The sequence below is a fragment of the Capricornis sumatraensis genome, chromosome 21 (genome assembly GCF_032405125.1).
Source record: "Capricornis sumatraensis isolate serow.1 chromosome 21, serow.2, whole genome shotgun sequence".
NCBI lineage: Eukaryota > Metazoa > Chordata > Mammalia > Artiodactyla > Bovidae > Capricornis > Capricornis sumatraensis.
Window position 1 is genome coordinate 60466538 of NC_091089.1, and position 284884 is coordinate 60751421.

General features: G+C 48.9%; 3 protein-coding genes across 6 annotated transcripts; all 3 read left to right on the forward strand.

Moving 5' to 3' along the window:
- The first annotated feature begins 29419 nt into the window (after positions 1-29419).
- ZNF532 (zinc finger protein 532) lies at positions 29420-139462 on the forward strand. The gene is made up of 11 exons (XM_068993732.1): positions 29420-29519; positions 29841-29922; positions 30007-30116; positions 78752-81114; positions 92281-92462; positions 96526-96702; positions 102809-102971; positions 106279-106560; positions 134167-134279; positions 136749-136896; positions 138795-139462. Exons 4-11 carry the CDS (start codon positions 78769-78771, stop codon positions 139287-139289), a joined length of 3906 nt encoding a protein of 1301 aa, XP_068849833.1. The 5' UTR covers positions 29420-29519; positions 29841-29922; positions 30007-30116; positions 78752-78768; the 3' UTR covers positions 139290-139462.
- A 9869-nt stretch (positions 139463-149331) lies between these two features.
- LOC138097495 (O-acyltransferase like protein-like) lies at positions 149332-213715 on the forward strand. The gene is made up of 18 exons (XM_068993673.1): positions 149332-149485; positions 166697-166832; positions 168067-168149; positions 176653-176794; positions 178054-178140; positions 178246-178283; positions 181686-181754; positions 182392-182412; positions 183903-184082; positions 184836-184938; positions 191003-191104; positions 196284-196449; positions 198440-198519; positions 203140-203253; positions 204923-205055; positions 208464-208650; positions 213108-213250; positions 213560-213715. Exons 1-18 carry the CDS (start codon positions 149332-149334, stop codon positions 213713-213715), a joined length of 2094 nt encoding a protein of 697 aa, XP_068849774.1.
- A 33796-nt stretch (positions 213716-247511) lies between these two features.
- On the forward strand, positions 247512-259742 carry SEC11C (SEC11 homolog C, signal peptidase complex subunit). 4 transcript variants are annotated; one of them, XM_068993752.1, is made up of 6 exons: positions 247512-247682; positions 250665-250774; positions 254300-254449; positions 256370-256489; positions 258640-258697; positions 259317-259704. In XM_068993752.1, exons 1-6 carry the CDS (start codon positions 247596-247598, stop codon positions 259368-259370), a joined length of 579 nt encoding a protein of 192 aa, XP_068849853.1. In that variant the 5' UTR covers positions 247512-247595; the 3' UTR covers positions 259371-259704. The 4 variants fall into 4 exon arrangements, with proteins under 4 accessions (XP_068849853.1, XP_068849857.1, XP_068849855.1 ...); XM_068993756.1 differs by lacking the exon at positions 254300-254449 and having other exon boundaries at positions 259317-259742; XM_068993754.1 differs by lacking the exon at positions 256370-256489 and having other exon boundaries at positions 259317-259738.
- Positions 259743-284884: the final 25142 nt, after the last annotated feature.

Sequence of the window (284884 nt, forward strand, 5' to 3'; positions counted from 1 at the left end):
GGGTCGCAAAGAGTCGGGCACAACTGAGCACAGCTGTGTTTCAGGATGTCCATGTCATTATCCAAGCATGTAGGCTACACACAGCCACAAGACCTCTGCAGGGCACCCTGTGAGTGATGGCGCCTGGGAATTCCCTGGTGGTCCAGTGGCTCGGACTCAGTGCCTCTACTGCCATGGGCCCAGGTTCAGTCCCTGGTCGGGGAACTAAGATCCTGCAAGCCGTGCGGTGCCGCCACAACCAAAGAGAGAGAGAGACGCCATCTCAGGGGGTCCAGGCCCTGCTGATCCGACAGCTGAGGCAGGGAGCCAGGCACAACCAGCTGGACTCCCCAGGTGACCCTCAGACTCAGAAGATGCAAAAAATTGCTATTTAAAGCCACGGAATTTGGGGGTTGTTTCACAGCAGAGGTAACTGATATAAAATGTCTCTTTTAAAAATTTATCTAGATCACACTCATCTGTGAGCTGAACCCATAGAAACAGAGTGGGTTGTGGTTATGGGGGCGGGATGAGGGCAGCCTGTGGGAGAGGCTGGTCCAAAGGGACCAAACTCCAACGATCAGATGGCGAGTTCTGAAGACCTAAGTACAGCTCGGTGACTACAGCTAACAGTGCTGTGCCATATACTTGAAAGTGGCTCGGAAAGTGAATCTTAAATCTCACCACCACCAGCACAGCAAAATGGTAACTACACAAGGTGATGGAAGTGTTAACTAACCATTTTGTGGTAATCACTGCAAAATATACATGTATCATATCATCACATTGTGCAGCCTTAAGCCTACACAATAGCATATATTAATTATGGGGCTTCCCCGGTGGCGCTAGGTAAAGAATTCACATGCAATGCAGGATCTGCAGGAAACGTGGGTTCAATCCCTGCACTGGGAAGATCCCCTGAAGGAGGGCATGGCAACCCACTCCAGTTATTCTTGTCTGGAAAATCCCATGGACAGAGGAGCCTGGTGGGCTACAGCCCATGGGGTCGCAAAGAGTCGGACACGACTGAGCAACTAAGCACAGCACACACGTGCACACGTATGTTAATTATATTCCAAAAGAGAGGGAGAAAAACTCATTCTGCTCTTTTTTGAGACTGTGTTTATAAACATGCAAATTCCAAATTGGGATACATAAATTCCAGAAATACTTTTGATTTGGAATAAGGCTGAACCAGATATGGTATGTAAATAATCTCCAAATTCCAGCTTCTGGAACAGCGTTTTTCACATGGTATTGTTACTTCTTGTTTTTCTTTAAAATTTGTTTTAATTATGGAAAATATACAACACGTACCAAACTACAAAGGTTATTATATTGAACCCTATGTAGCCATCATCAGTCTCAAAAATTAACTCACAGCAGTTGTTTTCACTATACCTTCCACCAACATCCCCCTTCTGCAGGATTACTTTAGAGCAAAGCCCAGATGTCACATCATTCCATCTGCAAATATTTGAGCATGTAGCTCTTAAAGATAAGGATAATTTTTATAACCACCCGGTTACATCTCTCTGACCCCCACAGCTTATGAGCTTTATGAAAGCCAGAATTTACCCTCTTCCTTGTTGTCTGCCCAGAGCCCCAGCTCCGCGAGTGTGTGACCTGTTCAGTTAACTGCTGGGGTCCCAGCTCTCAGAGGGTCCCATGCTTGGTTTAAGGCTCTGCAGTTGCCCTCTTGACATTCTTAATCCCCTTTGAACAAGGCTCTGCATTTTCATCTTGCTCTGGGCCCCTCAGATTACATAGCCGGTCCTGGCTATTACCTTAACCAAGCAGTAAACATTCAGTGATGGAAGAAGGGCCAGTGTTGGGTTCTGCAAGCCCTATAGCACGTTCACAGTCTTTACCCCGGGCGGAAACTTCTTCAGCATTCCCCGCTCAGTGGATGGCACACTGTCCCTCCAACCTGCAAATCTAAAACTTAGAGATCATCTTTGCCTCCTCTTCCTCCCCCAATTTCCCATCTTTTCACTGTTCAAGCTTTCGCCAGATCTTAACATTGGCAACTTGAGGAATTCTGTGTAGAATGAGAAGGAAAGGGAAAGCTAGTTTTGAGTTTTCTTTGCATGGGAAGCATTAAAGGAGTTCAGTTCAGTTCAGTCGCTCAGTCGTGTCTGACTCTTTGCGACCCCATGAATCGCAGCATGCCAGGCCTCCCTGTCCATCACCAACTCCCGGAGTTCACTCAGACTCACGTCCATCGAGTCCATGATGCCACCCAGCCATCTCATCCTCTGTCGTTCCCTTCTCCTCCTGCCCCCAATCCCTCCTAGCATCAGAGTCTTTTCCAATGAGTCAACTCTTCGCATGAGGTGGCCAAAGTACTGGAGTTTCAGCTTTAGCATCGTTCCTTCCAAAGAAATCCCAGGGTTGATCTCCTTCAGAATGGACTGGTTGGATCTCCTCGCAGTCCAAGGGACTCTCAAGAGTCTTCTCCAACACCACAGTTCAAAAGCATCAATTCTTGGGCGCTCAGCCTTCTTCACAGTCCAACTCTCACATCCATACATAACCACAAGAAAAACCATAGCCTTGACTAGACGGACCTTAGTCGGCAAAATAATGTCTCTGCTTTTGAATATGCTATCTAGGTTGGTCATAACTTTTCTTCCAAGGAGTAAGCGTCTTTTAATTTCATGGCTGCAGTCACCATCTGCAGTGATTTTAGAGCCCCCAAAATAAAGTCTGACACTGTTTCTACTGTTTCCCCATCTATTTGCCATGAAGTGATGGGACCGGATGCCATGATCTTTGTTTTCTGAAATTTGAGCTTTAAGGCAACTTTTTCACTCTCCTCTTTCACTTTCATCAAGAGGCTTTTTAGTTCCTCTTCACTTTCTGCCATAAGGGTGGTATAATCTGCATATCTGAGGTTATTGATATTTCTCCAGGTTCATATTTATTTGGGTGTCTTACAGGGACCAAACAGGGTTTGGCCCTGATCTACCCTCCAGCTTTATCAAGCACAAGGAAAACGCCTTCCAATGCTCAGCTGTGTTGCTTTCTGTTCTTTTAATATGCTGTGTTTCTTCCTGCCACAGTGCCTTTGCACAAACTCTTCCCTCTTCTGGAAAGCTTTTCCTAAACCCCCAGCTTTCTCACCTATTGAACTCACAGAATGTCTCAGCTTAGTACTAATTTGTCAGAGAAGTTTTCCCTCAACACCGATGTTTCGAAATCCTTTGTCTTGTTGAAAACTTCTGGGACGTTCCAAGAGTCCATTTCCTTTCATTAAAAAGCAAATTGGCAGTAAGTTTTCCAAATTGTATTCATTCTCAAAGTAAGCACAGTCTTTGGCTCAAATACCCTACATTTAGAAGAGGCAAGAATGACACAATGAACCTGCTTCGGGTTATAAAATCTTCTAATGAAAAGTGAAACGAAAGTCAAAGTCACTCAGTCACGACTCTTTGTGACTTCATGAACTATAGCCTGCCAGGTTCCCCTGTCCATGGAATTCTCCAGACCAGAATACTACAGTGGGTAGCCGTTCCCTCCTCCAGGGGATCTTCCCAACTCAAGGATCTAACCCAGGTCTCCCGCACTGCAGGCAGCTTCTTTACTGTCTGAGCCAACAGGGAAGCCCAAGAACACTGGAGTGGGCAGCCTATCCCTTCTCCAGTGGATCTTTCTGACCCAGGAATCGAGCTGGGGTCTCCTGCATTGCAGGCAGATTCTTTACCAGCTGAGCTGCCAGGGAAGCCCAGAATATTCTAATAGACTGAGTTAAAGCATTACTTTTCTGAATCCCAGTCATAGTGCTAGATTCAATATCATTTAATTCATGTTTATTGAAAGTCAAAGTACCTATTACTTTATAATGCACATGGGAGATCAGCACAGTAGCACTGGAGTTAAACCAACACAGTGTGAATTTACCGTATGACCCCTGTAAATTTATACTTCTTTACCTTCAAAATAGGAATAGCATCTCATAGAATTATTTTGAGTAATATATATATTTGTACAATAGGGAAATGCAAATCCAAACCACAATGAGATACCACTTCACAGCTAATACAATGACTATTATTAAAAAAAAAAACAGAAAATAACAATGTTGATATGGACGTGGAGAAGCGGCATCCTTGTCCACTGCTGGTGGAAACAGATAAAGGAAACTGGAAGACAGTATGGCATTTCCTCAAAGAGTTAAACATACAACTGCCTTGTGACCCAGTAACCCCACAGTTAGGTACATACCCAAAGAAATTGAAATCAGGAGCTCAAACTGATACTGTATAGCCATATTCATAACACCGTTATTTATGGTAGCCAAAAGGTGGCTGAAACAACTCATCTGTCCATCAGCAGATGAACGGATGAATAAAATGTGATACATACAGACATATCATTCTGCCTTTAGGAGAAATGACACTCAGGGACTTCCCCGGCTATCCAGTGGTTAAGACTCCAAGCTTCCAGTGCAAGGGGTATGGGGTCTGATCCCTGGTACAGAAGTGAAGATCCCACATGCTGTGCCGTGTCGCCAAAAAAGAAAATAAAATAAATGACATTCTGGTCAAAGCTGCAACATGGAGGAACCTAGAAAACATTATGCTAAGTGAGATTGTCACCGAGTCCAAGCTCGCTCTGCTCACTGCATCACAGACCAATGAATCCCAGGGACGAGCTGCTGAGGCAAGGAAGGGACTTGAGTCAGGGGGCCAGCAGACCAAGACGACGGCAGGCTGCGCCTCGAAGGAACGTCTTACTGGGGGCTGGACGCCAGGCTCTGTTATAGATCGGAGAGATAGGAGCAACGAGGAACTAACGTCAAAAGGGAAGAGAGAGGGAGGGGCAGCGGGGCAGTCAAGCGCAAGCGTCTCCAGTCTGGTGAGACGTCTCCGAGGGGAGGGCCAGCCTTCAGAAGAGGGGTGTCCATCTCTTCCGTTCACAGGTGGGCAGGGACAAGCTACCTCTCCTCGAGCTGAACAAAGGCACTTTAGTTTACAGTCAAACAGAGGGGCCGGGTCCTCCAGGCAAGCCATTGGGTATGATTATAAGAATAAAAGCCAGTCAAAGAAACAGTTTCCAACATGGAGGCAGAATTGGTTTCCTCCCTCCAACAAAACAAGCCACAAACCAGAGGACAATACAATGGATATCGTAAGATTCCATGTATATCAGGTGCCTCGAACAGGCAAATTCATAGAGACAGAAAATAGAAGCTACCAGGGGCTGGGGGTGGGGGCGTTGGGGATGGGCAGTTATGACATGACGGGTACAGATTTGTCTGGGTTGGTGACTGACCGCCCATTTCTAGAGCGAAAATAACTCATCTGTGAGCATGCTTTTCCAGTAGAACCAACCATCCCAGAGCCTATACCCCAGCTACCTCTTTGCTTGGGTTCTCTGGCTCTGGTCCACTGTGGACTTGCCCTAACCAGCTCAGGGCAGGTACCAGGTCCCAGACAAGCAAGGACACCGCCAATACTCCTGAACCTGTTGACTTATTCCACCCAGCCAGTCTCACGCCTGTTGACCCTGCCTTGCTTATTCTTTCCCAGAGAAACCACTGTGACGGCTCCAGCTCACACTCTCCGCCCCTGCCTTCTGACCCATCTTCCCTGCCTGTGCACACAACCTTGGTGTGGCGTTCCCCCAGCTCTTGGGTAAACTGTAAAAACAACATCTTTTCAAAGACAGTTGTTTCCTGATCTATTGGCCTTTACTAATATGAATGCTTATTAATGCTATATTTTATTTTTTCACTACTATGATTTTATTTCATTTTTAATATGAAATTGACCATTTTTAAGTGCACGGTTCAGTAACGTGAGATATAATCACATTGCAGAACAACAAATCTCCAGAAATTTTTCAACTTGCAGGACTGAAACTCTACACAGTAAACAACAAATCCCCATTTCCTAACTCTCCTTTAACAGACTTTCAGATCTCTAATATTTCCTTCCAACCATTTTTTTAAATGACGTCTCCCACCAGTACACCACTCTGGCCTTGTACTACAGATAGCTTATTAATGCTATATTTTAAAACAATGGAAACACTGATTAAAAAAAAAAGATTTAAATGGCAAGAACAATGATGTCTGTTATAACCTCTATGAGTCAGGACTAACCATGCTGCTCTCTTCACTGGCTTTTTACTTTCATCCTACGTGAGTGTCGGGCTTCTGCAGTGACTCACTGGTGAAGAATCCACCTACAATACAGGAGACTCAGTGCAGGAGACTTGAGTTCGATCCCTGGATCGGAATGATCCCCTGGAGAAGGAAATGGCAATCCAAGAGTACTACTCTTTCCTGGAGAATTCCATGGACAGAGGAGCCTGGCGGGCTACAGTCCATGGGGTCACAGAGAGTCAGACACGTCGGAGTACACTGACTAGGATAGGAATGTCATTGGTTTCTTTCTTCCCAATAAGGAACCTGAGGTCCAGAGAAGTCAGCTGCCCAAAGTCACCAGTAAGTGGCTTATCATGGAGAGTGAATTTGAGGTTTTAACTCGGAGAAGGTAAGATTAGGGGAACAGGAGAAATCGAAGCTCCTACAACAGAGAAGACTGGGACTCTGTGACGTCACAGAGGCTGAGAAGAGAGATTCAGTGATATCAATAATCAGTTAGTCTCAATAATCTTCCTTGCTTAGGACGTAAAGAACAAGTTTTTGTTAGTGCCTACTGGTGATGGTTAAAAATTGAATAACAATCTTTGTTTTGCTATTAGCATTAGGTATGTGTTTTACTTGGGGTCTGAAAATAGAAGGATTTTGTCCAGTCACAAATCAGCCTTGCTGGAGGAGAAGGGTTGAGCTTCACAGTGGGTACGACCCCAAGTTAATAAAACACCTGCTAGTGCTGAGTTAACAGACCTGTAGGTAGCTGTGGTATCTCTCCACCAAGGTCATTCCCATCAGTTTGTAGCAGGTGACACACACACTGAGTGTACCTTTGAAGTTTTCAGACCAATTGTTGACAAAGGCGACAATGCATACTTTGATCTGATTGTTAATGGGGCTTCCTAAAGGTCAGCTCAAAATAGGAGAAACCCAAGGCATTTCGTTTCTGGGCTATTACCGAATTCCTTGACTGATTAAGTTCTGCTCTCAGCAATGTGACTCACGATACCACGAGGATCTTCAAGCACACTGGGTGGCACAGCTGCGTCAGGTCTTCAAGCCGTGCACTTTGGGGATCGCGCGTTTCGGGGTGTCTTTTTACCGACCAGCTAATACTGAAGTTCAGAGGAAGCAACTAGCGTGAGAGTCACACAAATGGACATGTACCTGACGATGCTAGCAGCACCTGACACCAGGTAACGCAGCCAGTGATCCGTGTGACACACACCCTTAATGGACCTCTCAGTATCCAACCTCCCCTCTTTGCTAACAAGCTAAGTGATGGGCAGAGGAAGCCTGACAGTGTACCCACGTAATTAATCACTTTCCCAACTCTTTCGTAGGTACGGTTGGACTTGTTAACGCAGTTCAGGGCAGTGACCGGTAAGACGAAACCTGCTGGAAGGCTCCTGGGAAAACCTTTCCTTTCCTGACGAAAGAGAGGCAGCACCAGAGCCTCTCCCTGTGATGGTGACCCGATATCTATTCTCTTGGGGATACACATTTGTGCTGTGTCTAGGTTTTGACTGTTAATAAACAAAGCTGTTATGAACATTACTGGGAAAATCTTTGCAGACAGATGTTTTGCTTTCTTTCCCTTGGGGAGATAATTAGGAGCAGAATTGCTGGGTCACAGATTAGGTGTATGATTCATTTCCTCCATCATGTATGAGCATTCCAGTTGCTCCAGATCCTCACCGGTATTTAAGGTTGTAAGGCTTTTAAGAGTTAGCCATCTGGAGGGCAATGGCGTCTTATTGTGATTTCAAATTGCATTTCCCTGATGATTCATGGTGGTGAGCCCTTTTTCATGAGTTTCTCGGCCATTTGGTATCTTTTTTGTTGTTGTTGTGAAGATGGCAAAAACCACAAGATGGGGACAGCCAGAATTCTGTCGTCAGTGCTTAGAGAACCATCTGACCAGCACAGGCTGCAATGAGAGTGAGAAATAGATTTCAGTTTTGCTAGTCTACTGCAATTCTGTTCCACATGTTTTGAGAGTTGAATTGTATATTAACACAAATTATACCTCAATAAACCTAATCAAAAAAATAAAAAATAAAAAGAATGGTGGGGGAGAGGTGGATCCCGAGAAGACAGGGATCCAAGGGGTTGTTCAGCTGACCTGAAACTCCAAGCATGGCTCCCACGTGCACAGGGCCTCTGGGTCTTGACCTGTGGGGATTTACTCCTACGCCCCACATTTATTAACTAAATGGTGATTCTTGCTAGAATAGCTCCACGTGCTAGAATGAATTCAGGTTTGCGAGGAGAAACTGAACGAGAGAAATGCAGATGGGCAGGGATGACCTAACACTGTCAAAACCCCCAGCTCTCCTCTGTTAAACCAGGAGACCTGGTCTCAGACCTCAGAGCCCCGCAGGGCACATTGCCCAGGAGTGCTGATTCTGGATCTGACCTGGCTGCGAGCAGAATTCAGTTGAGATCTTCGGGAAGTGGGCTAGGCAGAAGTATCTCAGCCGTTCTGAACTGTCCTCAGCTGAACTTTGCTCCACTCCCCAAGGTCTGCTAAGCTCTATTTGAAGAGCTTGCAGTTTAAAGAAGTGAAGAGTCTGGGAAGGGTAAGTTAGGAGTGTGGGATGAACAAATATACACTAAACAGATATACACAAAATTATCAATGACGACTTACTGTATAGCACAGGGAAGTATATTCAATATCCTTTAATAACCTGTAATGGAAAAGAATGAAAAAAGAGAAAAAAATGTATGCATGGAACCGAATCACTCTGCTGTGCACCTGAAACTAACACAACATCATAAATCAACTATAATCCAATAAAAAAATTGCTTACAGACGTGGAGAAGCAGCGCACACAAGCAGCTGAAAGTGAAAACCATTTTCTCCAGGGTTAAGCCAAGTCCTGGGGTTAGAACTTGTTAGTGGAGCCCACCTGCTATCCTTTTAAATAGATAAAAGACTTTTCAGTCTGCCACCATGACAAACTACTCCATTCCCCTCCACCATTCTCCCTCACCCTGCTCCCCCCTCGCCCCCAAAACCCTATCATTAAATAGGCCCTTTTCAGAGGGGAATACAATTCAGGCACAGTCATTAGGAAAACCCTGCCCTGTTTCTGTGGTTACTGACAACTCCCTTTGTGTAAATCTCATTAAATCAAACCGGGGACTCCCAGTTTTTTTATGGCAAATCCTAGGAAGAGAAAACGATGTTGATTTTAGAAATAATGTTGCAAATCTCAGGTATGAGACCTCTTCGGATTGGAAAGTAATATTATTTATCTCCCTGAAACCAATAAATAAATCAACCATGAAAAATTGATAATGGTTTTTGTCACCAAGCGTCCTTTTTCTACTGCGGTAGAGTTCTTTGTTTCTTTTTTCCGGAACAGAAGGCTTTCTTTGACAAGCTATCTTATTTTCACGTCTTTATGAAGACAAATGAAATTACTGAAAGTATTGAAGACTATTTTCAATTCATTTTCATCCCGTACATTTTTGGTACTTAGGAGCAATTTGCTTCTCATTTCAAAAGAAAAATGTTTCTTATTCAAAGCATAAGCAACAGTGGGTGTTCCTTATACTCTAAAAGGCTTGAAATGTAAAATGGTTCTCATAAAACTGGAGACAACAGAGAGACTGCCCTATGACAGAGCTGTATGCAATATAGAATAGTTACACGTTTAACAACTTCTGGGCCAAGAGGTTGTGTTACCTATTATTTCCCCCCCTCCTTTAATTTTGTTATTTCTATTTTAGAATTTCCAAAGTCCTTAACTATAAAAACAGTCCTCTTCTCTGGTGTCTTTTGCTGCCAAAAGATATATATAGCTTAGACATTTCCTTACCAGCAAATGCACAAATAGTCCATACTGGGCCCTATCCTGGGTACTACCCCGAGAATGCTGTCATGAGACCCACACTGTGGGCTTTTGTATGGATCTGCCTTCCTTTGAATGGAGGCTCTTCCCTGCCACTGTGCCAAGTCCTAGTGACAAGCTCCTTGGGGGCTTCATTGAAAGGATTAACTCCCACCCACTCCTCAGTCTTAAAGACATCTTTCTCATGCTCCCCTTGCTTGAATTCAGGGCAGATGTCTAGACTTTGACCTTGGTTGCTGCAATCAATGACAGATGGTCAAGATAGGAAAGATAACCAGGATGAGGATGAAAGTTCATGAGGAGCACTCTCCAGGTACAGAGCTGGGACACAGGCTCTGAAGGCCACACTCTGCCCTGAGCTGCCTCCTTTCATCTCCAGGCACCCTGGGTGCTGGCTGCCCACCCCCCACCCCAAGGTGGTGGGAGTTTTCCCCTTGCACTTCTGTGCGCCTATTTCATCCAGCCTGTTACTATATGGCGTTGTTGTCTTTGTCTTTATCCTGCACCCAACTGTAGATCTTCTTTTTCTTAGTGGTCCTCCAGCCCCGGCCCACCGCTCTGCCCAGGATGCGCTTTCATAAATGTGACCAGAATCTCTTCTTATCCATCACAGGGAGTATCAACGGAACATCCATGCCTGAGAACTAGAGCCGTTGGGACTCAAGTCAGACATCCTCTATAGCAAGAGGATAACCTGGTAGAATAATCTTCCAGACAGAGATAAATAAAGAGAGCTCTAAATCAGAACTAGAAATATCTTTACCTTGAAGGAGAGAGTGGAGACCTAGGAAGGCCTTCTGGGGCTTAAGAGTGGAGAAAAGAATGTTAGACAAAAGGAGGGGGAGGGGAGGGCAGAGGGAAGAGGATTAGGGAGGCACACCCTCTGGTAAGATTACACCATGATTAGCACTGCCAGATGAATATTTATGAGGGCGGCGCTGATTGTATTAGGAGGGGATCATTTGAATAATCATGAATATGTTTCCATGCATTTGGACCTAATGGGACGGTTTTCAGTCTTTAATGAGGCATTGGCGCGTGTTTGCAGAGGGGGCGGGGGTGGGGAGGGGAGGGGGGCCGGAGAGAGGGGGATGAACGACACAGGTCACAAGGCTTCGGCACGTGTATTTTTTTCACTGTCCTGCTCTCTTCTCCCTGCAGTCGTGTCCATATAGGGGGGGAAACGTTTAAAATCTGCAGCGGGTGCCTGTCGGAGCAGAGGTTAAAATGGTTTGCTGTTTTTTTTTTTTTTCTGAACCTACTTTGAGCCTGAACCGGGCGGAGTGGAGGGGAGGAGCGTAGCTGTATCTCACGCAGATTTGTGGAACTGAGTTTGTGGACGGTTGAGTGACTTTTCCAAGGCCACAAAGGTAGAGAAGGGCTGAGCCAAGACTTCTGATCACCTCCTGGGTCACTCCCAAGTGCATGTGAGGGTGACTCTGCCGCCCCTTCGCTGGGTAGGTGCTGGGCGTTTATTGGGATTGTCCTGCCATAATGGTTAACAGATTGGCTCTTTTCATAAGCAAAACATAACCGTTGGAATGTTAAACGGTTTGTTTTGTTAACTGGGTTGAGGAAAGCACCCATTTCTTTTACCTTTCCGACCCCAGCAGGATGCCCATAAATGACAGCGATTCTTTGGAAAGAAGAGCTCGCAGGAGGGCAGATGGCAGGAAAGGCTTAGCGGGATGGATGCGTGCGTTTGTTCCTGAGTTGTCGGATGGGCAGGGAGGAGCTGGGGGCGAGGAGGAGGGCTGCGACCACGTGGAGAAGGTTCCACCCAACCGAGATGGGCTCGTCTCTCGGAAAGACACATGGAACCGGCCCCGTATAAAGCAGGGGCATCAACCAGAATGCCAACTCGGTTATTTTCTACCGAGAGAAACCGAGCCCTCCCTCGGCCGGGCGTGCTCCTGCGGGCGGTAAGTGCGAGCGAGACGCAAGGGTTCTGGAGCTGAGCCCTGAGCTGAGCGAGCCTGCGTCCAAATCTCAGCTTTTGCTTCGGCATGGTTGCATTCTGACCCGGGGCAGGCCCCCCGGCTCGGCTTTCTCCGCTGGAAGGCAGGCTCTGTGCGAGGCCCGAACGCGATGCAGACCCACACTTGGGAGCTATTATTAGCCTCTCCCTGCAGGCGGAAGCAGAACTGCACGCGGAGAGCGGGCTCGGCGGGAACCAAGGCGGGGGAGGTAAGCGCGTGGTTCAGGGGTGCAGCCTCGCCTCCCGGGGGCCACCCCTGCCGCCTCCGCTGGCCCCTCCCGCCCGGGGAGGCTCTGGGCTGCGCGCAGTCAAAGCAGCCTTCCGACCCGGGCTGAGCACTCCCGGATTCTGAGCGAACCACCCCTCCGATGATGGACACATTCTTTCTTTAGATATGCTAATAGCTAGCTAGTCTGGCCTGGGTCAGCTTTGCCTCTTAAGGGGACTTCGTCTATCTCAGGTCTTTTGTATTAGACCGTTTAACTCGTTCATCTCAGAGGAGTAGTTTAAACTTTATTTCCGAGTTTTTTCAGGGGTACCCCGGTCTGGTGACCTCCAAACCTGATCTGACCCCATTCATCCCAATACCTACTGGCACCTTGGGATTTTTTTTTCTTTTTTTTTAAACAGTAGAAAATACATCTCACTTTACTAATCTATAAAGTGGGTTTGAGTTATTGAGAAGAATAAGTGAAGTTATTCTTGAAGAAGGATTAAATGAGAAAATCCTGAACACCATAGCCTGCGGTATATGGTGGTGCTGTGCTAAGTCACTCAGTCGTGTCTGACTCTTTGCCACCCTATGGACTGTAGCCTGCCAGGCTTCTCTGTCCATGGGATTCTCCAGGCAGGAATCCTGGAGTGGGTTGCCATGCCCTTCTCCAGAATATCTTCCCAACCCAGGGATCGAACCCAGCCCATGGTGGATAGTAGGCACTCAATAAATGTGTTGAATGAGTCAATGGATAACTATTACCTTTGATTATTGGGACCTCCCTAGTGGAGAAGGAAATGGCAATCCACTCCAGTACTATTGCCTGGAAAATCCCAAGGACAGAGGAGCCTGATAGGCTACAGTCCATGGGGTCACAAAGAGTTGGACATGACTGAGAGACTTCACTTAACTTAACTTTAACTTAACTAGTGGTTCAAATGGTAAAAAGTCTTCCTGCAATGCAAGAGACCAGGCTTTGATCCCTGGGTGGGGAAGATTCCCCTGGAGAAGAAAATGGCAACCCACTCCAGTATTCTTGCCTGGAGAATCCCATGGGCAGAGGAGCCTGGAGGGCTACAGTCCACGGGGTCACAGAGTCAGACATGACTAAGCACAGCACAGTAGACCATGTAAGGGAGTTGGATGTTATCATAGGTGCCATGACTGTTTAGGAGACGCAGGTTAACAATCTTGATAAAGGTTACTCAGTGTTTTCAAGCTTGGGCTCCTTGAGGAGTAGTGGTCAGTATGAGACAGGAAGGAAAAGGGCAGGGGAAAACCCTTAAGGAAAGATACAGCCCCTGAGAAAAAACTGATTAGAGCTGATTAGGCCCAAGATGGCAGAAAATTTGACTTCCAGTAGATGTTGTTCCGGAGAAGGCAATGGCACCCCACTCCAGTACTCTTGCCTGGAAAATCCCATGGACGGAGGAGCCTGGTGGGCTGCAGTCCATGGGGTCGCTAAGAGTTGGACACGACTGAGCGACTTCGCTTTCACTTTTCACTTTCCTGCATTGGAGAAGGAAATGGCAACCCATTCCAGTGTTGTTGCCTGGAGAATCACAGGGACGGCAGAGCCTGGTGGGCTGCCGTCTATGAGGTCGCACAGAGTTGGACACGACTGAAGCGACTTAGCAGCAGCAGATGTTGTTCATTCAATGTCATGTTCGATTCTTTGCAACCCCATGCACTGCAGCACACCAGGCTTTCCTGTCCTTCACTATCTCCTGGAGTTTGCTCAGATTCATGTCCGTTGAGTTGGTGATGCCATGCAACCATCTCATCCTCTGTCACCCACATCTCCTTTTGTCTTCAATTTTCCTAGCATCAGGGTCTTTTCCAGTGAGCCTGCTCACCTCATCAAGTGGCCAAAGTATTGGAGCTTCAGCACCAGTCCTTCCAAAGAATGTTCAGGGTTGATTTCCTCGAGGATTGACTGGTTTGATCTCCTTAAATACATTAGTATATGCTAAATGACACGCTCACAGGTGCCATGATGGTTCTGAGGCTGACCATGGAAGGCCAGGAACTAGGAAATCCCCACCTCTTCCTCCATAAATAGTTGGAATCATCCTCCCACTCTGTAGGCTATGAAATTACCCAGTCTGTAAACACTGACGACTCCCTATTTCAGGCTGAGCTCGCCTTTTGAGACAGGCTACATTTTGTGGTGTTGGAGAAGACTCTTGAGAGTCCCTTGGACTGCAAGGAGATCCAACGAGTCCATCCTAAAGGAGATCAGTCCTGAATATTCATTGGAAGGACTGATGCTGAAGCTGAAACTCCAGTACTTTGACCACCATTTGCGAGCTGGTGATGGACAGGGAAGACTGGGGTGCTGCAGTCCGTGGGGTCGCAAAGAGTCAGACAGGACTGAGCTGAACCTGACCTGAACATTCTATCTGGTCTATCTCTCTCAATAAACCTGCTTTCCCTTTGCCACGCTCGATCTTGAGTTCTTTCCTGTGCAAAGCCAAGGACCCTCACTTGGTGGCCCATCCCAGGGACTCACCAAGACCAAGTGGTCTTCGTGCCCTCCTGACTTTTCCTTTGATGATTAAAAATTAACTCATAGTTCTCCGGGAAGAACCCTTTTGCCTGCTGGCCTGTATTGTTCATAAGGGTCTTATATTAATAAATTTGCTTCTTACCTATCACTTTGCTTCTTGCTGACTTCCTTCTGTGCCAGGACATAAAGATGGACTTCCTGGTTGGTTCAGTGGTAAAGCTTGTGCCTGCCCATGCAGGAGACGTGGGTTCAATCCCTGGGTCAGGAAGATCCCCTGGGGGAGAAAATGGCAACCCACTCCAGTCTTCTTGCCTGGGAGATCCCATGGACAGAGGAGCCTGGCGGGCTACAGTCCATGCCGTCTTAAGGAGTCAGACACGACTGAGTGCGCCGGCACCAGCGGTAAAGTATGAGTTTCATTAAGCTGTGAAGTGAGTTGTGCGGTTTTGCTTGAAAGATTACTTCAGCGTTCCATCTGAGGTGTGACTGAGTTCGAGTCCCTTCTGAGGTGTGGTTTCAAATAGAACATGGCGCCTGACTAGCTGGGATTGAACGCTGACTGCATCACCCCAGGCTGGAGAAAGTTCCCCAGCCTTATGTGTGAACTGAGATAACCACAGGGCTCCACTCTGAGGTGTGTGTGAGAATGTGGGTTAAATGAGATAATACCGCAGGCAGCAATGCCTGGCCTGGAGCCAAGGCTGGGTAAGTGTTGGCTATTATCCTGACTCACACACCCCGAAGCTGCGGGTCTGAGGAATGTAGGGGGAGGGGGAGCGTTACAAACCGCCTGATGATGAAAACTCCAGGAGCTTGGAGCTCCTCCTCTCTGTTTAGTCACGGTTCTTACAGACTTGGTTACTTGGTTTCAGTAGCTGATTAGAAACGGAGGAGATGCCGGATCGGAAGTGGTTCCCTAGGAAAGGCAGAAGTGACTCCTGGAGGCTCAAGGAAAATCGAAGTACCGGGAGACCAGGTGCAAGAATCACAAGAATTATAGCCGACTGGCGAACTGTGATCCTTGAGGGTAGAGGGTAAAAAAGTCCTCTACAACCAAAGCGCACAAAAATCTCCTCTGTATTCCAGTACAATTATCGACAACATAAAGACTGTGTTCAAAGTATGGCTTGCCCATGAAGGTGGGAGTACGTTTTATGAACTTTAGAGGTAACTTTAGGTTGGAGAGAACACAGTTGTTTCCCAAGAGATCCAGGGCTAAACAGCTCAGTGTGCAGCGTCTCTTTCTATAAAGCTGAGCTCCAAGCTGCCTGGCCGTTTAGGTCTTGCCCCTGTTTCGACTTTTTCTTTAATGGGGTTGTTTCTTGGATCTTTGAAATTCTCCTGGTGGGCTTCCAGTAGCAATTTGTCCCAGTTAACCTCACTTTCTTCATGAATGGTACCACTGTATTGATGATATTTGATCATTTACTTCAAGACATCCTGAGATATACATGACTCATAATTACACTCTAGGATGAAGATACAGTAAGGCTTAAAGGAACTAACAAGAAAAAAAAATACATGGCAATTTATTTGTATAAAGGCAGATGTTCTCGTTTTTTTTTTCTTTCCTCCTTATGGTTGGGATGTGGGACAGGCATAAGCAAAGGAAAACTTGGTTTCCTTTTGAGTGAAAACTCTTAAAATTCAAAACCATGGAAAGAAAACCGTTTTCTTCTGCTGGGTGGAAAAGGTGTGCTTTCTGAGTTTCTACCACCCTTTCTGGCTTTCTGCCTCTGGAAAAGACCCATAAGTGGAATGCCGCGGGTCACAAGAGTTACTTAGTTAAGTAAATACACATGAGTGATTGGGGGAGAATTACAAAGTCTTCCCTAAGTAACCGAGTCAAAACTAACAATACTCAGTTGTCAGAACATCAAATGAAGCTGCCCAAGCTATCACCCTAGACACGGCCAAGCATTTTAAAGACTCGCTGTTGAGGACAACATTTGATGGATGTAGTTTTGTTTTCTAGCTTATGGGAACAGGAGGGCCATGGGGGAGTGCCAGAGCGAACGCAGCTGGGGAAGGAAATCCGGTGATTGTAGAAGGGGAATACTTGGCAAGACAAGGAATGGACTGGGGTTTCAGTTTTGTTTTGTGTTTGAAAGGATTTTGTTTTTACTGCCAACTTTATGGCTCAATTCTGAGTCGTATCAGTAGGATTTGTAAGCTGTCCTTTGACTGGGGTCTGGCAGTTTGGTATGTACTGGTGGTCTTAATTCAGTGTCTGGACTGGAAAGCAAACATTTTCATCTTGGGAATCCCCGTTACAATCGGACATTTTCCAAGGAGACGGTGGAAGCCAGATGGGAATGCGGCACGCACTGCCCTGTTAGCTCTGAGTCTCCCCTGATGCCGTGTTGCTTTGTGCTTCCTTCTTTCATTCTGAACATATATGAGCACCTACTGTGTGCCCTGCCTGATGAGACTCCAGAGCACTAGATACTGGGGATTTAGAGCCGGGATTCCAACAAGCCACATCTTTGCTTCATGGAGTTCGCATTCAAATGGGAGGGAAAGGAATGAAAGATGTAATATAATTACGGCTGCCAAATTTAGCAAATAAAAATAAAGACACCCAGTTAACCTTGAGTTTCAGGTAAACAATGAATTTTCAAGTATAAGTAGGTTCCATAGATGGCCTGTATTTTGTCTGGCAACCTTCCGTAGGATGCCGGGGAAGAGAGAAGTGCTATGGGACAAATAATTAGGAGAGTATAGGGCTATCTAGAGATGGAGGGGACACATTTAGTTAGGGTGGGAAGGGAGGTTCCCTCTGACAAGGTGACATGGAGCAGAGAGACAAGGATGAAGTGAGGGAGGGGCCCAGGCTGGTAAACCATCTGTGGAAAGCTATCCAAGAGAGAGTACACAGCACCGTAGAGACCCTGAGGTTCAATACTAGGATCGCCACACACAGCCCTGCCTCAGTAAGCACTTAATAACTGAAGTTAGCTGACTCTGGGTCAGTCCACGGTTCTATTAGCCACTCATGTTGTTCTCTAGTTGCTAAGTTGTGTCCAGCTCTTTTGCGACCCCATGGACTAGAGCCCTCCAGGCTTCTCTGTCCATGGGATTCTCCAGGAAGAAGACTGGAGCGGGTTGCCATTTCCTCCTCCAGGGGATCTTCTCAACCCAGGGATCAAACCCAAGTCTCCTGCATTGGCAGGTGGGTTCCTTACCACTGAGCCTCCGGGGGAGACCTCATATCACACCCTAGTTCTACAGTACGCGTCTTACTAAAGTCTAAGGTGTTGGGGGAGGGGGGAGGAGGGAGGAAAAGGACAAAGAACATGTTCTAGGTGCCTGTTCATATCCTGGGGCTTCCCCAGTGGTGCCAGTGGTAAAGAACCCATCTGCCACTGCGGGAGACACAAGAGACTTGGGTTCGCTCCCTGAGTGGGGACGATCCCCTGGAGGAGGAAATGGCAACCCACTCCGGTGCGCTTGCCTGGAGAATCCCATGGACTGACGAGCCTGGAGGGTTACAGTCCGTGGGGTCGCAGAGAGTTATCACTACTGAAGCGGCTTAGCACGCACACACTCGTCTCTTAGCTGGGACAGTAATCACGAAGGGTCGTTGTTTCTTCTGTGACAAGCTTCCTAGCAGAAACAATATACATATTTCAACACAAAATAAATAGGTTGAGAGAAGGAAAAGGGAAACACAGATCTTTTCTCAGATCTGCCCGTGTCCTGTGTGCCCACCTGATCAGGGAGGAGTCCTCGATGGTCCTGATTTGACAGATGGCAACGGTTTCCCTTCCTTTTGTCAAGTTTCTTTGGATTTTGTGACCGTATGGACTATAGCCCACCAGGCTTCTCTGTCTATGGGATTCTCCAGGCAAGAACACTGGAGTGGGTTGCCATGCCCTTTCTCCAGGGGATCTTCCTGACCCAGGGATTGAACCCAGGTCTCCTGCATTGCAGGCAAATTACTATCTGTCTGAGCCATCAGGGAAGCTCAAGGATAAAGGGATCAGACTTTATTAGTATTTTTTTTTTAATGGAGATTGTTCTTATTTACTGAAACACTTTATTGTTTGGTAGGTTCCAGAGAGGACGTTTCGGTCATACTTCCGTGTCTGTTACTCACTTTCCTCTCCTGGTACTCCAGTCTCAGACAGCAGGGCTGAGATGGAAGATGAGGCTGGATTAGGGAAACCCTGGAGGGGCGAAATCAGGGAGAACCAGAACTGGCTGCCGCCCACCCCAGCCTGGACTTTGAGAACCTGCTCTGCACCTTAGCGTCTACGGTCACGTGGCTTTGCTGTTCTGTCGTGTTAACTAGCACTTTATTCCTCCAGAGCTCTTCTGCCCCAGAAAACGGCTTGGTTGTTTCTTTAGAGGAGCTTCTCTAAAGGCCCACCAACTCTGTTTTTTTGGCTGCACTGAGTCTTGGTGGCTGGGCAAGGGCTGTTCTCTAGCTGCAGCAGGTGGGGGCTGCTCCTCGTTGTGGTTTGTGGGCTGCTTGTTGCCGTGGCTCCTTGTGTCGTGGACCACAGTGGACGTCAGTGGTTGTGGCGCACGGGCCCAGCTGCTTCCTGGCATGGGGGAGTCTTCTGGTACCAGGGATGGAACTGGTCTCCCCTGCATTGAGAGGCAGATTCGAAACTCCTGGACCACCAGGGAAGCCCAGTTTTTTCTGTTTAACAGTTTAGAAAATCTGCTTTATGATATAAATTAGATATCCGATAGCTGTTAAAGGTAATACTCATACAGAATTTTTAGCACCAAATCACAAGTGATTGCCAAACATCTGTTTCTAAAATGCTCTCTCCATACGTATCAAGAGATTCTAAAAGCAGTCACTTCTTCTTGGTTAAAATATTATCCAATGTTTTCCTGTCATTAGTATTTTCATTTAAAGTGCAGCAAATGTATTTTCTTTTTTAAATTAATAATTGTTATTGGAATATAGTTAATCTACAATGTTGTGTTAGTTTCAGGTGTACAGCAAAATGAATCTGTTTTATGTATATACACTCTTTTTTAGCCTCTGTTCCCATACAGGTCATTACAGAGTACTGAGCAGAGTTCTCTGTGCTATACATTATATGTCAATCACAATCTCCCAATTTCTCTCTCTCACTCCTGGTTAATAGTGTCTTTAAAGGACTAGATTAAGCTTTTTTTAAAATTCCAGCTGAGTCATGTAACTTGTGGGATCTTAGTTCCCTGACCAGGGATTGAACCCAAGCTCTGGCAGTGAAAGTGCTGAGTCCTCACTACCGGACCACCAGGGAATTTCCATGCGTTTATTTTTATTCTGTCTGCCAGACAGTGTGTTATGGACAGCATTTAATCACAAAAAACACAGTAGATTTAAAACTCTTTTAAAGAGGACAATGAATAACCTATCTGTATAAAATTCTTTGCTGTAAAATAGCCAGCGAAACACTGAGTGGTAAAGATTTCAGTAGTCACGCCTCATCTTTCAAAGCCTAGTATTGCGTCCCTCTTGCAGGAAACTCCTTATGCAACCCCCAGCCTTTAAAAATAAAATTAACCTCATGGTGATATCCTGTAACAATCTCTGAACTTTTGGCTTCAGTTTCTTGGCTGCAGTTGCTTATCTGTGAGTGATTCAGTGATGAATTTTGTGTGAAGGAATTTTTGTAATTTAATCCTAGAATTAAACATCCCTGGAGAGTTAGCTGCTTCTTTAGTTGTTATTAATAGTTGGTGTTTTTTTTTTTAATCATATACGGGGACTTCTCTGATGATCCAGCTGTTAAGACTCCATGCTTCCAGGGCAGGGAGCATGGCTTTGATCCCTGCTGCCTCAGATAGTAAAGAATCTGCCTGCAATGTGGGAGACCCAGGTTCGATCCCTGGGTTGGGAAGATCCCCTGGAGCAGGAAATGGCAACCCACTGCAATATTCTTGCCTGGAGAATCCCACAGACAGAGGAGCCTGGTGGGCTACAAGGCATGGGGTCCCAGAAACTTGGACACGACTGAGTGTACACACACAGGGAACTAAGATTCCTTGCATGCCACACGGTAGGCACCACCCCCCCCCACAAAAAAAAAATCATAGTGTTTCAATTAAAGAACTCATTTATTATTGAGACTATATCTTCTCCCCTAAACTTCTTATTTAGTGGTTCATGAAAAAAAAAATCAGTTTTTATAGGTATGAAATCACTGGAACAGGATCAGGCATATAACCTCAGCTGTGGCATGTTAGAAATAGCTGCTCTTCTCTTTCAATGGTAGAGCAATCTTCCCACACCATGTAATTTATTCTAACACGTGTTCGCTGACATCTACAGCAATATTTTCTTAAGCATTTTCCAACTGTTTGCTGACAAATGAATGTATTTTATCTTGCAGTTATATTTTCTAGTTATTACTTTCCTATTTTAACATTTGTTGGTTTATATTTGTATTTTCTACCTTTCTCAGTTCAGTTCAGTTCAGTCGCTCAGTCGTGTTCGACTCTTTGCGACCCCGTGAATCGCAGCACGCCAGGCCTCCCTGTCCATCCACCAACTCCCAGAGCTCACTCAAACTCATGTCCATCGAGTTGGTGATGCCATCCAGCCATCTCATCCTCGGTTGTCCCCTTCTCCTCCTGCCCCCAATCCCTCCCAGCATCAGAGTCTTTTCCAATGAGTCAACTCTTCGCATGAGGTGGCCAAAGTACTGGAGTTTCAGCTTTAGCATCATTCCTTCCAAAGAACACCCAGGACTGATCTCCTTTAGAATGGACTGGTTGGATCTCCTTGCAGTCCAAGGGACTCTCAAGAGTCTTCTCCAATACCACAGTTCAAAAGCATCAATTCTTCGGCGCTCAGCTTTCTTCACAGTCTAGAAATAACCAATGTTTCCCCAGTGATGTGTGGCTTTGGGTCTTTTAACGTTAAATATACTTATCATCAAGTTTTAGAAAAATGGTAAAGTATTTGATCGTTTCTTCTCTCTAAAAGTCATTGAGAAAGAAAAGCCCTACAGGTGTTTAATCAATCTGGATGTTCTAAACACCTAATTTTTCAATGTCTTTCTGTATGTGATGTTGGCCCTGGGGAGACCTCAGTGAGCCAAAGTATCATTGTCCCTGACCTCACAGCTTTCTTGTCTCCTGGAGTGAGAGCCAGAAACTCCAGTGTCAGGAATTCCCTGGTGGTCCAGTGGTTAAGACTTGGCACTTTCCCTGCCAGGGCCTAGGTTCAGTCCCTGGTTGGGGAACCGAGATCTCACAAGCCACGTGGTGTGGCCAAAAAGAAAACAAAATAAAGGAGCTCGAGCGTTGTGTGAAAAGGATAACTTAGCGACCTGCCGGGGCCACCCATGCTCGGTGTGTACGTGTCGAGAGAGGTCGAGGAAGGCTTCTCCAGGTGAGTGACATAAATTTAGATCTAAAGATGCTTGGGAGCGAGTTCACAAAGGGGACTGGGAGTGGTGGTGAGTGGTGGGCCTCAGCCTTTGTTGGCGCCAAGGACGGGTTCCGTGGAAGAGGATGTTTCCATGGACCGGGCTGGCAGGGATGGTTTGGGGATGATCCAGGCGCATGGCATCTGTTGTGCCCTTTAATCTTATGCTGCTGCTGATCTGACAGGAGGTACTGGTCTGCGGCTGGGAGGTTAGGGACCCTTCATGGAGACAGTCTTCCAGAAAGAGGGAACAACATGTGAAGGGCTGACAGTGAGAGCCATCAGGTTTCATTTAGAGAACAGAAAGTTCTGCCAGACTGGATCCTAGAGTGTAAGGAGGGAGGGGCAAGGGATGTGGGCCGGCACGTGGGTTCAATCAGGGAGACCTTGAGTCTGGATCTTATTCTAAGGACGATGGAGAGATGCGGAAATGTTTGAGTAGATGGGTGACAACATGGCATCGTTAGATACGTTCCTGGAGTTCTCAGTGTGGAGACTATTGAAAGCTGGCTGGGTTGGAGGCAAGAGGGTCAGTCAGGGAGCAGTTCTGAACTGAAGGGAGGGGCGGGAGGGTGAGTCCAGGAGAACGGATGTGGATAGAAGGGACCGGAATCAACAGACCCGCTCAGGTGGAACACTCAGCACCTAGGGATGGAGTGGGTGAGGGAGTGAGTGCCATTAGAGGACGGGCTCAAGGGGAAATGGGTCTGTTTTGGTTGGTGTCTGGGGCTGAGTTTCTTAGAAACAGACTCTGGATAATCTCTGGAGATCCACTTGTGAGGGAGTGAGGAAGGCTGGATTAGGCAGAAGGAGTTATCCATAGAGCTATGGACACTGAGGCCTGAGCCATTTTACAGGGCATTCTGGAGCTAGGATGGCCCTTTAGAAATGGCCCAAATTGAGGCAAGCCTTTGTTATCACTACATCAGCCAGACACTGGCTGCTCCCGGGGGAGGAGTGTACTCTTGGGTGAGACAGTTCACAGGACCTGGCTCAAGACGGTAGCCACGGCCTGGGACTCTGTTGGGAGTGGTCAGATGTCAATGGTCTGAGCAGCTAGGGGAGGGGGGTTCATACTCTGAATAGAGTTTTAGACACAGCACTGCAGTACCCACTACAGTGGCAAAAGATCTTCGGTTTAGCTTGGGACACGCTTATTTCTCGGTGAAAAGTGAAGTTGCTCAGTCGTGTCCGACTCTTTGCGACCCCATGGACTGTAGCCTACCAGGCTCCTCAGTCCATGGAATTTTCCAGGCAAGAGTAATGGAGTGGGTTGCCATTTCCTTCTCCAGGGGACCTTCCCAACCCAGGGATCGAACCCAGGTCTCCCGCACTGAGGGCAGACGCTTTACCATCTGAGCTGCCAGGGAAGCCCAAGTACTATTTCTAGGTACTTGTGGGTTTATTATCCATCCTTAGTTCACAAGTAACTAGTTAATTTCAAGTATGGGATGTACAAGGCATTGGACTAACTGGTGGGGGTGTTGGAAGATGCAAAGATGAGGATTTGCATAGGGACCAATGAGATCCCTTCTCGGGTGGAAATGACCCACACTTTAGCTTCTTCTCCCAAAAGGATTAAGTCTGATTGCTTTTCCTTGGCTCAGATACCTTTCCAGTTCTCCTCTTTCTCCCCCTCTCCTCTTGGACTTAGTAGAAAACAAGCCCAAACACCAATTCCTTTCAAAGAAGCCCAGACTTAATGTAAAAGTTGCAAAGGATTAGGAGACCTTATGGGGTTCTCAACAGATCCTGTCCATTGGCCCATAGTTTCTGAAGATGACTCTTGGCTGGTACCCCAAACCCCAAATTTCTTGCTCTTTTTTGATTGTCTAGAGTTCACACAACAACCCTTTCCTCGAACTTATCCCTCTCTTTCCTTGGGCAAGGCTGGTTTCTTAGGCCTAAAGAGACAGCAGGAGATGAAGATTAGTGAATCCATCTAGGGGCCAGGAATTATGAGGTCATGGGGCACCCCACTCCAGTACTCTTGCCTGGAAAATCCCATGGACAGAGGAGCCTGGTAGGCTGTGGTCCATGGGGTCGAGAAGAGTCGGACATGACTGAGCGACTTCCCTTTCACTTTTCACTTTCTTACATTGGAGAAGGAAATGGCAACCTACTCCAGTGTTCTTGCCTGGAGAATCCCAGGGACGGGGGAGCCTGGTGGGCTGCCGTCTATGGGGTCACACAGAGTCGGACACGACTGAAGTGACAGCAGTAGCAGGGCCTCTAAAATAACGCCCAACTTTGCATCATGAAATTCATTTAGTGATGAGTCCATTAAACTGAGGTGGCGCCAATACCCTGGCCACTTATGTAAATAAATCAAAATCTAAGCCCCAAAATACTTCAAGGTTAGGAAATAAAAACCGATGAGGATGACCAATCACAAACAGCCAACTACATGTTAAGCCGGAGCCAATCAAGTAATTTCCTCCCTGCGCATCCTCACCTCCTCTCTACCTCTCCCTAGTTCTGTGGGTGGAGCCCCGACACTTCCTGTTTGGCACTGCCCTCTTGGAATAGATTTTTGCTCAAATCAACTTAAATCAAATTAAAAAATTTTTAATGCATCTCAGCTTATCTTTTAATAGGACACAGCCCCACCCCTTCAGGCTTTACAGGTATTTCCAAAGGAGGTTCGGGAAAGGGGACCTGTTTATGGAATCACTAACAAATACGAAGAGGCATTCTCTCTTAGGTCTCCACTCAGTCTTTTCCTGGCAGGTTGCTAATAATTTAAATCTGGTTATGATTTCTTTCAAGGGTATGTTTTTGAAAACTTGAAAAAAAAAATTCTGGTTCTATCAATATTTTGCTCAGCCCTTGAGATGGATCAGCTACAGATCTTAGAATTATAATCCTACTGTCAAATAGTGTAATAATTCCTTTGAAAACAAGCCAACAGATTTAGCATACGGAACTCTATAAACACCTAGGCCTAGCTTAGTTTTGAGCTAAAAAAATGTGTCAGCTCAAGTCAGGGGACTGTCAGTTTAAGGTGTGGTTTGTCAGGCCTTTTGATGGTGAGATAAAGAAAAGGCTTTTCTTTTTGTTTTCCTTCTTCTCTTCCACAAGGAGCACACCTTTTGTGTACTCTGCCCAACAAAGGAATTTCCCAATTTCATAGAATTCAGAGGGAAAGTATGATATATGTAGATTGACTATCTGTATGTGCCTGCAATGCCTCTTCAAACCACAAAAGGCTTTAAAAAAAGAAAAAGCTGGGATTTTGCAATTCACTGATTGGAGGAAAAACGAAGACATTAAGAGTTAGCAGTAAAAACAGCACCAACAAAATCCCAAAGGATTTGGAATTCCTTTAGTTTCTATTTGGCAGAATAGTATGATTTCTTTGTTTTGCCCTTTCTTATCTACAGCAGTCAAATAATAGATTATTTCATTCTTTACTACTATTGTTGCTCAAAGCAGAGTGGTGTCCAAAATAGCACAATAATAGAATGAACCTTTGTATGGGTTTTTTGGAAGAGGGGTAGTGTTTTTATTTTTAAAAACTTATTCTAAAATTTGTTTTTTCTGTTGTGAAATTCAGTGATTTCATAGAATTAAGATGAATGGGTACTTTGCTTTTCACTAATGGTCTACCTGGAGAAGAGATTTCTCTGAAGTCCTCTTTGTAAAAATAGAACAAAGATAATTTGCAAGAAGTTATCTTTTACTTTTGGTTGGTTTAGGGTTTTTTTAAAAGCAGAGGCAATGTTAACTGTTGCCGCTTGTGCAAATGATGAATTGTGCTTTCAAACAAATTTCCTCCAGCCGAGGCTTGACCAAAATGCCGGGCTTTGTAATTAAGCTCTGTTCAAAAAGTATTTGACATTATGAAGCCATGTGAGGCAGTTCTACAAACGAAGGCTCTTTACCATAAGCAATCCAGATTTGAGTTTGGGGAGTACAGTTCTTGAAACCATTCAAACACTCTATGCTGTGCTTTCAACTCTTGGAAGAAGGGAATTGGGGGAGGGGCAAGAAAGTATTTTAAGTACACAAAGATTCTAAATTTAAGAAAGCTAGGATTTACCACAGCAGGTAGGGACGTTATGAAATTCCATACATTGTAATTTGTGTAGTGTATCAAGATTTCGTAAGCAAGGCCTTGTATTTACTTCAATGCACGTCATGTTTTCACATGCATATTAATAAAGGCCCACCTTTGAGAGAAGAAAAAAAGGCCTCCTTTCAAATGAAATCAAGCCCAAGTAAAGTTGAAACTCAACCCACAGGGTACTGGCGCTGTTTTCAGGCTAAAAGAAGATGAGTTTCAATTTCATTGTCTTGTAGCATTGATAAATGTGGTCGAGTGGTTTGCAGAACTTGCAGATTACACAGGTCTTTCTAAAGACGTGTAAATATGTATCTCAATCTATGTGCAACTCCAAACAAGGTGCAGTTGGCAGTTAAAGACCAACAACTCTTCTGTGAGACAATCATTTGGTTCATTTACATGAAAAGTCTTAAATAGCAAAAATGCTCCTTCCAATTTACATCAGACAATGACTCCATAACAGAGAACAATGGCTTCCTCGATGGAAGTTAATGCAGAGAAGAGACACACTGAGGTTTAGAAAACAAAGAAAACTTTTCAGCACATTTTGCAAATATTAGCCAATATTTAAAATAAAGCACAGAAAAGCTTCCTGTGCTGTGAGTCTGCACGGCTCTTGGAGAACTACTAGTATCTTCAGAATGAGATTAAACAGGAGTGAGCCTTTTTAAGAGGTTATGGTGGCAGTTTTCGGATCCTTCCATTTTGTCCTATTTTCCGGGTAAGCACAGTGCACTTGATTTGGGGCTTTCTCACGTTAAAAAAAAACCCCAAAAACAAAAAACTTTTCGACCCAGTGCATGTCTGTGAACCGTGTAGGAACCAGGACCCAGGGCTGGATAAACTGCATACCTGATCTGTGGTAATATGTTGTCTCCATCTGGGCGTGTTAAGGATTATACACGTCTGTGATCTTTACATGGGGTTTATGTATGTATCTTTTTGCGTTCTGGAGGCCGTGACCACCTGCTGTAGGTACACTATGTGCTTGTTACATCTGTACACATCTCCCTTCTTGAATTTAAAGACCCAGCTATTACATCTTGTTTACTCAATATTATTCCCCCATTTAAAAAAAAAGGACTACATGAACCGAACATGCCATGTTTCAATCTGGCCCCAGTGGCTTTTTCTCTGAAAAGGAAAACGTGTGTCTTTTACACCAGGGCTTTCTCCCCACCCCAGGGGGTGTCTTCCATCCTTTTGTGGCTCAGTTTAAGGCGAAAAGGGCTCCAAACCACTAACCACCTAGGAGAGAGCCCCCTTCTTCCACCTCCAGGGAGAATTTCAGATGTAATGCATCTGAAGATAGCGTGCTCTCTTCTGACTTCTTTGCCACCATTGCGAGGATCACAAAACACCAGCGCCTTGGCTTCAAGATCTTTTTGCAACCATCTTTGGCGAGGCCTTGCTTCCTTCCACTCGAGTAAGTTGCGGCTTGGGGCCGTGGAGAGGACCGGGCGAGAGGCTGCGATGTCGTTGGAGGCAGCCGCGGCCCTGCCCGCAGCCCCGCGCCTCCAGCACCACGACCACCACGGCCACCGGCCCTGCCCTCGGTCCCGGGCGAAGGAGCGGCGGCCGCAGACGGGCGGGTCGGCGGGGCTCGGCTGCCCTGCGCCGAGCCGGCACCGGCCGGGCGCCCGCGGGCTGCGGGGCTTCGCGTGTCGCCTCCTTCTCCCCGAGCCTCCCTGCCCCCCCCACCGGCCGCCCCCTCCCCCTCGCCCGCGCTCCCTTTTGTTCGCTCTCGGCTCGGGCCGAGCCTCCGCCGCCGCCCCGCCGCCCGGGGCCCGCACCCCCGTCGTAGGCCCCGGCGTGGCCGCCCCGCCGCCGCCGCCGCCGCCGCCGCCGCGCGGCCTAGAGCGCGGCGCCCGGGGAGGCGCGCGGGGCCCGGGCCGGGCGCACGGCGAGGCCGCGGCGGCGGCGGCGGCGGCGGCGGCGGGGCGGCGGCACCGGCAGCATCGGCGGCGGCACCGGCGGGCGAGGCCGCCCCGCCGCTCACGCACAGCCCGGCCGCGGCGGCGGGGATGCGACGACACGCCCGTGGCATGGAAGCAGCAGCAGCAGCAGCAGCCGCCGGCGGCGCCGCGCGGAACAAAGGTCATCCGAGCTGCGGCCCAGACGCCCGGGCTTGACCGCTGCGAGGGCCGACCCCGGGCCGGGGGTGGGTGTGCGCCGCGGGGCGCGCAGGGCTGCGGAGGAAGCGGGGCGCGCGCGGGCGGGCGGGCGCTCCCCCCGGGGGGCGAGGCTGGGGCGCCGGCCCCTCGTGCCCGGGGCCTTGGCGATCGCCGGCCGGCGCGTGTGGCTCTGGTCCCTGGGCCTGATCGCCGCGGCCTGTCCCACGGCCGGCCTTGGGCACCGCCGGCCTTCGCGCCCCGCCGGCCTCCTTGTGTGGGGGGGTAGGGGGCACCCGAGGCCCCGCCGGTTTGGCTAGGCCCCGCCGGTTCCGAGAGGGGGGCCACGTGAGCGCCGCCTCCTCCCCGCTCCAGCGCCGGCGGTGCGCAGCGCATTTTTTAAAAGGCCTCTGTGCCCCCTCGGTCCCCGGGTCTGCCCCCCGCAGCCCCCCACCCAGACATCCCTAGGCTTTTTGTTGTTGGTTTTTTTTTTGGCCCGAGGTGAAGGGATTTGGGCTCCCCCCCACCCCCAGGTGGTTGAAAGGAGAGAAGGTCGGAGGAGGAGGAGACTGGGGGGGCCCCGCTGGTGGTGCTGGTGCTGGTGGTGACAGGGAGGGCGAGGAGAGGGCCGGGAGGAGGGGGCTGGGGGGGACAGGCGGAGAGGAGCCTGGTCAACAAGCCAGCACCACCCTGCCAGGGGGCCCAGGCCGGCTCCCGCCGCCAGCGCGGGCAGGGGGAGCAGACACACACGTAGATGGCTCTTTCTTGGGGGGCTCGTGGTCAGCCACCAAGCCAGAGCGCACACGCTTGACACCACACGTACACAAAGATGTGAGCCAGGTTGTGGGAGGTAAGTGCGGGGAGGAGCAAGGCGCGGGCCGCAGGGCTCCGCGGTGGGCTCGGGCGAGGGGTGGTTCCGAGGGGCTCTGGGGTGCTAGAGAGGTGAGCCTCTCCAAGGCTGTGCGCTCGCGCGGGGTGATGGGGACGGCGGGGGGACACTCGAGGACCCTCCCCTCCTCCCCAGGACCCGAAGAGGGGCAGCCAGCCCCAGCGAGATGCCCCCCTCTGCTGCTGATTTTCAGGGACTTGTTGGCAACTCAGCGAGGGTTGCCATAGCTTTTTTATGTAGGGTGACCAGAACCGGCTGAAACTGGTTTGAGGCAGATCAGCTCCTGAACACAATGCAGTCCCTGAGCTACTACAGTGGGATAGCAGCTTCCTCCCTTCATGGCAGCCAAAAGCCGAGGCGCTTGCAGGAAGGGACCGTCCCAACACACTATGTGAACGCACACTTAGACAGCACACAGCACGGGTACGTGACTAACGGAGCCCTAGAAGATTCTGTGTAGAGAAGATGGGGGAAAATGTGCAGGTTTGCAAGCTTGAGATGACTTGGGCTTTTCCTGCCTGTTTCTTTTGCTTAAGGGATGGACAAGGAGCTGAGATTTATGGCCCTTCCTAAAGACAAAAAATGTGCCTTGGTAGGGTGGGGACACTGGGTTTCTGCAGTTCTCTTCTCTCTCTCTTGCTCTGCATTTTTAACAAAACCAAACCCAAATGAACTGATGGATTTGTAATGGTAGTCTGTTTGTTGCTGGAGAATGCTACTTTGCATGCTTTTCTTCTCTTGCAGGGTATGTTCCGTTTTGTGCTTTTTGTTTTAGAAGCTCCTAAAGGGTGTTGGGGATACGTCTGGCTGATATGAAGGCCAAAAGGTAACACCATTGTTCTAGGAAATGAGCATAAATGCATTCCAGTGATGCTGCAAGGCATACATGCTGTCTTTTTTTTCCTTGTAGGCCTGTTGACTGGGGCTGCCTTTAACCCTTTCATATTTGCAGAGAATGCAACCGTGTGACAGTAACTGAACACTGGTCCAAAGTCTTTCCAAAAGGTCAAGGTTCACAAGGTGAGAAACGATATTCTGAGCATGAATTTAAGTATTTATTTGAAGCTCCGTTCAGATACAGACTGACAGTGGCTTGGGACCCTGGAGATAATACTGGGTGGAGAGTGGAGAGGAAATACTCATAACGTTAGCCAAGTTTAATGGGATTAGAGGGACTTTTATGAGGGTGTTGCTATCAGGGTGAAATCAGAATGACTTCATTAAATCGCATGTGGCTGGTCATTTAGAAGAGGCAGGCCTGAAAAGAAGCAAGTTGGAGAGAATGGTAGGCGTCAGGGCCTTGTGGAGAACGCGCTGTTTTACATAATACTGAAGCAGTACACGAGTAGCTTTTTCTCCCCAAAGATTACAGAAAAAGGGAAGGACTTTGCCAAAAATCCAGGCGTCCTGGCCACCTTTTAGGGATTTGAGGAGTCTGAAGGTAGATTTGCCTTTTGTTCATTCATCACCTTTCTCTTTACCTCGCTCTGTGTGTTAACCTGAAAGGCTTTTCACTCCGAGTCGAGCGGTGGAATGGCTTTTATTGATCTGGGGGGCTGTGAATGGTGAGTTTGCCAGTGGATTATTTGTGGCATACATTTTAATGTGGAATACTTAACGTGGTACCAGGAGGAGGCTGGGTAGTATGGCTTCCTCTGTGCAAAGATGCTTGTTAACTCAAAGCTTTACAGCAGTGGATGGCAGACAATGTCCAATGCCTTACAAGATGACAGTTTGATTTCAGCTGGTATTTTTATGCATCCTCCAAGAGGTTTTTGAGGAGGAGAGAGAAGCAGGCAGTAATGAGTGGTGGCAAAGTAAGGAACAAAGGCAGTGAGAGCTTACAGGAGAACATGAAGCATTTCACTTTGGGGTTCCTTGTGAAAAGGACTGCAGCTTCCCTAGACAGGAAGCCAGCAGCACCAGAATCCAACCCAAGATGATCTCAGCTACGGATAGCAGAGTTCTGGCTTCTGGTTCGGTCAAAGTACAGTCAAAGGGAGCCCATAGAAGGCACAATGGAAAACAACCTGTCTCCCCTACTTTGTAGAGGGTATTTTGTTCCTTTTCGCATTCGGCAGAGTCGTCTTTTCAGAAATGCAGAGGGTCTTAGGAGAGGTTGTGTGCTGGCGGTTGGTGGGCAGAGTTTCTGCAGTGAAGGGTGTCAAGTATGCGAGGGTTTTATTGTTAAATTTTTTTCTCATGATTTCAGAGCATCCAGCGTGTGATGAAACTGAGAAACAACAGCACATGGTTAGCTCAGAGTGCTTGCTGTGGTATTTAATAGAGATAAATGTAATCTCGGGCTGATAGACCAGTAAATAGCTTATGCGATGGAACAGAATTCTTTACAAATCGCTGTGTGAAAATTGGTTTTCAGTTCTACATTTTTGCCTGCCAGAGGTTCTGTGTCTGAATGTGGCCGAAATCTGCTTGCAAAGCAGATCCCAGTCCACGTTGCATGATACGCTGTTCCTGCTTTTAGGGTGCCAGCTAAAACTCAGATGGGTAATATGATAGCCCTTAATTAGCTTAATACAATAAGCTGTTTTTTAAATAATTGAGTCCTTCACTCCTGTCTTTAGAAAGTCAGTGATTTTTATTTAACTCTTGACAACTGACCCCCTGCTGCGACAGATCCTTGAAAAGGATGTTTTAAAAAGCCCTTTTCCTAAGGCGTGGCGTGTCCCAGAATGTTCTGGTTTACTCTCTGTGGTTTTTAGCTTTGTTACTCTCCACCCCTCCCCCCCCGACCCCGGCTCCTGCAAAGGCTCCTGGAAAATAGCATGTGTTTTGTACGAAGGCCTGTCTTTCCAGCTGCAGAGGGCCGTTGCAGGTCGGAGAGCTGGTTCTCCAGGGTTGCAATCAGGACCTCATCTCGGCCTGAGGTTTGTCTCAGGTGGCGATATTGGGCCGGGCTCTGAGCCTGTCACAGACCTGGGACTCCTGGGAGGGGAACCAGAGTTTCCTGGGCTCAGGAATGTGAGCGTGGAGAAGCCGGAGCGTCCCCTTTCCCAGAAGGAGCCAGGCCGGGAGCAGAGAGGCACCCAGGCGGGGCCAGCCCTCGCCCCGCTGTCCCCGTCACCATGCAGGCCGCACACCTGGGCCCCCGGCTCACTCAGCGGGGTTGCCTGAGGGAGTCTCCCAGGGTCCTGGGCCGGCCGTCCCTCCGGGGAGGAATGTGTGCCTCTGGCTGGGTGGGGTGGGTCCACTGGAAAGAAAGTGTCACTAGGTGGTGAACCTTGGCTTGTTCTTGTTGTTGGCCTCTTGGAGTCACTTTTTCTACCTTGAAGAATATGGGGTCAGGGGTTTCTAGAACTCTCAGTCTCCTGCTTTCGGAGAACTCATGTTCTCTGTGTTTTTGCTGTCTCTTCTCGCAAGGAGATTCCCCTGCGCCCTCCCGCCTTGACTCCTTTTTAAAGGAAGGAGGAAAGCTGAGGCTGACATGTGGATGGAATTTTCTGCGGATACCTTCCAGGGGATGAGTTAAAACTGGGGGATTTGTTCGGGGAGACCCCCAGCCTTCCGCCTTGTTTCTCCCCTTGAATGCGTTCCTGGGCTCCGCTGGGGGGCGCCGTCGGTCTCCCGTTGGCTTTGAGTGATCTTTCCTGTATTCTTGGTGGGGCTCCATTTAGCTGTTCGCAGCTGGAGCCGAGGTTGCCAGCGCGGGGGCTGCAGGGAAGATCTGGGGGACGATTTGGGGTTGGCCCCGCCCCCCGCCCCCCGCGTTCCCTTAACATCTCTTCCTCATCAGTGCCCTACAGTAGCAACACAATAATACTAACAAACACACCTGGTAAAAGGGAAGGAAATCTGCGGCCCCACGGCCTCTCCCGGGCCAGAGTACTGGAGTCGGCTGCCATTATCTTTCTCTGGAATCTTCCTGACCCAGGGATAGAACCCGCGTCTCCTGCACTGGCAGGCAAGTGCTTTACCGCTCAGCCACCAGGGGAGCCCCAAGGAAATCCGTACCTTTGTGTTAATTACACAGGCATTACCCCAAGGGGTATCGTGGGTATGGGTTCCAGACCACCGCAGTGGGTTCCAGACCGTGGCAATGGAACAAGTCCCTGGAATTTTTTTGGTTTCTTGGTATATATGAAAGTTATGTTTACATTGTAGCCTATTAAGTGTGCAATGGCCTAATGTCTTTGGAGAAGGAAATGGCAGCCCACTCCAGTGTTCTTGCCTGGAGAACCCCTAGGGATGGGGGAGCCTGGTGGGCTGCCGTCTATGGGGTTGCACAGAGTCGGACACGACTGAAGTGACTTAGCAGCAGCAGCAGCAGCATTATGTCTAGAAACAGTATATCAGAAATACTTTATTGCTGCAGAAAATGTTAGCTGTCATCTGATGAGGCACAGTTACCACAAAGCTTCAATATTTTTAAAAACCTGGTATCTGTGAAGGGCAGTGAAGCCAAGTGCAGTCAGAGGAGGTGTTCCTGTGTTTGGTGTATAATCTCTAAGTGTGTCGTGGTTAAGCGATTAACCATTTCTTTACGTACAATAAAACTTACTCCACGGTGTGCAGTCTTCAGGGTTTTGACAAGTATGTAGCGCCGTGTCTGCCCCACCGTTACCTACAGGGACTTGTTCAATCTCCTGAAACCTTCCCACCTGCTGTCCGTTTGTGGTCAGACGCTCCTCTGCATTCCCATCCCCCTGGCAGCCACCAATTTGTTCTGACCTTATATTGGTCTTTTCCAGAATGCCATGCAAATAGCTTCCTTCAGTTACAGAGTGTATCTGAAGGGCAGTCCATCCACATTGTTTTGTGTATCCATACTTGCTGCTTCTTTGATTGCCGAGTCGTGTAGACCTCTCTATGGATGTGCCGTGGTTTGTTTCTCTGTTCTTCCGTTGAAAGACACGAGGGTTGTTTCTAGTTTTTTTTTTTATTTGTAATCCTGTTCCCAGAATAAAGTGGCTATAAAAATTTGCATAGGGGTCTTTGTCTGAACGTGAGTTTTTATGTCTGTTTGGTACAGACGACTGAGGGGTGGGATGGCTGGGTCATGGTGAGTAGGTAAGAACTCAAAGTTAGGATGAAAGTAAATTCAGCTGGTTGTAGCTCCCGAAAAGATGTAGCATTGTCAGCTGCAGTTAAGACTTCCCAAGTACCTTTTTCGTAGCAAATGCTATCTGAGGACACATGAGAGATGTTCATGATAATAGACCACTCACTAACGGGATGACAGGCTTTATAACCCAGAACGAATCGGAATTAGCCAAAAGTGGAAACAAGAACCTGCAAGTGGTGAAATCGCCTTTATCTCCCTCAGCAGTTATTCCTGATCCCTTCAGAACCGTTTGGCAGTTTAATTTTTGCATTTGTCTTCAGGTTCCGTAAAACACCAGCCAGTGCCAGAATCGAAATTTTGGAATGGAATCTTAGCTGCATCAAGAACTTATGTTAATTATAACTTGATTTCTTGAGTTTCAAAATATTGGCGTTATTTTAATATTTGAAGTTATTTTTCAGCTTTTATGTCTTTTAAAGAGGTGAAAATGTGTCAGTAGTCTCAAAGCCATGAAGTAGGGAGATTTTGGAAGCAGATTTTTTTTTTTTGTGGATAAAATAGCGTTTGAGATCAGGAAGAACAAGTGGACTGAGGTCCTAGTGATGAAAAACGAGGGATGGGAGCCTGAGACGCGGGGATCAGCATCAATTTGGGGGTTCTTTCATCCATGGAGCAGCTGCGGCGTGTTTCCTAAGCCCAGACGTTGTGCTAGGCACTGCGAGGACTGAGGGCAAAGGCATCCAGAGAGGAAAGGCTAGTGGGAAGTAGTGCACGGATGCTATGATAGGAATGTGAATGGGCCACCTAGTGCCAAGTTCAGAGGGAGGAGCCCTGGACGAGGTGGCTTCTGAGCCGAAAAAGCCAGTAAAAATACGCCAGGGAGGCAGCGACCTATAGGGCGAGCAGAGCCCGAGGGACTGTGTGTGGACAGGCCCTGGGGGAGCGGGCGGGCGGGCGGGCAGAGGGCAAGAAGCGGGCAGTGGCTGGGCTTCCGAAGGCCGTCCTGCACCGTCCACTCCAGGGTGCGCTTCCCTGTGGAGGCAGAGGGGCAGAGAGAGACTGTTTATGACAGAGGACCCAGGGCAGCCCCGTGAGCCTGGAATGGAGGCTCTTCAGCATCCAGTGGGGGCCCCACAGCAGCCATCCAGGAGAGGGGAGGAGGGCTCCATCCAAGGCATTGCCATGGCGATGGAGTGGTAGGTGGTGACCGCGTCAGGGGGCCTGTGCGTGTGTGCGTGCGTGCGTGCGTGCGTGTGTGTGTGTGTGTGTGTGTGTGTGTGTGTACGCGCATACGCTGGTCTCCAGTTAGATATGAGGCCTGATAGAGGGGGAGGATGCCTCTGTGTGTGTGTGTGTGTGTGTGTGTGTGTGAGAGGAGGGTGGCGAGGAGGCTGCTCTCTGAAGTTAACTTGTCAGAGGTTACTTCTGGCTCTGAGATTCTGAATTCAGGAGGCAGGAAAAGACTGCGGAGGTGCAGCTGCTGGTAGAATGAGTTCAGGTTTGGGTTGTGTTGCCCATGGGGTGTCCTTTGCCTTCCAGATCGTGTGAGGTGGGGGTCTAGATTGGGAGCAGTTAGTGCAGAACAGAGCTGATAGAGGAAAGATATGAGAAGGTGTCAGTTTGGGTGGCCAGAAGATAATGGTTTGTACAGTAAAAAGTAAATTGCGTCAGTGAAGGGGAGGCAGGAAAGACGTGTGCTTCTGAAAGCTGGAGGGCAGACTGTGATGTCAGCAGCCTGACACCTGCAGGCAGCACCCTCTGTCGTGGTAGCCTTTCCGAAGGTTTAAGACCAAGATGTTGAGGCGAGCTGAACGCTGTTGCCCCCCACCGCCCCCCTGTAGTGCAGGTCAGGAGACTCAGGCAAAGATCCTGGCCAAGGTCTGCCCGCTCAGAAATGGGGTGCAGGCGGAACTGGAAGCCTGCTCCTCGTCCCTGGGCTCTTCTGCCTTGTTGAGGGAGGAGCAGGATCAGGGAACCAGGGGAAGTCATGGAAGGTGCTCGGGGCTGGGAGGGCCTGCTGGGGACAGGGAAGGGGAGCAGGTGTCGTGGAGAAGTCGGAGGCACAGTTCAGGGCCTTTGTCATTAGCCAGGTTTTCCTGACTTCGGTCGTCACGATGAGAGAGAAGAGTCTGTGACTACACCAGAGACGCACGGTGCTAGAATAGCACGCCAGGAAGACCTAAGCGTCTCCTTTACTGGGCACTGGGGTGAGGGACAGGTTGGGAGAAGAAACGAGGAGGTGTTTTTGCTTTATTTATTCTTCGAAAAGGATAAGAAAATCAGTGTCAATTGAAAGTGGTGTTGGGAAAAATCTTTTGTTCTCGCAAATAAACATGATTTAAGGAATTCTTTGAACGCTCCTCCACAGACAGGAAGTTCTCAGTTTGGCCTGTTTGAGATTGAGGGGAAGAGTAAATTCTCCTTAATGTAAATCTGGAAGCTGAAATAAGGAGTGTTTTTAGACGAAGTCAGCGTGGCCTTCTTCGCCGTCCCGAGTATTCCCCGCCAGGCGTCCTCTAGTCGACGGTCATGAGGGCCCCCGAATGCAGGTTTGTTCTTTTGTTCTCAGTCAGGTATTACTCCATCTGTGCATAATTAGAGATTCTGAGCGTCCGGAAAGATTCATAGAGACCCAAAGGTGAAGTCAAGGTGGTGTAGTTCTTGAGTGTCTTCTCAAGGCAGCCTTGCCTTTCGGGGAACCAAATTCCTGCTGGCTCATGCGGTCTAGTGATGGGTGGTGATTTTGGTTATTTTCTTCTGTGAGGAACAGATTCTTTCTGGGTATCTGAACAGTAAGAGTTTTTCAAAAACTTGCAGGTTAGAGAAGTCACAGTTCTGTGTTTAAAAATAAACAACTACATAGCTGGAAATGCAGTAAGCATTTATAGTTATCTCTTCATTTTCCGCAGTGAGCCCAAACTGGGGTGGAGGTGGGGTTCAGCAGGTAGTTAACAGCACATCTGAAACCAGAACCCACTGCCCCACAGACTTCCAGCCCAAGGCTGTTGCCGTCAGTATTTCTTTCTGCAATCCAAAATTGTCTGGGTTTTGATGGTATAGAAGCCAGCTTTTATTTATAGAAGCCATCTTTTATTTATAGTCCTTATATCGTGTGAACCTTAAAGTCTGATTTAGTGAAATGAAGCCCTCACACAGGTACCCATCAATAAGCTGGTCCTTCACGGTTTTGCTGATACGTCAAGAGTTGGGAGGTCGTTTGAGGTCTCTCGCTTGAGACTTGATTATGCCTGTGTGTCTGCTAAATCATTTCAGTCGTGTCCAGCTCTTTGCGACTGCACGGACTGTGGCCCACCAGGCTCGTCTGTCTGCGGGATTCTCCAGGCAAGAATGCTGGAGTGAGTTGCCACGCCCTCCCCTAGGGGATCTTCCCGACCCAGGGATCGAACCCCTGTCGCTTAACATCTCCTGCGCTGGCAGGCGGGTTTGTTACCACTAGTGCCGCCTGGGAAAGCCCCCTCAGCGAGTTAACTTAAAATTCGAAACCGTTCTTTTCTTGACTGTTGTTTAGAAGATTAAGTGCACAGGAAGTGCCTAGCAGAGTGCCTGGTGCTCCCGAGTCCTCCCTAAAATCTTAGCTGTCCCATATTCCCGAGCTTCCTGTTTCAGGAGAGGAGCTCGTCCCTGGCATCTCTTTGCTGTCTTGGTGGCGTTTCTCCCATCCAGTCTTCTAGCGCCTTTATCGGGAGGGATTTGTGTTTTGGGGTGTGGGGCATGAAGGCGTATATAGTGTTTCCTGCCTGGTCTGTAGGTTTTGAGTTGCAGCTGCCCTTTATCTGATGAAAAGCGAGGGACATCTCGGCAAGAGTCCTTGTTCTTACTTGGCCACGCTTAACATTTATAGCTGGAAAATCTTGAATGAATTTTGGAGTTAAAGTCTTAACACTTCAACTGTCTTTGTTCCCAAGTAAATTTAGCCCAGTCAGGGAGGGCCTAGCATCTAGGTTGTCTGTCTGTTGGTATACTTTTTGTCAACCAGAGTTTCAGAACAAACAAAAGTTGATCGTGACGCTGTGGCCAGATAGCTCAGGCCTCTGTTCCGTCTGTCTCCCCAGCCCTTTGCTGCCCATGTTTGCTTGGCAGTGACCAGATAGTCATGTCTTACACACTGGACCTTGGAGGGGATGGATGGAAGATGGAGGGGAGCAGGGGTCCTGGGACCTTGCTGTCTAGAACGGCCCTGTCCCGTGGGCCGGCCCCCGCCACGTAACAGCTTCTGAGCGCTTGCTGTGTGGCCAGTCCTTTTTTGGGGACTTCCCTGGTGGCTAAGTTGGTAAAGAATCTGCCCACCATGGAGGAGGCCGGGCCTCAATCCCTGGGTCGGGAAGATCCCCTTGAGAAGGAAATGGCAACCCACTCCAGTATTCTTGCCTGGAAAATCCCATGGACAGCGGAGCCTGGCGGGCTACAGTCCATGGGGTCATAAGAGTCGGACACGACTTAGGGACTAAACCACCACCAGTCCTAATTGAGATGGGCTGTAAGCATAAAATATACACGGGGTTTTGAAGACTTAGATAGCAAAGAGGAATGTAAAATGTCTCACTAATAGCTTTTTAATATAGACTTTATGTTGAAAGAATACTTTGGTTGAATAAAACTTATTACTAAAACTTATTTCACCCTATCCCCGCCGCCCCCCACCCCCGCGCCACCAGCCCTTTTCTTTTAAAGACAGAGGGACTTCCCTGGCAGGCCAGTGGTTTTAGACTAGGAGTTTCCACTGCGGGGGGTGTGGGCATGATCCCTCATGGGGGAGCTAGGATCCCACATGCCGAGTGGCAAGTAAATAAAAAAAGTGCAAAAAAACCCCCCCAAAACTTGCAACTATACATGTGGTTTTCATTCTGTTTCTGTCTGATAGTGCTGGTCCGGATTGTTGGATGGGCGACTAAGGTTAACAGTGAAAGTTCCCTGGTGCCCCGCAGTGTTCTCGTTCACTGATGTTGAGGCCTTCTTCCGGTTAAGAAGCTAGGGTGAGAGCTACGACAGGGCCTCCTTGTTAGAGAAACCCATTCTTCCCTGGTTTGGGCTCCCTTTCTCTCCCAGATACCCTAATCCATCTCCAGGTTGCGGGATTTAGACAACCACGCCACGCTGGTGTCTGATGGCGAACGGAAAGAAGTTTACCGCATGCTGGAGGCTTTATGCTGACTGTCCCCCGAAAGGTGTAATTAACACCCCCGGTGAGCCTTATAGACGCTAAGAGACTGACCGAGGAGGGCAGCGCTGAGTGAGAGACGGACCCGGACTTGGAGCAGGGTCCGGGTCGCTCTGCGTCTCTTCCCTGCCTTTCCCCACCCGCTGCTGCGGTCCTGTGCTCCTGCCGACCCCAGGCCCCTCCTGGGTGCCCTTATCGTCCAGGTAGGACCAGTGGCATACAGATCACCCCGGGGATCTTGTTAAAATGCCCGTAATGATTCACTAGGGCTGGTATGGGCCCGGGATCCTGCATTTCTGACCAGCTCCCAGGTGATGGTCCGTGGACCGCATGGAATAGCAGGGGTCTGTGGCGTGCCCTTGGTTTCAGATCCTTTGTCTCTGCTTCCGAGTCGTCTGATGCTCCAAGCCTGGCCCGACTGCGGGAACTCACCGTCGCTTTGCATGTGATGCCAGTGAGGGCATTTGGGGTCAGCCCTCATTGTTGGGTCATGGATACCCAGCCTGGCATGAGCGCTGGTTTCTGGGTATGCAGGATCTGCCTAGATACTCAGTGTATTCTTGTACCCACATAACCTGCGTTACTGAAGCTTTATTACCTTGGCCCCTTGACTGGTGAGACAGAGAGAGCTTTACTGTCAGGATGAGGTCTGGGAGATCCATAGCAGGGGTACCTGTTTGGAGTCACTGTGATGAACAGTATCAGCAAGTCAACATGTAAGAGTAACCGCAGGGCTTCCCTGGGGGCTCAGTGCTAAAGAAGCCTCCTGCCAGTGCAGGTTCCAGCCCTGGGTCTGGAAGATCTCCTGGAGCAGGAAGTGGCAACCCACTGCAGCATTCCTGCCTGGGAAATCCCACGGACGGAGGAGCCTGGTGGGCTACAGTCCATGGGGTCGCGAAGAGTTGGACATGACTTAGGGACTAAGCGGCAGCCGCAGACAGGAATAACCGCCACGCGTGGTTCAGAGACTTGGGATCCGATGGACGGGGAGGACTCGGAGCGGTCAGTGGCCGCTGTCTCTGCCTCCAGGCCTGACAGGGAGCGGGTGGCTTGTGGCTTTCCCTTGGACTGGGAGCCCTGATGAGCCTCCTCACAGGGTGGTGATGGAGAATGGCTAATCGACACCACCTGCTGGTCTAGAGCACACGAAGGCACACACTCTGGAGGCCTTGGACCCAGATGTCTTGGGGAAGCTCAGTCCCAGGCCTGAGCCAAGGGAGAAATTGAGTTCCAGCAAGGAATTTGGTCGGAGAAGGCAATGGCACCCCACTCCAGTACTCTTGCTGGAGAATCCCATGGACGGAGGAGCCTGGTGGGCTGCCATCTATGGGGTCGCACAGAGTCGGACACGATTGACGTGACATAGCAGCAGCAGAAGCAGCAGCGAGGAATTTGGTGAATTACGTGTTCGAACTGTGAGAGACCACAGAACTGTAGTTGGCGTGTTTTAAAATTTGGAAATGGATTAAATTAGTTGTAAGGATAAAATGGTGTCCGTTACATGAGATTCCTGGGCATCCCTGATGGCTCAGTTGGTAAAGAAACCGCCTGCAATGTGGGAGACCTGGGTTTGATCCCTGGGTTGGGAAGATTCCCTGGAGAAGGGAAAGGTTACCCACTCCAGTATTCTGGCCTGGAGAATTCCATGGACTCTACAGTCGATGGGGTCGCAAAGAGTCAGGCAGGACTGAGTGACTTTCGCTTTTACTGCCACATGAGATACCAAGAAAGCCTCCCACTGCACAGAAACCCTGGTTGAGTTTTAGATCTTACTGGGCGTTTGGAGTCTGAGAGCGCTGCGACGCGTGAATGCAGCACGTTGCATCCGGCTCATTACTTGTTGGTTAAATCCGTCAGGTCACGGTTTTGTGCTGAATCCCTGTCGGGGTGGGGAGAGTGTGTGTCCTGGTGCATCAGCTGTGGCCTCACATTGTTGTGAGGGGAGCAGGGACGAGACTGGGCATTCAGGGCGGGCGTGGCTGTGGGGGCCCGTGCTGGAGAAAAGGGTTGGAACCACGGGTGTTAATCTGAGCTGGGGATGAGTTCAGGGTATGTAGTGGGGTGGTAAGTCACAGGTCGTCCTGGAGCCTGCCAAGAGTCAGGGTCAAAGACTAGCTGGGCAGATGTGCAGAGAACATCAGACGGCAAAGCACAGATGACCGGTCCCCCGTCTAGTGAGTCTGGCCAGAACCAGCAGAGTGTGGCACACAGACCGATGGGTGTGTGGGAACCCATGAGGGACTTCCCGGGGGGTGCAGTGGCTAAGAACCCACTTTCCAATGCACGGGGTGCGGGTCCGATCCCTGGTCAGGGAAGAACTAGAGTCCCACATACCTCTAGGTGCGGCCAGGTATTTTTTTCAGAAAGTAGAAAAGTACAGGGCTGCAGGACCTGGGAGATGTGCAGGCTCTCTGTGCTTGTAGGAGAGCCGTTTGGGTGAGCTTTGCTGTGATTCATTATCGTCAGAAAATAGCTTACCTGTAAGTGGACTGAGTTTGTGTCCTAAGGGCTTCGACACTATTATTTTCTGATACACTCACTTGGCTTCTGAAGGTAGAGACAGGAGGAAACACGCAATCAAAGAAACGTTGTGAGGAAGTCGAGGTTCCAGCAGAGATAAACTTCAGGTGAAATTTTGAAAAAAATAGAGGGATGAACTTTTACAGAAAGGGAGAGAAGGTCCAGGGTAGGAGATGATGAGAAAGCGTAGGGCTTGGCTGGGGAAGGAAGTCCATGCCGAGGACACGGGGAAGCGTCTTCAGGCGGGGACGGGAGTTTGAGGCAGGAAGTGACTCAACCCGAGTTGGGAGGAAGACAGCTGAAGGGTGAGTCGGTCACTTTGGGAGAGGGTGTCTCTGTGGAGCCACTTTGGATTTCCGAGTGGTTCGGACTCGCAGCAGCGCTGACAAGCCGGTGCCTCGCCCGCCAGGCCCGGGGCGCCCTCGCCGCGCGAGGGATCGGGCGTCGGGGCCGGCGCTCACGCCCGGGTCTTCTGGACCTGACGGCTGTGGCCTCGCGCTGCAGTTTAGCAGCCAAGGTGTAGGAGCTCCTGAGTGTGGATATGCAGTCTGTATTTTCTGTTTATCAAAAATCACGAAAACAGTATGTTTCGGTATCAGTGCTCCATAATCGCGCAGCGCCTGGTGTGAGAAGACTGGCCGGAGGGCTGGAGGAGTTGGCCAGCCTAGTGTCAGGGGCTCTCCTGGGTGTGTCGCTGCGTGTCTGAGGGTGCTCGTGGGTAGGGGTGTGTGTGTGAGAGAGAGAGGTGAGGTGTGTGTGTATGTGAGGTGAGTGTGTGTGTGTGAGGTGAGTGTGTGTGTGAGGTGTGTGTGTTTGAGGTGAGTGTGTGTGAGATGAGTGTGTGAGGAGTGTGTGTGTGTGTGAGGTGAGTGTGTGAGGTGAGTGTGTGTGTGTGAGGTGTGCATGGTGTTTGTGTGTGTCTGAGGGTACTTCACAGGTAGAGGTGTGTGTGTGAGGTGAGAGGTGTGTGTGTGAGGTGAGTGTGTGTGTCTGAGGGTGCTCCTAGGTAGGAATGTGTGTATGAGAGAGAGTGTGTGTGTGAGGTGAGTGTGTGTGTCTGAGGGTGCTCACAGGTAGGGGTGTCTACATGTGAGAGAGGTGTGTGTGTGTGTGTGAGGTGACTGTGTGTGTATGAGGTGAGAGAGGTGTGTGTGTGTGTGTGAGATGAGTGTGTGTGTGTCTGAGGGTGCTCATAGGTGGGGGGTGTGTGTGTGTGAGAGAGGGGGAGGTGTGTATGTGGGGGGTGTGTGAGGTGAGAGCTGTGTGTGTGTATGTGTGTGAGATGGGGGTGTGTGTGTGTGAGAGGTGTGTGTGAGGTGAGTGTGTGTGTGTGAGAGAGAGGTGTGTGTGTGTGGTGTGTGTGAGATGTGTGTGTGTGAGGTGAGTGTGTGTGTGTGAGGTGAGTGTGCGTGGTTTGTGTGTGTCTGAGGGTACTTCATGGGTAGGGGTGTGTGTGTGAGAGAGAGGTGAGGTGTGTGTGTGTGAGGTGTGTGTTTGCGGTGAGTGTGTGTGAGGTGAGTGTGTGTGTGAGGTGAGTGTGTGTGTGAGGTGAGTGTGTGTGTGTGAGGTGAGTGTGCGTGGTGTGTGTGTGTGTCTGAGGGTACTTCATGGGTAGAGGTGTGTGTGTGAGGTGAGAGAGAGGTGTGTGTGTGAGGTGAGAGAGAGGTGTGTATGTGTGAGCTGAGTGTGTGTGTCTGAGGGTGCTCCTAGGTAGGAATGTGTGTGTGAGGTGGGTGAGTGTGTGTGTCTGAGGGTGCTCACAGGTAGGGGTGTGTATATGAGAGAGAGGTGTGTGTGTGTGTGAGGTGCCTGTGTGTGTGTGAGGTGAGAGAGGTGTGTGTATGTGTGTGAGATGAGTGTGTGTGTGTGTGTGTCTGAGGGTGCTCGTAGGTGGGGGGTGTGTGTGTGTGAGAGGGGGAGGTGTGTATGTGAGAGGGGTGTGTGTGAGAGGTGTGTGTGTGTATGTGTGTGAGATGGGTGTGTGTGTGTGAGAGGTATGTGTGAGGTGTGTGTGTGAGAGAGAGGTGTGTGTGTGGTATGTGTGTGTGAGAGATGTGTGTTTGTGTGGTGAGTGTGTGTGTGTGTGTGAGAGAGAGGTGTGTGTGTATGTCTGAGGGTGCTCTTAGGTGCAGGTGTGTGTGTGTGTGTGTGTGTCTGTGTGAGGTGAGTGTGTGAACGTTTCAGGTCCCTCATGCATGTCTGTCCATTTGGCAAAATGCAAGTCTGGCTTGGCTGTCTAGCATTAATTTGGGGAAAGTTGAAACACATAGTTTAGCACTTGAGTAGTAATACTGATTAGGCTTGGCTGGTTTTGATTTAGATGACTCATAGCTTTTTTTAAAAAAATTCTTTTCCTGCTAATCTTGGGCAGTAGGTTCCGTTGCCCTCTGTTGGTGTTTCAGATTTAGCTGTCCCTTCTTTGGTGACACTCTGCCTTGGTTTCGGGTCGTTGAGGATGGGAAATTTCTGTTCTGCCTCGAAGACCTTGCTGGGCTGCTTTTTCTGCAGGAGGGCAGTTAAGTGAAGGATGCTCATTATTAAATCATGTGTGTGCGTGCCAAGTCAGTCAGTCATGTCTAACTCTGTGTAAGGTTTGCTGTGCATGGGATTCTCCAGGCAAGAATACTGCAGTCGGTTGCCGTGCCCTCCTCCAGGGGGTCATGCCAATCCAGGGATCGAACCTATCGTTTGATCCACCAGGAAAGCCCCAGAAGTGTAACTGACCTCTTGCAACTGTGAGATTTGATTAAACTTTGTTTTAAATAAGCCCCAGAGATGTCTCACTCTGAAAGCGTCTAGTATCCAATAAGCTTGGGCAATGCTTCCAGCTTGGACATTGGATCCCCATGATGAAGTTTCATGCTAGAAATTCACATCAGCACTTAAAAGTGTAGAGAAGCCTTGGGAGAAGAAAGATGTGTATGTATGTGTTTAATCCAGCACTTCCCAAAATCCCTACACTGTAGAATCCCTGCTTTCCCCTATTTGGTGGAAAATTGTGTAACAAGAGCATTCCTGCGTGACCATTATTCCAAGCTCTCGATGGTCTGGTGAAATTAGTGCAAATGCAGGAGGACCTCGTGAGCAACACCGAGAGCTTCCCTCTCCTCTTACTATGACCGAGCGTCGGACAACGTGATGCCCTTCATTCTCCTTGTGTGTGTTCTCTGTTTTCTCTGCTCCAGGAAGAGAACTTTTAAGTGAGTTTACTTTGAAAAGTCAGTAGACATGTTGTGAACGGTCACCCTGGGGGATGCTCTTAGTCATGTCTTATAGATGAAAGCCCTACATTTCAGAAATCTCAAACTGCCTCAGGTGAGTTTGGTGTCCAGCGAGACAAGGCAGTGGCCTCATTTTGGAATTCCGGACCAGCTGGGATCAGCCCGTGGGCAGCCCTTGGTCTGCAGGCTTCCTCAGGTGGTGAGGGAGGAAGGGGCAGGGCGCTGGAGGGAGCTGGCCCCCTCCCCAGGCTGGGGGGACGCCCAAGGGGAGCAGGTTTATGGGTTTGTCTTTTTACGTTGTGTGTGTTTGGCTCTGCCAGATCCTAGTGTCGGCACACAGGGTCTTCAGTCTTCACTGCAGCATGTGGGAGCTGGTTCCCCAACCCAGGCTCCCTGCACTGTGAGCACAGAGCGTCAGCTACCGGACCACCCGGGGATCCCCAGCTGGTTTATTGTGATCTTAGGAGGGTTAGGTCCTGGTGGGAGAACAGGTGACAAGGGGAAGGTCCGTTCCGGAGAGCAGGGCTTTTCAGCCTCAGCACTAGCGAGCTTGAGGGCCGGGCCATTCTTTGTTGGGGGCTGTCCCTTGCAGCATAGGATGCTTAGCGTCTCTGGCCACTTACTCCCTACCCCGCTGAATGCCAGGAGCACCCCTCACCGTACTTGAGGTTGTGCCAGCCAGAAATGTCTCTGGACATTGCTAAATTTCTGTAGCCATGGAGGGAGGAGCAAAATCACTCCCGTTGAGAACCACCGACTCAGAACCTTGTTGCGAGGACAGGGCTTTGAAACTTGGGTGGTAAAGATTCCGAAAGAAGGATTTCCAGCACATGTGGCTGGACTGTAACTTCTCGGAAAAGAGCGAGGTTCTGTCAGCTCCCAGCACTCCCTTTCATGTTTTCTGAGGCTGTGATTCTCAAAAATGTTTGCCTACAGTTTTAAGTTTAGTATTTGAAAAAGTTTCTGGTTAAAATGAACACGAAACAGCAAAAAGCAAAGCGGCTGGTTTGATGGGAGTATTTCAGGGGCAAACTTCTGTAGTGGATGTAGGATTTCTGTACAGAAATCTAGAAGGCTTATTCAGGTGACAAAGGAAAAGCGCTTTGAGGTTCTCCTGTCAGTGGTCAAAATACCACTTCTGATGTAGAAAATCAATACTTTGCTTCAAGGTGGAATTATATTACTGAAAAGTGTGGCATTTATAAAATGCCAAATGAATGCTTCCAAAGCATTTGTGAGTTTTTCTCTTAAATGGGGATCCTTTGTTTTTAGACATGGGTATGTACGTGATTTCTTAGTTTTGAAATACTGAAATCCACCAAACTTGAATATGTTATATCCAACTAATAGCAAAGAAATTTAGGCTTTTTCTCCCCTTGCTTTCTCATCATTGAAACTCTGAATAACTCACTCCGAGCAGAGGTGGTAATGAGTTTTCCTGAAGTTTATTAAGGGTGACAGATTTAGCCCAGACCCTGTCAGTATTTTTATAAACTCACAGGCATATTAGTGAACCGCTGGCACAGGGGCCTTTTAGTTAAAAGAACGTGGTGCATCCAGTGGGAACCAGAGCTCTTGCAAAAGGACCTTTGACAGAATTGCCAAGATTGGTGATGCTGACTGCCCTTGAGTTCACAGGAAATTTAACCTTTCATCTACTTCCCCGTAGATAGGTGATCTTGAAAGTGCTTAGGTGTTGAAAGTGCTTAGGTGGATGAACTTTGAAAAACATTGTGTCCCTCCCTTCTATCCCCTGCCCTTCCTGGATTCAAGTGTCAAGATGTTTAGTGTGAATCCTAAGCCTTTCTGTGAATTTTCCGTGTCTATAAATTTTACATATTTATGTATAAATGTATAAAATGTGGTATGCTTGTTTTACACACCATGTAAAATGCAATATGCTTATTTTTTCCTTTTTTAGTTTTAATGTAGTTTATATATTGTTTTAGGACCCGATTTCCCCCTCCATTAAAAAGAGCGTGCAGTCAACAATGTGAATATACTTCACACTATTTTTAAGAAAGTTTGGTTTATTTATGACTGCGCTGGGTCTTTATTCCTGCGCGTGGTCTTTATTCCTGCGCGTGGTCTTTCTCTGGTTGCGGAGAGTGCACTTCTGGTTTCGCTGGCTTTTGTTGCGGAGTCCGGGCTCTGCGGTGAGTGAAGGGCTTAGTGACTGTGGCTCGCAGACTTAGTTGCCCTGTGACATTTGGGATCTTCCTAGACCAGGTATTGAACCAGTGTCTCCTGCATTGCAAGACGGATTCTTAACCACTGGACCCCCCAGAGAAGCCCTACTTAACACTGTTCAGCTGTACATTTCAAAATGTCTAAGATGGTAGCCTTCACATCATGTGTGCTGCTACTGCTTCAGTCACTTCAGTGACTTGCTGCTTAAGTCACTTCAGTCACGTCCGACTCTATGTGACCCCATAGACGGCACCCCACCAGGCTCCTCTGTCCCTGGGATTCTCCAGGCAAGAACACTGGAGTGGGTTGCCATTTCCTTCTCCAATGCATAAAAGTGAAAAGTGAAAGTGAAGTTGCTCACTCGTCTCCGACTGTTTGTGACCCCGTGGACTGCAGCCTACCAGGCTCCTCCGCCCATGGGATTTTCCAGGCAAGAGTACTGGAGTGGGGTGCCATTGCCTTCTCCAATGCATGAAAGTGAAAAGTGAAAGTGAAGTCTCTCAGTCATGTCCAACTCTTAGCGATTCCATGGACTGCAGCCCACCAGGCTCCTACGTCCGTGGGATTTTTGCACTGCAATTAAAAAAAAAAGAGGTACCACAAGTGATATGATCATTTTCTTGCTGATGAACATTTCCATGTTTTCCAGTGTTTTGCTATATTTACAAATAACTGCCCCAGACATTTTCATGCACATGCCCCTCACTTGGGAAGATTTATTCCTTTGGTTTAAAACCTTGTGTCTGTGCCTTGAAATCAGTGACTTGTCTTCCAGGTATAGCAACTAGGATTCCTGCCCGTTTTTTCCCTGGGAGTATCTAATGAAAGAGCAGGATTTTCCTCTAGACTTTAAAAAATTTCTTGGTTTGTGAGAGTGCTGTGGAGAGAATCTCATGGTGTGTAATCTTCTTAGCAGAAGGTTTTCTTCCATTCAGTTTTGGGGGTGTCCAGGCAAGCACTTGCCCCGAGTGCCTGTTTACTTTGCACCAGATAGCTGCAGAGATGGTCAGCCTGGGAGATGACCTGGTGCCCAGAGGCATTCCTGGAGGAGAAATGAAGGCCAGGCCTCAGAAAGACCAGATGACCGACTTCTGATAAGCAGGTTTGGTCAGCCGGAAGGCGGCCCGCTCCTGCACACCGTGGTCTGGGCAGACCTGAGCTGGCCTTTCTGAACCAGCTTTTGGTATCTGGTCAGCCCTGACTTCTGCCTTCAGGTTTTTCCCAGGAGAGCCATCATTTTGAAATGCTAACCCGAAGCAGCCCTACCCTTTAAATCTGCATTCTGCTTTCTAAAGAAAAACACGGGGGCAGGTATTTTTGGAAGCTTTGTATATTCAGTAAGTAGATATTCCCACCCTTCGAGAACCTTATTAGCACTCACGGCAAGTCAGCACAGTTCTATTTTTGACTCTCAAGCAAGGGAAAGAAAACATCGGTCATGTGGATTGATGGGAGTTGCTTAATTTGGGTACAGTCTGCGGCAGGTTCAGTCACGGGGAGACCCAGCAGCCTCGCTGACACAAAGTCTCCCTCGCTGTGTGTCCAGGAGGTGAGCTGGTGCCAAAGAGGGATGTGTACCGGTCCCCCCTGTTCCCTCCCCCCAGGCGCTCAGCTAAGCCCATGAGGCTCTCTGCAGGGCCCCAGGCCCGAGCACGCAGCAGCCTCGGCCCCCGGGACGTGCCGGTCGTGGGGAAACTGTCCATTCCCAGATCCCAGGACCACATGGAGCCGGGGTGAGCGGTGGTTCTTCCCATTTCCTGAGGAAGTGACCGAGGGCCCTGGTGAAGGCTGCTTTCTCCAGGAGTCCCCCCCCCCCGCAGAGAAGGGACAGGGTATGCAAATTGACTGTCCTCTGAGGGAGCAGGGGCTTTGAAAGGAAAGGAGCCCTCTGTGGTCGACCTTTTTGTCCATTTCCTTTGATCTTCTCACGCTTCGCTTTCAGAAATTATTTCCTAACTGCTCTGCCCTTCTGGGTTGCCTTTCTGTGGATGTCCTGTCCCTGGCTAAACAGAACACGGAGAGAGGTGGACCCTGACTTCCACAGAGGGTTTTCAGGGCTGAGGCTCTGAGTGATGAGAACGCAGATGCATTTTAAAGGAATATAGTCGCTTGAATAATAAAAACACTGTCTTCATAGGCTATTTAATTTTCTGCAGGCAGACCCAGGATGAAATTCTTGGGGACTCATTAATAAAGGAAGATGTGGAAAATGGGGGCCTTTAGGACCATTTTAGCAAACTGCAAATGAAGTCAGATACTAAATCAGTTGGCTCCTTGTGAAAGGGAGGAACCACTTGTAATGCATCCTGCCATGGCTTAATATCACTTACTTTCTGATTTTGTGTCTATGAAGTAGGATATCTTCACCTTGAGTCTTTTTTCCCTTTTTGATGGTTATCTGATTCAGACTTTTCCCTTCTGTCTTCGTCTTTAGCCTGTTGTGAGCTGTATTTGCTTTCCTTGGTGTTTGGTTCCTTCTTCCCAAGCACTTAGACAACACTTAGAGCTGAAAGCTGTGAACGGAGGTGGAGGTGAATCAACTCCTGGGGTCCCTGTGTCTAGGCAGGTGTCTTGTAGGAAGAAGGGTGCCTGTCAGGGTGGACCTTCCATCCAGCGAGCTGTTGCTTTTATTTTCATACCTATTTTTTTAAATTTTTTCTATAAAATGCAGTGACTGAGAGCAACGTCTCACGAACTTGCACGTTTAACCTGAAAGGGCCTTTCCGCAGACTGGCGCGGGCGCTGCAGGGGATCCACTCCAGGGGAAACGAAGCGCCCTCCGTGGTGCTGCGCGGTTGTCGGCAGAGCTCGTCCGGACGGTCCTGTGCCTCGGGCTTCCACATTCTTCCCTGCGATTTTTCACCACAAGAGTGGTTATTACTTCTTCTTAATGACTTCTAGTTATTTATTTATTTTTTGACCTTTAACCGTACCTGGTAATCTGCTTGCTAAAATCTCCAGGACTCTGAATTAGCATAAAGGAATTTCTTCTCTCCCTCTCCGTGTCTTTTTCGAGAACTTTCACTTGTCCTCTGTACTTTAAAGTGTGATATTCCTCCAGCCCCCGTCCTGACTCTGCTCGTGCACACGTCCTGTTCCCTCGCTCAGCGTGTTTCTCGGTTCAGCCCTTCATTTCTCCTCCTCCTCCTTCCTCCTTTTTCCTGGGACCTCTCCCTCCTCATAGGTAAACAGCTCCTCCTTTCCTTTTTAGAGGGACCTGGGGCCTGTGTACTGAACGGATATTTTAAAAATTACCAGATAAAATGGGATTATGCTTTATACGTGGGGGTTTTAAAGTTCTCTTACAATTTGATTTTGGTCTATGTTTTGCATACGTCTTTAAGATTTTTTACTTAAAATATGTTTGTCTATACCAACTTTGACTAAAGGTACCTTAGGAAGTTGACCAGCTGCCTCGTTCTGTCTTTGTGAGCAGCCCTTTTTATTGTTCACCATATCATCTTCTGTCTCATGCCGCATGATAGGATTTTAAGCGCCAGCCTGTACCAGCTTGCCCTCTCTCCTGAGGCTCGGTGAACTCCTCGGTCCCTACTTTCCTGGTCTTGGGAAAAGGAGTTGACTGCTCGGAGATTTCCTTCAGGCTAAGATCCTTTGGGAAAGTGAAAGTAAAAGGCTACTAAAGTTTCAGGCACATGCCTAAATATGGGTGCTCATCCCTGGGTTGGGAAGACCCCCTGGAGGAGGGCATGGCAGCCCACTCCAGTATTCTTGCCTGGAGAATCCCAGGGACAGAGGAGCCTGGCAGGCTACAGTCCACGGGGTCGCAAAGAGTCGGACACGACTGAGCTTAATATTAGACTAAACGAAACTATCCGTAGGCAAGCCTAGGCCACCATGAAGTCAGGGGCAGCCTCCTGAGGGATGGAGTGGCAGGAGTGTTCTCTGAGACATGGCGAGCGGAAGGATTATGGTTTGAGAGCACGAGTCGGTCAGCTCAGTGTCTCCGTCTCCCTTATCTTCCACTTTCTCACATAAGTTAAAAATATTATCTTTAGAATTTTAAAGCAAATGGGTGAAACTCAGCACTGTATATCTTAAAGGTTATTTTTTGAAGTGTTCTTATTTTGGCAAGAATTCTTGAAGAAAGGTTTCTTTTGCAGTTCCTTGCTTTGGCAAAATCTTTTTGGAATAGATCAAAGTCTATATTTAACAGGATACCCCTAAACAGATGTATGCATAGAATTAGCATGGACGTATGTCTGTGACATGATGGAAACATGTATAGACACGGGAAGATGTCTGATACATTGGCGAATGTAAAAAAAAAAAAAGCCTATTTTGTTAAAATTATATATGTGTGCTTATATATTTATGGTGATGTATGCATTTAGAAGTCTGAATCTCAAATGTTATTAGTGATCCATTGAGTCTTATGAAGACTTTTACTTTCACTTGCTTATACTTTTTTTTTTTTAAATGAGTATTAGCAGATACTACTCTGATAAGAAAAATGTTTTAAAACCCCAGGAAAGAAAGAGAGGCATTTTAAGTAAATGGCGGTCTGTCGGATGAATAAAGCTCTTTCAAAGATGCTTCCTGAGCATTCGAGTTGAGAGCGATTCTGACGAAGCCGTAGTGTTGCTCACATAGAGACTGTGGACCTAAGAGGTTGTGTTGGCTGGAGGGTCTCTGAGTTGGGGGTCAAGAGACAGGCAGCAGGACGCTGTTTGTGTGTGTGTCCGTCTGTCAGTCGTGTCTGACTCTCTGTGACCCCGTGGGCTGTAGCCCGCCAGGCTCCTCTGTCCACGGGATCCTCTAGGCAAGAATACTGGAGTGGGTTGCCACGCCCTCCTCCCGGGGATCTTCCTGACCCAGGGGTTGAACCCAGGTCTCCTGCATTGCAGGCGGATTCTTTACTGTCTGAACCCCCAGGGAAGCCCTCAGATGCTGTTACTGCAGCAGAAATCACGCAGAGGGGCTCAAGGCTCTGCTGCTGCTGGATGAAATGATGGGGTTCTTGCCATATCATTTCTGTAGTGTTCATTGCATAGAAAATCTTAAGGAATGCTTGTCAGTAAACTGAGAGCAAATGGGTTATTCCCGGCTATTGAATCAGCAATTTCTAATTCTGTACTTCAAAGGAAAAAAAAAGAAGAAGAATTAGAAATTTCTCATTACTCGTAGAGATCAGTGCTTCTTTTCCCACTGTGGAGTAAGCTAACAGCTTTCAGAAACCAAGTAATTAGGAAGCTGTATACATTTTTACACGTTTACACATACATACATTTTTACATATGTATACACGTATACGTTGTATACATGGACCGAAGCACGTATGATTTCATGTATTAGAACTGCTTGCAGACCTAGCTGACCTGTGAAGTGGTTGGCGTCAGTCTTTTGTTTATGTTGAGAGGGCTTGGCCTGTGCGTCTCCTGCATGGAGGGAAGGCAGAGAGGGCAGTGATTGTGTGGGGGCAGAATGGTGACACTGTCTCAGCCCGGCCGTGGGTCAGCTGCGAAAGACTGCGGGCTGCGGAACGCCCTCATCCTTCGGGAAAGCCATCAGAACGCTGATGGGATTTGTTGCGGCTCGGTCCTTGTTCTGTGTTTATGGGCTGCAGTGGTACGATCGGAGATCCATTTCCTCTGGCTCCAGATTCAGGCCGCTTGGAGGAGGAGGAGGTGGTCAGGGCCCTCCGCTGCCTTGCCTGTACCTTGTAATGGGTCCCTGTCCTCTTCTTGCTCTCTCTCCAGCATTTGTCTTCTCTCTGTCAGCGCTTCTTGCAAAGAAGCATAAATATGTGATCTTTTTCATCGTGGAAAGCCTTCTGTTTAGGAAGTGCTTAAACAATAAGATAAATGAAAATAATATTCTCATTAATCAAATCCGATAAACCATGGCTCGTGCTGGGAATTAATTTGTGAGGCTTTGAGACTGTTGGCCTCCTTACTCTTCCCAAAGGAGTTAATTACTCGTTTTCCTTTCCTGCAGTTTGGATCCACCCTTGACTCACTGCGTTGTCAGGCACTTCTTGACACGTCATGATCAGAACTAGCCTATCAATATTTTTCTAGATATTTTGGCAGTTTTATATAGGTTAATGTTGTGCCCCACCTGGAATATTTTAGACGTTAACGTACATTAAAGTTTGGGTGGGGGAAGTTTTGGAATCAGAAGAGGTGCGTTGTGGGATTTGGAGAAGACAGTGTCCCACGAGAAAGGCCAGGAGAAATGGTACCCGGACTTTCTCCTTCTTGTCTAACATCCCTGTGGCTCGAGACCCAGTGAGCAGAGGCTCCAACTGGGCTCTTCTGCGTGAATTGTCATGAGAGTTTGACCCGGTTGGCTTGTCACTCTTGGATTGTCAGACAGGGTGTGCCAGCCATCACTGGCATAGAGTCTACACAGAGTAGGTGTCTTCTGGATGCCTGGCCGTCTCTGCTTTGTGTGTGTGTGTGTGTGGGGGGGGAGGGGGTCTGCTTGTTGCCTGCAAGCGAATACTCATTTCTCTAACCTGGTATTTCCCAGAAGGCGGGGCTTCCCTGGTGGCTCAGATGGTCAAGAATCCGCCTGCAGTGCTGGATTCCTGGGTTGCATCCCTGGATGGTGAAGGTCGCTTGGAGAAGGGAATGACAACCCTCTCCAGTATGCTTGCCTGGAGAGTTCCATGAGCAGAGGGACTGGCGGGCTGCAGCCCACGGAGCTGCAAAGCGTCAGACACAACTGAACGACTTTAATTTCGTCCCAGAAGGCAAGGAGCACCACCAAGATGTTCTTCAGGGAGAAAAGGGTCGGGAGGTCAGGTGGGTCAGGTAAACATGTCACACACCAACCCTTCTTGGTGATTGAGAATGCACGTCACGCTGTTAAAAGATCTCGAAGGAGGTGGAAATGAAGATTCAGGGATGTTTTGTGGTAAAGAAACCACTTTAAGCTTCATTTAACCACTGGACTCTAGACTCTTCCTTCACTCCTAGTATCTGTAAGGAGAACACATTTTGGGCATCAGTGATGTTGGGGCTGCCACTGACCGGCTCAACAGCTGGTCGGGGGCACCTCTTCTCAACACCCTCCCCTTACCCCCCGCCAGTGACGTCATGTCAGTACCTGGAAGTGTACCATGGTGGGAGCGTTTATATTTACAGAAACGGATAAATGCTAAAAATCAGGACTCGGCACGTCTCAGACTGCTTGTTGTGAGAGGTTACAAGGGCTCTGCTGATACCAGACAGTTTCCCCAAAGATGCTGCAAAAGAGAAACAGACATTAGAATATTTATTGTAACTTGTCCTCCCTGGTCAGGGCAGCAGGGTGTTGGTTTTTTTTTTTTTTTTGTGGTGAAATATACATAACATGAAAAGAAGTGAAAGTGTAAGTCGCTCTGTTGTGTCTAACCCTTTGTGACCCAATGGACTGTAGCCCGCCAGGCTCCTCTGTTGAGTTCCCCAGACAAGAGTACTGGAGTGGGTTGCCATTCCCTTCTCCAGGGGATCTTCCTGACCCAGAGATCGAACCTGGGTCTCTCACATTGCAGGCAGACGCTTTACCGTCTGAACCACGCGGCAAGCCCTTATATAACACGAGAGCGCATCACCCCCACAAAAACTCTGAATCAACTAAACAGTAACCCTCCTTTCCCTCTTTCTCCAGCCTGGGGCAACCTCTGTTCTCTCTTCTGTCTCTGACTCTACCTATTCTAGGCCCCTTAGATCGGTGGAAAGAAAGGATAGCGTTTTTTTTTCCTGGCATGTCTGCGGCGACCCGGTGGAGCCACTCCTGGCGTCTGGGTGGGATGCAGAGTTGTGGCTCATGCCTGGGACGTCCTGGGTCATACGCATCTTGATGTTCCTCCCCACTGCACAGTTGTTGGTCTTGTATATGAATCTCTTGCTCTAAACCACCTTAAATCTGTTTTTTGTTTTTTTTTTTTTTGGTCGTTGTTGTTCCGTTGCTAAGTCTGTGTCCAACTCTTTGTGACCCCGTGGGCTGCAGCTCGCCAAGCTTCCCTGTCCTTCACCATCTCCCGGAGCTTGCTCAAGCTCATGTTTGAACAGTTGAGTTGGTGATGCCATCCAACCGTCTCAAGTAAAACAGCAATGGTGTGCATAAATGTTGAAGAGACCGATAAACTCGACAGATGGGAGTAGGCTGGGATCAGTCAGTCAGAGGTGTCTTCAGGAGGCTTTGAACAGGAAGAAACTAGAGTCGGCTGAGGAATAGAGCGTAAGAAGGTGAACCAGCGAAAGAACAAGCTGGGAGGCAAGGTCTCAGCCCTGTGTGACCTTCCACTTTAAAACAGGCAGCCTGATTAGCTGGAGACATAAAAGGCTACACAGACCACATTCTTCAAAGGGCCATGGTTTTGCTCCCGGGTCAAGTCTTAGGTTGTAAGCCTTTTTCTTTTTTTTCTTTTTTTTTTTAGCCTTTTTCTTTTCTCTGTCATCTCTCCCCCACCCCCACCCCGGGACTTGGACGGAAACACAAAAAATTCTCTGGGTTGGAATCTCTCTTTGATACCTGGTTCTGGTCTAAGGGGGAATCGTTACTCACATTTCAGTGTGTGTGCTCCTAGACTGGTAAGTTTGATGGAACGCTTCAGCCATTTCTGAATTAAGCAATTTTGTGAATAGGTATTTTTTTCAGCATATAGATCATCTATAAGTAGTTGAATGCTGAAAGCGTTTCTTCTCTCCCCTTTTTTTCCCTTCCCTTTATTTTCAGCTCTCACTGAGTAAGGGCCCTCTAAGTTGAGGTTGGGAGAGAAAAATACATTAAAAATTCTTTCTGAATATTCACGGCACCTAATTTTGCAATCAGAAATGACTCTTGGGGACTTCCCCGTCAGTCCAGTGGTTAAGACTCCGTGCTTTCAGTGCAGGGCGCAAGTTTGGTCCCTGGTCAGGGAACTAAGATCTCGCATGCCGAGTGGTATGACCAGAAATGACAGAGAGACAGGAGACGACTATTTTGGGGTTTTCAGCTACGTGACGTTTTGGAACAAATAATAGGATTTGCTGTATTTCACTGTAAACAGTTTTGAGGCCACACTGAGTGTGGTAACACCCTAAGGGTTACAGTCAATGAACTATTTTCGTATTGTGACAGATGGGCCTTCCCGTTCAGGCAAAACCTGGAGCGCGTGTGAGCGTGTTTGGAGGAATGAGCCTTGGGGGGCAGAGTGATTTTTGAGTTGTTTACATTGAGGAAGGAGATGTGAAATTAAGATGGTTAACGATTCTTAACAACTTGAATATTTTGTCGAAGTAATACACGTACACACAGGTTAAAAAAAGAAACAGTATTTTTCAGTCCTTATCCCTGTAGGAAGTTAATTTCAACTCTTTGGTGTGTTCTTCTGTTGTTAACTGTCTTATCGCCGAATAATACACTTATGCTGCTGAATTTGGAGTTCTTCATTTTAGAAATTACCTTCTGGCTGTCTGTTCTGGTAGGGATTGTGAGCCTGGGCTGTGGAGGCAGAAGGTCGGGGTTGTCGTCCGCCCTCGACCCTTCTTTTGGCGTCTTGTCCTTGAGCAGCGTACTTAAGCTTTCTCTGTCCCATACATGAAACAGGAATAGTAATAATAATAACAGTACTAATACTAATACCCCGCAGGCCTGCCCTTAATGTTGCAGGGCCTGAGGCAGAGACCGCAAATGGAGCCCAGACAGCTAAATATTTAAAAGACATAATGAAATATTCAGGAGAGAGATTTAAATATTTAAAAGGTATATACCATATGCCTAAATATTTAAAAGGCTTTAAGTCAGGCCGCAGCTCAGGCCTGGCCCCTCTTTCACCCAGGGCCTGGAAGCCCGTTCCTCCGGTCTGCTCCTCAAGACGGGGGTCTGGAGACATCCTCACCCTTGGACCGGCCCCTTGAGCCGAGTGCTGGCAGGAGGGAGAGGGCCGCCCACCTAGACGCTGGTCCCGGGCCGCTCGCCAGCTGTGGCGGGGCCTCCTCCCGGGGCCCAGCCGGCCTGTGGGTGGGCACCCCTAACGGGGTCATTGTTGGGGCTTTATTGTTGTACTTAAACCTTTCCAGGCAGTTGGAAGCTCCACACCTGCACCCTCTGTGCTGGGGCGGGGGGCGTGGGGGGGGGAGTGTGGGGGTGACAGGGACGGGCTCACCCGCCCCACACCCGCCCCATCTGTCCCCCCACCGTAATTCCTGCTCCTTTCAGCCAGTTTGCAGTTAAAAAAAAAACAAGCATAACACCACCACAGAAACAAAACTTTCCTATGAGACTGAAAGGGAAAAAAGAAAAGCAGCTCCCTGCGTTCAGATACACGCGTTGTGTAAGGCGCGGGGTCCCGGGCAGTGCCTGCCTCCTCTGGTCTGGAGGCGGGGTGCCCGGCGCCCCACTGGCGGGGGTGGGGATCCAGGGGCCAAAGTGCCCACTGCCGCCTGGGGCCCAGGGACTCCCACGCTGTGGCTGATCTTAAATTTGGAGCATTCTGTCAGTTGGCTGGGGTGCGGGCGCTTTATTTTTCCCGTGGAGGTGCTGTCAGTGTAGAGGCTTGCCTGATTTAGCAAAAAAAAAAAAAAAAAAGCCCCAATAAACAATGGAACACACTTCTAGGAGAAGAGCAGTCGTCATTTATTTGAAATTGCGGTTTATCTGGCAGCTCTGCAAGGACCCTTTCAGTCTAGAGTTGGCTCCTTCAGTCTTGGGGCTATTCCTAAATTTTTTCTTCGATAGTAGCGTCTCTGTGCTTTCTCTTTCTGAAACACTCTTATGAGATGTTGGGCCAAGTGAATTGGCCTTCGGATTTTAGTGCCTTTTCCCTCCCGTGGTCCAGATCTCTTTTCTAGTTCTGCTTTCTGATTTCTCAGACCTTTTTTTTTTTTAAACCTGTTTTATCTTTTATTTCCTTTACGATATTTTTTCTGTCAAGCATTTCTTCCTGTCCTTGGGGTTACGTCTCCGTGACTTCCGGTTTTTCTCTGCAGGGATGGCGTCTGTGTCCATAGGTGTGTTCTTCCAGCCTCTGGGGCCTTTCTGTCCTCATCGTGCTTGTCCGTTTGTTTACCGGGGTCTTTCTTGGGTGGGCGGCTCTTCCCCAGGTCTGCTGATGGTTAAGGACGAGGCGTGTGGCCAGCTGACTGGAGGCTGTGCCCACACAGACCTGTCCTCATCCTCGGCTTCTCTGTGGTCAGTTCTGGAGCTGGACTCCACGGACAGGTCTCACAAATTGTATCCAACTCTTTGGGAGCCCATGGACTGTAGCCCACCAGGCTCCCCTGTCCATGGGATTCTCCAGGCAAGCAGACTGGAGAGGGTTGTCATGCCCTCCTCCAGGGGAATCTTCCCAACCCAGGGATGGAACCGAGGGCTCCTGCATTGCAGGCGGATTCTTTACCATCCAAACCACCAGGAAGCCCTCACCATGGTGGGGATGCTGAATCTTGAGCCCCCGTGGCTCTGGTTGACCAGGAGAGTGCTCCTCCTGTCCTTCTCAGCTGCCCCAGCTGGCAGAGCGTCAGGGCTTCCGCAAGCGCACTGCGTGTGGCCCTCAGCCCCTGGTTTCCTTCCAGGGCTGGTGTCTCCTCCTCTGGTTCCAGGCCTGGGCTTTGACGTTCCCTGGGGCTGACTGGCCGCCTTCTCGACGGCCCCATCCTGCAAGGCCTTGGCGTGTAGCTGCCTGGCCACTGCCCTCTCCCTTCTCTCAGACCGTGCTGTGTCGCACGCTGGCCTCTGCTCCATTCTCATACCCTGTCCTCTGATGTCTAATAGGTCTGTGGCAACAGCTTGACTGAGACACAGCTCACACGCTGCACAGTTCACCTACTAGCAGCATACAGTTCAGGGGTTTTTGGTCTTTTCACAAGAGCTGTGTAACCATCTCCACAGTCAGTTGTGGGACCTTTCCATCACCTGAAAAAGAAGCCCTGTCTGTTGGTGGGAATGTAAATTGGTGCAGCTGCTGTGGAAGACAGCATGGTGGTTCCTTAAAAAACTAAAGATGGGCTTACCACGTCCCCAACAGTCCCACTCCTGGGCATGTATCTGCAGAAAACTAATTCAAAAACGTACCCAGCCCAGTGTTCCTGACGGCGTCATTTATAATAGTGAGGGCATGGAAGCAATCCAAATGCCCACTGACAGATGAACAGATGACTCTTCAGGGCAGTCGCTCAGTCGTGTCCGACTCTGCAAACCCATGAACCGCAGCACGCCAGGCCTCCCTGTCCATCACCAACTCCCAGAGTTCACCCAAACCCATGTCCATCAAGTCGGTGATGCCATCCAACCATCTCATACTCTGCCGTCCCCTTCTCCTCCTGCCCCCAATCCCTCCCAGCATCAGGGTCTTTTCAAATGAGTCAGCTCTTCGCATCAGGTGGCCAAAAAACTGGAGTTTCAGCTTCAACATCAGTCCTTCCAATGAATATTCAGGACTGATCTCCTTTCGGATGGACTGGTTGGGTTTCCTTGCAGTCCAAGGGACTCTCAAGAGTCTTCTCCAGCACCACAGTTCAGAAGCATATTACTCATCCATGAAAAATGAAATAATGCCATTTACAGCAACATGGCTGGACCTAGAGATTATCACACTAAGTGAAGCAGGTCAGACAGAGAAAGACAAATGCCCTGTGATACCCCATTACATGTAGAATCTAAAGTACGATACAGGTGAACTTTTTTACAGAACTGAAACAGACTCACAGACGTAGAAAACAAGCTTGTGGTTATCAAAAGCGAAGGCAAGGGGAAGGAAGAAATTAAGTGTCTGGGATTAGCAGATGCAAACTGCTGTATAAGAAGAAAGGAACAGCAAGGTCCTACTGTATAGCACAGAGAACTATATGCAGTATCTTATAATAGCCTGTAATGAAAAAGAATAGACATGCATGTGTAGACTGGATCACTTTGCTGGACAGCAGGAAGTCACAACATTGTAAATGAAGGAACAACTATTTTACACTATTAACTAACACAACTATTGCTGTACCAGTAACAGAACTGTTGGAGCTGTTAACTAGCACAACATTGTAAATTAACTGGCAAAATAAAATGGAGTAGGGAAAAAAGCGCCTTTTATCTGTCACTCCCTAGTTCTCGGAATTCCCCAGCCCTAAGCCACCAGAAATCTACTTTTTGTCTTCATACATTTGCTATTTTTATCTTTTTAAAATACTTTTAATGTCATCTTTGTAGGATTTCAGGAGGCAAAGGGAAAGAAACCCATGAATTCAGTCAACATTCTTCCTCGGGAAGTTCTTGCCGTGTATAAAACATTAAAATATAAAAAGATGCTGCTGTTTCTCTACTCCTGCGTTCCGAGGATTGAAGTACCCCTTGACAGACGTGGGAATTTCCTGCATATTTTCTGTCTTTTCCCCCGCCTTTTTTTTTTTTAATCCCCTCTCTTGACCCAAACCTTGGGTCTCTTGGAAGGCTCAGTTGCCGAGCCCAGATGAGCAGCCTCCGTGTTCTCTTGACTTCGGGAGCCCTCCTGTGCCTGCAGAGCAGATGTGTGGGGTCGTTGACGTGGAGCTGGAAGGGCGCCCTCCGGGCCCAGGGGCCCGGTGCCAGGAGAGGCGCTGAGCTTGTGGAAATGGGTGTCCCTGTCGGTCCCCGAGCAGCACTCACTGTGCTGCGTTCACTGGCCAGGCCAGCTTGCTCTTGGGAGGTGTGGAAGGTGGGCTTGTGGGCTCTGAGCCACTGGGGTGGAGGCCGGCCCACCAACCTCTGTAAATGGTCACGGGCGTGTGCCTTCAGGGTTGACAGCGGAGCTGCTGCTGGGAGCCCGTCCCCCTTTCTCCTGGACTCCTAAGATGCTTTCCGAAGGCTCTGTGCCTCCCTCCATCTTTGCTCGAAGAAAGGGGACTCCGCTCTGCAGAGCACGAGGTGCCTACGAGGTGGCTGCCTGCTGCCTGGGGGACACGCAGCTCACTCTTGCTTTGGCCTTTCTCCAACCCCGGTCTCTCTCCCTGCTTCTCCCTAGCTTCTGTCAGGGTCCTGACTGGTGGGTGTGGGTTTAACTCGGACCCTCCTCAAGGACGGGGGCTCCCAGTGTGGGGGATGGTGCCGGCCTCCCCACGTGACTCTCATCCGCCCGGGTCTGTCCTCAGCCCTCTGGGGGCCTGCTAAGCCGGGGCCCTGTGAACTGTCAGTGGGAGTGTGAACGCGCTCCAGAGCTGTTGCTGGGCCCGGGTCAGGCCGGGAGGGGTGAGGTTGCAGCTTGTCGTTCAGTCACGCAGCCGCGTCCGACTCTCTGTGAACCCACGGACTGAAGCCCGCCAGGCTCCTCTGTCCATGGGATTCTCCAGGCAAGAATTCTGGAGTGGGTTGCCTTTCCCTTCTCCAGGGGATCTTCCTGACCCAGGGATCGAACCCTGGTCTCTTGCATTGCAAGTGAATTCCTTGCTGCTGAGCCCCTGGAGATCGCAGGTAGTCCGTGGTTATCCTTGACTGGGAGGCCAGAGCGTCAGAATTAAGAGGAGTCCTAGGACAGTCAGAGATATACTGAGGTATTTTACTTTGTGACCTGAAGTTTGCTGCCCTTTAAGAGGAAACTGGATTCCTTGCAGTGTATGAACTCCAGGTGACCCACCAATGGCTGATCCCTAGAGCAGGGCTTGAAGGCACATGTATTCCAGGAAAGGGGCCAGCATTTTGAAATGAAATGAGATACAGTAAGGAGCCAGGGCCTTCGCTCTGAACGGTACCCAGGAATGTCCTTCTTCCTCCTTTTTCTCCAAACCATCATCACCTCAAAACTACTTCACTTCCTTCTCTCAGGAACATTTCTACATTTTTCCTTTTTTGCCTCCTTACTTTGTTTTCTTATTCTAACAAATAGACAAAGAGAAAAAGAAAATAATGCCTGTGTGTTTGGTATTTTTTCATACATGTTGTTTACTACAGTAGTCTTACGATTTGGCAATTATTATTAGTTCTCGTTTTAAAGATGAAATTGAGGCTCTTCTTTGAGAAGAACCTGAGAAAAAGGTTCTTCGTCTTTGGCTAATGAGGGTGTGTGTGTGTGTGAGAGAGATTCTGGGTTAAGGAATAGCATGGCCCTAGGAGGAAAGCTCTGTGTGTGTCCCCAATCCTTACAGACCTGCAGGAGGAGAGTGGCTGGGCTTTGACTGGCTGAGCTCTTTGGTGTCAGACCGAGGAATTTGGACTTCATGTGGAAGGTGACGTGAGGATTTTTAATAGAGGGAAGCAATGCATATGGTTCTGCGGGAGACTCGGGGGTTTGATCCCCGGGTCAGGAAGGGATCACCTGCATTGCAGGCAGATTCTTTACCACCTGAGCCACCAGCGAATGTCGTTTTAGAAAGATTAATCCGGCAGTTCTGAACCAGAGCTTGGAGAGCTGCATGTTGTGTTTTTCTGGGTGTAAGATGGGGTGGCCCAGAGAGAGGAGTGACAGAGATCATGACGGGTGTAACGTTGCCGAGGGGAGAGTACAGGGCTTGGTGAGAGGGAAGGATCTTGTGTAAAGATGAAGCACGTATGTTTGAGATGTAAATTTTATGATAAGTGTGTTTTATCAGAATAAAAAAAAAAAAAGAAATGTGTACCTTGTTTTGTTTTCCTGGCTGTGGCTTGTTAATTACACTGGCTTGGTGATATGTATGGACGTTAGTATTTGGTTAGGAAATTATACAGCATATAACATTTAAAGGGAAACAGTAGTTCCCATTCTAGCTGTTAACTTTTGGAATGGCAAAACCCAGTTACATTGTTTTTGCAGAAAAAAGGAAAGGCCAGCCTTATTAGAAGATACCTGAAGGATGGCGAAATGGGTAAACAATTCATTTCTTTCCATGTGACTCTGTACAACCAATTCACTAGGAGGAACTTAGTTCTATAGATTTTTTTTATTTTTTTGGCTGTACCACAGGACACGTGGGATCTTAGTTCCCTGACCAGGGATCCAACCCATACCCCCTACAGTGGAAACGCAGAGTCTTGACCACTGGATTGCGAGGGAATTCCCCATATAGACTGCTGTTTAATACGGTAACCTTTCAGTAGCTCCGACGCGCACCTTGGGCATAAAGAGAAACCAGGTAAATCGCTGATTATCTCTGGCCGCAGCCTGGTGCTGTCTGTGGTAGCAAATGATCATCTCCTTGGTTTTGTGTGCAAGGAAAGCATGGAGAATGCAAACTTGTGGAAAGTCTGTTTCTAATAAACTTAGGTTTAAAAGTCACTAAGCCGTCTTGATTACTCAGTGGCCGACCTTGAGGCAGCTTATCGGTAAGAGGATAAAATGGAAAACTAATCTCCGCATATGCAGAGCTGTTATCTAAACACTTTAGGAATGATTTCTTGTTTGTAATGCCATTTGCTGGCGTTCTTCTGGAAAGTAAGAGGGTAGAAGTACCATCTTCTCAGCGCAGTTCCCCTCCCTGCATTTTAATACTCCCCACTCTTGCCACTATCTATTCATTATCTCTGTCTTTTAAAAAAAACAACAAGCCCAGAAAACTCAAGTCCATGCTGTATTTAGAGTTCCTCAGTTTTTACCCAGTGTCTTTTTCTTCTGTCCCAGGAACCCTTCCCGGGGATCACATTGCGTTTAGTCATCCTGTGTCCTTAGACGCCTCTTGCTGTGACTTCCCTTGTGTTTTATGACCTTGACAGTTTGGAGCGGAGCTGCCTAGGTATTTTCTAGAAGGTCCCTCAGATGGGATTTGTCGGATGCGTTTCCTGTAGTTAGGCTGGGGTCACGTGTTTCTGGGATAACCTAGGGTTCTATCACATCAAGGGAACTTTTCTTTTTTTAGGAAAGCTTTTTATTTTGTATTGGGGTATAGCTGGTAAAGAATCTGCCTGCAGTGCAGGAGACTTGGGTTCAATCCCTGGGTTGGGAAGATCCCCTGGAGAAGGGAAAGGCTACCCACTCCAGTATTCTGCCCTGGAGAATTCCAGGGACTGTATAGTCCATGGGATCGCAAAGAGTTGGACACGACTGAACGGCTTTCCTTCACTCATTCATCGCCAGTTAACAAGCAGTGTTGCAATAGTTTCAGGTGAACAAGGAGCTCAGCCATACATACACGTGTATCTGTTCTCCCCCAAACCCCGCTCCCATCCAGGCTGCAAGGGAATACGCTTTCCGTATGACTTATCACTGTTGATACTGACCTCGGTCACCCGGCCCAGAGTGTTTGTAAGGCTTTTGCACTGAGGAGTTCCTCTTTTTTCTCCTCTTTGCGTACTGTCCTTTTTGGAGGAGCATTGTCGAATGACTGGGATATTACTCACCTCCGTCAGGGGAGGGCATCTACGTAAATTAATTGCATTTCTTCTGCACAGGAGGTCTGTCTGCTTTTCTCCATTTTTCAATTATTCACGTCACTTGTGCCACTGATGAGTTTGTTTTGTATTTCAGGTTATAATCCGGGATCGCTTCATTTGATGCTCACATTGTACCAGCTTGGGCCACTGGGGATGCTTTTGGTTCACCTCTGTTTCCCTTTAACATAACCCTCTCGGTGCAGCTTTTCTGTCTGTCTCATTTGGGAGCACTTCCTCATTTCTGGCCCTGCAGAATGCTCCAGGCTCATCGCGCGTGTTTCCTGCCCAGCGCTGGGATCGGCCTTTCTCCCAGGAGTGCTGGTCCCTTCCAGTGGAGCCCAGCGTCAGGAACCCTGGTCCTGGGGCCGCCCGCCCTCACTCATCCTGGTCTTGGGGCCGCCCGCCCTCACTTTGGTCTCCCCCAGGCGTCTGCCCCAGGGCTGGGTTCACTTCACAGGCCACATGTCTTCTTTTTCATCAAACCTTTCATACCCTTGCCCAGACCCGGTTTTTATAGCTGTCAGATTTTAGACTGTATCAGGAGGAGATTGCTCCTTGGATGAGCAGTCAAGCTGCTCTTATATATTTATTTTTTCAGTGTGTTTTATTTTCTAGTATCAACACTGCATAGGAATCTGGCTACAAATTTAGACTGAATTTGGTTGGTGATACAGTTGGTCTGTGATTTGTGTCTTTTATTACAGTGTTTAAAAGGATTTTACAGATTCATGAACCTTAGGGAGATAGTTAAAAACCTATTAAAATTAAAATTTGAGCATTTGGTTTTATCAAGGCAAAATAAGCAGATGAAATAAAATGGACCCAGGAGCTTGAGGTTTGCATTTATCATTCCCAATTTAAGGTGCAGCTTAGACGGTAGAGAATGCCAGGGGTCGCAGATCCTTAGTGAAAGAGAGTAATTAAGCTGTAGACAAATGGAACGATATAAAATTTGTATCTTCTGGATGTGATCTTCTCCATATTTGTCCTTCGTGGGAAACCCTGTCGGAGAACCTGTCTGAGCCCACGTCTTTCTTTGAAGCGTGCAGGGACCGTAACCTGAGACGAAGACTCCTCTTCACTCCTGTCTCAAAACAGGTGGAGACAGACATTGTTTTCTGTTCCCTGCGTCGCATTAATTGTTAGTCACTATTGTATTTTGCTGTGCTGACTTGAGACTCAAAACGTAGCTTGATAAAATCCTTGGGTCTCCCGTGGGTGGCTCCCTTTCAGGGGTCCTGAGGGTCTGGAGAAGGCAGATGTCACCCCATCCCACGCCCGCCTTCTGCAGGGCACAGAGGCACAGGTCCTTTCGGGTGTGACTGCCAGGCTTGCTGCTGCTCGGGGAGAACTTCCCCCCCGGGGAGCGCCCGTCCAGAGTGTGGCTGAGGTTCGGGGGGAGCTTCGGCCCTGGTGAGCGCCAGTCCAGAGTGTGGCTGAGGTTCAGGGGGAGCTTCGCCCCTGGGGAGTGCCAGTCCAGAGTGTGGCTGAGGTTCGGGGCTGTAAGACTTGGGCAGGCTCGGGAGGGCAGCGCCTGCCTGCTGCTCTGGGCATCTCTTTGCCCCCCCTCCCTGGCTCTGAGCAGCTAGGTCATTAGTGCCTCGGCCTCATAATTCCAAACCCAGCTGCGGCTCACACCTCGGCCCGTGGGTTTGTGCTGAACGCAGCAAGCCCTCATTTCTGACCGCGAACCCCGCGGTACCAGTCCCCCAGCTGAGACGGCTGCCCACTTCGCCCCCTTCCTCTCCTGGGTGCTCTGTGACAAGTAACCCTCAGCCGCACAGGTCTTCTGACTGTGCCTGCAGGTCTCTGGGCCAGTCGTGGGATGAAAAGAGGAGGGACGTTTGTTGCAAGTCTCTGAGCCTGTCCCCCGTGTTCGAATGGTACACTTTTTGTCCGGTGTAAGATTGAAGGCGGGAGGAGAAGGGGCAACAGAGGATGAGATGGTCGGATGGCATCACTGACTCAGTGGGCATGCGTTTGAGAAAACTCCAGGAGATGGTGAAGGACAGAGAAGCCTGCTGTATGCAATCCATGGGGTCGCAAAGAGTCGGACATGACCAAGCGACACGGTAACAGCAACCATGTATGGTCATGACGAGGTTCCCTCTAGACGCCCAAATAGCAGTCAGCCCTCCCCGCAGCCCTGGGCCCGGGGCATGCTGTCGTCTCCACTGCTAGGTGGAAAACCCAACCCAAAGACGCCAGAGAGCACAGGGAATGTCGGTGCGGAGACATTCCAGCTCATTCTCTTCACGAGGGTTTCCATCCCCAGAAACTGATTTGTTTTAGGGAACAGTGTGGATGAGTTTTGTACGCTCTTGCTTCTTAGTGACATGACAAGCATGTGGGTCAGTAAGTAGATCTCCTGGAGCTGCAGAGAGAAGTAAAGAGGAAATTCGTCATCCCGCTCCGGTGCCTGCATTCGTCACTCACAGAACAGATGCTTCTTTCACAGCCAGTAAGCAAGCCGTATGAGGAAAAGAACTTCCTCATAACGTAGACGTTGTATTAGAGGTCGTCTTTTTTGTCGCCTAGACATTAGCTCGTAAACATTTGTGAAGCTGGGAGGGCGGAGGGCTCAGCGTGACGCGGACGCGTGGTGGCAGCCGCAGAACTCGTGGAGACAGTTGGGAATCATCCAGGAGCTCGTGTTCGCGGATCGGAAAAAGTGACCTGTGGTTAGGTCAGAATTTGGGGGCTGCAGCATCCCTCTTTTTGGAGAGTTGCAGCATTTACTAGCAGAACAGAAGCTGCCCTGTAGAAAGAAATCCGTTCATCGTAGAAAAATCCAGCTCTTTTTAAAACCGTTTTTCTTGGAGGATAGTTGTGTCACGGTGTTGTGTTAGGGAGGATAGTTGTGTCACGGTGCTGTGTTAGGGAGGATAGTTGTGTCACGGTGTTGTGTTAGGGAGGATAGTTGTGTCACGGTGTTGTGTTAGGGAGGATAGTTGTGTCACGGTGCTGTGTTAGGGAGGATAGTTGTGTCACGGTGCTGTGTTAGGGAGGATAGTTGTGTCACGGTGCTGTGTTAGGGAGGATAGTTGTGTCACGGTGCTGTGTTAGGGAGGATAGTTGTGTCACGGTGCTGTGTTAGGGAGGATAGTTGTGTCACGGTGTTGTGTTAGGGAGGATAGTTGTGTCACAGTGTTGTGTTTTTTGCTCTACAGCAAAGTGAGTCATACATGTATCAGAGTTAGTGTATTTCAGTGTTGTGTGTGTGTGAAAAGCCTAACAAGGTCCCTCAGAGCTGGTGTCTGTGCTCCACAGCATATGAAGTGCAGCCCATGAACCACCTGTAACATGGTTAGTTCTGTGTTACACTTGGTCTCTATATTTTGGGCCTCTCCTCATTCCTGGTACCTTTGATTTTTATTTACACATGGTAAAATTCTCTGGATTTGACAAAGGTGTAGACGCGTGTGTCCACCCCCACAGTTGAGATACAGAGCTGTTCCGTCACCTCTTGGGTCTCCTTACAGCCCGGATTTTTAACAGTGGTTTCAGGCGAGTGGAAAGGGTTGGGGAAGGAGCTGGGTGGAACTCGACCTTCCCAACAATGGAGAGCTTGGCTGTGAAGGCAGCGTGCCCATGGACAGGGCATGAAGGTTGGGTTGCCAGATCAAGCTTGGGGGACGTTTATTCAGCTGGTGGTGTGTTAGTCACTCAGTCATGTCCGACTCTTTGCAACCCCTTGGACTGTCGCCACCAGGCTCCTCCGTCCACGGGATTCTGCAGGCAGGAATACTGGAGAAGGTCACCCTTCCCTTCTCCAGGGAATCTGCCCACACCGGGGATGGAACCTGGGTCTCCTGCATTGCAGGCTGATTCTTTACCATCTGAGCCACCAGCTGGTAGGTAGAAGTATTAGAGGGTTTCCCTGGTCTCTCAGTGGTAAAGAATCCGCCTGCCAATGAAGGAGACATGGGTTCCACCCTTGGCCTGGGAAGATCCCTAGGAGAAGGAAATGGCAACCCACTCCAGTATTCAACAGCAGCAGTAACAACAGCGGGGGTAACAGAAGTGGCCAGAAGTCCTGAAGCTGGGCAGCAAGCTGGTGGTGGGGACCGGCTTGGAAAGGCCAGCAGTGCAGGAGTGGGGAGAACCGGAAGGCAGGCGGCCCTGGGGCGGGGTCCTGCCTGTTGTCTGTGAAGCTGACCGGGGAGGAAAGAAGGAGGCGTGGAGTAGGCCGCCGGGGAAGGTTACAAGCGGCCTGTGTCCCCTGGCTGGGTGGGAGTTAACGATGAGGGAGAGAGAGAGGGCTGTGGAGTGACACCGAGGAGCGCTCTGCGGGGAGAGGAGCAGGGGTCTGCGACAGTCCTCCCCGGAGCAAGCATAGTCCTCCCTGAGTGAGCGCGATCTTCCCGGAGCGAGCGCGGTCCTCCCCCGGGCGAGCGCGGTCCTCCCCCGGGCGAGCGCGGTCCTCTCGGGAGCAGCTGTAGTCTTCCCGGGAGCGGGCGCGGTCCTCCAAGGAGTGGATTCGGTCCTCGCCCGGGCTGGGCTTACTCTTGTCTTTCCCAGAGTCGTGGCACAATCAAGTGCCTCTGTTCGTGTTTCCAGAAGCAGTCTGAACTTTCACATTGGCTGTTTTTCAAATTAGGAATATTAGGTACAGTGTTAAGTGAAGAAGAAAAAGCTGCCTTGGCCAGAGTATCCATATGTCAGCATTGATACAGTTTGGGCTTCCCATGTGGCCCAGCGGTAAAGAAGTCGCCTGCCGATGCAGGAGAGGCAGGTTCCATCCCTGGGTTGGGAAGATCCCCTGGGGAAGGAAATAGCTTTGCAGGCCAGTATTCTTGCCTGGGACATCCTGTGGACAGAGGCGGCTGGCAGCCTGCAGTCCATGGGGTCTCCGAAGCGTCGGACACGACTTAGAGACAAACAGCAGCATTGATAGCATCAGGGTTCAGTGAAACGAGGAGATGCCTCTTCTGGATAACTGCAGCTCTTTAAGTAGTTTCCTGTTAGCTCATACAGAATTAAAACGTATATCCTGTTCTTTTCACCTTGTGTGTGAACTTTTGACACATGGGGAGCTGCCCTGGTGGAGGCCGTTTAGAAAGTGAAGTTCTCCTGGTCTCACTGGTGGCGTGCTGGGCTGAGGGTGGACCTCCCCCACTGGAAGGTGAGGGGCTGGGTGCTGCGTGGTCTGGGGTCGCACTTCCTCCCAGTGGCTGGAGAGAAGCCTTAGAGCTGACTAACTGTTCAGACCCACCCAGGGCCTGGCGGGGGTGGAGTGATGGAGATAAAGGGCGCTCTTCTCTGGGACATTCTGGTACTTGGGGGGGCCTCCATATGGCATGCACTTAAAAGATTCAGTAACTCCATTTGTTGCTGCTAATTCCCCCTCTAAACTATGCACATGTAGCCATTAGTGTGTGTGTGTGTGTGTGTGTGTGTCTTTAAGTCACTTCAGTCGTGTCCAACTCTTCGTGACCCCATGGACTGTAGCCCACCAGACTCTTCTGTCCATGGGATTCTCCAGCCAAGAATTCTAGAGTGGGTTGCCATGCCCTCCTCCAGGGGATCTTCCTGCCCAAGGATCCAGCCTGCATCTGTTGTCTCCTGCATTCGCAGGCAGGTGCTTTACCACGAGTGCCACCTGGGGTGTGTGTGTGTGTGTGTGTGTGTGTGTGCACATGCATGCGTATCACCTGGGAAGCTGCTGTGTGTGTGTGTGTGTATGAAGCCCGTGTGCATACGCGTGCGTGTGTGTGTGTGTGCGCACGCACGAAGCCTGTGTGTGTGTGTGAAGCCCATGTGTCTGTGTGTGTGTGTGAAGCCTGTGCATGTCCGTGTGTGTGTGTGAAGCCCGTGTGTGTGTATGAAGCCCATGTGCATACGCATGCACGCGTGTGTCCAAAGCCCATGTGTGTGTGTGTGTGTGTGTGCGCGCGCGAAGCCTGTGTGTGTGCGTGAAGCCTGTGTGCATGTCCGTGTGTGTGTGTGTGTGTGTGTGTGTGAAGCCCGTGTGTGTGTGTGAGAGAGAGAGGAGTGTCTGCCGGGTTTTGGGGTCCAGTCTCCCTGTCTGCCCCGCATCCTCTCCTCGAGAGAAGCCCTGAGGCGGGGATGGAGCCGATTGGGTGTTTTTTTGTTGTTGTTTATATTAAACTCCACAAACTGGCGTCTGTTTCTAGCTGGTTTAGGGAAAGCGAGTGAAAAAACACGAGGCAGATTTGTGTAACTGAACCTGCTTAATGTTTGGGGTGGAGTTGCAATGAGAAAATACTTTTCCCCTGATAAGCAGTTCAGATTGAAGTGAGATACAAGGAAAATGGTCACTTGGGGGACAAGAAATGTGATTTTTTTTTTTTCCTCATTTGTGGTTGAAGAGTTATCATTGATAACTTTGGCCTTGAAAATGCCAAAGATGGAAAAGGGCTAGGGATGGAGGAGGAGCCCAGGGTGAGTCCTTGTGTGAGGGGGAAGGCAGGGAGGGGTTGGGAGGCAGAAGGTCAGGAGAAACCAATCCCTGCTTGTTTCTTTGAAAACACGGGAAACCTGCCTAGATCATGTTCCACAAAGAACAAATTAGATGTCACGCATTGTATAATGTGCATTATAAGAACTTCGTATATTTGAAGGAAAGATTAGAAGGTTAGAAATGAGAGTCAGATCCATTAATCTGTTGAATTATTTCTTTGAAAAGCACTTCGATGGCCAGAGAAATGCCAGGAAATAGTGACAAGCAGAGTTCCCCAAAAGGATAGCAGTCTTCTTTGAAAAGTTTGTGGAATATGGTCGAGGCGGTCTGCAGACTTTGGTTTTCTTTAGGATTATTATGACTTAGCATTTTATTGATTTTCATGAAAGAAGCTTAGTTTCTGCATTTACATGGGGAAGCCCACCTACTGTCCCCCAGATTGACTTTGCATATTGATTTTGCAGGTGTATCTGTCTGGGGATTGTTTGAAGTTGGGTTCAGTGGTTACATGACACCTGAGCCTTCTAAGCCATCACCCTCTAGTTGGAAACTGGCAAATGACTCCATGCATTTTTTTATTGCAAAGCATAAGAGGTATGAGTAAGGGGTGAACAGGTTTTCCTTTAAGTTTTTCTTTTGATTTGATAAACTTTTGACTTTTCGCCAACAAAAATAAAATAGCTTACTACAATTTTCAGCGACTTTGGTAGGAAAAGAAGTGTGTTGTCTGTGTCGTAGGAGGAAATAAAGTGAGCATATGACAGACTTGAGCTCTTTCATTTTCCTTTTTTAGAAACAGGCCCAGCATCTTTCCACCAGACATTTTCAAGGTGAAAGGACATTCTCCATTAAGCACAAATGCAGTTAGTGAATTCTATGTTATTTATGTGGGTTTTAGTTCTAAATTAAAAGACAGTTAGTGCCTTTGAAGGGAGCTGTATTTCACAGGGTATAAATGAAATGAAAGACTTTTGTTGCGATAACTGAACCTAATTCTGTTTGAAAGTCAAGCTGTTGAGGGATTGGGAAGAGCAAATGAGATCTTTTTATCTTTGAACAAAGGTGACTGAGATTAATTTTTGCAAATGTTTTTTAAGCAAAAGAATCTATTTTTAAAACAGTACTTAGGAATTGCAGGAAGGAAACTTTCAAACATAAACATGTCTCTTTGTACTTCTTAGAACTGAGAAATGAGACAGGAGTTAAAGCCTCCTTTGCCCCTCCCCCCGCCCATGGAAAATTGGCTCTTGCCTTCCAGAATGTGGGATGGGCGAGGGTAAGAGGACAGTGTGACTGTGGGCATGAAAAACATTTCTGTGAACCAGAAGGGACGTGTGACGTTACAGAGAGCGGCGTTCGTGACACTGATGGTACAACCCGGGAGAGCTGAGCACCCCGCCGCCAGCAGTGCAGGTTTCAGGCGGATCGATGCACTTCCAGCGTCCGCCCTGCATTGTCACCTGACAGCCTGGATTCTTTCCGGGGACCCAGGAGAGCTGACTCCTGTGGTTTAAAGCCGCTGCTAATTCACGCTTGCCTCTCCAGTGTCCCAGCACTTCATCCCCAAAGAGTTCCATCCCCAGAGGTCCATCCCCTTCCCTAGAATGTACGTGCACCTGAGGTGTTCAGAAGAGTGGGGAGGAGGGCAGGTGTGGCTCGATGGCCATGGAGAAAGTTGGCTGCTCCTGCTTTGGAAGTGTCTCCTGGACCCCTTGGGGCATTTGCAGACATGAAGGTTCCTTTCTGGGGTTTTCCAGGTCTTCACTCTTTTCAGTCAGTTCAAGTCAGTCGCTCAGTTGTGCCGACTCCCCGAGACCCCATGAACTGCAGCTCGCCAGGCCTCCCTGTCCATCACCAACTCCCAGAGTTTACTCAAACTCATGTCCGTCGAGTCGGTGATGCCATCCAACCATCTCATCCTCTTTCACCCCCTTCTCCTCCTGCCTTCAGTCTTTCCCAGCATCAGGGTCTTTCCAGATGAGTCAGTTCTTCACATCAGGTGGCCAGAGTATTGGAGTTTCAGCTTCAACATTAGTCCTTCCAATGAATATTTGATCTCCTTTAAGATGGACTGGTTCGGAGAAGGCAATGGCACCCCACTCCAGTATTCTTGCCTGGCAAATCCCATGGATGGAGGAGCCTGGTGGGCTGCAGTCCATGGGGTCGCTAGGAGTCAGACATGACTGATCGACTTCACTTTCACTTTTCACTTTCATGCATTGGAGAAGGAAATGGCAACCCACTCCAGTGTTCTTGCCTGGAGAATCCCAGGGACGGGGGAGCCTGGTGGCCTGCCATCTATGGGGTCGCACAGAGTCAGGCACAACTGAAGTGACTTAGCAGCAACAGCAGCAGGATGAACTGGTTGGATCTCCTTGCAGTCCAAGGGACTCTCAAGAGTTCTCCAACACCACAGTTCAAAATCATCAGTTCTTTGGTGCTCAGGTTTCTTCACAGTCCAACTCTCACATCCATACATGACCACTGGAAAAACCATAGCCTTGACTAGACAAGCCTCTGTTGGCAAAGTAATGTCTCTGTTCTTGTAATGTCTTACTCCGTTAGTGGCGCAGATAGGAAAGGTAGCCGGCTGTGTGGTGGGTGACATCCTGTCTGATGGCGAGGCTTGCTGCTGGTGTGGCTGGTGTATGTGGCCTCCGTGTGTCCGTGCACCGGGGGCGCCCACCGCGTGTGAACAGGAGGGGCCGGTGGAGGCGTGTGTTGCTCTTCCAGGTGCCCGCTGCCTGCCTGCGAGCCGCGCTGCCCACGTGACCTGCCGGCCACCTGGCATGTTTTGTTTCACGTAGTGACCTTTTTTTTATTTCCTGTAGTTGTGTGTTCTGGGTCACCCACCCACTGAGTAGTTGTTCTTTTCTTTTTTTCCTGAACTGACTGCCCTCTGGGGTGAGCAGTGTGAAACCTGATGACGTCTTTTACTCACCAAAACCAGAAAGAGAAGAAGGCAAATGACATGGATCCCATGTAAAGGAAGGTTGGAGGGCCTTGGTGGAGCCGAGCCACCACCAGGGCCTTCCAGAGCCTGGGTCCCAGCCCTGGATAAACGGTGGCACAGGAAAGCCACCTTTTAGCCCCATTCAGCTCCAGTCGGGACTTGGGGGTGGTTCATGAGTCTGTGTCTTGAATTCTCTCGAAACCGATGTACAAACGTGGATTGTCATGGCTGGTGAAGACAGACCACAGGGATGCTTCGCTAACGGTAGTCTCATTGTGACTGTTACATTTATAAAGGCAAAATAATGCTTAAAAATACAAGTGGTGACATTGAGGGATTATTCCTAAGTGGGCGGACTCTTAAGTGGATTTATTGTCTGACAGATGGGTTTTTCACTCCCCATATTTTACAGTTCAAGTTCATTTGAAAAAGAAAATCATAATATCAGACGTCCTCGTTAGAGCTGGCTTCTTGTAGATATTTTCGCGTCATCATCTGCCTGGAAGTGTTACACTCTGATCGGTGGCGGGGGGCGGCGCGGGCGGTTCATTGTTCCCTGTCTGGGTCTGCAGGCGCCCATCTGTCCATCTCTGAGAGAAGAGGCTCAGAGTGTTCTCTCTGGGCTGAGCAAGACCATCTAGAGAAAAGTATGTGCGGCTTCTGAGACATAAGTTAGCGGAAAGAGATTTATTCTTCAGCTCCTATTGAACCCTAAGTGTTTATTTCAACTTCAGCAGTAGTTTTTCCCAGCGAAATTCTTTCTGAAGTGTTTGGATGGGTCCCAGAGTGAGTGAATATTGCTGAGGGTGTCTTAGCACCTGATGATGGATTTATGGTTAATGTGAATTTTTGCGGGTATGTGTATTGTTGCCTGAGTAGAGATTCTGCTGTGATCCTGGTATAGTTATTTTTTATTAGGAATGCATGATTTTTTTTTTTTTTTACAGATTATACAAGAAAAAAATCATTAAATACTTCAGTAAAAAATGTAAGACAGGGTCTCACTGATAGAAAGCAAATATAAAACAGGAACGACGTAATAAATATTGACAGGGAAGTAGCCATTCTTTTTCTTTTTCTTTTCTTTAAGATCTTTCATCTGTTCTCATTCATGGGCTCCTCTCTCTGTGTTTTGCTGTGTTAAGTTGCTTGAGTCGTGTCTGACTCTTTGCGACCCTATGGATGGTAGCCCACCAGGCTCCTCTGCTCATGGGATTCTCCAGGCATGAACACTGGAGTGCTTTGCCATGCCCTCCTCCAGGGGATTTTCCTGATCCCAGAGATTGAGCCTGTGTCTCTTGCATTGGCAGGTGGATTCTTTACCACCAGCTCCACCTAGGAAGCCCCAGGAGAGTCTGCTGCTGCTGCTAAGTCACTTCAGTCATATCCGACTCTGTGCGACCCCAAAGACGGCAGCCCAGCAGGCTCCCCCATCCCTGGGATTCTCTGGGCAAGAACACTGGAGTGGGGTGCCTTTTCCTTCTCCACCAGGAGAGTCTCAGTTCAGTTCAGTTCACTTCAGTCGCTCAGTCGTGTCCGACTCTTTGCGACCCCATGAATCGCAGCACACCAGGCCTCCCTGTCTATCACCAACTCCCAGAGTTCACTCAGACTCACGTCCATCGAGTCGGTGATGCCATCCAGCCATCTCATCCTGGGTCGTCCCCTTCTCCTCCTGTCCCCAATCCCTCCCAGCATCAGAGTCTTTTCCAATGAGTCAACTCTTCTCATGAGGTGGCCAGAGTACTGGAGTTTCAGCTTTAGCATCATTCCCTCCAAAGAAATCCCAGGGCTGATCTCCTTCAGAATGGACTGGTTGGATCTCCTTGCAGTCCAAGGGACTCTCAAGAGTCTTCTCCAACACCACAGTTCAAAAGCATCAATTCTTGGGCGCTCAGCCTTCTTCACAGTCCAACTCTCACATCCATACATGACCACTGGAAAAACCATAGCCCTGACTAGACGGACCTTAGTTGGCAAAGTAATGTCTCTGCTTTTGAATATACTGTCTAGATTGGTCGTAACTTTTCTTCCAAGGAGTAAGCGTCTTTTAATTTCATGGCTGCAGTCACCATCTGCAGTGATTTTGGAGCCCAAAAAAAGAAAGTCTGACAGTTTCCACTGTTTCCCCATCTATTTGCCATGAACTGATGGGACCGGATGCCATGATCTTCGTTTTCTGAATGTTGAGCTTTAAACCAACCTTTTCACTCTCCTCTTTCACTTCCATCAAGAGGCTTTTTAGCTCCTCTTCACTTTCTGCCATAAGGGTGGTGTCATCTGCATATCTGAGGTTATTGATATTTCTCCCGGCAATCTTGATTCCAGCTTGTGTTTCTTCCAGTTCAGCGTTTCTCATGATGTATTCTGCATATAAGTTAAATAAGCAGGGTGACAATATACAGCCTTGACGTGCTCCTTTTCCTATTTGGAACCAGTCTGTAGTTCCATGTCCAGTTCTAACTGTTGCTTCCTGACCTGCATACAGATTTCTCAAGAGGCAGGTCAGGTGGTCTGGTATTCCCATCTCTTTCAGAATTTTCCACAGTTTATTGTGATCCACACAGTCAAAGGCTTTGGCATAGTCAATAAAGCAGAAGTAGATGTTTTTCTGGAACTCTCTTGCTTTTTCCATGATCCAGCGGATGTTGGCAATTTGATCTCTGGTTCCTCTGCCTTTTCTAAAACCAGCTTGAACATCAGGGAGTTCACAGTTCATGTATTACTGAAGCCTGGCTTGGAGAATTTTGAGCATGACTTTACTAGCATGTGAGATGAGTGCAATTGTGCGGTAGTTGAGCATTCTTTGGCATTGCCTTTCTTTGGGCTGGAATGTAAAAGTAGGATGTCAAGAAACACCTGGAGTAACAGGCAGATTTGGCCTTGGAATGCGGAATGAAGCAGGGCAAAGACTAATAGAGTTTTGCCAAGAAAATGCACTGGTCATAGCATCAGAGTCTAGGTGTCTACAGATGGCTGAGGCTGATTCTATGTTGAAAGTTGCCTGAAGGTCTTCTCTGGTGTCCAGTGGTTAAGTCTTAGCCTTCCAGTGCAGAGGATACAGGTTCGATCCCTGGTCGAGGTGCTAAGATCCCACATGCCTCCTGGCCAAAAAGTAAAACAGAGACAATATTGTAATGAAGTTAGAAAAACCTTAAAAAATGGTCCACATCAGAAGAATCGTAAAACAGTTGCCTGGAGCCAGCCCTGGGCCTCGCCGCCTCTGACGCTGGTTGCTGCTTGAGCCCGCTTTCTCCTCTTCCTCTTTCTTGCCCGTTTCTTTCTCCCTCTGCGCCTTCTCTTAGGTTTCTTGTTCTCCGCCCTGCTTCCCGCCTTGCCTCGCCTTCCTGGTGGCTGACCTCCGCCCCGTTGCACCGAGGAGCCGCCCCAGGGAGATGCCCTCTCGCCCGCGGGCCGCAGTGCTGGGGTCGAGGCCTGCTCCTGTCGTACATCCTGTGCTCTGAGCTGCGTGTCCGCTTGGTTATGTGGCGTTTATGGTGCAAAGGCGAGTGAGACGTTGCCCATCTCGAGGCAGCTGGTAGGCCAGTAGGTAGGAAGAGACCAGTACCTACACAGTGCAGTCCGTACAGAAAATAGGTGGGGTTCTCCGGGGGTTCAGGGAGGAGGAAGAACCCCCCCACCCCAATAGTATAAGGGCTCCTTGTGAAGACCCCAGGCAGTTTGTGTATTTAAATATCCTTCTCTAGTCAGGGGCTTCCCAGGTGGTGCTAGTGGTAAAGAACCCGCCTGCTAACACACGAGATATAAGAGATTTGGGTTCGATCCCTGGGTCTGGACGATCCCCCTGGAGGAGGGCATGGCAACCCACCCCAGTATTCTTGCCTGGGAAGTCCCATGGACAGAGGAGCCTGGTGGGCCCCAGTGCACGGGGCTGTAGAGAGTTGGACATGACTGAGAACACACGCGCCTCTTTAGTTGCGGCTGTGACTGCTCACGTCCCTGAAACCCTGCACCTTCCCTGAAGCCGCATCGTCCAGGGCTCTGAGGGATTAATGGAAGCACTTCTTTACAGCCTGTTGTCCACCCTGACCTAGCCCGGTTGCCGAAGAGAGGGCTCCCTCTCCTGGGCTCTGTCCCGCCCTTGGGTCCGTGTTGCCACATGCTGGGAATTGGTTCCGTGGAGGACCTTTCTCAGCTGCCACAGCCACTTGTATGGCTGTGTTGACTGAGTGGTGATTAGGAGACAGATGTGTGTTCCCTTAACCAGCAAAACCACCAGACTAGGGAGTAAGGCGGAAGAGACGCTATACTTTTCCGGTGGGAGAGTATTCTTTTCCCCGTACCATCATGGGGAGAATTCGGATTAAGTAAAAATAGATAGAATGAGCTCCTTGGGGATTTTTAAAAATCTCAGATGGAACTTAACAGTAGAAGGCCTATGCTGGCTTGGGATGCTCACTTCTGTGGATGAATTGAAATCTGTAATTGGTTTTTTTGGCCTGTATTTCTTTTAATGTGATACCCCAGATCTGACAGTGACTATATTAGGGATAATTTTGCCTGTAGAATGAAATGCTGTCAAGGTCAAAATACATTTGAAAGTAGCTTTTTGTGAAGACAAGGAGACGAATCCAACGATGAACAGTATTTTCTGGTTGTTAGCCCAGAACCTGTTCTTTGTGGTTTAATAGCTTTGATCTGCTTGTTAGAGAGGCTCCACACTGGCTGTGCTGCACAGCGTTTTGGAGGAACTGCTTCAGAGTTGTAATGATCAGTTTATATCTGTTCTTGGGCTGTTCTTCCACTTTGGCTCAGTGTCCCGACTTTATAATAAGGGCACGTGGCGACTTGCCGTTTCACTGGTGGTCATCCCTGCGTGCGTGTGAATCCCACAGGGACGTTTGTCTGAGCGGGGTGTTGCTGACGGAATTGTTTTTCTGTTCGTTTCACAGAACATCTGATCCGATTCATGACCATGGGGGATATGAAGACCCCCGACTTTGACGACCTGCTCGCAGCGTTCGACATCCCCGACATGGTCGACCCCAAAGCAGCCATCGAGTCTGCGCACGACGACCAGGAGAGCCACATCAAGCAGGGCGCCCAGGCGGACGACGACTCGCACGCGCCATCCTCCTCGGACGTGGGCGTCAGTGTCATCGTGAAGAACGTCCGCAGCATCGACTCCTCGGACGGCACCGAGAAGGACGGCCACAACCCCCCCGGCAACGGCCTGCACAACGGCTTCCTGACGGCCTCCTCTCTCGACACGTATGGCAAGGAAGGGTCGAAGGCCCTGAAGGGAGACGTGCCTACCTCAGAGGCGACCTTAAAGGACTCGGCCTTCAGCCAGTTCAGCCCCATCTCCAGCGCGGAGGAGTTCGACGACGACGAGAAGATAGAGGTGGACGACCCCCCGGACAAGGAGGACCCGCGCGCGGGCTTCAGAGCAAACGTGCTGGCGGGCTCGGGCCCCCAGCAGGACTACGACAAGCTGAAGGCGCTTGGGGGAGACGGCGTGAGCAAGGCTGGCGTCCCGGTGCCCGGCGGCCTGGAGAAAAGCAAAGTCGTCAAGAGGGAGACGGAGACAAATTCTCTAAACCTGGGCGTTTACGAACCTTTTAAAGTCAGAAAGATGGAGGACAAGCTGAAGGAGAGCTCTGAAAAGGTGCTGGAGAACAGGGTCCACGAGGGGAAGCTGGGCTCCGAGAAGAACGACGCTGGCCTCGGTGGCCCAGCGCCGTCGCGGACCAAGCCGTCCTCCAAGCTCTCGTCCTGCATTGCCGCGATCGCGGCGCTCAGTGCGAAAAAGGCCGCCTCCGACTCCTCTAAAGAGCTGGCGACCAACTCCCGGGAGTCCTCTCCGTTACCAAAGGACGTCAACGACAGCCCTCGAGCCACCGAGAAGTCTCCCGAACCTCAGAGCCTCATCGACGGAACGAAGAAAGCGTCCCTTAAGCAGCCGGACAGTCCCCGGAGCGTTTCCAGTGAAAACAGTAGCAAGGGGTCGCCAGCCTCCCCTGCAGGGTCGACACCAGCAATCCCCAAAGTCCGCATCAAGACCATCAAGACGTCTTCTGGGGAGATCAAGAGGACTGTGACGCGCGTGCTGCCCGAGGTAGACCTCGAGGCGGGCAGGAAGCCCTCGGAGCAGGCGGGGCCCGTGGTGGCCTCAGTGACCTCGCTCCTGTCGTCCCCCGCCCCGGCCGCTGTGCTTGCCTCCCCGCCCCGGGCGCCCCTGCAGTCTGCAGTGGTCGCCAACGCCGTGGCGCCTGCCGAGCTGACCCCCAAGCAGGTCACCATCAAGCCCGTGGCGACCGCCTTCCTCCCAGTGTCGGCTGTGAAGACGGCCGGCTCGCAAGTCATCAACCTGAAGCTGGCCAATAACACGACGGTCAAGGCCACGGTCATCTCCGCCGCCTCCGTGCAGAGCGCCAGCAGCGCCATCATCAAAGCCGCCAGCGCCATCCAGCAGCAGACCGTGGTGGTGCCGGCCTCCAGCCTGGCCAGCGCCAAGCTCGTGCCAAAGACCGTGCACCTCGCCAACCTTAACCTCCTGCCTCAGGGCGCCCAGGCCGCCTCCGAGCTCCGCCACGTGCTCACCAAGCCTCAGCAGCAGATCAAACAGGCAATAATCAGTGCCGCGGCCTCGCAGCCGCCCAAGAAGGTGTCACGGGTGCAGGTGGTGTCCTCCCTGCAGAGCTCTGTGGTGGAGGCTTTCAACAAGGTGCTGAGCAGCGTCAACCCCGTCCCAGTTTATGTGCCCAACCTCAGCCCGCCTGCCAGCGCGGGCATCACCTTACCCACCCGCGGCTACAAGTGCTTGGAGTGCGGGGACTCCTTTGCGCTGGAGAAGAGCCTGAGCCAGCACTACGACAGGCGCAGCGTGCGCATCGAAGTGACCTGCAACCACTGCGCCAAGAACCTGGTGTTCTACAACAAGTGCAGCCTGCTGTCGCACGCCCGCGGGCACAAGGAGAAGGGCGTGGTGATGCAGTGCTCGCACTTGATCTTGAAGCCAGTGCCGGCGGATCAGATGATCGTTTCCCCGTCAAGCAATACGCCCCCCTCGTCGTCCAGCCTCCCGAGCTCCGCGGGCACCGGTGCGCACACAGTCACCAAAATCCAGCCTGGCATCACCGGGACGGTCATATCGGCCCCTTCCAGCACGCCCATCACCCCCGCCATGCCCCTGGATGAAGACCCCTCCAAGCTCTGCAGGCACAGCCTCAAGTGTCTGGAGTGTAACGAAGTCTTCCAGGACGAGACGTCGCTGGCCACCCATTTCCAGCAGGCTGCAGATACGAGCGGACAAGTAGAGTATCATTTACCTTTCGGTGTTTCGGTGATGAATCTGTAGTAGCCTTGAGCTCTCTATCCGATGCCGCTCATTTCAGGGGTGGAAGCTCAGCTAGATGGGGGGCTGGCTGTGAGTGTACGTGTATACATGTACACACGCACGTGAGAGAGAGGATTGTTTTCATGGAGCAATGTTCAAATGTAAATCTTACGTACAAGTCAGTTTTTGGGGAAAAGGATTCTTTTAGACAGATAGGAACTCTGTGTACTCGTTGCGCTATGGCATCTTAGATTTAGGGCAGGTAGAGGCGGTCCTGATTGTTGGGTCACTGGCATTTACGTCGGAAGTCTGAGCTCTGACAAGTGATGGTGTCATGACGTATCAAGTGTCGAAGTCAGGCTGATCCCCACTGACTCCTTTATTAGCGACCATCTGGGGATTTAAAAAATTCCTGTCGTCGTTTATAATTACTGTCTTCTGTAGTTAAACACACCCGGTCGGTACCCACTTTTAAGGCATTTCTGCTTAATGTTGGGCTAGTGTGTTCAGTAATGTTCTCCAGTGCAGCGAATTTAAGCTACAAATGGAAAGCGCATCTGTTTAAACAGAATACCTCTGCGTTTGTTTGTGGCATTTCTGCTTTGTGTTTCTGTGGTGACGTGTAGGTTGGTGTTGGTGAGATGCGTTTCACAGTGGACGTCGGCTAGCGATTCTGCCTCTGTCATTTTGCTTCTGTCCACGGGGCAGCTTCTGGGCAGTCGTTAAATGTGTTTCGCTATAAATGTCTGATAGCTGTCATCTGGAAGTCACCGGGCCTGTTGTATGAAACTCACTCAAGCTAGAGTGAGAGAGCAAGGGATTCATTGTCCAAACCGGAAACTTGTACATTTGGGAGGAGCCCCAGTTTGAGCTGATAGAGTCTTGTTTTTGAAGCCACGGTGCAAAGCTGACCTTTTCCTCTATTTGTCTCCACTATCTCATTGACGAGGTTCATGCTGTGGTTCAGACTTTTGGTTCTGTCAAGCATGATCCGTTCTCTGAGGTCAACGACTGTGCTAAGTTCTTTGTATTAATAGGATTTGAGTTTGGGGAACAAAAGATGAAGCACGCCTCAGTGATTTTTTTTTTCCTCTGGACATTTAGTTGAGTGGAAGTGGAGATGATAAAGAGTTTCGAGAACATTCTCGCAGCGAGGACGCTGGACGTTGTGTGTTTGGTTGTGTCTGACAGTGATGCACTTCCTCAGAGTGACGCTGGTTCAGGAAGGTGTGATGGGGGCAGGACCCCCAGCGCGTCCTGGAGAGAGGGCCTAGGTCCCATCTGGGTCCCTCTTCTCTTGTTACCATTTCATCAAAGAGGCAGTCTTCTCTCTGCATCTTAAGAGAATGCAGTTTAAAAAGAGTGGTTCCCTCAGTTCCGCGTGTTGTGGATGGTGGAGTACGTCCTGGCTCCCGCGCGGGGTACTGTCGCCTGGAGGGGCTGACGCAGGGCGGTCCACTCCCTTCCAAGGCGGGAGGAGGCTGCCAGCAGAAGGTCGGGATTCTCTTTCCCTGTTTTCCCCCCATTTTTGGTCTCTGTGTAACCATGTAGGCTCAGGAGCCAGCCTGGGGTCAGGGGAAGCCGACCCTCAGGGAGGGGGCGGGCGGAGCCCCTCTGCCACGGCCCGGGGTCTGCACACCCAGGGGCAGCCTGGTCTCTTAAGTAGCCTCGTTAGCCTGGGGGAGCTGCTCCCCTTTGTGAGTTCCATCAGTGCCCCCCACCCCCCTGAGTCCCCCCGAAGCCCGAGGCAGCCCCACGGCTCCTGCTAAACCAGCCTTAGCGTGGCGGGAGCTCCAGCGGTCCCCGCCCACGCCCGGGCGGTGGCAGGCAGGGCTGAAGACAGCAAGGACAAGGGAGGAAGGAGAAAAGTTCCGTTTCATCTTCTCCAGTTTGCTATTCCCACGACCACTGGCCGCGGCTTACAGCTGGTAAAGTTAAATTTGAGTGAGGCCAGAAGCCCACCTGGATGAACTGTTGGCCCCCCGGGAGAAGGGCACTCACAACACTCGGCTCAACTCCTGAATTTTGCAAGAAGATCCAAAGGCGGAGCTCAAGTCCAGTCTTTCCGAGCGCCTCTGTCCATGCTCCCTCCTGTCTCTCCATTGGCCTCCCTGTTTCTCGGTAACTCATGGGTGAACGGAGCCAGAGGAGGCCGCGTCCCTCCCTGAGGGCTAGACCGGTGCAGGGTGGTGCCCAGGCCGCCTCCCTGGGCTGCACAGCAGCCGCAGAGATTGACGTGTGTCCCAGGGCTCCCCAGCCTCTGGGCTCCAATGCCTGATAGTCTGGGGTGGGGCTGACGTAAGAACAATATGAAGAAACGGCACAGTAAACATGATAAACTCGAGTCATCCTGAAACCATCCCCACCCCCGACCCCGGCCGGTGAAACACTTGTCTCCACGAAACTGGTCCCTTGTGCCAAAAAGATCGGGGACCGCTGAGTCAGACGAGAGACTTCCTCTGAGTCATACAAGAGACTCCTACACTGACCCTGGTTCGCCTGGATTCAGGAGGTTAAAGGGCGTGGCCTCAGGGCCGTAGCTCTCTCCTTGCTTTCAGCACACCTGGAGAGAGGGGTGCTGGGTCCCTGACGGCGGGAGTATTCCTTTCCTGCCTGCCTCCTGTTCTTGCTTTCTCCTGCCCACCTCTTGCCGCGGTACTTAAACAGCTTGGTTGAAACTGCTGAACGTGCTCTGTGCTCGTGGCTTGAGTCTTCTCCAGTCATTTCATTTTTAAATTAAGCTTTTCGTTTTGAGAAAATTGTGGATTCAGGTAAGAAGCAGTAGAGAGGGCCCCTGTGTGCCCTTCACCCAGTTCTCCCCAGTGGCAGCGTCGTGCAGAGCAGCTGTCCAGCAGTGTCCTGTCCAGGCTGCTGTCAACACGTAGAACCTTGCCGTGGCCGTGAGGATCGTTCCTGCTGCCTTTGATTTATCGTGATTCCTGGTGTTTTTGTTTGGCCACGCTGGGTGTTGGTGGGAGCGCGGGGTCCTCTTGTTGCGGAGCGCGGGCTCTAGAGTGCTTGGGCTCAGTAGCCTGGCACCTGGCTTTCGTTGCCCTGTGGCCTTTGGGATCTTAGTTCCTTGCCCAGAGATCGAACCCCTGGACTGCCAGCGAAGTCTCCATACTGGCTTTTTAGAGCCACAGCCACCTTCCTCCCTTGCCTACCTTGTTCTTAACCCTTAGGAACCACTGATTTCTTCTCCATTTCTATAATTTTGTCGTTTTGGGAATGTCATAAAAATGGAGCCCTACCATACGTAGCCTTTGAGATTAGCTTTTTTCACTCAGCATAATTCCCTGGAGATTCATCCAAGTGGCTGGATATATCACTTCTCATTGCTGGGTGTTATTCTATCGTATGCTCCTGCCCCGAGGTGCTTACCCGATCCAGTCACTGAGGCCGTCTGCATTGTTCCAGGTTTGGGGCTGTTGTGAATAAAGCTGCCGCAAACATTTGTCTGCGGGCTTTTGTCTGAACATAAGTTCTCACCTCTCAGGGATGAAACTGCTTTGTGTGCTGTGCGGTGTGGTAGTTGCATATTTATGTTCTTAAGAAATTCTTTTCCACGGTGGCTGTACCATTTTAAATCTCAAGAGCAGTGTATGAATGACCTCTTTTCTCTACCCCCTCACCAGCATTTGGTGGCGGCATCATTCTTATTTTCACCATCCCGACAGGTGTGTAGTGATGTCTTGTGGTTTTAATTTGGGCTTTCTCCATAGCGAATAATGTTGAGCATCTTTTTACATTTATTTGCCATCTGCATATCTTTTTTGGTGAAATGTCTGTTCCTGTCTTTTGTCCGTTTTCCAATTAGTTTTTTTGTTTGTGTTTACTGTTGCGCGTGAAGAGTCCTTGATATATTTTAGACACTGGTCCTTTGTTGGTATGTGGTTGCCTGTCTTTACCCCGAGTCTGTGACTTGACTCTTCATCTTGCTAGATCTTTGACAGAGTAAATGTGTTTAACTCTGACGAAGTCCCGTCTATCAGCTTTTTCTTTTATGGCATGTGCTTTTGGCGTCACGTCTAAGAACTCTCTGCTCTAGATCCTGAAAACCTTCTCTTATGTTTTTTTTCTAAAGATGTTTTTATGATTTACGTTTAAGTCTGTGATCCATTTTGGGTTACTTTTTGCATAATTTGTGAGACTTAGGTTGGGGTTTCTTTCCCCCGTGCATGTCCTTTTTCTCCAGTGCGGTGATGCTAGTAATAAAGAACCCGCCTGCCGATGCAGGAGGCGGAAGAGGTGGGCTCCATCCCCAGGTCGGGAAGGTCCCCTGGAGGAGGGCGTGGCGGCCCACTCCAGTATTCCTGCCTGGAGAATCCCACGGACACAGGTTAGTCACTAAGTTGTGTCTGACTCTGCGACCCTGTGGACTGTATGTAGCCCGTCTGGCTCCCCTGTCCATGGGATTCTCCAGGCAAAATACTGGAGCTGGGTGCCTGGTGGGCTGCATTCGTACGGTCTCACAGGGGAGACCCAACCAGTCCACCCGAAAGGAGATCAGTGCTGGGTGTTCATTGGAAGGACTGATGTTGAAGCTGAAACTCCAGTATTTTGGCCACCTAATGCGAAGAGCTGACTCATTTGAAAAGACCCTGATGCTGGGAAAGATTGAAGGCAGGAGGAGAAGGGGACAACAGAGGATGAAATGGTTCAATGGACATGAGTCTGAGTGAACTCCGGGAGTTGGTGATGGACAGGGAGGCCTGACGTGCTGCGGTTCATGGGGTTGCAAAGAGTCGGACACGACTGAGCGACTGAGCTGAACTGAACTGAAGTGACTTAGCACACATTTGTCCAAAAGGCTGCCTCTCCTCCACTGAGTTGCCTTTTTTGTGCTTTGTCAGATGCCATTTGGGCATGTGTGTGGATGCTTGTTGGAACCCAGTCAAGGATCTCTCTCTCTGTTGACATGGAGCGCATTCCACGCTCCGGCTCTGGTGGCTTGGCCCGTGTCGTGGGGTGAAGGAAGGCTTGCTGGCGTTCGCGGAGCCTGCCTTGACAGTCGCTCCTCCTCTTGCGCATGCTGTGTGGATGGCATCTTCGTGGCAGTGGCGGCCCTGAGCGCTGCTTTGCCGCTGACCCGCCCTGTGCTCCACGAAGCCCCGGCAGGCTCTGCCGAGAGCTGGGTGGGCATCCGTGGCTTAGCTCCAGGCCCTCTTCACCCTGTGTCCCGCTGCCCCCAGTCTGGATCCCAGCCATGACCCCAGGGTACGTCAGGCCCTGCCTGCATAGGTTGGTCCTTCTGAGGAGGGCAAGCCCCCAGGCCGGGGTGTGAGATGGAGAGCCTGGGTGGACCATCCCCTTCCCAGTCACCCTGAACCATGTGGTGCAACAGGAAGAGGGCACCGGGCACTTTTAACGCTGGTGAATCTGCCCCAGCTGTGTGCCTGCTCGCTCCGTTGTGTCCAACTGTGCGACCCCATGGACTGTAGCCCACCAGGCTCCTCTGTCCATGGAATTCTCCAGGCAAGAGCACTGGAGTGGGTTGCCATTTCCTGCTCAGGGCTTCTTCCCGACCCAGGGATGGAACCTGCCTCAGGGCAGCAAGAGGAAAGGAGTGAGAGAGGGGCTGGAGAAGCTTCCCTCTGCTCCGTGAGGTAGTTAAGAGGCCACAACTGTAGTTTCAGTCGTTGAAAATTAAGTGTCCTAAAATGTCATTGCTTCTCCTCTTGGTAAAAACCACAATTAAATTTAGGCCAGTACGGATCGGAAGTACATATTATGGCCTGTGAATTGGTGAGATTGGTTTTCTTCCTGCAGACTCTACATCGGCCGCAGAGTCAGAGGTGCTGTGTCCTTTCCCTTTTGTTTTTCAGTTGAGGAAACGTATGCCCAGTTAGTGGCCAGCTCAGGACTCAAGGCAGGATTTCTTTATTGCTAGCTGCTCCTTCTAGTTTGTCATGCTGACACAGAAGCACAGAAGTTTACAGTCGCAGGCACCGTAGGAGTCTTACGAGGAAAAACTCTGGGGTTTATATCCACCCTGAGGGCCCCCCCGGTGGCTCAGTGGTAAAGAATCTGCAGTGCAGGAGACCCTGGTTCAGTCCCTGGGTCGGGAAGATCCCCTGGAGAAGGGAATGGCAACCCACTCCAGTCCTCTTGCCTGGAGAATCCCATGGACAGAGGAGCCTGGCGAGCTACAGTCCACGGCATCTCAGAGAGTTGGATGCGACTGAGCGACTAACACTTTCATATCCACACTGGGGCTTCCCAAGTGGCTCAGTAGTAAAAAGTATCTGCCTGCCAGTGCAGGAGCCGCAGGAGCTGATGGTTCAACGCCTGGGTCGGGAAGATCCCCTGGAGGAAGAAATGGCAACCCACTCCAGTACTCCTGCCTGGGAAATCCCATGGACGGAGGAGACTGGTGGGCTATGGTCCATGGGGTTGCAAAGAGTTAGACTCGACTGGACACAGGCAAAATTAGATGTTACCTGCCACGTATCCATGGTAGCTTCAAGGATGCAGATTAAGGTGACTTACCTGCAGTGGTCCTCATTTTTCGGGCTTGCTGATTCAGTTTAGGTTCAGGGAGGTTATGGGCGTCGTGAGCACAATGTACCAGGTGTGTTAAATGATCTCCAGCAGCCCTGACCAGTTCATTTGGAGCCATATCTGCTCAAGCGGCTTCTTCAGGAAACCATGGAGCCCACCTCAGTCCCCTCACCCATCCAGAGTATCATTATTAGCTTCGTTTTGGGTCTTGCTCTCCTAAGTGTTTAGTTTTAATTTTGGTCAGGCTAGTCCTGACCCAGTTTATATTTTAAGGTCATCAACTGTTAATTTATCTATCTTCTTGAGTGATTGTCATCCGAGTAGATTGTATAAGTTGACCACACTGCTCTCTGAAAATTGGCTCATTTCACTGTCAGCTCTTATTAGGCCTTTTTAATGCAGAATGATTTGAGGACAAAAGCACCCCCGGCAGCTAGCGTTGTGCACAATGGCGTATGCCGTTGTTTCTACTGTGATGCTCCGTGCTCCTTCCATCTCAGTGGGGTCGGAAATGAAATGCTTTGTCTGTTCTCCCATCGTGAGATTGGGTGAGAGGGAGAGCCGGAAAACAGACTGGTGTTACTTATTATCATTATTGTTTGGTAATTATATTGTAGATGGAAGACTGCGAAACTGCTCTTAATGAGGCAGAAGCCGTGTACTCAGCGTCTGGACTGTTAAGGTGACACTGTTTTGACCTGGGTCTCACGCTGTCTCAAGGTTTTTGTTTCTTTGACGTGGACGCATAAGTAGCTACTATGTTTACTCACGTTTCCTTAGCCTTCCTCATCTTCCCCGTGTACGTTTCCCAGGCTACCTTTTTCCCCCTAAAATATGAATCGAAACGCAGAGAATGATTTTCCTCAAATAGTTTTGCTGGCTTTGTGCTCAGTATACTTTTACTCACAGATTTTACTTTAAATGTTTTTAATAATCTGCTCAAATAATTCCTCATGATGCAAAGAGGATGCCAAGCCCTAAGGCTGTCTGCATCCTCACCAGGGCCCCTGTGTGTCCCCCCACCCACCCACCAGCCATTGATTTCTGTGCCAGGATTGGGCACAGAGGGTGCAATGTGGGTAGTCGTCACATATGATTGCGATTACCTTTCAGCTTTTAATTTCCGCTTTCTCCTGTTACCTGACTACTGAAAAGTAGCATTTCACTTTCTAAGGGTAGCAGTTCTTTGAGCAAACGAATCTGCCCCAGACTGAAAATTAGTCGCCTATTACCTGAGTATCGCAAATATTTTCCATGTTTCAGATGACATCAGTAAAACTGTCAGAAGACACCTGAAACTGTGTAAGTGCATTTTTTTAGCTGTTTTCTGTTCCAGAGGCCAACATTGTCACATTAACCTGCTTTATCCCCTAGGAAGTGTTCTCAGCTTGTACAGAAGAAAGAGTTTTGAGAGACGCTTTTGTTTTCTTTGGTTTAAAACAACAAAACAAGGACAGTCAGATCGTCAGAGACCACAAAGAGATCCTGGCCTGGCCCGATGCCCGCACGCATCGCCCAGTCCAGAGAGAGTGGCAATGCCAAGAGTCTCCAGCAGCCCAGAGAAGCAAGTGGCGTTGGCTCCTCTTCCTCTGCGCTGTGAGATCCAGCACCACCGTTTCAGGAGGCAGAGGGGACCTGTTATCTAAAACAGGGCGGTGGATGAAATTGGAGGAAGGAGCTTCCCTGGCAACTCAGTGGGCAAGAATCCACCCGCCAGTGCAGGAGACAGGGGTTTGATGCCCGATCTGGGAGGTTCCCACCTGCCACGGAGCAGCTGCGCCAGTGCGCTGCGTCGATTGAGGCTGAGCTTGGAGCTCGGGAGCAGCAACAAGAGGGGCCACCGCAGGGAGATGCCCACACCCTGCAGCGAGAGCAATGCCCACACAGCAAGCAGCAAAGACCCAGCATAGCCAAACCTAAATAAATAAATAAATAAATTTTTTAAAAATCTGAGGGGAACGGTTGGGCAGACGCTGTCATGTGAGTTGAAAACTGTGGCTCTCACCCACGTGTCCAGGAGAGGTCTGCAGCCCAGACGGCTGGTTGGTTCTGCACACGGAGTGGGTGGAGTGGGAGCCGGTAAGCAGAGAAGTGTGGGAGTTCGCTCGGAGCGTGTGTGGCTGCGTGCACTCTCTGGACGAGGGCTCCCCGGCAGCTGGATTCCTCCACTGCGGTGATCGCAGAATGGGGAAGCGTCATGATGCGGGCGTGCGGTCCACCGCTCCCGGTCTTGCTTATCTGCCTGGAGTTGGCGAAGAGCCTCAGTCAGTGGAAAGGGCCGAGGGCAGGTTCCTGTGGCTGATCAGTGGTTGGCAGGGGCAGAGACCACCACCTGCTCTCATGGAGCCCCCGGGGCCACCACAGTGCAGTGTGAAGGGAACACTTCCTCCCAGGGACTGACGTGTGAGACAGGTCGCTATCGAAATGTGGCTGTGTAGGTGACCTCGCCACTCTAAAACATTTTCCCTGGTTTCTGCAGTCAGAGATTTCTGTCATAAAGAGCACTTTAATTCGTAAAGCCTCTTCTTGAATAATGTTGATACTTATTTTAGTTCGCCTTACTAGTACAAAAGCCCTTTCATCCACCAATGCGTCCATAACTAACACATATTATGACAGCATACAGGCATCTGATAGGGAAGCATGTTTAAGTAACTCGTTGTGAATTTTATGTGTACCATGAAGGGTATCTGGTGACATTTTGATGGGAGATACGTTAAAATTTGTTCGGCTTTAAGGGAACACAGCTCTCTCTCCTTTTTAGGTTTTCTCTTATTTTTGTTGCTGTCTTTCCCTATAATAAAACTGCGTCACCATGGATGGAAGACACGCCGTGGAGTGGGCTGGGGGTGTTGCCTGTAATCGTAACCACAGCTGTCCCCCTGCCCCGCTGTCAGCCTTGGAATGGGTCAGAGCGCGATTCAAATCCTGGTTCCTCCTCCTGAGAGCTGTGGGCCCCTGGCAAGTTTCTTAACTCCGCCACACCTCCTTTCCTCACCTGTAAAGTGGAGATCGTGCCATCGACTTCATAGATTTTTATGAGAATCAAATGAGATGATGTATCTAAGTCCATCTGTTTAAAGGATCCAGTTCACCACTTGGCTCACAGTGGAATGGGCTCAATGCATAGGGCAAAAATAAAACGCTTTGGCTTGAGTGTAGAAAGCACTGGTTTTATTCCGAGTAAGTGCAAGACATTCTGAGATGCCTGTCAAAATGCAGACGTTACAGTTCACTGCCTGGGATGAATAACCGTGTGGTAAAGTGAACAGAATCCTTTAGTTCAAAGAAACAGTTGATTACCTGTGATAAAGTAGAGGTCACCAGGATTTGATACTTAATGCATCTGTGGATTGGTTTTCATTGGCTGTGGCTTGTTTTAATCTTTGGAATATGTATTATTAGAAAAGGAATGCTATTTTAAAGTGATGCTTAACCTCATCAAAGCTGCCTGTAATGTTCTTATTTTGTGACTGCAATAAACATTTTATGGGATCAAATTTGTACTTTAGTCCTTTCAGGAGAGAACCAAGAAAGAATTTTCAAGTGAGTTTCTGATTTTCCTTAGAAGCTGAAACCTTAATTTGCTTGATTCAGAAGCTAAAAGAATAAAAAGTCTGTTTTGAAAATGTCTAAATTCTGTTGTCAGTATAAAAGATTGGTTCACTTTTAACTACAGTATATTTTGAGGCTTTTCTTTAACTGACTTTAATAAAAATTATACATTTTAGAAGATAGTAGATACTTGTTGCATGAATGTCCAAATAGTATGGAAACACCTTTTAACTTTGGAATGATGTCAAGTCCCCCATTTATATTTACTGTAAGTTTTTTTGTGTTTTAAAACCCTGCCATGTGTAGCACTTACACCTAAAGGGATGAAAAACATGGGACGTGTTTCCGTTTTTCCGTGTTAGTTAATGGTGTAGAGGCCTTCCCAAAGAGGATTTCGGTCTCCGCTTTAGTTTATATGTGATTAGATTTTAAGCTCTGGAAGTTTCGACTTAATATCTGAATTTATGTATCCGAACGTAATTTGTTGGTTTTAATCGTAAATCGTATAATGGTCAGTTCATCCATTTAAGGCCAGATCATGTGCAAAAAAGAAGAACCGATTGCTGCGGCCATTCTTTTGTATTCCTGTATTTGACATCTCAAATACTGATAACTGAAGTGGCCGAAAAAGAAAACCGAGTTAGCCACCAATTAGTTTTCATTATTTTGAAGAAAGTCACTGAGTTCTGGGAACTCTGACTACTGTCAAGATAGATGTCCGTAAACTTGTACTTTAATTACTCATTAGATTTGCTAACTTACTTTATAAGAATGCCTCTTCTACGCACTAAAAAAAAAGGGGTAAAAGTAACAAAATTGGAACTCTACCGGAAGCTGACCTTCTCTTTACATCACACTTTGGGGATGAGCCTGACTTTATGAACATACTGTTTGTGTTTTGCGGGGTCAGGTATTTTATCTTGACCTTTTAAGTTTTTTAAGTTTGCCTTTTCTTTGGGCTTATAAGTAATTATTGCAGTGTTTGCCATGACTGATGTATACTGACTTTGAGGTCTAACCAAGCTTCTCTGCGTATTAGAAAGTGCTTCGCAGGACCAATCGTGTCTCCCCCTCTGGTTTGTTTAGAAGACTTGCACTGTCTGCCAGATGCTGCTCCCCAACCAGTGCAGTTACGCCTCCCACCAGCGGATCCATCAGCACAAATCTCCCTACACCTGCCCCGAGTGCGGCGCCATCTGCCGGTCCGTGCACTTCCAGACCCACGTCACCAAGAACTGCCTGCACTACACGCGGAGAGTGGGTTTCCGGTCAGTACGGCCTTCATTTCCGGGCGCGTGGAGCTTGTGCAGGGTTCTGAGGGGTCCGTGCTCAGCATTTTCATTTTCCTACAAGTGAAACCTTGATCGACAGATCCTCTGGGAACCTCGCTCATTCGTAGGGGGGTGTCTGGGGTTGACGCTGGTCCACGCCAGGCCCAGGGTAAAAGGGGCCCCTCCTGCCAGGCAGAAGCGGGCATGTGGCAAAGCTTGGCTTTGATCGAGTGTTAGGAGCCTTTGTACTTTCTGCCCCCTTTCTAGTAGACTGTCCTTGTCATGCTGCCTACATTTTAACCCCTGTAAGAATACAGTGCATTTCTGCTCCGCTGAGTACTTCTCTCATCAAAACAAAAGGGTGAGAAGGTCCCTCACTCTTCTCTTGTGTTGAAGGCTGGGTCGTATCAACACGTCCTTTCCTACCGTCGCTCACTATGGAGGAGCCCTCCACCCAGATCAGCTTCCTTTATTCCCCCTCCTCTGTTCCTGGGGCCCGGGCTTCTCCCGCGTCTCTGCTCATCTTCACTGTGATCCTCTCACTGCCCCCCAAAATTTTCAGATGTCTTTTACAACATCCGACAAATCCAAACGTTAGCCTAATAATGTGTGATGATGAGTTTGAACTTGACCCTCTGCTTTGTGACCTTCTAAAATATATTCCTGTACCTTCTATATTTTGATTAAATGGAGGTCCACCAAGAAAACATGTCATTGCTACACAGGGTCTTTGTTAATAGAGGTGTTACTGTATTATGGGCTTATTTTGAGACTGGTTACTGGGTATTGTTAATGTTAGACTGTCAATTCAATTCTGATGTTTCATCAAAACGAAGGCCAGTTGGTATTGACTTAGCAGTTTTATTTCAGTTTAGCTTATGGTGTCGCTAGTTTCTTGGTGGTTCTGTCCATTTCTCTAATAATGAGACTGATTTCTCATTTTTATCTCATGTCTCCAAACCTGTGATGCGCAGGTGTTCCGTGCACTGAGAACCACCTGATAGAGCGCCTTTGGTTTGGAAAGTTAAAAACCAGAGCTTTTTTGTGCCCGTTCTGCTGCTCATTGTGTGGTAATGCGCGTGTTCTCTGCGCCTCGGTGCCCTGTCCAAATTGACGTGATGTTTACTTACCTTGTCTCCAGGGGTATGTTCCAGAGTAGGAGAGGGGGGTCCAGAAGCATGCTCAGTGCCTAAGAGGGACGCTCCACATTGATACCACAGAATTCACACACAGTGACGCTTTGGTTCTCATCCCGTATTTGGAAACTCTTATTACTGGATTCTTTGTTTAATATAGAAGGCAGTTCCGCGCTCTGTACGAGTGCAGTTCCTGCAATGGATGCCAATTTCCTCAGACATTTAGAGTTGATTTTTCCAATATAATGAAAGTAAACTTAAATTGGAATGAATAAAAGACTCCTATAATTCTAGCTATTCCTGGTGTCTTTCCTAAATTAAAACAAAGCTCTGCTGGCAGGCTCACAGTAATTAACACAGTTGGAAAAGCCCAGCCCTTACTTTTCTTTTCTTCCCGCCTCGTTCATTGCGTTGCCTAAATTTGGCACTTTGAATTTTTACTACAATTTCTGTTTAGTATGTTTTTTGTTTTTTCCTTGCACTTGAGGGGTTACGGAGCTATAAAAACCCTATGTGTGCGTGCTCTGAAATTTCGTTCCTGTTTACACCTCTTTAGGTAAAAGAACACAATCTGACCTTAGTTGTTTTCCTGTTGTTTCAAGTAACAGCTCCATCTGCTATTTGGCCGGGATTTAGCAGCCCCTTGACCTTGTATGGTTTCTTCTTCTCCTTTTTGGCTTTTTAGTTTCCCCATTTTTTTTTTTTTTTTAAATTATTTTTAGCCAGAGGAAAGTCTCCAGCGCAGCTCCCAGCCTGAGTCTGTGTCTTCCGAGTGCTCTCCTCCTGATTGTACTGCCATCTCCCAGATGTTACAGGGGTCACCTCTAGCTTCTGGTCGATTTGATAAAAGTCAAGTGTAGTATTTCTCTGAATTTTCCCTCTTCTCGATCCACTGAACCTGCATCTGGAAGAGGGGATTACAGGATTGTATCCTAAAAGCATTTTATTATGTTTTTAATTTAAAAAATGAAGAGAAACTTAATTGGTATCCAGAAGACGAAGGGCTTCAGCTATGTTAAATATTTATTAGTAGGCTAGATTTTTAGTAGCATTAGAATGCTGTAGGAACCCTTCCAATTCTCCTTCTATTTTTTAACCTTATTTACATTCCTCATTGGTCCCTGTTGCCTATGAATCTTTTTTTCCACTTGCAGGCAGAAATTTTACAACTGTCTCCTAAGTTCTTAAGTTTTTTTTACTTTCTCCTCATATTAAGGCAGGCTTTCCCTTGCTTCCATGAAGCTGTTTGGACCAAGCCTTAGCCACTTCCTTAGTCAGCTGTCGATTCTCTAACCTCTTGTTGATTTTCTTGGGGGTTAAATCTTCCTCTCGCTCCAGGAGACTTCAGACAATTATCCCTTCCTAGGTGTTTTCCCCTTCACCTATCACCTTTGTACTCTTGCCGGGAAAAATATTTTGTTTATGATTCATGATGTACCGTGTGCTTCTCTTTAATAGCAACTATTTTTGTTTCGGATGATCTTTTTTGATAGGAGTTACCAGCTTCTAGGGTCAGGAAGGACTAACTTGAGTCCAGCTCTTCTCATTTAACAAGTGAGAGACTGACCCAGAGGGGATCGCAACCTGTTCCAGGCGACCCAAGTTCATATTAACTCAAGATCGTTTCAGGGTGGTTGGGGGGCTTTTTGCCTGGAAAAGTAGTTCAGGTGGATCAGACAGAGGAGGTTTCTTTATTCTCCTATAGTTATTTACTGTATTATATATATATATATATAATATATATTATATACATATTTATTTATTATATATATTGCTGAACAGGATGCCTTCAGTCACTTGAAATGCTAAGGCATTAATTACCATTTTTATAAAATGCTCACAAAGCTTACTTAACACAGCCCACTTGATAGAACACGCGTAATTCAGAGTCTGCTGCTCGGTGTAACTTTGGCTCCCTGAATTGGGAGGGAGCTTCTAAGAGAAGCACCTTAGGTTCAGCCCCGTCTGCAGCCCCCCTCCAGGTCAGCCTCTCGCGTTCACGCCCAGGACACGGCTGCCAGGTGTTCAAAGGTCTGTCCTTGTGGGTCAACAGAGAGACCACCCTCGAATAATCTTCAGGGGTGAGCCGACAAGGACGCCTAAGCGATAAATGGGTGAACTCTCAGTGGTACTGGGAGTCCCTCCACGAGAAAGATGAGGCTGGGGGAAGTGTCTCCATACTTCTTGTGAAGTTTGTTTCTGTAGGACTAGATTTGAGTGAGGAGTGGGCTAACCATCAAATTATTATTAATTCAAGAAGAGGTGAGCTAGAGAGGCCACTTATCGGGGGAGGCTTGTCCTTTAGCAGTTTATCATTCATGTCATTTCTTAAACAGATGTCTTGTGCTTAAGTGGAATTTCCAGGAGACCGAAGCACTAGCTGCTTGGCCTTCTCTGCAGTAGCCCCGGGTACGTTCGCCACCTTGGGCTGGACAGGACGCTGCCGGCGGCTGTGAGCTGGCACTCATCTGTCCCTCTGGGTCCCTCTGTCGCTGGCATGTAGTATCAGGTAGCAAAGAATTCTTCCAGCGGGCTTTGGGGATGGGTGAGACCCTCAGGATCTAGCCCATGGTCATCTTCTCAAAGCTGGAAGCCGTAGGGTCTTGCCATGCTCCTGGCCTTGACATGGCCTCTCGCTCCATCGGTCCCACCGCCGTCTGGAGTCTGGGTGTTCGTGCCTAGACATTTTATAAAAGATGCTCAAAAAAATAGTCCCTTGGAGTTTTGTTTTTCTTTTGCCTAATCTTCCTTCTCAACTATCTGAAGATAAATTGATCTGTTCTAAATGGAAGAAACCCCACATATTAAAAAAAAAAAACCTAGAAGGGCTGTTTTCAAGATGTTCACGTGAGCCAGTTTTGCACAGTTAAGTGACACAGGTCTGGCGGCCTCGTGCTAACGCCCGTGTGTTTGTTTTCTAACAGATGTGTGCATTGCAATGTTGTGTACTCGGATGTGGCCGCGCTGAAGTCTCACATCCAAGGTTCTCACTGTGAAGTCTTCTACAAGTGTCCTATCTGTCCAATGGCGTTTAAGTCTGCCCCAAGTACACACTCTCATGCCTACACGCAGCATCCTGGCATCAAGATAGGAGAACCGAAGTAAGTCACGCTGCCTTTCAGCTTTTCTCCACTCCTTCCTCAGGAGTTTAGAGGAGGTGGTAGTTCGGTGGGGTAAAATTTCAAGACAAGAAGGATTTCGCCGCTGTGAAACTGTGACACGCGTGAAGGACAGCTTATAACTTCCTAAAGCTTTCAGTACTGTCCAGGGTGAGGTCTTTGTCCAGAAATGTCACTGACTGTTTATGCTCTTGCCATCAGTTTTTGCTAAACGTGTGAACATTGACTGATTTTGTTCTTTTAAGATGATTTTTCCTAGGTTCTCAGAAGACTGAAAAAAAAGCTGTCACCTTTTCAATTTGCATAGTTTCTTTTTTCATCTGATAACACTTTTCACAGTACCATTTAGAAGATGAAGTCAACTGAAGACCCTGGTTCCTGAACTTAACTTCATAGCCAGTATAAGTCTTGGATTAGTAAAAGTAAATTTCATTTTTTGCCTTAATTTCCATCTTCTGTCAGGGTTTTCCTCATGGAGTCTTAAATCCTGTAGTGGATTAGTTATAGCTGGTGGCCTGCCGTGGCGGCAGCCTGGCAGAGAGGAGAGAGTGGGGCCCCTGGGGTCAGAATCCTGCCGCCACCCACCAGTGGCCTTGGCCCCACCCCGACCCTGGCAAAGTGAGGGTCACACGCCCGTCCCAGGTTTTGCTGGAGGTGAAGCAGAGTGACGCGTTTAGAATGCCCGCACGGGGCCCCTCTGCTTGGCGCGTGGGGGGCCCACAGCCTCCGCTTCCTTGCTCACTTGCTCACCCGGCCCCGGGTCTGATGGCCAGGATGACGGCAGTGCCTTCCTGTGTGGCTCGTGGCCGTGCATAATTCAGTAATTATGTGTGGCATCAGCTGCTGCCTTAGACCTATTGCTGTGTTTTTTTCTGAACCTGTAGTCAGGAAGTATCGGGGGAGATATGCGTATGTGCCATACTGTGTATGGTTGGTTTTTCACGTAGCGTTTAGTTTGGGGGGAGTGTGGTAGAAATGACACTGTTAGCTAAAAAGCTGTGAGAAATGGAGTTTTATTCTAGTGGGACCTTCAGCTGTGACCTTTGTAGGGCTTCACAATGAAGCACATTAGAAATTAGGGGATCCACATATAGCTTGAGGCCGTGGCTGTGAAGACAGACACCAGTGATTTTTGGTTAAACAGCCTTCAGTGGGTCATGAGGCCGCGGTCGTGGCTTTTGGTCTCTAGCATATTCTCCCTCCACCCCCACTCCATAAATTCAGTCTTTGACAGGGAAAAAGTTATTCCAGTATTTTCTTAGGAAAAAGGCTTTTCCCCACTACTATAGCCTTTAACAAGTACATGCCCAAATATAGGCACTAACAACTGGGTTTTAAACTATAGAACAAATTTACAAGTGAAAAAACGGCCAAACTCGCAGACCAGTGGGCTCAGTTTGCCGCAGTGACTCGGGCGGTGAGTCAGGCCCGCACCCCGGCAGCCCTGCGGCTCCTGGGGCCTGTGGTCCGTCGCCCGCCCTCCAGGGCCGAGGGCACCCCTTTCCCTACGCAGACTCCCGTCAAGCCTGCCTCCCTGTGCCGTGCCGGAAGCTGGTTCGCCCACGTTTGACCAGGAAGCTTTCTTTCAACATTAGATCCCTATTCTGTTCAGTTTGTCATTGTTTAGTCACGAAGTCGTGTCCGACTCTGTGTGACCCCATGGACTGTAGCCCGCCAGCCTCCTCTGTCCATGGGATTCTCCAGGCAAGAATACTGGAACGGGTTGCCATTTCCTCCTCAAGGGGATCTTCCCAACCCAGGGATCGAACCCAGATCTCCTGCCTTGGCAGGTGGGTCCTTTACCGCTGAGCCACTGTGAAGTTAGCCCCACGTTGAGTAGAACCTCACATGTGAGACCTCACAGTGGTATTTGGTTAACAGGTGGTTTTATGCGGATGATCCAACATTATGCAAATAGCTTATGTTAATTTTTAAAGATCAGTATAAAAATCCCCACCCCTCGTTTTCTTTAGAGAATATATGCAAGTCTGAGAAGGAACCCGTGAAGACCTGCACCTCAGCTTGAAAGGCGTGACATAGGATTTTTATTTCAAACATTTATGCAGTGCCCATTATGTGCAGGAACCATCCCAGGGCTTTGTTTCTTGTTTTCCTGTGTGTGGTCAGGCACTTTTCTCTGCCTTGTCAAAGGGTACTTTGAACACCCTTTCATCTTTCCTGGGTAATCTTGAGATCATTGTGAATGTCCGCTGCTAGAATTTTACGGTGATACATTCAGTGACTTTTTTTAAATACCTTCCTCGACGGCTGAATAACCAGAAGTTTTTTGGGCCTCACTGTCCTTCTCTTTGCTGCTTCTAACTGCATGCAAGTCAAGAAACGAGGACTTCAGAGTGAAGAACTGGGCAAGAGACAGAGCTTGGAAACAGGTTGCCAGGACCTAAAGCCACGCACACTGTCATCACGGCATGGTGGAGGGCTTTGATTCAGACGAAGACAAATTTGAAGAGCTGGTCTGGGATTTCCGAGGCAGCACGCAGACCATCCGGTCTCTGAGCCACCTGTGAGGGGGCCGTGGTGTAGACCTCCCAGGACAGGCGTGGGCACGTGTTGTGCTTTGCGCCCTAGTGGCCGCGGTTGTGAGCTTAGAGTCCTTTATCATTCACGCGCTTTTTTACATTCAGGCGTTGCGCTCTGCCCTGACCTGAGGGTGGGTGTTTAGACTTACCCTTTCTTTCCCGCCTGCTACTTTTCTCTCCGCTGCCCTGCAGTTCCTTTTCAGCCCCTGGCCCCCCTGCGCTGTTTAGCCCAGTTCTGCCGCTGTCCACTCAGGTTCACGTTTGGGGTCACGTCACACTTGCCGGTTCAGCTTTCAGAGCCCCTTCCCTGCCAGTTGCGTGCCCCGGGGCCGTGCCCGTGGAGACGCTGCCTCTGTGCGGACTGGTCACCCGTCTTGAGTGCCCTTGCTGCTCCCCGCCTGCAGGTTTCCCCGGGGCGCCTGCCTGCATTGTCCTTGACCGGTCCTCTGTGTCCACGGTCCAGCTCTGTGTCTGTGGGGGTTGTGGCACCCTAATTTGGGCTTTTCTGATATTAGCACCTGTTTTTTTAATTTTGTGATCATCTCCAACAGAAAACTTGGAAGAGCGCTATGGGGAACTTGTGTGTCCCCTTCACCCACGTCCCCCAGCCGTTAGCATTCCCAACACCTGGTTCATCCTTTCATCTTTTCTCTCTGTATCTCTCTCTCTCTTCCTCCCACTTAGGAATAATGGGGCCTCAGGGCGGAAATGTTTGGGTGTGTTCTGCCTCTCCTCCCAAGAAGGACACTCATGTGCATTATTACCACCATCTAATCTCCCAGCACGAAGGCAGTGGCACCCCACTCCAGTGATCTTGCCTGGAAACTCCCAGGGACAGAGGAGCCTGGTGGGCTGCAGTCCATGGGGTCGAGAAGAGTCAGACATGACTGAGCGACTTCACTTTCACTTTTCACTTTCATGCATTGGAGAAGGAATGGCAACCCACTCCAGTGTTCTTGCCTGGAGAATCCCGGGGACGGGGGAGCCTGGTGGGCTGCCATCTGTGGGGTCGCACAGAGTCGGACATGACTGAAGCGACTTAGCAGCAGCAGCGGTCTCCCAGCATGGGTTTACATTTCACCATCCAGTTGATAGATCCCTTGAAAACTTCTCCAGCTGTGAGGTGTTAAGTTTTGTTCCCCTTCCTCTCTTCCTGGCGCCGAGTCCCGTCTGGGAGCGCTCTGTGCATCCAGTCGTCCTGTGCGCTTCCGTCTGGAGCAGTGCTGTCTTCCTGCTCACATCCTGCAGGGGATTTAAGCCTCGTGTTCTTTTTTTTCTTACTTTTTGGCCACGCAGTGTGGCTTGTGGAGTCTTAGTTCCCCTACCAGGGACTGAACCCGAGCCCCCTGCATTGGAAGCATGGAGTCTGAACCCCTGGACAGCCAGGGAAGGCCCCAGCCTGTGTCCTGAAGATGGCCCTTCTTCCCGCGCTCTCACAGCTGGATTCAGGGTGTGTCCTCTGGCAGGAATCTTCTCACTCCTTCCAGTTTGCTCCCTGCACGCCTGTCCCTCTGGGGATGCTCGCCTCTATCCTCTGGTCCGCTTGGTGGCACCCAGATGCCTGCACTGTGAGGCCACTGTTTCCCCTGGATATTTGTTAGTGGTTTGTGAGGCACATTCCAGCAACCTGTTCCTCAGAAGAATAGATTATGTCCGAGTGAATAGATTATGTCCTGTTTTCTACTTTCTTTGCAGTTCAGTAGAAGGCAACACAGCAAGACAGAACTGGGAAGGGCTGTAGCACAAATGAAAACAAGCCATGCTGGTTCTCATGAAGCAGTTATTTCTGAACCTGTAGGAAGAGTCCTGAGAAAATTTTTTAACCTAGCTAGTAAATCTTAGTTCTTTTCTAAGAATGCAATCCTAGTTCTTTTCTTGAGACTATTCTTTTTTTTTTTTCTTATTGCCAGGTGCTAATTTAAGAAAGCTCAGGAAGTATAAGCAGGCAAAACAGTTACAGGAATAGGTTAAGTAAGTAAATAAATAGGGGTTTTGGTGACAGTTACATGCTGTTTCTTTTGTGCGCTTCTTTTTCAAAATGTGAGCCTGTCCTCCATCCTGTCTTCTTCCCTGTTTTCTTTAAAATTTGCATGAAGATCATTCCATGTCATTGGTATATATCTGCATCACAGTTTTTGAAAATTCATACCTTATTGCTTGTTTATCTACTTACACTGGATGTTCGGGTTCTTTCCAGCTGTCAGCTATTTCAGACAGTGGGGAAGTGTGCGTCTCCGGTAGATGTTAATGTACCACCTTTGAGCCGAACAATAAAGTCCTGTAAACCACGTCTGATAATAAAAAAAATACCCCCTTCTCCCAGGCAGGGGTGCTTGTGTTCTATGCCAGGGTAGCTGACATGTCAGGATCTTCTAAAATCATATGCTGCTCATGCCTGTTACGTTTATAAAACTCATATGGAAAAAGAGGGAAACGTCTGTAGTTTTGGGCAGAGAGATAGAAAGTGTGGTCCAAAGGTCCGTGAGAAGCGCTCTCTCTCAGAAGGCCCTGTGAGGACAGAGAGGTGGTTCCCAGGGAGGGCGCCCCTCCTTTCCGCTTTCCTGCAGAAATGGTGAGCAGGCCTCAGGTGTTCTTCGGTCTCACTCCCGACTCGGGCCAGGCGCGCTCTGCCGTCCGCCTCGCTGCTCTTTGGAGTTCTCTGTGTAGGTGCTTCTGGCTCTTCAGAGGAGACACCGGCGTCCCCAGGCCCTCCTCTCAGGGCCAGGACGGCTGTGTTGGAAAATGGGGACTCCCTGAGTGTCCCAGTGAACCCCAGAGGTGAAGGCTGGGAGTGAGGAGTCTGGGTCCTTGCATTCTCCCAGACAACCCCGCACCCCACCCCGCGCCCCGCTCAGGAAAGTGTCGATGGGTGAAGGGACTGTCCAGAAGGTTCAGAGCCGCTGAATTCACATAAGGAGGCTGCTTAGCAGTCACATACTAGGTAGGGAAATGGTTTGTAGTGGACAGTGATGACTTTAAACCATGTAGAAACAGTAGGTATTCAAGTATTGAAGCAACGCGTGATTTGTGGATTTTCTTTTATGGGTCTGTATTTTCATGTATGATTGTTTCCTAGTGCAGGGCTTTCAGTGTTAAGGAAAGGCAAAGGAATAGTGAGATTCAAATGTAAAATTGCTATTAACTATGAAGAAAACCCACAACGGGTAACAGCGTGTTCAGGCATCCCGAGACGCTGGGCCTGCTCAGTTCATCAGCCAGTTCCCCTTTCAGGGTAGGGCACCACCATCTCCTCGTCTGATCTTCAAAACTGTTTCAAAAAAAAAGCAAAAGGACGCTCTTGCTCTTGTTAAAGTAGCTCACAGGTGAAGATGTGCCGGAGTGTCTCTGTACCTGAGATGTTAAGGTGGAGCCGCGCTGGGCGATGCCAGTTGCTCTGGAAGATTTGTCTCAAAGCTAACCTGCTTTGCTCTCTTCACCGTGTCGGCGTGCATTCGCCTCCTGAATTCTTGGATGTGAAGTGGCAGTGCCCTTGGCCTGAGAGATGAGGGCTGACTGGCATCTCCCTGCACCTCTTTCTTCTGTTTCAGAATAATCTATAAGTGCTCCATGTGTGACACCGTATTCACCCTGCAGACCCTGCTGTATCGCCACTTTGACCAGCACATCGAAAACCAGAAGGTGTCTGTCTTCAAGTGTCCAGACTGTTCCCTTTTATATGCACAGAAGCAGCTCATGATGGACCACATCAAGGTGCGGGCCTCTCCTCTGTCCTTTGAGGGAGCTGTAGATGCAGACGTCGGCCGTAAGTCAGGGCTGAGCCGTAGGCTACGGGGAAGCGCGAGCGGTGCTGTTGAGGGAAGGGATGGACGCTGCTCGTTGCTAGGGAGCAGTTCCCAGTGGGATGGACACTGCTCGTTGCTAGGGAGCAGTCTACAGCATGCTGCCATCGAGGGCTCTTGACTGAGAGATGCTTTTTATTCCCGAGTCCTGGCCTGCACATCACAGAAAATCAAAGCCAAGTAACAAATGCATGCCCTGACCGTACAAGAATAATACAGTTTTAGGCTTTTTTGTTTTCCCTCTTCTATGAAGATGATGGCTGTGAAGTTTACTTTTTTGAGAACTTGGTGTTAGGTAGGATTTAGAAATAGACAGGGACTCTGATGAGCTATGTTAATTCATATAAATATTGATGTGTTAAGCAGTTCTGTTCACATGATAGTTAACGCCCCTGAATCGCATGGTCTTTTTTTTTTTTAATCAAGTTTCCGTGTGAACTGACAGTGTCCAGGATACGGCGCAGTATTTGGCGCCTGACGGGTGCTCAGTGGGTGAAGTGAATAAGTGTCCGGTTTGGATGGCCCACTCTCTCCCCAAAGGGGCACCTGAATCTCTCTATAGGCTTTTAAGCTCACTAAGGACAGAGCTTAGTGCCAGCCTCTTAGCTGTCCACTGGGAGAAGGTTAAGCAATTTTATTCCTGTGTCATTAGGAGATAATATCCATCAGCTCTCAGAGATTAAAGTGACGTCCTTTTTAAAAAGAGAAACAACAGACGCAGTATTACCATGAACCCAGCCTCTTAGTTTTTCTCTTAAATGTATTACACAGAAAAGGTCAGTTGAAAGAGCAGATCAAATCTCTAAATTATTCTGACCTCAGGTTAGTTAAATGAAGGTACTGTTAATCCTTGAAAGTTCCTGTGTTGAATGTATATGAGCTCATGGAGCGTAACTGCCTATTAAAATGGACTCAAAGCCTCCGAGAGGCCACTCGCCAGAAGCCAGGCCCAGGCAGTGATGGCGTGGTGTTACTAGGGAGGATAAAAATGCGTGGGAGAAGGGTTTTGTCATTGTCACTTTAAGTACAGTAAAATCCTCTTAAGAGGTTTTAAAGGTTTTTCCTAAAATTACGAAATCACCTTGGCAATAAATATTTAACGAATGATCAGAAGAAACTACAGGCTGCTTAAATAAAAATATAGGGACTTGGGAATTAGACTCAAATATTTTAAATGTTCGATAGGAGGGGAGGGTGGGGTGCAAAGAAGAGAAAGAAAAGGTGCTTCTTAAGAGGCTTTTATGTGCCTTCTGGAACTCATCGCTACGTCTGCAAGTGGCATGGTTAGGGTCTTCCTGTGTTAATAGAGAACCTGGAGGAATACAGGGCTCCGTAAAATAAAAGACTGAAGAAGCGGGATTAAACCTGGGCCCACCAGGAGGAAAGAATGGTTTTCAGTCGTTTCAACCTTTACGAGACTCCATGGCACAGAAGCGGTGGGATGCTCACTCACGCTCTTTTCAAGTATGTTCTGTGCATTCTAAAGCTCTGTCCCGCCTCTGTGTGTTCAGGGATGGGTCAGAACAAAGTTTTAGGGGCGCCCTGTTTTTACATTTGTGTATCTAAGCTTGTGAATTTATTTACATTGTCTGGTGTCTGTGCTGGTCAGGTTTTCATGTGGAAGGAATTAAGAGAAAGGAGACCAGAAACAGTGTTTTTCTACAGACATAGTTATTTAGAGGTAGATTTCCATTGGCCCCGTTTAATCCAATTTGTATCATTTCTTTGTTCTGCCACAATGGATTTATTTACTCTGTGGGACCCCTGTGCTCCATGCCAGCGTCTGCCTTTAAAGTTACAGTCATTCAGGTTGTTTATTGGTACAGGAGCTAAGGAATCATCATTTCCAGGAGAATTACGTTGTATTTCCTTTATTTAAAAAAGGACATTCGTCTTTAATAAATAATCTTATTTTTTACTTAAAACGTAAAAGCGAGCAAGTCAGAAATTCTCATTGTTGCACATGTTCCACTGCTGTGTGGTCACAGCAGAACTCTTTGCCACGTTTTTGGTGTTTCTATGAGCGAAATAAAGCTCCTTTAGAATACTTTGTCACTTTACTCTCACTTCAGCTTTTTAGTTAGTGGAAATGTATTTGCCTAGAAAGTTATTTCATAAGTTTTATCAGAAGATTCGGGGGTGGTTTTCTTTGGGTTTTAAATGGTTAAAAATATGAAAACTTGGCTTCTGTTTTGCAAAGGGCTATTTAAACACAGGGGCCTCTGCTGACGCCAAGGACTGGGGCGCTGAGGTCTGTGGGGGCGCGAGTCTCTGGGACCCAGGGCACTAGGCGGGCTTGTCCTCCTGAAGATTCGAGAGCTCAGGGGCTACTGATGAGAAGAGAAGCCCCATCCAAAGATAAACTGTACACTGAGGCACAGACTTGTTTGCTGCCTTTATTTTTGTGGACTCTGGGCTTCTAGAACTCAAAAGCCTAAGTGAGCTGGGCTTTAGGATCACATCGCGCTAGTCTTACCTCAGAGGAGTCTGAAATCCTGGGCGTTTACGTCGAGGCCCCTGTGTTAATAATCTTAAATGGGCAGTGTGCACAGGCTCTTTGAGCAGCTGCTATGGATCGGTCACAAGTCTGGGTGCTGCATAGTGTTGGTAAAAAGGGATGGATTGGGATGGGAGCGCGATTAAAATTACCAAAACTCTCCCCAGCAGAAACCCACACTGTTGAGAAGTGTTTCAAGAATGTGAAAGGCGTTCGGGGTGGGGACGCTTTGCTGTTAACACACCGGCCTCAGGTGTTTGTTCTGGTTGGCCAGCGAAGGGGCTTGAGCTCCTGCCAGTATAGCCGCCTGCTTAAACGTTTCCGGGTAGGCTTGGAAGGAAAATGCTCTGCCTCGAAGTGGCCTCGGGTAGAGAGGACTCACTCTGGCACGCTGGGGGACGACGCTGCGCTAGGAACGATTCGGCCTTAGTACCAAAGTCTTTCTTTTCGAATTTTAAATGGCACAAGGAAACGAGCCTTTAATAATTGTTTGAAACTAGAAACACATTAATTAGTTAACAGCAGCTGTAAAAGGTAAGTGCTCCTTCATTTTTCACCAAGTGTGTATTTTGCTTTGGTTTTCTTCTTGCTGTATTAAGAACTATCTCTGAGTGAATATGAAATCGTATTGAAATGTCTGTAATGTAGTAAGATGGTCTGTGTGTGCTCTCTTTTAGTGGTGTGGCTTGTGAAATATCTTTCTTCTCTTTTTATAACCTAGTCTATGCATGGAACGTTGAAAAGTATCGAAGGGCCTCCCAACTTGGGTATAAACTTGCCTTTGAGCATTAAGCCTACAACCCCAAATTCCGCAAACCAAAACAAAGAGGACACCCGATCCCTGAACGGGAAAGAGAAGTTGGAAAAGAAATCCCCATCACCCGTGAAAAAGTCACTGGAACCCAAGAAAGTGGCTAGTCCCGGGTGGACGTGTTGGGAGTGTGGCCGGTTGTTCACGCAGAGAGACGTTTACATTTCCCACGTGAGGAAGGAGCACGGGAAGGTAAGTGGTCCCTGAAAGCCTCCCTGTCGCTGGAAGGAAGACGTTCCAAGCCGCGGGTGCTTGCTTGGTTCTGCTGGGAATTAGGGGAGTAACCTCGAAAATGACTCAATGGTCTCTGAGCCTCAGTTTCTTAGTCTATAAAATGGGCTTTCCAAGTCCTTCCAATCTCCTGTGATTTTTGCTGATGGCCCCAAGGCCAGCGGGGAGTTATCTGCCGCACTTGTGTTTGCAGCCGTGGAAACAGAACCATGATGAACCAAACTGACAGACGCGTTTGAATTTCCTGGTGAGCTCTGCAGCAGAGAAAGGAAAAAGGAGGAGAGAAAGAACTTGGGTGTTTTGAAAATGATCAGTAACATTTGTATGATTTTTGTGATTCTCTCCTGAATATGGTGGTAGAAGAAAGACCTCATCTTTAAACCGTCTAGGAGAAGCTCCTATAACTCAAAATCTCCAAAAAATCTCAGTGTGTGTATTTTTTTCTTTTTAAAATAGTTAAGTTCGCATCTCTAAACTGATAAGGATTTTTTTTAATGCCCATTACTAGACTTCATAAAAGCAACCAAGGTTATTCTTGTCTGGTTGTCTCAAAGTTGGTTTGTTCCAGTTCAGATCTAGAGCGTGTGCTTGGCATTTGGTTGCTGTGTTACTTAAATCTCTGTTAATCTCTATCAGTCTTTCTTCTGTTGGATTTTAGTGTTTAGTGTTGACTTGTTGGAAAAATTGGGTTATGCCTCTTGTAAATTGTACCCCCGCATTTCTGGATTCAGGTAGTTGCTTCCTTTTGACATTGTTTAATTTCTTTCTTTTTATCCTGTAGTTCCTAGGAGTTGGATTAGATTCAGGGTGAAGTTTTTAGATGGGAATACATCATAGGTGCTGTATTTTTGTTTAACATCCTGAGGCACCTAATGCCGGCTCGTCCCACTTTGAGTTCACATACGCTGTACTTTTCAAGCAGCCATCTTTTGCTTTAATTTAAGCCAATAAAGCCATGGTTATATTAAAAAGAAACACATAGTTATTGTTGGGGAACCTGTGTAAAAAGTGCATAAGGATTGTAATTAGTATATACCAGATCCTTGAAAAGTTCGTTTGTATAGCATTTACAAGTTAGTTAAAAGCATTACCTTGTAATCTCACTTATGCTGTTTGAGGTGCTCATGAAGCTGTCGCGTTTGACCTTCTTGCCATTCACATGTGAGCCTGAATTCATGTTCACATAAACGTGCCCTTGAGCATTGATCACAGCGATCACAAATGGCAGAAAGATGGGTGCTGTTTTATTTGGTTTGACTACACTTGATTCAGTATCTTCTCATATAAAAACTGGTTACTTACAAAAGATAAATGGCTTTAGTATCACATGGCTTATTTGTCTCAACCTTAGATGCTCCTAATGGGCCATAGCGTCTTAGAATATTCCTGGTAAATACTGGGTAGTTCTTATGGAGCAGTACTTGATAAAGCAATTATATAAATGCATGAACGGTAGCTCTTTCAGAGCCCGATGTGGTGATTCTACAAAAAGTCTTCTTGGCACCCGAGCTGGGTGTAATGAACGTTAAGAGAAGAGCAGACTGTAACAGTTACCTGGTAGTCCAAAGCCTTCATTGCTTACACGTTGGAGATTCCTGTAAACAATGTGGTACATTGCAGAATTTTTTTTTTCTAAACTATCCTGCACATGTGACAGTTACTGTGTCTAGAATGTAAGATGAAGAGAAGGCTCGGAGGAGGCTGATGGGATGGAGAAGGTAACCTGGGAACCTTTGCTGTGGGACCACTGCCCCTCGCGGAGGGGATGTTTGGCTTCGTAGGGTTTCAGGGTTCGCTTTGAAGATGCGGGGACTCCACCTTTTGTCCACACTCCACCTGCAGGCGTCCTTGCGAATGTTCCCAGTCTTTCCTCCCCCCACCCCCCACCCCCCAGCTTCAAGTCTCCCGCAACCCCCGTCTCCCTCCTGCCTTCAGAGAGCCCTGCACGTGCCCGCCCCCTCCACACGCCCCTGCTCTCAGCTAGGCCCCCCAGACCCGCCTCACCGGGGCTTCTGCTCGAGCAGGTGGTCACCCTTCCACGTTCACCTCCCTTAGCCATGCCGGTATCTCTCCAGATCGGCGGTTCTTCCTGGAAAGTACTATCTACCCTAAGCGTGCAATGATACGCTCGCCTTGGTGTTCTGACAAGCAGAAAACATTTCTCTCCTGGATTTCTGTCCTGGAAACATTTAACTCTCTCTCTGGGAAGTTTCAGTTACCCACACAGCTTCACTTCTCGTGTGTGTGTGTGTGTATATATATATATATGTATGTGTGTTTGTGTGTGTGTGTGTGTGTGTGTAACTTCCAAATTTCTGTCTACAGCTGTGGTTTCTTCCCTGCATTCCAGTCCCCCCGAAATCCAGCCGCTTGTCAAGTGTTTCGCCTTCTTGTATAACTTACAGGAGCTTGAAGCCTGATCAACAAGGAGCTTAAACTGTTCTCACATAAAAAAGATCAGAAAGATGAGCTTGTTGTCAGTATTATTCATCCAGCAGTCGCATTCAAGGGGTGAGCTTTTCCCAGAGAAATGTACAAATATGCAGTTTTGTGTACAGTTTTGGGGCTCATGTACCACCGGACATTCTTTCTTGTTTGCTCTAGGAGTGTCCTGGGGACCTCAAATTAGTATCCCCTCAGTGAGATAGTATCTGAGGTCATTCTTACAGATCTCATAAATCTAGAATTTCAGGAACCTGACGGTAAATGAAAAAGTAAAGTTGTCTGTACTTGTTCAGATCTGAGAATTGCTCAGTGATCTGTGATCATTGTAGCCATTTTCCCATTTGCTGCCGGGTGCCCCAGCCCATCGAGGGATCATTGCTGAGCTTTCACTTAGATCCTGAGGCAGAGTTGCAGTCACTGACCTGTGGAACTTGGATGCCATCACAGTGGACCTTGTGAGACTTCCTGGGGTTCTCTGGGGGTGTAGATGGTCCAGTTCTGTGTCTAGAAATTAGGGGGAGCCTGGGGTTTTGGGGGCTGGCACACTTGAGTGTGACTCCTTTCTCTGGCCTTTCTGAGCCTGACCATTTCAGAGCACGTTGTTGAATAGCTTGGTTCTGAGCGCCAGGAATGAGAACATGGTGACTCCTAACAGTAGGTGGCCCTAGGTAAATCTTCATTTTCTTTTGCTCACAGGGTACTCGGTGGTAGGTGGCTAGGTAAGAGCACAGATGGAGACTCTCTGCCTCCATCCCAGGACTGTTCCATGTAGGATCGCGCAGAAGGGTCGAGATGGGACGCTGAATTTATAGCTGACTCAGGATTTCATTTCTCTCTGGAGAGACAGCTGCCATTTCAGATCAGATTTTACCTAGCGTTTCTACCAGTGACTTTTGACTGTAGGGAAAGAAGCTGGGAGGGAGTTTACAAGATAAAGCTGAATGAGTAAACACAGACGTTTCCTCTAGGTTTTAAAAAAATCAAGCACATGGATGTGATGTGGGGCAGATAGGTTTCAGTTATCTTACATGAAAAACATTCCAGCTTTGCCTGGCTGTCTTAAGCCCACTGTGGCTGCAGAGACAACGTTAAATGCCCTTTGATGTGGCATTGTAATCTAGCTACTGGTTCTCAAAACTTGATTGTGCCTCTGAATCCCCCTGGGAGAGGGGGATTTTAATAAGCACTCAGTTCTGGGCCCCAAGACCCGCACAGCTTCTGATGCAGTCGGTCTCGGACGGAGTCTGGTAAACTTCGCATTTCTCCTAAGTCTACACTGTGAGGACCAGTGGTGTACCCTAGGGAGCAGGAAAAGTCCCTGGAACCCATTGATTTATACAAAAGTAAAGGTTTATTTCTTGCCTGTGCAGTTGTTACCAGTGGGAACAGTTTTCCGGGGCATCTGTCCTTCGGTGACTCAGTGATCAAGACAGTTTCTTTCATCCCCGTCATCTCAGCAGTAGGGGATGGGGAGAACCCTGGAGAATCACATGCCCTTATATTCTGGATGTGATGCGCAGCACATGCCGCTGGCCAGAACAGGTCACGTGGCCAGACGCACGGGCAGCGTGGTTGTCACTGTGCCCGCGTGGGGAGAGGGGGACAGGCTCTCTTAACCACGCGGTGCCGTCTCTGTGGCATCAGAAGTGGTGCCACCCGGGTTCTCGCGGCCCTGACTGGAGGCGGGGAGTGATGCACCGTCACTCAGGAAGGCAACCAGAAGGGGGAGGGTCTGGAAACAGTCTCAGGAGGCAAAGAGAAGTTGGAGTCCCAGGGAGATTTAATAGCTGTTTTTTGATACCTGTATCCTCCATAAGCGAACGATTAAGCAAGGAGGCTGGGGCCCTGCAGGTGAAATACGTACCTACTTGTCACGGGCAGGCAGATTCAGGCAGACGCCAGGTGACCACCCGCAAGGGGACGGGAAGGATGCCCTTTGGACTCAGTCCGGGACCAAGTGAAAGCACCCGTAGTGGTCTGCAGCAGTCCCGTAGCTCCCACGAGGCAGGCGGGCATATGCGATCAGGTCTAAAACTCACTTCTCACACCAGCCGTCCACCAGCAAAAAGCATCTCTTCCATCGATCCAGTTTGTAGATGGAAACAGAACTTGCAGAGTCCTTGTGACCGCCAGTGGCGCCTAGTCTCTGGCAGACTGGCCGCACGTTGGAATCACCTGGAGAGCGAAAATCAGCACACACGTGTCCCCAGGCCAGCTTTCCTGGCCGCGACCCTGGGGGCGGACCCTGCCCACAGAGGCTCCAGGAGCTGTGGCGCCCGGGCTTGGCTGCTCTGCAGCACGCGGACCCTTGCCAGACCAGGGATCGAGGCCGTGTCCCCTTCATTGGCAGGCTGGTTCCTGCCCACTGCGCCGCCGGGGAGGCCCCAGGATGTCTTACTGTCCTTGTTTCCAGCGAGTGGGTCAGTCCGTTAGGAAAAGCCTCCCAGATCTTAGCGCCTCCTTTTTTGGCCTCAGTGGCGGGTTCCCTGGAATACTTGGTAGCATCTTGTCTTTCCTGGTGTGAAATACGGTTTTGGCGTACTCTAAGACATAGGTGGAGAGAAAGTGGCGGGAAAGAAAGGGGCACGTGGAAGCATGGGGTGTCTGGAAGCTGAGTGGGGCTCTTGACAAGAGCGTGTGGTCATGTGCCTTTTTAAATCATGGTGCGTTTCCAGTGTGTTTGTGTGTATGTGTTTTTTTAAAAGCACCCATCCAACCTGGATCCTAGTTATGCTTCTAAAATATGTGTTAGGGCACAGTTTTTTCCCTTAATCTTTCTGAAACATTTTTAGGATTATGAAATGTTACCTCAGCTTTTTGTTTGTCTTCCTATTTTATTGTGGCATTTTTTGACTACTGCTAAGTCGCTTCAGTCGTGTCCGACTCTGTTCGACCCCATAGATGGCAGCCCACCAGGCTCCCCCATCCCTGGGATTCTCCAGGCAAGAACACTGGAGTGGGTTGCCATTTCCTTCTCCAATGCATGAAAGTGAAAAGTGAAAGTGAAGTCGCTCAGTCGTGCCTGACTCTTAGTGACCCCATGGACTGCAGCCTACCAGGCTCCTTCGTCCATGGGATTTTCCAGGCAAGAGTACTGGAGTGGGTTGCCATTGCCTTCTCCGTTAGTGACGACTAGTTAAGAATATGAAAAGACTGTTTGCAGTTAACTTTTGGAGTTGTCATACAGTTTCACTTTCATTCTTTTAGCCTTACTTAGAGGTATTCCTGTTGCCATTAGGCTCACGTTACTTAGGGATATGAAAAGGCCTTTTATTTAATTAATCTGACTGTAAGAAGAGGAATAGATTTTTATCCTGAAACTCATCTTTGAGCTATGGTGACGTTAACTCTCTGCCAAAACTATACTATCCTAACAAGAGGCGAAAAAAATCAGTTTCTCCTGTTCTTTGTCCTAGAACTTATTTGTGGTTGCTCAGGGTCTCAGGAGAAATGTATTTAAGTAAGTTGTATATTCTGTGACCAGGAGCACTTAATTGTGAACTAGAAGTTGAAGGTCACATAAGTTAGAGTTTGCGTATTAATGCTTTGTGTAAGAAACATGCAGCATTGCTGGCTTTAGGAGACTTATCTCTAATTTTGGGCTTCCCTGATGGCTCAGCGGTCAAGAATCTGCCTGCAGTGCAGAGATGCAGGTCAGTCCTTGGGTCAGGAAGGTCCCCTGGAGAAGGGAATGGCACCCCACCCCAGTACTCTTGCCTGGAGAATCCCATGGACAGAGGAGCCTGGTTTGCCAAAGTCCATTGGGTCACAAAGAGTCGGACCCAACTCAACACACACATGTACACATCTGTAATTTTGGCCACTGAAGTTTGATATTTTTATTAATATATTTAGTCTTATAATTTTAATATGTTTAAAATTTTAGAATGTATTTTAGTGTTTGCATATTTTATTTATAATTGAAATTATATATTTATTATAATTTTACTATATTTTATGTTTCATTAGTTTATTATTATAGTTTACTATATATGGTCGTATAAAAGTCTTCTTCGTGATTCAGTGAAAAACTTTTTAAAAGTGTCAAACGTTTTGGTTCATAGCATATTAAACTACACGTTGTTGATGATGGTGTTGGTGACTTGTGCTGAGTTGGAAGGTGGGCTGATGAGATGACGGGCGAGGGCTCGCTACCCACATGTTTTAATAAACAGGGCACTTTTCCTCAAATCAGGCCCGAGAAGGACGTTGTTACTAATGCTGTTTTACGAGGAAAGGAACCGTAGGGAAGGCTGATTTATTACCCCAGGCTCTACAGCTTGTAAGTGGCAGAGGTAGGATTCCAGTCTGGCCTCCTCAATACAGTGCTAATAAGCAGCCCTTCTTTGCAGAGCAGAGAAGCTTGATATTTCAGAAAGTGCTCAATTTTCATCTCATTGGCTCTTTCAGTGTTCATATGGAACAGCTAGCAAATATGTGACTTTCCTCCACTGTCAGTTTAATTTAGGCGCTTGGCCTTGGCTAAAGTTGGTTATGCCATCATTAAACGAGCATGTGTCTGTGATTTGGGGAGACCGCTGAGTGTAACAGTCTCAGATTCCTTAGCCGGGACTCAGGACTTTGCTGGAATGACTGCCATGGTGGGGGCAGGGCTGACTCACTGGAAAAAGACCCTGATGTGGGAAAAGATTGAGGGTGGGAGGAGAAGGGGACAGCAGAGGATGAGATGATTGGGTGGCATCATGGGCTTAATGGGCATGAGTTTGAGCAAGCTCGGGGAGTTGGGGATGGACAGGGAAGCTTGGCATGCTGCAGTTCATGGGGTTGCAGAGTCAGACACGACTGAGCAACTGAATTGACTGACTGACTCCTTTTAAAGAAGATAAAAGGACAAGTTGGGTGACCAGTTTCCACTTCTGAAATTTACTGTTTCATGAGCGACGGGAAATGAAAAATAGAACCTTCAAGAAAGAATAATAAGTTCTTTTGAAAATGTGACTTAAATAAGATCGTAAAATATCATTCCCAATTTTGTTTATAGCCGGAAGGGATTTTTTTTTTTTTTCAGATGCTTCAGAAAATTTGTTCTTAGATGTAAAATATTTATGTCGGCTCAGATGTCCATTGCAGCTATTTTAGGAGACATTTTTCTGGAAACTCACCAGAGGCTTTGGCAAACAAAGTTGAAGGGCTTTAAGTTTATTTTTATACATGCCTAGTTACATGGTGTAAAGGGAAAGACGTGGCCGCTATGAAATCACTGAAATCAGACAAGGCATACAGTGTACATTCCGTTGACTATTAAGTATAAAATCCTCAAATTTAGGGATGCGCGTTTGTGTGTGCTAAGTCGCTTCAGTCGTGTCCAACTCTGTGTGACACCATGGACTGCAGCCCGCCAGGCTCCTCCGTACATGGGATTCTCCAGGCAAGAATACTGGAGTGGGTTGCTGTGCCCTCCTCCAGGAGATTTTCCTGACCCAGGGATCGAACCTGGATCTCCTGCATTGCGGGCAGATTCTTTACTGTCTGAGCCACTAGGGAAGCCCAATTTTAAGGACGTACAATAGTCTCATAACACAAAGTAGTAAGCAGATGTGTTCAGTCCCAGTTATCAGGTCAGCAGACGTGTCTGTGAAAGTCTTGTAGGATTTTAGGGGCTGGTGGAGCCAGAGCGCGGGCGGCCAGTGATCCCAGTAGGGGGTCTGCGATAGAACCAGTCGACCTCCGATCAGAACTCAGATCAGACCCAGCGGTTAGGTGATAGGTGTGTGGTAGGTCTCCACAAAACTGCCAGAGCATCTGTTGGGACTGTTGTCCCGAGTGGACCAGCCCTCATGGGTGTGTTTGTGGTGGGGTCCTGAGCCCTTGGCCATCTCACCCTGTCCTTCCCACACCTGCCCCACCAGGCCCTTTCCTGTGGTTCCAGCAAAAAACTCCAGCTGCTTCCGGCCCTTCCCGCACACCACACCTCTTCCTTGTCTTTGCCGCTTGCAGTTCCCTTTGCCTGGAAATCCCTGTGCTCGGCTCATACCTGGGTTCGCTCCCTGGTGAATTCAGCTAGTCCTGGCCAGCAGCCGTCCCCACGGGGCCCCTCTGTGTTCATCTGCACGCCCGTGACTGCCTCGATTGTGACAGGGCGTCCTCTCTTTATTCTCTGTCTTCGTCAGCAGCCGGGCGATGCTGGTGGGTGGAAGCAGGGCCCTGGTTGCTCCGAGGAGCGGGTCAGGGCCCCAGGGAGCCAGGCTGCCCGGCCTGCGCTGTGGCCAGGCCCGGCCTGCGGTGGGTTCCTCTGGCTGCTCTGGTAAATATGATGGCACCTGTCGTACCTTTCCACCTGGCAGGTGCAAACCGTCCGGCCAGAAGCGGGTGGCTCACCGTGGGCTCACTGAACGGCTGTTAGAAGGTCGCTTAAAGTGCCGGTCAGCGCCGAGAATCCTTGCACTTGGAGCATAGCTGGGTGGTCCTCTGCCCCAGGGTGTGTGGCAGCCCCCCAACCCTGCAGGGACCCAGCAGGGCGCTGTGATCTTGGAGACCAGGGACGATGCTTCTTCCCCAGGCGCCTCCTGTTTATCACTCGGGGTTCAGGGGCTGTGGAGGCTCCCTGGATGCTAGGCTGGTCCTGCAACCAGGCGGGAGAAATACATTTGTTTCCGTCTGTTCTGGATGAAGGTCCTGGGGCTTGCTGGCTTCAGAACGTTTCTTACTTACCACCACCGCAGCCAGGGCCTGCCTTCCCTCGCTGTCACCCGTGAGCGGTTCTCCTCCTCTCTCGGCCTCCGCTGCCCGGGACCAACCAGTGTCCCCTGCCCCCGCCCCACCCCCAACCCTGTGTTTTCTCAGACCTCAGCCCCTTCCTGTGCCCCTGGGCTGCCTCCCTGCCCCTGGCGCCCCCGCAGGCAGTTGGAAGTGTCGGCCCAATGGGCCGTGGACTGGGGCTAGACAGTAGTTGCTTTCATGACCTAAAATGTCCACATTTGCTCCAGGAGTTTCGTTTGTTTTTGTTTGTGTCCAGCTCCTTGCGACCCCTTGCAGCACACCAGGCTTTCTCTTCCCTTACTATCTCCTGGAGATTGCTCAAACCCATGTCCATGGGGTCGTTCATGCCATCCAACCATCTCATCCTCTGTCGTCCCCTTCTCCTCCGACCTTCAGTCTTTCCCAGCATCAGGGTCTTTTCCAATGAGTCAGCTCTTCGCATCAGGTGGCCAAAGTATTGGAGCTTCAGCTTCAACATCAGTCCTTCCAGTGAATACTCAGGGTTGATTTCCTTTAGGGTTGACTGGTTTGATCTCCTTGCAGCCCAAGGGGCTCTCAAGAGTCTTCTCCAACACCACAGTTCAAAAGCATCAATTCTTCAGCGCTCAGGCTTCTTTACAGTCCAGCTCTCACATCTGTACGTGATCACTGGAAAAACCATAGCGTTGACTAGACGGATCTCGGTCAGCAAAGAGACACGGCTGTGGAATTAGTTTTCTTCATTGAACCAGAGCGGAAAGTGGCGGTGAGGCTTCAGAATGTTGCTTCAGTGTTGCCGTACGATGTGAGAAGGCTTATGTGTGCTTCTCCAGGAATGCAACATCCATTTGTTAACCTCCTTAGGAAAATGTGTTTCTAAGTCCAGCTGGCAGACCAGATTTTTAAGTTTTGAGAATTTGGCACCCTCTTCTGTAAGCTGATACTATATCGAAGCCCAAAACAACCAGAAAATAATTTTACATCCCAAAGTGGGGGCGTCAAATAAAAAGGCCATCCTGGCTTCGGTTGTCTTGGCAAGGATCAAAAACAGATGGCTCTGGAATGTGGCTCAGAGGTCACAGATTCCCAGGGGGTTTAGTTTATAGCTGGGAAGACTTCAGACACACAAGGCTGCCTAAGGACCCGGGAGTCCTTTCCTCCACCTCAAGGTCGGAGGTGGCTTTGAAGCAGTCCCCCATGTTGTGAGAACACACTCCCGTTGTGGGGCAGGAGGTGAGCTGGAGCCCTGGGGCAGAGCTGGAGGGGAGGGAGGTCCTGGACCACATCCGTGTCCACCCGGGGCTCCCCACACTCGGTGGAGTTGGAAGGGTTTGTCGGCGGAAGAAGGTGGGACTCCGTGAAGTCACTTCTTCATGTCCACACACCAGAGTCACCACAAACCTGGGACCACCGCCACCCAGCCGCACCCAGGACGGCCCGCAGCAGCTGAGGGTTTGTTCCCACCCCACGCGGGGCATGCCGCGGCTCACGTGTCCTCTCGTACCTTCCGGTTTGGGAGTTGAGAACACCTGCCCGGTTGCCTCTTTAATGTGGTTCATTAAGAGGGCTGCAGAAATTAATACAGGACGTAGGACTGGGATTAAGGAGAAAGCCACCATCATCGGCTTTCATGTCCATGGTTTTGATATCTGGGCTTGTTTACTTCCTGAAATTACTTTCAAAGTTCTGACAGATCATCTGATGAAAACAGTGATCATCTTTAAAAGGAATAGCTAGTTTCTTTTCTCTTTTGATTTGTGGAGATAAATATTTATTTATTTAGAAAGATTGTACTTAAGCCTTCAGGGGGTATGTTTTAGTTATTTTAATTTTTATTTTATAGTGGTATTTGTTTCTTTCATAAAACAGTGATTGGCGGAGGGGGAGAAAACTTCACAATGACCTCTTTTCTCTTTAGATTGCTTTTGAATTTAAAAGGGCAGAAAGGCTGTTTTAAAAATTACATTCGGGACTTTCCTGGTGGTACAGTGGATAAGAACCTGCCTCCCAGGGGCAGGGACACGGGTTTGATCCCTGGCCCAGGAAGATTCCCACCTGCCGTGGAGCGGCTGAGTCCACGCACCACAAATACTGAGGCCCTGCTCAAGAGCCCGGGAAACGCAACCCCAGCGCCCTCTCGCTGCAGCTGCTGAAGCCCGAGCGCGCGGGGCCCATGCTCTGCAGCGAGAGAAATGGCCGCAGTGAGAAGCTCACACACCGCAGGGAGTAGCCCCCGCTCACCACTGCTAGAGAAAGCCGGGCACCAGGTCAAAGACGCAGCGGCCAGAAACACGTTTCAAAAGGGAAACACTCTGTGTGCTTCCTTCCCCATGGTCCCCTCCTTAAAGACTGGATTCTCTGAGAGCCAAAGCAATAGAGGAATAATTGTGTCCCCCATCTGGGGGCATACATTTCAGTAGTCAGGGAGGCTCAGAAGACAGAGGACAAACCCTTAAAAATAGAAGGATGGGCGGGAAACCGAACCAGACCTGGAAGAAATGGGCAGCGCAGAATTTTTCTGCTCTGCTGTGATCTTTGATCCCTGAATGTCTTAGCAAAATACAGCAGCACCCAGCCCATGGCACCTGTCAGTTCTGGTTTTCTCTTTGTGAAAACGTGATGGATCAGGAGTTAAGGGGCAGGGCCTTTGGTGGAGTTGACGCACGATGGTGGAAGCCCGGGCCATGTCAGGGTCTGTAACCCCCGCAGCCCTGTGCCGTCACCGCTGGTCAGTGGACTGGACACAGACGCCCCAGGAAGGCTGTGCACAGGAACAGCGCCCGGCGCCCCGGCAGGCGTCTCTGAGTGTGTGCACAGGGCCGGCGCTTGGTGCCCGGGCAGGCGTCTCTGAGTGTGTGCACAGGGCCGGCACTTGGTGCCCGGGCAGGCGTCTCTGAGTGTGTGCACAGGGCTGGCGCCTGGTGCCCGGGCAGGCATCTCTGAGTGTGTGCACAGGGCTGGCACCTGGCGCCTGGGCAGGCATCTCTGAGTGTGTGCACAGGGCTGGCGCCCGGCGCCCCGGCAGGCGTCTCTGAGTGTGTGCACAGGGCTGGCGCCCGGCGCCCGGGCAGGCATCTCTGAGTGTGTGCACAGGGCCAGCGCCCGGCGCCCCGGCAGGCATCTCTGAGTGTGTGCACAGGGCTGGTGCCTGGTGCCCCGGCAGGCATCTCTGAGTGTGTGCACAGGGCCGGCGCTTGGTGCCCGGGCAGGCATCTCTGAGTGTGTGCACAGGGCTGGCGCCTGGTGCCCGGGCAGGCATCTCTGAGTGTGTGCACAGGGCTGGCGCCTGGCGCCCGGGCAGGCGTCTCTGAGTGTGTGCACAGGGCCGGCGCTTGGTGCCTGGGCAGGCGTCTCTGAGTGTGTGCACAGGGCTGGCGCCTGGCGCTCTGGCAGGCATCTCTGCATGTGTGCACAGGGCTGGCGCCTGGTGCCCGGGCAGGCATCTCTGAGTGTGTGCACAGGGCTGGCGCCTGGTGTCCGGGCAGGCGTCTCTGAGTGTGTGCACAGGGCCGGCGCTTGGTGCCTGGGCAGGCGTCTCTGAGTGTGTACACAGGGCCGGTGCCTGGCACCCGGGCAGGCATCTCTGAGCGCGTGCACAGGGCCGGCGCCCCGGCAGGCATCTCCAAGTGTGTGCACAGGGCTGGCGCCTGGTGCCCGGGCAGGCATCTCTGAGTGTGTGCACAGGGCTGGCGCCTGGTGTCCGGGCAGGCGTCTCTGAGTGTGTGCACAGGGCTGGCGCCTGGTGCTCCGGCAGGCATCTCTGAGTGTGTGCACAGGGCCGGTGCCTGGCACCCGGGCAGGCGTCTCTGAGCGCGTGCACAGGGCCGGCGCCCCGGCAGGCATCTCCAAGTGTGTGCACAGGGCTGGCGCCTGGTGCCCGGGCAGGCGTCTCTGAGTGTGTGCACAGGGCCGGCGCTTGGTGCCTGGGCAGGCGTCTCTGAGTGTGTGCACAGGGCTGGCGCCTGGCGCTCCGGCAGGCATCTCTGCGTGTGTGCACAGGGCTGGCGCCTGGTGCCCGGGCAGGCATCTCCGAGTGTGTGCACAGGGCTGGCGCTTGGTGCCCGGGCAGGCGTCTCTGAGTGTGTGCACAGGGCTGGCGCCTGGTGCTCCGGCAGGCATCTCTGAGCGTGTGCACAGGGCCGGTGCCTGGCACCCGGGCAGGCATCTCTGAGCGCCGTGCACAGGGCCGGCGCCCCGGCAGGCATCTCCAAGTGTGTGCACAGGGCTGGCGCCTGGTGCCCGGGCAGGCGTCTCTGAGTGTGTGCACAGGGCTGGCGCCTGGTGCTCCGGCAAGCATCTCCAAGTGTGTGCACAGGGCTGGCGCCTGGCGCCCGGGCAGGCGTCTCTGAGCGCGTGCACAGGGCCGGCGCCCCGGCAGTCATCTCCAAGTGTGTGCACAGGGCTGGCGCTTGGTGCCCGGGCAGGCATCTCTGAGCGCGTGCACAGGGCCGGCGCCTGGTGCTCCGGCAGGCATCTCTGAGTGTGTGCACAGGGCCGGTGCCTGGCACCCGGGCAGGCGTCTCTGAGCGCGTGCACAGGGCCGGCGCCCCGGCAGGCATCTCCAAGTGTGTGCACAGGGCCGGCGCCTGGTGCCCGGGCAGGCGTCTCTGAGTGTGTGCACAGGGCTGGCGCTTGGCGCTCCGGCAGGCATCTCTGAGTGTGTGCATAGGGCCGGTGCCTGGCGCCCGGGCAGGCATCTCTAAGCGCGTGCACAGGGCCAGCGCCCAGCGCCTGGTGCCCGGGCAGGTGTCTCCGAGTGTGTGCACAGGGCCGGCGCCCGGCGCCCCGGCAGGCATCTCTTGAGTTTCATCGCCGTGGTTCTCGCTGCTCTGTTAGGACGGCAGTTGTTCCCTCAGCACTTCCGTTTTTCCAGACGGATGCCCGCGTATCTGCTGTGATTCTGAGCACAGGCGCGGTGCCGGGACACGTGTTTCCATCCGCGCTGCCTTTGGCCTGCCATTGTTCTGTGTTTATTACAGCTCCCTGTCTTACTTTTAATTGTACCATGTCATCAGCAAACTGGCTTGCCTTACAGCCGGATAGGAGACTTAGTTTGTGTGTTGTTTTAAACAGGCGTAGCAGCAAGCGGAAGCGCCTGCCTGTAAACTCGCTTCATCCCAGAGCTGTTGCTTCAGTGATCTCAATCCCGGTGGCCCGCAGGACGTGTTCTGAGCACTGTGAACAGAACCCGTTCTCCTCACTTTATAGTCTTGACTTTCTTTTTTAAACCCGGATTGATTACTTGCCTCTCTTAAATAGGTCTGGTTCTGAATGATTGAGACTTGCTCTGTTTTCTGTAGAACACAAGACAGAGGTCTGAATCCGGCTGATTTCACAGGCCAGCCAGCTGTTTTTATGAATAATTTATTGAAACAGCCACGCCCATTCGTGTGTCACTGTCTGTGGCTGCCTTTCAACCACGAGGCAGAGTTGAGTGGCAACAGACCTTATGGTCTGCAAAACCTAAAATATTTATAATCTGGCCGTTTACGGAAAAGGTTTGCAAGCCTCTGGCCTAAATTTATACTCTGTGTATATTTCTGCCAAACCACTCAATTGGAATTTGTAGAAATTTGGATGGTTTAGTACTGAAGAAATTATTTTTCTTACTGCTTTCACATGTATGAAATTTGAGTTTCCTATGCTGTGTTCATCTAAGTACCTATTTACAACCCATAGTATTCCACATTACAGAGGTAGGCTACTTGTGTGCGTACAAGGCTGTTTTCTAAAAGAGCATGCGTGGTGTGGGTAAGCAGGTGTACTTCTTTAGGTTTTATCTACTCATAGATCAGTGAATTAAAAAAGCGTTAATTTTTATTTATCCTGGTGAAAAGTTTCAAGAACCTTACAATGCAAATCATGCCTTTTATTTAATAATGTGCTAGTGATATGACACAGTGCTTTAGGGAATTTCTTTTTTAATCAACTTCAGTTCAATTCAGTTCAGTCACTCAGTCGTGTCTGACTCTTTGCGACCCCATGAATCGCAGCACGTCAGGCCTCCCTGTCCATCACCAGCTCCCGGAGTTCACTCAGACCCACGTCCATCGAGTCAGCGATGCCATCCAGCCATCTCATCCTGGGTTGTCCCCTTCTCCTCCTGCCCCCAGTCCCTCCCAGCATCAGAGTCTTTTCCAATGAGTCAACTCTTCGCATGAGGTGGCCAAAGTACTGGAGCTTCAGCTTTAGCATCATTCCTTCCAAAGAAATCCCAGGGTTGATTGCCTTCAGAATGGACTGGTTGGATCTTCTTGCAGTCCAAGGGACTCTCAAGAGTCTTCTCCAACACCACAGTTCAAACGCATCAATTCTTCAGCGCTCAGCCTTCTTCACAGTCCATCTCTCACATCCATACATGACCACAGGCAAAACCATAGCCTAGACTAGACGGACCTTAGTCGGCAAAGTAATGTCTCTGCTTTTGAATATACTATCTAGGTTGGACAACTTACTGAGTTAAAATTTATATGGAGTGTGTGTGTGTGTGTGTTTGTACACATGCATGCACGCACATACTTGGTTGCTCAGTCGTGTCCGACTCTGTGACCCCAAGCACTGTAGCCCACCAGGCTCCTCTGTCCATGGAATTTTCCAGGCAAGAAATATTGGAGCGGATTGCCATTTCCTTCTCCAGGGGAATCTTCCCAACCCAGGGACTGAATCGAACCCTTGCCTCCTGCATCTCCTGCACTGTCAGGCAGCTTCTTTACCACTAGCACCACCTGGGAAGCCCATGTGTAGCCTTAGGACATTTTAATCCTGTAGCAGAGCTAATTTATTTTATAAAAGAGGCATATTAGACTGTAGATTTTCAGCCTGTTCAGGTTATCAGTCTATACTATTTCTTTTTTAAAAGTCTTTGGTTTCTCTCCATACTTGCATATTACTGGAATTATATGCAATTCTGAAACTATTTAGAAGAGGCCATTCATTCATTCCTAGTTTGGGAATGTTTAGCTTTATGCTGTGTCTGTTCTTCCGTCCGTATCTTTTATTCTATAAATATTTATTGAATTGCATAGCATTTGCTATGAGGGAGCACAGACACAGTGTGAAACATGAGTCTTGCCCAGCAGATGCTTACAGTTGGGTAGAAAAAGAAAGGATAAATATTTCTGAAGCTAAAACTAATTTGACTTGGGTGTGAAACAAGTCTTTGGAGCATCACAAGGTGGTAGGTATATAATTAAATGCTAAAGGGAAAGATGTTTTCTGTTCAGGCTTCCACTCAGTACCTGTTGAGGCTCTGATTAAAGTGAGCAGTAAAATGCAGTCCAGCCTTACAAGAAGTCAGAGGAGGGTAGAGTGAAATTAAAAGTTAAAATTGGGTGCGATACGTGGAAGAGAGAATTAGACTTAAATCTAAGGTACAAGGAAGCAGGTTTGAGCATCACTGTTTGGTAGGGTATCAGCAGGAGTTGGGAGATGGCCAGGGAAGGCTGAAGATAAGAAATCCTATCTCAGCTATCCAGAGGGGTATTTCTCTCAGCTATCCAAAGAGGTGTTTGGAGCATTTGGAGCCCGAGGAATTTGCCCTGTGTACAGAGGAACAGGCTGAGAACGGATGTGGTACAAAGCGGCTGGCACAGCTAAGGGGCAGCCAGAAAGTAGTTCTGGACATGACATCCTGGGAAGGGAGTGGCGGGAGGCTGGGATGGGGTCGGGGGTGGGCAGGTGGGCTGGCTTCATCCCAGAAGCTACAGGAAATGCCAGGTGGGCATGGGAAGAGAGGGGGCACGTTGAGATGTGCGTTTCCGGCGGCTCACTTGCAGCTGGGGGCCATGGGCGAGAGGAGAGGCAGCTGGCTGGAGAGATGGGGAGGCCCTCTGGGGAGTTGAGAGCTGGGCCGGCCGTCTGGGGAGTTGAGAGCTGGTCTGGCCGGAGGAGGCGGGTGCCCAGGGGCAGGGCGGAAGGGGTCCTGGTCTGGAAGGCGTGGGTTTGAGAGGCTCTGAACAGAAGGTTGATGAAGTCCCAGGAGATGTAGTCAGAATGACAGATTGAGGGTTAGATCGTGGAGTGTCTCAAAAGCCCAGAAGCTGGGGTTTTACCTTACAGTAAGGAGGTGGTGTGGTGAAAAGGCCCTGTTGAACCTGATGTGGGGTACCCTGCCATCTCCCATCACAAAGGGTGACCCTGTGGGTCCCCAGCCCCTGTAAGGACAGCCTGTCTGAGTGCTCCATCCAGACTCACCGCTTGAGGGGTGACTGGTCGCACTTGTCCATTTTCGCCTGCATTTTTCTCAGCATCGTAAAGCCTGCCCTGGTACCCTTATCCTAACAAAGCAGCTGTCTTCACTACCTACCGCTGCCCCGCCCCGCCCCGCCCCTTTCATTTCCGTACTCTCTGCCTTCTTTTGCAATAAATCTGCCTGGAATCATTTCATATCTTTCTGTCTGGTTCCTTCGCCCATATAGACTTTAAACCCACCGCTCTGCCAGAGCCACTCTTTTTTTTTTTTGGATGCACCAGGCAGCCTGTGAGATCTTAGTTCCCTGGCCAGGGGTTGAACCTGCGCCCCTGCACTGGCAGCCGGACCCTCAGCCGCTAGATTCGCTGGGGAGCGCCCCACCAGCAGAGCCACCCCTGCCACGCTCTCCAGCACTGCTGCGTCGCCGAGCCCAAGGGCCCGGCCTGGCCTTCCCGGCCGGCGTCCTCGCTGACCTGGCGGAGCTCTCCTCCACGTGGTCCCGGTTAGAGCGCTTGCTCCGCCAGGCCCTGGGAGAGCCGCCCTCTCTCGGTTCGCATTAGCCCCATCCGCCGGTCTCCCTCGTCTCGTGAACGGGCTGGATCCTTTGACTCAGATGGTTCTCATCCAGGCCCAAGACTTCAGGCGACGTCTGTGTCCTCCTGACTCACAGGTCCATTTAAACCTCTGGCCCGACCCCGTCCCTGCTTTCCATGCGTGCCTCTAACCGCCTCCTGAGCCTCTCCGCTTGGATGTCCGGCGGGCTTCTCACACTTAATGTACCCGGAGTATGACTGAACCGTTTTGCTTCCTCTCCTTCCCTGAGCCCGTGCCTCCCGGTTTTCCCCCGCGGGGAGCTGGTAGCTCTGCCCCAACCAGGTGCCCAGGCCACAGAGCTCGGGGTGATGCTCGATCCCTCTCTTTCTCTCCTCCGTCTCCTGCATTCCGCCCGTCCTCAGATCTGCCCTGGAGGGGTACCTGCCGAATCCAGCCACTCGGCATCCCCCGTCTTTCCAAACCCAGGGCACGTCATCTCTTCCCCGAAGCCTCTGCATGGCTTGCTGCCTCCACACCCGACCCATCTGAACTCTGCCGGTCGTATTGGTCCCCCGCTCACACCCATCGGTGCCCCTCCGTTACACCCGTGGCCGGCCCAGAGCCCACGGCATGGTCCCTGAGACCCTGGAGTCTGTGCCTGCGTGCCCCGCCGCCCCCAACTCTGTAGAAACGAGGAAAGGAGGTGATGGGGCAGCTCCCCAGGGAAGCAGGGAGGCTCAGGAGTGTGTGCCTAGGTACCCAGCCTCAGTGGGCTCTTAGGAGAAGCAAAAATGCTGTCTCATGTTTGCCCACTGCCTCGGGGGAGTTGACGCACGTGTCCTGACGTTGAGCTCTCCTGATGAAGGGACAGCAATGCAGATTGGTGGTGTCCTTTCTGAGGATAGTCAGGCCAGAAGGGTCAAAGAGCTGAAACGTTTTTACAGCTTCTAAACTAGACAGTCTTGTCTTTTTTCTGAACTCTATCCAAAGGAGTAATTGGTTGACGGCAGAAAATTGTATCTGTAAAAGCTGAAAAGTGGAAACAAGCTAAATCGTTAACAGAGGATAGTTCAGTGAATTATGGCCCACACATACAGTAGGATACTGTGGAATCAGCAGAGTATGTGTAGCTGCGTTTGCCTTACAGTTGAGAAGATCAAGTCACAAGTCAATATGTATGACATAGACTCGTTCTTATAGATACACATGAATACATGTATCCAGAGAAGACATGGGCAGGATATCCAGCTAGAGATTGATGATGGTTACTTCAGTTGCTGCGGCTTCCCGGGTGGCTCAGTGGGTAAAGAACCTGCCTGCCAGTGCAGGAGACATAAGAGATGTGGGTTCGATCCCTGGGTGGGGAAGATCCCCTGGAAGAGGGCATGGCAACCCACTCCAGCATCCTTGCCTGGAGAACCCCATGGACAGAGGAGCCTGGTGGGCAGCAGTCCAGGGAGTCACAAAGAGTCAGACGTGACTGACCACACACACACACACACACACACACGAACAACACACCTCAACTGGTGAGGTTAGAAGCAATCTCACACTCTTATTTTGCAGGTCTTTGGTGTTTTGTAGGCTGTGACAATAAGGGAGAGAAGGTGAAGGCTGTGGCATCTGGAGGCGCTGCGTTTACTGTGACGTGGCAGCTTCCCGTCCCCTCCTCACCCCCGCCCCTGCTGTGCCCACGGCACACCTGTTTAGCACCTGATTCCAGCAGGCGCCCCATCTGCAGGCTCCTCCTTCCCTGTGAGCCCCTCCCCGCCTCCCCGCCTCCGTCCCCGTGTCTTTCCGAGGCTCTTACCAAGATTCAGACATGCCCGTGTCTCACCCATCTTCTGGAAACAACCAGTGCTTGCTCTCTGTCCAGGGTTTTATCCTGCATTTGTTATTCTGTGATCGCTTTGTAGAACATGCTCATATTTTTCCAGTAGAAAATTGTGTATGCAGTTTTTTTTTTTTTAATTCATTTACACAGTGAATATTTGCCGAGTGTTTTCATAAGCTGAATGCCAGGGATATAAAGATGAATGACCCACAGCTTCTGTTTTCAAGGAGCTTACAGGATAGTATGATTCCTACTGAAATAAAAATTAAAAAACCAAAAAAAAAATTTTTTTTTGAGACAAAGGCACACCATATAAAAAGGTGTTTTAATCTTTTAACTGAAAATTTTTTACCTTAGTACCATTCGTCATTAGAGGAATGCAAATTAAACGACGATGAAATGCCACTAGCCGCCCTTTGTAATGGCTGTAGTAAAGTAAAACGGCGATCTCAAATGCTGGGAGGGCTGCTGAGCCATTAGAGCTCATCCATTGCTGGGAAAAACAAAGAGTGCAGCCATCTGGAAAACACTGTGATGGTTTCTTATGTAATTTACCATATGACCCAGTAATCCCACTCCTCGGGATTTACCCAAGAGAAATCAGATCATATTTCCTGTCCATGACTGTTTATAGTTTTAAGTATTTATACTGTATACTTTAGTAATTTCCCCAAACTGGAAACAACCGAGGAATCCTCCGCCTGATAAATGGATAAACAAACAGAGGTCTGTCCGTGCAGTGGAGTATTCCTCCACAGCGAGAAGCCCAGAATACACTCAGGTGATAAGCACGTGTGATGCCGGGTGAGAGGCACACACGTTTTACTGCATGGTCCGTTTACACGACAAACGGAGAAAGTAAAACCGTCGGATGGAAGACATAGCAGTGATTTTCAAGAGCTGGGTGTGGGAATGAGGGGTTGATTCTAAAGGGACATGTGGGAATTTTGGGGGTGATGGAAATGTTCTTTCTCTGTGTGTGTGTGTGTGTGTGTGTGTGTATGCATATATATTTATTTTATTTTATTTTATTTTTTTTTGCTGCTGCTGCACTGCACACCATGTGAGATCTTGGTTTCCTGACCAGGAATCGAACCTGTGCCCGCTGCGTTGGAAGGGCAGAGTCTTAACCACTGTCCCTCCAGAGAAGCCCCTAAAACTGTTCTGTCTCTTGTTTATAGTATCAGTCACTCAACTGTATCCATTTCTCAAAACTCATTGAAAAGGGAGTTTTACATTTTGTAAATTAATACCTCAGTGAATATGATGTAAAATTTTGAGGCAACAGACAAATAAATTTTTCTAAGAGTTATATTCACATGGTTCAAAAATCCAAATGATACAAAGGAGCACAGTTAAAATCCTCTTTCCTCCCCTTGCCAGCCCTTGATGTTTCTCTGCGCCTGTGTCAGCCTCTGTGCATCTGTGTTCTCCTTGTTACCTCTTTCTAGAACACAGCTTTCTTTCCCAGAACACAGCTTATTAATATGATTTTGTGTCCTGGTTCTGTCTGTTTATGTTACAGTTCTTTTCATATCAGCGCTTTGAGATCTTCCCTTCTTTCTACAGCTTTATGACGAGTATCATTAAGTGCATATCATTTATTTAACCAGTCCTCCTTGGATGGACCCAGATTTTTTTTTTCCCACCTTTTCGCATTAGACTCAGTGCTGCAGTGAATACTCTTTGCGTGTACAAATCCTTTCTGCTATTGAATATGAGGTCTGTGTTGAAAACACAAATTTGTTCCAGGGCAGTTGGTAACACATCAGGGAACAATTGAAGCATGACGCGAATCGTTAGTTTGCTTGTGTGTGATTCCATTCCTGAGAAACACTAGTTCCAGAAAACCGTGAAATGGAGTCGTGCAGGAATACACGCGACACACTTGTGCACACACCTCCAAGCCCCTCCAGCGCCCTCGTTTCCCAATGAGGGGGTCACACAGGTCCACAGGAAGGGGTCACAGCTGCCCTCCGTTTTCAGATAAGCCCCCTGGCACTCACTTCCACCAGCAAAGCGCAGGCCTTTTTCAAGGTGAGGTGCCATACTTTCTGCAGCACCTATGCGTTTCTTAACCATGTGTTAAGAAGTGTTTCTTAACGGGTGTCGATGCACGCTACTCTCTTTATTGAGCGAGTCGCTGGCAGTTTTTGAGTGTCAGCCTCCTGATTCGCTGTGGCTGGAGCCCCGTGGGCGTCTGCCTGATTCTGCCGAGCTCCATGATCTAGAATCTGTGTCCCGTGTATGTTATCTCACAGCAGCACCGACTACTGTGTGCAGAATCGATTCCCAAGTGAAAGGGTTCAGAGTTCTAGGAGTTAAATTCTGAGAAACTGCTGTTGTGATAGGCTGAAAATTATATAAGCGGTTTGGCTTTTCCGTTTTCATAAAAAGTGCTGTGATCGAGGTGGAGAGTGAGTGTCAGTGTGATTTGGGAATGAGTCCAGTCCCCCCCATCTCGGATCCCTGTCTGGATGTGTGACAGTCGTCAGGGGGCTCTTTGCATGAGGCTGTGAGTCCGAAGCCTCAGGGAGGAAGGGCGCTCGGAAGAGCTGAGAGAAGGGAGCTCGGGCCGGGTGGGCGTGTGGGGCTGTGCCTTCCCTCCAGCTTCTCCACAGTCCCCCGAACCCGAAAGAGGCCTGCAAGCCAAGTCACGGGAAGGGACCGGTTATCAGAATGTCCACCAAGTGCCATCCGGAAAGAAGGGCTTTCAGAGGCATTTTAAATCCCAGAGCTCAGACCTGAGCCCGAGGCCAGGGCATTCAGGGGAATTAGTGATGACGCTTTCTTTCCTACAGGACTTGAAGATAAGAGTCAGCAGTTGGAGATGAGGGAGAAAATCTAGCAAGTGCACCCAAGTGGTGGTTTGATTTTCTAAAGTCTTATCAAAATTTCTAAACGCTGCCACCTGTTTCTTTCAACAGTTCTATTTAAAGACAAAATAATTTACAATTCACAATTTGTTTTCTGATTTCAGTTAAGTGTACAGTTTCCACTTAAGGCCCTGGTTCTGTTAATATCAGCTTTATGCTGCCATAGCAGCCGGAAGGAGTAAAGGACCTTAAAAGTCTTGAAAATAGAATGATGATAGACATGTATACTTTTCTTAATGCTATTTTCCCCCACTTTTGTTTGATCAAAAATTGCTTTTGGTGTCATAAAGTAACAGTAGAAACTATTAGAATATTGAAGATACAAATTATGAAAATAAATTAGGCAAAGCACTTTCAAACAAGTTAGTATTTAAAATTTAACAAAGAAGAAAGTCATTTGTTTTGTTAGGTAATCTGAACCTGGCAGGTTTGATCTGGAAACTGGGGTTTAAACTTGTAATTTTCTTGTCACCAGGCCTTTAGGAAACCTTGCCCCATTGTTTCTGGATTGTACAGTTCATTTCTGTGGTTCCCCCCCCCCCCCCCCCCCCCCCCCCCGCCCCATGAAGATGTTGAAAAAGAATACCTCATACATTGTCAACTCTTTTTTTGGAAAATAGTAATTATTGATTCAGCTGAGCTGCTCTTCATTTATCATCTACTGAGGCTTTCTTTACTGATATTTCTCTATTACAATTTCAATTTTATGTTAATATAAATATGCCATAACAAGAAGTAGCATTTAAAATCACCATAATAGAGATCCAGTCTGCATGTGTCTGAGGCCTCCGCCCTGTTGTATGCCTGGAAGGAATCACTTCAGTTGTCTCCCTTCTTTATGATTATCTGCTGTGACTGTCTGGCTTTTACTTTTTCGTTCATTTTTGGTTGTGCTGGGCTCTTGGCCCTCTGTGAGGGCCTTTCTCTGGTTGCGGGGAGCGGGGCTCCCCTTCACCGTGGCGCTCAGGCTTCTCCCTGCAGTGGCCTCTTGTTGCAGAGCCGGCTCCAGGGCTCAGTGGTGGCTGCAGCAGACTCAGTCCGTGTGGCTCCTGCCTCTGGAGCGCAGGCTCAGTCCGTGCAGCTCCCGGGCTCTCGAGCACGGGCTCAATCCTTTTTTCGCATAGGCTCAGTCTGTGCGGCTCCCGCCTCTGGAGCCCAGGCTCAGTCCTTGTGCTGCAGGGGCTTGGCTGCTCTGCGGCGTGTGGGATCTTTCCAGACGGGGGCCAAACCTGTGTCTCCTGCATTGGTAGGATGATTCTTTACTACTGAGCCACCAGGAAAGCCCCTGTCTTGCTTTTGGAAAGATGTCTTGTGTTTTGAGTCTCCCAGGTGATCTTAACATTGTCTATCTTCAGTTCAGTTCAGTTCAGTCACTCAGTCATGTCTGACTCCTTGCAACCCCATGAATCGCAGCACGCCAGGCCTCCCTGTCCATCACCAACTCCCGGAGTTCACTCAAACTCACGTCCGTCGTGTCGGTGATGCCATCCAGCCATCTCATCCTGGGTCGTCCCCTTCTCCTCCTGCCCCCAATCCCTCCCAGCATCAGAGTCTTTTCCAATGAGTCAACTCTTCTCATGAGGTGGCCAAAGTACTGGAGTTTCAGCTTTAGCATCATTCCTTCCAAAGAAATCCTAGGGTTGATCTTCAGAATGGACTGGTTGGATCTCCTTGCAGTCCAAGGGACTCTCAGGAGTCTTCTCCAACACCACACTTCAAAAGCATCAATTCTTCGGCGCTTGGCCTTCTTCACAGTCCAACTCTCACATCCATACATGACCACTGGAAAATCCATAGCCTTGACTAGACGGACCTTAGTCGGCAAAGTAACGTCTCTGCTTTTGAATATACTATCTAGGTTGGTCATAACTTTTCTTCCAAGGAGTAAGCATCTTTTAATTTCATGGCTGCAGTCACCATCTGTAGTGATTTTGGAGCCCAAAAAAAGAAAGTCTGACACTGTTTGCACTGTTTACCCATCTATTTCCCATGAAATGATGGGACCGGATGCCATGATCTTCGTTTTCTGAATGTTGAGCTTTAAGCCAAATTTTTCACTCTCCTCTTTCACTTTCATCAAGAGGCTTTTTAGCTCCTCTTCACTTTCTGCCATAAGGGTGGTGTCATCTGCATATCTGAGGTGATTGATATTTCTCCCAGCAATCTTGATTCCAGCTTGTGTTTCTTCCAGTCCGGCGTTTCTCATGATGGACTCTGCAGAGAAGTTAAATAAGCAGGGTGACAATATACAGCCTTGACGTACTCCTTTTCCTATTTGGAACCAGTCTGTTGTTCCATGTCCAGTTCTAACTGTTGCTTGCTGACCTGCATACAGATTTCTCAAGAGGCAGGTTAGGTGGTCTGGTATTCCCATTCCATCTTACATGTACAAAAATTTAACAGAAATTAGATTTTTTAAAAAACCTTTTTGAAACATAGAATTATTCATAACCGACTGTTCCTGGTTTTATTCTAAAGGGAGCTTCTTCTTCCTTCTCTGGGTCCATGTGCTAGTTCAAGAGACTGCTGCTGCTGCTGCTGCTAAGTCGCTTCAGTCGTGTCCAACTCTGTGCGACCCCATAGACTGCAGCCCACCAGGCTCCCCCATCCCTGGGATTCTCCAGGCAAGAACACTGGAGTGGGTTGCCATTTCCTCCTCCAATGCATGAAAGTGAAAAGTGAAAGTGAAGTCACTCAATCATGTCTGACTCTTCTCGACCCCATGGACTGTAGGCTCCTCCACCCATGGGATTTTCCAGGCAAGAGTACTGGAGTGGGCTGCCATTGCCTTCTCCCCAAGAGACTGGAGATGGTCTATTTAATGTGAGCAACATTTGTATGGAGTTGAAGGGGCAGGGTGTCTCAGGTGCTCGCTGGTTCCTTGCTTTGTTCCCTCGTCTCTCTCTTTCCCCCCAGAGATCGCTCTTGCATTCTGGGAGGTATGATACATATGCATGTAACCCTGGGATGTGCTTAGGAAAACAATACGAAGTATGTAAGTGGGTGTGCTCAGTCGTGTCCGACTCTTTGAGGCTCTGTGGACTGTAGCCTGCCAGGCTCCTCCATCCATGGTATTTTCCAGGCCTTGAATACCGGAGCAGGGTGCCATTTCCTTCTCCAGAGGATCTTCCCAACCCAGGGCCCGAGCCCACACCTCTTTCATCTCCTGCCCTGGCAGGAAGGTTCTTTACCACTAGGCTCCCCGGGACACCATGGTACCACTTTCATCTTTAACTTGGAGAAGGAACTTGCGCCTTGGCCTTTGTCTGGGCCGTGTCCATCATGTCCATCACAGTGCTTTGCTGTTTCTTTGGCTCTGCCTCGAGTCTTGACGGATGTTATTTCCGCAACCAGGTATTGAACACTCAGGCCCTCAGCAGTCAAAGTGTGGAGTCCTAAGCACTGCTACCACCAGGGAATTTGCTTTTAAATAATAAAAGGCGCTTTTTAACAAATGAAGCTTGGATGTGTAGCTTTCCTGCTGTTAATAAAACAGCGCGTGTTGAGGCTTTCTCTGGTCCCAGGCACTGTGCTAGCCCTTCAGCGCGCCGCCCCCTCCAGCGCCCTCTCGGAGGGCATCACCGCTGTGACCCCCCCAACCGCTCAGAGGGTGGGTGTTCATGAGGTCGGGAAATGCCCCATCACATGGTTCACGAGAGGTGGGCAAAGGTGCTGGCCCACCTGGGCCTCCAGAGCCAGACTCTCAGCTGCCTTGAATTCATTTCCTCGCCAGCTAGAGTGAGGATGTGTTTGCCAGGTGATTAACGTAAAAATATTTTTTAAAAAGACGGATAATTTCTTTATCAAATAGGTCGCAACTGCTTGCTTATCTCTTCTGACGGCCAAAGAGTAACAGAGTTTCTTGGGAGAACTTAATCCCTACTCCATCCTTAGTTTTAAGGAGGCTGAGCCAAATTCTGTTGCGTTCTTTCTTAATTTCATTTCCTTGGGATGTGATGTTAATTCCAGACTGCAGTGCATACATGCCTAAAGAATTTGGTTTTAAAGATAAGTCACTGATTTTGCTTCAAAGGTTGCACATGGGAATCTGTTGAGTTAACATAATGATGTCTTAGCTGAGGTGGGAAACTTTTCACTTTGATGTTGAGATATCTCTTAATAGCTCTCTCTCGGTCGTTCAGTGTGCCCCCAGCCCCCAGGACACAAATGCACGCTTGTACACCAACTCACTCCACATACACCCTCAGGCACGCTCCCCAGAGTGGTCTCACACTTGTGTTCTTGAGACAATCAAATGGTATCATTTAAAAATTTTTCTTGGAAAAATTTTCTCTTTCCTTATGTACAGAATAATGAGTTATTAGGGGGGAAAGCTAAAAGTGCTTAAAATTAGCCAGAGATTTTAAATGGCATATTGGAGAAGGAAACAGATTCTTTCTGGATATAGTAAATGAAATAATGGCTTTATTTGGTATCTACTAAAGAATTGTGTTTTTCTAGGTTATCTGCCTTCTAAAAATAACATCTTTTATGCAAAGAAAATCAACGTCATGTTTTCATTTCAGCTGTCTGGGTGTTTGTGTTGAATCAGAATCATGTTTTTTTCTTTTTTCCCATCATAAGTGTTTTTGAGAAAAAAAAAATAGCCTTATGATAGTGTGTTCTGTTCTCTAGAAATGAGAGATTTAATGTAGATTGGGTATTTATTTTCTGAGTTTGGCTAGAGTATTACTTAGCTTATATTTCTAAATGGCTATAACCGAGTTTCCCCATGATAACCCCAGCCCTGGCGGCCCCTTCTGTTGCGTGTTTAAGAGTCGTACAGCTGACTCACTTTGCCGTTCAGCAGAACCTAACACAACATTGTAAAGCAACTATACTTCGATAAAAAAAATTGAAAAAAAATCTCTTAGTCTTGTTAATGTATGGCTAACCGGTAGTGATACCCAGCCGGTTACAGTCTTTAGCTCGTCAGGCGTTTCCGTTTTGTTCTCTCCGGTGACTGTCCCTCTTCTCTCCTGATAAAGCAAATGAAGAAACACCCGTGCCGCCAGTGCGACAAGTCCTTCAGCTCGTCCCACAGTCTCTGCCGTCACAACCGGATCAAGCACAAAGGCATCAGGAAAGTTTACACCTGCTCGTAAGTCCCGGCTCCTAACGGGTCGGCGCCGCGGGCGGGCGGGAGTGCCCGAAGGCGCTTCCCATTTCCCCAGCCTCCGCGCCCCGCGTGTGGGTGTCCTTTCTTTAATCATGTTTTCTTCTGGCAGGCCGTTCTTGCTTGGTTTGTAGCACTTTGACAAGATGAAAATTTAAAGGAGCGGTGCCTTGCCCAGGCTTTGCTTGTTCTTACCTGTGCCTTTTTTTTTTTTTTTTTTTGCCGAGCAGCTTGTGGCCAGGGTCTTAGTTCCCTGAGCAGGGATTGAACCTGGGCTCCGTCAGTGAGAGCACAGAGCCCTAAGCCCTGGGCTGCCAGGGAAGTCCCACCTGTGCTCTCTGTTAAGCAGAGATTTGTGGTTTCATTACTGAGACTTTGGCACAGTGACTTGCAGGCAGGTAGGGACTCAGCTGAAGGAAATGCTCTTTGGTTCCCTACACACAGTTGAGTTGCCGGCAGTTGAGTCAGGCCGGCTGGGCTGGTCATTGTACTCGGGCTCAGACCGGGGCTGGTCGTGGGGTCAGTCCTGGGCTGGACATTTGTCCCTTGGGTTCAGCACGTCCTTCGTGTCCACTAATGTTGTTGGAGAAAGGCCAGAGGAACCGAGCGGGCCAGCCCACCGAGGGGACCATCCAGGGGGCTACCTCTGGGTATATAAAGGCAGAAGTTGTTACATTGTTCTTAGCGAGAAAGCTTTTTCACCCACTCAGTCAGAGCACCCTGAAGGGAGGTGGTATGACAGGGTTACTGACTCTAAGGCGCTTTTCATAAAGAAGCATGAAGCGGCACCAAAGCCGTGTAGCCAGGATGTGGCCGTGATGGACGCAGGTCCATGTCCCGTGTGGCTCGGGGGACTCAGGGAGGTCAGCTGCCAGGTTGCTGGGCTTTGCGGTATTTTGGTGAGTCAGGAAGAGTCTCTGGGGTAGGAAGACAGGGCCCCTCCTTCCGCGGACCTGAAGCTGGCAGTGCTTTTGGAGCGATGAGAACATTCTCTAAGTACAGTCTGTGCCGAGACTGTGGTGATGGAGCCAGTGATTCTAGGAGGGGTGTGGACGGCAGAGTCCTTCTGCCCAAAGGCTGGCTCCTGTCCCCATGGAGTCCCTGGAAGGCGGTAAAATGCCCGGGTCGCCCAGCTTGTTTCCTTTGTTCTCTGGTATGGGTGCTGGCTCCCGGTGCTGTCCTGTAGGGGGTCTCTAATGTGAAATCATCAGAGCTGGAGCCACTCTTTCTTGTAGGAGTTTCAGAAGCTTTTCTGAGGACAGCGAACTTGGTTCTGCATAAGCCGTGAGGATCTTTCCATCTCCCTTCCCTGCAGTGGTTATGCGTATGTCTGGCTGGAGAGAGACCATAATTGCAATTGCCATGGTCGTGAATTTCTGCTTACCGGTTTCGGCCTGTTTAAGAAAATGATAGATTCATATCTTCCCAAAGGAAAGCTGTCATCGTAACTTATAGGGGGGAAATGCACAAGCTGAAATGAAAACTGAAATCATTGACCTATTTTGGATATTTGTTCAGTTTTCTGCCTTTTAATCGACCGACTGAAGAAATGTATTTGCGCGCTGTGGTCCTAACCAGGCATATTATTGCATTTGTGCTTTGATGAGAAGTTGACGGGAGACAAGTCTGTCTTGTCTGTGTCACACAGAGTGAGCGGAAATCTTGGTAGCACCGGCGTGAAGAAGTCAGGCAGGGACTTGCTTCCTGTTAAAGCGTCTCGTGACGTAAATTCTGAGGGAACACTCTGAGTCACTGGAAAGAAAACTTTTGAGATTTAGTGTTCTCCATGTTAAAATCACAGCCATCTAGAATTACAAAGTCATACTTTAACCAAACTCAGAAAATAAATGCCCTGTCTGAACCAAATTGGGCTGGTGCTATAAGAACACAAAAACTGGTAGAAAAAAAACCCTTTTCCTTTTTTTTTTTTTTAAAACACCAAAACCAATTTGCATTTGGGTATAACCAAATTATAGTGGTTAAGAGTTAAGAGTATAGCTTAAGAGTGTGACGGCAGTTTCCAGTGAGCAGCAAAGGGACTCAGGACTCCACTCTCCCCCAGACTCCCCTCCCGTCCAGGCTGCCATCCAGCGCTGTGCAGAGTTCCCTGTGCTCTACAGGTCATGCTTGTGGGTTATCCGCTTTAAACAGAGCCGTGTGTTCATGACCTTCCCCAGGCCCCTAACTGTCCCTTTCCACTCGCCCCTTCCCCACAACCATGAGTTCATTTATGATAGAAAATTTTTAACAAAAGCTGCCGCACTTTATAATTTTTTTTTTTTAATTCACACTGGAAATGATGATTCATAGCAACACTGCTCTTGCACTTTGGACCATTGGTATCTGCAGGACCACCCTGGCCTCTCTGGGCCGACTGAGGGCTTCGGTAGTGAGCACGTTCCTCACTGAGCCTTTCCATAGCAAGTAGGTTATTTCCTTGTCTTTCCCCCACAGGCACTGTCCAGACTCCAGGCGCACCTTCACGAAACGGTTGATGCTGGAGAAACATATACAGCTCATGCACGGCATTAAGGATCCCGACTTGAAGGAAATGACGGAGGCCACCAATGAGGAGGAGACGGAGACGAAAGAAGACGCCAAGGTCAGAGTTGCAGGCGCTCTTGCTCCAGTGATGTTGCTGACTTGCTTTCTCCTTCTTTTTGCACTAAAATTTCTCTACGGTTATACGATTTAAAAAATTCAGCCAGTGCACAAAGCTGTCAAGTAGTGGGAACACACTCTCTGCACTCAGCCAGCCTCAGTTTTCATCTTGCTCTTAAAGGTAACTTTTTTTTTTTTGGTGAGGTAACTTGATGGTGCTAGTGGTAAAGAACCCGCCTGCCAGTGCAGGAGACCCAGGAGATGCGGGTTCGATCCCTTGGTCGGGAAGATCCCCTGGAGGAGGGCGTGGCAACCCACTCCAGCATTCTTGCCTGGAGAATCCTGTGGACTGAGGAGCCTGGCGGGCTACTGTCCATGGGGTCACAAAAAGTCAGACACGACTGAAGTGACTTCACACACAACCTTTATTAAATTTCTTCTGTATCCTTCCAGATACAGCTTTAGGGATCAATCTGAAAGTGAAAGTGAAAATCACTCAGTTGTGTCTGACTCTTTGTGACCCCATGGACGATACAGTTCATGGCATTCTCCAGGCCAGAATACTGGAGTGGGTAGCCTTTCCCTTCTCCAGGGGATCTTCCCAACCCAGGAACTAAACCCAGGTCTCCCGCATTGCAGGCGGATTCTTTACCAGCTGAGCCACCAGGGAAGCCCAAGAATACTGGAGTGGGTAGCCTTTCCCTTCTCCAGCAGATTTTCCCGACCCAGGAATCGAACCAGGGTCTCCTGCATTACAGGTTACCAGCTGAGCAACCAGGGAAGTTAGGGATCAGTCTACTTACGTATAAAAATTAAAGTTTTACGTTGACCCATGGAAGTTGTCTTAGCCCGGAAATTATTTTCATCTAGATTCCTTTGCATTGCTGACGTGTTGGTTGTGAGAGGTACCTAATCAAAATTGATTCCGTTTAGCTTCTGTTTGTAATGATGAAAGGTTAAGGTCAAGAATTCGTGCTCTTGTCAGTGGATAGTGAACTTGGAGCAGGCAACAGCATGGCTGTTGGCCTGCGTATAAAGCGCGCATGTGCCAAGTGCTGTTGGAGTGCGGCAGTGGTTCAGCAGACATTTGAGAGACCCGTCCTGTCTTTGGCACCGTGCTGCATCTGGAATGTTCCTGGGGAAAAGCCCGTGTGTGCTTTCAAGGAGTTAGTCATTGAAATCAAAATACAAGTCAGACTAGTGTTGCATTAAATTGTAATCCTTCCCCTCAAGTGATGGGGTCGGGGGTGGAATTAAAGACTGTACATGCAGGGGGCAGCTTTAGGTCAAGGTGGAAAAGCCAGATGGCCGTGGAGAAGGTGTCCATTGGCTTGGGATTTTAGAGAGCTGGAGGGGAGGGATTTGAGGGGCCAGAGGAGGAGTCTGAGGAGGCTGAGTGGGCAGGAAAGGGCCCTCACTGACTCCAGTGAGGCGCAGGTGGCCCAGCATCTGACCCTCAGGAAGGGAGCAGGTCTGGACACTCTGCCACGAGATGCTCAGCCCGCTGCCCCGCCTCTCCCTGGCCGCATCCCCGCTCTCCCCTGTCCCCAGCTGCCGCCGCACTGCCTGCCTCCGGTCCCCCAGCTGCCCTGGCCAGCTCCCAGCGGGACCCCTTTCCTGGTGTGACCTCCCAGCTCAGGCTGTCCCTGTGACGCTCGGCTGGCTTGCTCATCGCTGTTTCTTGCTGCATCCCTCGAGAGCGGGGCCCTGTTTGTTCGGCTGAGCCCCTCCCTGCAGGACGTCGGGTCAGCCTAGTGCTGAGCTCGCCTTGGCGGGGCAGAGGGAAAGGGTGACCCTTGAGCGGGGCGGGGGCCACACAGCCGCAAGGAGCCCACACCCCAGCTCCCAGAGCCCACGAGCGGTTGTCCGTGCCTCACCGGTTCTGTCTTCCTCTCCCAGGCTCCCAGTCCAAAGCGGAAGCTGGAGGAGCCCGTGCTAGAGTTCCGCCCTCCCCGAGGGGCCATCACGCAGCCCCTGAAGAAGCTGAAGATCAACGTGTTCAAGGTGCACAAGTGCGCCGTGTGCGGCTTCACCACGGAGAACCTGCTGCAGTTCCACGAGCACATCCCGCAGCACAAGTCGGACGGCTCCTCCCACCAGTGCCGCGAGTGCGGCCTGTGCTACACGTCGCACGTGTCGCTGTCGCGGCACCTCTTCATCGTCCACAAACTGAAGGAGCCGCAGCCGGCGGCCAAGCAGAACGGGGCGGGCGAGGAGAACCAGCCGGAGAACCAGCCGGGGCCCGAGGACGCGCCGGCCGACGGCCCCGTGTCGGACCGAACGTGCAAAGTGTGCGCAAAGACGTTCGAGACGGAAGCTGCCTTAAACGCTCACATGCGGACCCATGGCATGGCCTTCATCAAATCCAAAAGAGTGAGCTCGGCGGAGAAATAGCCACCCCACCCTCCGCGCCCCCGCGAGCAGCGAAGCGCCCCCCACCCCGCACACCGGTCCACATTGGAAGCAGAGAGACGTTTTTGTTACGCAACGTTGGCGGTATCACAGAGTTAACAGTTCTGTCCAGGCTGTTGCAATATATCTCCCTCCTCCCCTTCTCTGCCTCCTCCTGTCTGCCCTCCTCCCCTTCCTCCATAAGTATTAAAAACAGTATTTGAGTTGAAAAGAGTTTGTATATATTTAAACGAATAACTTTTTATACTTTGTTACATGTTTGTATCAGTATTTAGTGGACAACGTTTTGAAGATTTTTGTTTGTTTTGTTCTTGGGTTGTCTTTTTTTTTTATATATATATATTTTTTTGTTTTTGTTTTGGGTTAGAGTTTTTCTTGTTTGTACGGTTTCTTTAAAAACAGAGTTCTTAGCAACAGGGGCAGTTCCTGAATTCCAATAAACCATTTTGTACGTCACGATTTTGAATGGGTTAACTAATTACAGGCTCCGACAGGGCCTTTTTTAGTGTTTTTAATTTTTAGAATTCACTACATAAATCGTAGGTGACTGTAGGTCTCAAAAACACTAGGGACTTTTAAGTGTCTTAGCACTCTATCCTCAACGTGCCTGCTCCGCTAGGGCCGCCACCCGGTGCGTGGCCTCTCCTCCCGGCCCGGTGTGTCGGAAGCCGCCTTGCAGGGCGCTTCCCTCCCAGCAAGGGGGTGGTAGCAGGAGCCAAACATCCAGGAAGGAAAGACATGGATGGATTCCATCTCAGAGTGGGGAAGCAAGCTCCCTCTCCTAAAGGGGAAAAGCAAGCAGGTAGTTTCCTGGGCCGATTTGCAAGGCTGGCTTCTAAAAGAACACAAGGAGCTAAAGCGAAGAAAGGGCTGGACTACTGTAAAAGTTACAAACACATCGTTAGACCAGTAGATTTATATAGTCAACGTTTTTGTCATGTAATTTATTAACTATTAACGACAACACAACTAAAAATATCAAGTATTTCTCTGGCTCTTGACAGGAAAAGGAAAAAAAAAAAATCACAGTTGACTTAACCCTTTGCTGTCTAAAGAGTTGGCGTTTCCTGTTCTGGGTGCTACTGCCAAAGGTCCCGGTACTTAGACTTGGGATGCACAATTTCCACCTTCCCGCTGCAGCAGCCGGCGTGTGGCCATCGGCCATTCCCTTCAGCACTGAGCCACATGGGTTGAGTTCAGCCATTTCAATAAGTACCTTTACTATTGGGTAGTTCAGCCTTCTTAATGCAGCCGAGGTACTCCTCTGTCCCTTCCAAATGTTTATAGTTCTCTGGGAGAGTTATATTTTTTTGGTTTTGTGTTTTCGTGTTTTCTTTTGCATTTTATATCTTGTATTTATCCCTAAACATGTTTTGTACTTTTTTTTTTAAAAAAAGGAAAGTTATTTTGTGTATATATAGATATACTTGCATGATATACTGTAGTCGATGTCCGGTCCCTCGAGAGGTCTTGCTGCTGTCAGGCGTCAGGCACTAACCGCACCTACCCTAACTGTATTAATCACGTTTCACGTATGTAAATAAACCTGGGACGTTTGGCCCTCGTGCTTTCGTGAGAGCGTTCTTGATGGTGGGTCTCTGACATCTTCGTGGAGTTCAGGGAGTGATTCACAGCAGGGATGGGCTGTGGGCTATTGCAGCATTCTTGCCGTAAATAAGGGCAGCGTGTTCGTCTCATTGGCAATCAGCTATTTGTGTCCCTTTTGTAGCGACTCCCATCAGTACGTGGGTATACCCGAGGGTGTGGTTCAGTACTCCTCAACTTGAAATTCATTGCTGTTACTTGTTATATTTATACTTGCATTGCTCTTAAGTTGTATTCATAGCACTTTTCATTTGGTCCTGCATTTGAACCTTGCAATAAACCTGTGTGGTGGGCTGCACGGGTCCTAATAGCCTAGTTTTACAGTCGAGGAAGCTGAGCTCAGGTTTACGTTCTTGGCCTGAGCCCTCGTAGCTGGTAAGCGGCTTTGCGTATTAGATCCCAGATATTCTTGGTCTAAATCTAGTGCTCGCTCTCTGTGTTTATGGACATATCGACAGATACTCCTTTATTCAACAAATAAAAAGTATTTGCAAAACACGATACTAGAATTTTTGTCTGTGGCGCTATGGCTTTTCTAAGGTAACCTGGGAGTCTTATCTACTCAAATACCCAAGCATGCTTGGTGATACGAAATTGGCATCTACAGAATGCCTAGTTGAGCAATGAAGAAAGGTTTTTAAATGTTCAGAGGTCGCACAATGAAGAAGCTGAAATCCAGAGTAGGAAAGCAGTACCCAGGGTCTTCCCTGGCGGCTCCGTGGTAAAGAATACCTGCCAACGTAGGAGACACAGGTTTGACCCCTGGTCTGGGAAGATCCCATGTGCTGCAGAGCAGCCAAGCCCGTGCGGCGCATCTGCTGAGCCTCTGCTCTGGAGCCCATGAGCCAACTCCCGGGCCTTTGTGCCATGACCGCTGAAGCCTGGGTGCCCTCGGGCCCGTGCTCTGCACCAAGAGGAGCCCACACGCTGCAACCAGAGAAAAGCCCGTGCCGCCACGAGGACGGCCAAGGGTAAATCATTATAGAAACAACCAGTACCCAGGCTGTAGCCTGGATGGCTCGACTGAGAGGGAATTGATGAGCTGGAAGATGGATTGTGAAGAAACCCCCTAGGACGCAGCACAGAGATAAGGAGATGAAATACATGAAGGAGGCTAGGAGTCTGGAAAGATAACAGAAGCAGGTTTGATGGGCTTCCCTGGTGGCTCAGCAGTGAAGAGTCTCCCTGCCGGTGCAGGAGACATGGGTTCCATCCCTGGGTTGAGAAGATCTCCTGGCAGAAGGAAATGGCAACTTAGTCCAGTATTCTTGCCTGGGAAATCCCATGGACAGAGGAGCCTGGTGGGCTACAGTCGATGGGGTCACAGATAGTTGGAGATGACATGGTCGACTACAATGAGTTTAATAGTTCCAGAAAGGGGGAGTAGAATTGGGGAGAGCCAGTACAGAGAATTGTTGTTTACTTGCTAAGTTGTTCCCAACTCTTTTGACCCCAAGGACTGTAGCCTGCCAGGCTCCTCTGCCCACAGAATTGTCCAGGCAAGAATACTGGAGTGGGTTGCCATTTCCGTATCCAGTGGAAATTTTATAGCTATCGGTGAAAGACATGAAAGTATGGATTAACATGGTGGATGCTGAGCAAAAAATCCGCATTGGGGCTTATGAGTTTTGCCCATTTTATGCTAGTTGTAACTGGGGCACATTCCATGAATTTTTAGGAATCCCACTTCCTCTGTTGGTGAGGAAGGGGTGGGGCTGGCAAGAGTAGGCTGGGTCCAAGCTGTAAAAAAACTTTGAATGACAATCCAGGGGGTTGTACTCTGATCAAGATGAAGTATTTGGACAGGGGAGTGATACCAGATGAACTGGTAGCAGTGCTTAGGAAGGATTGTGGGAGAATGTATCGAGCAGTATTAAGTTAGGCTGTGCTGTGGTTATAACCTTTCATCTTAATGACTTACAGCGAGACATTTCTTGCCCAGATGTTTCTCCAAGGCTCCACTTTGAACGAAAGCTGCCGGGTGTTGTGGCAGAAGGCAAGTGCGGTTGGATGCTCGGGCCCAGAAGGGACAAATGCCCGTCTCACTGCCGAAGCCAGTCACACAGTCCCGGCTCACGACAAGGAGGCAGAGAAGTGCGGTCCCACCTCGTGCCCAGAAGGCAGAAGACTGGAAATGCTGGCACAGCCTAAATGGCCATCCCGGGAAGAGTTTAAATCGGTGTAGCTACACAGTGGGCCACGTGGCCTTGAGGACTCCGCTCAGGGTGGAGGCAGGAGGCTTAGAAAGAGGCTGCAGTCGTAGGGAGCGCTTCAGGAGGAGGATGGACATGAATTCCACGCCGCAGGATACAGAGAAGAGACTGTGGAAGTTCTAACCTAAGCGATTTTTTAATGAACAGAAAAGAGATTTATTTCAAGGTGTGGACTACTTACATAGAAATATAGAAGCAAAGATGAAGAGCTGTTTATAGGGAAGGTGAGCTTGAACATTAGATATCCATTCAAGGTTAGTTTTTGTTTGAATGAATGTGTGTGATTGAGTGATTTTTATCAATAATTGAGTAGCAGTAATACATAAAGAGGAGAAAGCAGTGGCACCCCGCTCCAGCACTCTTGCCTGGAAAATCCCATCGATGGAGGAGCCTGGTGGGCTACAGTCCATGGGGTCGCTAAGAGTCGGACATGACTGAGCGATTTCACTCTCACTTTTCACTTTCATGCATTGGAGGAGGAAATGGCAACCCACTCCAGTGTTCTTGCCTGGAGAATCCCAGGGACGGTGGAGCCTGGTGGGCTGCTGTCTATGGGGTTGCACAGAGTCGGACACGACTGAAGCGCCTTAGCAATACATAAAGAAGAATGCCAGCAAGGTGGTAAAACATAAAATGAAGCAAAGGATGACGTAGGCTTAGCATCCATGGCATAGACAACTGCTTCCCGCCACATTTTCTTCAAATTCCTGAGTCCTGCTGCAGTACAGATTCCAAAGAACAACTGGTCTACCCCAAAGCACTGATGGGCACCTCTCTTCAGGGTCAGTAAGCTAGTGAGTTCCATCCCAGGATCCATCCCAGCATCTTTGACCAATGGAAATTTCCTATTGAAAAGTTTGGCTGAAAAAGTTTATATATTTCATAACCATCATGCCATGAGTACTTTTTTTTTTTTAATGCCTTCTTGGAAGGTGAAAGTTGTGTTTAAAGAACTTTATAAAATAAAATATGCCTTAAAGAAACCATTTATCCCAAAGAATGGGTCTGAAAATAAAGAGGGGTGTATCAAATGTGGGTGTTCTTTATGCCATTTAGTTACACACACACACACACACACACACACACACACACACACACACAGCCAATGAGATGCTATAAGATACCAGACTGTGGCCCTTCCTTTTAAGTGTACATCTTCTGAATAAGGAACCTGTAGTTAGCTTAAAAACTTGACTTCTCCTCCTGCACAGTTCAGTCTTTGCTTAAATGGTTTGTTTTTTTTTTTTAAAGACTCGTTATAGAGTTACTTTCTTTTTTAAAATTTACTTATTTTTTGGTTGCAGTGCATGGACTTATCGTGGGAGGTTCTCTTGTGGCGGAGCCCAGGCTCTAGGCGTGTGGGCTTCGGTAGTTGCAGCTGCACTCGGCACCTGCCCTAGGTCATTTTGGCTCGGGGCTCGAGAGCGAGGACTCGGCAGCTCGCGAGTGAGGACTTACTAGCTCGAGAGCGAGGACTCACTAGCTCGAGAGCGAGGACTCACTAGCTCGAGAGCGAGGACTCACTAGCTCGAGAGCGAGGACTCAGTAGCTGTGGCACATGGGCTTTGCTCGGCGGCATGCAGAATCTTCCTGGACCAGGGATAAAACCCATGTCCCCCGCATTGGCAGGTGGATTCTTATCCACTAAACCACCAAGGAAGTCCTTAAATGGATTCTTGAAACTTTCTTGTTTGAGTTTCTTTTTGCAGTGAGGAACCTCACATTCCTACAGAGTTAATCTTAAACCTTTGGGATATGAAACGTGAGCTTATTTCTCTGCAAAGAGCCTCTCTTCCTGGTGCTAGAAGCTTCTGGACTAGCTGGTGTGAATTCTGTAGTCAGCATGACTCCCAAAGCACTGATTCTGAACAGCCTGGCCTCGATCCACATGGTCTGTGTGTAAGGTCAAATTTGAGACTTGGCTACTGTCAGTCTTTGCGGTAACAGAGAGCATTCTCTTTTGACATCCGTTTCCCCTCCCTACAGTCCCTGTAGCTTTGGGTGAACATTTTAGTAAAGACTCAACACACTGGATGATGAACGTTTCATCACCTTGGCCTGTGTTTTGCTGGAAGTCTGTTCATTTATGTCTGCTGCCTTTGTTAGAAAGGGAGACCTGGGGGTGTCCAGCATCCGGGTCCTGTGTGAACTAGGGTCCTAGCAGAACGCAAATGCCACACTAGAAAAGCTTTACTTTTATCGTAATTAAGGAAGGGACTGTATACTAGGTTGGAACAAAGGATGTCGAGGGTCACAGAGAACGAGAGCCATAGTCACAGCCAAGTAAGAGTGGTGGGAAAGAAATTACGGAGAAGCTTCCGCTTCACGCTCAACAGTTTCCAGCCTGCTCCTGCCACTGGTGAAAACAGAATAAAAGCCAGAAAACAAGGAGACACAGTCATATTCTGCAATGTCAGTGTGCTGGGCACAGGGTGGGACACAAGGACGCTTGGCGGATGGGCGCTGGGGTGGGAGACAAGATTAGGATCACAGATCAGGAGGGCGTGCTCTGCACCACGCACGTTTCACCCCCTATAGGGAAGCTGGCAGCTGGAACCAGGACTGTGGATTACATATCTACCTTTTGTACCAATTTCCTCTCCAGGTTTGCCCTGGAATTATGCCCTGGCCCTACTGGTTATTTTTACTTAAGGAAACAGAAGAGCTTTTCCCAGAAAACATGTTTCCAAATTAAACTTATGGGGTTAGTTTTGACTCCTAAAGCAACGCTATTTATGTTTCACGGTATTTAAAGGAACTGATTATTTAATGTGCTTTTCTATTTGATTGTAAGCTGCTATCCTTGGGCTTTCCTTAGTTATAATTGTAAATTTCACTACCATGGCAAGTTTGTTTCTAAACACAGTTCTTTGCAAGATGATATTTTTACCTAGGGGAACTCTAAAATTAGAGTCCACCCTATCACACTTCCAACTAGGTTCCAGAAAGGGAGGATTTAGCACAACAGCAATTGTCTGATCTTCAAGTCAGGTTTAATTGGATTGGTTATTTCTGGAGAAGAAACATCTTTTTTTTTGGAAAAGAAAAAAAAAAAAAATGAACAAGGAAGGCATAGAGCCCCCGATTGGAGAGGATGGTGTGAAGTTGATGTGAGTCAGGAGAAAGAGTTGCCTGTGTCGGAGGAAACGACCCCGTCTGGAAAGCGTACAAGACAGATCTCTAAGCAGGGGTAATGGACATTTGTCTTGATTGCATCAGTTCAGCATCTGATTCCTTTCTGGGAATCTACCACGGTGTGAACCTCTGAGAGATGGATCTTGCCTCCTACTCCCGAAACCAGAAGGTCACCCTCCCTGACCCCCAGCAGCCTAACCTCAGGCATGGGATGACCAGCACTTGGTCAAAATGGTGCTCTTGCTTTGACTCTGGAGTCGGTGATGCAGGAAAGTAGGGACAGTTTAAATGTGCGCGTGTGGTAGCACGGTGGCCCTGGTCGTGGTGACTGCAGACGGGGAACCACAGAGCACTGCGCTCGTGGGTCAGGAAGAGGGGAGAACCAGGACCTGGGAGGAAAGAATGTGGACATTGCTCGGCATCTCTGCCCAGCTGGGAACCAGTCTGCCTTCCAGGAAGCACCGATAATCTTGGCCCCAAGGGTCCGCTCATGGTGGGACATGTTGAAGCTTAAGCTTGTCCCTCCCTCTTAATAAGACACTATCCTAGCAACACGACAATGTCAGTTATTTCATTTTAATATCCTACAGAAGTATAGTTGATTTGACATTCCCAGAGGATGTAGGAGACACAGGTTTAATCCCTAAGTCAGGAAGATCCCCTGGAGAAGGGAACAGCTGTCCACTCCATCCACTCCAGTATTCAGTTCAGTTCAGTCGCTTAGTCGTGTCCAACTCTTTGCGACCCCATGAACCACAGCACGCCAGGCCTCCCTGTCCATCACCAACTCCTGGAGTTTACCCAAACTCATGTCCATTGAGCCAGCTTCTTGAGTCCAATGGCAGCGGCATTAACAACAGCACCAGCCAGTGATAGCCGCCGCCTTGGGAAATGATAGAGGTGTGCTTTCAGGAAGGGAAGGCATTCTTTATTTTCATGTCCTATCTTTATGCCCAGCAGGGTGCCATGTGGAAAACAGGTGCTTAAAACATCTTCAAAGAACAGCTGAGTCTCCTTGAAGCTTGATTACTCAAAATTTTATTTCTTAAGAGTTGGGAAAACATTATAAAGGTCTTGAAAAGTGAGATTCTCTCTTTTTTTTACGTGGAATTTTGAAAGATCATTTAGGTGGTTTTTATTACTGATTAAAATCTGGATATGTATTCTGCTCATTAGATTTCCCCCTCTATTGACAAAGGATGGAACACTTCACACTGAATTCTAAAAGGTGATTTCATATTTTCTAGGACTATACAATGTCAACAACTGATGTGGAAATAAATCCAGGCTTGAGAGATTTTTCTGCTTAATCATTCTTAAATATCCGAATTCCTAAACCTCCAGTATTTTCAACCCTCCCCTTCTTTGCCTTTTATTTATTTATTTTTTAACATTGAAAGTGTTAAGCACAGGAGACGCACATGGAATTGAGACCTTTAACACGAATGTTTATTACTCAAGAGCGCTGATGTAATACGAGGAAAGAGCTGAAGTAGGCTGATTGCATGCTTTCATGCATTTACAGATGGGGAAAGGGAACAGCTTCGACTCTGGTTTCTGGTGCCAAATTAGGTCCATTTTTCAGTCCAAGTTCTTGCTTCCTCTGTGTAGTTCCAGATTGGGTGTTCTCCTTCATGTTTTGCACTGACATTTCAGCTTCCACTTCAATTTCAGAACAGTCTCCCGGGCGCATAGTAACAGTCAGTGTATTCACAGCAGAAAATAATTTTGAAGGTAGACTCAGAGGGTTTCAAGGTCAGAGACCTTAAAGGTGATTTTTAAAAAAGACCATTTGATGAATAAATCTCATCGATAACACTCTCATCTAGCGCTCAGTCAATATTTGGATACCTCCAAGGGCAGACACCTCTCTACCACTGGAAAGAGCCCAGTTCATCTTTGGGTAGTTTTGACGAGAAAACTCTCCACTGTTTCAAAACTGTCCTTTTGTAACTTGGAGCTAATGATCTGTTTTTCTCCAAGGAACTATTCGCCCTGTATCACTTTAACTGCTTCTGCGCCTGAATCTTTGTTCTTTAGATCAATAACCATAACAGAATAATAATAAATCCCCACAATAGCCACTGTGTATTAAGGGCCTACTATAGGTCAGACGGGCTTCCCAGGCGGCGCTAGTGGTAAAGAGCCTGTCTGACAATGAGGAGACTTGAGACGCAGGTTCGACCCCTGGGTTGGGAAGACCCCCTGGAGGAGGGAATTCCTACCCACTCCAGTATTCTTGCCTGGAGGATCCCGTGGACAGAGGAGCCTGGCTGGCTACCGTCCAGGGGGTCACCAAGAGCTGGACACGACTGACTTTCACTTAGAGAGGTTATTATTTAAGGACAGACTTCCTAGAAAGAAAGTATCTATACCATGAGAAATCCAGATCCACACATTGCATGTTTTTTTAAGGTAGATGAACGCAGTCACCATGGTCTTTTTCCAGCATCGCTGGCTTCGTCGGATGTGCGTCCTAAGCCCCCTGGGATGAAGTGGGTGTTTATTTGTCCTACCGAAATACCGGGTGTTTCCGTGGGGAGGTTCATTACTCCCACTTGCGGCTTTCAAATCCGGCAAACATATTAACAGATGCAGAAAATGCCCAGATGATGACGCAGAAGCCCATCTTTGCTTAGCATTTCCTGAACTTTCCATAGACTGGATTCACACTCGTTCTTGGATAAAAACCCAATCCTGCCACCTCACTTCCTCCATTTGTTTATTTGTTAAACCCAGAGATGTACATAGGCATCTGACGCGAGAAAGTCTAGGCTGGTCCCTAGTAACTGGCAATGTTAATCTGCATAACTAAAGGAAGCCAGGTGGTCAGCGGCCCCCACATCAACAGGGTGATTTTACTCAACATTAACAAGTCATACACAAATCGGTTTCCATGGTTTGTTCAATGCGGCCGCTTTGCAGGTGGCAGAGGAGACACAGCTTGTCTCTGCACGTCAAGGCGCGAGAATGTCACGTTTCCTCCCAACACGTTGTAGTCTGGTGTTCATAAATGCAGGTTTTGTCTAGGAGGGAAACTTGGCCCTGGCAGGCGAAGGTCTTCACGGAAGATGGCCCTGACTCTGCTGCTTCGTCTGCTCTCTTTGCAATCTCAACTGCCTTTTGTTTTTCCCGCAAGAAATGTTTCTCTCAAGTGCATGCAGGACGTTGAAGAATTCCTTTCTGATCTGAATTCAGTGGAGCCCAAAGAATATGCTCTAAGAAGTAAGTAGGTTTTTCCTGGCCCGTTGGGTAGCTGAACATGGGGCAGACAGGTTTGGACTTGAGATGTTCTAGAAAAGCTCTTGAGAATTAAAAACCCAGGACCAAATAGGAAAGAGAAGAGATGCTCAATTTACAGTTTGCACCAGGAATCAAGAAGGAAGAAGGAATTTTAACTGCAGAAGGCACTAGAGAGAGTGGTATTAATTCCAGCCAGAAGGAATCTCATGAGGACCAGTTTCTCAATGAGATGAAGATTATTTGTAAATTGTATGATGCTGTTCACTATTTTTGAAGTTGATAACATTTCACCACTGTATGAGGTAGCTTGGTTTACTTCTTTCTCTAGACATTTAGTCTGCATTCGATAAAGAATTGCTTCACTATTTAGGAAACAGGCTCTGCCCATTATATGTTTGATGGTAAATTCTGAGGAGTATTTTGGTGAACGTATTGGCTCAGATTGTGTATAATAAGTTTGATTGTAGCCAGACCTCTTTGCATGTGATATGGATGGGCAGCAGGCTGCAGTAATTTTATTTTTTGTTAGTTTTCCAGAATTATTTTCACAGCTAAAGGGACATATACATCCCTGCCAGAAAGTGGCAAGAAATCAGACTTCATTTCCAGTGGGATAACCTCTCCAGGAGAATGATCCCTTCTTGATGCTGATGTAAACCACTAAGGAGGAAAAATGTAAAAACTCACTTTTTCCAAAGCCAGAAACATTCTCACGGCAATTTTCATTTCCATTTAACACATGAATAATTTACTTTGTATTGGGAAATCCAAATAGGAACATAATATACATTATAAAGATAAACAAAAGTTTTGATCTAATATTGAGTAATTGAAAACAGCACATGACTTGAAGCAATTACTTCAAATCATATGTTCTTGTAGTTAATGAAATGATAGGGTAATAGGAATCTGATGGATTCAATAACCATCTGCAAGTTTTATTTTGGAGTTGATTATGTTTTTCTGTAATACTTGGTGATATTGACAGGGAACATTCTGACAAACACAGGCCAAATAAGCTGGCCAAGAAAACCCAGAAGGGTGCGATGAGTCCTGGTGGTGCGATGGAGGGAGGTATCGGCATCGTTAGTCACAGCCTCGTTAGCGCTTTATCTCTTCCGTTGCTCTAGCCATGCACCTTTGATGTTCCATCTGTAGGCACATGAAAACTGAAACCTTATTTTTTTTTTTAGTTATAGAAGTGTCCCAAAGTCGAACGGTCCACGAAAGAGCTGATTGATGTATATAAGTGGGGTAGAGGACCATCAGTTAATAGACGAATACTACAATCTGGTATTGTAACTGAGTTTCATTCTAATGCATTCCCAACGCCCTTGACATCATTGCTTTGACGTGTTGTTTGAGATTTTCGAGCATAGAACGTAGTTCTGACCTTTGTTCTCAGCATGGTTTTCCTGACAGTCATGTGGATGGAAAAATAATGAAAGTCAGTATTTACAGAGTGTGTTTACATGGTGAATGCCGCTCCCAGCCCAGTGCAAGAGTTGTCTCTCGTTTAGTCCTAATGCCCTTTCCTACCCATGGGGAGGGCATTATTTTCACATCTGTTTTATAAGTGAGCCACAAAGATCCAAAGCATCTTGCCAAAATAAGTGATGCAGGTAGGATTTGAAACCAGGTCATCTGATTCCCAAGCCTGCATTTTCAATTACTGCCCCAAATAAACAGCAACAGAGAAACAAGACCAAAAATAGTCATCAGCAAAAAAAAAAAAAAAAAAAGAATGAAGCAGAAACACATGTATCAATATGAAGGGAATATGCAGAAACAACATCAAGGAAAAAAGTCGTGGAAGAATATATATATATAGCAGGCAAATTTCAAAAATGCAACTTAAGGTGCTCTACTGCTTTCGGGGATATACGTACCTAGTACAAATGGAAAGAAATGCATGAGAATGATAACCTCCAAATTTGGTTAGAGGTTGCCCTGCAGAGGGGATGGTGAGGGTAGGGATGTCATTGGGGATCCATCAGGGTGAACTGTGTTTTTTAAGCTGGGCGACTGCAACACAGGTGTTTCTTGTTTTTTTTTTTCTTTGTGCCTTTTTAAGATATTAAATGTCTCAGTAATGTTTTAAAACTCCATCCCCAATCCAAAGCACAGAGACGACACCAGTAGAACCTCTGATAATGGGTGGGGTCTGAGGAATTAAGTGGAGGGAGAGGGTGCTTGAAATTCAGGCAGACGTGTTTGTTTTTGCAGAAGGGAATTGGCGTCTTTGCTGCTGGGGAACAGGAGAGAGCTTGGTCTTAGAGCCTGAGGCAGACACTCGGTCTGGCAGAGGAGGCTGGATTGGAGAGGGTGGAGCTTATGGGAGGGACGAATCCAGGAGGACGACTCTAAGATGAGGTTTCTGTGCGTCCTTCCCTGCATCCGTCTCCATGAAAGGGAACAGACTCCAGCCATCGCTGTTTGAAGGCTTCCCTGTTGCCCGCCTCTGGGCCCCTGTCTGATTCTATCCCCACCTCTGCCCCTCTGCTTCTGATTTTTTGTTTATTTGCCTATTTCTGGCCGCCCAGGGTTTTTGTTGCTGCACTTGGGCTTTCTCTGGCTGCCTCTCACCTTGGGGCTCCTTCTGTCGTGGGGCACAGGCCAGGGCCGCGGGCTGCAGCAGTTTCGGTGGCAGGCTCGTTAGCTGTGGCCGGGGGGCTTTAGAGAGCTACCTTTGTAGCTGCGGCCCCCAGGGTTAGCTGATCCGAGGCAACATGGGATCCTCCCAGGCCAGAGACTGAACCAGTATCTCTTGCATTGCAAGGTGGATATTCTTAACCGCTGGACCACCAGGGAAGCGCTTGTTTTTCTTTTATACTCCACAATCCACAGCAATCTATGTTCAATCACTTACATGAAAGTTGCAGCCTCAAAGACTTCTGGCATCTTCTCTGCTGACTAGTCATTTCTTTCTCTATTTTCTTTCTCCTTGACCGCGGTGGTGTCGACTATCTTCTTAACACTCGCCTCTTTCTAACTCAAGGATCGTCCTTCCTTACGGGGATCTGTCTTCTCTCTCCACCTCTCTCTGCCTGCACCTTCCCACCCGCTCTTTTCCTCTCTGTCCCTCCCTTGTAAACAGAACCCCATTTTAGGAACACGGTATCGCTCCACAGACTCTGCTGGGCGGGCAGGTCTGGCACCTGGGCGCTCCTCCTGTTGAGGCCGAGAACCAGCCATGTGCTTGGCCCCAGCCAAACCGTGTCCCTCTGCTAAACGAGTCTTCCCACCCATGAAGTAGAGAGCTTGTGCTTCTCAAAGTGTGAGGATCTGCAGCAGCTTAAAAATGTTCTAATATCTCCGCTTAGCAGTATGCTCCAGCCGGGGTCGAGTGTTTAAGCTGAATGTCCAACACAGGGACTTTTAAGAGTTAAATCACATAAATTAACAATTGGGTAGAGCATGTTAGAGAGAAGGGGGATGGCAACCCACTGCAGTGTTCTTGCCTGGAGAATCCCAGGGACGGAGGAGCCTGGTGGGCTGTGGTCTATGGGGTCGCACAGAGTCAGACACGACTGAAGCGACTTAGCAGCAGCAGAGAATGTTAAGAACAAAAGGAATGAATACTCGAAAGTCATCCCTTCTTATGGCTGTAGTGCATCTGGCCATCATCTGTACTCTTTAAAATTTTTATTAAATTTTTGATTTATGTCATTTATTTGGCTGTGCCAGGGCTCAGCTGCAGCACTCGGGATCTTCAGTCGTTCACTGTCGACATGTGGGACCTTTAGTTGCGGCTTGTGGGGTTTAGTTCCCTGACCAGGGATCAAACCCAGGCCTCCTGCCCTGGGAGTGGGGAGTCTTAGCCAGTGGACCCTCAGGGAAGTCCCCGTCATCTGCCCTCCCGAACGAGTCTGTGCGGTGGAAATGTACTGCTGGGCTACTGCCCGTCAACCTCCGAGCTCAAGCTCAGGGACAGCAGGCTTGGGGCTTGAAGTCAGCAGTGGAAGTTTATTCACCGCACTAGTCAGCAATCCCTGCAGGTCAGGACTTGTGTTGTTGACTGTCTAGACTTCAGAAGTTGATGGAGAAAATGTTACAAATGAAAACTTAAACTGTGTTTATGTCTATAGCCTTCGCCTTATAAATAGCACCCAAAACTGTCATTCAGCAAAAACATGGCTCACACCCTGGACGAATGGGTGAAGTTCTGGCATATCTTCCTGGCTTCACATCCGTATTACTCATGAAGATGGACAAAAATATCACCCACCGTTTATGTGGGGATGACACTCATTGGTGTCATAGGCAAAATCATAGATTGGCAACAGAAAACGAGAATTTGGCAAAAATTAATGAAAGCATTCTGTGAGCATCAATTGGCTATGTATGGAATTCATAACAAGCAGTATTATTACTTTTAAAATGATATTTACATTTTTAATGAGACATAGCTTATTTTGTTTTCAATATTTATTTGGCTGTGCCAAGTCTTAGCTGTGGCCTGTGGGATCTAGTTCCCTGACCGGGGATCGAACGTGGGTCTGCGGCACAGGGAGCTCAGAGACTCAGCCCCTGGACCGCGTTTCTTCCGGTTTCCCTTCCCTTTTGTTCTATCGCCGCTTTTGGTTCTCCACCCCGACACCTACTTGTTTTCCTTGCTGTGTTTCTAATATTAGATTTTAATACAAAATGGTGAATTTGTTTAGTCTCTAAGCCGTGTCTGGCTCTTTTTCGACTGCATAGCCTGTAGCCTGCCAGGCTCTTCTGTCCTTGGGATCTCCCAGGCAAGAATACTGGAGTGGGTTGCCATTTCTTCTCCAGGGGATCTCCCTGACGCAGGGATCAAACACTGCTTCTCCAGCATTGGCAGGCAGATTCTTTACCACTGAGCCGCCTAGGAAGCCCTTAGTGAACATGGGATCCTTATTAAATACATGTGGTGTGTGTGTGAGTCGCTCAGTCGTGCCTGACTCTTTGTGACCCCATGGACTGCAATCCACCAGGTTCCTCTGTCCATGAGATTTTCCAGGCAAGGATACTGGAGTGGGTTTCCATTTCCTTCTCCATGTGGAGATAGAGGTATATCTGTATATCCATATACCCTTTCATTCTAATCTGGGGACTTCCCGCCTTTGGCTTTATTATGTATGTTCTAGAATAATGATCTCACGTCTCCCATCTGAATATCTTCGCTTCTTCCATCTTTCCTTTTTTCACCTGGAAACTAAGAAGGGTTTATGCTCTTCTGTGCTGGCACTTGGTATAAATGTTTTACTATATAGTTTAAAGAGCAGATAATGAGCAGATGACCAGAACACACAATGGAAACACCATTGAAAGGAGACCCTGAAGCCGTGTTCTGTGTCTGTGGTCCTACCCGGCACCTGCTCGGTTATCCCTGCAGGTCTCTCCAGGGCTCACAGTGCTCTCAGTTTCCGCCCTCCCGGGGTCCCATCTCTCCGCAATCTTGTACTTTCCCCGAGCACGTGGCTGCTGCTCCTCTCCAGGCCCACAGCTCCCTCCACCACGGCTCACGAGCTACTTGGTGGTTCCCTTGGCTTGGATTAGAATCCCCACTTGGAGAGTGTTACAGGTTGAATTGTGTCCTTCGAAAAGATATGTTGAAACCCCAAGTCCTGGCACTGTGGTCCATGATCCTGTTTCCAAACAGGATCTTTTTTTTTTTTTTTTTGTCACCTTCAATTTTATTCATCGCTAAAAGGATGATGGTCAATGTTCCAGGGATGCCCCATGCACTGGCATGAAACAGCAAGGCTTTCTTCTCAATAGCTTCACTACCCCACTTTGGCACAGCTGCCAAGAACCATGTGATGGTAAGAATCACCCACCAAACGCTGCCAGCCATAGTAAAAAAAAAATAGAGTAGCATAAAAAGCACGATACAGGCTTTGTTATGAGATCCTTGGGTCACTGTGGAAGCCTTATACTGTGCGGGGCTGCATGCATTGCAGGCAACTTGGTCCTCAAGCAAAAACCCAATAAAGAAAATTAATGACACCATCATGTAGCAGACGGCATACATTATAATGGGCCTTTCAGGACAACGGAATCTTATCACATCAATCAAAAAAGTTAAAAAAATAAGCAACGTGGCAGAGAGGCAAATGCCTGAAATCAGTCCTGTGAAACACCGAGCAAATGAAAGCTCTTCTCTCCTAAAGTACATATTTGGACAAGGAGGTGATCAATCACGCATGTGCAAAAGGCACAGCCAAGATCAGGATCGATTTTCAACTCTCGGGGACACCAAAAGCCACAGTCCCTCTTCACTGCCACTGAGGCTCCGTCAGTAGGATCGCCAGCTAAATTCAGGTCCACCAGCCGAGGACACGGCTCACCACAGTCCGGGAACCGCCATGGTTAAAATTGCCGTCTGTTGGGCATAGTGATTCAGAAGACTGGGCGTGAAGGCAGTGTTATAAGGCAAATCCTGGCACACCCTCAAGGTGATAGGCTCAAAGAAAACAAACTGTGCCCACCTATACAGCCCACAAACATAGTCAAGGGCCACAGATAGAAGACGATCCAACTCATAGCCATGCTTTCTCGATTGAAGGGGATTCAGATGATCAGGCCTCCTCAATATGTATTTTAGGTCTTTGTCCACCTGCAGGTCTCAGCTTGAAAGGACTTCTTCTATCTTACTGTTAAGTTCTTCAAACAGAATTACTCTTTGCACCGTCGGAGGTGTGTTAGCTTGGTCTCACAAAAGGCATCTGTTTTTGGTTTCACAATATGGGAAAATGACATCATCTTGCCTCTTCTTTTCACTTGATTACATCGGGTACCATGTGGCCAACGTGTCAAGTTGATCAACCACATTCCCAAACAACAGATTTCATCTTAGGAGTAGAGCTATTTCTTCCTTTGACTGAAATGTCTCACACCTCAAGGCCCGGCTCCCGGGGGCCTGCGGTGCCGGCCGGGGGTGGCCGCCGGTCTCTCATGAAAATGGAGCCAGCCAGGGGAATGGCAACCCACTGTAGTGTTCTGCGGTGCGCGCCTCGGAGCGACCGCTGGAAACAGGATCTTTATAGGTGTGATCAAGTTATGGTAGGGCTGTGCCAGACTGTTATTCAGTCGCTCAGTCGTGTCCGACTCTTTGAGACCCCATGGGCAGCACGCCAGACTTCCCTGTCCTTCACTGTCTCCCAGAGTTTGCTCAAACTCATGTCCAATTGAGTCAGCGATGCCATCCAACCATCGCATCCTCTGTCACCCCCTTCTCCTCCTGCCCTCGATCTTTCCCAGCATCAGGATCTTTCCCAATGAGTCGGCTCTTCACATCAGGGAGGGTCCAAATCCAATGACTCATATCCTTATAAGATAGAAATACGGGAATTCCCTGGTGGTCCAGTGCTGAGGGTTCCATGCTTCCATTGCAGGGAGCACGGGTTTGACCCCTGGTTGGGTGACTAAGATCCCACGTGCCGTGTGGTGTGGCCAAAAAATAAAAAAAACAGAAAAACCATACACACAGACACAGACACCCAGGGAGAAATGCTGCCTAATGACTAGGGCAGAGAAGGAAGGGGTGTGTTTAAAAGCCAAGGATCTCCAAGGACTGCCTGCAGATTCTCCTCCGGATCCTCTAGAAGGAACCGACCCTCCTGACCCCTTGGTTTCGGACTTCTAGTCTCCAGAACCATGGGACAAAAAGCTTCTGTTGTGTCAGGCCACCCGGCTAGTGGTATTTGTTAACACAGCTGTAGGAAACAAATACAGAGAGATGGCCTCTCAAAACCAACCACTCTCCAGAACAGAAAACCATGTGTTTATTATCTGAGATGAAAATAAAAAAAGCAAAGCAAGCGGTCTCAGGTAGGTCTTGGAACTCGTTTTCCTTGCAATGTCCCAGGCCCACCCACGGCCACTCCATCGAGTCCAAGCAGACCCATTTGCGGACCTCTCTGCAGGGGAGACCTTTCAGGGGGAGTCGATTTACACGGAATTAAAACTGCTCAGCATATTGAGGCCCCAGTGGTTTCACATAATGTCTGCATTTTCCTGCACTTTGTTCCTCGGGGAAACGAGACGATGGAGGGAGGTTTCTGGTTCCTGGGCAGCCGGCAGGGTTTTTCATTTCCTGTTTCCTCCAACCTCCTCACATCCTTGAAATCTTCCCCAAGCAGCTACTTTTGCTATAAAACTCTTAACGCTTCAAGTCCCTTCTCCCCGGCCCTCAGCCCACTCGAATGGTTGTGTTGCTGAACTTCCTGCTCTGACTGGTCACCCCCTCCCTTTGGCTTCATCATTTATCTCTTGGAGGGATTGTTTCCTGTCTGCACGTCTCATCCTCTCTTCTGAAAACCGAGGCTTGGTATAGGGACGAGCCACAGGTGGCCCTCACTTGGCTAGCCAGTCAAGGCCCCAGCCTCGCCTTTGGTCTCTGGTCCTCGGTGGAAGACTGACCGTCTATGATTTAAATTCTCAGAACATTGCCTCTTTTCCCATCTGGCTGTCAGTCTGGAGGGCATTTTATTCAAGGCCACCCCCTCCACCGGTGCTGAAGCTAGGGTCAGAAAAGATGCTGAAACCAAGGAAAGCTCACAATACAGAAAGGGCGACAGAGTAAGGCTTCATTGAAATTTCTGGGTTAACTGGATTTCAAATATCCATGCTGTGGTAGGCTGAAACCTAGATCCCCAAAGACCTCTCATTCTAACCCCTGGGACCTGTGAATATTACCTTATATGGAAACAAGTTGTTGCTCAGTGAATCAGTCATGTCTGACTCTTTGTGACCCCATGGACTGCAGCACACCAGGCTTCCCTGTCCTTCACCATCTCCTGGAGTTTGCTCAGACTCATGTCCGTTGAGTTGGTGATGCCATCCCACCATCTCATCCTCTGTCGTCCCCTTCTCCTCCTGCCCTCAATTTTTCCCAGCGTCAGGGTCTTTTCCCAATGAGTTAGTTCTTTGCATCACGTGGTCAAAGTATTGGAGCTTCAGCATCAGTCCTTCCAAGGAATATTCAGGGTTGATTTCCTTTAGGATGGACAGGTTGAATCTCCTAGCTGTCCAAGGGATCTGCAGATATGTTTATATTAAAGATTTTGAGAAGGTTACCTTGGCTTGCCCAGGTGGACCCTAAATGCAATCACAAGTATCCTTAGAAGAGGGAGAAGAGGAGGGAGATTTGACACAGAGGAGGAGATGCAACCACAGAGACAGAGATTGGAGTGACATGACCGCAAGCCAAGGGACGCTGGCAGCCGCGAGAGGCTGGAAGAGGCAAAGGACGATGGACTCTCCCCTGAGGCATCCAGAAGGAGCACAGCCCTACTGACATGTTGATTTTGGCTCAGTGATACTGATTTTGGACCTCTGGCCTCCAAAACTGTGAGAATGAATTTCTGTGTCTTTAAAAAAATATTCACTTATTTATCATTTATTTGGCTGTATTGGGTCTTAGTTGGGGCACACAGGATCTTTGTTGCATCATGCAGGATGTTTCATTACAGGGCAGGGACTCTCTAGTTGTGGCCCTGGGGCTCAGCAGTTGCCATGTGTGGGCTTAGTTGCTCCTGAGAATGTGGGATCTTAATTTCCAACCAGGGGTCAAACCAGCACCCTCTACATTGCAAGTGAAAAGTGCTCAGTCGTGTCTGACTCTTTGCGACCTCACAGACTGTAGCCCACCAGGCTCCTCTGCCCATGGAATTCTCCAGGCAAGAATACTGAAATGGGTAGCCATTCCCTTCTCCAGTGGATCTTCCCAAACCAAGGATCGAACCCAGGTCTCCTGCATTGCACCAGGCAGATTCTTAACCACTAGACCACCAGGGAAGTCCAAATTTCTGTGGTCTTAAGCCACCAAGTTTGTGATAATTTGTAACAACAGTCACAGGAAACTAATATACATACTATTCTTGTTGTGGAAGTCCAAGTTTAATAGTTGGCCAGATGCAAGGCGGACTGCCAGGAGACATTTGCAAAGAACCTGATTCAGGAACTTGGATATTAGATTGATAGCACATTCATATCTTTTATCCGCAAGGAGATCCCTGACAACTGATGCTTAGCATTTATGTGCATCAGCCGCAGAGCAAGGACTATTCAATTCTAGTTTTAAAAAATCTCCAGTGTAACCCAGCCATCTGGTAGGTGCTTAATAAATATTTTCTGTAGATGCTGAAGATGACTTATGCTTTCAGGATTTGTTTATGGCTAAGCATTCTAGAAGCTTCTGCTGCCTTCACCTTCCTGATATAGATAGGTGCATTCATATTTTAAAATTTAAGATCGCTGACTAAGGTCTTTCCTCCATTTAAAGCCACAAATTGATCAGTTCTGCATTTTAATATTCACATATCATCACCAAGAGAGAAAACGTGTCTGCCAATTACCTCAGCAGAATTGTTTTTAATCTTTTGGAAATGAAAACTTGGAACAACCGCCGTGTGATTTGAAGGAGCAGGTGGAATTAATCTTTAGTTTATTCTACCCCTCCCTCCCGTGAAAATCACAGTGTATTTAGATCGGGATGGGGGCCCCTGGCTGGCATCTCAGGATCTTGACAGAAACTAATCAAGGGTGAGGCAGGAAAAGGACAACCTGTCCATTCGAACTCATAATCAGAAAGGAAGTAAATCTAACTGGAAATGTCCACAGCATGCAAAATATCCTCAGCTAGAAAACCGTAAATCCAATCCATTTACAAAACAAAACACCAACTGGAAAGAAAACTAGAGTTTAATCTTTTCAAATGAAGAATTAGGTATCTCTCTCTGTTTGTCCTTCAGGGACTCATCCAAGGATCAAGACAGGCTCTTACAGCTCCAGATCCTTAAACTTTAGCCTACTGGGTTTGGGACACTTAGTGATGAAGAAGGGAATTTGGAAATTATGCAGTCTAATAAGGGTCTTCCCAGATGGCTCAAGAGGTAAGGAATCTACCTGCAGCGCAGGAGACACAGGAGACAGAGCTTTGATCGCTGCGTCGGGAAGATCCCCTGGAGAAGGAAATGGCAACCCTCTCCAGTGTTCTTGCTTGGAAAACCCCATGGACAGAGGAGCCTGGTGGGCTACAGTCCACAGGGTTGCAAAGAGTCTGACATGACTGAGTGCGCACACATGCGTTTCTAATAAGTACATCCAGCTTTGTTCTTGACACAGAGAAGAACTTATATTTGTGGAGCTGGATTTTGGGCATCCAAACACGTTTTTCAAAATTTAAGGCAATTAAGTCAGTGAATTTTATTGACCTCTTGGTCTGAAACATCCACGGATGAAGGCACAGCCCCTCCGTCACAGGGCAGACGGCCAGCGGCGACAGGCCTTCTAGCGTGATGGACTAGGCAAGAGTCTGGGCGGCTTCCTGGAGCGGACCATCCCCCACCCCAGACTCCCAGGGTGATTCAGCGTTGGAGGGGCAGACAGGAAGGAGGGACATTCCAGGCAGAAAGACAGACAAGTGCGGGCCTGGTGCCTCCTGTAAAACGGAGCAGAGGAAACGGGCGTGGGTGTGGGACGATGAGCCTGGAGAAGCAGGTCTGGTCACGAAAGGCCTTTTAAACTGAGCTCGAGTCTGGAATTGATCTGAAAGAGCATAGCAATCAAGCCTGACTGCACAGAGCATCTCCTGGGAGCTTTTTTTTTTTAAGGTCTGTTATGACTTTTATTTCCCAACAATGACCAGGCTAACACAACATAATTTGCAGATATAATTGCCCTCCACTAATTGTATTTTGTTCTATACTTCTCAATATTGTACAATTACAATCTTCGATAATTAAAAAAACAGAAAAAAAGGGAGGGAAGCTATTAACTAAATGGAGCAATGTCAAATAAGATGCAAAAAATAAAATTATATCCTGGGAACTTTTGAAAAAACAATTAATGCCCATGCCTCTCCCCTGACCGATTAAGTCCCTCTGTGAGGAGGAAGCCTGAGCCTTAGCATATTTTAAAAAGTTGCTCCAGGTGATTCTAATGTCTGCCCAGGATTGAGAGTCCTGGCTCTAGATAAGAGATCTGCCAGGTTTTTCTCTCAAGAAGCAGATGGTAAATATTTTCTGCTCTGTGGGCCTTACAGTCTCTGTCGCAACTATTCAGTTTTGTTTGCATTAACAAAGCAGCGTTAGTAATATATGAGATGACTATATTGCAGTAAAATCATGTATAAAAATAGGCAGGCCCAGAGTTTACCAACTCCTGCTCGAGATTATGGAATACCTGTGAAGAAATTTTTAAAACACTGATTTAAACATGTCTGTTCATCTTTTATTGTTTATACACTCTATTTGTTAAATAATATGTGATTCTCATAATCATCAGTTACTTGGACTTCCTTCTCCGAGAGTTGTCTGTTCATATCCTTAGCAGATTTTCAATCAGTTACTTTGACTTTAAAAAATTTTCTGCTTTCTAAGGTTCTTTATATGATCCGAATACAATTCTTTTCTAAAACTATAATTTTATTGCTTTGTTTCTGGCTGAGCCGGGCGGTCTCTCTTACCGCGAGCTGGCTTTCTCTAGCTGCGGTGCAAGAGTCTCCCTCGCAGCGGCCTCTCTCGCGGGGGAGCATGGCTCTAAGGCGAGTGAGCTTGGTACTGGCTCACAGGCTTAGCTGCTCCCCACCATGTACAGTCTTCTCGAACCAGGGATTGAACCTGTGTCCCCTGCTTTGACAGGCGGATTTTTCTCCCACTGGACCACCATGGAGGTCCTGAATACAATTTTCTTTTTCTGAATACAATTCTTTATCCAAGTTATTAATACAGTAGATACATCTTCTCCCTTGACAGTCACCTTTTAACTTTTGTTCATGGTGCCTTGGAGGTGTTGTAAGGAGGGGAGGGAGTTGGTCGATCTTGTGATCCAGGCTGTTTAGCTTAAAAGATGATCACTGGCTGTAAGTGACCGTGGATGCCAGCTCTAAGGTTCTGAGTGTGGTCAGAGCTGAGGAGAGTCACTCCCACAGGAGGGAAAAGGGAAGAGTCAGTTATACTCATTCTAGCAATAACCCAGAACCATAAAAAAGAGGCCAGTGACATCAGACACCCACTGTTAAGCCCAAGCGGCGAGCGCAGCAGAACAGGAGAGGAGAGGGTTCAAGGTGAAGGTCAGGTTACCTTCGGCAGCTCAGCAGGGACCATCTTCCCAGTTATGGCCAGGAAGTCTTCAAAATAACAAACTACTTTCTTAAAAAGCACTCATGTAAGCAAAATGCAATTGCTTCAACCTGATTTCTGCATTAAATCTCAGGAGCCCAGTTATTAGTAAACACAGAGACAGAAATGCTGTGTAATTTGCCCAACTGTATTAGGGCTTTTCTCCCCACTCATTCTAAGGAAGAGCAGTGTCTTTAGTTACAGATAAGAACTGACAACAAAAACAGGGTCTTTTTGTGTATTTTAGAGGGCAAAAACTGATAAGATTAAAATGAATTTGAACAGACAGCTCTGATTCTTATTCGCTAGTTTGAATACTCAGCTCTGATTCTTGCTAGCAACTGAAAAGAAGTAGATTTGTACCGTAGTGTGCGGTACTTATCATCTCTGTGCTTCAGATTTCTCACTGTCTTGCCATCTAACAACAATGTGACCCTGGGCGAGTGACTTGAGCTCCCTGTGCCTCAGAAACTGACATCGGTACAATGCATGTGTACAGTTCTAAAATGTGCTAAAATGACACGTGTGTAGATCCGTGTAACTCATACCACAATCAAGACACAGGTATTCATCACCGCAAATCTACCTCTTGTTACCACTTTGTAGACATACGCAGCCCCTTCCCTCCACCATCACCACCGTCATAAGCCTTAGCAACCAGTTATAATTATGTGTGTTGTGTGTTAAGTTTATTCAGTAGTGTCTGACTCTTTGTTGACCCAATGGGCTGCAGACTACCAGCCTTCGCTGTTCCTGGGATTCTCCAGGCAAGAATACTGGAGTGGGGTGCCATGCCCTCCTCCAGGGGATCTTCCCAGCCCTGGAACTGAACCCGCGTCTTTTACGTCTCCTGCATTGGCAGGCAGGTTCTTTACCACTAGTGCCACCTGGGAAGTTACAGTTGTTCCAGAAAATAAAAAGTGTGAAAGCTGCCCAACTCACTTTATAAATTTGGTTATAACTTTGATTCCAAAACTAGAGAAAGGGGGAAAAACGTGGTCCAACGATTACAGAGAAATAAATAAGGCCATAGAACTATTGAGAAAGTTCAACAAAATCTCCAGGTTCCAGAACAAATTACAAAAATTGATAGCAATTTTCCACACAAGCAACAATCACTTGGAAACTATTGAAATTAAAACACCAAGGAAAATAGCAAACTATACACTATCTAGGAACGTTTAGGTAAACTGTTTTTTTTTCCGGCCGTGCAGCTCGGCCCGTGGGATCTCAGTTCCTCTACCAGGAATTGAACCCATGGCCCCTGCAGTGAAAGCATGGAGTCTTAACCACTGGACCACCAGGGAAAGTCCCTGTAAGTTGTAAGATTATCATGGAAAAATATAAAATTATAAATAAGGACACAAAAGATGATTTTAGTAAATTGTGTGACATCCAGTGATAGCTTGATATAAAAATGATGTCTGTTTCCCCCAAATAACCTATAAGTTTGAAGCAATTTCAATCAGTATTCTAGTTGGATATTTTGAAGAGCTCAATAATTTTTTTTCTGAATTTTTTTGCAATTTCTAAAAATTTCCTGAATTTTTCTGAACATGAATTTTCTGAAATTTGCATGAATGACTACTAGCAGTTCACAAACATTAACTGGCTCAACTTTGCAAAGATGACTAAAGGCTTAGTGCTCAATATACTTCAAATCCGAAGTAATAAAAACCATACGGTGCTGGTATTAGAACCAGGACTGGCCTCATAGACATGAGACCTTTGCAGTCACACAGGGCCCCACATTTAAAGGGGCCCCACGCTTTCTTTAATGTGATTTTCTGTCACCGTCTTGAAATGCTTAATTAATTTTTAAACAAGAGGCCCTGTATCTTCATTTTGTGTTAGTCCTGCAAATTACGTCATCAGTATTGGCTAGAACAAAGGCTGTTCAAGAATAGAACAAAAATTACAGTCTCAAAAGAATGGATTTCTATCAGATAAAGGACATTATAGATAAAAGAAAAACTCCCAGATAACTGAGGGTATTTTTGATGACTCAGGTAGACAAGGACCAATGTGCACGATAATCAGGAGCTCTTGCAAATCAAAAAAGAAAATTCATTAAGAAATGGGCAAAGGATATAAGCAGGTACTTTACAGAAGAGAAAACAGAAATGGCTTAGATATTTTGAGCAAAAATATGCTGACATCTGTAATTAGAGAAACAAAAATCTAAGCAATTGGGTATCATTTTATATCTATCAATCGCCACAGATGGGAAAGCTGGACCACGCAGAGAGGAATCCGCATTCCTGAGGATGTAGTCCGGGGCAGTCACTCTGGAACACAGTCTGGCGGGATTTACACAGTATTTGTGTAACTTGTATCTGACTCATTGTGACCCCATGGACTGTAGCCCCCCAGACTCCTCTGTGCATGGGATTCTCCAGGCAAGAGCACTGGAGTGGGCTGCCATGCCCTCCTCCAGGGGATCTTTCTGACCCAGGGAGGGAACACGAACCTCTTCCGTCTCCTGCATTGGCAAGTGGGTCCTTTACTACTAGCGCCACCTGGGAAGCCCCCACGGGGTGTAAATCTGAATTAAAGCCTCATGTAAGTTCATATGGGGACACGTGTGAGGACTTTGTCCCCGTGTTTTTGTGGGTTACAGACCATCTATGTGTCTACCACTCAGGGAACAGCAAAGTGTAAGACGGTGATGAATTATTATACAGTAGTTAGAAGCTCTGGACACAGTAACACCATCAGTCCAGTTCAGTCAGTTCAGTTGCTCAGTCGTGTCTGACTCTTTGCGACCCCATGAATGCGCCCCATGAATCGCAGCACCCCAGGCCTCCCTGTCCATCACCATATCCCGGAGTTCACTCAGACTCACGTCCATCGAGTCCGTGATGCCATCCAGCCATCTCATCCTCGGTCGTCCCCTTCTCCTCCTGCCCCCAATCTCTCCCAGCAACAGGGTCTTTTCCAATGAGTCAGCTCTTGGCATGAGGTGGCCAAAGTACTGGAGTTTCAGCTTTAGCATCATTCCTTCCAAAGAACACCCAGGGCTGATCTCCTTTAGAATGGACTGGTAGGATCTCCTTGCAGTCCAAGGGACTCTCAAGAGCCTTCTCCAACACCACAGTTCAAAAGCATCAGTTCTTTGGCACTCAGCTTTCTTCACAGTCCAACTCTCACATCCATACATGACCACTGGAAAAACCATAGCCTTGACTAGACGGACCTTAGTCGGCAAAGTAATGTCTCTGCTTTTGAATACACTATCTAGGTTGGTCATAACTTCCCTTCCAAGGAGCAAGCGTCTTTTAATTTTGGCATCTGGTCCCATCACTTCATGGGAAATAGATGGGGAAACAGTGGAAACAGTGTCAGACTTTATTTTGGGGGGGCTCCAAAATCACTGCAGTAACACTATAAATAGTACCAAACCGTGGAAACAGGAGATCTGAAGCAGAAAGGCTTTTACATAAATGACAAGTAGACTTATGGAAGACAACAACACTACAAATGAGATGGTACATATCAGACATCACAGTTGGCGGAACTGGGGGAGAGAAAAGAGAAAGGGAAAGTTGAAGAAAGAGGAAAGGAAACAAATTATTTGAAATGAAGGGGGAAATACGAGCACAAACAAACCAAGCAGGAATTTCATAGGACCAGGGCTAAGAGCCATGAACTGTGGGGCTTGATTACTGCACTTTTTTGCTCCCAAGATTAAAAACCGAACGAAAAAACAAACAAACAAAAACCTCTCTCCAAAATAAGATCCTATGAAATTGTATACAAAAAATTTTAAAGCGTATTTTCTCCTGGGTGTACAGAGGAGAGAGGAAAGCTACCAATTTTAGTTACATCTTTCTTCCTCCCCCAGAGCATGAATGCAAAGTCTTCATCTTTTTTTTAGCAACAAATCGCCCATGACAATATACATCGTGGTTCTCTGCCGTGAAGAGAGGGGCTACGGACGAAGAATGCAGGCTCCAGAGTGTTACCGAAATTCTCTCTCTCTTTTTTCTTGGTTCCTTTAAGTTTTAGAGGTTTGGAAGGGCGAGCTGAGTGCTGATGAATTCATTTGAAAGTGACACAAGGACGCTAATGTTGCCCACTTCTTTTGTTTGGAACGCAGTGTATGACTCGGTCGGGAAGGTGGGCAGCAACGTTCTCGATGGAAACGTGGACAGGCTGGGCTCTTACAGCGAGTGTCTCTCCACCCGCGGCCCCGCCGGGCGCTTCCGGGGCCGCTACTGCAAGCTCCACGTGGAGCAGGTGAGCGGGGCGTCTGCGCGTGCGCCCTTCAAGCACGCGCGGACCGAAGGCTCGTGATGGAAACCTGGTACATTCCTGTGTGTGTGTGTTCGCTCAGCCTGTGTGTGTGTGTGTGTGTGTGTGTGTGTGTGTGTGTGTGTGTGTGTGTGTGTGTGTGTGTCGCTCAGTCCGTGTCTGACTTTTTCCGACCCCCCGGACTGATTGCTTATCTTCATTCAAAACCAAAAAAGCTATTAAGGTGTTTTGCAGAAAGTTAAATTTTAAACAGTTGGCAGAGACTTCCTTGCATGTCCTGAGTGTGGAGGTATAGGAGATAGCTGTCCGCAGGCTGAACAGGGGCTTCATGTGTTCCTCCCACCTCACTGCAGGGACAAGACCCCTGGCTGATCTTTGTGGGGAACCCAAGGTCAATGTTAACTCCTTACTCACCGGCAGTGTTTGGAATACCAAAGGGAAGTGGACTCCCAGTTACCCATAGTCCTTTTCCAGAAACAGAGCTCCAAGACAGGAATCTGAAGCTGTCCTAGCAAATGCATGAGCCCTTGTTGAATGCATCACCAAGGAGGGTCACAGGGCTGACTATCTTCAAAGCATGTTAATTCTTTTACTTCTGGGCGGAGAAAAAACTAGGATCAGCACCGCCTCTTATTAAACACAGAGATGGAGACTCACGCATGCCAGACAACGCCGAAAGAAAGCGCATTGCTGTTTGGCTAATGACAGTATAAAATGATGACACGAAATCCAAGCTCTCTGATGTAAATGCTGTAAAATGGTCTTACAATGGTTAACCTTCGGAGACATGCAGAGTAGCACCCAGCTCTACTGGTTGCGCTGAGAATTTGACAATGATGGCTTGAGGGTTTAATCAGGGAGTACAAAAGTCATACCCTATTTTCAAATCAGATTAATGGCTTTGATATCAGAACAAAAGGTCAGACCTATACAATCCTGTAAGTTGCATGCTTAGAAGAAGCATCCCAGCAATTTTTGTTTATAATTTGATCTTTGCTTTATGGGAACTGGCATTCTAATTATTGGCTTGATGTATTAATACAATCTTTACTTGATACACGATGTCCTGCTGCGAAGAAATGGCAAGTTGGCAAGTTTGTCAGAAATTGTACGAATTAACTCAATGACCTGTAATACAGGAGAGAGCGGCACTGGGGCAGACTGTCCCACACTGGGGGCTGCTTTTTAAATAATCGGCTGCATTAACCCTTAGAGGCAAGACGGAGCTGACTACAGCGTGGGAGTGTGTGTGCCCGACTCCTGCACTGAAGAGGACGTGACTGCCATGTCTCAGACGGGTAAGTGCCAGGGAACACGCGTCAGATTTGAAGACCCCCAGCCTCTTGGAGCTGCCTGGCCATTCTCTTGGGATTGAACCAAGCTTTCACCCTGATAAATTCAGTAAACCGAGACTAGTGGAGTTCAGGGACCTTGGGAGTGGTGGTAGAGGATGGGAAGGGCGTGGATAAGAAGGAGAAAGACATTAAAGAGAAGGCAGGAGCTGGGTCTTTATGGATTATAATAACATCTTAAGCCTTCTCTTCCCTCACCCTCAGCTGCCAGGCTGGGTCTGAAGAAAGGCACTGGGTGGCATCTGGTTTCCATACTGCGCGTGTTCCTTGCTGTGGCCCACCTGCAGACGTAGGTCGGGTGCCAAGGCCGGCAGGCCATTCTGAACTGGGATTGTGAGAAGCCAGTGTGTTGTGATGGGTTAGCGTGAAGAGGCCGGCATTTGGTCCTGGTTGTCACCTCCCAGCTGTGTGATCCTGGGCAAATCACTTAATCCCCCCGGCTCCAGTCTCTTCCTCTGTGCAGAGGGCTGGGCCCTGGCGTTGAGTCTGGCCCCGGCTCTCTGCCCTTAGCCACCGGAATGAAAGCATTTTAGTCCACGTGGAAACCGGCTTGGCTTCCTTGAACTCTCAAAATTTTCAAAGGAAGAGTTTTAAAACCTACGATTTTTTTTTTTTTTTTACCACTAGTGCCTTTTGTACTTGAGCTGGTTATTTGAATAAGAGCTAATGTGACACTTTAAAAGGAGAACACTCTCTCTCTACACCCAGAAACTTCCAGCACCAAATGTGTGGGCTTCCTCGTCACACTATGTGCTGTGACACTGAGTATCTGAAGGTGGTGCTGACCCCACAGCTTAAGGGCTCAGTTCTGCAAGGCGGCAACCTGCTTCAGATGCCAATTGTAAGGAGTGGGTCCCGAGTTCCCCCATTACTTCTGCCCAACTGACCTGCAAAGCAGGGGATCCCAGGGCTCTGATTTGTTCCCCACGTCCTCTCTGGGGCTTCCCAGGTGGTGCTAGTAGTAAAAAACCCACCTGCCAGTGCAGAAGACATGAGAGACGCAGGTTCAATCCCTGGGTGGGAAAGATCCCCTGGAGGAGGGCGTGGCAACCCTCTCCAGTGTTCTTGCCTGGAGAATCCCGTGGACAGAGAAGTCTTCTGGACTACGGTCCTTAGGGTCACAAAGAGTCAGACACAACCAAAGCAGCTTAGCACGCACACTTCCTCTCTGGGGTGGTTCCTCTGATTCATTCCCCCAATCAAACCCTCCCCACATTTGATCATTTGCTCTAACGGCTCACAGAACTCAGGGGAACACATGACTTATTATTACCGACTTCTTATAAAGCGCAGGACCCTGTTCCCCATTAGGCCACACAGCAGGAGGGGAGCAGAGAGCGAGGGGGTGAAGCCTTGCCTGCTTCATCCCATCGCTCCCCACCTGAACCTGTCCCCTGCCCCCCAACTCCAAGGGAAAGCTATCCTCCAGGAAACCGGCTTCTGGTGACGGAAAGGTTGGGGACCGCTGTTATAATGGCAGAACCCAGGAAGAGCCGCATGGGAGAGAGGGGTGTAGATGGTGCGCACCCTCTCAGGGGCCCGCCCTCCCAGGCCCTCGGGGGGTTAGCTCATCAGCCGGGAAGCTCTCTGACCCCCTTGTTTAGAGTTTGTGTGGCAGGTCCATCATGTAGGCACGATCGATCCCATCACTGGCCACTGGCGACGACTCAGTCCCCAGCCCCCCTCTCTCCTCCCTGGAGGATGGGGACGGGGCTGGAACCCCAACCCCAGCGCGTGGTTGGTTTCTGACAGCCGGCTCCTCTCCTCCCCCAGTCACTGTAGTGGCCTGAACTCAAGTGTGGTTGAAAGGGGCTGATAATGAATAACAACAGATGCTCTTCCCGCCCACCACTCAGGAAATTCCACGGGCTTTAGGAGCTCCGCAGCAGGAACAGGGGATGAAGACTGAATCTATATCTCTTATCGTATTACAATGTCACACACATTATTAAAAGCCTTTTTTAGAAAATTGTTTATTCGGCTGTGCCGGTTCTTACTGGAGCCGCGCAGGATCATGGATTCTCGCACCATCTGAGCTCTCAGCTGCAGCACGTGGCATCCGGTTCCCTGACCAGGGATTGGACCCGAGCCCCCTTGCACTGGGAGCTTGGAGTCTTAGCCACTGGAGCCCGGGGAAGTCACCCAAGGCCCTCTTTTTGAAAAATAATTAATTCATCTGCAGTTTTGGTTGCGCTGAGTCTCTGTTACTTTGCACGGGCTTTCTCTAGCTGTGGCGAGCAGGGGCCACCCCTTTTCACCGCTGCAGCTTCTCTTGCGGAGCTCAGGCTCTAGGCTCACGGGCTTCCGTAGTTGCGATGCTTGGGCTGAGCAGCTGCGACACACAGGCTTAGCTGCTCCAAGGCATGTGGAATCTTCCCAGACCAGGGCCTGAACCTGAGTCCCCTGCGCTGGCCGGTGGGTTCTTATCCACTGTGCCACCAAGAAGTTCCTAAAGGCCCTCTTTTTAGTGTTGATATTGCAGTCAGCTTTTGATAATTTTAAACTCTCCTCTGAATTTGTGATTATCCCAACAACTTCAGGTATGTTACCTCTCTCTCTAAACCAAATATTTCAGGTGGTATTAAAAAGAAAACCATTATCACTGTATGGTTCCGTGTGCTATACATAGGACCTTGCTGCTTATCCATTCTATATGTAACCGTTTGCATCTGCTGGGATCATTTTCTTAGGTTCATTTTTGATTTGATCATTGCTATTGGAGAAGGCAATGGCACCCCACTCCAGTACTCTTGCCTGGAAAATCCCATGGATGGAGGCGCCTGGTAGGCTGCAGTCCATGGGGTCACTAAGAGTCGGACACGACTGAGCGACTTCACTTTCACTTTTCACTTTCATGCTTTGGAGAAGGAACTGGCAACCCACTCCAGTGTTCTTGCCTGGAGAATCCCAGGGACCGGGGAGCCTGGTGGGCTGCCGTCTATGGGGTCGCACAGAGTCAGACGCGACTGAAGCAACTTAGCAGCCGCAGTGTATAGAAATACAAGTGATTTTTGTATTTTGGTCCCATGTCCATAACCTTGCTGAATTCATTTATCATTTCTAGAGGGTTTTTAGTGTACTCCTTAACATTTGTTATGTACAAGGTCATGTTATCTGCAAAAAGAGATACTATAATATTATTTACTTTTTTTCAAAAAGAAAACTAGTTGTTGTATATCAAACTTAAATTTCAATTCTTGTTGGATAAGCCATAAATACCCTAGAGGCCAAGACAGATTTTCAAAGTTGTTATTACATTAGCATATCTAGTGAACAATCTCTAATGAGTTAATGGTCATTATTATTCAGAAATTCATCAGTTAGTCTAGTTTTTCTGCCTAATGTTAAGCTTTTTAGCCACAGAGGATATAAGAATAGAATGGAAGGTTAGAAATTGTTATCAATACGAAGATGTTTTGATGATTCTCTTTGAATAACTAGAGAAAGGAAGGGCCCTGCTTCGGGTGAGCACAGCTGACTTGGTGAACGTATTAGTGGAACTCTGCCTGGCTGTTTATCCAGCTTCTGCACAGAGGCAGCAGGTAGAAATGGGAACATCTGAGCCCAGGGGAAAAGGTCCCCATCTGGAAAGGATTTACCAGCTTTTCCATAAAGCTTTTTGATGGAGTTGCCAATATTTCTGCTACAGACATGGAGGAAACCAGCTCAGCAGTGGCTGGCTGTGCAGATTTTATTCATCTAGAGCAGGAGGGCGGGAGTCGACCCAGGGGAAGACCCTGGCAGACGAACCAAGATGAAATGAGTCTGTAGTACAGCAGGGAATGGGGGAAATATTCTGGGCAGATCAGAATGTATCGTTTTTAGGCAAAAATCTGTGTAGTGTGGCTGCCATCTGTTGATTTTTAGTCGCTAAGTCATGTCCAGCTCTTTGCAACTGCAGCACGCCAGGCTGCTCTGTCCTTCACTACGTCCCGGAGTTTGCCCAGACTCATGTCTGTTGAGTCAGTGATGCCATCCAACCATCTCCTCTTCTGTTGCCCCTTTCTCTTGCCCTCAATCTTTCCCAGCCTCAATTTCTTTTGCAATGAGTCAGTTCTTCGCATCAGGTGGCCAAAGTATTGGAGCTTCAGCTTTAGCATCAGTCCTTCCAATGAATATTCAGGACTGATCTCCTTTAGGATGGACTGGTTTGGCCTCCTTGCTGTCCAAGGGACCCTCAAGACGTTATAAAATTTTAACCAACAGACTTCATGTGAGTTCCTGAGAATGAGAATGTGGAGCACCAGAAGGTGTGGAGAAAACCTAGGTGTGGTCATCACAGACCTAGATTTGGGCTAGTTCCCTAACTGTCCCCTTCTGTGTATTTCCACGCCACTTAGAGTGTTCCGTTTCCAAGGGCACAGGTAGCAAAGGACCACCAACTGGGAGGCTTACGAGGCATCACCTACATCCCTGCCTCCGTCGTCCTGTAGGATTGTTCCCTGTGTACCTCTCTGTGTCTGAGTTTTCTTCTTTGTATAAACACACCAGAGACACTGGATTTAGAACTTACTCTAACCTAGTATGCATGCGTGCATGCTGAGTCGCTTCAGTCGTGTCCAACTCTGTCCGAACCCCATGGACTGTAGCTTGCCAGGCTCCTCTACGCATGGGATTCTTCAGGTGAGAATACTGGAGTGGGTTGCTCTCCTCCAGGGGATCTTTCTGACCCAGGGATCGAACCTGTGTCTGTCTCCTGCATTGGCAGGTGGGTTCTTTACCTCTAGCACCACCTGGGAAGCCCAGCCTAGTGTGACCTCGTCTTAAGTTGATTTCCTCTGCAAAGACTCTGTTTCCGAATAAGGTCATGTTCACAGTGTTACCAAACTGAACAGTTCCTGGGGTAGAGGCAGGGGCATTAGGGTTTGAACCAGTGGACGCAGTTTAATCCGGAACACTACCTGATACCTAGTTCCCCATTTAGTTGCTAATCTGCCCGTAAGGCAGTTGGTGGACCAGGAACGGAGCATGGGAGAAGAAAAGGGGCGGGGCTGAAACCGGGGGGCTGGGGTCCTGCAGAAGCCCCTGTGTACTCTTAACTCAGGCCCCACATGGAAGGGGTGGGCTGGTGCCTGGTGGCCTGAGCGGATGACGCCTCCAGTGTGACCAGGCTCAGGCCTTGCTGAGATCTCCCCCAGCATGCACACACACGCACACTTCCAACACTCTTTGGGTTTGGGGGTTGGGCCAGAGCTATTTAAGTCGTCCCTGGTGGCCCAGACGGTAAAGGATCTGCCTGCAGTGCAAGAGACCCGGGTTCAATCCCTGGGTCACGAAGAGCCTCTGGAGAAGGGAACGGCAACCCACTCCAGTATTCTGGCCTGGAGAATCCCATGGACAGAGGAGCCTGGTGGGCTATAGTCCATGAGGTCACAAAGAGTCAGACATGACTGAGTGACTGACGCACACACAGAGCTATTTAGAGGTCAAAAACTCACCGCCGAACTACTGAGTGGCGTGGTGATGGCGCAGAGCTGATCTAGGAGCGTCATAGTTAGCAGCCGAGGCCTGGAATGTGTTTGGGGCTGGGGAGAGACAGTGGTCACCTTGTGGACAAAGAGGTTATCATCTTGTAGGTCTGACCACTCGGCAGTGAGGACCTAGGTCTCTCCATGTCCTTCAGAGTCTGGACTCTGCTGCCCAACCCGTCAGATTTCATCCACAGACAACCTGCTGACCCTGTGGTTAGGGGTTCCCCTGGGACCGCGGAGGTGACGTCTGTTGCCCCTTCTCCATGATTTAGACGCAGGACGAAAAGCCGGAGCAGCAACGAGGACCCAGCACAGCCAAAGATAAATACTGAAGAAAGGGTAGAACTTCCGAGGGGAAGAGCTGCGTCGGTGGGTCAGTACGCTTTTTTCAGTGTCAGGGTTTATTGGGGAAGTACCACCAGGACGTAGCTCGGGAGCACCTGGACTCGGATGATGAGGAATCCGCTGCCCTGGCCTTTGGGACCTCTGACCGAGCCCCCCGCGCTTGGCTGGTGCTGAGCACCCCCGGGCAGCTCTTGCTCCCCGTCTCCACCCCTAACAGGTGACAGGAAGACTCACAAGGACTCACACGTTATTAACCTGTAAGTGGCCTGTTTGGACATTCCAGAAACCCTCTGGTCACTCTCATGGGAACAGTGGATCCGGGAGGTGGAAGGCACATGAGAGTACATTCTGTTCGACCCACGCTTCCTTGTTACAGACGTGAGAGAGCGAGACCCCGAGAGGTGAAGGGACTGGCCCAGAGTCACACAGCAAGGTGGCGCGAACCCCACACTTCTGAACGCAAACCTGGTAGTGTGGCAAGCTGGGGTAGTCTGAGGGGAGGAAAAGACCACATCCTTCAAGTTCCCACGGGCCTGGGGTGAGTTCTGGCCCTGCCCCTCAGCGGCAATCGTCATAAAGACGACCAGCATTTACCGAGCTCTGACTCAATGGCGGGCACTCTCTAAGTGCTTTAGAATTGGGGCTACGTTTAATCTTCACAACAACTGTGTGAAGTCAGTACTATTACCTCCATTTCACCAAGAGGGAAACTGAGACAGAGAGAGATTCAGCTAACTCGCCCAAGGTCAGATAGTCAGGGCGGAGGTGGACTCCCACGCTGCAGACCCTGTGCTCTTAACCGCTATGCTCAAGGTCATGAAGTTATTTAAGGAGAACCTTTCTTGTCTGGAAAAGAAGGTAAACAGTGGCTCCTTCTAGAGATGATGACAGATTGAAAACAATGACCCAGGCGTGTCTCAGAGCGAGTGGGCACTTTATGGCCGTGGTTTTTTCCTTGTTTATAACAGTGTTGCTATATTATCGTGTTTATTTAAAAATGTGTTTGGTTGGCTGCCTTGGGCCTTAGCTGTGGCATGCAGGATGTTCGCTGCATCCTGTGAGATCTCTCTGTGGCCTGGGGGCTTAGTCACTCTGCTTCACGTGGGATCGTAGTTCCCCGAGCAGGGATTGAACGTGCGTGTCCTGCACGGCAAGGCAGATGCTTAACCGCTGGGCCTCCAGGGAAGTCCTTAGTGTTGTTCCTTCATTAGACCACACTGCGTGCTCCATCCTTTGCTGAGAGTTTGCAAGTCCCCTGGGCTGGTGTTCTCAGGCTGCCGTGCTTAGTCGCTCAGTCATATCCGACTCTTTGCGACCCATGGGCTTTAGCCCGCCAGGCTCCCCTGTCCATGGGATTTTTCAGGGGAGAATACTGGCATGGGTTGCCATGTTCTCCTCCAAGGGATCTTCCCAACCGGGGGTTCTGAAAGGATGCATTCCAATTAGCAGCAGGAGCTCCCGGGAATGTTAAAAGTGTACATTCTTAGGCAGTGAGGGGAGGCAGGGAGCAGTCTATTTACTGGGCCCTCCAGGTAATTCTGAGTCACGCTAGCATTTGAGGCCTCTGTTCCCCAGTGTCACCAGTAATATTTTGACAAACTATTTCTCGTGGAGACTAATTCGTGCTCACGCTCAGTCACTCAGTGTCTAACTCCCTGCGACCCCATGGACGGCAGCCCGCCAGGCTCCTCTGTCCATGGGATTCTCCAGGCAAGAGGACTGCAGTGGGTTGCCTTTCCTCTGTCCACGGGATTCTCCAGGCAAGAGGACTGCAGTGGGTTGCCATTCCCTTCTCCCGGGGATCTTTGAGAGCCAGGGGTCAGCCCAGGAGTCAGCCCCGAGTCTCCTGCACTGCAGGCAGATTCTCTGCCTCTGAGCCATCGGTGCTCGATCAGCCGTGTCCTCGGCTGGTGCCTCTTATCTTCAGACTCAGACTCGCCTTTCCCTAGCTCGTAGCATCCTGTTTTTCCATCTCGTGTTGCATTTTTCTCTCTTGTGGGGACCTGCTCACAGAAAGATTTGAGCCAGCAATGGGGTCTCCGTGGACTGTCTTTTCCTGTGCCAGGAGCTGGGAAAAGATGCAGAGCCTGGGCAGGCTGAGGATACAGAGAACCCACGGTCTACCTCCAGCTGGGCTTATGGTGCCTAGGGCTCTGAGTTTCAGCATCTTTGAGCTCTAATTTCCCCACCTGTAAATCAGATATATTAAAGCCAGATGCTCTTTGTAATGTCAAGATTTGATTTTGAAATGATAACTATGAAAGCTCTTGGAAAAGTGTCAAGTTTTTATTGCAAAGTAAAGTATTACTCGGAGAAGGTGATGGCACCCCGCTCCAGTACTCTTGCCTGGAAAATCCCATGGACGGAGGAGCCTGGTAGGCTGCAGTCCATGGGGTCGCTAAGAGTCAGACACGACTGAGCGACTTCACTTTCACTTTTCACTTTAATGCATTGGAGAAGGAAATGGCAGCCCACTCCAGTGTTCTTGCCTGGAGAATCCCAGGGACGGCGGAGCCTGGTAGGCTGCCATCTATGGGGTTGCACAGAGTCGGACACAACTGAAGCGACTTAGCAGCAGCAGCAGCAAAGTATTACTAACGCAATCTTATTTTTTGTCTCCTTTCTCTTGGTAGATATTTTAAGATTCAGAAAGGCTTCGTTCTGGGCTCCTTCTCTCCCGCTCTTGGCAGTGAACTATTCCTCCTCATCTGGTGGGGGTGTGGCCAGGTGTGCCACTGGATTGTTCCCCTTGGACACATTTGCGGCCCTGTGTCTGTGAGTACACACCGCCCAGGCCTCGGGCTGCGATGTGTGTGCTGGGCTGTTTCATCAACGGCTGCTCACCAGCTGCGCTCGGCCATTTCATTGTCGTTCATTGAGTGACATCTGTCCAGTGCTCTCTGTTACCTTAACAAGAAAATTCGAATGTGTTCCGGAGAAAGCCAGCCACACCCAAGTGACGGGCTTTGGGGATCACTGAGAAAAGTGTCCTGTCCCCAGTTACTCCTGTTTCTATCACGTGACCCCTGAAGATGAGTTTCTCATGTCTGTGTATATGTATAAGTTTGGTGTGCTGTCTTTGTTGCTGCGAGGGCTTTCCTCTAGTTTCAGCAAGTGGGGCTACTCTCTGGTCGCAGAGCTCTGGCTTGGGACTCATCTTGGTGCAGACGCACGCTCTGGGGCGCTCGGGCCAGTAGCTGTGGCTCCAGGACTCGAGAGCACAGGCTCGGTACTGAGGCGCACGGGTTTAGCTGCTCCCCGGCAGGCGGGATCCTCCTGGATCAGGGATTGAAGCCATGTCTCCTCCATTGGCGGGCAGGTTCATTACCACTGAGCCACCGGAGAAGCCCCTGCATTTCTTTTATTTGAGGCATTGCTTCTCACCCAGACACCTCTGCAAACGTGCCTGTGAAGTCTCAGTTGCACCTGACATGGTCCCTTAGGGCAAACTAAGGGCAGTGGGCTTGCTGGCCCAGAGCTCAGGTCTTCTGGTAAAGAGCTTTCCTGCAAACCTCATTCTGCTGCTCCAGTAAGAGACGCCCGTGTCTGTATCATCACCCAGGCGCCCAAGCTCCCTTTGTAAACACTAGTGCCCATCTGATACATAAATGGACCTAATTTACACTAAGAAGTTGGCGATGAGGGCTTCCTTTCTCAGGCTTGCTGCCATTCATTCTGTCTGTCCCCTTTTCCATGTCTGTGTGAGCTGCCTTCTTACTGATTTTTAAAGTTCATTCTCTGGAGGAAGGACATCACTCCTTAGTCGTATCAGCTGCAGATATCTTCCTCAGTGTCTTGGCTGCTTTTTGTTTGTTATGTATGGTATTTGTTTTTTTAAATTTACAATCATCATGAGGAGTTTAGTGAAATCCGCTCATCTTTGCTTTTGTAATGTCTTCATTATTTTTTCTCGGGAACCGCTTGCTCACGTTTAGGAGCGGTGGAACGGGCTTTCTCCTGCGCTGTTTTCTCTGCGTCTCACCGCGGTGCCGGCGTGCTCCGTGCGCGGTCACACCTGTGTCATCTCCCTGCAGGGTCCTCAGCTTCCTGGGCCTCACCCTCCCACTGGCGGGAACCGTCTACGTGGCCGCCACCGGGCGGGGGTCGGACCGCCAGGCATCACTGGAGCCCGAGGAGCCTCCGGCCACCTACGGGAGCCTGCCTCTGAGGGCGCCGGCAGGGAGCGGGCCAGGAAGCAGAGTCCAGCCAACGGGCTGTGCTCCCGTCTCACCGTCAGGAACCCCGAGCGGAGAAGAAAGCAGGCGTGTTAACAAACTCACGAGAGGTGACTTAGCCGGCGCTGTCGGGAAACAGTCCCTGCAGGGCTGGGTTCTGGTGGTGCCCGGCAGCTCTGAAAGCCGGCTGGGAGGGTGGGTCTCTGCTCTCCTCCACCAGTCAGGGTTTGTTTCCTATCCGTGTGTTCACAGGTGAGGTCGATGAAAATGCCACTTTCTTTCTTGGGTACAGTTACCCAGTGTGTCTTTGCGCGACGGAAAGTCTGGGTCAGAGCAGGGATTGGGTTTCACTGTAGTCCTTCTCCAAGGGACCTTCCCGTGAGCACGGCGTCTGTTTTCAGTGTCGCAGCTACACAAGTGACTCACAGGACCTTCCTGGCAGCACCGAGCAAAGCGGTTTACATACAAGCTGACACCAGGGGCCTGAGTGTGCAACCCGAGGGGACTGGAGCAGAACAGACCGCCCAGTGCAGCGCAGTGTGAGGCTGCGTGGGCATAAATCACAGTGGGTTGTGTTCCAGTGAAAAATCAAGAGTTTACCTTCCTGTCCACCTGCCCATATGGCAGGGCAAACACACACACACATTTTGAAATAAGAATAGCCTCACAAGTAGAGTGGAAACAACTGCTACTTTTGGGCTTCCCTGATAGCTCAGTTGGTAAAGAATCCACTTGCAATGAGGGAGACCCTGGTTCAATTCCTGGGTCGGGAAGATCCACCGGAGAAGGGATAGGCTACCCACTCCAGTATTCTTGGTCTTCCCTGGTGGCTCAGCTGGTAAAGAATCTGCCTACAATGCAGGAGAGCTGGGTTTGATCCCTGGGTTGGGAAGATTCCCCTGGATAAGGGAAAAGCTACCCTCTCCAGTATTCTTACCTGGAGAATTCCATGGACAGAGGAGCCTGGCGGACTACAGTCCATGGGGTCACAAAGAGTCGGACATGATTGAGAGCAACTAACGCTTTCACAAGTAGATGTGGAATAATTTTTGGCAGAGCCCCTTAGGTCCATGTAATTGTCCTTCCTTTACTTCAGTGAGAGAGGGAAAAAAAACAAAACAAAATTGCAATGACTGGACCGGAAGAATAGGAACACGTGCTCAAGGAGGTGCAGGGAACTCAGCCTGTGTGGAAGCACAGTGATGACTTTATCAGATCCTGCTCCGATCCTCAGGCTAAAACAAAAACAGCAGCAGCACCAGCAAAAATACCCCAACGATGAGAAAAATGGGAAAAAGCACGTTTGTATAAGGGTGATATAAGTGCTGAGAAGACCTAGTGGCCGCTGTCTAACTTCCTCCCCAAATCGGGAGGCCTAGGAAATGTTCATTGCCAGCCTTCTGCATGGCATCAAGCCCTCTGCCCTGTTCTTTTTATTCCTGGGCCCTGGTTTGTCCTCTGAGGCCTCAGAAAATAAATCTGCTTACTCTCTTGTTTCTCATATGACCCCATCACATGCAGAGGACAGTTTGGATGGCCTCGCCTTGAGCCTCAATTCAGTTCAGTCACTCAGTTGTGTCCGACTCTTTGTGACCCCATGGACTGCAGCACGCCAGGCCTCCCTGTCCATCACCAACTCCCGAAGCTTGCTCAAACTCAAGTCCACGGAGTCACTGATGCCATCCAACCATCTCATCCTCTGTCGTCCCCTTCTCCTCCTGCCTTCATCGTTCTCAGCCTCAGACCCCTCTATTATTTCTCCCCTGACACGATGCAAGAACTCTCTGCTTCCTGGCTGCCAGTGTAGAAGACTCCAGGGTGGACATGGCAGGAAGAGCACATGCTTAGCAGTCTCTTCTCAAGCCTGCTTTGGTTTCTGATGCTGCCCTTGGTCGGGTTGTTCGACCTCTAGGAGCCTCAGTCTCCACATGTGTAAAATGGGGACATAAAATGGGGTTTGCTGAAGGAATTCGATGAGATAATGTGTCCTCCCCTCCTCCTAACTCGTTGTTCTATTCCTTGTTCTCTCAGTGAGACCAGAAGCAGGAGGGAAGGGTGGGGGCTTTAACTGGCCAAGACCTCTTGCTGCACTGACCTCGCAGAGGCCAGCTGGGCCCCAGGGGCCTGCTACGTGCAGGTTGTGAGCTTGAGGGTGAGTCTGCAGTCAGTCTTCGGGACTCTTCATTGCTGTCGTCGCTTGAGAGGCTGACCCACAGAGGCTTCCCTGGTGGCTCAGTGGTGAGGAATTCACCTGCCAACGCAGGAGGCATGGGTTCGAACCCTCGTCCAGGTAGAGCACGCTTGTCTCGGAGCAGCTAAGCCCGTGCACAAGAACTTCTCAGCCTGTGCTCTCGAGCCTGGGGCTGCAGCTGCTGAGCCCACGCGCCCAGGCGCCTGTGCTCTGCATCAAGAGGAGCTGACGTGACGAGAAGCCCTCGCACCGCAGCTGGGGAGTAGCCACCCTCCCCTCCACCGCTCGCCGCACCTAGAGAAGACCCACACGGAAGCGAAGACCCGGCGCAGCCAGAAGTGAATGCATGAACGAATGCAATTATTTCAGAAAAGGGCTAACCCACAAGCCTGCGTTTTAAGGCCAGACCATAGGCAGACACACCAGGTGTGGTGCCAGGAATCGGCCTTGAAGCTTTAGGTTCTTCACCCAAAGTAAGACCCTCTCTGATGGGGACGCTGAGGTTACCCTGGCTTTCTCAGCCGCTACAGTTACCCGTGGTCTCAGAATGGGACATTTCTGGGTTCTGTGCCTGGAGCAATTTTTAAAAATATATTTAGTACCATCAGAGTGAAATGTCACCTTCCTGAATGTTTGGAAATAATCGAGATGGAGAGACCCTTAGGTTCAACATTTTTTTTTCCACTTTTATGCTCTCTAGGAAGTGAAATCGGCATAACACTCTGTCCTTGACCTTCCTTGCAGCAGTGGAATCTTTTAGATGTGGGATGCAGACTCTTGGGTGTGACATGTGGGATCTAGTTCCCTGACCAGGGATGGAACACAGGCTCCCTGCGTTGGGAGTGCCGAGCCTTAGCCGCTGGACTGCCAGGGAAGTCCCTGTTCTACACTGTTTAGATGAGAAGGATATGAACAAATATTTGAGGACATCTTCTTGAAGTTAATGGCTATGGACTTCAGCCCAGGAGCTCTTCCTCTATGGTCTGTTACTAAAAGTAGAAAGAAAGTGTTAGTCGCTCAGTCGTGTCTGACTCTTTGGGACCCCATGGACTGTAGCCCACCAGGCTCCTCTGTCCATGGGATTCTCCAGGCAAGAATGCTGGAGTGGGTTGCCATTTCCTTCTCCAGGAGATTTTCCCGACCCAAGAATCGAACCCAGGTCCCCTGCCTTGTAGGCGGATTCTTTTTACTGTCTGAGCTGCCAGGGAAGTCCTGGTGGTTGGCTTGCAGTGATGCTGGGCTCGTAGTTACTGAGCGTGGCTCATAGTAATAACCACTGGGAAGATCCGGAGATGCAAAGCACTGTCACACCTGGTGAGCAGCAGAGTCACCCGGAGGGCTTGTCACAGCCGGATCCCCGGGCCCGGCCGTCTAGGATTCTGACTCCGGCGGTCTAGGGTGGAGCTGGACTGCGCCTTTCTGACCGGTTCCCACGTGATGCTGAAGCTGCTGGTCCAGGGATCCCACTTAGGCAACCGCTGGCGTTGTTTAACCCGATCCTTCCTCTGCTCCTGTGGTTTAAGATGCTTTTCATTTACAAATGAGCGAAATGGGGCTCAGAGACGGTGCTTTCTCTCTGGACCAGTTATTTTCAGACAGTCTGGTAGCTACTGTTAAGTTCACTCACAAGTGGAATTTAGATGGGAAAAAAAAATAATGATAGCCAAATGTGTTCTGTGCTTGCTTGCCAAATTAGATCTGGGGCCAGATATTTGACAGATATTGCTCTTGAAACCTCACAACAGCCCTGCCAAAAACTGTGCTCGGTTTGAAAGTGAAGAAAGGGCTTCCCTGATGGCTCAGTGGTAAAGAATCTGCCTGCCAATGTGAGTCGCAGGTTCGATCCCTGGTCCGGGAAGATCCCACATGCAGACAAGCAAACAGGCCTGTGTGCCACAAATACACTGTGCCTGTGCTCTAGAGTCCAGGGGCCAAGACTCCTGAGCTTATGAGCCGCAACTGCTGAAGCCAGGAGCCCCAAAGCCCTCCCTCGGCAACAAGAGGAGCTCCTGCACTGAGAAGCCGGAGCAGCACAGCGGAGAGGAGCCCCCACTCACTGCAACTAGAGAAAAGCCCGCGGTGCAACGCAGACCCAGCACAGCCAGAACATATCAAATTTAAAAAATTCTGATTAAAAAAAAGTGAGGAAACAGGTTCAGAGAGGTAAAGGAACCGGCAGAGCTGGACAGAGCCCAGCTCTCGTGACTCCCCTTGAGAGCTTGTGGCCTCTCGGGGAACCCAGAGGAGGCTGGATATGAGGTGTAGGCCCGCGCCCGCTCCTGCTGAGCAAAAATCCCTCTAAGGTGGAACCCAGAGGAGGCTGGATTCGAGGTGTAGGCCCACGCCCGCTCCTGCTGAGCAAAAATCCCTCTAAGGTGGAACCCAGAGGAGGCTGGATTCGAGGTGTAGGCCCGCGCCCGCTCCTGCTGAGCAAAAATCCCTCTAAGGTGGAGGGTGAGCTTCCCGTCCAGGCAGGCACCTCTGAGAGCGACCCCAGCGGAAAAACTCCTCCTTACCCCTGGAACCTCACAATGCTAATTGTGCTCTTCCATTTAAGAAATTGACTTAAATTTCCAGAGCTTGTTTATAAGCCCGATCTCGATTGTGAATGAGTTTCAGTTCTGCGAGGAATTCTTGTGCTCACGTTTGAGGCACCCAGAGACGTCCTGGAGAAAACAATGAATCTCCCGGATCCAGCTTGAGTTTTGGAGGCTCCTATTTCCAGACACTTCATGGGCTCTCGGGATGAGCCAAATTAAATTTGTTTTAAACGAAAGGGAATAAATTAAGTAGAAGGCATTCACCGTTCTTTAAGTAATGGAGTTTAAACTCGTGAGTGGTAGCAGCTGTGACACTCTCATTTGTTTCCCGAGATCAGCCCACGATTCTAAGATCGACCTTGATTCCCATTCTGCAGGTGTGGAAATTTGGGCACAGAGAAGTTAATTCCCTTGACAGAGGTCCCAGAGCTAACACATGGCAGATTCAGAGCCAGGAGAGTCTGACTAACTCTAAGGCCGGCACCCTTCTCTGCTGCTGCCCCTGCCGCTCTGCGTTCTTGGGGATGTTGTTGCAAGCGATTCATTCTTGGGCGAGCCCCAGGGATGCAATTTCAAGCCCCACGCTGGCTTTAGGGAGTGTGTGACTTCTCAACGATGTCTAAGTTTCCCTTTGCCTAACCCTCTGTGAAACACGATGGAGGCGGGCAGGCATTGGCATTCCTGGGGCCTGAGATGGGAAGCCTATTCTGTTATGAGATGGCGTGAGCACCAATCTCAGATCAAGACTGTTAGGGAAAGTCGAGGTTCCTAGAGGAGGGAGACCAAGTGCAGAGAGCCACAGATAGATCAAGAGGGGACAAGAACTGGGCTGAGCTTTCCACGGTCGGAGGGAGGCAGCATCTGGGGGGCGGCCAGGATCACTGGCTTGCAGGTTTTGCCTCTTGTTTAGGGTTAGGGTTAGTGTGTGGCCTGGTCTGGCTTTCAGGGTGGGCAGTAATGCCTTTGCTCCTGCCCAGGTTTTCTAGGCGCCGTGGACTGTGCTCTGAAATGCTTTTCCTGGCAGAAGAATGTGCCGGCCCTCTGGACCATGAAGACGCCGGGAAGCACATGCCCTGCCTTGAACGGCCTCCGAGTGTTGAGCCTCCTCTGGATCGTGTCTGGGCACACCAGTCAGATGACTGCATGGCTGTCTCTGGGTGCGGAAAACTGAGGGATCTCTGGAGCAGTCAAGGAAGGGAGGGGCTTTCGTGTAGGGGGTCACGTCAGGCCCCAGGAGGGGAGCCTTCTCGAGCGGCCTGCCTTCTCTTCTCGAGACGTGGCTGTGGCCTCCATAAATGAGTGTTCTGGACCAGTGTCCAGTGGTTGCCTTACCTTCCCTTAGGTGTAAACCAGACACCTGGTTCCCTGGTGAACAGGGATAGCTGAGTATTTTATTTTTATCTTCCGAAGAGCTGGGTTCCCTCTTGTTTTGATTAATGAATCCAGAAACTCCTTTTTCCCCCTCTTCTGGAAAAATAGGCAAATATAGATAAATATTGTGCACCAGTATAAAATCAGTGTTTGTGGATCTTTCTGTTGGTGCACTCCAGAAGAGCTCCCGTCGACAGAGTGCAGCTCTCCAAGTGGGACCTAAACACACATGTCAGAATGGAGGGGAGGGGCCAGCCCAGGGCAGTTTGCGGATCCCCCAGGGGATCTGAACAGGCGATGCTGCTGTAGATCCATGGGGGCCTCCGGCCCTGCAGAGGGGCCCAGGCGAGAGCGCAGGCTGCAGGCAGCTACTGAGCCGCCCTCTCTTATTTCCGTTCCACATTCTCCTCTTAAGTGAATCGCAGGGATGCGTAAAACCCTCTCAATACAGCTGAAAGCTAAAGGTGTTTTTTGAAAAGATAAATCACAAGATTTTCTTTCGTTCAATAAAAAGACACGTGTGTCCTACGTTTTTACAGATAATGTGCTTGAGTGGAAAGCCAGGGTGCTTAGAAACCCACTGTACCTTTATTCTCGGAGTGGCCCCTTCTATCTTGGAGTGGACACATTTTTCCTTATCAGGTAATGTGGTGCTCTCGCTGCCGGAGTTGTGCCCGTGGCTCTTTGGGGAAGTGTGGATGTGCCTGTTGAAACACCGAAGGGCTCACACTGACTCTCCCTGGCCTCTGCCTCTGGGCGTCCCTGGACGGTACCGAGGCCGCCAGTTCCTCTCTTTTGTGTCTTCACTTTATTAAATGATTCTGGATGGCTCTCTAAAACAGGCCTTTTATAAAAGGTGATTTTATTGATCAAACTTGTTTATTTCAGCGCTTCTCAAATTCTGGCTCCTGGTATGGTGCAAATCCATGATCAAGTTGCCAGTTCTCACCACAGTGAAATGTGAGAAAAAATAAGAAAATAGTGTGAGGTTACATAAAGCGGTGTTTATTTAAATTAACTAATAAGAGGTAAATTTTCTTAAATGTTTGATCAGTGTCAGGCTCTGCGTGAAGTCCTTTGCAGCATTATACCATGCAGTCCTCATGGTGTTCCTATACCGTAGGGACAACTGTTAAAATCCTCAGTTTTTTGGGTCTGTTCTTTGGGGGTTGGGATGAAATCCGCATCAGGTAAATGAACCACTCCCAGTGAATGATTCAGTGGCACTGAGTGCATTCACTCTGTTGCACAACTACCCCTTCTGTCTGGTTCCAAAACGTTTTCATCACCCTCAGGGAAACCTCACCATTTTCTTATTTTTTCCCACCTCACACCCATGAAGCAGTTTCCCCCAGTCCCTCCTGCCTCCAGTTCTTAGAAACCTGCTTGCTCTAGTGTGGATTTACCCATACAAGCGGCTCACACAGCGTGCTCTTGTGCCTGGCTTCTTTCAGCTAGCATGACGTTTATGAAGGTCATCTATGTTGAAGCACTTATCAGTACTTCGTTTCTTTTTATGGCTGAATATTATTCCTTGTATGGCAGACCGCCGAAATCGCCACTTTAAACATAAGGGAGCTGAGCGTGAAGGGCGTGGTCCAGGCAGTCTGGTCCCAGAGTCCGAGCTCCAGCCTCTGTGCTGGCCTGTCTCTGCCTGTTTGCAGTTACGTATCCCTTCCTTCAGAGGGAGATGGTGATGGTAGATGGCATCATTAAGTGCTAAGCATTCATCCATCCAAGGGCTTCCTGATGGCTCGGCAGGTAAAGAATCCACCAGCCATGCAAGAGATGAAGGAGACGTGGGTTCGGTCCCTAGGTTGGGAAGAAGATCCCCTGGAGGAGGAAATGGCAACCCACTCCAGTATTCTTGTCTGGGAAATCCCACAGACAGAGGAGCCTGGTGGGATACAGTCCATAGGGTCGCAAAAGAGTCGCACGGACTTAGTGACTGAGCACGCACGCACGTTCATCCGTCCAACCGTGCTCTATCCAATAGAGAGCGCCCAGATAGGCGAGAGTCCACCATCTGCAGTGAACAAGACTATGATATCGGGGCTACTGGGCACCAGGCGTTCCAAGAGAGCTTAGCTGGGTCTAACCAGGCAGTCGAAATCCAAGTGCAGGATGGGAGCCTCTGCAGGGCGGGGAGGTCTGCCCAGGGGACAGCGATTCAAAGAGCAGGGCTCTGTTTCCTGCAAGGAAGCTAGTAAGAACACAGCAAACAAAAGATGCCATATGCTGGCTGGGGCTGGTCAGCAGGGCTCCAGGCCCGGGAGGGGAGCTGGCAAGGACAGAACAGGACAGCTGGAACCAAAGCAAACTCAAGGCGGAGACCTGCCACCAGGAGGGAAGCATGGAGGGCACAAAAGGCCGCTGGTCACCCCGGGCTGTCAGCGGGAATCAAGAGACAGCCCAGAGCCACTGGGTCAGCCCCAAGAGGTCCGCAACCCAGGCCAACGCTCCTGAGATTCCAGACGGCCCCGAAAACTTCCCTGGTGGCTCAGATGGCAAAGAATCCGCCTGCATGCAGGAGGCCCAGGTTCTCTCTCTGGGCTGGGAATATTCCCCCTGGAGAAGGGAATGGTTACACACTCCAGTATTCTTGCCTGGAGAATCCCATGGACAGAGGAGCCTGGCGGGCTACAGTCCATGGGACCACAAAGAGTTGGAGGTGACTGAGCGACTAACACTTTCCCTTACGGTGAAGACAGCATACCTGACTCTGGGCTCGGTCTGGGGCCTGGGGAGCGCTGGGCCTTCCCCAGTGCTTCTCAGAATATAGTCTCAGCATCGCCCGGAAGCTTGGGAGAAATGCAGATTCTCGGGCCCCACTCAGGCCCACGACCAGGCACTCTGACTGTAACAAGCCCTCCAGGCGATGCTGCCCTCGGCTCCCATCTGAGAACCCCCGTGCCAGCCCCAGCATGCAGGGTGAGGACGCCACAGTGAGGCCCAGCAGGTCCCGTCACAATCAGGAGACCAAGACATGTGCTTCTTCTTTCTTTACTCCTGTTTGCTTCTGTTTCTCCTGGCCCGTCTCCGTGACTCTTGCCGTTTTCCCTTTCTCCTTCCAATTTTCATCTTATTACTTTAAGATGTAATTAGGAAGTGCACGTGGTCTGTTCGTTTTCTTTCCAACATCGGAAATATTGCTAATAGTGAAAATATGTCACTGCCGCTGTGCTAAGAAACACTTTGATCCCATACAGTTGTGATGATCAGCTTCCATCAGGCCCGTTTTCATAGCAGAGAAAGTTGATGTTGGAGATAAAATAACCTAAGCCCCCCAACCCCTCCTCAGCTAGAGTATATTTCAGTATAATCAGAACTGAAATGTCTATTTTACACCAAAACCATGTCTTAACAACTGTGTCACTAATATATTTAACATGTGTGAGTGTATGCTCAGTTGCTCACTCATCTCTGACTCTTAAGACCCCATGGACTGTAGGCGGCCAGGCTCCTCTGTCCATGGAATTCGCTGGGCGAAAATACTGGAGCAGGTTGCCATTGCCTTCTCCAGGGGCTCTTCCTGACCCAGGGATCGAATCTGCCTGCAGCTCCCACGTCAGCAGGCAGATTCTTGACCACTGAGCCACCTGGGAAACAATAGATTACATAGTGAGACCTAAGACTTCTGTCACTGATGACGGTTTTGGAATGCTGCTTCTATCTCTCAGATTGAGCTGATTTCATATATCTCTCCTGCAGGATTTTATTCTTTCCCAGTCTGTTTGGGTTTCCTGGGTCTTCTTAGCCTCTTGGAACCTCTTGTCTTGCTCGGAGCCTGTTTTCCTGCCAGCCTTTCTCTTTTCCTGTCTCTGTCAACTTGAGACAGTGCTTGCCCACACACAGAGGGAGACCCTGATTCATTCTTTCTGGAAACTAAGAGGCAGCCGGAACCAGAATTGGCCATGCTACTTCCTCAACTGAGTGCTCTCTTTCACTTGTTTTTATAAATTTTGTTTCTATTATAGTGAATCCGGCTTGCTGCATTTCAAAAGAAACTCTTGCTGGCAGAGAGTAAAGACAGTCTCTAACCCATACTGATCTCTTCCAAGTCCCGCCCAACACACACACACACACACAAACACACACAGCCTTCTTTTGCAATAGGAAACACACTTGTTCTTTAGAGAAACACTGACAAGGGTCATGGGTTATTGCTGCTACTAAGTTGTAGGTTGCTATATGTTGTTACATTTCCGGTGCCATGTCGGTAGGCCAGCGCTCCTTGATCGGTTCAGAAGCAGGCTTTGTGACCATGATCTTGCGGTGCTCGATTGAAATGCCAAACATTAGCTATGCTTGGAAAGAACCTAAAGAGCAGCTGGGTGAGGATATTGATTCCGAAGTGAAGGAAATGGTCTTTCTCGAAGGCAAGTCGGGTGTTTGCTTTGACATCCCTGCTGCGTCAGTAACAGCAGTCCAGAAGAGTGGCGTGATGCACGCGCAGGCCGCTTTCTGTGGCCACGGAGCAGCCAGAGCGCGCAGGTCCACGGGAAGGATATCGCGACTCCCGAGGACAGCGGGAGGACAATCGAGGCCTCAGAACGGCGCGAGGGCAACTGAGGTGTCAGGAGACAGCGGGAAAGAAGTAGGAGCTTCAGAGGACAGCGATCAGGAGGCGGCAGCAAAAGTAACAGATTCCGAAACAAAGACCAGAAGCGGAGTTTTAATAAAGCTTTTGGACAGTAATTTGAAGTAGAGGATTTATTTGGCAAAACAGAGTTATGTTCAGCAACGTGGAACTGAACATTATTTTTCATGCAAAATTAAAAGCACATTGTGTTTCCTTTCTGACCACTTGCCCAGTCCCCTTCTCTTTGAGAGAGAAAAGCTTCATCTAAATTATTTCATCTAATTGATGACTGTCATTTATAACTTTACTGCTACTTCTGTCTTGGATTCAGTTCAGTTCAGTTCAGTCACTCAGTCATGTCCGACTCTTTGAGACCCCATGAATCGCAGCACGCCAGGCCTCCCTGTCCATCACCAACTCCCCGAGTTTACCCAAACTCATGTCCATCGAGGCGGTGATGCCATCCAGCCATCTCATCCTCTGTCGTCCCCTTCTCCTCCTGCCCTCAATCCCTCCCTGCATCAGGGTCTTTTCCAATAGTCAACTCTTCGCATGAGGTGGCCAAAGTATTGGAGTTTCAGTCCTGAGTTTCAGCAACAGTCCTTTCAATGAACACCCAGGACTGATCTCCTTTAGGATGGACTGGTTGGATCTCCTTGCAGTACAAGGGACTCTCAAGAAAATCAACACCACAGTTCAAAAGCATCAATTCTTCGGCGCTCAGCTTTCTTCACAGTCCAACTCTCACACCCATACCTGACTACTAGAAAACCCATAGCCTTGACTAGACGGACCTTTGTTGGCAAAGTAATGTCTCTGCTAATGCTATCTAGGTTGGTCATAACTTTCCTTCCAAGGAGTAAGCGTCTTTTAATTTCATGGCTGCAATCTGTCTTGGGTATCCCTTTGGAAAAGGTGTATGGATTCATTACATATTCTAATGTATTGTCTATAGATTATAAGATAAAGTGAAACGTGTATCTGCTGATACTTTTTAAGCTGACCTGTCTTTATACTTAGAAATGTCTCTTAATAGTAGGCTTCCCTGGTGGCTCAGATGGTAAAGACTCTCCTGCAATACAGGATCCCTGGGTCAGGAAGATCTGCTGGAGAAGGAAATGGCAACCCACTCCAGTATTCTTGCCTGGAGAACTCCGTGGACAGAGGAGCCTGGTGGGCCACAGTCATGGGGTTGCAAAGAGTCAGGTATGACTGAGCAACTATCACACACATGTTGTTACTAAGTCGTGTCCAACTCTGCGACCTCATGGACGGCAGCACACCAGACTTCCCTGTCCTTCACCATCTCCCAGAGCTTGCTCAAATTCATGTCCATTGAGTCGGTGATGCCATCCAATCATCTCATGCTCTGTTGTCCCCTTCTCCTTTTGCCTTCAGTCTTTCCCAGGATCAGGGTCTTTTCCAATGAGCTGGCTCTTTGCCAAATTATTGCAGCTTCAGCTTCAGCATCAGTCCTTCCAAAGAATATTCAGGGTTGATTTTCTTGGTGTTGGAGGAGACTCCTGAGAGTTCCTTGGACTGCACGGAGATCAACAGTCCATCCTAAAGGAAACCTAGAGGCTCATCACTATAAATGTTAAAAGGTAGAAATTTACTGGTGGGTCAGTGGTTAGGACTCTGCACTTTCACTGCTGAGAGCTTGAGTTCAATCCCTGGCCTGGGAACTCAGATCCTATGCACACCTGAAACAAATAAGAAAGGAAAGAAAAGAAACAGAATAAGCGTCAAAAGCACGGGAAACTCAAAAGGTACAAACCTCCAGGTATAAAACCAGTATGTACTAGGAATGGAATGTACCACACGATAAACATAACGCTGATGTTTGTTAGATAAGAAAGTGCTTAAGAGAGTACATCCTAAGCGTTCTCGTCACAGGCTGCTGCCTCGGCCTGGCTCCCGTAGGGAGGAAGATGCTGAGTTCCAGGTGCCTGGCCGTGGACGCGTACCGTGAGCAGGGAGAAAGCTGTTACTGTTTTTAGTCTTAAAGATGTTTCGCTACTGCAGCGTCACTTACTCTTTCCTGATAGAGACAAGCAACTTGATCAGCCCGCGAACTGCATCACCGAACAGTCATTCCTGTGACCTACTCTTCTCTTCTCTCAGTGGCTGGTTAAGTGCAAGATCATTTTTAAAGATGCGTCAGAATTCAGACAAAGGAATAACCCCTCGCGTCATACTCAGATACTTTTTCAGTCGCCTTATAAGGTAGGTTATTCATACAATCTTTCCTTATTGCTGCATAATCATTTATTATTTTAAGTCCTTAACCCTCCTTTGAAAGAATTTTCAAAGAAAAACTGAAAGAAAAATAGTTTTCTTTCATGTAGACCATGTTTAAATGTGGTTGCTCTTTCTGGTTTAATAGCTTTGGCAGTGGAAGATACCAGTACTCATGGTATTTTTCCTAATAAAACTTGAACTATATTAAATCCACAAAAACCTCCTTATTTCTAAAGCTAATGGACAGCAGGTTTCAATGAATATACAGTCAGATTCCCATGAAATCTATGTTCAACAGAATTTGTATAGCTCCTGTAAATTAGTAGTGATTGGAGCCTGTAATAGGGATTAATGGTAATAATAAACATAGAATAAGATACAATCAGCAAAGAGGCTGGTGGAAGCTCGGGATGATGGTCGTTCCGATAAAAAGGCAGACAGGATGGTAGTATTCTTTACGCATGCCTGGTTGGTTGGATCAGAATGGAATACAATACTGGGACAGAATATGGAACCAGTGGGATAGCAGGGTGGCAGTGATGCAATGAGCCAGTGGAAGTGTAGGGAGAAAAGAAGCGTCTACCTATGTGAGCCACCACTTAAAAATTTATACGCTTTTAAAATCATGGTTTGCGGCTAAGCTGGAGCCCAGTTCTGGTTACTGAGGGTCCCTGGCTCTGTTGCTACACTGCACCATCACAAATAGCAAGGGGAGTGTTGAAACAGTCTTCCAGGCCCGTCAGACGGGCTGCGTAAGATCTGACTCCAGTCTGCCTGGGCGTGCCTTCTGACTCAGTCATTTACAGCAGTGTGGCCTTGAGTAAGTGTCTCAATCTTTCCGTGCTTGAGTTTCCTCATCTTAAAAATGAGCAGAATCATGGCTCTCACTTCGCTGGACTCTTGAGAGAATCAAAACAGATAACGCAGGCAAAGAATTTAGAACAATGTGACAGGTAGTATGCCCTCAGTAAATATAAGCTATCATTATTACTGTTGTTATCTTTACCTTTTAACTTCTCTGGTTAATAGTTTAAGAATGAGTTTAAGCTAAGAAATAGAACTTTACTGCCTTTGTGGTTTCTTCCAAGCTCCCTTAAATCTAGTCTTCGCCCTGAAGGCTTGACAGAATGCTTTTTCTTGCAACATCTTTTGGGGATGAGCACTGGGCGGAGCAGCCGGTCGCAATGCCCTGCGTTCTTCTGGAGGAGAGGGCCCGGCATTCAGGCCCAGCGTTCTCGGTGATAAGTGCTCAGGCAGGTTGTTAGGGGTTGGGGTGTGGGATCCAGTGGCCTGGTGGGTGCTGCCTGGGAAGCCCTTCAGAAGAACAGCCCCAGAGCTGGGGGGGTGAAGACTCAGACGTGTTCTCCTGGGCAGATAAAGCCGTCGTTGGGGCCGAGAGCCCAGAGTGGAGGAGGGTGCAGTGGTGAAGCCTCACGGGGCAAGATGCTGGCGAGGGTCCCGGGGGTGACGTGTTGTGGGATGTGCCCTGGCCGTGGGCACTGAGGATATGGAGAGGGCGCCAACCGCAGACACGCAGACTTTCCAGCTCAAGTGGCGTGGGGGATGGGGAGGACGTTCTTGAGATGGGGAGCTCTGGGAGAGTGCCAGCTGGGAGCCAGGAAGAGAGCGAATGAGTCCAAGCTGGGACAGAACATCGTTGCGGTATGGGGGCGAGGGCAGGAGAGGCAGACCGGGTGGGGGCTTCTGCAAGCTTCAGAAAATGTGAAAGCCCAGCTTCTAGGGGGTAAAACCTTACCAGTATCTCACAGGAAACAAGGAGGGAAGAGGCTCCAGACCCCTAAACCTGTGGGATTGTTCCCAGTAGGAGCCACTAGTTAAAAATTAGCTTACTACTGGGATTCCCCGTTGGTCCAGTGGTTAAGAACCCGACTTCCAGATGCAGGGGGCCCGGGTTTGACCCTTGGTCGAGGAACTAAGACCCCACAAGCTTCGGGGCTACTGAGTCCACTCTCTCTAGAGCCTGCGTGTCACAACGAAGATCTAACCCAGCCAAATAAATACATATTTAAAAAAAAGAAGTGATACTTTTTCTAAAAAATTAGTTTGTGGATGTGTGCACTCTGTCATGTCCAGCTCTTTGCGACCCCATGGACTGCAGCCCACCAGGCTCCTCTGTCCATCGACTTCCAGGCAAGAATACTGGGGTGGGTTGCCATTTCCTCCTCCAGGGGATCTTCCCGACCCAGGGATTGAACCCGAGTCTCCTGCATCTCCTGCATTGGCAAGCAGATTCTTTACCTCTGCACCACCTGGGAAGACCCCACCCATTGGTTTAAGTTAAAAAAATTATTGATAATAATGTCTAACTGTAGCAGGAGGTTATATACTAAAAATAAAGGCACCCCTTCCAGTCTCACCTCCCACAGGAGAGCTTTGGTAACAGCTTCTTATGAATTAATTCTTGCAGGGACTTTCCGTGTATTTATATATTCTTTTCCGCACCCATGAATAGAACTATGCTTAATACTGCATTATTTTGCACATAGCTTTTTTAACTTAATGATTCGGCATCTTTCTCTAACTGCATGGAAGGACTCACCTCACTGATTTTGAGGTTGCCGGGATGGCGCCATGTGGGTGGACCATCCATCATGTATTTAGCCGCTCTCCATGAATGGAGCATGAAGGTGATTTCCAAGTTTTTTGCAGTCTTATTAGACAGTGACACGAAGTCTGTACGTTTTTGTGCAACTGTCTGGGCACGTTTGCAGGGTAAATTCCTACGAGTGGAATCGATGGTTTGGTGCATTGAATGTACTGATGGATGTTTTCCAGTTGACCTTCCCACCCGGCCAGGTATGAGAAGGCTGCTTCTTATACCCCCATGGCACTGGCTAGTAGCAGAGATTTTAATCTTTGCAAACCCACTTTGACTTTGAATCTTCAAGTTTGGACAAACACTTGAAGGGCATGTATATTTATATGACATGTCCCACGTTTCAAACAGTTGTTTTTTTTAAACTTTTTATTCTGTACTGGGGTATGGCTGATTAACAGTGCTGTGACGGTTTCCAGTGGACAGCAAAGGGACTCAGTCATGCATATCCGTGTGTCCACTCTCCCCCAGACTCCCTCCCATCCAGGCTGCCACATAACAGTAGTGGAGTTCCCTGTGCTCTCCAGTGGGTCCTTGTTGGTGATCCATTTTAAGATTTTTTTTTTTTGATATTTATTTATTTGGCTGCATCGAGTCTTAATCCCCCAGTGAGGTCTGCGGGCTTAGTTGTCCTGAGGCATGTGGAATCTTCCTGGACCAGGGATCAAGCCCACATCCCCTGCACTGCAAGGTGGATTCCTTACCTCTGGGCCATCAGGGAAGTCCTGGTTATCCATTTTAAATATAGCCTTGTGTACCTGTTCTTCTCAAACTCCCTGACTCTCCCTTCCCCGGACCCTTCCCCCCGGCAACCATAACTCCATTCTCCGACTTCAGTTTTCTTAGTGATATTTTGATTCTTAGAAAATCTGAGGAGGCGGGAGTCCTCCTTCTCCTTAGAGGAAGCTAAGGAACCGTCAGCCCCCTTTTCCGCAGGAGAGGAAAGGGAGGAGTGACCCGATTTTCTCAGTGTGAAAAATTCAGACAAAACTAGAACTCATGTCTCTGTGTCCTTTCCCCTGTAACCCTTCAGGCGTGGCCCGCCAGCAGCCTCCGCTCCCCCCGCCAGCCCGGCCACGAGCCTGCCCGAGGCGGGATGCCACCTCTACCTGGGTCCCTCCGGAGGGTGTCTGACCCGGACTCCGGTTCAGAGGGGAGCTGGGGCCACCTGGTTCTCCTGGGGAGATGGAGATGACAGATGGTGGGGGGAGGCTGGGGCGGGGGTGCGAGCCCAGGCTCGAGGGAGCATCCACACAGCAGCGTGGTCCCATATCTGCACAGCAGTGCAGTCAGACGGCTGACTGGGCAGGACCCAGGACCCGGCCAGGGCTCTGCGGCTGCAGCCTGAGCTGGTCCAGGAAGGTGCATCCTGGCAGAGTCGGCGCCCTTGCCCTCAGACTCTGATCAGCAGCCTCAGGCCTGCTCCCAGATACCCAACACCCTTCTGCCCTCCTGATGCTCTCCAGGACGGAGGTCATCTCTGTGGGATGCAGACCCGAGGCGGGGTGCTGACCCACACCTCTGCTGGGGCTGCTCCTCTAGCCGCCCTGCCCTCCCCCGTCTGTCACCCCCCACCCCAGGCCCTGAAGCCCCCTCCGAGATGTTTAGAGATGCTTCTGGGCCATGGGCTCTCTGCCCTTGTACTGCCCTGGATTTTCACATATATTCTTTAAAAAAAGAGGGCTCTGCTGGGGGCCACCCAGAAGCCACATCCCCATTGCATGTGCCTTCCATGTGGTCCATAAGCCAACCTCCCCACTCCCAGAGATGGGCAGACCAGGCAGACAGGCTGCAAATATCCAATATTCAGGCCTCTGAAAGAAAAGAGTGCAAAATAGCTCAATAGTTTTCCATATTGGCTATCTGTTGAAATGACAATATTTTGAACGTATTGACCAAATGAAGCATATTATTAAAACTAATTGTACTGTTGACTTTTTAAAATGCGGCCGCTGGATTGTGCTAACTGAACAGCTGATGTGGCTGGAATTATTATATTCTATTGGACAGCCCTAATCTAGACACTAGTGCCCCCTTCATCAGCTTGTAGCTGCCGCAGATCCTGCTTGGAAGGAGGTGGTGTGTGAGGGAAGGAAGGAGGAAATGAAGTGAGGCAGGAAGAGAGGATAAGAGGGGGTATGGAAAGCTATTTTCATCTAGCAAGGCCCCTGAAAGGAACAGGTAACAGCGTCAGATCTCAGTACATACGGTTGGACCATCTTGGGTAAGTGTCTCAAACTTCTCTGAGCTCTAATTTGCTCAGCAGTAAAACTGACATCATAGTTACTGGGCAGGTTTAGACGTTCCTAGCAGAGTGGCTTACACATGACCTGCTCCATGAAGAACAGTATTTTTGCATCAGTAGCACCTATGCCGCTTTGAACCCACGAATGAATGGAAGGTTTGAGGGGTGAGTGAGGAGGTGGCCCCTGCCCCAGGACAGTCCATTTTTGAGCATCCTATCCACCATCGCTATGTGACCCCCCACCCCGGGGGACTGAATGGAACCCCAGGAGAATCATTCGCTCCCCGGCTCTTTCCTGCCAGGTTGCAGCCTCTTCACCTGTACTCCGTGTGCCTGTTGGTTGGATCGTTCTCCCTTGTGCCCTGGGGGCCTGTCTGGGAGGTGCCCAAGCTTCACCTGGAGAACTGCCGGCGTGCCTGGTGGACCAACTTGCTGCTGCTAAATAACTTCCTGTCGGTCCAGGATGCGGTGCGTTCAAGTCTTCCGCGAGGGGGAGGAGGGGCGCTATCCGGCGCGTGTTCCCGGGCCAGCCCGAGCCTGATCCCCTTTCTTCTGGCGATGCTGTAGGAAGGTGGGCTGTGGGAGGGAGGCTCGCCTCGAGTGTGAGCTGGAGGTTGCTGCACCAGCCCTGGCGGGGTGGGCGCCGGGAAAGCAGAGAGGGAGCGGGGCGGGGGCCCGGGGGCGGGCCAGCTGAACGCAGCTGCCCCCGCCCCATCACTGTGCAGTCTGGGGCCACGCCACCCCAGCGGGAAGGACGCCTTCTTCACCTCCACCCGGAGAACCGAGATTGGGACGGAAGGAGTCACCACACCCTCCCCGTAATGAATTCTACCCCATGTCCAGCCAGATCTCACAACGTCTGTGTATATGGGTCATGCTTCTTCGAAGCCTCAGCTTCCTCCTGATGAGCTTGGAGCAAATGGAAGTGAACTAGTTGTAATTAAACTGCGTCAATGATTTTGCACCTGCCTCGAAAGCACTGCAGAGAAGGAAATGGCACCCCACTCCAGCATTCTTGCCTAGAGAATCCCGTGGACAGAGGAGCCTGGTGGGCTGCTGTCCATAGGGTGGCACGGAGTCAGACACGACTGAAGCGGCTTGGCATGCATGCATGCGTTGGAGAAGGAAATGGCAACTGACTCCAGTGTTCTTGCCTGGAGAATCCCAGGGATGGCAGAGCCTGGTGGGCTGCCGTCTATGGGGTCGCACAGAGTCGGACACGACTGAAGCGACTCAGCAGCAGCAGCAGAAAGCACTGCTGAAGGGAGAATCACTAAGTGTGACTGCGTGGCCGCCGACCAGCCAGACGGCTGCCTTTGGTTCACAAGGGCCCGGCCGCTTCGACAGGGCTTCCGTCACTAACTGCCTTCAGGCGGACCCCCATCACCCTCCGTGATGGGGGGCCCTGGAGCAGAGGCCTGGCCGCCTTCCCGGGTGCAGACCGGCTGGGGTCACAGGTGGGGTGAGCAAAGCTGTCACTTCTGATTAGCCTGGTCTCCTCAGGAGCGACGGGGTGGGAGGGGAGACCAAGGTGCCTCTCATCTCTGAAGCCCTGGGGAGACTTGCCCCCAGAAGTCATCTCACCCTTAATTAGAGACACAGGGGCCACCTCGCGCCCCACAGGCACGGACAGCCTGGGACGAGGTCACTCCGGCCAGCTGCTCTCACGTCAGTCACGCCTGGGAACTCTGGGGTTTCCTGCAAACGCTCGTCTGCAGCCAGACCTCTGTTCTCAATGAGCACGGTCTATCAAATCAAAAATAGAATAAAATAAATGAACACATTCTGTCCACCTGGAGTTGCGGGAAGGGCAAGGAAGAGACAAGAACACGGGCCCTCCGACCCCAACCGTGCTGTGAGGGTAATTACGCCTCACATCCGTGACACGGTGGTGGAATTCAGTTCCCACCGCTGCCCTGGGAGATTAGCTGTGATTGTTGTCTTAAACAAGAGAGAAAGCGTGTCTGAATTTCCAGGGTGTAAAATGGCAATAATAATACCTACTCCCCTGGGATTGTTAGGAGGGTGAGTTGAGATGCTGCTGCTGCTGCTAAGTTGCTTCAGTCGTGTCCGACTCTGTGGGACCCCAGAGACGGCAGCCCAGCAGACTCCTCTGTCCCTGGGATTCTCCAGGCAAGAATACTGGAGTGGGTTGTCATTTCCTTCTCCAACGCATGCATGCATGCTAAGCCGCTTCAGTCATGTCTGACTCTGTGACCCTATGGACAGCAGCCCACCAGGCTCCTCTGTCCACAGGATTCTCTAGGCAAGAGCACTGGAGTGGGTTGCCATTTCCTTCTCCAGAGTTAAGATGAGGTATGTGAAATATCTTTAACTCAAGTGCTTTCTCTTCCCTTGGAAATCGCCTCACCCGCCCCTAAGTTCCTCCTTCTGGTCCTGGGAGATGAGCCACTGGTTAATTGGAGGAGAGGGGTGACCTTTGCTGGTCTCTTTCCAGTGCAACGGCTGGACGTGGTATCTTGCCAATGACTTTCAATTCCATCTCACCACCCCGGTGATCGTCTTCATCCACGGAAAGTGAGTCTAATTGAAACAAGTGTTTCTCCTCACCTGGCCTCTTTCTTGAAACTCTTAGAGAGCTCTCAGTTCTGGGCAAAGCAGCTCTTACAGTTTAGAATTGAGAAACCCGCTTTTCAGAAGCGTGTGGACCCTGACTCCACCACTGTTTACTTCTTCCGCGTTCTCCTCTAGTCTTTGTGTGTTTTTTCCACTTCACTGTTCTTATCAACATTTCCGCATAAGCATGTGGCCTGCTGGCTGGTCAGGTTTATGGTTTATATGCCATCTTTTGTGGTGGGCGCTAAGATGGTTTCCAGTGTTTCCTGATTATAAATGGCTCCTCAGCACATGTCTTTGAACACGCCCCTTTCTCCTCTTCTGTATTTATTTCCTTGGGAACCTGTTTCCTGGTGAAATTATTAGGTCAAAGGCTAAGAACAATTTTGTAGTGCTTGTTACATATCATGAAATGACTCTTCAGAAAGAATGAGATAATTTATAGTGCCCCAAGTAAGACATCAGTGTGCCTGCATCTCCACCTTGGGTGTTTATCTCCTTAATTTTGTTAGTTTTGGAAAAGCTCTAAGGCCTCAATAATTCACAGGAAACCTTAAAAGTTGTGGATTATTCACGCCATATTTTAAAAGATTTAGTATTCTTTTTTGTTCAAATACATGTTCAATTTAAGAAACACTGGAAAACATTACGCTAAAGAAAGGGGAAAAAAACCAATCACCTTAGGCCTGTTTCCTCACTTATGGAGAGTGATTTCACTGTCGGTATTTATTCTTCGCTGCTTTTATTCTTCACAGTCTTTTATACGTGAAAGAATTCTGCATATATACTTTAGACATTTGTTTTAATAGTTTAATGATGTAATCATTTTCCTATATTATTTTATTTTTCAAGTGAATGTACTTTTTAAAAAAATTATTTTTGTTTATTTTTGGCTGTTCTGGGTCTTTGTTGCTTCCTGGGCTTTCTCTAGTTGCAGAGCTCAGGCTTCTCATTTTGGTGACTCCTCTTGTCTCAGAGCAAGGCTCTAGGCACAGACATCAGTAGTTGCTCACACAGGCCAAGCAGCTGCAGCTGGCAGACTTAGCTGTCCCAAGGCATGTGGGATCTTCTCGGACCAAGGATCGAACCCAATGCCCCTGCGTTAGCAGGTGAATTCTTAACCACTGGGTCACCAGGGAAGTCCCTTAAGTAAACAGACTTTCCATGTCTGTGTAATATTTCGTATTTGTGAATGAACTGTAGTTTACCTATGGCTTCCTCTAGGATTATTCCTCGATTATTCCTACCTATACCTTCCTAAATAGATTATTTCCAATTTTGTGCTTTTACCAATAACAGTCTCAGAAACATCTTTGTAGTTACCATTTGTCTCCAACTCTGATATTTCTAGAATGCAGGTTCTTAAGAAGAGTTTCAGAGTCAAAGGGCATGAGTGTCTTTGGAGATCTTGAAGTATGATGACAGATAGCTTGCCTTAACGGTTGTAGCAGTATTCAATCCTCTGGTCATCTAACTATACCATTGCCAGTATGGACTCTTAACAAGATCTATATCTTGCTTTTTAAAAATTATTACTTGAAGATATATAAGAAACCATTCATTTTTCACATCTAATTTGTAAGTCTTTGATTACTGGGCATGGAGCTGAGTTCCAAATATGTGTTGACTAGCTCTGTTTTGTGGTTACCTGTTAATGCTCTTTGCAAGGGAACATTTAAGTCACAGGCTGACCTGTGATGTTGCCCACTCCAGTGCTATGCAAACAGTCAAGCATCTTAGGCAAGGAAAATGCATACTGGTTTTAATTTAAGAATTGAACAATTTTTTTTAAAGGCAGATCTATTTTTTTACATGCACATCTGAAGCGCATTAAGTTTTCTAATTGCAAATGTAAGAGATTTTGGCTGACTACTTTTAAAAATATGTCCCACCCTTCCGCTAGGCACAGAGGTGGATTGCTGGTATAGAGTTTGAGTCAGAAGATGTGGGTTCAAAGCTGGGGGACTCAGTGTAAGTCACTGGACTCTCGTCATTTTTCACATCTGTGAGATGGAGATGACGCACTTCACCTCAGGGTTGGAAGAGACAGCGAGATCGTACCCATGGGAACCAGCGCATGCCCTCTGTGATGGGCTGTGGCTGCTGCAGGCACCTGGAGGGCAGGTGTGCGGCTCGGCCAACCCTGGAGCCTTGGCCAAGGAGGACGGGCAAGCCTCTACCGGCTCCCTCGGAGGCGCCCAGGCAGCAGGATGCCCTGACTGCTGGCATTTAGGGTGTTTAGTGAAGGAAGCGCTGGTTTCTTCCAAGGCCTCTCTCCTTGGCTTGTAGACGGCCGTGCCTCCTTATGTGGTCTTCAGTGTGGGCTCTCTGTGTCCTAATCTCTTCTTATAAAGACACGAGTCCCACTGGATTAAGATGCGCCCCAATGACTGACCTCATTTTACCTTAATTATCTCTCTAATGACTCCATCTCCAAATGGAGCCACACTCTGAGGTCGTGGAGGTTAGAATTTGCAGGGCTGGGGGACACGACCCAGCCCACAGCAGTCTGTCCTAGGAAGCTTTTAGTCGTTTTTGCAGCTGTGATGGCCAGCGGAGATGTGTCTGACTCCCGAGTAGAGGTGGCACGGCTTGGGCTCCAGTTCCCCAGGGAGTGAGACAATATTTACTCGAGTGCACGGGGGTTTTTATTGGATGGCCTGACCAGATGGTTTGCCAGCCACCCACCCACCAAGGACAATGAGTTCTCAGTACCTCTGCACTCTAGGTCTGCTGGGAACCTGCTTGAGTGTCCCTGTGACCGAGACAGCCTGGCCCCGGGGTCAGCATCTTTCTGAGGGGCCGTCATGGGAAGAGGGTCTCAGTTGCTCACCTGGAAACCGGCGCCGCCCAAGCCTGTGAGTGTGCTGCTGCGTTTAGCCTCTAAATGGAAGGGGTATAAAAGGTAGGGCGTTTTCCCCTCAGAGGACACATTCGTGTAGAATTCTAGTAATTCAGGGAGGATGGAACTGGAGGGTCTGCAAAAGGTGTGATGAACTGGGACTTCCTGGTGGCCAGTGGTTAAGAACCTGCTCGTTCACTGCAGGAAGTGTGGGTTCGATCCCCGGTCAGGGAACTAAGATCCTGCATGCTTCCTGGGGGTGGCAGTGGTGGTTGTTTAGTGACTAAGTCGTGTCCTTTGGCGACCCCATAGACTGTAGCCCCACCAGGCTCCTCTGTCCATGGGGTTTCCCAGGCAAGGATACTGGCGTGCATTGCCATTTCCTTCTCCAGGGGATCTTCCCTACTCAGAGATCGAGCTCACATCTCCTGCATTGGCAGACGGGTTCTTTACCACCAAGCCATGGTTCAGCAAAAAAAAAAAAGACATGGTAAATATAGAGCATGGTTACCATACCTGCCCTGCCCACACTCATCCATGGCAGGCATTACTAGTCAATTACTGTACCACTGAGCTAAGACGCCTCTTCTGCTCCTGAGCACAAACTGAACTAGAACTGGCGCTCTAGATGCTGATTGACTCCCTAAGTCACTGTGGTGTGAATCGAATGGCATCTCATCTCTTCCTCACGAGGAACCATGGCAACTTCAGCACTGGACTAGGATCGCCAAAGGCAGGGTTGTGCCTGGTTGGTCTGGCATCCGTGTTGGGCATTTCTTCCACTGAAGACCCTCCTGGTCCTAACCCTCCTGATTCCCAGTAGATATAACCAGATACTGTCTCACCCTGAGCCTCTGTCCCTACACCTCATTTCCCGCCTCAGAACCGAACCCTCTCAGCCTACATACAGAGTCCCAAATTTTGGAGGAATTAATTTTGTGGGGCCATCTTTGACCCAAGGGGGCTAGAAGATGGTAGGAAAATGCTTCTTTCTTTCACCCCCTTAGGACAGTTTTGAGGTGCATTTCAGAAGGCACCACAGAACATTCTGGAAGAACTGAGCATTGACCACTGTGATAGTGCCTTGCATTGGCCTTCCTTGTTCCCCACCCCTGCCCTCATTCTTACCTCCACATGAACCACCTGGACCCTGACACTGGCCAGATTTGCGTTTGGACTTGGGGGAGGATCCCCGGGTCTCCCTGTTACTCTGTCCCCCTCTACTGGGTCTCGCCTGTGCCTGCCAATCATCTCTCTCCTGAATCAATCACCACTTCTTAATTTTTATTCTGATTATTACTTTTGATTTTTCTTTTTGTTGCACCTAGCGGCATGTGGGATCTTAGTTCCCCAACCAGGGACGGAACCCGTGCCCGCTGCAGTGGAAGTACGGAGTCTTAACCAGTGGACCCCCAGGGAGTCCCTGCACTTCAGTCCCTCCGGTGCTTCCTGGGTGGCAAGGGACTTTCCCAAGTACGGTCTCATCACGGTAAATTTCAGCAGGAAGATGAAGCTATTCTAAGGCAAGGATTTCACTGCCCAGGATTGGGCTGCTAATAAGTGCTCGACACTGAAGTCTAACTCAAGCTTTTTAACTCCAGCCCAGCTCTGGACACACTTGGCCCCACGCCAGCCTCTCTCAAAGGCAGGCTGGCAGGAAGCACCTCTGGTTGCCAAGTCTGCCAGCCTTCAGTAGCCCCAGAGTGAGAAGGAAAGTGAACGTGCTCTCTTCTTTGCAGAAGTCAGCGTGCCCTCGTCCTGCTCGGGGCCACGCTGCTCCTGGCATCTTGTACCGCCTCTGCTCTGCTCACACTGGCTCACAACCTTCCGGTGGCAGCTCCGTCAGAAGCCAGGTAACTGCCGGGCTTCCCAGCCCGCCAGCTCTGTCCCTCACCTCCCCTCAGGATGGCCAGGACCTCCCAGGCAGGGCTGCTGAGTGGATGCCAGGCTCTTAGCCCTGTGCACGTCGGCTCCTGCGGAAATGTGGGCCTGGATGGGAAAGTTCATTGTGTGTTTGTTTCCAAACCTCTGACTCTTTCAGCTGGCCCTGGGGATCTGCTCTGAACACAGGGAGCTCACTCTTGCCCACTGAAACGCTTCTGGGAGGAAAGGGGTGCCCCCACGTGGCTGTATGGCGTTTCTCCTCCAGTGCCGAACTGCTGCTTGGAAGCTCTATTGTGGGATGGAGAGACAGAAATTTAACGAAGTTGGGGTTGCCCCTTCAAGGTCACATGCCTAGTGAGTGGCACAGGTGTGAGCTGAACCTAGGACCTCACCACTGCACTAGTTTGCCTTTCCAACAGGGTATGTGTAGCAGTTCTTTCTCGGTACCACCTGAGTCTTCTGCAGGAAAAACCGGTGAGATTTCCTGCTCATCTGTTCTCCGTGCAGCAGTCAGGCTGATGCAGGTGGAAACCGGATGCCGTCCGTCATCTGCTCAATCCTCCCGCTGTTCTCGGGGCAGAATCCCGGTCTGGCCTCGTCTGTCTCTCCCCCGCCCGCTGACTCTGGACCAGTCTCAGCAGCCTCCTTCCCTCCACACACCCAACAGGCTCCCTCCTCAGGGCCCTCGAACTTGCTGCCCCCTCACACGAGAACGCTGTTCTTCTAGAGCCCAGATCTGGGCGAGGCGAGCTCCTCCACTCCCTACAGGCGTCTGTACATGTCTCAGAGCAGCCTTCACGGACCTCCCAGGGCGAACTAGCCCAGAGCCGTGGGTGGCACAGAAGTGCTCAAGGGGCTGACTTCCCTGGCAGTCCAGTGGGTGGGACTCCATGCTTCCACTGCAGGGGGCAAGGGTTTGATCCCTGGTTGGGGAACTCAGATCCCACATGCCGCACAGGATGGCCACAAAGACAAGAAAAAGTGCCCAGGATGCACTGCGAGTGGAACAGATGAGTGGCTGAGTGGCCGAGCACACCCCGGGCTTTTAGGCCGGAGAGGCGCCATGCCCTTCCCATCACGCCATCAGCTTCTGTGCACACAGCCGGGTGGCCGAGAAGGAGGCTGGCTCCTGCTTTGCCTGTGGCTCTCAACCGCAGACGCAAATGAGAGTCACCTGTGGGTTGGGGGTGGGGATTGACATCTCACTAATGCTTCCAGCAAGCACCACCCTGGGCCAACTGAATGTGAGTCTCCAGGGCTGGGGCCCAAGCCACCCAGTTTTGTGAGAGCTTCCACGAAGAGGTTCACGTCTTTCAGAAGGGGTCCACTTCTGGGAACCATGTTTTTAGAGCTATCCTGACATGCCAGCCACTGGAAACAGCTATTTTAAAAGAAGGCAGTTATCACATTTCCTTGGGTCCCAGGTTGGAGGGCCCCAAGGGAGTTTGGAATTTCAGAAACCAGCGTGGCCCAAGGCAGGATTGTGAGGGTGCTGTCTGCAGACTCATCACTGAAGACGTGAACTCCTGTACTCCCAGCGTCTGGCTTTGCTGATTGCCCCAGTGAACGTCTGAGAGATTCCTTGATCCATGTCCAGAACAGATGCAGCCTTTGGCCTCACGTCCTTGTGTTTTTCAGGGAAGAGGCAGCCAGACTGTACTTCGTGGAGTACTACACGAAGCCCTACTGTCGGTACGGACCGTTCCTCGTGGGCCTCTTACTGAGCGTTTTCATGCACCCAGACCACCAGGCAAACGTTCTCAGAACCAAGGTACGTGGCTTCCCCATGCCGCGCTGTAGGAACCAGGTTCACCTGGGGTCAGACTGCCCTTGGCCAGGCTCTTCCAAAGCCCTGGGCAGGAGGCAGACTTTCGGGTACTTGACTGTGCTGTGGTGTGTGTCAGCAACGGCTCTTGATGCCAGAGAATAAGAGGAACCTTGTCTTCTTCCCTGATTCTCTGCTTTCCTCACTGAGCTCCCCTTAGAAAGCCCCAGATCCAGCATCCAGCCGGGTCCCACCCATTGGAGCCTTGGTACAGACCCAGAGAAACCTCTGATGTGGGAAAACATACCCGGTGAGATGGCAAGGGCAAGCCACTCTTCTGGAAGTTCATGGTGATGTAGGCTGGATTTTCTTTAATAGCAAAAGCTCTTTGGCTTCTAGAAATAAGATTCTTGGTCAGATTTGACGGTTCTGTCTGGGAATCAGGTTGTGCGGTATTTAGAAAGCTGTCACTTTACCTTCCAGATGGGGTTACTTCCCTGTGGGTAATCAGTCTGGTTCACCATCCAAGGTCATAGGTCAAGCCAGAAACCTGGGTTCATCTTGGATGCCTCCTGCCTGTCGCCCTCCCTCCCCGTCCAGTCACCCACCCCCGGGGCTGTTTCTCCTACTGTCCTCTCGTGGCCTTTGCCCCTCACCTTGTTCAAGCCTGTCTCATCTCTTAGCTGGACTTCTTCACTAGTTTTCTTGCCTCTAGTCTGATCTCAAATCCACCCTCAGGGCAGTCTATCTAAAGCACTACCTTAGCCTCAGTTCAGTTCAGTCGCTCAGTCGCGTCTGACTCTGCAACTCCATGGACCGCAACACGCCAGGCCTCCCTGTCCATCACCAACTCCCAGAGTTCACCCAAACTCATGTCCATCGAGTCAGTAATGCCATCCAGCCATCTCATCCTCTGTTGTCCCCTTCTCCTCCTGCCTTCAGCCTTTCCCAGCATCAGGGTCTTTTCACATGAGTCAGTTCTTCACATCAGGTGGCCAAAGTATTGGAGTTTCAGCTTCAACATCAGTCCTTCTAATGAATATTCAGGACTGATTTCCTTTAGGATGAACTGGCTGGATCTCCTTACAGTCCAAGGGACTCTCAAGAGTCTTCTCGAATACCACAGTTCAAAAGCATCAATTCTTCGGCACTCAGCTTTCTTTATAATCCAACTCTCACATCCACACATGACTACTGGAAAAACCATAGCTCTGACTGGATGGACATTTGTTGGCAAAGTAATGTCTCTGCTTTTTAATATGCTATCTAGGTTGGGCATGACTTTTCTTCCAAGGAGTAAATAAGTAATTTCATGGCTGCAATCACCATCTGCAGTGATTTTGGAGCCCCCAAAAGTAAAGTCTGACACTGTTTCCACTGTTTCCCTATCTATTTGCCATGAAGTGATGGGACTGGATGCCATCATCTTAGTTTTCTGAATGTTGAGCTTTAAGCCAAATTTTTCACTCTCCCCTCACTTTCATCAAGAGGCTCTTTAGTTCTTCTTCACTTTCTTCATAAGGGTGGTGTCATCTGCATATCTGAGGTTATTGATATTTCTCCCAGCAATCTTGATTCCAGCTTGTGGAATCAAGATTCCAGCCCAGCGTTTCTCATGATGGACTCTGCATATAAGTTAAATAAGCAGGGTGACAATATACAGCCTTGACGTACTCCTTTTCCTGTTTGGAACCAGTCTGTTGTTCCATGTCCAGTTCTAACTGTTGCTTGCTGACCTGCATACAGATTTCTCAAGAGGCAGGTCAGGTGGTCTGGTATTCTCATCTCTTGAAGAATTTTCCACAGTTTATGGTGATCCACATAGTCAAAGGCTGTGGCATAGTCAATAAAGCAGAAATAGATGTTTCTCTGGAACTCTCTTGCTTTTTCCATGATCCAGCAGATGTTGGCAATTTGATCTCTGGTTCCTCTGCCTTTTCTAAACCCAGCTTGAACATGAGGGAGTTCACAGTTCACGTATTGCTGAAGCCTGGCTTGGAGAATTTTGAGCATTACTTTACTAGCGTGTGAGATGTGTGCAATTGTGCGGTAGTTTGAGCATTCTTTGGCATTGCCTCGTGCAAAACCTATTCTTATGACTTTTGTTGATCCACAAGACCTTGAGGGCAGAACATGTTCCTACACAGCTCTGAATTTCTAGCATCTGGTTCTGCAATCACTCATTAAATGAATGGAGGATAATTTGCTTTTCAGTGAAAGAAGGGTCAAGAATTCCCTTGCACTATTAGGGGGCCGTGCTGACCCCAGATCCCCTCTGCTAGGTCCTCCTTTGGTTTGTCGAAGTCCTGTGGATGCCTCATCTAAATGTTCTAGAGATGAGGCCCTGGGCCTTGGAAAGCCATGTGTTTCTCATAGCAGGAACAGGAGCTAGGGCGTCATGGGAAGCAATGGACCCACAGGGGCCACGTGACTTTTCCTATAGGCTGGAGTTATGATGCTCCCTTGAAAATGCACGATCAGGTTGTACATTCTAACAGAAGGCCATTCAGAGGTGCTTTGGGACTTCTCGGTGGTCCTGTGCTTAAGAATCCACCTTGCAATCCAGGGGACATGGGTTCGATCCCTGGTGCGGGAAGATTCCACATGTCTCAGAGCAGCTAAGCCCGGGCACCAGGACGCCCGAAGCCGGTGTGCCTTGAGCATGGGCTCCACAGGAGAAGTCCCCGCAAGGAGAGGCCCCCACACAGGAGCAGCTCCTGCTCCATGCAACCAGGGAAAGCCCCCGTGCTTCCTCCGCATGCACCTCTCCATCCTCCCATTCCTTCCGCCCTGCTGTGTCCCCAGGGATGGGCGCGGCCCAGGTGTGGGCTGTGTGAGGGGGGCTCTCACATTTATGGGGGCAGAACCAATCCAGGAGCCCTATTTGGTTGAGGAACAGAGTGGGGGGCACGACTAGAGCATTACCTTTTCTTTCTTCTTTTAACTGTAAAAATGATTCAAAATTCACTATAAGTTGCAACAGTAGTAGCGACCTTGTGAATCCTTGACCCTCGTTTCTCTGCCAGGACGATCCCAGCCGAGACACTGACGCTGACGCAATCCATCGGCCGCGGGCCCACCCATTTCAGGCACACGCGCCTGTGCGCTTTTGTACAGTTTTGTCAAGTCTGTAGGTTTGTGTAACCACCACCACCATCAAGGTGCACAGCTCCCCCAACACCACAAAGGTCACCCTCGTGTACGGGGCCACACACCCCACTGGCCCCGCCCCACCCCCACCCTCACCCTCCGTAGCCACTAAGCTGAACTTTTGTTCCAGTCCAGTCTGGGCCCTGATCGAGGTTCACCAGTAGAGCCTGAAAGTGACTGATGACACACAGGATGTCAGGGTAACGGGGGTGACATGCAGCATGGCCAGGGTGGGCTGTGAGCCTGGCCTCTCCTCTCCCCCAGGGGCAGGCTCTGCTGGGCTGGGGGTGCGCCCTGTCGACCCTCCTGCTAGTGGTCGCCCTGGCCTACATGGTGGATGACGTCTCCCCCACCTCGTCTGGCGCTGCTGCCGTCTACCAAGGCCTCCACCGGACCCTGTGGGCGGCGGCCGTGGGCTGGGTCCTGTTCGCGTGTCAGGAAGGCTACGGAGGTAGGTGTGGCGCGGGGCACACACGCTGGTCTGTTAAGGGCGACAACGTGAGAACATGTACACGGACGAGTGCTGACCGATGAGAGACTGACAGGGACTCAAAAACACTGTTTGTCTACATATGTGGGGAAACCCACCTGTATATTCTGGAGAGGGAGGTGGCAACCCGTTCCAGTGTCCTTGCCTGGAAAATCCCATGGACGATTTTTCACCCCTCAAATCCCAGGAGGAGCCTGGTGGGCTGTAGTCCATGGGGTTGCAAAGAGTCGGACATGACTGAGCAACTAACACTTACTTACCCATATATTCTGTTTCAGATGTTTATACTGGTTTATATATTCCATGCAGGTTCTAAAAGAAAAATCGGCAGCCTCTCCAATGAAGCTAGTTTAGAAATTAAAATAGGGACTTCCTGGTGGTCCTGTGGCTAAGACTCCACGCTCCTAGTGTGGGGAGCCTGGGTTCCCCCTGGTTGGGGAACTAGATCCCACGTGCTGAAACTGTGAGCTCATATGCCACAACCAAGAGATCCTGAGTGCTACAAGTAAGACTTAGTCCAGAAAATCAAATAAATAAGTTTTTTTTTTTTTTTTTAAAAAGAAAATGCTTTGTTTAAAGAAAAAAGAAGAAAGAACTTGGAAGTGAGCAGGTAAGGTAATGTCATGAGGAAGAAAATCCCAGTGCTGGGACGAGAGTACCGGCCACCCCCACCCTCCTCTCCTCCTCTGATCATGTGAACTAAAGAGTTACCAGCACCCCCTCAGCTCTTTGATAACGGGGACGCTCTTTCTGTTGAGCCAGCCTTTCAGAGTGGAACAGAAAAAGAGCTCAAATGGAAAGAAAGGATCTTCTCTAGATTAGAAATGTCTCTTCAAATCACCTGACTTTTTCCTCCTTTCCTCTCTGTTGGGCACAAGGTACTTGCTAGTGCACTACTGTTAATCACTCAGTCGTGTCCGACTCTGCGACCCCATGGACTGCAGCCCGCCAGGCTCCTCTGTCCATGGGATTCTCCAGGCCAGAAGACTGGAGTGGGTTGCTGTTCCTTTCTCCAGGGGATCTTCCCGACCCTGGGATCAAACCTGGGTCTCTGGTATTGCAGGCAGATTCTTTACTGTCTGAGCGACCAGAGAAGCCCACGAGGCTTGAGGTGTCAGCAGATGACCAAGAAAGGCTGGCAGGGATCTCCCAGCTTGTGAGATCTTAGTTCCCTGCCCAGGGATCAAACCTACACCTTCGGCACAGAGTCCTAACCACTGGGACCGCCAGGGAATTCCCTCCATTTATCTGTTGATAGGCACTGACGTTACTTTCATATCTTGGCGTGAATTTTTTTTTTTAAACTGACTTAATTCTACAACTGTTTTGTTTGTTTCACAGGAATAGCTTGGTTCATCATTTGGGATTCCCATGGGGGCAAATGTACCTTTTGACTATGATTTCTATTTATTCACTTGATTGCATAAAATACTTAACTGAAAGCTCGCTCTATGCCAAGCACTGCTCTAGATACTGAGGATATCACAATGAATAAGAAAAATCCCTCTCTGGAGGCGATTGCTATGGGATAGGGAAAGCGAGAGACCAGGAGACTCTAGCAGCCTGAATAACGGTCTCCATCATTAAGTCCGAATTTCTTGGCAACTTGCAGCTGTGGTCAAGGATCTTGAGAAGGGGAGATTATTTTGGATTATTTGGGTGGGTCCTGAAAGCAATCACACGATTCCCTATAGAAGGAGCAGAGAGAGGTTTCACACACACACAGAGGAGCTGGTGACATGAAGCTTTGGTAGAGAGAGAGCTGAGAATGCTGGTGTTGATTCGAGTGCCATGACCAGAAGCCACGGAATGTCCAGGCACCAGGGCTGGAAGAGACAAGGCATGGATTCTCCCGCAGAGCCTCCGAGGGAATGTGAGCCTATCAACACCCTGATCTTGGCCCCTGATGTTGATTTTGGGCCTCTGGTCCCCAGAATGACAGGGGAACAAATTTCTGTTGTTTTAAGCCACCATGTTTGTGTAGGTTGTTACAGCAGCCATAGGAAATGAACCCAGAGCCACACGAAGTGAATATGTTTGTAATTTATTTCAGATGCAGATAAATATGGTGAATAAACACAAGCCCGGGGAATTCCCTGGCCACCCAGTGGTTAGGACTCCATGCTTTCATTGCCAAGGATACGGGTTTAATCGCTGGTCAGGGAACTAAGATCCTGCAAGCCTTGCATCAAGACCAAATATTTAAAAAACAAAAAAAAATCAGGGGTGGGAGGGTGACTGGATTAGGGGTGCGTTTGCAAATACGTGGCACCAAAGCACTCTAGGCAGATGGAATCCTAAGGCAGAATTCTCCAGTCTGGAACATGCTGAGTGGGTGAGGAGAACAGCAAGGAAACCAGTGAGTCAGGGGTGAAGGGTCCAGGCAGGAGAGAGACAGGAGTGAGGACAGAGAAGCAGGCAGGGCTCAGGTCATGCTGGACCATCAAGGCCTCGGGAAGAACTTGGGTTTTATTCTAGATGCCACGTGACATGATCTGGTTTGTGATTTTAACAGATTAGTCTAGATGTTTTCTTTTCTGTTGTGTGTGTGTGTGTGTGTGTGTGTGGCTTGAAACGACAGAAACTGATTTTCTGGTTTTGGAGATGGCTCAGCAGGTTAAAACGGAGAAGGCGATGGCAACCCACTCCAGTACTCTTGCCTGGAAAATCCCAAGGATGGAGGAGCCTGGAAGGCTGCAGTCCATGCTGAGGGTCGGACACAACCGAGCGACTTCCCTTTCCCTTTCCACTTTCATGCATTGGAGAAGGAAATGGCAGCCCACTCCAGTGTTCTTGCCTGGAGAATCCCAGGGACGGGGGAGCCTGGTGGGCTGCCGTCTATGGGGTCGCACAGAGTCGGACACGACTGAAGTGACTTAGCAGCAGCAGCAGCAGCAGCAGGAGGTAAAAAATCTGCCTGTGATGCATGAGACGCAGGAGACTCGGGTTCTACCCTGGGTCAGGAAGACCCCTTGGAGGAGGGCAATGGCAGCCCGCTCCAGTGTTCTTGTCTGGAGAATCCCATGGACAGAGGAGCCCGGCGGGCTACAGTCCATAGGGTCACAAAGTCGGACACGACTGAGCAACTGAGCTTGAGCACTCAGTTCTGGAGGCTGGAAATTCAAGAGCCAGGCGTGGGCAAGGTCCTTCCGGGAGCTCTGAGGGGAACCCGTTCCACCCTCTCGTGGCTCCTCGACAGCCGTGGCGCGTCACTGTCCCCATCCTCACATGGTCGTCTCCTCACGTCTCTCCTCTGTGTCTCCTCCTTTTATGTCTGTTTCAAGGACATTTTGGATTCAGGGCCCACCCTGATCTAAGATGACCTCACCTCTCATCCCTTACCTTAATTACATCATTTCTTTCTCCAGGGCGTCTTCCCAACCCAGGGATCAAACCCAGGTCTCCTGCATTGCAGGCAGATTCTTTACCGTCTGAGCCACCAAGGAAGCCCAATGACATCTGCAAAGACCCTTATTCCCAATTCTGAGGTTCCAGGTGGACACAGCTTTGGGGGGAGGTATCACCACTTACCCCACTGCAGAGAGCCATTGGTCTTATTCAATGAGGGAATTTCTCATTGTTTTTATTTTAATTCCTTTACATTCAATAGTCACAAGGGGCTCATAGCTATCATATGGGACAGTCCAGTTGTAGAAGATACACCAGGTTGCAGAAGGTGAAGGCTCTCGGCCCACACAGTGTTACCGCCCTTGTCCTAAGGTCCAGCAGCCTGTGTGTGTGCCTTGAATCAGAACCCAGGCCAGCCAAGGGCCTTTGCACCTTGTTCTATACGTGGAATGTTTCGTGCTCAAAGGTTGAAACCACACTAAGGAAATAAACTGGCTGTAAAGTCAATATTGAGCAGCTCTTATTATTATTGTATGTCTACAATGGGGAGTTGAAGTTTGCTCTGTTTTTGGCTTTGGCTTACCTGTTTTAGTACATTCTCCAGGTGGCGATTGTGGTAAAGAAACTCCCTCCCCATGCAGGAGACGCAAGAGTTCAATCCCTGGGTCAGGAAGATCCCCTGGAGAAGGAAATGGCAACCCCCTCCAGGGTTCTTGCCTGGAGAATTCCATGGACAGAGGAGCCTTGTGGGCTACAGTCCATGGGGTCGCAAAAGTCAAACACAACTGAAGCAACTTAGCACACACTTAAAAAGAACATGGACTTCCTTGGTGGTCTGGGGGTTAAAACTCAGCCCTTCCAATGCAGGCGGTGAGAGTTTGATACCTCGTCAAGGAACTAAGATCCCATAGGCTGCATGGCACAGCCAAAAAAAAAAAAACCAGAAAATATATAATGAATAAAGACCTTCTTAGAAGAAGGTTCGCAGACTCAGGGGCAGGACCCAGAGGGAGGTGCAGTGATCCCCGCATCCCCAGGCGCAGGAGGGGCTCACCGCTCCTGTCCCCCAGGTCTGGTGAACCGGCTGCTCTCCTGCGGCGTCTGGACGTGCCTGGCCAGCATCAGCTACGCTTGCTACCTGGTACACCCCACCCTCATCATCCTCTACAACGGGCTTCAGGAGACACTGATTCACTACACAGACCTCAACATGGTGAGGCTGCCCCGCCCCCAGCTGGACGTGGCATCGCCCTTTGTTCTCTCCTGGAACAGTGCAGACTACTGGCTTCACTAGAAGCTTATGCTCTGTTTCTTTCTCAAAAGCCTATTGTCCTTTGTTTTATTGGAGGGGGGGGGCTTCAGTACAGGGTAGTATTGTTCTTTCCTTCTCTTTATTTTTAACGTTTGCGGCTGTTTGTCTTAGAGATCCATTTCATACAGCCAGGATGGGGCGCTTTAGGGTCCAAACACAACTGGAATCTCATAGTAAGACCGTGTCCACTCCATCCCTCTCTCTCTCTAGTTCTATCTCTTCTTGGGACACTGCTTGCTGACCTTCATCGCTGGGCTGGTCCTGACGCTGTGCATTGAGAAGCCATGTGAGGATCTGAAGTGGTGCCTGCTGAAAGCAGTGCCCGCAGGGCCAAGAGCTTCCAGAGCAACCCTGGAGAGTGGATGACCCTTTGTCAGAGGCGACTGAGCAAAGCCAAGGGTGGCTTCGTTTACATCACAAACGCTTGTGTTTCTTAAACAGGGTGTGAATCAGAGTTTGTGAATATCTAAGGTAGACAGGTTCTCTGTGTTTATTATATAAAAGTGTTCTGTGATAATTTGTTTAGTATTTATAGCATGATAAGTGGCAACTTTTTAGCAAAAAAAAAAAATCTAGATTTTTTTGGGGTCTTTTGGGTCTACATGTATTTTCTTTATCACTGATCATTAAAAAGCATCAAATGTAGTGAATTTAATATACCCTTAGGTTAAAATGCTCGCTTTTCTTGGTGAAATCACAGTACATCCTCTGCACATCGTAATTGTTTTTGCATTACTATGGCGTCTTCATAGACTCGTAAGTTTATTCTGGATGGTATGATCCACTGTGTACACAATTCATGGGTTTGTCATTATAGGCATTTCAAGCATGATCATTTTATAAGAGGGCATATGCTATGAGTTGAATTGTGGCCCCTGGAAAAGACAAAAGAAGTCCCAATTCCCCGGTGCCTTAGCAAGTGACCTTATTTGCAGATCCGGTAATCGAGTTAAAGTGAGATCATGAGAGGGACTTCCCCGGTGGGCCAGTGGGTAAGACTCCACCTTCCAGTGCAGGGGACGTGGGTTCCAGCCCTGGTTGGAAACAACGGTCCCACATGCTGCAGGGTATGGCCAGAAATTTTAAAATAATAATAAAAAGATAAAATTAACTACCTTAAGTATGAGGCTTCCCAGGTGGCACTTTCCAGGTGGCTCCAGTGTTAAAGAATCCACCTGCCAATGCAGGAGACACGGGTTTGATCCCTGGGTCGGGAAGATCCCCTGGAGGAGGGCATGGCAACCCACTCTAGTATTCATGCCTGGAGAATCCCCTTTACAGTGGAGCCTGGTGGGCCACAGTCCATAGGTTTGCAAAGGACTGGACACGACTGAAGCGACTTAGCAGGCACGCATGCAGCTTAAAGACATCATTTTAAAAACTGAGATCACGGGTGTCGGGGTGTGGCTGGCCCTCATCCAGTGTGACTGGAGTTCTTATGCAAAGGGGCGGTTGGCACAGAGACGGCGATGTGGAGACACAAGGGGACGATGGCTGTTCCAAGCCCAGGAACACCAGGGGCTGCCGGCAACGCAGAGACTGGGCCAGGCAGGAAGGCCTCTCCCTGCCGCCTCAGAGGAGTGGGGCCCTGCCCATACCTTGATTCTGACGTCCCGCCTCCAGGACAGTGGGATGATGCCTGTCTGTTGTTCTGAACGGAGGGGGTGGGGATAGAAGCCACATACAGGTCTCCGCCTTCTCTGTTAGAGGCTGTGTTGGGGGTTGGTGTCTGTCGGCTAGGGCTCCTGTAACTGAGAGCCACGAGCTGCCACAAAGCCCACCGACAGAGGAGCCTGGTGGGCTGCGTCCACGGGGCAGCAGAGAGTCGGACCGACCGAGGGACTGACGCTTTTTTCACTTTCATCCCTACTTGCTGCTACTGCTACTGCTAAGTCGCTTCAGTCATGTCCAACTCTGTGCAACCCCAGAGACGGCAGCCCACCGGGCTCCCCCATCCCTGGGATTCTCCAGGCAAGAATACTGGAGTGGGTTGCCATTTCCTTCTCCAATGCATGAAAGTGAAAAGTGAAAGTGAAGTCGCTCAGTCGTGTCCGACTCTTAGCGACCCCACGGACTGCAGCCCACCAGGCTCCTCCGTCCATTGGATTTTCCAGGCAAGGGTACTAGAGTGGGGTGCCACTGCCTTCTCCATCATCCCTACTTACATGTGTCTAACTTTACTCGTAACAGCGCCTTCTGTGTACTTAACAGTAGAAGGAGTCATTAACACTCACGGGGTGAGCAGGAGCTTCTTGGCACGGCATGCCCTTATCTGTCCTTCAGGGGGGTCTGCAAGGAAGAGCACCGCGGCGTGGGGCGGGCTGCAAACCCGGCGTCCTGTGACAGCCGACGGCTGGCCTTGTCCGTCCCTAGGAGGCCCTCCCAGCCCCGGCTCCGAGGTCTGCTCTGCTGGCAGGATCTGACCCGAGTGAGGAGCCTGACCCACTCGGGTCTGTTCGGTCGGGCCTGAAAACGGCCCCCAGGTGGCTTCCTGGGTGTCTGCGAAGTTCATCGGGTTCCTCGGGTGCCCCCTGGTGGCCGGCTCGGCACCTGCACCCTGACTTAATTGGGCCTGGGAGGAGATCCTAGGGGGGGCGGCTGTAAAGACGGAAGGAACACGGCAGTCCTCCCGCGGACCCCAGTGGGGACGCCTGCCAACACTGCTTGGCAGTCTGATCGCCAAAAGCATCTTTGAAGTGAAGTGAAGTCGCTCAGTCGTGTCCGACTCTTTGCGACCCCATGGACTGTAGCCTTCCAGGCTCCTCTGTCCATGGGATTTTCCAGGCAATATAGTGGAGTGGATTGCCACTTCCTTCTCCAGGGGATCTTCCCAACCCAGGGATTGAACCTGGGTCTCTCGCATTGTAGACAGACGCTTTACCATCTGAGCCACCAGGGAAGTCCAATGCATCTTTATGAGGCCGAAAACCTGGGGCCCTTGGAAACAGCTTTCCAATTACCAACAGAGACTTCGAATTTTTTTAAAAAGTGAGAAAAAAATACTCCCCCTACAATTGCAGTTTCATGCAGCATAAAGTAGGGATAAAGAAGTCCAGTTCTGTTCTGGCTATTGTTCCAACCCACAATTCCATAGAATTTTACGATTTAGGGAATGCGTGGACATTATTCCGATTCTGTCCTTGGGAGGGCTACTGAACAACAACAACAAAATAAATTGTAGAAAAGCATATAACGTTTAGGGGACCATTGGAAACTCGAGCCCTGTCTGGGTGTTTGATGATAACAAGGACTTATTAATTTTTTAACCTGACAATGGTATAGTGGGTATGCATTTTTAGAGTTCTTATCTGTTAGAAGCGCACTGAAATATTTATGGACAAAATGATATAAAGTGTAGAATTTAATCTCAAAATAATATCATGAGGAGGTGGGAAAGATGAAACGAGATTGGCCATTTAGTGACAGTTTTTGAAGCTGGTGACAGGTACGTGGGACCTCATTATACTATTTATTTTTGTCTGAAGTGTGTGTAATAACAAACACATTTACAGAGGCAGAAGGATCAGTATAGAGTGTCGATTGATAGGCGTCTCCTCTAGTTCCTGGAATCCGTGTTTCATCCCCACATACCTGCCTGTAGGAAAAAACAGTTCACATCTTGTACACACTGCCATATCAAAAATGGATAAGCACCAAAGACCTACTGTAGAGCCCAGGAACTCTGCTCCATAATCTGTAACAAGATACCTGGGAAAGGAGTTTGAAAAAGACTAGATATATGTACAACTGAACCACTTTGTTGCATCTGAAGCTAACACACATTGTTAATCAGCTGTTGTTATAAGTGGCCGAGTTGTGTCTTTGCGACCCCATGGACTGCAGCACACTGGGCTCCTCTGTCCTCCGCTATCTTCCGAAGTTTGCTCAGATTCACGTCCACTGAGTCGGTGATGCCATCCAACCATCTCATCCTCTGCCACCCCCTTCTCCTTTAGCCTTTGGTCTTTCCCAGCATCAGGGTCTTTTCCAGTGAGTCAGCTCTTCGCATCAGGTGGCCAAAGTATTGGAGCTTCAGCTTCACCCTCAGTCCTTCCGATGAATATTCAGGGTTGATCAATCAGCTATACTACAATATAATACAAAAAGTTAAAAAAACCTCCCAAATTATTCCTGAAGATGCCACAGTCAAAACATAGCTATTCCTGAAAATGCTTGCACGGGTTATATTTCAGTTTCGCCTTACATCTGCTGTGCTGTATCATTGATGATGTCTAAGTTGTATGCAACCAAGGAGAAAGCCATTTAGGTGAGGAATAGGAATGCTTCATAAAATCACAACAGTATTCGTCTTTAAAAAAATAGGTCACATCAGCAATCTAGGGTCCCCGCCAATGACTCTACAGGAATTCTGGCCTAAGTGCCTCCCGGCCGGCTTTGGGGGTGTCCAGGGGCGTCTGGAGAAAGCTGGGGCTCCGCATCGTCTTTGCTAAGGAGCTGGCTCTCCTGTGCCCCCGCCCCCTACCTGGTCAGTGCTCCTGAGGGCTGCTCGCCAGGGCCTGGCCTCCCGTGCCCGCTGATGCCCACGCCTCCGCCCCCAGCAGCCCGCCTTCCCTGTGGCTCATCTGCACAGGGTGCACGTGGGGTGGGCACGAGCGGCCCCCTGACCCCCTGACCCCCACTCGCGCCACCCGTGCTTTCTCCCTCAGCCGCCAACGCCAGGCACTCGTCGTGCGTTCACGGCAACCTCTCTTGCGGGTTTCCCTCTTTCCAAGAGGAGTCTGTTTCCCGTGGATGCCCTGAGTCCAGGGGCGCCGGTGTGGGCCGCCCTGCGTGGCATTGCTCCCTCTCTCCATCCGTCCTGTTCACCAGTGCGTCCCTCCTCATCACCGTGACCGCCACACAGTTGGTGGTAAATAAATGTCAGCTGACACACGGATAGAATCAACCCTTTCTCTTAGCTGAGGTTGTTTCTTGTTTCTCGGGAGGCTTCTGGTACAGATAGCCAGGCTTTGTCAGCTAGGTTTCAGATACGTTGAATTTTCTAAGAATCCTCCCCTCAAATGACCGAACCAGACCCCTTCCACTGAAGCTCAAAGTTGAGAAGCCCCTGAAGGGTCCAGAAGCCTTTAGAACTTTAATCCCTCACCCCAAATAGAATTTAACCAAGCCTGAGAAGCACCCACTTTTGGGAAACCACCCAACATTTGTGCCGCTTCCTCTTTTGCTGAACAGACTCTGAGTTTTTCCAGTATCAGTGTGCCCAGGCAGAGGGAAAGACGTGTATTTAGTACAAGACGGTCTCATCCACCTGTGTGCTGGTGGTTGGTCCAAAGATTTTGGACGGATTTTACACTTTAAACGTCGCCGCCAGCCAGCTCATCCCTTTTCAGCGCTAATGCTGTTCTGCCGCGTGCATCTGCTCCGCAAATGTTTCGTCATTTGCCAGTTGGTAGGTAGGCATTTGGTTTGTTTTCCGCTTTCTCTTGGAGCACACATGGCTGTAACCAGCTCCTTGTGTGGGCTTCCTCACGGAAACGCATTCCGTCTCCAGGGTGTATAGTCAGGAGCGGCGTTGCAGGGTTATAGGGTGTATGTATATTCAACCTGAGCCTCCCTGGTGGCCCACATGGTAAAGAATCTGCCTGCAATGCAGGAGACATGGGTTCAGTCTCTGGGTCGGGAAGATCCCCTGCAGAAGGGAACGGCAGCCCACTCCAGTAGTCTGGCCTGGAAAATCTCCATGGACAGAGGAGCCTGGCGGGCTACAGTCTATGGGGTTGCAAAGAATCAGACATGACTGAGCGAGTAACACTTTCACTTTAATATTCAACCTTTCTTGATAATGACACACAATTTCCTAAAGTGATTTTCCAAATATACACCTCCACTAGTGGTAAAACGGGATAGATACTATTACTCCGAATCCTCCCCTTGGTACTACTGACTTGTTATTAATCATTTACTATTAAATCCTGGATAAGAGTATGGTAGCATCTCATCAATTCACTTTGTGTATAGATAATCATGATGATGTGATCACTCGCCTAGAGCCAGACATCCTGGAATGTGAAGTCAAGTGGGCCTTAGAAAGCATCACTACAAACAAAGCTAGTGGAGGCGATGGAATTCCAGTGGAGCTATTTCAAGTCCTGAAAGATGATGCTGTGAAAGTGCTGCACTCAATATGCCAGCAAATTTGGAAAACTCAGCAGTGGCCACAGGATCGAAAAAGGTCCGTTTTCATTCCAATCCCAAAGAAAGGCAATGCAAAAGAATGCTCAAACTATCACACAATTGCACTTATCTCACATGCTAGTAAAGTCATGCTCAAAATTCTCCAAGCCAGGCTTCAGCAATACATGAACCGTGAGCTTCCTGATGTTCAAGCTGGTTTTAGAAAAGGCAGAGGAACCAGAGATCAAATTGCCAACATCTGCTGGATCATGGAAAAAGCAAGAGAGTTCCAGAAAAACATCTACTTTTGCTTTATTGACTATGCCAAAGCCTTTGACTGTGTGGATCGCCATAAACTGTGGAAAATTCTTCAAGAGATGGGAATACCAGACCACCTGACCTGCCTCTTGAGAAATCTGTATGCAGGTCAGCAAGCAACAGTTAGAACTGGACATGGAACAACAGACTGGTTCCAAATAGGAAAAGGAGTACGTCAAGGCTGTATACTGTCACCCTGCTTATTTAACTTGTATGCAGAGTCCATCATGAGAAACGCTGGGCTGGAAGAAGCACAAGCTGGAATCAAGATTGCCGGGAGAAATATCAATCACCTCAGATATGCAAATGACACCACCGTTATGTCAGAAAGTGAAGAGGAGCTAAAAAGCCTCTTGATGAAAGTGAAAGAGGAGAGTGAAAAAGCTGGCTTAAAGCTCAACATTCAGAAAACAAAGATCATGGCATCCGGTCCCATCACTTCATGGGAAATAGATGGGGAAACAGTAGAAACAGTGTCAGACTTTATTTTTTTTGGCTCCAAAATCACTGCAGATGGTGACTGCAGCCATGAAATTAAAAGATGCTTACTCCTTGGAAGGAAAGTTATGACCAACCTAGATAGCATATTCAAAAGCAGAGATATTACTTTGCCGATTAAGGTCCGTCTAGTCAAGGCTATTGTTTTTCCTGTGGTCATGTATGGATGTGAGGGTTGGACTGTGAAGAAGGCTGATTGCTGAAGAATTGATGCTTTTGCACTGTGGTGTTGGAGAAGACTCTTGAGAGTCCCTTGGACTGCAAGGAGATCCAACCAATCCATTCTGAAGGAGATCAACCCTGGGATTTCTTTGGAAGGAATGATGCTAAAGCTGAAGCTCCAGTACTTTGGCCACCTCATGCAAAGAGCTGATTCATTGGAAAAGACTCTGATGCTGGGAGGGATTGGGGGCAGGAGGAGAAGGGGACCATCGAGGATGAGATGGCTGGATGGCATCACTGACTCGATGGACGTGAGTCTGAGTGAACTCCGGGAGATGGTGATGGTGATGGATGGCAACACACACCAGTGTTCTTGCCTGGAGAACCCCATGGACAGAGGAGCCTGGTGTGCTGCGATTCATGGGGTCGCAAAGAGTCGGACACGACTGAGCGACTGAACTGAACTGAACCGATCCCTGTCTACCAGTGGGGGTGAGTATTCTCAGTGTGTGTTTTGGCCATTGAGAGTTTCTCTTTTCTGGGCTGATTGCCTGTCATTTGCTCATTCTTCTATGGGATGTCTGTCTTTCTATTATTGATTCTAAGATGTCCTTTATGTAATCTGAAGACTAATCCTTTGTCGATTGTGTTGCAAATATGTTCTCCAGTGCTACGTCACTTCAGTTGCATCCAATTCTTTGCAACCCTATGGACCGTAGCCTGCCAGTCTCCTCTGTCCATGAGGTTCTCCAGGCAAGAACACTGGTGTGGGTTGCCGTGTCCTGCTCCAGGCTGTGGAAACTTCATCTATGACATGAATGCTTTACTTTTTAACACAGACAACATTATCAGTCCTTTCCTTTTGGGTTGCCCTTTTCGCATCTTGTTCATAAAATCCCTAGCAACGTTCTTTTGCATCTTCTCCATGGGGGGAGAAAAGCTCCCACGTAAGTTCCCGATTCATGCTGTGAATCCTTTGAGTTCTTTCTTTGTAAGCTGCATTTGTAAGGTTAGAGCAGGGGAGGGGGTGATTTTGCCTCTCCAGGAAAAGATTTGGTAACGCCTGCAGACATTTCTGTTGTTTTTAGTGGGCAGAAGGCATGGGATGCTGCCAAGCAGGGGGCTGGGGGAGGCGTGGATTGGGAGTTTGGGATTAGCAGACGTGAACTATTATATTTATATATATGATGGTTAAACAACAAGGTCCTACTGTATAGCACAAGGAACCATATTCAACATCCTGCAATAAGCCATAAGGGAAAATAATTTTAAAAGAATGTATATAAATATATAACTGAATCACTTTGCTGCGTAGCAGAAACTCACACAACCTTGCAAATCAGCTCTGTTGTCGTTCAGTGGCTGAATACCGGCCGACCCTTTGCAGCCCCGTGGACTGCCGAGCGCCAGGCTTCCCCGTCCTTCACCACCTCCCTGAGTTTGCTCAGACTCGTGTCCATGCAACCCTCTCGTCCTCTGTCACGATGCTGCCTCCCAGGATGGCAAAGAGTGTGCCTTAGGGCTCAACCCCCGCTGTTCTTGGATGGGATTATTGCCCACCGGAACGTCGGGGCTGCGCTAACCTGGCAGATGGGCCTCTGGAAGTGTAAAGCTCTACCTTGTTGCCGGAGGGCTTCTGCTCCTCAGAAGAGATTATTCCTGGGGCCAGGTACTAGGGAAGAGGAAGTCCTAAGACTGGAGAATCGAATGAAGAGGTGAGAGTATAGTTGAGAGAGACCTCGAATACTCTCCCTTGTTCAAGGCAGTATTGTCACAAAGTTTAGTGAAGGTAAGAGTTACCTGGCCCTTTTGATAAAAGTCAGGTTCCTGATTCCTGCTTGTTCACAACAGAAGCAGGTGATTCTGATGACCACACTTGAAGAAACACTGATATTGACACGGAGAGGGAGGATGTTCCAAAAAACGCTACCACGAGTTCAGGACATTAGAGAAATGCTCACCACAGGGAGAGGGATGAGGAGGAGGCTGCCACCCACGGGTGCCTCTGCCAACGGTGCCCGTTACTATAGCAACAGGAGCCAAAGCTAGAAGCCTGCCTTGCTTCCACTTCTTTCTCCAGAAACCCAGTGCATGTGCGTAGCGAGGTCATCAACACGGTGACCCCACTGGCTGCAGAGGGGGAGACCGGCTGACATGCAGAGCACCAGCCATCTTGCTCACCTGGTTGGTGAGGGCCTCGTACACAGTGGTGGTCTTCAGTGACAGTCACTTGGGGTACAACCATTGTCGCACTTGGGGCTCCCTTCGAGAGGATTTTATGGGTAACCTTGCCCCAGACCGCGTCAACTTTTCCGGTGCTCTCGCTCCTTCCGAGTGCTCAATCATCCAGCCAGATGGTTAGCTGCTGCATAGGAATTACCGAAGACCCTAGTCCCTGAGGATCTCTCCTTTCAGGAATGCAACGTTCCACTCCCTGCAAGGGTTGCTCTGTCCTGCGTGGGGCCACCGCACCGTGTCGGCCCTCTGCCTGGTTTCAGCATCATCCTGTCCTTCTTAGCCCTCTGGTCCCAGGGCAGCACCTGTGAACAGCCATGGTTAGGAAGCTGCCATGGCGAGCCAAGCAGGTCCAAGAGATTTTCCAGCGAATACAAGAAGGGCAGCAGAATTTTAAAAAGATACTCATTTATTTGGCGTGCTGGGTCTTAGTGGCGGCACGTGGGGTCTTCAGTCTGCTGTGGGACCTAGTTCCCCAACCAGGGCCTGAACCCAGGCTGCCGGCATTGGGAGTGCAGAGTCCAGGCTCCCAACCACCAGGGAAGTCTCCCGGCAAAATTTTTGTGTTTATCTCACCTCTGCCTTCCAAATCTCTCCTCAAATATCAAATCAGTGCCCAGGACACATGTCTACCCTGAGCTTCGAGAGTAACCCTGCAGTCCCACGGCACCTCCATATCAGTGACCCTTAAACTTTTGATCTCATGATCTCTTAACACCTTCAAAGTTATTTGGGACCCATAGAGCCTTTGTTTATGATGAGGGTTATACCTGCTGATATTATTGCTTTAGAGGCTGAAACTGAAAAAGAAATAGTATTGATTTAAATACAACGAAAAATTTATTGAGAGTCCCTTGAACTGCAAGGAGATCCAACCAGTCCATCCTAAAGGAGATGAGTCCTGGGTGTTCATTGGAAGGATTGATGCTGAAGCTGAAACTCCAATACTTTGACCACCTGATGCGAAGAGCTGACTCTTTGGAAAAGACTCTGATGCTGGGAGGGATTGGGGGCAGGAGGAGAAGGGGACGACAGAGGATGAGATGGCTGGATGGCATCACTGACTCGATGGACATGGGTTTGGGTGAACTCCGGGAGTTGGTGATGGACAGGGAGGCCTGGCGTGCTGCGATTCATGGGGTCGCAAAGGGTCGGACACGACTGAGCCACTGAACTGAACTGAACATGTTTTTATGAAAAGGTACCTATATTTCCAAGACCAGAGTTAGCGAGAAAGCCACTGTGTCAGGTTTACAATCTCTGTAGTTTCCAGTTTAACGGGAGACACATCTGCTTCTACTGCTTTCAGTAGCAATCTCACACATAGTGTAGATTCTGGAAAGTTCCAGCGTATACTCATGAGCGAATGGGGGGATAAAAAAGAAAATAATGTCCTAGTATTATTATGCAAAAAGTTTTGATCTTGTGGATCCCCTGGAAGGCTGTTAGGGACTCCAGGTTGGGGGGGGGATGGGTGGGCACCAAGATCATATTTTGAGAAATACTGCTCCAAAATAATATGCAAATTAAAGCCATAAAGCTCATAAATGTCCTTACTCCCTCAGTCACGTCCTACTCTCTGCAGCCCCATGGACTGTAGCTGCCAGGCTCCTCTCTCCATGGGATTCTCCAGGCAAGAACACTGGAGGGGGCTGCCATGCCCTCCTTCAGGGGATCTTCCCAACCCAGAGATTGAACCCAGGTCTCGAACATAGAAGGGGGATTCTTTACTGTCTGAGACAAATATATCCTGCCTAACAGAGGATATCTGTGATAAAGCCTAACACAACACCTACTGAGCAGGAATTTATAATTTGCAAAAATGAAGGACATGGTAAGACACGCGTGTATAATCACATACATACAGCAGTATACTTATGCAGTCATATATATGCACATGCATGACACAACAGACATGTATATTCATATACGTAAACATCTTTTCTTTCCAAATTTTCTCTCAAGTCCAGAAAGATCACTGTTACCTGCTTCGATGATTTCTCTTACTTCCTCTGCTCACAAAACATTATGAAACAACCACCTCAGCAACAGCTTCAGCCCTGTGGACCCATGTGATGGCCGACTTTCATCATCTTTCCTCCGTTTGGTGGGAAAAGTCCATTCCTGGGCTCCGTCTGCTTCCTTTGATTTAAAGAAATAGTCGTGCAGAATTCAGAGCAGGTTTTAGTTGCAAGTATTCAAGTGGCCACAAGAGGGAAGCACCTGAAAGACCAGGGCAGGGCCCCCTTTCGTTTTATTTTTAACTTTCTGTGGCACAGTTTATTTTTAATTGGGGAATAATTGCTTTACAGTATTGCGTTGGTTTCTGCCATACATCAGCATGTATCAGAATAAGTAAATATATGTCCCCCTCCTTCTGGAACCTCCCTCCCACCTCCCACCCCATCCCACTCGTCCAGGATGTCAAGGGCACTGGTTTGAGCTCTAAGGGTCCCATACACCAAACTGCCACGGGCTGGTTTACATAAGTGATGTATATGTTTCACTGCTTCTCTCTCAGTCCGTCCCACCCTCTGCTTCCCCTGTGTCCACAGGTCTGTTCCCTGTGTCTGCATCTCTATGGCTGCCCTGCAAACAGGTTCATCAGCACCATCTCTCGAGATTCCATGCATATGTGATCAGTTCAGTTCAGTCACTCAGTCGTGTCTGACTCTTTGCGACCCCATGAATCGCAGCACGCCAGGCCTCCCTGTCCATCACCATCTCCCGGAGTTCACTCAGACTCACGTCCATCGAGTCAGTGATGCCATCCAGCCATCTCATCCTCGGTCGTCCCCTTCTCCTCCTGCCCCCAATCCCTCCCAGCATCAGAGTCTTTTCCAATGAGTCAGCTCTTTGCATGAGGTGGCCAAAGTACTGGAGCTTCAGCTTTAGCATCATTCCTTCCAAAGAAATCCCAGGGTTGATCTCCTTCAGAATGGACTGGTTGGATCGCCTTACAGTCCAAGGGACTCTCGAGAGTCTTCTCCAACACCACAGTTCAAAAGCATCAATTCTTTGGCACTCAGCTTTCTTCACAGTCCAACCCTCACATCCATACATGACCACTGGAAAAACAATAGCCTTGACTAGACAGACCTTTGTTGGCAAAGTAATGTCTATGCTTTTGAATATAGGTTTTTGAATAGGTTGGTCATAACTTTTCTTCCAAGGAGTAAGCATCTTTTAATTTCATGGCTGCAGTCACCATCTGCAGTGATTTTGGAGCCCGCCAAAATAAAGTCTGACACTGTTTCCACTGTTTCCCCATCTATTTCCCATGAAGTGTTGGGACCGGATGCCATGACCTTTGTTTTCTGAATGTTGAGCTTTAAGCCAACTTTTTCACTCTCCTCTTTCACTTTCATCAAGAGGCTTTTTAGCTCCTCTTCACTTTCTGCCATAAGGGTGGTGTCATCTGCATATCTGAGGTGATTGATATTTCTCCCGGCAATCTTGATTCCAGCTTGTGCTTCTTCCAGCCCAGCGTTTCTCATGATGTACTCTGCATAGAAGTTAAATAAGCAGGGTGACAGTATACAGCCTTGACGTACTCCTTTTCCTATTTGGAACCAGTCTGTTGTTCATGTCCAGTTCTAACTGTTGCTTGCTGACCTGCATACAGATTTCTCAAGAGGCAGGTCAGGTGGTCTGGTATTCCCATCTCTTTCAGAATTTTCCACAGTTTGTGGTGATCCACACAGTCAAACGCTTTGGCATAGTCAATAAAGCAAAAGTGGATGTTTTTCTGGAACTCTCTTACTTTTTCCATGATCCAGCAGATGTTGGCAATTTGATCTCTGGTTCCTCTGCCTTTTCTAAAACCAGCTTGAACATCTGGAAGCTCACGGTTCACGTATTGCTGAAGCCTGGCTTGGAGAATTTTGAGCATTACTTTACTAGCATGTGAGATGAGTGCAATTGTGCGGTAGTTTGAACATCCTTTTGCATTGCCTTTCTTTGGGGTTGGAATGAAAACTGACCTTTTCCAGTCCTGTGGCCACTGCTGAGTTTTACAAATTTGCTGGCATATTGAATGCAGCACTTTCACAGCATCATCTTCCAGGATTTGAAATAGCTCAACTGGAATTCCATCACCTCCACTACTTTTGTTCGTAGTGATGCTTTCTAAGGCCCACTTGACTTCACATTCTAGGATGTCTGGCTCTAGGTGAGTGATCACACCATTGTGATTATCTTGGTCGTGAAGCTCTTTTTTGTACAGTTCTTCTGTGTATTCTTGCCACCTCTTCTTAATATCTTCTGCTTCTGTTAGGTCCATACCATTTCTGTCCTTTATCGAGGCCATCTTTGCATGAAATGTTCCCTTGGTATCTCTAATTTTCTTGAAGAGATCTCTAGTATTTCCTATTCTGTTGTTTTCCTCTATTTCTTTGCATTGATCGCTGAGGAAGTCTTTCTTATCTGTGTTAATATACAATATTTGTTTTTCTCCTCCTGACTTACTTCACTCTGTATAATAGGCTTTAGGTTCATCCGCCTCATTAGAACTGACTCAAATGCATTCCTTTTTATAGCCGAGTAATATTGGAACGCATCAGAAGCTTCCTAGGAAAACGGAAGACATGAACTGTGAATTAGAAGCTCAGAGTATTCATGGTTTCCAGCCTACTAGGAAATTTAGATTGTCAGAGAAGGCAATGGCAACCCACTCCGGTGCTCTTGCCTGGAAAATCCCATGGACGGAGGAGCCTGGAAGGCTGCAGTCCATGGGGTTGCGAAGAGTCAGACATGACTGAGCAACTTCACCTTCACTTTTCACTTTCATGCACTGGAGAAGGAAATGGCAACCCACTCCAGTGTTCTTGCCAGGAGAATCCCAGGGACGGGGGAGCCTGGTGGGCTGCCATCTATGGGGTCGCACAGAGTCGGACACGACTGAAGCGACGTAGCAGCAGTAGCAGAGGACCAAATTAAGGTTTCCACTTAGTCCTTTTGGAGATATACCTATTATTTCTAATCTAATATAGCTCATATTTTTCAACTGTAAACGACTGATCTCCACTGCCCTCTTCCTGAGAAAGTTGAAATGAAGCTAATGTTTTACTTTTTCTCGGGCATTGATATGAGCACTGCCTGTCGGGTTTGACCTCACTGTCCTTGCATCTTTTAATACTAATTGCATCAGAAACTGCCCAGATGTGCCCTCCTCCCTGCTTACTGCCTCACTCAAGCTGAGGGAAGAGGCTGGACTTCCATCCATAGTGATGGAGACCTCGTGGAGGGCGCTGGTGTTCCTGGTTCGAGGATGGCTGGGGGAACAGCTCAGCTCCAGGCTCATCTGAGAGCTCTAGGACCTCTGATCAAAGCTGACTGTGGGGACCAGCCCAGGGATATCACAGACCCAGGGAAACATGAGACCCACACCCAATTAGGGGAGGGAGAAAATGTTCCAGTGCCTCTGGGACTACTTGGGATGAGACGCTCAAGCCTTGGTGCCCTCTGGCGCTGACCAGCCCTCAGACTGACTTCCACAGTCCCTCTTGAAAGCTTTGCTGGTGCTCTTTGGATCTTGAATGGAGTCCTGCAACCTTGACGATGAAGCTGTCCTTGGTACCACAGGGAGACAAAACTGCAGCATGATGTAGGCGCACTGGTTAAGGCAGAGCCTTGTCTGAGCAGGTCCTTCTTTCCAGCCTGGTCCCTGCAGTAGCACCACCACCCAGGAACGTGTTAGAAATGTGAATTCTGTTTCCATCCCAGACCACCTGCGTCAGAAACTCTGGGGCTGGAGCCCAGCAATCAGTGTTTGCACAGGCCCTCCGCATAATTCTCACCCACGCTCAAGTTTAAGACCTAGCAAAGGGATATTTATATGAGAAAGTTTATGGTCGCAAAGCCGGATGAGGCTGGAAGGAAATGACAGGGAAAATGAGAGTGAGGATATTTAAAAAGGGAGAGTAAAAACAGAGAGGAGAAAAAAAAGTCAGGCAAGTATAGAGCTTCCCCTCTCCCGCCGGGCGTGTGTGAGAAACGATAAACTGCACCTGCTCTAGCATATCAGACAACTGAGTTTCCATCAGAGCTTCCCAGGTGGCGCTGGTGGTAAAGAACCCGCCTGCCAACGGAGGAGACAGAGGCACGGGCTCGATCCCTGGGCTGGGAAGAGCCCCTGGAGGAGGCCATGGCAACCACTCCAGCGTTCTCGCCTGGAGAATCCCACGGACAGAGCAACCTGGCGGGCCACAGTCCAAGGGTTGCAAAGAATCGGACAGGACTGAAGTGACTTAGCGCGCATGCGTGGCAAATTTATTTGGCTAAAAACAACTCCCGGGGTAGTGACCTTTCGTTCAGCTAATATCACTCCTCTCACAGCCTCCAAAGCACATAGAGAAATTGGAGAACGGGTGAATATCTTTAAAGTCTACTAAACACCAAAGCCTTCCCAAACACTGTGTACTTTTCCGAGTGAGTTTCTATTTATTGGGATTTCAGATTATGGAAATCTGTCTCCTGTTCCCAGAGGAATTAAAACACAGCGAAAGCGAGGCGAACACACGGGTGTGTGCCGTGTGCGTTCCTCCGTCTGCTGGCTACGCCTGGCTGACCGCTGCTGCGGAGCCAAGGGGACGATCCTGAAGTCCTTCCCCAAAATATGGCCCGGAGCCGGGGAGGCTGCAGCTGGCGCAGACGGCCGATCAGCGTTTCCCGGCTGATCAGGGGCTCCGCTGGGAACGAGAGCGTTCCCAGGGCGGCGCGTGATCACCGCTTCGGTTGTCCGGAGCTTGGCTTTCTGGAAAGCGGTAACTGAAGGGCGTGCGTGCTGCGGACACTCGCTGTGGCCCTCCTGCTCATTTCTATTCCTTCTCTCTCCCCTGGTTACTCGCTGGCTCTTTCGTGTTCAACAGCGCTCTCTGCTCCTCGAATTTCTCTCTCAGATCCACACATTCAGTGCTGTTGTGCAATCCTAGTCTTCATTTCATCCAGAGAGCCGCTTCCCTGTCTTGTTTGAGCCCCAGAGAAAGTCGGCCTTGAGGATGAGCAGAATGGGAAGCTGGAAGGGCTGGTTGTGGAGTGACCCACCCGGTTAGCCTCAGTGTGCCCATTGGTAAAGTTACCATGTACCAGATGGGACCACCTCTTCTAATCCTTCCAAACAGGTACTGAGCAACATTCGAAGCGGATGCTGTGAACATCCCCAGTGTATATGGAGGGAAGTGAAGTTCCCCAAGATCACACAGCTGGTCAGCGGCGGAGCTGGGGTTTGGGCCAGTCCGCTGCCCCCAGGGGCTACGCCCTCGACACCCCCGCTCTTGGTACTTGAAGTCAAGCTGCAAGAAGGAGATGAAACAGCAGGTGTAGGAAGCTAGAAGTTAAAGCCCCGGCTGAAGGGGGGGAAGTGCGCTGGACTTCCCCCAGCCAGCCGGACCCCCGCCCCCGCCCTTCTCCACCTCTGTCCCTTACTGTTCCTCTTGGAGTGGTCCGGTCAGATCAGAGGGGCCAAGAGGAGGACGGTGGTTAGAGGCTGAAGCTCAGACTCAGAAGCTGCCAGACAAACCTGCGAGCAGGCAGGAACGGCCAGAGCGATGAAAGAGGCCCTCCGTCCCCACTGCAGTCCCAGACCGCCCAGCCCCTGTGCCCCAAAAAACAGCAGAGCCAGCTGTGAGGCTCCAGGGACTGGGGGACAGCCCCAGGCTCCCCTCGGACAGGGGGGCTCTTTTACTTCCACTCGAAACGTCCTCTTCTTCCCCCTCTCGTCTCTCTAATTCCCGCCTCCTTCTTCTCACCTTTTCCCTCTTTGTGAGAGAGCCTGCTATTCATCCACCAACATCCATGTTCTCTCTCGTTCATAATAACAGACGCATAATAGCAGATACTTAATATCAAGGTGGGGATGTTAGTAATGGGGGAAGCTATGCCTGTGTTGGGGGCAGAGAATATACGGGGAATCCTTGTATATTGGCTTAAGATTGCTGTGAATCTAAACTCCTCCCAAAGTCCTTAAGAAGAAGGAAGACACATTCTCAATTTAGGAAACTTGGAAAGATTGAGGAAACCAAAGGAAATAAAGTCACTTACAATTCTATTCCCCAAAGTGGTGGAGAGATGACTTTAACATTTTGATGTGTGTACTTCCAGGACTTTTTTCTATATAGACACTCATTTCCCTCCTAAACAAGTTTAAATGTGTTCAAATTTGCTTCCGGAGCAATTTCATCACTGCATGTCTTAGACACATGTTTTAGTTGTTGATTTTGACACTGCAAAACGAACGATAGCTCTGGAAGCACATGGCAGGAAAGTTCTTTTCTTTGGTCTTTAAAAGAAAGTGTCTATGTGTTCACAAAAGAGAAAAATATCCGTCAATAATAGCAGGCATATAAGAAAATTAAATTTGGTATCTAAAAAAGTTCTTTAACAGACTTGTAATTGCCAGCCGGGAGGAGGTGGTAGGGAAGGGTGGATTGGGAGTTTGAGTGTTGTTGGTGTTCAGGCGCTCAGTCGTGTTTGACTCTTTGCGACCCTGTGGACTGCAGCACGCCAGACTTCCCTGTCCATCACCAACTCCCAGAGTTTACTCAAACTCATGTCCACTGAGTCGGTGAGGCCATCCAACCATCTCATCCTCTGTCATCCCCTTCTCCTCCTGCCTTCAATCTTTCCCAGCAGCAGGGTCTTTTCCAGTGAGTCAGCTCTTTGCATCAGGTGGCCAAAGGATTGGAGTTTCAGCTTCAGCATCAATCTTTCTAATGAATATTCAGGGTTGATTTCCTTTAGGATGGAGTGTTTGGATCCCCTTGTAATCCAAGGGACTCTCAAGAGTCTTCTCCAGGGGCCTACCTGGTGACTCAGTGGTAAAGAACCTTTCTGTCAATGCAGGAGACACGGGTTTGATCCCCGATCTGGGAAGATCCCACATGCTGCGAAACAACTAAGCCCGTGCCCCACGACTGTTGAGCCTGTGCCCTAGAGCCCGGGAGCCACAACTAGTGAGCCCACGTGGCATGTAAAGCCCGTGCGCCCTAGAACTTGTGCTCTGCAACGAGGGCACTGCAATGAGAAGCCACACACCACAAGCAGAGAGCAGCCCCCGCTCGCCAGAAGAAAGACCACACAGCAACGAAGACCGCACCAGCCAAAAATGAATCCATAAGCGTCAGTTCTGAGGGAAGCAGATGCAAACTGCTGTGTAGGGATAAACAGCAGGTCCTCCTGGTACCGCAGGGAACGATATTCAATATCCTGTGATAAACCATAGTGGAAAAGAATGCATATACGTATCACTGAATCACTTTGCCGTACAATAGCTATTAGCACATTGTAAATCAACCAAGCTTCAATAAAATAATTTTTAAAAATCCTTTAATGTAGCTTACCAGAAATCCATGTCTATTTCTTTAACACACGTGCCAATAGAAGTGTTTAGGCCTTCCTGACTCAACAACTAGAGACAGACATGTTTGCTCCACATAATCCAGGCAGAGTCTGCCTGGTGGCTGGCCGTGTGGGCAGAGATGTGCCGGCTGTTTATGAATTCAGTAACACCCATTCCATCTGCTCGTAGTTACCTGCTCCTCTGGAATTCAGAGGCAGACCAGCTCTGAGAGAATGCGATCCCCAGTGTTTCTTTGGTCAACCAGCTTACTTGCATTACAGTGTTTCTATGCCGTGTCCTGTTAAAGCATCAAAGGACGCAGAACAAGCTGCTTCTCTGACCCGTGGACAGGCAGGGAGCTGCTGTGGTGCCTGAGATCCGGGGAGAGGACAACGCGGGCTCCTTCCAGCCACCCACAGAAACGAGTCTCACCAGCATCTCACAGCCAGTGTCTAATGGGGTCTGCGTTGGTCCACTGGAACAGCGAGAGAACTTGCACTTGTTGCTGGGAGCACGAGGGTGGGCTTGGTAAGCAAGATGAGGGCTGCTTTCCAGACGGTAGCAGAGGAGGGTGATAGCTTTATCAGGCGTGGAGCTGAGCCCATCAAGGTGGTCACATGGATGGAAGGCCCACCGTCCACCTGAAGACGTGCTAATCCCTTCAAGATGGACTCTCTGACTTAAACCTCAACCGAGTCGCTGCTATCATTTCCATAATTCCGAAGAAGGGACTGAGACTCAGTAACTTGCTCAAGATAACACAGCTAGCAACTGGCAGAGACGGGTTTGAACCAGGGCTGGCTGATTCCTGGGGCCTTTGCTCCTAATCTTAATTCAAAGAGTAGAAGGCAATCCTTAGCCCGGTAGATTGCAGGCCCTGAGAACAAAGCTGGTCATATGCAGACGGAGGCTGTGGCCTATTAGAAGCCACATTCCCCCTAATACCTGCCCCTTGGCCACAGGGACACCCCCTCACCAGGACTGGGCCCTCATTTGGAATGAGGCTGGTGGCTCACTCGGGCACGTGGGGCTGCTCCCAACAGCCCTGAGTGGCCTGGCTGAGGGCTAAGGCAGGGAGGGGACCGAGCGGAGACTGGTGTCCACACGCTTCCTTCATCCCGGACTCTGCCCTTTCTCCATGCCCAGGCAGGTGCCTTTACCCACCTCCCCGCTCCATAGCCTTGACCCTTCCTTGAGAAAGAGTTCCTCTTCTTTTTTGCTGTGTTGGGTCTTAGCTGTAGCACGGGGATCTTTGGTGTGGCTCAAGGACTTTCTCTCTAGTTACAGCTCGCAGGCTTACATTTCCAAGGCATGTAGTTCCCTGACCGGGGATCGAACCCACAGCCCCTGCATTGCAAGTTGGATTCTTAACCATTGGGCCCTCAGGGAAGTCCGCAAGAAGAGTTCAAAAGTTCCTCTGATGGGCTAAATGTTTGCTTTAGGGTCATGGCCGTCTTGTTGTTCACTTCCGGGGTCTTTTATCTGTTCCACAGCAGCGCCCCCAATTCGGTGCTAGACAGTGGCCAGACTTGTCCCTGGGTTCCTGACCTGCCTCTCCCCGGGTCCCCTGCTTGGCCAGGATTCCTCTTGTCCTTGAGCCCCTGACTGCCCTGCCTTCCTCCCAAAGTCCCTGTTCTTCTCAGGCTCTGTCTTAACTTTCTGCCTTGCTTGCCTCAACCCCCTTCTTTCTCACGGATTCCTGGATGTTAGTCTGATTTCCAGCATCCCATTGCTTGGGAAAGAGTCTTTCTAGAATCTGTAGACTGAACAGGGGTATCAAACTAGGGACTGGCACCCTTGCTAGAGTCAGACGTATAGAGCGGTTGAAGGAGAGAGTCAAGCTTGGGTGTGGAAGACCCTTGGTTAGGAAGGAAACATCAAGAGTCAGTGCTAAAAAAACCCGAGCAAAATCCCCAGCCTGAGAAAAACCCCAGAGCCAGCTGGGGCTGGTGTGGATGGAAGTGAGAAAGCATGTGTGTTAAATCTGGATAAAATGAGGAGGGACAGCTGCTGAGGTTAGGTGGATTCGGAAGGCCTAAGGTGGTATTATCTCATTCCTAAGGGAACGAGACCTCTGATGTCACAATTAAGAGTTCTCAATGAAGACCAAAGATGACTTATGTTGCAACTAAGATGCAGAACAGCCAAAGAAAAGGCTTCTGGGCAGCCTGCTGACCTCTGGTACGAATAGGCGCCTCATTCCAGACCATTCAGCGAGCACCTGAAGACTGATCTGCCTCAGCTTCTTTCTCCCAAGGCTCTCGCAGCTCCTGACTCACTTTGGTGCTCACTGCATGCTAAATTGCTTCAGTCGTGTCCAACTCTTTCCGGCCCTATGGACTGAAGCCCACCAGGCTCCATGGGATTCTCCAGGCAAGAATACTGGAGTGGGTTGCCATGCCCTCCTCCACACCCCAGGATGGAACCCTCAGCTCTTCAATCTCCTGTGTTGGCAGGCAGGTTCCTTATCCCTAGCACCCCCTGGGAAGCCCTTGGCTTGTCAGCCCTAGAATGAATACACCTGTCCTGGGACAGAGCAAGGGCGGCAACTCCAGGCCAGATGCTAGTGTCCCTGCTGCAGACTGTGAGGCCAAGGCAGACGGCTGGGCGGGAAGGACCGAGTCCGGAACGACATGTTAAACAATCCTGTTCTTCAACAGAAGACCCGCTGGGAATGCATAGGCGGCAGTGGGTGAACTGACCCCTGAGACTCTGTTTTCTGTACCTTCTGCGTTCCTGGCACAGGGCATGAGAAGAGGCAGGGCAAAAACCAGCTGCTGCCAAGCTCGGTGATCGGTGCCAAGTGCAGCCGGCTTAGGGGAGGGTAAAGGGCTCCCCAGACATGGCCACCTGGTTCCCAGACAAACAGGTGATCGCAACACAGCGTCGTCCCTGATTTTCACCACCTGGACCTTGTTTGCTATTTGCAGAGGTTGGTCTTTCTTAACCGCCATGCTTCAATTCAGGAACACGCTTCTAGCTAATAGCACTTCAGCTGGCTTCGTGGAGACCAACAACCCGAGAATATTGTTGCTTTCTCCGCCAGCTAAATAACCGGAATCCTGTATTAGTACGAAGGCCTCTAACCAGCAAGGCAAACATACATTGTTTTGCAAATTGAAAGTCAGTTCAACTGACTGGAGGAGCGAAGAAGTTCTGCTCACCAAATACCAGGAGCATGTGTGTGTATAGATTCTTATTCCAAGTGTGCACTAAGTCACTTCAGTTGTGTCTGACTCTGTGTGACCCTATGGACTGTAGCCCGCCAGGCTCTTCTGTCCACGGGATTCTCCAGGCAAGAGTACTGGAGGGGGTTGCCATGCCCTCCTCCAGGGGATCTTCCCGACCCAGGGATCAAACCCGCATCTCTGAGGTCTCCTGTGTTGGCAGGCGGGTTCTTTACCACTAGCACTGCCTGGGAAGCCCATTCCAAGGGCAGATCATCTTTAATCATTCAGAGGAAGATGCCCTAAGACAGTCAGAAGATGCAGGGAAGGTTACTGTGTTAGGAGAGGACAGAGTTTCCTAAAGACTTCTGCCCCATCCCTGTCAATGGCAGGACGTACAACTTAAGATGCTTCCCAGGTGGCGCTAGTGGTAAAGAACCCGCCTTCCAGTGCACAGACGTTAAGAGGCTGGGGTTCAATCCCTGGGCTGGGAAGATCCCCTTGGAGGAGGCAATGGCAACCTAGTCCAAAATTCTTACCTGGAGAATCCCATGGACAGAGGAGCCTGGTGGCTTACAGTCCATAGCGTTGCAGAGAGTCAGACAGGACCAAAGCAACTTAGCAGAGGAAGGACACATTTGAGAATCGATCTCTTTTCACAAGCCCGACAGTGAAAGGGCCTAATCTCATTGTCATTTGGGGGAACTGTCTTACAAGCTTCCCAGAGATCGTGGGACACTCTGGATAGGAGAATGCAACGTTGTTCCTGTTACTGTTTCCTACTGATCAGGGCCCAGAACCTTCAGTCTGTAAAGTCAGATGTTGGGAGGCTCAGGAGGGAGGGATGATATGTGCACTCATAGCTGATCCGTGCTGTTGCACAGCAGAAGCCAGCACAACATTGTAAACCAATTATACTCCTATTTTAAAGATGAAAAGAGGAAAGTTAGGTGTTAGTCTGTAGAAAATAATTGCTGATGGGATGCAAATGATTTTTGTTGGTAAAGGACATAAATCCAAAAGTTATGAGCCTTTTGTGCCCTATAGGATATGAAGACATTTTAAAAAATATAATTTAGGGACTTTTCTGGTGGTCCAGTGGTTAAGAATCTGCCTTCCAATGAACGCAGGGGACCCGGGTTCGATCCCTGGTCAGGAGGCTAAGAGCCTACAGGCAGCTAATCCCTTGTGGCCACAAGTAGAGAGAGGCCTGCCGGCTGCAGCAAAAAATTCCGCACGCCCCAGCAAAGAGGAAATCCGGCATGTCGCCCCATGTGGCCATAAATAATTAAATGTTTAAAAATATATACAGATTAGCACTCATAACCCAGCATTCTTTCTATTATCTATCTATCCATTTACTTATGCAAATTTCTTGTATCTTCTCTTAAAGTGGCTTTGTCAGCCTGCTGGTTCTCTCGTTAACGAGTTACAGAAAACTTTGACGTGCACTTACTATGTATTTGAATGAGACTGTATTTTTTAAACCTTTTGGAACATATACTTGGATATTCCTATCTTCAGTGCAGGCAATCCCTTAACATCCAAGCCCTTGGCCACCAGGGATCAAAATGTATCAGCAGCCGTGTTGCTGGTCCTCTGAGTTCAAGCTTTATTATCAGTTCTGCTCTCTGAGGGTTTCCTTTACTTTCCTGACAGTTCAACCGTGCATTAAATCTCAAAAAAAAAAAAAAAAAAAAAAAAGTTCAGTGCGCTGTGTGGAAAGAGGTTTCTCTGACTCTCGAGTCTGTCATCTAGATCAAAATGGAAGTCTGTCCAGTTGACTTTTTAAGCACTGGGGTGTTCACTATATTTTTGCTAACTGGACTTTCCTGTTCGAGGAAAGTGCCTCTGTGGGTTTCCATCATCCATGCTGATAGTTTACCTAGGGCCCCAGTGGATGGGAGGGCGGCTGGGGCAGGGAGGAGGAGAGTTTGGGCAACCACAGGACAGCCTAGAGGCTGAATTCTAACTCTCGAGTTGGGGTGGACACCAAGGAAGGAGCGAGGAGCCGCAGGAGGCTGGGTCTTCATACCCACACCAAGGTCTGCCCTGTGGCGGTCGGTGTGCGGGCTGGAAAAGAATTTCCAGACACAAGGCAGGATGAGAGGAGAATAGAGGTTATTAGAGTGGGAGACGCTGTTAGAACAGCAGGCAGGCTCAAGGAGAGCCCACCCCTTTCATGGGCTAGTAGCCAATTTACATAGCCTCAAGAAAGAAAATTCCCACGGGAAGGGTGGCATTAGGTGATTGGTTAGGGTGCTATAGGGTGGGTATCGCACCTGATACAGAGTCAGGAAGCTGGCCTGTTTAAGTCGGGGAGGCTCATAGCAACAGTTGCTACAGAGCTCAGTCAGTTCCAGAGATGACCGTGGTACAGGACTCCGTATCTGCGGCCTTGGTACAAGGCTTTACACCTGTGACCTTGGAACGGGGCTCCACCTCCCCAGAGTGACACTTGGAACCTCAGCGTGGCTGAATCCGTTCACGGGTAAACAACCGCATCAGCAATAAAACGGCTGCCTGCCCGTGCCGGGCCCCAGCTGGAGGACCCCGCCCTGCGGGCTTCCTCCTTCAAGGCTGGGTCTGCACTTCACTCCCTCTCAGAGTCCCACTTGTTCCTGCTTGGGGACGGACGGTGATGAACAGACCCGAAGGGAACAGCTCTGGGACTGAGCCTGTGGTCCTGATTGTGCTACCGCGAAGCTCTGAGCCTGGAGTTTGCCCCAGGCAAAGGCTAGCAAGGACAGGATAAGAAATTCGGGTTAAAGAGAAAATCAGAAACCTTCCAGGTTGTGAAACTGAGTGCCCACCATATGGGAAGTGCTATTTTGGGGTGTAGTGGGTTTTTAAAGGAAAAGTTCTAGATTTTCCAATTCACTCCTGGTTTCAAGTATTCTGCCCCAGTCTCAGACTAGCTGTCAGAATTTTGTCTCCATGTTTGGAATGGAAACGACGTAATTGTACCCAGAAGTTGTCAGTTCTTTCTAGTTGGAATCTGCTATTGACTGGTTAAACAAGCCCAGGGAAGTCACCCTTTCTCTCAGCCTCTGCCTCTTCTACAAAACGCAGAGGCCCCTCCAAGCGTGCGTGTCTGTTCCCTGGTACTGCATGGAAGCCCCTCCATCTCACAGGAACAATATGCTCGTTTGGGGAAGGATCCTTGTCCCCCAGTAGCGCCCAGGTCATGAAGTTCTGGAAGCGCTCTAGTCATGACTTCCTGCTACCCCTGACCACAGGCATGGCACAGATCCCAAACCAGTTAGAGTCCTCCATCATGTTCCCTCTGGGATTAAATGTTTCATTTCCCTTCAACCCCTGAAGATGGGCATGTGGAGAAAGTCAGCCTGAGAGGATGAACCTGACATGTTTGGAAGATGGAAGTAAGTAAGCATTAGCTGCCCAGTCGTGCCTGATTCTTTGCGACCCCATGGACTGCAGCCCACCAGGCTCTTCTGCCCATGAGACTCTCCAGGCAAGAATACTGGAGTGGGTTGCCATTTCCTTTTCCAAAGGATCTTCCTGACCCAGGGATTGAACCCAGGTTTCCTGTACTGCAGGCAGATTCTTTACCAACTGAGCTAGATGGAAAGACAGGCAGAAAAGGAGTGGGAAGGGCCAGGGAGAGAGGGAGAGGAGCTGCTGCTGCTGAGTCGCTTCAGTCGTGTCCGACTCTGTGCGACCCCATAGACGGCAGCCCACCAGGCTCCGCCGTCCCTGGGATTCTCCAGGCAAGAACACTGGAGTGGGTTGCCATTTCCTTCTCCAATGCATGAAAGTGAAAAGTGAAAGTGAAGTCGCTCAGTCGTGTCTGACCCTCAGCGACATCATGGACTGCAGCCTTCCAGGCTCCTCCATCCATGGGATTTTCCAGGCAAGAGTACTGGAGAGGGGTGCCATTGCCTTCTCTGAAGGAGAGGAGAGAAAGGGGTAAAGGGGAGAAGAGGAAATGGGGGGAGACGGGAGGAAAGACCCTGAGTCCTGAGGCCCAATCGCCCAGCTCCTTCCCTGGAAGGATGTAAAACCAATAAACGCCCCTTTGTGAATAATCAACTTTGAGTTGGATCTCTGTCACTTGCAACCCAGACAATTCTGACAACTCTTAACCACAAAGATCATTTCTAGATCTTATACGATTATGTAACTTTGTTAAGCCAAAAGTATCTTGTTAATAGAGGCTTCTCCCATGGCTCATCAATAAAGAATCCACCTGCAATGGGTTTGATCCTTGGCTTGGGAAGATCCCCTGGAGAAGAGAATCACAACCCACTCCAGTATTCTCACCTGGGAAATCCCATGGACAGAGGAGCCTGGCGGGCTACAGTCCATGGGGTCGCCGAGAGTTGGACATGACTGAAGTGGCTTAGCATGCATGCGCGCGCATGTTAATAGATGACAAAATCACCACTCTTGAGTGACTTCTGCACTCAGGGACAAGGCAGGTATTGGGACTCTTATTTGGAATATGTAGTTCTGGCGTTTGAAAGCATACTCATAAACACACCAATCCAGAAGAGGGCTAAGGTCCCCCTGAGGGGCACACTGGCTGGTGAAGGAGGCCTCGAGAAGGTCCTTGAACTCATCAGGACCCAGCTCCTCCTGGTGAGCGAAGCTGCCGATGGAGACGGAGTTCTGCCTCAGATGCATTTTCTGCATCGCTGAGAGGTTCCTTTCGGCAAACTTAAACCCATTATTATATACAACAAAGTTTCGTGAAGAAGTGAAATTGCTTCAAAGAAGAGCCCTTAGAAGTTAACTCAAACCTCGTGGAATGAGTATTAGTTTCTGCCACATGTTTAAAGGGAGAAAGTGGTGGCCTAAGTACCATTGAAAGGGTCATGAAGAAGGAAAGGCAGAATCATCAGAGAACTGAATAAAAGCAAATAAAAGTGTGCCTCTGCCTTCCCCCCAAGGAGGGGTATGAGGGTGCAGCATGGGGTCTGGAAGGTGGGGTGCTGGGGAGGCTTACTGAGCCTGCAGGGTGGCCGACCTGGCGCGGGGTGGGGTGGGCAGGGAGCCCTGGCTTTGTGGGGCCCCCATGGTTCCTTCCTGCTGCGGGGACTGGGGGACCATCTGCCGGGTGGCTGTGACCCGCTCCAGAGCTCCCTGGGATCTCGTTCAGTTTTAACAAACAAGCAACCCTGATGTGGGCACTTCTGGCAAAAACATATTTTGCAAGTGCGGAATCGCTAATGAAACTGAGTAGCACCCCAGGCACCATCTGTTCCCTGACCAGTGTAGCAGCTTGTGCTCAGATTGGCTCCTGAGCGTATCCTCAGGGAGCAGACTCGGTGCTTCTCCTTAGGGGGCTGCAGAGAGACCCTGGGGGAGGAGGGGTCTGTAGATAAGAAAGGAAGAATGCTCCCTATCGAAGCCAGCCCCTCCTTTCCAGCACGGTCTTCCGCCCAAGTCCACCTGTACAATTTGACAAGTTCTCTATTGATGAAGACTTTACGATTGATCAGGCCAGTGACAGAAACCTAGCTTTATCCTTTACCGTGGGCTCAGTCGTGTCCAACTCTTTGGGACCCCATGAACAGTAGCCCACCAGGCTCCTCTCTCCATGGGATTTCCCAGGCAAGAATACTGGAGTCGGCTGCCATTTCCTTCTCCAGGGGAATCTTCCTGATCCAGGGATTGAACCAGAGTCTCTGGCATTGGCAGGCAGGTTTTTGTTTTTGCTTTTTTGTTTTTAACCACGGAGCCACCGTCTAGGAAGTTTTATCCAGTTGAAACCGAAAAGAACCCCAAAGGGGACTTTATTATAAAGATACCAGGGGTCTCAGGGAACCCAGGACAGAAATGAGCCACGCCTGGAACTTCTGGAAGACGGAGCTCAAACGGGGTCAGGGCGCCCACTCCGTCCCTCATCTCTGACTGCCCTGCGCAGCAGCCCAGGCTCTCCTTCCCTCTTTCTAGAAACACAAGGTCTCTTCTCTACTGGCTTGTGGAAGAGGCATGGCTGCTCGCCGCTGCAGGCATCGAGGGCAGGACGCCCAAAGCCGAAAGTGCAGGCGGACACTCACTGCGGGGGCTCTGTCGGGGTCCACCCCTGGCCCGGGGTGGGTGGTCACGGGGGCAACCACTGTCGGCGGCAGCTGCACTGGGCCCTGGAGCCGCCATTGGGGTCCTGCCAGAACACAGGCTGCCCCTGCGGATGGCCAGCAAGCGGGCCTGGCTCTGCCCTGCTCTCCAGCCCGGGGTCCTGCGGGAACCTGGAGGCTGCTCCTGCGGACAGTTAGCCGGAGGGACTGGTTCTGCCCTGCTCTCCTACCCGGTCCATCCCCAGTCCTGCATGTCTCCGGTCTGAGGGCTGACGCATGCCAGTGGTCTCTCCTGCCACGCGGGGGCCATGTGGACACTGCCCTGTCCTGTCTCCCAGGTCCTGCTGCGAGCTCTGAAGACCCCAGGGCTCTCCTGCCCCGGAGGGTCGCCATGAACTCAGATTCCAAATGTGCCCAAGATTTAGATGGCATGGCTGGCTCCTCATCACCCATGACGTTATAAAAGTCTAAAATTATCCTAACAACAAACTCCTATGCTATAGCATGGGGAGCTATATTCAATATCCTGTTATCAACATAACGGAAAAGAATATGAAAGTATGACTGAGTTACTTCTCTGTATAGCAGAAATTAACGCAACACTGTAAATCGACCATACTTTAATAAAATACATTTTAAAAATTAAAATCTAAATTATCCTAATTCTTCATGTTTTTTACTTGCTAATTCTCTCTCTCTCCACTAGGCAAAAATGCCGTGCAAGCAAGAACCATATCTGCTTCAGGCACTGTTGAATTCCCAAGTTCCAGAACAACGCAAGTGGTAAGTATTCACTAAATATATACAAGTTTCTTTAAGAACAACAAATCCTTAAATTTAAACCGAGACGTCATCCTTGGAAACAAGTCACAGAACTGTCTTAGGCTCTGTGAGCAGCTTTGCCCTCCTCCACGTCCTGCTTTTTCATCTCCTCCTTTGTTCCCCAAGGTTACTTGTCGCATCGTAGGCGGTCAAGACTGAGTCCCACTTTGAGGGATCAGAGGTCATTTCAAAATGTGAGATTCAGGTGGTGAATTCTTGACTCCTAAGATCAAAGTTACCATTTGGATACGAAACTAAAAAGTTGTGCAGGACTCATTTCTTCCCTTGCCTCCTCTTCAGAGTTCTACGGGAGGGAACAGGAGGAAAGTGCGGAGGGGAATCAGGAGGGATTACCAAGGGCCCTCTTCCCGGCCCTTCCAGGAGAGTCCAGAAGGCGGAGCAAGGTGAGAGGCAGGCTCTTCTAAGATGGAGAGTTCCATGGCAGAAGCGCACTGCCTGGATCTCCTGAGGACATGCCGGCGTCCCTGAGCCACCATGGTGTAGGGATAATGGCACAGAGACAGCAGGGCTTTAGGGCCAGACGACACTGAGTAACACCACCACCAAAACCCACGTGGGAGTCAGAAGCACGCGGGAAGCTGGTCAAGAAAGACCAAAAGACAGAGAGCTGGTGGACCCAAAACCCCAACGTCTGGGGCCTGAGGTGATCCACGCTGCATCTGAAGGCCGGAGGCCATGTCGGGACCTCGGGCGCTTCAGTGGGGGCGGGGAGGACAGAAACCGACGACTCAGCAGTGGAAGAGGCCGCGCGACTAAGGACGCGGTGAGACAGATGGCGTCCCTGAAGATGCTAGAACAGGCGTGAGACGGATCAGGAGAGAGGCAGAGGCAGACAGCAGCCCCTGAAACTCAGGGTGCACCGCCCGAACCTCAGCTGCCATCTGGAGGGGAAAGGGAGGGGCGCGAGAGAGTTTCTCGAAAATCTCAAAAGTTGACCCAGTTTTAAAACCGAAAGTCACTACATTCAGTTTCTGCAAACCAGGCAGGAAGGGGCTTTAACACAACTTTTCTAAGTGATGGGAAAGTAGATTTTTCCTTTTGATCCCTGGTGGCCATGATTCTGAGGGTTATACTTGCCACAGGACCTCAGAGGTCACAACGATGTTTGTATAGATGAGGATACTGCGTCCCAAGGAGAAAGATGGGTGGTTCCTCGTGATGCTGCTAAGTGTGGGCACAGCCGGGAGGGCAGCCCAGAAGTCCCGAGTCTTATTCCAGGGTCCCCAGCACCACAGAGGCTTGCTTCCCATGTCTATCGAACTCTCGCAGAATGTATTGAGCTTCACAGCTTTTTTTAAAAAAGTAGAGTATATAGGTAAACTTGGGCTTCCCCAGTGGGTCAGTGGATAAAGAATCTGCCTGCAATGCAGGAGAAGCAGAAGGCACAGGTTTGATCCCTGAGTCAGGAAGATCCCCTGAAAGAGGGCATGGCAACCCACTCCAGTATTCCTGCCTGGAGAGTCCCATGGACAGAGGAGCCTGCGGGCTACAGTCCACACAGTTGCAAAGAGTCGGACACGACTGAAGCAACTGAGCACGCATACACACGCACTTAAACTTAGAAGCCAAACTGCACTTTCTCACAACAGTCAAATGACAGGGGACACAAACTGAAACAGCACCTTTGGTTAAAGAATGTCATTTTCCTCCCCGCCTGCCTCCTTCCTTTCTCGTTCCTCTCTTTCTCTCTCTCCTCCTCCACCCCCCCCTCCTCTTACTATTCCTGACACATTTCTTAGCACACATTCCTCACGGCCGGTTGTAACAACTGGAAGGCACAGGGAGGCACTCAGGAGAGTGAGCTCAGAAAGAAGAGTTGCAGTTTGAGAAGTGGCTTAGGCATCAGAGTGGGAGAGAGATTGAGGAGGACAGAGAGGCAGCCCAAACTTCCACCTTCTGATGGTGACACCCCTGGATCACAGTGCAGTCCTTCTGAGACGCATCCTTCCACAGACGAAGAAGCCGGCGAAGGCAGGGAGTGGCTCAGAAAGCTGATGTCTGGTACATGCGCTTCGTGCGGCTGATTCAGGTCCGAGACGGTGGGACTCATTCCTACCCCGCCAGCCTCCAGCTTTCCTGCCAGGGCTGAGCAGATTCCAAGGCTTCCTGTTTGTGCTCATTTAAGCATCAGTCCTATCTCTCTCCACGAAGCCCAGGTGAAGCAGGGATGATGTTGGTTTGCAATACCATCAGTCTGTAGGAGGCAACTTGAACTTAGAAACTGAGAATTGAAACTCCCACCTGGAACCGTGTCTGCTCCTGCAGTCCCGGGTGGGGGGCAAGGGGATTCAGAGGGCAGACAAGAGCAGAGGAGAGGCTGCGCCACCCAGGACATGTGCTTGGATTTGGCAAACTTAAGAGAATTTAGGGGGCTTCCCAGGTGGCTCAGCGGTAGAGAATCCACCTGCACTGTAGGAGAGGCAGGAGACACGCGTCCGGTCGCTGGGTCGGGAAGATCCATTAGAGGAGGAAATGGCAGCCCGCTCCAGCATCCTTGCCTGGAGAATTCCGCGGACAAAGGAGCCTGGTGGGCTACAGCCTATGGGGTCGCAGAGAGCCGGGCACGACTGAGGGACTGAGCACAGTGCTTCACTAGAGGCCTGATGGTTGTCCGGCGTTTCAGAGGGGCTGCCTGCTGGGGGTTGAAAGCTGACCCCAGTGGATTCTCAGTCCCTTTCAAGTATTAGAAGTTGTGATTCTAAATGGAGCAACTGGTCAATAGCGGGTGATTCAGGCTCTGAAATCACCCAGACGGGAAGCGCACAGAGTATTGTGTTTGAAAGGCAGATCTGTGGCAACAGTGTCTGTGAATTTAAAAGTTTAAGAGTTCATACTTTTTTGGCTCAATGATTCAATTGCTTGGCATGTTATCTTATAGAACTACCAAGACACACACACACACACACACTCACTGCAGCATATACACTGGAAACAACTTAGCAAGAGAGAAGAGATTGGGGGAAGACCGCCCACCTAGCTCCGGGCGGGAAAAGGTCTCTGGTCTTGTTCGTTTCCATTCCACCGGAGGATCTGTGTGCCTGCACGTACCTGTCCTTGTAGCCAGGTGGGTCCTAAAAATGCCTGGTACCTGATGGAAAATTTGGGCTGCATGGTTGACTAATGTACCACAGTTGGGCTTTAAGGATTTTCTGAGGACCAATACAGAAGTTGTTTCTCTTAGGTATCTATAGGAGATCCCTGGCAGTCCAGCAGTTAGGGCTTGGCACTTTTACCGTGGAGGCATGGCTTCAAGCCCTGGTTGGAGAACATGCAAGCCACATGGCATGGCAAAAAAAAAAAGAGGCGAGTAGGTGTCTGCTGAGGAGGGTACACGTTAACTCCGAAATCCTAAAGGCCTGCTCGGTGATGCTCTTTTGGTGCTTGCTAGAGTTTGCAAAAACACTCTTATTTGCCGTCAACACTCTGATGCTGTGTTATTCCACGTTATTCTTGTATCTGTTGGCTCACACAGTCTAAGTGGTAGAGCAGCTTACACTGTATCTGGATTGGCTGCGGAATCTTCTCTCGTTATGGTTCCCTTTAAAACTGGCAGGCTTGCGGTCGCTTTGTAGGTGGGTTGGTGTAACACGCTCAAAGTGGCCTCCAAATTCTGAAAGTACTTCAGTCTTGTTCTCTTTATTCAAGAGACATTCTTGTTCTCTTTATTCTTTATTCCTGTTCTCTTTATCCCCAGTGTTGTTCTCTTTATTCAAGGTGGTTGTTTAGAGGTGCCACAACTTGTCTTTCACCTGGAAAGGGACCGCTCCACACGATCCAGACTACTGAGCTTTCAGAAACACGACTAAGACGACAAAAATGAAATTTTTGCTTTTTTCTCACTCCCTCTAGTTTGTACGTTTCTGACTGAAGCATCAAAACTACTTACTACTTCCTGGGAGTTTCCTGGTGGCCTAGGGGTTAGGATTCTGGGCTTTCACTGCAGTGACCTGGGGCCCAGGTTCAATCCCTGGTCGGGGAACTATGTTCCCATAGGCTGTGTGGTGCAGCCAAAAAAAAAAGTATTTACTACTCCATATTTATCAGCTCCAGCCAGTAAAATTTTAACAATGTGATATTTTTTCAGAGTGTCCTAAGGATCAAGATCTCTGGAAACAACATTATGGCAGACTGTAGGATGTGTGTACGAGTGAGTCACTCAGTCTGTCTGACTCTTCTTGACCCCGTGGACTCCTCTGCCCATGGGATTCTCCAGGCAAGAATACTGGAGTGGGTTGCAATGCCCTTCTCCAGCGAATCTTCCCAACCCAGGGACTGAATCCAGGTCTCCTGCATTGCAGGCAGATTCTTTACCATGTGAGCCACCAGGGATGTCCCCAAACTGACATAATTCCAAGGCAAGACTGTGAGGGTATACTGATGGCTTTTCCAGGTAAAAGCAAATTGCTTCTGGTGGTCCTTACAAATTGGTATGGAAAAAAGACTTATTTCGGTCAATAGCTATGTGCCAAGTGCCAGGGTCTCTGTTGATTTGCTCAGGTAAAGATCTGGAATAGCAGCTACAATTGGAGTTACCACATGATTAAGTTTACATTAGTCTGTGAGAGTTGGACTACAAAGAAAGCTGAGCGCCAAAGAATTGATGCTTTTGAACTGTGGTGTTGGAGAAGACTCTTGAGAGTCTCCTGGACTGCAAGGAGATCCAACCAGTCCAACCGAGATGCTGAAGCTCCAATGCTTTGGCCACCTGATGCAAAGAACTGACTCATTTGAAAAGACCATGATGCTGGGAAAGATTGAAGGTGGGAGAAGGGGATGACAGAGGATGAAATGGTTGGATGGCATCATCGACTTGATGGACATGAGTTTGGGTAAACTCCGGGAGTTGGTGATGGACAGGGAGGCCTGGCGTGCTGCAGTCCATAGGGTCGCAAAGACACAACTGAGCGACTGAACTCAGCTGAGTAAGTCCTGCAGAGCGCGAGACTGGGAGCTTCAAAAGGCCCGCCTCTCCCGGGCCCCGCCCACGACCAGGCCCCGCCCCTTCCCTGCCCGCCGCGGGGTGAAAGCCCCGCCTTCCGTGGTCGCAATCATCCAATGGCCTAGATACACGGCTCGGTGAATGCCCAGGCTTTAGGTGTCCGCCTGGCGCCTGACCAGAGTCCTGGGGAACTCGGTTGCTCTTAAGCAGTCCCGTCCCCGAGCTGCCCGAGCGACACGCAAGCTCCCCTCACAGTTCCCTCGCAAGGGGCGGACCAGGCCTCTGAGCCCGCTCGCCCCCCGCCCGCGGAGCCCCGGGTCGACCCCGGACGCGGCGCCCGCCGCGCGGAACTCTGGGAGTGGTAGTTCTGGTCCTGCTGGCTCCCTCTGGCTGTATCGGCGGCCGAGACTCACCGGACTACAACTCCCAGACGCCCGAGGGCGCTTTCGCTCGGCCGGCCGGCGAGGCCGGTGGGCGGGGCCGGGCCGGCGCTCCGCAGCTGTCAGCGACTCCCGGAGCCCGCCGCCTACCTCGGTGTGTCTCCCTCGACCCCGCCGGAGACCCCAGCATGGTGCGCGCCAGCACCGTGGGGGCGCATCTCCCCGCGTCCGGCTTGGACATCTTCGGGGACCTGAGGAAGATGAACAAGCGCCAGGTGAGGACGGCCCGCGTGGGGGCCGCGCCGCGGAGCCGGGGTCCCGGAGGCCCGGGGTTCGAATCCTCACAGAGCCGCGGGCGGGCGCGCTCTCGCCCTGAGGAGGGCGCGGTTAGCGGAGCGGGGGGTGGCCGGGAGGGGAGCGAAGGGGACCCCGGGTGCGCGCTCTCGCCCTGACGGTGGCGCGGTTAGCGGAGCCGGGGGCCGGGAGGGGAGGGAGGGGGAGCCCTGACCTGTGGGCGTCAGGTGTGGTTGAGCAACCGGGGCGGGGGCAGCGGGCTCTCCCGCGAGGGACCCCGAGGGGCCGCCCGGTGGGCCCGGGGCCGGGCGTGAGGTAGGCTGCCCGCGGGTGGGAGCGGCAGGCTCGGGGGGAGAGCTTCCGAGAGAGGGGAGCTGTCGCCTGATTCCTCCCCACCCCCAGCGCAGCGTCTTCCCTTCCTGGGGACTCAGGACCAAATGGGGCGCCTCGTGCAGGAGAGCGCGCGGGTCCTTCTCCGTCACTGTGGACCGAACCCGTGTTCCGGAAGGGCTTCCAGGGGTCCTCCCTAGCCTCCTTCTCAGACTCTCTGCTCTGGCAGCGCCTTGAATCTCGGAGACGGCTCGCTGAGGGGTCTTCGGGCACCTGGGCTTCATATCTCACCCCTCCTGAGAGGACCTCCGAGGAAGACTTCGTGCTTGCCCTCCCCTTAGCCAGCCTCCGCCTCCCTCTCTCTCTCTTTCTTCCAAGTAGAATTACAGAGGAGCGCATTAGTGTTGCGGGGTTCGGGAACTTGCATCCTGTGAACGGGGTTGAGAAACCTGGTTGTCTCTAGGGGTGCGTGTCAGATGAGTTCCTGGGAGCTTGTGTGATGAAGATGGGTTGCGGCAAGAGATTATCACTAGCTTGAAAAGCCAACAGCTAATGCCCTGAGCGTTGATACTGTTACAGGAAAATCCTCCAGGAGGCAGTTGTTGAGTCGCTTGGTCATGTCCGACTGTTTGGTACCCCATGGGCTGCCACCGCCAGGCTCCATGGAACTGCCCCAGCAAGAATACTGCAGTGGGTTGCCAATTTCTTCTCCAGGGAATCTTCCCGACCCAGGGATCGAACCTGCATCTCCTGCACTGGCAGGTGGATTCTTTACCCCTGAGCCACCAGGGAAGCCAGCTCACTTCCCCCCAACCCCCAACCCCAAGCAGAGACTTAATTAAAAATCTAAATTTAATTGGGTAAGTATTTTAAATGTCCTGGAGAAGGAAATGGCAACCCACTCCAGTATTCTTTCCTAGAGAATCCCATGGACAGAGAGGCTTGGTGGGCTACAGTCCACGGTTGCAAAGAGTCGGACACGACTGAGTGACTTCACTTTCACTTTAAATGTCTCTAAAACTAGTACCAATTGTCAACTGCACACTGTCAGTGAAGGTCTTCTGAGGAGTGTGTCAAACCCTAAGTCGGTTTGCCTTTGAAAAGTTCTGTGTGTTCCCACTCTGAGTGATAAGCCCCATTAGTTTGCAATTGCCTACATTTTGCTAGTGTTCTAATTAAAATTCAAAAGCTCAAATCTGATGCCTCCTGGTACTTTTTTTTTTTTAAGTTTTGTCTTTTTTCTTTTTCCCTCCAAAATAGCATCCTATGACACCTTTTCAGGCATGCTCGCTCCACCAGTTTTGGAAGCAAGACCTCCTTTTTCTGCTGCCCTTGCTTACTGTTAATTAAGGAAAGAGCCACTTGCATAAACAAGGACTCTTTGTTTCTGCAGTGAGGAAAAGAGGAAGAAAAACAGCCATTGGCATTTCTGCTGCCCTGCCAGTCACAATATCTGGTCTGAAATGTTTGTTTAAAATGCTGAATCGTTGGTTATTTCATCTTTGCTTGCCAAAGACTGAGTGTGGGCTTGCTTCGAAACTCTGCGGGGGGGATTAAGTGCCGAGCACACAGAGTCGGTGGGCAAAGATGAGCAAGAAAAGGCGCCAGTGTAATGTGTGGTGTGTATTTCCAATCAGCTTGTCAGTAGTTCCATCGAAATGACTGTTTCTAGATGCCAGGATTTCAATTCTAGGCTTAGATAGTAGATCATTTAAAGGTAGGTTGTTAGAAGGGTGATCTGTGGTTTTGAAGCTAACTTGATTAGATTAATTAGTTTGTTAGACTTCTATATAATTGACTCTCTTTAGCAAATAGATGTCTTGCTCAAAGGAATTTTTTTTTTTTGAGGAATTGGTTTTACTTCCCCTCAATGAATTTTTCAAGCATAGACAGTCATAGTGGAAAATACATTCTTAGTACATAGTCTTTATTAGGTAAGTGGCAAGATTGTATAATTTGTTTTATTAGAGTGGAGCCCAGTGGTTTGAAAACCTGTATAAAATTGGATATCTCTAGAAAACCATGACTTGTGCCTTTCCTAATCAGAGCGGCAATTCATAATGAAACAACAGATGTTTATTAAATCTGGTAAGTCAAGCGGAGCAGGTGGTCAAGTTTTTGAATGTGAACTCTAGTGAATAACTTCTGCTTTAGACTGATGTGACTCAAAAAGTTGATTTTACTTTAGAAGCAACTGTTTAATATCTTATAGCCCAACACTTAATATCCATTCAGCACTCCAGTTTCCTTTTTTGTTCACTTGGGAATTTAGTTTCATGATTTGCTATTGACACTTTTGCCAAAGAGTTTTAAAAAATGGTGTGTAATTTTGTTTTCCTGTTTTCACTAACTACATCAAAATATCTTAGTTATTTTAATTCACCTTTTGTCCCCACTTTTGTAACCTTGACAGTCACCTCAAAGTATACACTTTCACTTTCCATGGTCAAAAATTGAAATTCTACCTAATCTTGTAGTTTGTGTGAATGCGTTTTAATTCCTAAAGTCACTTTAGGCGAAAAAAAAAAAAGTCCTAAAGCTTTTTTTTTTTTTTTAAACGAGCACCTCTCCGACTTTGGGCAAGGGGATGTTCTGCCATGGTCCTCACTTCTGGTTTGCCCTGTTTTCTTCAGCTCTACTACCAGGTCTTAAACTTCGCCATGATCGTGTCCTCTGCGCTTATGATCTGGAAAGGCCTGATTGTCCTCACCGGCAGTGAGAGCCCCATCGTGGTGGTGCTGAGGTGGGTCCCGCCAGACGTCCAGCTGCTGTTGGCGACCCAGGAGCAGCGTGGACAACCCAAACTCAGTGTCTTAGTTGGATAAGCTTTAGAGTGTTCTTTATTAGTACTTATTTTGAAAAGGTTTCATTTTTTTCTGGCTTTGGTTGAAAACTCTTCTTTATCAATAGGCATTTCATCATGTTGATCTCATGCTCTAGGGTAATATGATTTACTTCCATCTTTGAATGTTTTGTGATTCCCTGGTGGCTCAGAGGGTAAAGAATCTGCCTGCAATGCAGGAGACCCAAATTCAATCTCTGGGTCGGGAAGACTCCTAGAAGAGGGGAATGGCAAACTCACTCCAGTATTCTTGCCTGGAGAATTCCATGGACAGAGGAGCCTGGCGGACTACAGCCCATGGACTTTCAAAGAGTCAGACGTGACTGAGTGACCATCAGCTTCACTTTCAAGTGCTTGAAGATGCTAATATGCCTTAGATAGCTGAGTCTCCCTGAGGTGGGCATGGAGCCCCTTTGCTCTCTAGGGGGAGAGGCAGGCTGTGGCAGTACTGTGGGCAAGGTCAGAGTCGACCAGGGCAGGAGAAGCAGCAGGCCCCTGGTTCCCTGTCCCTCCTCTCGGCCCTGCAGCCACGTGATGGGGGACAGCCCCGGCCCTGGCTTCACCGGGCCGCCCTCTGTGACTGGCTAGGGGACCCACTTCTAGAGATACAGCATTTCATAAACTTAGGAGCCTGAGGATGGCATAACTCACACACAGAGCTGAGGAGGGGCTCTAACTCACTGGTGTTCACACTGTGCTCCAGGAGTGCCCCAAGGGCCAGGTAGATGAGTTAGGAGAGAGAAGGGGACTAAGCTCATGGGCCCCCTTAGCCTTGCTTCAGTTGTGACAGCTCCACTTATACACATTCTGTGTGATTATACTTTACCTGGTAAGATTTCATTTGAAAGAAGGATTTTAAGGCTTTTGGGAAAAAAAGACATTAAACCCCTCAAATTCAGATGGGCTCTGTCATCCAACAAGTAAGGTAGCTGAGGTCTAGTGAGGCCACGTTGCTTCCATCTCACAGTTATTTCTGCAGAGCCAGAACTCTATCTGAGGTGTTCTGGCTCTTCTTCAATCCGCAGACACACTTGCATGCAGAGATTATTGTAAAATTGCAGCGTGTGGGGACTTTTTCTTCTTTTAAAGCATCCTTTATAATTCTAAAGCAGTTTGGTTGGTCAGCATAAGCTGTTGACATCACAAGGGATGTGTGACCTTGGGGAACTCCCTGGCCCCTTAAAGAAAGCACGTGTAAGTAGTTATTAGTTGTTTAAATGTAATTTGAACATTTCAAAGAACTGCTGACCTAATGGGGCACGATAATGACTCTGTGCCAAACTGCAGTGCACACTTCCTACCTCTAAGACTTGTTCAGGGAGTTGTATTTTAAACAAACAAAACAAGGTGGTCATTGTTATCACAGACTGAGATGGTTCTCTTCCCACTGGATGTCTTCAGGAATTTTGTTGGAGTAAAGATGAAGCAGTAGGTTAAGAAATTATCCTGAGCATTTTAACTGTCATTCTTTAAAAGAAAATGAAACCCTGAAGCAATTATGTTGTATTTTCAGAAGATGACAAGATGAATTTCTGTGTTGGGGGGACAAATAACTTTCTATGTTGTCAGGCCATCAGTTCAGTCGCTCAGTCGTGTCTGACTCTCTGCGACCCCATGGACTGCAGCATGCCAGGCCTCCCCAGCACCAACCCCTGGAGATTGCTCAAACTCATGTCCATCCAGTGGTCTACCTTGGGGGAAGAAAAAATTTTTTATTTAGATATCTTCTCTTTCTTTTCCTCTTAGTCATTTCTATTTCTAGCTGTTTATACCTTTTTAATTCACATTTTCTTTTTTTGATTGCTGAATCTATTACCAGACTTAGTGGCAATGGTTTCACTTAAACCTCTTGGCAAAATAAGCCTCCTGGTGGTTCAGTGGTTAGGACTTCAAGCTTTCATTGCCAAGCGTGCAGGTTCAGTCCCTCATCAGGGAACTAAGATCCCACAGGCCTCATGGCAAGGCAGTAACATAAATCTCTCAGTAGCTGCAGGCCAGGCTCGGCTACCTGCCCCCTGGCCACCTTCCTTGGGTGCTGACAAGTGGAAGGTCAGCGGCCCTGGTGGGACGGGAGACCAGCATCTGGAATGGCTCCTGTTGTGAACCCACGTCTTCCTGTAAAGCTCCCCATCTCTTCCTTAGACTGGTTCTTTCTCCCCCTTCCTGCCCTCGACAAACTAACTCATCGTTGGTTGTCAGACCCCTGTATTTAGGTCTTATTTATTTTCTCATGCATTAAAACAAAGCAGAAGCACATGTAAAATGAATTCTGTTTCGATGATTTCAGCTTCCAGTAAATTACATACACACGACAGAATGCAACAATGACCCTAGAGTATTAACCAGCTTTCAGAGTCTCTAGTTCTGAGTGAAAAATAGTATTTGTATTGATAAATGTAAAACCCTTATAAGGCTAAAAATGGATTTTTACTTCAAGGGGTCCAGCTTATTCTTAGTTCTTTTGGAGATTCCTTAAAAAACTGGAAATAGAACTGTCTTATGACCCAGCAATTCCACTAATGGGCATACACACTGAGGAAACCAGAACTGAAAGAGATACATGTACCTCAATGTTCATCGCAGCACTGTTTATAGTAGCCAGGACATGGAAGCAACCTAGATGTCCATCGGCAGATGAATGGATAAGAAAGCTGTGGTACATATACACAATGGAGTATTACTCAGCCATTAAAAAGAATACATTTGAATCAGTTCTAATGAGGTGGATGAAATTGGAGCCTATTATACAGATTGAAGTAAGCAGAAAGAAAAACACCAATACAGTATACTAACGCATATATATGGAATTTAGAAAGATGGTAACAATAACCCTGTATGTGAGACAGCAAAAGAGACACGGATGTATAGAACAGTCTTTTGGACTCTGTGGGAGAGGGAGAGGGTGGGATGATTTGGGAGAATGGCATTGAAACATGTATATCATATGTGAAACAAATCGCCAGTCCAGGTTCGATGCAGGATACAGGATGCTCGGGGCTGGTGCACTGGGATGACCCAGAGGGATGGTATGGGGAGGGAGGTGGGAGGGGGGTTCAGGATGGGGACACGTGTAGACGCCATGAATCCATGGCAGATTCATGTTGATGTATGGCAAAACCAATACATATTGTAAAGTAATTAGCCTCCAATTATATAAATTTATATTAAAAAAAAAACAAATCATCGAGGGGCCACTAGTGCCCTTTTCATGCTCAAATCCAAGAAGAAATCGCTCCCTTTCTCACCGCTGTCACCTTGAGCAGTCAGATGGGAATCTCTGGAGCTTGTTTAATTACTCATAGATCTGCTTGACGGTTGGGAAAAGTTGACATTCCAAGTAGTATGTTTGTTAATATCCTTTGTGATTTGAAACGTTTGCCTGGTGAGCCCAGGACACTTCTCACGTGACTTTGTGTTTCTTTCCAGCGGCAGTATGGAGCCAGCCTTTCACAGGGGTGACCTTCTGTTCCTAACGAATTTCCGGGAAGACCCCATTAGAGCTGGAGAAATAGTTGTTTTCAAAGTCGAAGGACGTGACATACCAATAGTTCACAGAGTAATCAAAGTTCACGAAAAGTAAAGAGCCTTTACTTCTCTTTGATTTTATTTTGTAGACAAGTCTGTGGACAGCTTAATGGTTGATTACAAAGTAGCAAAAACACTGGATTACATTCCTAGTTTTGCCATTTAGTGATTGGGGTGACTTTGGACCTGTGACTTAACTCAGGCCGTGAGATGTGAATGTCAGTACTTTACCCACAGTGACCCCCAGGGCGAGTGTGAGGATGAAATAAACTGATGTTTACTAAAGCACTTGACAGACTCGCTGTACAAGGTAAGGTGGAATGTATTCTTGTGTACTATTAGTTATTTGAAGGAGTCTCAAAAGAAAATCAAATCTCATGGTAACTGGGGATCATTTTGGTGAGAGAATTATCTCCTGAAATGCAGAAAGCTACCTGTTTCTCTTTGTCACTGTGGACCAACTGGCATTCTTAGCAGTAATGTTAGCCTTGGATGAATAAAAATTCCTTTCCCCAGCCCGTCCCATGATTTGATTGCTGCATATCCTGCATTAATTCCACCCCTCCCCCACAAACAGCTTTGCTTTTCCCTTAAACGTCAGTGATGACTTAATAGGATACTTCTTGGGGACCAGAAGCAATTGTTTCCAGCTCAAATATATTGTTTCCCTGAGAGAGTACAGTCAAGTGATTAGTGAAATGTTACATTTTACTTATTTGGTTATTCATTTACCTTTATGCATCTTAGTGCAGCCTTTTACTTGCATGCATTGTAGAATTAAAACCAGGCGTGTGTATTAGTATATTTTAAATAATGGAGCATTGCTCTGTTACTGTTTGTGTGAGTGTGTGAGTCTATTTCTGATAAGAGATTGTCATTCCATTCAGTATTTCCAGATTTTCCCCAAAGACATTTGATACTTAAAACATCCACTTCATTTGACTCTAAACGTTAGCATGACCCTGTTTCAGTTTGTGTTAATACACTGGGACTACAACTAGCATTGCCTTGTTCGTAGTGCTTGATAACTTACAGATGGAGAAATATGCTCTGTCATGATTGTGTCAGAACTCGCACGTGATTTTGAAACAATATCCAAAGATGAGAAGTTGCTCAAAACTGAGAAGTAATGACATTTTTCTGTAAGTTACGTGAATTGTGAGCAACAGCCCAGATTTTTTCCCTCTTAATTTCTTGTATAACCATGGCTGCAAATCGGCTAGCTCCCTTTGGCATGGTTTCAAATCTTTGTAGGCTTTTAGTATTTTATCAAATTATTGAACACATTTTGTCATTTGTCTTATTGAAAAATAGATCCTCTCAATAGTTCTATGAGGCTGTAATATTGTGCTTCTAGTGTCAGGGCTGGGTAAGCCCCAGTTTACAATGTTTAAAACAATTCCCACCTGTCTCTAACACAGCAGTTTTATACCGTTCATAATTCCTGTTTGTTTGCAAACTGGATTGTATGCCACTTGGCTCAGTGGTGAAGGAAATAAGGCATTCACACATCCCACGTTTGGTAAGGAAAAGAAAGTTTGAGAAGAGCTAAGAGAACACTTGTGTTTGAATTACCTTATGTTCAGATCAGGTTAATCTAGTACTCAGTTCACATCTAGAGTCAAGAGGAATATAATCCATGTTAACCTGTTGGTCCATGAGGACAAAGAGTGGATGGAAATAGACTCTGGAGCGAATCGTGGCCTTCCTGGCACCCTGTGCTGAGCCATGTGTCTTGGTCAACAGGGGAGCTTCAGTGTTTTTGAATTTATTCTACAAAATTGTCACTAGATCTGTGCTTGAGTTGAATGGTTGTCTGCCAGCAGGCATCTCAAGGCGAAAAAGACCAAGTCCTGTTTGACTGCTTTTCTCCATGCCCACCCTTGCCTGTAAAGGGTAGGCCAGACTGACATTGTTCTCCTGATGCTGCACTGAAAATAATCTTTGACAGGACCTTGCTTTGCTTTCCAGAGACAATGGAGACATCAAATTTCTGACTAAAGGAGATAATAATGAAGTTGATGATAGAGGCTTGTACAAAGAAGGCCAGAACTGGCTCGAAAAGAAGGACGTGGTAGGGCGAGCCCGAGGGTGAGTGAGGATTAACTTTTCTTTTAAGTTCCATAGAATATGCAGAAACCAGAAACATATTTAGAAACAAAGAAATCCAATGTAGAGGTTAATGGCGTTGTCCATTCCAAAGATGATATGTCAGGAGAGCTGTAAGCAGTTCTACTTTATCTTGTGAGGCGTGAATGAAGCTCAGAACTGCCCAAGGACCTGAAGTCTAAAGCTGAATGCCAGTATTCTATCTATATCATGGATTCAATTCTATTTTGGAAATAAATCCTCACCTGGAGATTAGTTATTTATAAATTTTAAATAATTAGAAGTAATCCTTTCAGAAATAACTACTGTTTAACACTGTGGTGAATATTCTAGATATTCCTTGTGCCTATATAGATGTTTGTGTGCATACATAGCATATAATTTTACATAAAGGAGTTTTATCTTTTTCACCCAGCAGGAAGTTGGAAATAACTTTCTGTGCCAAATCTATGCCTCTATCCTTTTAAACAGCTGCATGCTGTTCTTCTGAGAATTGTAACTTATCTCACTAGTCCTCTTTTGATGGGTATTTAGATTGTTCCCCTGATCTTTCACTACTAAGAAAAGTTCTGTGATCATATTTTTTTTTCATACCCATCTTTGCATCATTGTTCCAGCCATGAGTTCTGCTTCTGATTGACACAGCAGAGCCTCTCCTCTTATTAAATACCCAAAAAGGTGATTCTTCCCCTCTCTTGGTGGCCCTTTTTCTGATTAACCCTTGTTAGAAATGTCCCCTTTCATCGAAACCCTGCCAGCTGTGTGAGGCTGGAGAACATGGGTGACCGTTTTCTAAGATACAGCTTCACTCATCAGCGCACGGTTGGAGGCCTCCTCTGGCCCCTTCTCCCCCTCTGCTCACGTTCTAATCGCTTTCATGCTATCGCGTTTCCTCCTGAACATCTGCAGGAAGGTGAGGGGGGCTTGCAGCTGGCCAGCCCTGTGCTTTTAGACACTCTGCTGAGAGACTGTAGAAGTGAGAGGTTGGAGCTGTTGCATTAAGCAGACTGGAGGGTACCAAGGAGGTATTACCTTGTTTATCACCAGTAACATGATGGAGTCTTGGGTCAAACTGATTCTGTATTGACATTGATTTTGTTGGCTGCTGGTAAGTCACTTCAGTCGTGTCCAACTCTGTGCGACCCCATAGACGGTAGCCCACCAGGTTCCCCCGTCCCTGGGATTCTCCAGGCAAGAGTACTGGAGTGGGGTGCCGTTGCCTTCTCCGGATTTTGTCAGCGATGTCATTCATTGGCTGGTTTCTGCTGGCTTATCATCTCTGGGCTCATAGTCATGTTTGGATATAAACTATGCAATCCACGTTTGCATTCACTGCCCAACCAGCTTGTTTGTTGCATCTGAAAAGTCTGTGCAATGAAAGTGATGGGGCTTCCCTGGTGGCTCAGATGGTAAAGAAACCGCCTGCAGTGCGGGAGAGCTGGGTCCAGTCCCTGGGTTGGGAAGATCCCCTGGAGAAGGGAAAGGCTACCCACTCCAGTATTCTGGCCTGGAGAATCCTCGAGGGCAGAGGAGCCTGGCGGGCTACCGTCCGTGGTGTCGCAGAGTCAGATACGACGGAGCAAATAAGCACGCACAATGAAAATGATGAGGATTCCTTCAGTTAGAAACCACTTACTCTTGTGCTTTCAAAGGTCTCTCTCACAGCAGTTTACATATAGGTTGTCTGAATCTTCAGTTCAGTCGCTCAGTCGTGTCCCACTCTTTGTGACCCTATGGACTGCAGCACAACAGGCCTCCCTGTCCATCACCAACTCCCAGAGTTTACCCACTTCTCTACTAAGGAAAATTAAGAACTCGCTTTGTGAAAGTTGCCGATTCTGTTGTACAAGGGGCTCACCTGTTTTCATGCTCTTACAGCGGAATGCAGCAAGAGAAGACACGTAGCATCTCCTTCTGCTGATTTGCCTTCTTAAAAAATTGTCCTGGCTGTTAGCTCTGCTGCTTTTTACTAATAAAGCCGTTTGAGACAGCGGTGCCTGTTGCTCTTATGGCCCCAGTCAGTGGTGTTCCTGAGGAAGGCTTTGCCCTAAGGCTGATTCATAGTGTCTTTAAGTATTACTATCATATTACAAACACTGTTTACATTTTTGGCTGTTTGTCCCACAATTTAGGTTTTTACCATATGTCGGTATGGTCACCATAATAATGAACGACTATCCAAAATTTAAGGTAGGAATTTATTTGTACGTCTGTATTTTTTTTTTTTAATATTGGCGCTTTTACATGTGCAACTGTAGAGATGCAGTCTGTTTAAAATGTTTTGCTGGCTAATTCTTCTGCAGAGAATGTGCTGTTCACTGCAAATTAATCATTTAAATTGTAAATTTTAAATGATTGAAAGTGGCTACTTCTACCTCTTATGTTTATATAGTGTTTTCTAAAATGGCACCTATATATTTTTTGCTTTTTATTCTGCACATCTTTAAACATAGGAAAAAAGTAGTACAATAAGCCTAGTAATGCTTATTTCCCAACTTCAACAAGAACAGCGTCCATATTTGCTTTTTAGTCTCCTGAAACACAATGGGAAGCCTGTCCAGGAATGAGAGTGCGTTGGCTGTGCTTGCTGGGCGTGTGGTCCTTGGGCCGTCGGTGTGTTAGGGTCTGCGTTGCCGTGTGTCTGCATCTTCCCTGTGCTGGTGGCTCGCTTGGAGACAGAGCGCAGGGAGGAGGCCTGCCTTTGGTTCTGTCCTGGCCCAGCGCTGACCAGACTGGTTCTGAACACACTCGTAGACCGCGCTTATCTGTAGGCCTGTGTTCACGATTCTCCACTGTGCTTTCCTTACAGTATGCTCTTTTGGCTGTAATGGGTGCATATGTGTTACTGAAACGTGAATCCTGAAGTGAAAGGCAGTTCCTGGGACCAGACTGAAAGAAATTTTGTTGAAGAGAAAAGTTAATATATTTGAAATGTTCCACTTTCTGTATAAAAGGAAACGGTGTGGAGACATCTTGTCTTGTTCGAATAAATGATTCATCAGTGAAGACTGCTTTCTTTGGTGGACTCTGATTTGCATGTGTTCCGCCTCTCTGCCGCTCACGATAATCGGGCTGAACCGAGCTTGAGGGTCTGCAGCGCTGCAGGATCCCGGCAGGCCGTCTCTGGGCCTGGCTGGCTAGGAGGACAGCGCGCAGTCCAAACGCGGTACACTTGTCACATCTGGGTTTTAGAAAGACAGTTCTGCTTTACTGTAGTGTCCTAATGGGAGAGAAACCCAAGAGGGAGGGGATGTGTGTGTATGTATAGCTGATTCATTTTGTTTGCAGTAGAAGCTAACACAACATTGTAAAGCAATTATACTGCAATAAAAATTAATCATAAAATTTTTTTTTTAAATAAAATTCTTCACTTACTTTTTCTGGGGAAAACAAACAGGCCCTAAAAAGAAAATAATTTCTTATTTATAGAAGTGTAGTCTGATAAATGAATAAAGCCTATAAATCTTTTTGGAAGGAAAGATGTAATCTGCTTTGTTCTTGTGGTTTGGTGTATCTTGAGATAGTTGGAGAAATTATTTAATAAGAGTTTGCAACAATGTGTACTCCTCTGATAAACTGCAGAAAGCACAGACGGGTAGAAGGGCTGTGTCCCTCTTCCCTTCAGCCTCCCTTTTCCGTTTCCCAGGGTTATAGTTTAGTCTTGCGTATACAATAGTCCTTTGTTAAAATATTGATCAGACCCTAATATCCCGGCCGCTGCCTTAGGTCCTGGGGCTGCTCAGTCCCAGCCTGGAATAAGGTTACAGTCCAGTATGAGGAACAGGTGATAAACTGACTTCGGGAGGGCCAGCTTCTGTGGGAAGGTGAAGCAGGAGGTGTGGGTAGATGGTGATTTCCACATGGTCAGGGAAGACCTCCGGGTGGGGGACAGTGAGCAGAGTTTAAAGAAATGCGAGGCACTGAGGCACAGACGTCTTGGGGAAGAGCCGTCCCGCAAGTGCAGAGCCCTGGCCCCTGGTAGACAAGGGTTGTGATTCAGGAGGCCCGGAGAAGGGGACCTGAGACAACGCTCCCAGGGAACACAGGCGTTGCTGGTGCCTGGACCATGCTGCAAAGCATCGGGACTGGAAAGGACGACGTCAGTGGGGTTTCCAGGTACTCTTCAGTTTTGCCAAAATGGTCCCTTTCTGCTGAACGATACGATGTTGACATCCTACTCAGAACTTACAAATCTGCCTCATTCTTTTAGGTTTGTCCAATTTGGATCTAAGAATTTGGAATCTCTACAGGTCACTTATGGAGATGGAAATGGCAACTCACTTCAGTATTCTTGCCTGGACATTGCATGGACAGAGGAGCCTGGCAGGCGACAGTCTATGGGGTTGCCAGAGTTGGACATGACGGCAATTAACCCCCACCCCCACCAGGTCACTTAAGCACCTGTGGGCTTGCGCTCACCCTCCCTCAGCCTCCGGTGGAGGATGCAAACCGCCCTCAGCACCCTGCGTGTCCCCAGAAGTCGGTAGATGACTCCTTAGCCTGATGCTACCCTTGTATCCGTTTGCACTCCGTAAACATCACCCACGGTCACTGTGTTTGCCCCTTTGGTGTAACCGGTGCCTTGACTGAGCTCTGAGTTGGTGACAACCAGCAGGAGTGATCTGTCGGGGGGCAGGGGCAAGCCTCCCCTTTAGTCTTTTATCTCTGCTAAAATAGGTTATTGCGACAATAATGGGCTCTTCCTGTTGAAATCAGCAAAGTGATAGAAAAAAAAACTGTACAGGGTACTTCCTAAAAAACATTTTCTCTTGTGCCCTTTAATAAACCGTTTTTAAAGAAAAATAGATGTTTCTCCCCAGAACTAAATTTTAAAATGTTAGGTCAAAACTTTCTTATTTTAGCATCTTCCAGAGGTTCTATAGTTGGCTAATACAAACTTTAAGAAGCTCTTCAGGGACTTCCCTGGTGGTCCAGTGGCCAAGACTGCACGCTCCCAGTCCAGGGAGCCAGGGTTTAGTCCCTGGTCAGGGAGTTAGATCCCACGTGCTGCAAGTAAGACCCAGTGCAGTCAAATAAATATTTTTAAGAATAAAAAGCTTCTTAATGTGGCTAAGCTTCTTGGCAATCCTTTGAACATGGTGATATTCTGAAATAAACTTCGCAAAGACATCTGAGACTCGAATGTGGCTCAGCCAGTGCTAAATAGCACTGTTGTGGCTCATCAGAAAGCATGGTCTTGTTTGGCCTTTTTGAGACTATTGTGCTGTGTGTGTTCAGTCGCTCAGTCGTGTCTGACTCTTGGCAGCCCCGTGGAATGTAGCCCGCCAGGCTCCTCTGTCCATGGGATTCTCCAGGCAAGAATACTGGAGTCGGTTGTCATTTTCTTCTCCAGGGGATCTTCCTGACCCAGGGATTGAATCTGTGTCTCTTGCGTCTCCTGCACTGGCAGGCGGACTCTTGACCACTAGTGCCACCTAGGAAGCCTCTTAGAGGTTATTGGTCTTTATCAAGTAGAAGTGATGGGGCTTCATTCTGGATGGCCTCAGCTGCAGCCCCAGTGTCTAGAATGAGAGCCAGGCCTGTAGAGACAAATGAGCCCTGCAACACGGCAGTGGTTCACCAGGTAGAACCTCTTGCTGGGAGCTTCCGTGTGCTTCGGGGGCACACATTTCTCAAGTGGTCGGGCAACTGTTTTTACACTTCATGACAGCTTGGAAGCCTCAAGGTGAAGGTGTCTGGTGGATACTGGCCAAGCAAGTCATACCTCCTAAGAGGGGAGCGTGTGTCAGTCACTCAGTCATGTCCAACTGTCCCCCACCTCCCCATGGACTGCAGCCCACCAGCCTCCTCTGTCCATGGAATTCCGGAGAACACCGGAGTGGGTTGCCATTCCCTTCTCCAGGGGATCTTCCCGATCCAGGGATCAAACCTGGGTCTCCTGTATCGCAGCCAGATTCTTTACCAACTGAACCACCAGTTAAGCCCCAAGAGGGGAGAAGACCAAGTGTAATAACAGTAGAAGGATTTCAGGACGCCACCCAGTGGAGGGACAGACAGCCCATGTCCCAGTGATGCACAGGGACACTTACACAGAAGCTGAATGGTGTTTGCAGTACTGTGTTTTAAGCTTGATTTAGGTTTCTGTCAAAAACTGGAAATTTTCTACTATGGAGGTAAGATTCGAATTGTTAAAAAGGTAAAATGGTAGAACCTCTGATTTCCCAACCCACAGGTCTTGCCTTTTCCCCTTTGACAGTGAATGTGTCAGTCCTATGCAGACGCTAGAAACGCACACACACACACACACACACACACACCAACAACCAGACTGTGGGCTCTAAACTCTTCTTTAAAAATTTTGGACTTGCCACTGTCTCCAGCAAGCAAGGCTGGGCAGATGAATCTGTCTTGCGAAGTGGAGGAAGTCTGACCATTTTAAGTAAGTCAGGTAGAAGAATCTCTAAATAAAGGGCAGCAAGCCCAGGCAGCTGTGCTGTTGAAAGCTCCCGTGGCCGGAGTGGAGGGCCACTGAGAAACACACGCATGGATTAGTCGGGCGGAAATGCAATTAGGATGCCCGATGTTCACATCTTCCATTTCACCTTCATGAAGTCATTTACTCATTGCCTGGTGTGTGTGGGGGGGCAAACAAATGAGAAATGCACCCTATCTGTGTGCCTCTCTCCCCTCCATTCCCACACCAAACTGAAGCCGGTTGCAGGTTCACAGCGAAATCGAGCAGAGAGTGGTAGGCATTTCTCCCTGCCCTCACAAACACACGCCCTCCGCTACTATCCAAGCCCCCGCCTCCCTGAAGCACAGCAGCATTTTGTTGTTTAGTCACTAAGTTCTGTCTGACTCGACCCCATGGACTATAGCACAACAGGCTCCTCTGCGCGTGGAATTACTCTGGCAAGAATACTGGAGTGTTTTGCCGTTTCCTTCTCCAGGGGATCTTTCCAAACCAGGGATTAAACCCATGTCTCCTGCACTGGCAGGTGGATTCTTGACCACTGCGCCACCCGCGTATCCCGCATAGTCGTATATGTTGCGTGCTCTGCTTAGTCACTCAGGTGTGTCCGACTCTGTGACCCCATGGACTGCAGCCCACCAGGCTCCTCTGTCCATGGGGATTCTCCAGGAAGGAATGCTGGAGTGGGGTGCCATCCAGGGGATATTTCCAATCCAGGGATCGAACGAAGATCTCCTGAATTGCAGGCAGATTCTTTACCATCTGAGCCACCAGGGAAGCCCGCATAGCTGCATAATTGTCACAATTTATGAATCTGCATTACACAAAGTTATCGCCCGAAGTCCACAGTTTACAGCAGGTTCACTCTCGGCGTTGTGCATATGAGTTTTGATAAATGGATAATGACGTGTATTGACCACGGTGGTATCACACAGAATACTTTTACTGCTCTAAAAATCCTCTCCCTATTTATCCATCGCTCCCCCTACCTCTAGCAACAATCGATCTCTGCCCTGTCTTGAAAGTTCTGCGTTTTACAGAAAGTGAAACGAGCGAACAAAACAAACAGAAAGCGTTCTGGGCACCCTCTCTCTGCCGCTCCTCAGTGCTCTTCCGTGGAGGCCCTCCCAGGTTTCCTGGGGCCCTGGGTGGTCTTTCTGGGGTCTCCTGCCTTGAGGACATAGCTCGTAGGCAAATACGCAAAACCAGTAGCTCTCAGGGCCTTATCATCTCTTTTCTCAGGAGTATTTACACTTTAGTGGTGAACCTGTAGAAAAGCTCAAGGCCTTACAACTGGGGTCATTCCAGATGCCCTGATAACTGAGGTCAAAGAATCAGCGGTTTGAGTTCCCACTTCTGCCTTGCTTACACGGCAGGAATCAGTCTGGGCTGACGCAGGGCCTGGCACAGCTGGGCATGCCCACAAGCCCCTTCCCATGGCCCACTGGAAAACAGATGTATGCAGGATGCTGGCCACCCACCCTATTGTCACGCACGCACCCATGTGTGTCCAGGTAAGTGGTTTCTGATGGATTCAGTTCAGTTCAGCTCAGTTGCTCAGTCGTGACTTTGCGACCCCATAAATCACAGCACTCCAGGCTTCCCTGTCCATCACCATCTCCCGGAGTTCACTCAGACTCATGTCCATCGAGTCGGTGATGCCATCCAGCCATCTCATCCTCTGTCGTCCCCTTCTCCTCCTGCCCCCAATCCCTCCCAGCATTAGAATCTTTTCCAATGAGTCAACTCTTCACATCAGGTGGCAAAAGTATTGGAGTTTCAGCTTTAGCATCAGTCTTTCCAAAGAAATCCCAGGGCTGATCTTCTTCAGAATGGACTGGTTGGATCTCCTTGCAGTCCAAGGGACTCTCAAGACTCTTCTCCAACACCATAGTTCAAAAGCATCAATTCTTCGGCACTCAGCTTTCTTCACAGTCTGACCCTCACATCCATACATGACCACTGGAAAAACCATAACCTTGACTAGATGGACCTTTGTTGGCAAAGTAACATCTCTGCTCTTTAATATGCTGTCTAGTTTGGTCATAGTTTACTCCTTCCAAGGAGTAAGCATCTTTTAATTTCATGGCTGCAGTCACCATCTGCAGTGATTTTGGAGCCCCAAAAAATAAAGTCTGAGACTGTTTCCACTGTTTCCCCATCTATTTCCCATGAAGTGATGGGACCAGATGCCATGATCTTTGTTTTATGAATGTTGAGCTTTAAGCCAGCTTTTTCACTCTCCTCTTTCACTTTCATCAAGAGGCTTTTTAGTTCCTCTTCACTTTCTGACATAACGGTGGTGTCATCTGCATATCTGAGGTGATTGATATTTCTCCAGGCAATCTTGATTTCAGCTTGTGCTTCTTCCAGCCCAGCGTTTCTCATGATGTACTCTGCATAGAAGTTAAATAAGCAGGGTGACAGTATACAGCCTTGACGTACTCCTTTTCCTATTTGGAACCAGTCTGTTGTTCCATGTCCAGTTCTAACTGTTGCTTCCTGACCTGCATATAGGTTTCTCAAGAGGTAGGTCAGGTGGTCTGGTATTCCCATCTCTTTCAGAATTTTCCACAGTTTATTGTGATCCACACAGTCAAAGGCTTTGGCATAGTCAATAAAGCAGAAGTAGATGTTTTTCTGGAACTCTCTTACTTTTTTGATGATCCAGCAGATGTTGGCAATTTGATCTCTGGTTCCTCTGCCTTTACTAAAACCAGCTTAAACATCTGGAAGTTCATGGTTCATGTATTGCTGAAGCCTGGCTTGGAGAATTTTGAGCATTACTTTACTAGCATGTGAGATGAGCGCAACTGTGCAGTAGTTTGAGCATTCTTTGGCATTGCCTTTCTTTGGAATTAGAATGAAAACTGACCTTTTCCAGTCCTGTGGCCACTGCTGAGTTTTCCAAATTTGCTGGCATATTGAGTGCAGCACTTTCACAGCATCATCTTCCAGGATTTGAAATAGCTCAACTGGAATTCCATTACCTCCACTAGCTTTGTTCGTAGTGATGCTTTCTAAGGCCCACTTGACTTCACATTCCAGGATGTCTGGCTCTAGATGAGTGATCACACCATCGTGATTATCTTGGTCGTGAAGATCTTTTTTGTACAGTTCTCCTGTGATTCTTAATACACCTCTTCTTAACATCTGCTTCTGTTAGGTCCATACCATTTCTGTCCTTTATCGAGCCCATCTTTGCATGAAATGTTCTCTTGGTGTCTCTAATTTTCTTGAAGAGATCTCTAGTCTTTCCCATTCTGTTGTTTTCCTCTCTTTCTTTGCATTGGTCACTGAGGAAGGCTTTCTTATCTCTTGTTGCGATTCTTTGGAACTCTGCATTCAGATGTTTATATCTTTCCTTTTCTCCTTTGCTTTTTGCATCTCTTCTTTTCACAGCTATTTGTAAGGCCTCCCCAGACAGCCATTTTGCTTTTTTGCCTTTCTTTTCCATGGGGATGGTCTTAGCTAGTTCAAAATTTCAGTCTGAAATTGGTTAAAAAAAATGTCAAAATAACAAATTTGTATCATTCAGGCAGGGGATGGGAACTTGCAAAATGAGACTCCCAGAGGAGACTCTTGGCAGCTAAGATGTGGAAGAGAGATTAAGGGTTAGAGGAAATTTGATAAATAAATAGCCAAAGAGTAAGAAGAACCATGGGCGTGGGGCGCCACACAGCTGCCGGAGTTCTGACTGTCTCCGAGTGGGGCGCCTGGGCCGGGGGCTGGGTGAGCCACACCCGGTTTCCTCCAGGGCCGGTTCGTTTTCCCATCACAAAGCCCTGCCACTTGCACCCAGCTCTCTGGCCACGGCAGGTGTGACAGGGTATCTGCCGGCAGGACCTGAACCCTGGGAGCCTCCGTCGCGTTTGGAGCCTCCTTCTCTTCTCCTCCATCACTGTCTCCAGCTTTGGGCAAATGGGGAGTTAGGGGAGGAGGAGGGAGAGGCCCGAAGTGGCGGGAAGCAGTTAGGGCAGGCTGAGGGCTTTGCATTTCTAACTTTGCTTTTTAAGTACTTATTGACTTGGCTGTGCTGGGTCTCAGCGGTGGCACTCGGGACCTTCACTGCGGCGTGTGGGATCTGGCTCCATGACCAAGCATCGAACCCAGGCCCCCTGAGAGGGGAGTGTGGAGTCTCAGCCACTGGACCCCCAGGAAAGCCCCTGCATTCCTAACTTCGGTTTCTATATTTAACTTTCTAAGTTTGCCTTCCCCAGTGGGTTTCAGCTCTAGCAACCCATGAGAACGACATGGGCACTTTGAATACTCAGGATTTCCGTTAATAACCAGGGTCCCGTCCCCCACCATTTGAAAGTGAGCCTTTGCAGGTGGGACTTGATGGTGCACTTTTAAAGCGCCCAGGTGACCCCAGTGGGCAGCCGGGCCTCGCTGAGTTAAGAGTGGCTGCCTCCTTGTGGGACAAAAGGTATCCATGAGGTAGGTCAGGAATCCCTCTTATTTATAGGGCAAGAGATCCCTGCACCCCAGCCCTCTCAGCTGCTAGAATCCCAAGAACCTGACCTTCCCGCCTGGCCTTTACCGTGGGCAAAATGCCTTTCCTGGAGAACGGCCTTGTTCACCCACCTTGTCGTTGGAGTGATCCCACAACATCCCTCCCTGCCTACGGCAGTCAGTATTAGGGAAGAGTTCTTAGGGAGGTGTGTGGAGAAGCTTGGGGCAGGGTAGGGTGGAGTTAGGGGGAAGATGGGCACTTTGTTCCCCACCCACATGCGTGCGTGTGCAATCGCTTCAGTCGCGTCTGATTCTTTGCGGCACCATGGACTGTAGCCCGCCAGGCTTCTCTGTCCATGGGGATTCTCCAGGCAAGAACACTGGAGTGGTTGCCATTTCCTCCTGCAGGGGATCTGCCCGACCCAGAGACTGAAGCCGCATCTCCTGAGTGGCAGGCAGATTCTTTCCCGCTGAGCCAGCGGGGAAGCCCTCCCCACTCACAGAGGTGCCCCAGGTCAGCGCTTCTCAACGCTTGACTGCGCGCAGGACTCACTCGGGGATTTGTTAGAATGCAGAATCTGACGCAGGAGCCCCGGGGTGGGCTCTGACATGCTCTCTAACAAGCTCCTCGGAGCTGCTGACGCCGCCAGGCCACCGCTGCTGCTCCCTCCACCCCTTGCTTGAAGTTTTGGGGTTTAAATTTGGACCAGCTGTGTTAGGTGGTTTCATAGGTTGGGAGAATAGGGATGAGGCGGGTGCCTGGGATCCTTCTTCCGGGGAGGATGAGACAAGAATGATTTGGCTCAGATTTGCGGGCTGGAGGCTCCTCTAGAGCCTGTGTGAGGTGTGTCTTCTCCTGGACAGCTGACAGAGCTGTGACCTCATCCACCGAAAATCAGCCTTGACCTCAAGGTAACACAGGAGGATAGCAGCCCCCACCCACGCATGCGCTCTGCGGCTGCCCGGTTACGGCCAGCCCGCACTCACTCTGACTTTACAGGAATCATTGCTCTCATCCCGTCGGCCCCTGCTCCTGACCCTGTCTCTCCACGTGCCAGTTCTGACCGTGCCAGTTCTGACCCTGCCCGTTTCCTTACAGTCTCCAGCAGAGACCATAGGAAGTCGTGAACATAAAAGTATCCGGCCGACAGTGGGCGCTCAATAAATACATTTGTTGGGTAAACATGAATAAAAATAAATTGCTTGAGTATTCTGCTCAATATTTCCAAAGCAGCAGCATCTGAAGGCAGTGGAGTCATTTAACCAGAAACAGTCAGCCAGGGCCCAGGCTGCAAACACCTCGGCGATAGCTACCCACTAGGATGGCTTTGAGCTCATTTCTTCCCCTAAAGCTGCCATTCTTAGCTGCTGCTGGGCGCTCAGCCTCTCGCTGTCTCCTCAGTGGTTCTTCACTCGGCCCTTTCCCCTGCAGAGGGGTGAGGTAGGACCTGGCGACCCCCTGAGGAAGGCTGAAGCTATTTGTGCCTCTAACCACAAGGAAATGACTACTGACAGTTCCAAGTAATGCAGAAACATTAAGAATGATGAGTGAAGCTCCTGTATCAGGAGAAAAATTGAACATTAATAAAAAAAACTATTAAAAGCCAGAGCGCAGCAATAAATTGTAGATTGCAAAACCCTATTGAAAGTCCACGTGAAAGCTGTTTGGAATTTGCCAAAGTGCGCTAGGTTCCGATTGGCTGGTTCAGAATTCTTTGACTATAATAGATCAATATATTAACTTCTAATTTCCTTGTATTATTTTCCCCCAGAAACACCAGCTCCATCACCACTTAAAAATTCTGTAAAAAGCAAGTAGATTGCACATTTAAGAACTGATTATCCAGTCTCTAAACGGTCCAAACATTTGAATTTTCCTGCGGCCTGCTTCTGGTTGATACATGCAAATGAAGAAAAATGAAGGGAGATGAAATGCAAGTCAATGTATTTTGTATTTATTAAAAGTTCTGGTGGGAAAAATGTGGGTGGCAAAGAACACTGACATTCCTGCCTGTTGCTCACCAGCTAAAGGTGTTCAGGTTATGCATGGTGAATGCAAGCCTTCTGCACCCAAGATAGGGTGACGTCTGTGATGTGCAAACTTGATGTGAATATGTTATAGCTGAAGACGTCATAGAGCACAACAGTAATAAATATTATGCAGGTTTTTTTTTTGCACTTTTATTGAAGTTGGAGTTGCTATACAATATTATATAAGTTAAAGATATACAATATAGTGATTCACAATTTTAATTTTTTTATTTTTTAGAAAATTTTCATTGGAGTATAGTTGATTTACAGTTGTGATACTTTCAGAGTAAAGCAGTCCCAAAGTAAACCATTTATACATATTTGTTCTTGTTCAGTCAGTCAGTTGTGTCCGATTCTTTCTGATCCCATGGACTGCAGCGCGCCAGGCTTCCCTGTCCTTCGCCATCTCCCCGAGTTAGCCTAAACTCATGTCCATTGAGTCGGTGATGCCATCCAACCATCTCGCCCTCTGTCGTCCCCTTTCCTCCTGCTTTCAATCTTTCCCAGCATCAGGGTCTTTTCTAATGAGTCAGTTCTTCACATCAGGTGGCCAAAGTATTGGAGCTTCAGTTTCAGCATCAGTCCTTCCAATGAACATTCAGCATTGATTTCTGTTAGGACTGACTGATTTGATTCCTGATGAACAATCTTTAAAAGTTATAAATTCCATTTACATTTATTATAAAGTATTGGCTCTATTCCCCAAGTTGTACAATATATCTCTGTAGTTCATTTTATACCAAATAGTTTGTACTTCTGAGTCCCCTACCCCTATATTTCCCCTCCTCTCCTCTTTCTCCCCACTGGCAAACTCTAGCTTGTTCTCTGTGAGTCAGTTTCTTTCATTATATTCACTAGTTTGTTGTATTAAAAAAGATACACACACCTCGATGTTCATAGCAACATCATCTGCAGTTGTCAGAATATGGTAGCAACCTAAGCATGAATTGAAAAGAAGATGTGGTATATAATAAGGGAATACTACTCAGGCATAAAGAAGAATAAAATTTCGCCATCTGCAGCAACATGCATGGACTTGGAGGGCATTATGCTACGTGAAATAAGTCAGGCAGAGAAAGAAAGACAAATACTGTATGATATCATTTACATGTGGAATCTAAATATCAAGTATTTTAAATTAGTGTCAAGTACAAAGAACTGATGCTGAAACTGAAGCTCCAAAACTTTGGCCAACTGATGCGAAGAGCCAACTCACTGGATAAGACCCTGATGCTGGCAAAGATCGAGGGCAGGAGGGAAAGGGGGGTGACTGAGGATGAGATGGTTGGATGGCATCACTGACATCATGGACCTGAGTCTGAGCAAACTCCAGGAGATGGTGATGGACAGAGAAGCCTGGCATGCTGCAGTCCACAGGGTCGCAAAGAGTTGAACATGACTTGGAGACTGAGCAACAACAAGTAAGGCAGGGAAACAGAAATGGGATCTCCACCCAAAGGCAGAGCTCGAGTGGGGCTTCCCCTTGTGAAAAACCAAAGGCTGGGAAGAGCCGCCACAACGGTTGACAACATTTCCGTTGTTTCATAGCTGACGTCCAGAGAGGAAGGTGGGAGACCCAGACACACCCTTTGAAGAGGACCTGAGCTCAGCTGCCTGGTTGTGAGACGGCCTCGGGGTCTCTGTTGGGTCTGGCTCTGCATTGCTTGCTCTGGGGACGCGGAGGGTGGGAGCCAAGGGAGCTAGGAGCAGAACTACCAGAGGGAGAGAGAAACTGCCCACAGAACAGGAGCCTGGGAAACGAAGTTAGGAACTTGAACTCTAAGTGGAAAAATCAATATCAGGAAGGTCAGTTTCATTCATTCATTCGATTAGAAACGAAAACAATATAACTAAATAAAAAGGACTTTTAAACTCATTACGCTTAGGCTCTTTAAAGGCCACTGAAGAAAATCACTCATGGGCATTAACAAAATATGATAAAACGGTAACCAAGCATTAGTGAATAAAGAACAGGAGTATATGAAAAATAAGCAGTTGGAAATCTGAAAAATAAACAATATATGGTGATTATAATTTAAAGACTCGATGAGTAGATAAAGTCTAGACTAGAAACAGGCAAGAGGGGCTTCCCTGGTGGTCCAGTGGCTCAGACTCCAGGCTGCTAGGGCAGGGGGCCCAGGTGTGACTCCTGATAGGGGAACTAGACCCCACATGCCACAGCTAAGACCCAGCACAGCAAAAAAAGAAGAAGCAGGCAAGGAGTAAGTGAAGGTGATACCATAAAGAAGGACAGAGAAACAGAGACAGACAGAAACAGACAGAAGCGATGGTGAGACTCTCACATGCACCAACAGAGACCTGAGACAGCATGAGAGAGGAGAAACCCACGAGAAACTCCAGAATTGAATAAAGCCACGGTCTCGGGCTTCCCTGAGAGCTCAGTTGGTGAAGAATCCTCCTGCAATGCAGGAGACCCTGGCTTGATTCCTGGGTCGGGAAGATCCCCTGGAGAAGGGATAGCCTACCCACTCCAGTATCCTCGGGCTTCCCTGTGGCTCAGCTGGCAAAGAATCTGCCTGCAATGTGGGAGACCTGGGTTCGATCCCTGGGTTGGGAAGATCCCCTGGAGAAGGGAGAGGCTACCCACTCCAGCATTCTGGCCTGGAGAATTCCATGGACTGTATAGTCCATGGGGTCGCAAAGAGTCGGACATGACTAAGTGACTTTCACTTTCACTGCAAATTAAAGATATTCTCTATGTACCGAGAACAATAAAATTCAATCCACACAGAGACATTTCTTTGTGAAATTGGGGAACATCAAAGATAAACAAAATATTTAGCCCTGAAAAATAACAAGAAGGCTAAAAGAACAGAAATACCATCAAGAGGGGCTTCCCTGGTGGCTCAGCGGTCAAGAATCTGCCTGGCACCGCGGGAGACGCGGGCTCTTCGACCCCTGGTCCAGGAAGACCCCACAGGCCTCGGAGCAACCACGCCCATGCACCACAACCCCCGAGCCTGTGATCTAGAGGAGCTGCAACCTCTGAAGCCCCTGACACAGCTGCTGAGCCCCCGCACCCTGGGACCCTGGCTCCGCAACCAGAAGTCACTGCAGTGAGAAGCCTGCACTCCACAACCAGAGGGCAGCCCCCTCTTGCCACAGCTAGAAAAAAACCTCCACAGCAACAAAGACCCAGCACAGCCAAAAATAAATAAGTAAAAGTCTATATATACAAAAGAAACGCCATCAAGAGAATCAGAAAGAAGAGGAGAAAATAAAGAGAACATGGAAAACCGTGTTAGCTCAACAGAAGGCAGAGAAGAAGAACGAGAGGAAAAGTAAAAGCTGATAAAGAGAAACCAGAAAGTGGAAATGAGTTTTAAATGTAATAGCAGTCATCACAATAAATATAAATTGAATCAACCTGCCTATTAAAGGACAGAGACCATCCAATTGGATTAAACCACATGAACAACAAACCAAATCCAGAAATTTTTCTAGAACATTCAAAGGTTAAAAAGAAAAGTCTAGGAAATGATATTCAGGGCATATGTTAATCAAATGAAGCCTTACAGTATTAATGACAAATAGGATTTTTTTTAAAGTTAGTCAGGATGAAGAAAGGTGTTGCATCATGCTAAAAAATAATCCACAAGGTACAATAAGCATAATCTTTTATGCACTTAATGTAAAACCCTGAACTACATAAAGTAAAAGCTCAAAGAATCAGAAAGTATCTAAAACACAGGGAGGAAGGTTTTTTAACACATCTGTATTAGAAAGGGCCAGGTCAAGTAAGCAATGATCAGATAATCTCCAGAAGATTTGTTCAACATGATAAAAAAATTCTTTTTAATTTAAAAAACACAGATACAGAGGTCTGCTTGCAATAAAAATAGATAGCGTGTATCCTTTAAAGAGGATCCCTGGCGGTCCAGTGGTAAAGAAACTGCCTGCAATGCAGGACACCTGGGTTCAGTCCCTGGGTCGGGCAGATCCTCTGGATGAGGGCATGGCAACCCACTCCAGCACTCTTGCCTGGAGAATTCCATGCACAGAGGAGCCTGGTGGGCTATAGTCCATGGGGTTGCAGAGAGTCAGACACGATTGAAGTGGCTATGCAGCAGCAGCAGCATCCTTTAAGGAACACATGAAGTTAAAAATAAATAAAAATTTTAAAAAAGGACACATGAACAATTAAGAAAAGGATCACATATAAAGATGTGATTTTCAAAAGCTTCTATTATTCAGTTCAGTTCAGTTGCTCAGTCATATCCAACTCTTTGTGACCCCATGAACACCCCAGGGAGCACGCCAGGCCGCCCTGTCCATCACCAACTCCCGAAGTCCAACCAAACCCAGGTCCATCGAGTCGGTGATGCCATCCAACCATCTTATCCTCTGTCGTCCCCTTCTCCTCCTGCCCTCAATCTTTCCCATCAGGTCTTTTCAAATGAGTCAGCTCTTTGCATCAGGTGGCCAAACTATTGGAGTTTCAGCTTCAACATCAGTCCTTTCAATGAATATTCAGGACTGATTTCCTTTAGGATGGACTGGTTGGATCTCCTTGCAGTCCGAGGGACTCTCAAGAGTCGTTTCCAACACTGCAGTTCAAAAGCATCAGTTCTCCGGCTCTCAGCTTTCTTTATAGTCCAACTCTCACATCCATACGTGGCTACTGGAAAAACCATAGCCTTGACTAGACGAAACTTTGTTGACAAAGTAATGTCTCTACTTTTGAATATGCTGTCTAGTTTGGTCATAACTTTCCTTCCAAGGAGTGTCTTTTAATTTCATGGCTGCAATCACCATCTGCAGTGATTTTGGAGCCCAGAAAAATAAAGTCAGCCACTGTTTCCTCATCTATGCTTCTATTATTAGAAGTAACTAAATGAAAAATCAGTTGAAAATTTTAACGTACTCGGACATTAAAGCAGACACTCCTAAAGAACGCATGGGTTAAAGATAATACCACGATGGAAGTGACACGATAGTTAGAATCAGATACAAATAATAGAACCACACATTGTGATACTTGGAAGTGAATCTATAGCCTTACAGTCACATTAAGAAAATAAAGATAGGACTTCCCTGGTGGTGCAGTGGATGGGAATCTCCTTGCTAATGCAGGAGACTCGGGTTCGATCCCCAGTCTAGGAAGATTCCGCATGTCTCGGAGCAACTGTGCCCGTGGGATGCAACTACTGAAGCCAGCAAGTTGAAACGACAGACTGCGAGCTGCAGCTACTGAAGTCCGTGCAAGAGGAGCCTCCGCAGTGAGAAGCCCGCGCAGCCCCGCGGAGACTAGAGAGAGCCAGAGCGGCCAGAGTAAACACAGGCGCAAGTAAGCGCAGCGGTGTCAGAAATAAACATGTGTGCGAGTAAACGCAGCGCTGAGGAGGGGACAGGGTCAGCCGCTCAGTCGGGTCCGACTCTCTGCGACCCCATGGGCTGTAGCCCACCAGGCTCCTCTGTCCGTGAGATTCTCCAGGCAAGAGTACTGGAGTGGGTTGATATGCCCTTTTCCAGGGGATTTTCCTGACCCAGGGATCAAACCCAGGTCTCCCATATTGCAAGCAGATTCTTTACCACGTGAGCCACTGAGGTAGCAGTGTGTACATGTCAATACATAAAATTTAAAAAAAGAATAAAGTTTTTTTTAAAAAGATGTAAAAAGAAATGAATTTTTAAATGTAAGATTCTTAAAGGACAGCAGAGAAAACCAAAAAGAACAGAAAAGAACATCATAAACTCTGGAGAAAAATTAATAAAATAGAAAAAGAAACAGTAGAGAAGCTTTTTTAGAGATCTCAAGTAAACAAGACCCAGTGAAGAGTTCTTGAATCTGCCTGGTATATACATGGGGTATACATTATTCTGCGCTTTTCTATATGATTGAAAAAATAAATGAAAGTACAGGGGATGAGGTGGTTGGAATTCGCCTAGATCGCAATGTGCCAAGGTTAGCTTCCTCCAAACGCTCAGGGGCAGAGTCTGATTTTGGCCATCTTTAACCCGACTTGCCTGGGCTTTAGCTTTTCAGCCAAGACATCAAGGTTGCTATTCTTGCTACAGAAAAGGTGGCAGAAGAATTTCCTAAACGACTGATCCTGAAGTAGAGCTGAGACAGTTTATTTGCTGAAGGCTAATGTACACTGGAGGAGCTGTCATAAGCGTCTACGGGATCGCCTTCACACGTCTTATTTCTGCGTGAAAACATACGCTGGGGAATTAAAGGAACATATGTTACAGCTCACAGCGTTCTGGAGTGGAAAGGGAACTCCAGTCCATTCTGTCTCCCACGTCAGGGAGCTCTTTTTTAACGTCAGGGAGCTCTTATTTAATGTCATGGAGCAGTGTGTTCTGTGGAACAAGACCGAAATGGCTCACCTCCTATCGAACAGAAGTCCCTGGGACTCTCACCCACTGCTCCTAGTTTTGCAAGCAACACATCAAAAGTTTACCCACTTCCTCATGACAGCCCTCCAAATGTAGGAAAAGAACAGTCTAGTGCCTCTTCAGAATTCTCTCCTCTTTGTAACACATCCTCAGTGCCTTCAGAAAGGGAAGCACCCAGCGATTCTTGACTATCTCTTCATATGCCAAGTGCTTTAGATAGAAGGCGTGATAATCTTCAGATTCCCTGTGATCATTCACATTGCAGACAGGGAAACTGAGGCTCAGGGAATTAAAGTAACTCAGCGTGAAACCCTAAGATTAATGTCAGCGAAGCTAGGCAAATTTGCCTAAGCCCACGGGACGCTTCTCCATGCTATCTGTGAGATGTGTGGTCCTCGGGGGACCCTGCAGCCCACCCTGCCTTCCACTCAAACATGCATCCTGGGATGTGCTTCTGAGGACACGGTGTCTGACTTGTAATAGAGCCTTTAGGATATTTTAGCTTATCTGTGCTTCTCACCTACCCCTTGTATGTGCCAGGAAGGCGTTCGAGCTCACGTACTACAGATCAGGAACCAGAGGCTCAGCACAATGGATGGCAACCCCAGAATCCAGCCTTTCAGTGAAGGAACTGGGATGTCAACCCGGACCTTCACATTTGGTATCAGTCTTTCCCATCGCACCAAGATGCCTGTCCGCAACCCAGAATCTCTCCAGCATTAAAGACGCCTGTCTGTGACCCAGAAGTTCTCCAGCATTAAGAGCTGATCCAGGGACGTCCCTGGAGGTCCACTGGTTGAGAATCTGCCTTCTAGTGCAGAGGGCACAAGTTCAGTCCCTAGTGCGAAGAGATTCCATGCGCTGCAGGGCAACTAAGCCCGTGTGCCTTGACTACTGAGCCTGCCTGGCTAGAGCCCACGCTCTGCAACAGGAGCAGCCACTGCAGTGAGCAGCTGTGCACCCCAACTGGAGAAAGCCCGAGTGCGGCCGTGAAGACCCACCCCAGCCAAAATAAATAAAATTAAAACAAAAAAAAGAACCGGTCCACCCAAGTTAGCCTGGACTTGTCTAGTCATTGTCATCACACGGCCTTGAACAGCCACAGGCACGATCGCCTTGCGTAGCTTCTGCTACGGAGTAGTCCCCTGCACCCACCCCAATCTCTTGTGCTTTCCAGAAACTGCTGGGACATCACAGCTTCTCTGTGCAGTTGAGTTTAGGTTGATCCTTGGTAAATTCCTCTTTCCTCCATTGCACTGGACTCCATCCCAAACTCCAGCCCGGGAGAGTATTGTGGAGTCTCAGGGTGTCATCAAGGTGGCAGCGGCCGCGTGGTGAGAACTGGGTGTCAGGCACCCGTGACAAGCCTCTGTTTGCTCTCACAGTGGGTTTGCTGAGGACACTGGGGAAAGCATGCCACTGAGAACTGAGCCTGAGGGCATGGGTTCCAGAGGCTCGGGGTCCTTGGGACGCATGATCGAATAGGAGGAAACCACGGTGGGCTCCGACGCTGCCACTGCATGGTGACTGGGATAAAGTGGGTGTGTGCTGTGGGGGGGAAGGGGCGCCCCCGGAGAAAGATGCTCTCTAGAGAGTGGGGGGAAGTCTATGGGTTTGGGGGGAACGAGACACATGTGGAGACATCCCCCCACATCCTCCCGATATAAAATCTTTCTCCTAATTTTTACAGACTGTGCTCAAGGTCACAGTGAAGGTTATTCAACTCTAGTGCTTTGCCCCACTGATGCCTCATTGGTGGAATTTAAGTTGCTCAGAAAAATCCCATCACAGCTGCCTGCCTTTGGAGCTTGTTTGGACTGAAGTAGATACACAGAGTCAGACATGACTGAAGCGACTTAGCAGCCTCAGCAGCAGACTCCGTCCCCACCCCCACCCTCATACTCAGCTGGTCTTTCTCTAACTGCTTAGCATTCTCTCCTTTCCCCATCATCGCGCTCTCCCAGACAGATGGTGTTTATAGACAGGAGAGGGATGGAAGTTCTTCAGCTGCAAAGCTGGAATTGACAACCAGAAACTGAACTTCTGAAGATGCCAACCAGAAGAGGGTCCTCGCGGATGCAGCCACCACAATAGCTCAGAGCAGGGACTTCCCTGGCGGTCCAGCGGCTGAGACTCCACGGTCCCAATGCAAGGGGCCTGGGTTCGATCCCTGGTCCCAGAACCAGATCCCACATGCCATAGCTAAAGATTCTGCATGCCACAACCAAGACCCAGCACAGTCAAAGAAAGAAAGAAAGAAAGAAAAAAAGAATTTTTAAAAATAAAATCGCTCAGAGCAGAGACCGATGAGCCTGGTGTAGGCTGTGTCCCAGGGACAAGATGACAACCTCTTATGTTTGTAAGCCAGTTAAGTGGGATAAATATATATATTTCCTGCTGGCTTTCCCCTATTTCTCTTTGGATTTCAGGGCTGTGTGTGTTAAAGTGGCTTTTTTTTTAAAAAATTTAAATGTATTTATGTATTTATTTCTGGCTGCGTTGGGTCTTTGCTGCTTTGCGCAAGCTTTCTCTAGTTCCGGCGAGCAGGGGCTGCCCTTCAGCGCGGTGCGCAGGCTCCTCACTGCGGTGACTTCTTGCAGAGCACAGACTCCAGGCTTCAGGGGCTCTTGAGCACAGGCTCATCAGGGGTGGCACAGCGGCTTAGCTGCTCAGAGGCATGTGGAATCCTCCCAGACTAGGGATCTAACCCACGTCTCCTGCCCCCACTGACAGGCGGATTCCCACCCACGGAGCCGCCCGCGATGTCCGTGTGAAAGCTCTGTGTTCACGTAGCCCACAGCGGAGACGCACCTCCCCTGAGCTGGTGGGCAGTCTCCTCGCTGGGAGGTGTTTGTCACGCTTCTGTCCTCTGCTGTTCACGTGGTGCTGTGGGGACCCAGGAAATGTCCTCAACTCTTTTTAGTCCTTGAGGAGGCTGTGCTGTCAGGGCGGCCGGCCCTCTGAGAACTGGGCAATGGGAGATATCAGATGGGAGGCAGGGACGGGGTGCAGGCATGCTCAGTCTCGTCCGACTCTGTGTGACCCCATGGACTGTAGCCCGCCAGGCTCCTCTGTCTATGGGATTCTCCCAGCAACCGTACTGGAGTGGGGTGCCATTCCCTTCTCCAGGGGATCTTCCTGACCCAGGGATCGAACTCAGGTCTCTTGCGCCTCCTGCAATGCAGGCAGAGTTTTTACTGCTGAGCTTTTAGGGAAGCACAGGAGGGGGTGAGGCAGGCAGTGTGTTTGTGCTGATGTGCTGGGAAAGAGAGGAGTGATCATTACTTGTAGAAATGCACGCGCACGCATGTACAAGTATACTTGACGCCCAGGACTCTTGAAAGTAAAGTGAAAGTCGCTCAGTTGTGTCTGTTTCTTTGCAACCCCATGTACTATACAGTCCGTGGAATTCTCCAGGCCAGAATGCTGGAGTGGGTAGCCTTTCCCTTCTCCAGGGGATCTTCCCAACCCAGGGATCGAACCCAGGTCTTCTGCATCACAGGCGGATTCTTTACCAACTGAGCTATGGGGGCAGCCTCAAAGAAAGCCAAGGAGGCCCAGGAATCTTGGGTGCAGATAAAAGGGATGTTTGGGTTTAAGATGAGTGAGGGGCCTGATTCCCAAACCAGCTGCTAGGAGCGTTGGAATGGAGGGCCCATGGTGGGTAGGGAGTGTGGGCTGGCGTGGGGTCTCAGGGGCTGGGAGAGACGATGGGAAAGGACACAGGTCCCCTGTAACCCTGGGGGTCTTCTAGTGGTCCAGGGGCCTGTGGGTAACATGCTATGGCAACACATGGGATCTCGAGGAAGCCTCCAAATCTTAGCCAATTACAATTTCAGGGTCCTCTCTGTTCCCCGTTCTCCTTCCCTCCAAAAAGATAATTTCTCTTTCAGTCAATGCCTAAAGTGTCTATAGCAGAAAAATGCTTTTATACCACAATTTGAGATAAGGCTTAAAACGCAGCATGGCCCACTAAGGGCGATGGCCCCCCATGGAAGTTCAAGTGTAGGCTCTGGATTCCATGAGGCCTGGGGTCCAGCCCAGCTCTGCCATTGGCATCTCCAGTGATTTCCATTACTCTCTGAGCGTCGTCTTCTTAAAGTTGAAGACTACAACTTATACTATCCTTTCAGGGTCTTTGTAGGGATTAAAGGAGCCGATGCATTTTTTTGTGCAGTCACATTTGCCAAGCATCAACAGATAGCAGCTTTATGAGTCCACCCATACAAATGAGTGTAAAAGATTCATTCACCACTTAAGTGGCAGGATTTTTATTTGTGTAAGAAAACAATCAAAGAGAACTCAGAGGAAACTGAGGGGCTTAAAGACGGAGAAGGAGCAAGGGTGTGGGGGGAGAAAGGAAAGCAGCCAAGTCTGGGGGTCTTGCCAGTCCAGTGGTTAAGCCTTCGCCTTTCAAAGTGAGGGGTGAGGATACGATCCCTGGTTGGGGAAGCTAAGCTCTCTCATGCCTCCTGCTAAAAACCTGAAACATAAAACAGAAGTAGTATTGTAACAAATTCAATCAAGACGTAAAAAAACCCACAGCCAGGGTTGGCAAATGGACCCACAAGGTTGCATGGACTCAGGTTCAGGATGGTGACCAAGTTTAATACAGTCTGATCCTGCAGCCAATTACTGAAGCAGGTGACTTGGCTTCCAGCCTTTGCCGTGGGTATTTGTCTTGGGTAAAGGAAGCTCATTTCCAGGCCAAATACTAATTAAATAGATTCCAGGTTGAGACTGGTCTCCGCCTCAAGAGACACACTGTCTGAACGGGGGATGGGGCACCAGCAAACAATGAGAGGACAGTGACAGGTTCAGCTGAGAGGTGCTGGGGGCCACCAGCGACTTGCAGCTGGGGGCCCAGGGCCGGGGCAGGGAGGGACCCCTGCAGGAGTGGCACTTGAAGGGCAAGGTCTGCAGCACGAGGGCAAGCGGGGATGGCATTCCCGCCAGTAGGGCAGCAAGAGTAACACAGGACCCTCACTCTGGGGAGACCTGTTCCTCGGGAGTGAAGCGCTCGGGTCTGCCGGGGGAATGAGCCAGTCCCAGCCAAGCCTGCACCTCGAGAAGGCTGTCGTGGGGCCAAGTTCAGAGTCGGGCTCCCAGGAAGCGGCGAGAGACCCGTTGATTTCCTGAGGACTTTGGAAGGAATCAAGGTCATGCGAGGGCAGGAAGGTCAAGGCAGTGTGTCCAGGCGGAGGCAGCCGCCTCAGAAAACACAGGGGCGGGGGGCCGGGCAGGACGAGCTCAGGCTGGGTCTTGTCAGGTCAATGCTCGCACTGAGTTCAGAAGGGTGAAGCTGGGGACGCGCCGGGTGGATAGGAGTATTCCTGCTTGGCCATCCCTTACTTACAGAGCTAACAAATTCTACTGCCAATAAAAATATAACTTAACCTAGTTTTCCATAAAGATTACAGACTTCTGAGAAATCAGATAATAAATCCACATATGGAAGCGAAAAAAAAAAAACCAGCTGAGCTGGTGTGCTGCCTGGCTCCAGTTCCCAGCTGTTTCCCTTCACTGCATTAAGCACGCGAAGACCGTTCTGCCCTTCAGCGTTTGACCCTGGTGTGTTCAGATCTTATCAGCCCTGTCCTTTGGAAGTCACCGCAGCCACCACACTGAGAGCTGAATGATGACAAATTCATGGCAGTCCCCGTTTTTCGTTTTTGTCTTTTACACACATGCTACTTTAATTGCTTGGAGAAGGAAATGGCAACCCACTCCAGGATTCTTGCCTGGAGAATTCCATGGACAGAGGAACCTGGTGGGCTGCAGTCCATAGAGTTGCAAAGAGTCAGACACAACTGAGTGATAAACACATACTTTAATGGCAAAGCAACCAGATTTAAAGCTATTAACATTTTCCTGTCCCCAAGCTCATTCTTGGATAATTTTGCTTGAAGACTGGGTGGGGGGAAAAAAATCCAAATGGTAAGTATCTTCAAATTAGGAGGATATTCCTTGGTATTTATATTCTTAAAGTAAAATTGGTTTATCTGGCTTCTTTAGAATACATAGGAAAGTTAAGAGGTCATAGACTTTGGCCTCCAATTAAAAAATATTCCTGTGGCCAATTCTGCTGTTAATTCAGCCTGCTTGCTTGGATATTTAAGCCTCAGATAAAGAATAAACCTCAGCACCAACAGACATTTAGAGTCTGAGTTGAGATGAAATTTACGCCTGTATTTAGAAATTATGGTAGATGATTGGGACCCTCTATAGGCAGGCTTAAGCCAGGTTTATAAACCACCGCCTCCTCCATTCAGAAGGATTAACAGTTAACTTTAATTCAAAGTCAATACAGCACTCCAGAGAGTCTTCCCAGGCACAGTGGGGCCGGCACACTAATTAACTGAAAGCAACACAGTGTTTCACCTGCAGAGTCTGTGGTGAAAGGCCAAATATTTCCAGCAAAAGCGAAATGAGTGAGGCATTGTCGGGTCTCAGTGACCCAGCACTATCTTAAAGGTGTCCTCCGGGAAATTTGAAAACGACACCGTATTTAAACACAGCAATTCCATTCTTAGGGCTAGACCTTAGAGATGCAAACTCATACAAAGATCATGCGCAAGGATGTTTAACCCAATGTCATTTGCAATAACAAGAAGCGGGCAATGACTAAGCTAGCCAACGGGGACCAGTTAAATCAATGACCGTACCTTCACATAAAGGGACACTATTTCTTCAGAAGAAGGTAGATTTCTGTGTACCAACAGGAAAACATTCCTGGTGTATTGTTTAGGGAATAAAGCAAGCTTCAGGCTAGAATGTGACTCCAATGGCAAAAAAAGAAAAGCATCAGCGCATGCGATTGTGGGGACTTTCCTGGTGGTCCAGTGGTTAAGAATTCACCTTGCAAAGCAGGGGACGTGGGTTCTATCCCTGATCAGGGAATGAAATCCTGCGTGACTCGTGGTGTGACCAAAAACAAAAAACCACACGTTGTGGGTAAGAGTACACGCCCTGCAGGCAGACTGCCCGGCTCTAACGCTTGCTCCACTGCTCACCACCTGGCCAGTGTGAGCATGTGGAGGAGGCCTTGGCTTCCTCATCTGTAAAATGGGAACAGTAAGAGTACCAGCCTCGTAGGTACATGATGGGCTTTCGGACAAAATATCAGACAAGCTCTTAATAACAATCCACACTAGGGATCCAGACTTGGGGGAGAGGGAAATCTTTTTTTTCTTACCTTGCATGCATGCTAGGTTGCTTCAGTCATGTCTGACCCTTCACAGCCCCATGAACCATAGCTTGCCAGGCTCCTCTGTCCATGGGATTCTCCAGGCAAGAGTACTGGAGAATCCCAAGGGTATTGCCGTGCCCTCCTCCAGGGGATCTTCCTGACCCAGGGATCGAACCCACGTCTCTTATGTCTCCTGCATTGGCAGGCGGGTTCTTTATCACTAGCGCCACCTGGGAAGCCCTATTCATTTCCAAACTACTTTATTTTTTTGCAAAAATGTTTGAATGGACTTAAAAAGTAATGTTCTCCCTGAACTAGAAATCATCTATCAACAGAAGACTTTTGTCACACCCTTGGTTGACTGAGGATGAGTGAAAGGTGAAGACATTCATCATTTCAATCAGGACCGCAAGACACCTGGAGACTCTCCTCCTAGGAGAGAAAGGCCTTGGTTAACAAGACTCAAAAGGCCCCTGAGAACCACAAAAATCTCCCAGAAATGACTCTGTCCAGCTCCCTAACTCAGTAACTTAACCAAACCCAAGCACAGGTGAAACGGAATCTGAATTCTTGCTCATGGAGCCAAAGAATGAACTCCACAAACACGCAAACACTCACAGTAGCAAGAGAATAGGATTTATTTTAGAGAGAAGCACAAAGCTCTCAGCACAGACACTGAGAGGGGGTAAACTGTCCGCCAAAGGCAGGACTTACAGTGGTTTACATCCTCACCAGCATTGGTCGGCACATTTCGGTTGGCTCTTGTCCTTAAAATGTATCATTTCTAACCAATCAGTTTAAAGACCACAATGTTTAATTTAACATCTTTATGGCTTCTCTTGGTCCTCAGATTAAGTCGCTACCCTTTTTCATGCCCCCTGGCCATTTTGCAATGGACCAGAGGTATGGGCTAAAGATTAATGATCACCAGTTGTTTTCCCCTCAGGCGTTTGGAACAGAAGTTAATTACTGCCCTTTCCAGGATCTGAGTGCTGATAACTGATCAGACCAAGGACACATTCCAGGAACTTGGGACAAAGGGTATGGCTTTAGGTTAATGGAGCGAGATGTTTATGGAAAACAAGATTGAGGTTCCGGAATCTTACACTGACTGCCTGGCAATTTCAACCACAGTGGAAGATCCCGCATGCTGCAACTTAAGACTCAATGCAACCAAGTAAATAAATAAAGATATTTTTTAGAAAACCCGTTGTTTTTCATTGCTGGCCACCTTTGTTTCTCTTTGGAGAAGGAAATGGCAACCCACTCCAGTATTCTTGCCTGGAAAATCCCATGGACAGAGGAGCCTGGTGGACTACAGTCCATGGGGCTGCAAAGAGTCTGAGCAGCTTCGCTTTTGTTTTGTTTCTCTTTGACACTCCTGGTGAGGAATGACTTCGCCCAAGGGAAAGTCATGGCCACGGGCAAGGGAGGCCTCCTGTGGTGTCCACTCTTGTGTTTCTCTCTACTGCTCAGTAAATGCCAGGGGGAGAACTGGGTAGCCGTGGTTCACTGTGCAAAAGCCAACCAAAATGTTAGTGAGGCTTTCCCCTCCGTGTGAACAGCACAGTAAGTCCTTAACTGAGTGCTTTGCAAAGTACCGAGAAACGTGCTAAGTTCTCAGTATACAGCATCTCATTAAATCCTCACAGCAACTGTACAAGTGTCATTATTTCCTTAAAACCTAAGCCTCAGAAAGATTAAGAAACTTGCTCAAGGTCACATAGCTCATCAGTAGCAAACCCAGGTGTCAAATCCCAACGTCTGTCTCCATTAAGATTTTGCATGACCTAGATAAAAAGCTTGGTAGCTCTGTAGACAAAGTATAGCTTAGATTCATGTTTAGGCTGGGCAGTTTCTTCTCCATGGAAGACAGTTAAGTCTTAGTGCATGTAATAAAAAAAAG

Coding starts and splice junctions, on each gene's coding strand:
- ZNF532 (XM_068993732.1), top strand. CDS start 78,769: ATGACCATGGGGGATATGAAGACCCCCGACTTTGACGACCTGCTCGCA. Junction 81,115..92,280: donor CTGCAGATACGAGCGGACAA/GTAGAGTATCAT, acceptor TGGTTTGTTTAG/AAGACTTGCACTGTCTGCCA. Junction 106,561..134,166: donor TGAGGAAGGAGCACGGGAAG/GTAAGTGGTCCC, acceptor CTCCTGATAAAG/CAAATGAAGAAACACCCGTG.
- LOC138097495 (XM_068993673.1), top strand. CDS start 149,332: ATGGCCCTGACTCTGCTGCTTCGTCTGCTCTCTTTGCAATCTCAACTG. Junction 149,486..166,696: donor CAAAGAATATGCTCTAAGAA/GTAAGTAGGTTT, acceptor TTTGGAACGCAG/TGTATGACTCGGTCGGGAAG. Junction 205,056..208,463: donor CAAACGTTCTCAGAACCAAG/GTACGTGGCTTC, acceptor CCTCTCCCCCAG/GGGCAGGCTCTGCTGGGCTG.
- SEC11C (XM_068993752.1), top strand. CDS start 247,596: ATGGTGCGCGCCAGCACCGTGGGGGCGCATCTCCCCGCGTCCGGCTTG. Junction 247,683..250,664: donor GGAAGATGAACAAGCGCCAG/GTGAGGACGGCC, acceptor TGTTTTCTTCAG/CTCTACTACCAGGTCTTAAA. Junction 254,450..256,369: donor GTAATCAAAGTTCACGAAAA/GTAAAGAGCCTT, acceptor TTTGCTTTCCAG/AGACAATGGAGACATCAAAT.